This window comes from Rhea pennata, chromosome 19 (genome assembly GCF_028389875.1).
Source record: "Rhea pennata isolate bPtePen1 chromosome 19, bPtePen1.pri, whole genome shotgun sequence".
Classification (NCBI taxonomy): domain Eukaryota; kingdom Metazoa; phylum Chordata; class Aves; order Rheiformes; family Rheidae; genus Rhea; species Rhea pennata.
Genome location: NC_084681.1, coordinates 6,273,727 through 6,562,084, shown reverse-complemented (window position 1 = coordinate 6,562,084; position 288,358 = coordinate 6,273,727). Strand labels below are relative to the sequence as shown.

The 288,358-nt window shown below is 38.0% G+C and overlaps 1 protein-coding gene across 1 annotated transcript; it reads right to left on the bottom strand.

The window, feature by feature from the left end:
* Positions 1-53,824: 53,824 nt before the first annotated feature.
* Positions 53,825-250,552, bottom strand: CA10 (carbonic anhydrase 10). The gene is made up of 11 exons (XM_062591662.1): positions 250,448-250,552; positions 249,634-249,773; positions 249,288-249,375; positions 214,114-214,188; positions 177,390-177,532; positions 100,619-100,804; positions 68,498-68,593; positions 66,062-66,134; positions 58,488-58,642; positions 55,909-56,083; positions 53,825-55,062 (listed from the first exon to the last, which is right to left on the bottom strand). The coding sequence occupies exons 3-11, from the start codon at positions 249,346-249,348 to the stop codon at positions 55,040-55,042; spliced, it is 987 nt and encodes a 328-aa protein (XP_062447646.1). The 5' UTR covers positions 249,349-249,375; positions 249,634-249,773; positions 250,448-250,552; the 3' UTR covers positions 53,825-55,039.
* Between the last annotated feature and the right edge of the window lie 37,806 nt (positions 250,553-288,358).

The window sequence follows — 288,358 nt, the reverse complement described above, 5'->3', positions numbered from 1 at the left end:
GTCATTTGGTTCCACTGTTTTGATTAAAAAGAATTACAGAAATTAAGTATTGCATTAAATCCCCTCCATTCTGTGGGATCCAAAACATAACCAAGGTAGGCAAAGTGAAAAGCTCAGGTTAAATTTGAACTCAGGACTCGCTTCCTTTATAACTTTCACCACAGCTACTACCCAGAGCTTATCTGTATTCTGTTTCCTTGACATTGAATGTAGCATGGCTCATGCTCCCTAATACATCTGGCACAAATTCAGGCTGATATGGTTGTCCTGGCAGTGTCAAGTCTAGCTTGAGCCATCAAGGCACAGGGACTCGTTACATGCTGATTTTTATCATCTCCTGCTTTATTCCATTGGAAGCTTACAGCAGAGGTTAAAAACATCATCTGCACTGGGACTCTTCTCCAGCTGCTAAGGGCTCATTTTATCCCTGACCCTTTGTGAGGCTGAAGCAAGCCTGCTTCATCTGTCACTGGCTTGAACGAAAGCTTGGTCCTCAGGCAGGCTGCATCATTTATTCCTGATATTTTCTTTGTGATCTAGTGGACTTGAAATCCATTCTGTTTCCCATTAATAAGGATTCTACCAGATGCACGGAAAGGGTCGGGACCCGTTGGCATCAGAGATGTCTGACCTCTGCTAGGCTGTATTTTTTTTTCCTGTTATGACATCAGTAATTGGAAAATAATTTGGAGAAGATTGAAGAAGAAATGTACTGTTTTAAATAACAAACATGGTTACTTATTAGCTCTAGGTTGACTTTGTAAAGGGGTGTACTGTGAGCATTTTGTATTTAGGTACACACAAACTCAGCAGTATTTGGTGTGTACCTTTTTGGTCCAAAGCTGCATTTATTTCTGTAGCACAGTCACTGTTTGAGGCTGATGGGATGAGAAGCCTGAGGCTTATGCAGTAGAGCAAGCTTAGACATTACAATAAGAAGAATGGCAATAAATGTAGCTATAAAAGGGACTTTAAATCAGCAGTCACATCTTTGCAGCCCTGAAAACATTTTAAATGTTTTCTTGATCTTATGCCAGAACTGTTGTTTAGGTACAGTTAAGGACTTTACCTGTTTTGCAGATTGTCCAGTTAAAATGTGGGTATTGTCTGGGAGGTCTGTTGGAGCTCATCGCTTCACTGTAAGAATTTATATTTGCAATAGCAATTGCATTTCTCTTGAGGGTCCTTAAAAAGCTTTTTTAAAAATATGAAAATAGGCCCAAATCGTTTGAGTTTGCCTCAGAAATTGCGCCTGTTCTTCTGCATTAACCTAGGTATCTTCTTTCATTGTGCACCATACAATCTGGGTTCGTGTGATGTTAGATTGGGCACAGCCTCCCAACTCTCCTGTGTACTGTGCTCACCAGAGCCAACAGGATACAGCTGTGCATCAGTTTTAGAAATACAGGAATGTTTTGGTTTATTTTTCTAGTGTCAAGGCTGGAACTTTAGTCTGAAGCTAAATAAGATTAGAAAATTGGATTAAATGTCTGTAGTGAATAAATTTGGAGAATGGCTGGCTTGCCTCCAAAATGCTACTCTCAAGAAGATGAGCCCCAGCAGTGGATGAGTTCTTCCTTTTTTCCTATGGTCTGGGCCACACTTTTGCCAAGTTGTTTTCATTTGTATGTGGAGCAAAGCATTAAGCTCAGGACAAATTAAACTCTCTTTGGAGGGCATTAGTCCTTCAACGTGTGAAACAGATCCTCAGAAGACTGCAAAGTAGCTTTTCAACCTAGTTTGCTGAGGTCTGGCAACCTAGCAAAGTTGTTCCTGCCAACCTCTCTAGTAATGCTATTTCCTGGTCAAAAAACACCACCTCCACCCTGGTTGCAGCTCAGGACACTTTTTCCTACATTAACTTAAGGTTTAAATTTCCTGCTCACACTCTCCAGTAAGAAAGAGGGTCATAAAAAGTATCCAGGCAATGCAGGCCTAATGTCCTACTTAACCCCTCAACCACATTTCTTCTTTTAAGAGTATTTGAAACTCTGAAATGTTAAAATTATGAAACATGGTCTCATGAATAATAATCTCAGTTTAATAGTGTTGCACTGCAGTGTAACAACTTCATACATTCAGTGAGAAAGAGTAATAAGATATTTCTAGTTTGTATAGTACTTTGTTTTCTATAATATATTGCTTACATTTCCAATCTGTTAAGATTGTGAAACTCTCTTTACTGAAACAAAGGTCTTTATACAACATTAGGGGAATTCTTACATATTAGCTGTTTCACTTCCTTTTTGTGCTACAGGATAATGACTTTGAACTTAGATTCAGTAAGTTGGAGATGACCCTCATGCATACAGAGCTGAAATGTAATAGATACTGTCTACTGAAATAAGTACAATTCTTTTTTTTATATCATTATTTATAACTTTAAGACTGGAGAAAATGGTGTTCTATAAAATATTAGTTATGTCTATCTGGACAGCTTAACCCAATATCAGACTCCAGGAAGTACCTTTGTATGTTTTATATTGATGTATAGAAGTTTTCAGCTTGTATTTTAGCTGTCTGTAGGTATCAGACTACCTCTTGAGACCAGAGATGTTTCAACTGTCTCAATGTAAACTATAGCTAGCATTTGAGTCCAGAAGAGGATTTTCTTATTGTTTTGTGTTCATGTAAAAAGTCTAAATGTAGTATGGTAACTGAAAATAAGTTTAAGAGCTGTTTGGACCTTTTACTGACATTTTTACCATGTTTTTGTTCTTGAAAATGAGTGAAATTTTTCTCATAAACTCAACAATCCAAACTGAGACAGTACAGCAGGTTCTCTAGTCCCTAGCAAGTCAATCCATGTAGATATGGTTTTGAAGTAAGCTGCTGTGGTTGCAGCCTCTCTGTGAGTAGTTCTAATAAAGACTGAGTTCAGTTTTAGAAGCATGAACTCCTTGGGTGTTATCCAGCATGTGGCACCTGGAGACGCTGCGGTTATTGTGCAGTCTGAATGTTGGGTACCCGAGACTTTGTCAGACTTGCCTGTGGCCACAAATGTGCAGTAATTGGGCATTGCTTTTCGTTCAGGCTTTGCTATAGTATTGTAAATTCAGAGCCTTCCTGTTGTTTTCTGGCAGGAAAATCTAACTCTTCAGTGCAATCTAAACAACCATGACTGAAAGCTTAATGTTACTAAATCATGTCTTCTTCCTTTGGCGATGCAAGATTTCAGTTATACTGGGACCATGAAACTAAGTGTTCTGCATTGTCATAGCAATGTTAAATAACACACACGCAGTGTTAGTGATGCTTTAGAGATGAATGGCGTAATTGTACAAAAAGGTAGGAAAGAAATGAAAGATCAGCTTGATGTCATGAAAAGAATTTCTTTACAGTATAACCTATACTGTGGCTCTCAGAAAATGTGAAAAATTGTGAAGTTACAGCAGATGCTCTTTTAAAATCTGAATAATGCTAGCTGATAATTATGTTGTTCTAAACAATTTGGATTAGTCACCTCCACTGTACTGGTGCAGGTTCACCCCTTTTCTGTTATGTGTGCGTTATCAGTTAGGGTAGCACATCTTCATAACTTTTCCTCCTATCATCAGTGACCTTATTTGAAGCAGTGCTTGATTTAAGATTTGAACCTTTTGTAGTAATTTCTTCTAGTACCAGCATATACCACAATTTGAAGAAATTAATATAACTTTAGCCTACACTCATAAAATAAATCTACTTTTTTCTGGCTAAAGAATCAGCCTTGTAAATTTTTTTTTGTAAAACAAATGTGGTGAAATCAGATCATGCCAAGACTGAAGAGCATGTTTAGATGGCTTTATCTATTTTGGCACTACCTGGAGGAACCGTCTCGGTGGTATTAAACGAATTATTATTTTATTTAAAGAGTCAGTGTTGAAGCAGCAAATGTCAAATAACCTCCAACAAAACTATACATCAGCTGCTAAACTGATGGTCTCTGCTAGTGAAAGGGATTTAAAATGGTAACCCACTGGACACTTATGTTGGATCTGGTGGGGTCCTCATTGTAGTAAAATGGATGTTGTTGCTTCTAGTTGAAAGCAATGAATCTGAATGCTGCATCTTTTGTTGATTTGGATTTTTTATAACCTTTTATCTGTATTTCAAAAGGATAATTATAGAAAGTATACAACCAAGTAAACTGTCTAGATTTTTAAATGACACAAATCATAGCTAACAAATTAGTGGCAGCAGGTCAGAGATGACTTTCTGATAAAGTCACTGGATGGGGATACAGAAGAGGCAGACTCAAACTCTTCCACTCCTTCCACCCCCCCCCCCCCCATGACCTTGAACATGTCATTTAAACCAATGGTATATTACCTTGTCTTCCGCAAGATAGAAATAACACTTTTCTTTCTTGAAGAAATGAGTGTTAGGTTTTCTCTGTCAGTACCTAAGAAACACTACTGCTATTTTTACATTGATAGCAGGTAGCCAGCTCAGGACTTGGTGCAATAACTCAACTTTGAAAAAAGGCAGCAGGCAGTCACTGAATGAAGTAGACTGAACAGAGGGGAAGAAGCCTGGGACTGCGTCGCTCTACATCCCTTGGCAGTTAAGCTGATTGCAGTGGTAGGAGCCTAGCAGTTCTTGCTGTTTTTTCTAAAACCCAGACTCTTGGAACCATGGGAATTTCTGCTTTAAATAAAAGAAAAACAAACAATCTAATCTTTGTGGCTTTGCTCATGGTTTATGAATGCTTAGAGTTGGCTATATTGAATTTGGTGTAGCAATGTTCTGAAAATGTGTTAAACAAATATTGCTCATCTCTTGTTAGCTCTTCTATGTTGTCTTTTTATTTATTTATTTTTTTAATGTACAGGAGGTTTAAGTTAATTTGGGATTCTAAACTGTGACTTCCTCCTTAAAAACTGTCAAAAAAAAAAAAAATGTAGGCAGCCTTTCTTTCTGTGCTGTCAGCAGAAAAGATCTGTTTTTGTGATGATTTTGATAGGTTTGTGGAAAATAGGCTCTTCCTGTCTTAATAAACTGGCTAATAGCCAGTCTGTTAAGGCATCATAAAGAGGCAAGCTTCTCCACACGCGGGGCGTGGTGATAGGAGAGCAATGGCATCATCAGTTTAATCAGTCAAGCTGAATTTTTTTCCCAGCAGCAGATGTATGCCAGGAGAATTCCAAGAACTGTTTTCCAGCAGGCTGGGATATGCTGTCCCTGCTAGTCCAACTCATAATCCTCATTCGTGTTTTAATGAGATTTAAGTCAAACTTTGTGAGATCTGAATACTCTTTGGTTTTAGAGAAAGCTCAGCTCTGAATCGCATAGCTTAAATAGCTCTCTGACAGGCGATATATGTAGAAAAAGCAACAGCGTTAGACTACAGAACTTTTTGCCCAACAACATTTTAGGTGTTTGTGTCTTTATACAGAAATTATTTGTTCTCTTAGACAGCACCAAATAGAAAGTGACATCGTAAGAAAAGAAACGGCCAGCTATCTTTGTGGATTTAACGGTGGCTGGGTTTATCGGCCTGGCATTCTCTGCCTGACATTACTTATTTTTTTGAGAGTGTTTTTATAGGAGAAGCATCAAACTTACTGGATGTTTCCTTTACCGTAGCTACTGACAAAACAAAAGTACGAGTTGCAGTTTAACTAAGCTGTATCACTCCAGAAGGGTCACAGTATTGCTAGTGTAGCTGCTTCCAGATCAGGATCAAAGACAGTGGGAGAAACTATAGTTTTTGTAGTTTGCTTTCCTTTGCCAACTTAATACTGTTTTTTTGAGCTAAACTAGAAGAGGGAGTCTTCTATGTTTTGTTTTTTAGATACCTGTAATAGTGGAATCACATACTCAGAAGTTTGTCTTTTGCATTCATAACCTTTGTCTGCTCTGAAGAGGCTTGTTAAATTTTGAAGCATGTAGATTCAGACTGATTTAAAATACAGAAATGAGAGCTGGCTGGTTTAAAAGAAAAAAACGTGTGCACTATGAAAAGCAGAATGCTTTGTCAAGAAAGTTGCCTTAATTATCTTGTGTCCAGTAAAGCACCAGAACTCTGCCAATACAGGACACCTAATGACATGTTTTCAGTTGGGTAATTAGATACAGAAATCACATTTCTGTTAACTAGCAACCTGTGACTAATTTCTTGTGTGTTGTGCTGAAGTTTATTGCTTTATTGCTGAAGGCAGGCGAGCCACCACAACGAAGCCTTTCCCAGTGCTCTGGGCGGCTCTAGAGCTCTAAACCCCTAAACCTGTGGGGTCACTTTCCTGAGAGACTTTAGTAACAACAGTAAATGCTGAGAACTGGAATGTCATTAGACAAGTAATCGTATATTTTGCACTTCTTATGACTACCTTACTATGGGGATCTCAAAGTGCTTTAATTATGCTTTACCTCATCCTATTAAGGATTATGAAGTGTTATTATCTCCATTATACAAGTAAGTGAGGCCTAAAGTGGTTAAGAGATTTGACCAGTGGTGCACAGCAAATCCACTGAGCCGTGAAAATGACTCTGTAGTTCTTGATCTTATTTCTGTCCTCTAATCCAAAGATCACATTTGAATCTGGGTTGCAAAAATCCAGGAACCTCCAAGCACAGAGACCTGCCGCTCTCTTTATACTTGTTACAGTGTTACTGCTGAATTTGGTACATAGGAGTGGTTAGAAAAACATTTTTCTTAGCTGCAGTAAGGGTGCATTTATCAATGGAATTCATGCAGCTTCTTACTGTCACCATCTGTTCAAAAAATTTGAAGGTAGAATGGTGCATTGAATCTGGACCCAGTAAGTTTTAAAACAAGGAAAAAAAGAAAAAATCAATTTCCCTGAATAAATGCATAAATGTCAATAAAAATTCTTTTTTTAAGAGAACTCCAGTGCAAACAGTGTTAATAACCCAGAGTTTGCAGCACATTGTTAGTCATTTAATAAATGATGAAATAAAAGCTAAATTTATGGATCAGCTTTTATCCATGCTGAACAAAATGTAATCAGCCAGCAGAGGAGGGGGGGGGGAGTGAATTTTCACACTTAGAATGTCACTGCAAGTCCCTTCCCTGGTCCTGGCCGTAGTTTATTTTACTCAAATCGTCAACCTCGTGCAATGGCATTACTTGTGAATTCTCCCAGTAGGGTTCTCATGCCATCTTCCAGGAAACAGGATCTGCAAATGCACAAACATACATGTTTCTGCTTGCTCTGCCTTTATGAGACGTGTAGCTCTTCTCATCTCTTGATCAAATAGTTGCAACAAGTTGCATGGAATTTTTTTCATTTTGTATCACAAAACTAATGTATAGGGATATAAATTTCTTCTGCACATGGATAGGGGAATGGAGATGAAAACAAAGTGAAGCCCCTTTCCCTTGATAAAAACAGAAGAAAAATGCTTTGTTATTACCTTGGGGAAGAATTGAAACTCCCTTCTCTCTCTCTCTCTCTCTCTCTCTCTCTCCACCTCAAAATCCCTCTCCTGGTTGCCTGTTTGTTTAAGGTATTGCAGATAGACCGGTGAGATAATTTCTGTGTGAGCAAGTTCTGCAACTATGGCTCCTGAGAGCTTTAGAAACAGGGTATCCCACCTTCCTTTTGGAATGATGTGGCAACCTTACCTCCCTTTTTATTACTTTTTAAAAATGCCATTAAGGATTGCCCAAAAGCATGTTACTGAAAAACAAAAGAGAGAGAATTCTCTTTCCCTTTCTATTAATATGAGCTGTGACCATTTTTTTAAAAAAGCAGTTAGAAACTATTATGACTGGTGGTCTCAGTTTTTTCCGTTGTTGCATGCTGTGCTGGTAATGTCCCCTGAGCACAACAAATATCAATATGAAAAATGAAAACCATCCAGCTGAGAATCATCTGCATGACTTCACTCATGAGCAGAATTTCTGTCACAGTTTGGAAGAGCCTTAATGAGTACGATTCTGCCAGCACAGGACTAACCGTAAACAAAAGCTCCTTAAGAGTTGAACCTTCTGTGTTTGTGATTTGTTTACTTAGTTGATTGATTCTGATTAATATTGGAATAATTATAGACACTTTTCTGGGTGTAGATTTGAGCATCTCATAAGGGGCTGTTTCAGTGGTTGCTATTGTTTTGCTAAGCTTTTAAAACGTTATCGTCACATAATAAAAAATGAGTATTTCATAAACTTTTATAATACCAGAAAGTGAGTTGACTGGATTTCACCTAATGGTGTCTCATTAAAAACCTGGAACAGAAAAGCAAAATTATTTCAAGGATTCCTATGCATTGATAAGGCCATGCAAAGATGGATGATATCACAGCCTGAGCATTAAGATTGCCTAATGCCATGGCCATTGGGAAATTGGAAGTCCTTAATTAAGTTGTTTTCTTACTCTCCCCTTGCTTTCCTAACTGATCTTCCTCAGAGGAAAGAGGACTTCGAGGGAATTGATCAGTGGGGCAGCATGACAGAAAGCTGCACAAGGTCCTTGTTAGATCAAGAGTTTGTTCCACGAATCGCACATCTTTGCGAATTGGAGGAGATGGTGTCCCTTTGAATTAGGGAAGGTAACCTGTAGTGAAGCTGTGTATTTCAAAACCCAGTTCTTTCTGCTCCTCTAAATTTATAGGCACTAGTGAAATACGTACCCATTTTATTTTCACAAGTACTTAATTTTTACTGTAACACTGATGCACAAGAACATGAAAAAACTGCACAGGCGCAGGTGAGCTCTCAGTGACACCTCTATTAATTAGGCAGAAGTATCAATGTTGTAACACACACCCCGTGATGTCCTAACCCATGGTGGTGGAGTTTGAAATCTACATGGAGGGGTCACCGACAGAAATTCTGAGTTACCTGAGTTACCTCTCCATGCAGGAGGTGTATAACATTATGGATAGATTATGGATAGATAAGGATTCTCCCCTCGGGGGAGGGGAGAATGTTTGGGTTTTTTTTTTTATTATTTTATTTTATTTTTTTATTATTGCATATTCAACTCTAACCTACTCCAAACTGTTCTACAAAGTTGTGTGGAATCACTGTCAGTGATTCGAATTCACAGCCCCTTGACTCTTTTTTTTTTGAAGTCCTACTTAAAAGGTTTTAGCTGAAATTCTGAGTATTAAGAAGATACTTCAAATTCATCTTTCTTGTTGCCCTGTCCACCTCTTCTCTCATGCTAGAATCAACAGCCCAGGATTGTCTGTTCTTCTGTGAACACTGCTTCTTGTGTTGTTTTTACGTCCTAACTTATTTCAGTTCTCGCTGTACTATCTGTCTTGCACTAGACATTCCCATGTACTGACATGTGATGTGCTTTAATCTGTAGAGCTGATTCATATGGTAAGAGCTTTGTTTTGTTTTACTGGTCATTTGGTCTTTATCAAGAGTTTGAGATAAAATGAAACTAGGAAAGAGTTTTATATTCAAATCTAAGGGCAGGAAATAAAGGAAGCTTAAATGGGACTATAGCTCTGGAAATGTGTGCAGAGAACTTACCTTCTGTATTCATAACCTGCAACTGTCCTGAAGGGATTTATTAAAATTCAGAGCATGCTGATCTTGGACTGTTTGATTTCAAACATGAAATTGGAAACTGACTTTGATTTTATTTGTGTGTGTATATGTATATATATGTGTGTGTATACGTGTGTGTATATATACATAAACAGGTATCAAAATGCAGATTGTTCTGTGAAGATGCATTCCCTTACTTAATCTAGTAGAATAATAGCCTGACTGATACATGAATCTTAAATTTGGAGAACAAGCAAGAACCAAATAATATTTTAATTTTGATTTTCTTTCATAGTTTTAGAGCATGTGAAAAATACGCGGACTATTTTCAATAGGTATAACTGATTACGAACAGTGTAGCTGTCCTCCTCCTGATGGTCACAAATGTGCCATGAATTGAGAGACATAAAACACTAATCCATTTCAGGTAAAAACAAGCTCAGGAGATGTGTGGCACAGAAATTCAGACTTCCAGAATTAAGTATTCCCAGCTGTAGGTTTAAGAGCCAGATTAGCTTCAAACCTTGAACCCTGCTGTGACTTTCCTATATTAATTTCTTCCACATATGCTCAGATATGTTACAGCAAGATATTTAATCCAAATGTTTCTAGTATCAGGTGATATTTTTTAAAAAAGTGTGTTTAGAAAACCATGTGCTGAACAAATCAGGAATATAGACTAACAAGTAATATTCATTCTCTCTCTTGCTGATACTGCTGTGAAAGTTACCATGCTTGTTTAATACGTGTTTAGTATGCTCTCAGGATGTTCTAAAAATCACAGTTCCTGTCTGAATGAAGATATGGTCAAAGAGACTTGACAATTAATTTCATTCATTTATAATTGGGTCTTAATGCATTTGAGTTTCACTCTTCGGTTTCTGTTTGACACTTGGTGTCTTTGAGAACCGTATTACGGGAAAATTCTGAAAGCTTTAATAGAATTATGCATTTCAAGAGGTGTTACTACAAGTAAAGAAGACAAAACAGTTTTCTTCCTTAAATTTATGAAGATTTAGATAGGGAAGTTCTATGCTTTTCTGTTTATAATACATACTTTCCATAGTAGCTTGACCAGAACATAAGAAACTATGGTATTAAACCTATTCTCAGCACATGGGAAAAGTTCATACCAAATCACTTGTGGCAGAAGAGCGTAGAACTTGGCTAGAGTGAGCAAACGTCCTTTGTGTATCCTATCCTGGTACTATCCTTCCTGATAGTATTTCAACAGTTCATGCTATAAGTAGTTTTAACTGATTTACCTAAAATTCAACTCATTTCAAGTCCTGACTCTGAACAAGAAACTGTAAAATGGACTACAGTTTTTACCTTTGTTCAGAAAACTGGAGAGCAAAAATTCAGGTGGCTTGGGTTGTGTGCTTGCATTTCTGCCTATAAATATATTATTCTTCCTCTTAAATATGACTATTGCTAAAAAGATTTAGAGGGCAACCAGTTCCTTTGATCCTAATCTAGCATCTAGTTTTATTTTCTGCTCTTTTAAATTAAACTTACAAGGAATCTTTTTGAGATGGGGTTATACAGTCCTCTTTTATGATAATTGCAAAATATTAGTGAAAAGTACTTTGTGCCAGAGGGATCTGCTCTTTGCAATAGGCCATACAGATAAAACAAGTTGTTATTAAAAACAGATTCCTGACTGATAATATCCACCATCTGGGAGCAGTGATTGCATATACAAAATTGGATTCACCAGGGGAGGTGAAATAGGAAGAAGAGCTGTTTACTGCAGATAGAATTCTGTGACTCTCTTATACGAATCCATTAAAACTCTCTATCGTATCCTGGGGTCAGCGGTGATAACCCAGTATTTTTCAATATCATTTCAAATCACAAATGGGGGAGGGAGATTAGATGAACATGTACTTCACTTTCTTATAATCACATTTCTTTGTTTATTATTATCAAGTCCTGGCAGAATAGGTTAGAACAACCACCAGATTAATGACACTTCAATGGATTTCTCTTTGTATACAGAATCTGACTTTCTTTTTCTTTTGAGTGCTGAGTACTTAGAGCTATCAGCAGATGCTGAGCAAATCTGTGTGACTTATCCTCATTTTCTAAGGCCACAGAAAGATTTTATTTAAAAAAAAGGGGGGGGGGAGGAGGATAAGAACTGGGGATTTTTGCATTCCTGTGCTCATGCTGCTAGCCCCAAACCATTAGCTTTTTTCACTGTGACCTATGTTAAACTGCCCTTATGTGCCCTCGGTTTGTATACGAACGACAAACTTCATGGCTGGAAGAACTGAATTCTTTGGTTTGTGTTTCTTATGTTGTATTTTAGAAACTTGTACGGTTTTGGTGAAGTTGAACCTTTCCAGAAACAAAAGCTTAACAGAGCTTTCAGCGGGAAGGGCTGAAGTAGAGCCACCAATCTGAAGTACGTATCCTGAACCAAAATGCTCAGCAGGTAGAATTTCATTTTGTGGAAATATTCGGCAGGTTTTACACAAGTGTGTGCACACACACAAACACCCTGGATAATACATTTTTTTGGACTTAGTATGGAAGTCAAGCATGTTATTGCTTCCTAGTCTACATAATCATCTTATTAAGGTGGTAGTAGCCTGCTCAAAGGCAAAGGAAACATCAGCGCTCCAGATTCTACCATGAAGACTCACTGCCTCATTCCAGCCTCGCCCAACTCCTGTTGGCCCAACATCCTGGAGCAAGAGGAAGAATAGTTGAAGACACGACTAATTATTACCATTAAACTCTAGCCTCAGTGTTTGACACATAGCATATAAAGTATAGTGCAGGCAGACACAGACAATGAAGCAATGTGGCAGCATTAGTACCCCAGATAATTCTACCAAATCTTGCTGCAAATATCTATTCAGGATGGTAATCCTATAACCTACATGTATGACAATGATAGAAAAAATATCCCACAGCCAATGTTAACATTTCTGCTGGGAAGTGCTCAGATACAATGGTGGTGAGTGCTTTGTTAAAAACAAAACTTCTTAGAATAACTTCTTGTAGAATGGTCTCTTAAGTGGACTGTTTTCTTTGGTAGCAAGTGAGTCAAAGTGAAAAGTTTGAGGAACCTGTATGAAATTTAGTCTGGCAAATTGTACTGAAAATGGCTGCACCCATGTTGGATATTCTGAGAATTATGTGACACATGCATCTGTATGCTAGGTTTTGTATTGCTTTTCGCAAGTCCACCCCCTGATCTGGCATGAGCAATAGTCCAAAATATGCTGGTGTTGGAAGCTACCAGCTGAAGGAATCCCATTAAATTATGAGGAGGAGAAAGCAGTGCTCCTCTGAAGTGCTAGGTTTTATGATTCCCTACCTTCCTTTATTTTGGAATGTATATGAAGAATTCTTTCCTGAGTGTTTATCCCTACAATGATTTAACTGCTTAAGCAATTCAGGAATGGTTTTGGTATTTTCTTTACAATTACACAAATTTTAACCCCCCCTCCCCCCAAAAAAAATTACAACGATGTTTCACATAGTATAGCGTTCAGAAGGCCTAACCAGTGAACACTCAGCTACAAACACCTCTTACCAATAATTCGCTAAATCTGGTCATTATAGGCAAAATTCATTAGAAATTACTTTTCTGATGGATGACCTACTTTGCACTACTACAGTATTGTTGCCTGGAGCTATTGTAGGCACCGCAGATGACTCAGTAGACCGTTTTAGACTGTTATTTTACCTCACAAATCCTCATTTGCTTTCTGCTTTACTGTTGATACCAACCAGCAGGTAGAGACAGAGAATGAACTACCCGTTTTCTGCTAAAAGTCTCTAAAATATGACAGTTAAATATTTAGGATGTAGTATTGCTAATTCTATTTGAAATCAGCCTGGATTGAAATATTTCCCAAATCATAAATGTCTTATAAAGGTCACAGAACAAAAAATATATACCAAAATGCTAAGATTGGTTTATTTGTATTGTAATTGTTTTGTTACATCTTAAAATTTTCAGCTGCCTCTGCAGACATCTAACCACACAGGTTACTCCAAAATAATCAAAGCCTTTTGCTTTCAAGGCAGATTTTTTCTTAACAAGTGCTAATTTCTTTCTTTCCAAAAGGGACTTGATCAAATCAATATGTTGGCAGATATGTGGCAACAATTTATCAAAATGGAACTTATGTAATCCACTGTGGGTACATCATGAAATTCTGCTTTGGTACTTACCTTTTTCCACTTGGTCTCTGTGGACTAGCTCACCTGGTTGAAAGCCTAAGGGTGAGAGTGTTAACAGCTCCTTGGATTAAAGTTCCCACAGAAAGAAAGCTCAAAACTTAGCTAATGCATATATCTGCTTCAACCTCCCCTTCACCCTTCCTTCTCCCCCTTTATCCAGCTCTACTGAATTAAAAAATTGGAAATACAACAACTAAAAACAACCTAGCGTTACGTCTGCTTTTTACTGGATGACGGTTGAACTGCTTAAGTAAGAAAACTGAGGTCTGGAGTCTACCATGAAGTTTATGGCACTTGTCCTATGTAAAGGGGGGAAGACTGCTTTGACCAGTAGTCCTTGTGCTCCAGTGGATTCTGTATGGACACTCTAATATCTGATGCTGAGGCATCCTGCCCCCTCTGCACAGGGTCTGCCTCCCAGACTTAGGTCTTTTGGCTATCTTGTACAATGCATGGGGAGTGTTAAGTGCTTTAGGATGAGATTCCATCCTCTGCTGCTTTGTTTTTATAATAGCAAATAAGATCTATGGCTGCAGCCATAGATGATATGCAAAAAAGGGGGGGAGGGGGAAACACCCTTGATAACTACAGTGAAAGTGAGGTTTAACATCAAAACTAGACACACTTCTTATTAAAAGCATAATAATTCAGGAAGCATGTTTTGGTTTAATTGCAGAATTAGTAGCATATCTGCAGTGTACCAGATTTCCTATTCAATATAAGTTTGAATCACTAGTTCTTCACCCCATTAAAAAACAGCCTTGTCGTAATGATGATTTGAAGCTATGCGGGGAAAACAAATCAATCACGGTTTACTATTCATGAGTTGCAACTTGCTAAGTCCCATACTATCATATAATGTTCTAGAGCAGAATGTGTTGCAATAATAATTCATGTTTTATTGCTTCTTCATGCTAGTAAGGTGCCCATGTCTCCCTTCAACATATAAACCTTTGATCTTGTGAAAATGGAGTTCGTTTGCTTTTCCTCCCACTGCAGAAACAATCCAACAAATACTCCCTGCTCAAATTCTGATTAACTGTTAGCCTAACTGTGCACACTAACTCCGAGAGGGAGGTAGATATAAGAGAAAATGTTAGCACTAGGTTGCCTCCAGTCTGGGTCCAATAGTCTTGTATGGTCAAGGCAGTTTTAGATGTCAATTACAAATAACTCTCTAGACTCCATACGCAAAAAGATCTTGCTGCAAAATGTGTATTTTTTTTTTTTATGAGCCATGGTATAGCAGGCCAAGAAACTTCTTGCTTCCTTGCATAGCTCTGCCTCTTTACTGACTTCATTAAGGTTGGCCAACAGGTTAAGTCATTATTACAAAGACTGATGAACACGCAGGTACAATAATTGCTCAAGCCTCATTTCCTTAGTAAATAAGACCAGAAGTAGAATGGAGAAACCTCCAAATGGTAAGTCTTGCAGAGCAGTAGTTTTAATTTTCCACAACCACACCCATTAGAAACAAATTGCATGCATCAGTGGCTGTCCTTCCCTCAACACATGATGGGAAAATATACAGGTTTTTTACCCTAATATCTTTGTACTTCCTAGCTGCAATAAATATACTGAATTTATGAGCAATAGAGGATGTAATATTCTGAGCCTAAACCATTTGCTGCCTCTCTCCTTTCTCACCAAAAGCAACATAGTGGAAGATACTTTAACATTTCCCGCAGATGTTCAGACCTTTACCAGCCCTTTTGTGGGAAGGTCTCTCATATTAATATGATAAATCTCTAGAGGGAAAACTGTTTAGCCTCTGTATGCAGTTAATTGTTTTCACAGAGCAGCATGTGCAATGTGCATTTCCCTATCATCATCTCTTAAAATGTCCTTCATCCTTGTGTGTCCTATATCACTTAGAAATTTTAATAGTCAAGGAGTATGTGTGTCAGAAAAATATTCGTATGAAAAAAAATGTACAGAAATAGAGATGTGTGGGTTTAAAGCATTTCTCATTTAAGGTTAAAATTATCTTGTGATCATAACGTCTTTTCTTTCTTTCAGAACTGCTTGTCAAGGCTATAAAGCTCCACTTAAAATGAAGTTGTTTACAGTTCTGGACTGTAGTATGTGGGTAAGAATGAAGTAACTGAAGTTACCAGTGTGCTTCTCCATAGACTAAGCTATTGTTGGACTGGAAAGGTAATTCGATGGTAATTTAATTAGCATTATTTAAACACTGGAAATTATTGCTGAAGTAGAAATAATACTGTGTTTTAAATACAGTTTGACAAGGTTGGAAACCTCTGGTTTAAACTTTCTATTTTCTGCATCTCGCACATCCGGAATATATCTTTTTCAAATCTCCTGAAAAGTACGGAGTTAAAGTAGGAGTCTTCAGTCAGAATTTTGCGTCTGATCTAGCTGAGATAAATTTTAAAAAATTGTGGAAACCTTTCTGAAATTTCTAGTAATCCCTGCTTCACAGTGAGTTGGAAACACCATGAAAATATTTTAGTATTCCTGCTTCCAGTTTGTTTGAGGCTAAAGTGGGGTGGATGTATGTACATCAGGAGGAAGGGATATAAATTTTAAAAATGTATGCAGTAAAAGCAGCATCCAGGTGCAGTGTTTATGATTTCAGGTGTGTCCATGCTAGCTTTTGTGTTGTTTGTGTCTCCTATTGGAATGAAGTCACTGGTTAAATTGATACAATAACTTAAGACCTTTGATCTGAAAAATGATTTCCTTACAAGAGGAGGACCAGTAATAAAAAAGCATTACATACACTTTCTCAAATTGTGCTACAGGTGTAATTTAATTGCCCTTAGACTTCACGTTCTTTCCTTCTCTGTGACCAGCAGTATAAGCATTTTTCTCCCAAAATTCAAATTATTTTGAAATCTTGTATCAACTCTTCATCAGTACTAATGTCTGGAGACTGTGGTAACTTTGCCTTCAGATATTTTCTCCCTGTGCTTCTCTGTGTACTCCTATTTGTCTCAGTAAGTAACTGAGAAAAACATGTTACACCAAAGCAAAATGAGGCAAGAACAACATAACATTTGAAGACATCTTATAGATACAACAAAATAATTGTTTAAAAAGAACTGAGGTGCAACAGGTGTAAAGCATGCTCAAGACATGTTTTTTGGAAACAATTAATTTTGTATTTGTAAGAAAATTGCCAAAAAAGTGCAACTTTTTTTTTTCTGTCACGTGGTTATACAATAGGAATAATTTTTAATCCAGACTTGCATTCTGGATTCTTCGTTGCAAAACCCCATGACCCCTCTTTGCTCCAGGCTGCAGCGTTTGCCTGACACGTTATTTTATCTATGCAAGGAAGCACATAGCCGCCTCGTAGCAGCTTGGGTTGCCCCTGCGACGCCCCGCCGCGCAGCGCTCTGCAGTGCTGCCCTTGCTAGCGGGTGGTGCACGCTTGCGCATCCCTCCGAGGCGTTTCCCCTAAAACTGACTCCTCACATTGAGACCTACCCATCGTGCTTGCACCTTCTGTAGCACAAAATGTAACCAAGAACGGTGGAAGATTTTTCTCTGTTTTCCTCTGCAGGTCATACAGTGTATTATATGCCATTTCAAATGTAAAATTTCAGAATGGCCCAGGGAGTAATATTCTGCTGGAGTTGTCCACAGCAGAGGTCTGCAGATCTTAGATCTGGTTGTTTTTAAGGGTTCGTTGCAGTGCCATCATCATCTTTGTTTTTATAGGAATATTAGAGAAACTGTGTGATTTTGATCCAGTCACATAATCTCTTCCTGTAGCGGAAAGAACTGTGTGCGCTCATTTGTGTTTACCCACGACCTACATTGTAATTACCCTAGATTAACACTGTTACACAATCTAATTTTCATGAAGCGTTTCCTGTGCCAACCCGGGCCGCTGGGGAAGGGATGTTGGAAACCAGGTGGGACCTGCTCTGTCTTGACCTGGTTTTGTTGAAGGGCAGCAGCTGGGCTATTTCCTGGGGTGCCTTAAGGCAGGAGGCTTTGCTTTTCTTTCTTTCTTTTCTTTCTTTTTTTTTTTCTTTTTTTCTTTTTTTCCTGGAGCTTAAGTTTTTTCTGGCAGTTTGTAACCATCTCCATTTGCGTCCCCACGTAGTTCACCTGCATTCAGTTATTTCGTGTATACTGCTATGTGCTGCATACGAAGGCATTAGGCTTAACCCTGTCACTGCCGCAGGAGCTGCCACAGCCCTCAGGCAGCGCCTGGCGCCTTTTCCTGCGGCCCCAAACGCGCTTGGGGAAGGCCTTGTTCTCCCAAAACACAACAAAACCCACCTAACCCTCCCCCAAAATGCCGTTTCCCTTGGGTGGAGGCTTTGGAAGAAGAGAAGCCCACCAGAATCATGAGTCTGCTCTTATACCGTAAAAATATTTCCAAAGACAGAGCTTTCTCCGCTGAGGCTGCATGCGCAAGGGCGCAGGCCTGCCTGTGGCCACGTTATCAGTTTATATATATAAAGGGATATATATACGCACACACACATATCTATATACACATTTTTTATATCGACACGGTTCGGGGAAGCCTCGGGCGCCGCCGTTGCCTAGCAACCCGTGGAAGCCCAGGTGAAGCCCGTTAATTAGTGCGGGCGGGGGCGGCGCGCGCGCCGTTGCCTAGCGACCGGCCGCCGCGTGGGCAGAGCCGGCCCGCACCGGTCCGCGCCGGCCGTTGGCGCCTCCCTCCCCTAGCGGCCGGGCGGCGAGGGCGAAGCCCCGCGAGGGGCGGGGAGGTGAGGCGGTTTAAGCTGTAAATATAAGACTTTTACTTATGTTCTCATCTGCTCTCCTGTCGAAAGTACTCGTTACTGCTTTCCTCTAAAGTAAACAATGGATCGCTGTTTGATTTTTCTTGGTTTTGTGCAAAAAATTCTCAGTGAAGGGTGCTCTTTTTGTTGGGTGCATGTTGGCTTGCAGAGGTTCGGTTTAACAGGTTATTTTGTACCAGTCTGCAGTTGGGCTCACTGAAAACAGCTTTGTAGCTAATGCAGCTAGGAAAAGCATAAAACTTTACAGAAGGATTTTATCTATTTTTAACTTCTGAGTTGCTATTGAATTTCATCCCTCTGTGTCTCTAGAATATGCATTATTGAGTGCTATATGTAATCCTGTCAAGCAGCTGGATACTATCAGCTAATGAGTCCTATCTGACTGTATGTCAGGCTTTTCAGACTAGGTGGGTAGGTGTATTTACTGAAGTGGAAGAAAAAAGTTTAATACAATCTGAGAAAATAAGGAAAACTGCCACAACAAGGATCATTGCTGTCCTGTTGTGACTTGTAGAATTTGACCTTTCTGTGCAGAGAATTTGCTTTACTGTCTCCCAAGCTTCTTTCTACTGTTGCAGGTCTCCTTACCCTGCTTGACTGTACTGCTGTTAGCTCGGTAATTCTGTGTCCAGGGTGTAATTAATAGTAACAGCCTTCTTGTCAGGAACTATCCCTCCCCAGCATGCTCTCAATTTCAGCTGCTTTAAAGCAGGATTTTTCTACATCATAAAAAAACTTACTTGTGCAGAAATACAGTTTTTGCTCTGGGCAAAGATTTTTAAAAAGGAAAAAGAAAAAAGATTTAGCAGATAGGAGCCTCTTGGCATGTCCCAGTTCAGCCAGAACCAGCTGTGATGGATCACCAGGAGCTGATATGAGAAACAGGAGCTTGCTGTGGGGAGCTGTGCTGCCAGCTGAATGATATAACCTGAGTGATCTCCCTGTTTTCCTTAAACAAGAACTACCTGGGAGATGAGTAGACAGAATCTCATCTTTCCAAAATCTTTCTTTTTCCTATTTAACAGCTGTGCCTCAGCTGTCAACTGTGGAGTTTAAGGAGATTTTCAGTGTAGGGTGGATTTCAGGATGGATTTAGAAGCAATAGGGTAGACTCAGACTCTAGGAAATTCTTTTTTGTGTGGTGAATATGAGATGCAACAGGACTGCAAATTCTTCCGATGTTATGCATCACTACCCACTATAAGGCGCTGCAAGTAATTTGGAGGGAAATCGTGTTCCCATTCTGTGATACTTAATGATACTTTTAAGTATGCCAAGTCTGCTGCTGTCCCTGTGTGGGATGTGGGAGATCCATGTTGTGGACTTAGTGCTGTGTGGTACAGGCTGTGAGCGCAGCCCTGAAACTTCATTCCGCAGAAATGTCTTGAATATCAGACTGCAAACAACACATGATTGGGTCTTTCTCATTAAATTCTCTCTTGGGCTATTGCACTAATTTCATAGAACCATAAGCCTGCCTATGCAGTGCAGTGTCAAGATGATTATGTGTTTTGATGTTGCAGTATACTGTTATGTCAATTATTCAGATACTCCAAAAGGCAATTTCTATCCTTATCTGTTATTTGATACAAATCACTCAAGTATGTGAACTTTAATTGGAGGAGAATATTCCACATGATTGCTTTACCTGAAGATGCATCATATGTCATGAGTAGCCAGTAACTCATTTCCTGTTGCGCGTGCTGATGAAACACCTAAATAATGAATTGCCATCTGAGGGACTGATAAAGAAGTATCAAGCAGGCAAGAGACAACTTACGTTTCCCACTTGACTTTTAAAGAGAACTGGTGGTAAATGAGTAAGTTGAAAGTAGACCAGCAGAACTTACTACATTTTAGGGATATGTGAAGTTAGAGAGGGAAGTATCAAGCACAGAAGAGTATCTTTTTAAATTCCAGGTTAGACTAAGAAGATATGATTGTATGTGTCCTTTAATATGTCTTCTCTTGCAAAAGTTATCCCAAGTTCTGGAGGATCTCTCACTAGTTATGAAGACAAGAGTTTTTCACATCAGACATTTTGCAGCTGAGGATAATAGAGCTCTGACAGTGGGTGATGTTTATGAGAGAGTATTGAAAAAAAACTGCCTATTTTCTGTCCTTTTAATTGCTGAAAAGAGGGCTTTGCAAAGTTCATACCTTCATATATGCTGATCATAAATGATCTTTATGTAAAAGAGGATGGATGAAAATACTTTATTTCCTATGTTACTACTTTTTCAGTTGTGTTCCTTTAACTCTGTTTTTCACAAGAAACGCTGTGTGCTTAGCAGTATTTTCTTGCATACAAGCATTTTCTTCACATTTGATTTGAGAGCTCTGTTCTCCTTAATTTTGGATAAGGTCAAACATTTCCTCTTTTGTAGTACAATCTCTAAAGATAAAACATTCCTATTTGCTTTAGAGATTGTACTTTTTTCCTATTCTCATGCTAGATTAATTAAACTTTTAATTCTGTGGCCAGTATGTTGTGGGCTGAGCTTGCTTTGGGTAGCATTTTACAGCTGCGCTGCACTAAATTGGCCTAAGTGCAAAGTAACAACCCTATAAACTATTTACCTCTTCCTTAAGATTTGAAGAACTGAGACTGATATTTTCCTCTAAAAAGGCATATTTACCCACTTGACCCCCTCCCCAGATTACTTTGCTGTTAACTTGAAACTATCCTTGTGATTGTTTTTGTGTCCTGTTTTCTAGATACCATCTAGGAAAAGACTCCCTCTTGGTAATGATTTATTTCATATTTTTGTTGTGATTGGTGTCACCTTCCTGTAACTGTGTTTTTCAAAACACAAACTGCATATTTGGCATTTACCTTCAGTTTTATAAATAGAGCCGTTTTACTGTGATGGAGACCGTGTTGCTTCTGTATCTTAGTTTGGGCAGTTTGCTTTCAGATCTGCCCAGTAGAGATGTATTGACTTTCCCCTGTCTTTATTTCTGTCTTACACACCAACAGTAAGTACTGCTGCCAAAAGAGAAATGCCTTTTTTTTTTTCATTTGTCATGCATTATTGAAAAAATTTAATGCAAATACCTATGTTTTATTGTTTATATTAAAATAATTTTATTTCAGTGCCTTCTTATCATCATAGCAACTTCTTTCTTGCATTAGGAAGAAAAAAAACATATTTTCTCTGCTTATGATAATGCATTCCTGTGGGCTTAGGGCACTTAAGTTAAAACCCTGTAAAATACCATGTCCAATAGAATGATATTACTGTTAAAAACACAACCTTAAAACAGTTTATAATGTCACCTATTGATGTAGAGTGTGGACGAAACAAACTCCTGGTCACTTCACATAAAATATTTGAAGTGAGAAAGAAATATCCATCTGGGCATATTATTAAAAACCTATTAAAAAGTGTTCCTAGTGATGACAAGCAGTGAACTAGTTAGCAGACTTGCCTAAGGATTTAAATCACTACTGTGTTGTTTGAGGCAATCTATCACTAAAGGCTTTTAAAGAAAGAGATTAGTTCTACTTAAATAAGGAAGAATGTAAGGAAGTTAGTGTCTCTAGTAGCGTGATATTGGATATGGAATAGAAACCTGTATAAATGGTTGCTACAACACTTTGTGGGTGGTTTCTGAAATAGAATCCTTATATCTCTAAAGTATAAAAAATATACTTTTTACTGCGAGTTTCAGGTTCAATAAGAAATGCATTTTTTTTACAGCATTTATTAGACTAATGTGTTAACTGATGTATCTGCTTCTTCATTGTCTTTGCTTTCTATTTGTAGGATTAAATAGGCTAAGTGGTTGGTTACTGCAAATGAGAGAGACTACATGAACCTGTTAAACTATAACTCCTCCCTCACTCCCTGCCCAGGAAATTCTGCTTCCAGTTACATTTATAAAAATCCATAGTAGCTTATTTCTACTATGCAGTCTTGCTTTTGCATATCTATGAGCAGAAATTTGGTTTTTTTGTTGTTGTTGTTGTTTTGCTTTTTAACCTTGCAGTCTTTGGCAAAGGTTAGATTTACTGAACTTTGTGGGGCTTAGTTTGGTGTGAAGGTGGAGGCAAGAGTTAAGATCATCTTTGCTGTGCATTAAACTGAGAAGTGCTGGCTGGAGTGCTGCTCTGCCTACCTTGTTCTGCATGCTTTGAAAAAGTGCAACTACTTTAGGAATTCTGTAAGCTTCTTATTTAATTCGTGGATTTTCATTGTAAACGAGGGATGGCCAAACCAAAAACTAGATCCTAACTTGGGAAAACTCAGACCTGTATTTGAAAAAGAAAAAAAAAAAAAAAAGTGGTCTACTTTATGTCCATATTTCCTATTGAAGTGGCACAGGATGTATGCCCATGTGAAGAACGGAGAAGAACTGAATCTCTGAAGCTTTTGAGGTTTCCCTGTACTTCAATAAACATTGCTGGTGCATAGCCCACCTTTGAATAAGACCTTAAATATCAGATTTTTTGATCACATTTAAAAAGGTGACTCATTGTGAATGCTTTATTGTATATTGGGCTGGGGAGGACAGATAATGGAGTTTTAATAACAAAATGCCAGAAAGTAGAAGAGATCTCATTATTGCAAGAATTGGAAAGTTAACATATAATTGTAATATTCATCCTTGCCTGTAAATGTTAGTTTAGTATAAACTTCTTGCTTCCTTCTTGTTTAGTATAAAGTTCAAGCTTCCTTCTCATTTGTCTGACTGTTGTCAATCATTGTAGTTATTACATAAATCAAAAGTCACTACATAACTGTCTTTTCTGCTGCAGTGAAAGCTGTGATTTGTTTTTCAGAAATACTTGATGACTGCTTGCTATTCAATAGGATGTTATTGTCAGCAGTGACTTTAAACCCTTCAGAGTGGTCTAACTGTCCAGCCACATTGGGTTAGCACTTTGTCTACCTTCATTGCCTTTCTTGCACATGGATTTTAGCAAAATATTGTAGACAGGACAGTACAGAATCTCATATAAGACTGACCCAAAAGTTGAAAGTATAAAATGAGGGGAAAAAATAATTACAAAGAAGGATAGCATTGTATGTTAAAGGTTAAAGTTTAATGTAAAGAACACTTCTAATTAGAGGGGAAAAAAATGCCATTTAGTTTTAGTAGAAGGTTGAAGGACGTTACAGATGTGTGCATTTCTGGGTATATGTAGCATCATGAGTATATCAGTGTGCTTTTTAGACAAATCTGTTATACATGGTGTTCTAGTTGCATTTTTCTAATCCATATGCAAAATGCCTACTTAGAATTCTGTTTTAATTAGCAAGTCACATCTGCGCAGATGTGTTCCAAAATAAATCCCATTGTAGTTAAGTTGAGGTGCTAAGGACAAACCATCGAGGGGCTTTCCCAGCAGCTTACAGCTGCAAAAATAGATAGAGCTCTTCTAATTCCTTGTCAAAATGTGCTCCCACTGAATAGATCACTAGTTTTGTTGTTTGTTTGTTTTGTTTTTTTTTTAAACTGCTTTTAAGGTTGGTGTTGAATAGTGTATGTAGAGATCTAAAATGAGGTAGTTAGAACAGTTTAGTTTCTAAACCCCTGACTCTGCATAATTGAAGTCAATGGAGACTCAGCTGTTTACTTCAATGAATGTAAGATGAAACCCCAAAGGAGGTTATTTTACTGCCTTTTGAAACAACGCAACGTGTCTATCTTTCAAGAGTACATACAGGTAGACTAGCAGACTCTAAGCTGCATTGTTTATTGCTGCTCTATTGTTTAATATAATCTATGATTTATTTGCACCAGTAGCTCTCAGATGAATTCTTTTTCATTATTTGTTTGCTTGTGGCTTCTAAGCTTTAAAACAGAAATAAACCTTCAGGGCAATAATTAACAAGTCATTAAATTACTGTTTCAGTTTAATATTTGTTTAGAATATATAAAATTTTGTGCTTTGCATAGATCAGTTTAGTGGGAAAAGGGTCCTCCAGTTCTTATTCAGGCAAAATTCACTCGGTGAGGATTTCTTGAATGAGTGCTGTATCCTTCTTCAGAGCTCTGTCTATATTTAAATCCCAAAAGGCATCGTTATTCAGTCTTGATAAAAATTACTTAAATTAAGGCTTAACAGACAACTCCTGTCCACTGCTTAGGTATGTCTGTCTCTGATGAACTAAGTGGTCTGGAGCATATTCTCCTCTGTTTTCATGTAAATTTTTTATTTCAGTTTGGCTGCATGAAGTAAATGAAGGAGTTCCGTGCTTCTTTAGTTCATAATCTTCCAATTTTGAATGTACATTCAAAAGAATAATTTTCACATAACAAACTCTTAAAGCGATTAATGGTTTGATTAGAAACGTACAGCTTGATTAAGGAAAGCTGATTTTTTTTTCATCAAGAACATGAACTATAAAACACTTAGTCCAAAGCAATTGAATACATTTTCCTTAGCTGAATAGCTAATGCATGGTTGCTTTGCTGGCTTTCCCTTTTATAAGAATGAAGTAGTTTCTTGGTCAGTCTTCAGGAAGACTATCTTTTTATTAAGTGAATGTTGTTGAAAAATCTGTGGTAGTATCTCCACTTTCTAATTTTTCAGGCCTTTAACATCTTGCTATGGATAGCTTGGATGCTTTTTATTGCTTCTTACAGTGTGTCAGTCTTTTTATTTTAGATTTTGTTGTTTTGCATTTGTCTTTTAGTTCTTGTTTTTAAGTCCAATATATCTCAAAATAAGTGATAAAGTAATGCGCGAGTCCCCTGATACTGGTGTACATTGCATAAGCCAAATTGGAGGAAGTGAAATCAGCAAATCACTGAGAGGATATAAGCAACTAGATAAAGAAATAGTTAGAAAGTAGATTAAGGAATTCTAGAGGGGAAGAACATCCTACTTTATTACCAGCTGTGAAATCCTGTCTTCATTGAAGCCAGTAGCAAAGCTTTTCCTGTTGTCTGTGGGGTCAGAATTTTGTCTTTGAATTGTAATTCTCTGGAACAACTCTCCCGCCAGTCTGGAGTGTGATGAGAAGTAAGTTTGATGTGTTCACAAATTCATCTCTGAAGACAACTCCAAGAACTCCTTATGTTCTTAGGATTCCTTGGCAAGATCCTTTAGTCATACAGTAACATGTATAAATATAGGCTATATGTGTGTATATTTTATAGAAAATGTATGTATATATTTAGGTGTTATGAGAGAAAAGTTATGCTAATTATTGCATCTCTATCTGGATTTTTCCAAGTAGGAGAAATTGATTTCTCCCAAGTAAGGTTTGGAGCAGGCAGTGCATGTTCCCTGTTGTATCATACTGAAGAAGTCTCTGTACTGAGCTGTATTCAGAGGTAACTGGAAATGCTAGGGCAGGGTATAAAAAGAAAGGAATTCTTTAGTAACTAATGCTATACTGTGAATATCATATTCCCAGCATGTTCCCATATTCTCCCTAGACACGTATCCCAAGGGATTCAGAGCATTGACACCGAGAGAGCCCCATCCTGCTAGCACTGAACATGTATGTGTTCGTTTTATAGTATAAGGCTGTTCAGTCCTGGAGCTGGCAAATCTAGATGCCGATTACCTAAATCAACTCTGCAGTGAAAAATATCCCCAGACAAGGCAGACTCCTTATGCACGATTAGCTAGCTGATACTGTTCAACTCCTGTAGTTTAGGAGGAGAGCATATTTAAGTTAGCTTGAGGGAAAGTTAGATTTAAGTGTAATATCTTCCTTAAAAATCCTGTTTTCTCTTTGTTTTGCTCTACAGTTTCTATATAGAAATGTTTTGTTTTGAGAAGGCTTTTGTTCAGTATCACTGGTCACAGTTCTGAAAGCAAAAAGTGCCCTGACCCATGTTTGATATGCACAGGATAAATGTCTATATAAATTCAGATAGCTATAACATTAAGTATATTCTGTGTCATGTTATACAACTAAAATAAGCAGTACAATTTAATAGTGGATTATTATTTCGCTGGTATCTTAGGCTTTTTGAGTATAATCTGCATCTTATTTGTCTTTCTCAGTGTAACCAGCAACCAGATTCATTGCTTTATCATTCACCAGTAAAATAAAACTGATGAAGACTGACAGTTTTTTCCCGTCCAGTCAGTGGAAATTAATTTAATTCTGGTGTTGATGACTTTGTAGCCTCAACCACTCATACAGTCCAAGCTTATCTTGTACAAACCAGGAAGGCACTGGGCAAGCACTTTGGCTTGCTAATGACAAAATTAGGTAACGTATATTCTGTGAAAAGGTCTAAATTGCATAGGTATTACAGGTAGTATGTGACAGACATCACAGCAGAAGCATTAATTCATCATGGTTGTCACCATGGTGAAATATGGTACGATCACAATATACTGTGACTGATAAGGCTATAATTAATCCTACCTGAATACTAATACAATGTCACAATAAATCTGCCAATGACTAGGTTCTTTTGAGAGGATGTCTGCCTTATTTTTCATGCCAAGTTTCACTAATCATCTTTATGGTTTCCCCAGTGTATCGTTTTCTTGCACATTGTAATTTCCTGCATTAAAGTAGCACATCTGAGGGCTGCTATAGTCAAGGCTGTGCTGGTATTTTCATTACAGAGCCCATTTCTCATGGGCTTGTAACTCTTCTTTTAAAAGGAAACTGCCTTAGGCAAACGCCTGGCCGTTAGTGTCTTCAGTCTGTTCTCAACCCAGTCATGCTAATGGGTTAGAGCCTTCGACTCCGTGTGAACCATTGTAGGTTTGCAGTACCTTAAAGGATTGGTCCCTGAGTGTGTATGAGGGATGTTTTCCACGATTTTACAAAAAAACCAACCAACCAAACAAAAATCTTAACTTTAAAAAGGCTTTTGCTTTACATATGTGCTTGTTTATATTTTCTAGCTGCGGTGTGAAGTCAAAACTGAGAGAAATAAGCTGAATTGAATCAAAGCTGCTATCTAGTTTCTGTAAAGTCAGATTTCCACAGCGTTAACCATCCCTGTCCTTGCAGGTTGATCTGTTATCACATGAGCAAACATACAGTTGATAGAAGTAAATACTAAGTGCCATCCTGCAGAAACAGTCCTCTACTTGGTGAGCAGCAACAACTGACACAAATAGCAACAATTCACAAAACTGACCTAGCTCCTAGTTAACTTTACATCAAGATGTGATTGGAGATTTTTGTGTTTTGGGTCAAATGGTAAAGCACTGGAGTAATAAAATTGGTGACTGTTGAAAGATCTAGGTTTGCTTAGTCAAATTCTGCTTGTATGAACAGCCCTGCTTTGCTTGTTGTTCTTATAGTCTGTCTGTGAGCATGAGCAGATCTGTAATGCCTGGGCTCTTGACGAGCCATCTGGAAACAGTGAAACTTTGAGAATCTGGAAGTGTTTGAAGAATTCAGTGTCCGTAATAGATCACTCTGTTAAACTTTATCCTACAGTGCAGTTGATTAACAGTCCCTTGAAACAGGTTGCTGCTAAATAATTACTGATTATTTACATCTAAAATAACAAAATGAGGTTTTATGTGTCTCAGGTGATTCTCAGGAACTGACATCACCTAATTTGAGGCGACTGATTCACCAGAAGGCTATATCTTATCGATGCGTGGGCTGAGAAGACATAAATACTCTCAAGAGCTACTAAAATAAATACCAATCTGTCTTAAATATTTTCTTTGATGTTGGATCCACTGTTATGGATAGAATTTATAATTCCTTGATTCTGCGTCCAGTTCAGTGAACTGAAGTCGGATTTCCTATTTACAGAGTACCAAGCAGCAGTATTCAGTCAGCCTCTTCTAAGCCAGTATACAGATATATTTTTCTCTGTCTGAGGTATTTTTTTTTCCTGTAGGTTAAACAAAATGTTAAGTGCTTTGAGAGGATGATTAAACAGACTATTCTGGTAAATGATTCTGACCTTATCATTTGCTTTGAAGACAGGCTGTACATCCAGACCATATTCTTGTTCCACCTCACTGAGAATGTTCTGCGTTTACAGGCCATGCTTGTATTTGTTTTGAGATTTTCCAGCAAATTGAAAACTCTATGTAAATAGCTGTCTAGCTGTGGAGGTAAAAAGGAAGGAGAGAAGAGAGAGAGGGAAAAAAAAAAAAAAAAAGCTGTGGATAGTTTTGGGAAGGTGGATCAATGGTATAGATGCATATAAGTACAGCAGTGGCTTTTTCTCTTTCTTCCTGATACTTGTGAATAGTATGTTAAATGGGTTTGTAGTATGCACAATGATTTCCATTTTCAGTGCTGAGATATTTAACTTTACAGTATGTTCTAGTCTGAACGTATGCCCAATGTTTTGTTGCTGTTGCATTCTTCTTAAGAGTGACCAGTACAAGTTAAGCTTTGCATTTAATGATGCATGATTAACAAATGTTTTTGCTTACTGTGAGATTATCAACGTCAATAAATCAAATATTTATTGTGTAAATATAAGCTAAATTCCACTAAGAGTGTTGTGTTTTACTGCTTGAAGCATTAATGGATACTCAGTAATATTGATCCCAGACAATATTTATTGATACCTTTATTGGGAGAAAGATATCAGGTGGAAGAAAATTAACATAGGCAAAACAGCAATGGAAAGATCTGTAAGATTTTTGACAGCCAGGATTAAAAAAGGTTGGGATCTTATGCCAAGGTTGTATGCTAATTACTTCTATATGTTAAAATAACATTAAAAAAAAAGATGGCCCAAATGAAGTGTCGTCTAAATCATCTAGGTAGTTCTCAAATGATTCTCTTGCTAGAGAAAAACAGTACAATATTGGTGATGCTATAGTCTCTGAATCAGCATAACTTTTTTAGTTGCAGAAACGAATATTTTAAGGCTGTATTTACAAAAATGCTATATATGGGGAGAAATCAGTTAAATACCTCTTTATTCATTGGTCTTTTGTAGCCTGTGTTCTGCTCCATTGAAGTGATAGTTAGATTTTTTTTTTATTTTTATTTTTTTTTCCCCAAGTAAGAACTGTCATTTGTTGCTCACATGGCCTGATCTTTTGGAAGCTAGGATCTCACTAATTCTCATACTAAATATTTGGAGAGGGTCTTCATTTATGTTGCTGTTTTCTCTCTGTAAAATGAGAACAATAATAATCATGTTTCCATGAAATTGCTAACTGTGGTAGGGAAGTGCTCAGAGGTTTTCATAATGAAAATGGTGATATTTTAGTACATTTTCAAGTGCACTAGATAGAGCAAGGCCAGCTTTCTGGAAGTTGATTCTTCATCTTTGAATAGAGAGAGAAAAAATAATAAAAAAAACCACCTCCCCGTCAAGCCTCAAGCTACCACCAAACCTCCTCCACCAAAATAATAGTCTGATGCTTATGGCTTTTTCTATATTTTTTTTCCCCCCAAACCAGAATTGTTTTGATAAAGGTAAAGAAGACCAAACTTACTCACCATATAGTTTTTGCAAACTGTTCATAATCCGAGTATGACCTGGGTTTTTTTCTGTATAAATAGCTACACTATGTCTCTAAATTCACTGATTCTGTTTTGGCTCTATGGCCTGAAATAAAACGATATGCTGCCAAAATACATAGTTTCATCAACTGCACAAACAGTTTGTTTTTGTAGTTCTTTGCAATGTGGTTTACCATTCAATACTTCAATGTCAACATGGCAATGACAGCGTTTCATGAAGGGGTAAAATTTTAGGCTTTCCAGACTGTTCCACAGTTACTTTGTCTTCCTGAGCTTGCCAGAAATAATAGATCATTTTGTGCTGAAGTGTTTGCTTGTTTCTGTGCACTGTAGTCTTTCTTGTTATCGTGGCGTCGACCTCAGCACATTTTATTTAGTTTCTTCAGACTTGGTGAACTATTATATGGGCAATTCAATAGCTGTCAAATACAGTAAGATCTGATTCATGAAGGAAGAGCTCCCTAGAAGATCCAAGTCTTAAAAAGTGATGAGTGCCTTCAGTGATGTAAAGGGCACTTAGAACTAGATACAAATCTTAAATGTGTGTTCTGAGGCCTTAAGCAATTGGTTAAGCACAAGTAGTAATGCTTGCTAAAGAGGTACCAATGATAAAGCTTTTTTCACTTTTGATTTTCCTTCATCTGCCATAACGTCTGCATCCCAAAGTTTGGATATCTCTAGGCAAAAGCATTCCATTTTGCTTGTTCTGTCATTTTAGGATGTATTTTTTAATTATTTTTTCTCGTTAGTAGTGATTTGTGATCTGTCACAGTCCCTTACTGAATGCTTGTAGCACTCATCCAGCCAGTTAGCATTGTTGTAACCAAACTGCATGCTCAAGCAACACAAGCTTCCATGTTCAACTGTTTTTTTTTTGTTGTTGTTGTTGTTTTTTTCCCTTAAGTTCTGGTGTCACCATGATAGCTCCTTTTCTCCAGGGCACATTAAACATCATCTTAGTCATGACTCATATAGTGTTTACAGTATTTAATTTATAAAACATTAGCAATTATAAATTACCTGTAAAACTTGAAGACTTAAAGTCAGTTGCAGGTGATGAATGGTGGTATTATGTTCTCAGCCACATCGCTTGTTCGTTTCCAGTAAATATGTAATCAAGGTAAAATAAACTTCCTGCCTAATCAAAAGTGCATGAAATAGCTGCTCTTTTGTTTTCTTTCTTGCTTCTGTAATTGCTACTACTGTTGTATGAAAAAACAACTCCAACTGAAGCTAGAGCGGAAATAGTGTCCCTCTCTGCAGCTATTGCAGTATTCAAATTGTGGGAGAATGAGAATCAAAATGACACAGGAAAAGACAAACATTTTTATTTACAAGTATTTATTTATGGGCCAAAGGCAGCTGAAAGAAGTGTGCAGAGATTTCTTAGGCAGAGTAGCGTGGGAATACTCTCTCTAAAGGGTTACTCTCAAATATTGTACTTCTTAATAGCTGGTGTTTTCTTATTGACTGCTTATTAAAAGTATGGTTATATGTGTTGAACGTGATTAGTAATTAACTTTTATCCCTGTGGGAAAAGTTCTAAATAAGGATCATGTTACACTATCATGTCACAATCACTAAGAAAGTTAGTTTTCTGAAAAAAGAGATGTTCATTACTTCAAAAGACTCTGTAATGCATTTGATATCTTTAAACATTTGAAATTATTTCATCACCATGTGTAGACAAGACTATGAAGAAAGGCTTTAAAATCATGCCAGAAGAGATACTGTATCTTCTTACGGGTTTTTCTCATCTTTATGAACTTTATATGTAAGAATGTGCTTTTTGAGAAATATTTTTAAATACATACCTGGTACAGCATATTAATACGGTCTGTACAGTAAATATAAAGATACCTGTTAGTGTGGGCATATAGGCTAAGTAGAAGTCTGTGTGAATTACCATGTTTGGAGTGGCTGATAGTGCCTGTAAGCGGACCCTTGTGTTTCTGCAGATGTCTTTAAATCGTACCCCCTTTTCAGTCAGTGCAAAGGCAGAAAGGTTTGAGAGGTACTACCAAAGACTGCTTCTTTCAGAGAGGTCTACAATGCTATTTTTATCTCCTGTTGTTGGAAAGATAGTCACTATTGAGTAAAACTTAAGCTTTTTAAGAAGCATTTTTAATTAAGGAGCTTAAATTAGATGCTTTCTGACTCTTCAGCAGTGTGGAAGAGGGCTAGTATTACTACCATGTGCAAGTTAAATGACAAACATATTAGAACTTAGTTTCATCTGTATGTTGCAGTACTCATCCACTGTGGTGTCCACATTTCTATTCACAGTTTTAAAACTGACTAGAATATTAAAGAGGTAAGTCCTCATCTGAATAAAATGTCCATTTTAATTCACCTCCCTTTTTTTGAAAGTATTAGTTGTAATAATTAAAGATGCTCCGAACAGCTTTGAATTAATCATCTGCCCAGAAATTTGGGGGCAATTACTGTCAGTATTCATTATTTTTCAAGCTTCTTTTTTTCAATTTCTGAAGAAGTAATTAAATCTAGCCTTTTTTTTTTTGGCTCATTTTTTTTTAATGAGTAAACATCATACAGATTTTGGAAATTTTATGAATAAAAAGAAGACAGTATTTTAAACTGTGACTGTTCTTTATGTTGTTTGCTGACCAGAGCTTCAGTTAAAAAGAGAGTGAGAATTTCTTCTTGAGTGTTAAAGCCTAGAGGGTCTTCCTGTATCTAGTTTTTAGTAACATCTTGTTCTACAGCGAAATTATAATTTAAATCCCCATTATAATTATTGTTATTTGATTTTAAGAATGTTGAACCATTATAAATGCTCTAACAGCTTAGAAGATTGCATAGTATACAAGCCAGCTGGCAAAAACTAAAAATGGAATGTCTATTGTGATGCTTTTGGAAACATCAGAGTTCAAAGCCTCTATAATTGGGTTGTTTCTTAGGATTCTAATTCCTTTACAATAAAGAATACAAGCTATTTTAATTGAAACATCTTTTTTACAATTGAGAAATGTTTTTATTTTGCATCTTTACATTTGAAGTATTCAAGATGAGGAAAACTATCAACAACTTTATTCTGAAGACACCTTTGTGTATGTTACATGCAGAATTGTTTGTTGTGCTGTTACCTACTCTGTTCTGTTAGCGAGACCTGGCAGGACCAGCCTGAATGAGACACACTTGAATTTGTGAATGAAAGGAAATCTTGTATCACAAAAATGAAGTCAAGCTGGGTAACCACGTTCAGCTAAGTTGAAGCTCTTGGCAAGGAGATTCTACTCGGTGGTTCAGATTGTTCAGATTTTGTTCATGCTCCTGGGTCCCTATGCATAGGACACGTATTCCACTGAAGTCAGTAACACTGCTAACGTGAATATTTGTTTTTTTTTTTGGGGGGGGGGGGAAGAGGTAAATTCCAAGTTCATTCTATAGCAAAAATCCAACTTTTATTTCTTTATTTTAGTATATTTAGAGGGCTAGCTTTGTCCCTGCTGTGTATGTATTTTTTCCACTTGAATACAAGTGTAAATTATATGTCTGAGTCTGATTATTTGTCAGTTTTAGTCCAGGCAGGTCATGAGCTGCTTTTGTCTTGTAATCATGCACAATGAATAATGGAGTGAGCAACTCCTTACAGTTATTAAAAGAATTTTGTGATCTTTCTGTTGGCAAATTGCTTGTGAACAGATGGCAAAATTTTAAAATGTAGTTAAACATCAAAGTTTTCCTATTCCACCACCTGAAACAATCAGATCCAAAACCAGTTGAGGAAGTGTGAATTTTCTGCTAATGTGTGGTGGAATAATTTATGCTCTTCAGTTTCCTAGATAAGTTGAATGCATAAATAATATGAACTTTCAGCTAAGAAAGATTTTTTCTGAGACTTAGTTCTCTAGTGGTTTACTTTATGGCCATGCTTTGGTTATTTCAATCTGTATTTCACAAACTTCGATTCCCATGCTCTTCCGTTATAGTCTAGTCTAACTACCATTGAAGTAAAAGGCCATCGTTTTTATTGAAAAGTGCATTTATTCAGATTTATTAGTATGTATACTACTGCTGTGATGACATACACTTCACGTGCTCTCTCTCTTTCTGAGGTGTGCTTCACAGGTTGAGTGCAGTGCACAGCAGGTGAGGGCTGCAACATGCTATGTCCTAGAAGTACTTTTATTAGCTGAGGTGTAAAAGAATACTGATTTATTAAAGTATACATTAAATTAATTGAGATATATTTTATGAACAGAATTATAATGATCTTAATGAAAATAAATATGTATTTTACCCAGCTTCTTCTGTAAATCCTTGCAAGTTAACCTGACTTCCTTTCCCTCCCCTCAATACTTTGATGTGGTACTAAAATAATTTCCAAAGAGAATTCTAAAATGAAATGAGTGAACAAAATTTTGCTTGTGTGCAGAATTTATAGACAAGAGAATTACCTGCATAAAATATGCACATTCCTTACTTGTATACATAAATTGTTATTACTTGTGCACTAGGCACAATACTTCATGTATAAATGGAAAACAAAGAAATGTTAGCTTTGAAAGCTGATAATGACAGGCCTGTTTGTGGCTAGAGAAATCATATTATTTCTTTGATACAGGAAAAAAAACTTCATTCCTTTTTGGTGTATTTCCAGTACATCATTTCAAACATTGTTTTCTTCATGGTTCCATATAACTAACTTTATAAAAGAATAGTGTCTTTTATATTACCAGTATATGTTCCTTAAATGATGATTACAGACAGTAGTTTGGCAATCAATTTTTTGTGCTAATGCAATTGTTTTGAAGCCAGATGGCTGTCAAAAACCACAGCAAACCATATAACTTACCAGTTTTCAAGATTTATTTATACGTATTTAACAGCAGAAAAGAAGTTATGGCAAATACCAACATTTCTTTAGTTTGATTCATGTCATATGTTACTGCATAGAGATTCTGATGTGATCCGATTGAGACAGAAGTAGGTAGCAACAAGACGCAATTTACCTTGGTACAGGAATTTATGCAGATTGTTAATGTTGCTCGGCGTAGTATTCCCTGAACTTTTAAGGTGCACCATGGGCTGTGGTACTGCATGCCATGTGAATACCGGTTTCATGAATACTGGTTTCGTTGTACTGCTGTTGAAAGTTGTTTTATGTGTTGGGACACATAAGTTTTCATTCTTCTGTACTGCTGTGATTCTAGGTATAATCACATTTGTATAAATAATTACATATAACAAAGAAAACCTGTTTGTACTAATTTACTGTATTTTCTTTATTAGCTTTTGGTACAGCAGAATGTCAGATTAATATGTACTAAGTCATTACTGTCTTGCAGCAAAACAGAGAAAACTTGGTGTAGTCAATTGCTATAGTTACTGCATGAGGCTTTCTGTTTAGTTAATAAAATGTGTTGGTATATTCATGTATTTTTTGGAATTACTAAAACAGTATCAACTCCCTTAGCAAAGAATGTATCTAAGGGTGTTGCAGGCTGCTGAGACTTACTTTGCTGGTATTTGTAATTGTCTGAGAGCCTTCTAGGACAAATGCCATGAGTGCTAAGTGAAACAGGATTACAGTTCTGAAAATGGAATGAGGTGCAAAAGTAAAATTCATTGTGGTAGTTTTCAAATGTGTCTGTGAAGTTTGAAAGCTGTTTGCCTTTTTGCTTAGAGACCAGATGTTTTCCATTCTCGTTAGGTAGCTGTTCCTTACTGTGAAGAGTTCCCTTCTGAAGTAGCTAATTAAGTTACCTCACATAGTGTGCATTGCAAAGTTACTCCTGTGTGTCTCAAAATTACTTTTTTCAATTGCTGAAGGCACGTTATTTTCCACATAACATGTCTTGGGTTTCATCTTACTTGGCACTGTGAAATTTTCTATGAAATCAAAGTTTGGTATAAAATGATGCTCCATTTGAAATTTAAATTTCTGAGAATACTTGCTCATTGATGTGTTTGTTCTTTATCTATAAATTGTAAAATACTATAGTACTCTGAACAGGGTGATGACATACATGGGTAACATTGTTTCTGCAACATAGCTTGATATTTTTAATAAAAGTCTTTCAAGCATTTGGCATACTGAGCATAATTGTGGTTACTATTGGCTCCTACAAAATTCAGAATTTTAAAAACTATCACCAACAATACTGAGTTTTGGCTGCAATAGTAAAAATACTTATAATTTTAATTTATGTAGTATATACTATCTATACCAATATCAAAACAGCCACCTGCTGTCTCTTCTGGGTCACTGTTCATCTAAGCATTGCACGACAGTAGTGTTTTACTTATTTGAAAGAACTGCTCTTTAGTTTTCCCCTTATATCCTCCCTTAAATAACTGATAAATATCTGAGTTTTAATTGCAAGTTACTGAAGACTTTATCTTCAATTGAATCTTTGAGCAGCTGACCTTCCCCTATTTTAATTTGAGAAAATCTGAACTGCAAGTCCTTACCATCTCAGAGGATCCAAGCCCCTTGGGGGGGGGGGAGAGGGGGGAAAGGATGTTTCTGTACCCATTTAAGAAATCTGGTATTTTATGCTGGGAAGGGTTAAGGTGCTCAGTTCTAATCTTTAGATGGAGAGTGAGCATTGAGGCAAATCTGGGAAGTACTGCATTTGCAGCAGGTATGTGATGTTTGTGTCATCCAGGTGCGTGCCTGAGTGTATATGGAGGGAGATAAAATACCTGCTGGGGGAATGCTTGGCATTTCCAGCTTTGCTGTGGATTTCCTGGCTAATATAAATGTAGTGATAAACCATATTCAACAAGTAATTTATACCATGTTAGAGTCCAACAGGGTGATTATATCTAGCACTTGAGGGAAGCAGAGGGTATAGAAATAAATGTGTCAGAAATATAATTAAATAGAAATATCATTAAGTAAATACTGCTGCTGATAGATGTATAATTACAAGCACCACCAACATCATCTGCCTACAGAGAGGGAAGAGTAAACAAGGTTACATTTGTGAACTTACTTTTCTTTCCATAGAGATTCCCCAGCTTTTCTCTTACCTCACAATTCTGCTGTTTGGCTTTTTCTTTCTTTCTTTCTTTAACTGAAAGGGAATTATAAAAGGGTTTCTCTGCCACAAATACAAAATATTCATTCAGATCTACATGATTTCATAAAACAGGGGAAAAAATCACACCCCCAACCCAAAATCAAGCTGTCAGCTTCAGTGAAGATATTAATTGAATAGACTGTTACTTGCTTTGGTATTATTTTCCGTAGCTTTAACCAAACCAGTGAATTCGGATATTAGATGGAAAAAGCTATCCTTGCTGAATGCAAATAGCAGTTGATACTGCCCTTTTGAATGCTGAAACAGACTACAAGCTGTGCAACTGCTTAAAAGTAGCACGTGTCTGAAAGTCTGAAAGTCCAGTCAATCAGTTCACAAATATTGGAATGATTCAATTCATCTAAAGGTCTATGATATGCTATGAATAAAAATGATGTGTTAGTTCAGCAGGCCAAGCAGAAACGACCACAGTAGAATGCTCTAAAGGCAGTAGTCTCTTTCTTTGGAATGTTTTTTTTTTTTTTTTTTTTTTTTTTTTTTTTTTTTTAACTTTTCTCTTTCACTGTGTGTCATCCATGCTAGTAGCTCAGCAGGCCACCTAGTTCTCTTATTTCTAGGACTTTTCTTCTTTCCATGAATTTCCAGTCATGTTGGAAGGAATGATATTCATCTGGACTTCTGGCAAATATGTTATATGGAGATTTACTCTAAGCCCATCCATACCCAGAATCCGTTGCACTTTCTTAAAAGTCTTTTGGGGCAAGAATGTGCAAACCTAAATACTAGTATTTGGGAGTAACTTTCTGATTGATCAGAACTGAGATCTTGGTATACTAGCCATAGCCACCGTGCCTCCAGGATCACAAATGACTGGTTGAACGTTTTGTGCGTCTGACTTTGCTATTATCCTTGAATTAAAGACCTATGATTGCATACTGTAGACCTATTTGACCAAAATATGTGTTTTGCATTTTTTTTCCTTTTTTCTGAGGGAAGGCAACAGTAAAATTGTGATCCAGTTGATGCTTATAAAGGTTTAGAATAAAGTATCTTTTTTACTATTCATAATTACTGGAGTGGCTGTTACTGTAGAGAAAGCAGGGAACATCTTTCAAGCATGGCTTACCTTAAAGTTAAGAAGATGAGTATATATAGATAATGCTATATAAGTAGAGGATTTAAACCGGAGATTAAAAGGTGAACAGGGCTTGAGAGCCTATACTTAAATTTCTCAGGGCTTTGCAATTGAACCAGGAGGTTTGTGTTCGTCTAGTGTGGACAGTTTCCATGTGAAAAGTATGGTTACCACACTGCTCTGTTTTGAAAGAGAGGCTACCTGGGATAAATAAGATGTTTTAGTTGGCAGTTTACTGGTCATGATATTTACAGTTCAGCTGCTGGCTTCCCCCGTAGAACATCGCATTACTTTACGTTTTACAGAGTGATTCTAAAAAGGTGCATAGGCACCCTAAACTCTTCCCTTTCATCACCTTCCCCTTGAAGAGAAGAACCAGGTCCTTGGAGACTGGTTTATTTTCTCCAGTAATCATTTGTAGCAATACTTAGTGCCTTCAAAGTATGCTTTTAAGGTGTCATGTTTGCTATAACACCTTTTGATTCATTTTGCAGATGTATTTACTGAATTTTTCAGCGACTAAGAAATGCTGGCTTCACTATTAATTATGTTGTTAAGTATTACCCTGTACACTTACTGGTATCTGAAGCATGACTGGAGTATATCATACAGTTGCATAACTTACTGTACTAATAAAAAATACACAAAAGTTGTGGCATGCTTCCGATCCTTTAACCACTAGAGACATTGCATTCAGAATGCGTAAATGAATACCCGGTGCTCGTACCTTATATATAGCCTGTGTTGCCTCATGTTCTTAATACTAACTAGTGAATTTTCACTAATGTAAACACCATTAGAATTTGTTTGGTGGGACATGACATCCACCTTACCTTTCCTATAGTAAAAATAATTCTACAGTTTGTAATGTAGGATTTTTCCATACAGGTTAAGTGTCTGAATGTGCCATTTGTACTCAACTGATCTGCTTGGTTGCACAGGAATGTAGTATCTGAAATGTCTGTTTTTCTTCCTCTCTGAAATATGAGAACTAGCTAGTGTAAGTCCCTAATTTTTAGTGTTCATAACAGTAGTGCTCTGGCAGGTATTATGCAGCTACTGAATTAAGGCACCACATCTAGCTGCTATTTAAAGGCTGAGTACTTATCCTCCTCTAGAAAATCAACAGTTTTGCATGTGTCCCCCAGTGTTTGTGTGTTTGAAGGAGGTGGTGTAAGTCACCTTATATAATGATTTTTTTTTTGATTTACTGCCACGATACCTTTTATGCTTAGTAGTGGGTTGTATTTGTTTCTGTAATAAAAGACTGACTGTAGTTCAGTAACATGAAATAACTGGTAGGCCTTAGCCTACCTCTCCATAGACTTTCATCATGAAGGTATTTTCAGCAAAGGTGAAAAACCCCATGTGGCAAGTGCACTTGTCTTCTGTCTATCCAGTGGCTAGTTTTGGAATTTAGTGTATTGGTATGTCTACTGTAGGTAGGAAATTAGCATTTCCATGCTTGTTGTCAATCTGTTTTATAGTTACGTGAAGGACTCCACTGTTGTTATCTGACATCTTTACTGGATGCAAAGAGTCACTCAGGATATTTTGCAATGCCTCTTACCACCAATTTCTAGGCTTCTCAGAGAAATTATAAGTCCTTTCCCTTGATTAAAAAAAAAAAAAAAAAAAAAAAAAAAAAAAAAAAAAAGCTGTTAAAAGTTTATCTTGACAAAAATTGAGAACACTGTTCCTCATCATCCAGATATTTTTGCTCGGGGATCAGAATTGCATTCTGTGGAACTCATACCACAATGAGTTCCACAATGAGTACCACAATACTTAAAAAGGGCATCAAATCTGTGGGGGGAAAATGAGGACATGAACTATTTCAAAAATGAGTATATACAGAACCAGAAGGAGAGAAAAGGAGGTAAATGCAGAAAGCAAAGACTGAAGGTCAGACTCATCATGCTTTCAGAGTATGTAAGGAAAAAGATATTAGTGATGGAGATTTGAACTTTCCTGGAGACATAAGATTTAAAAGCTTTAATTGAAACATCAGCTCTTGCCCCTGCACTGAGAACATTGAAATCCTTCTCACAGATATGCATAATGTCATCAAGAAGGGCGAGATTTAGATAGCAACAGCTGTAACTTTAAAGGAACCTTTTTATTTACTTTTTAAAGACACATTGGGGTTAGCTCTGACAACAGAGATTTTTAATCAAAAAAAAAAAAAAAAAAGGAGGGGGCGGTTTCTGGCAGATGTTTATCGTAGCAAACTGCCCAGCCTGTATCCTTTTCCCTTCCATAATGGGATCAGCCACTGCTCTGCTGCTTTACATTAATGCAGCTGACAATGTGCTCCCGTGCTCTTTTAGTAGATTTTTTTTTCTCAGAAGAAAAGCTATTCCTTTGAAATTTTTTCATGTCTGAACAAAATTCCCCATCTTTCTGTAGATAAACAAAAGGAAAGTGGGAAGATCTGATTACATGTGAAGGATGAAATTATAAATATTGCTAAATAACCTACTTGATTAGCCATTAGATTATTTTAAAAAAGAATGTTTTGTACTTACCATGACCATTTCTATTTGAACTAAAAAACTGTTTTGTAATTGCATTATTCTTATTATGCTTAGGGACTAGTCTGTCTCCTTTTCATCTTCTTACACTAGCCTCTCCTTATGCTACCTGAGTGTCCTACTGACATATATTTTTCAGCTCTGGCAAATCTAGTATTTGGACTGTTTATTTGTTGCAGTACTTCTGACTCCAAAGAGTTACTTGGGGAAATGTCATGTAAATTTCTGTTTATTGCCTGTTGAAAGGAGGGAGGAATGCAATTTTTTTTTCTCTAGAAATTCACCCATAATATTCTCTATTGTGGTAATATCTCTTGTGGAGAATATTAAACTAAGGCTGCTAACATACAGTGTTTATTATACATTATTATAATTTTGTTATAAGCATGAAACTTCATAGAAAGTTATCCAATAAAATCATCCATTGAGCTGTCATTTCCTGAAGTTTCAGACCAAAAAAAAATAGGTTTTAGTTGAAAGATGATGAGACACTTTAAAAATAAAGCTTCATTGGAGAGGAACAGCTAATTGTACTATTACAGGGATTTAAATGTGTTGTCTCTATTGAATTTATTTACACCTTAAAGGAAAAATCATCTTTCTCATTATTTGAAAAGCTTTGAATAACTGATGAAGAGAAAATAAATGCACAGAACACAACTTCTTGACAGTCTTGTCAATATACATGCTTGAAACTGACAGTATGAGAAATTATGATATCAACTTAAAAAATGAAAATCCTCAGGGCTCTGAAAGCACAAGATGAAGACAATAGCATCTGTATGTAGGGCTATGATATATGAATTCCTCTAACCATTATAAGAATATAAGTGACTGCCACATACTTTCTCTTCACACATCACCAGTCAGGGTAATTAGTGCATTTTTAGAGTGTATGTGTGTGTATATATGTGTATATATGTGGGTGTGGGTGTGGATGTGTGTGCATATACAGGGAGGGAGACAGAGAGATTTTGTTTTTATATATATATATATATATATATATATATATGTATGTATGTATGTAAAAGTTACAATGTTTTGAGTGGTAGGGGAAAGAAGAGTTGGCATCTGCATCAACAATGATTCCGTAGCAAATGAGCACACAGGTGGATACAGTATTTCACAAATTTAGGAGAAATCTGTAGTCAATTCTAGGTGCAAACTTGCATGATACTATAAAGTACAAGGTAGTAACTTAACAAGCTTTTTACCAACCTGTTCATCTTGTCTTTTAGAAGGGTATGCAAAGTTGTAGAAATGAACTTACTTTAGTGTGATGTAATTAACAAGCAAATTGCAATGCATGAGAAGAGAAATTGCTAGAGAGATTAATAAATGTAACTGCTCACTAGGCTTCTGTGCCAGGCCAAACGTAAGATGTTCTGACTCCAGGGAGTTTTAAGAGTATAATGCTGATCTGACTCTGCTATTTGTTTTTAAATCTAGATTGTTGATCGGTTAAGGAACTATAGTATAGGCATTATGGGATGGGAACATTCTGTTTGGTTAAAATCATTAAGTATTCACATAAATTCTACAAAGTTTATAGGTACTGGACTTTACCATCCTAGAGAATTTCTTGAAATAAGTTTTGTCTGGCTCAGCTGAGGTAAAAAAGAATGTTCTCTTGAGCTGTGGGTGATGCAACTTCAGCCTGACTTTGTGTTTCCACCTGATCTATATACTACTTTGTTTTCTGCCGTTAGGACTTGAAACTCTGCCCATTTGCTTCATACAACAAAGTTTCAGAAAAGTGAGAAAGTCCAATTTGGTGTCCAGACATTTGGAGCTCAGGGTACAAGAGTGATTCATCAGCTTCAACTCCCTACAGGTAACACTATCATCTTTCAGCAGTTTTGGACCTGGGATTTGTGAATCTGTCAGACTCAAATCAGAATCACTGCTGTCCCCTTTTCATGAGAACTGGTTCTAGATTCAGGTGTTAAATGAACTTGAATGAAGGCATCTAACCTGAGTCATCTCATTTTCGTTTGATATTAGCAGAGAAGATGAGTGCGGTGCTTTGATGTCCTTTTGCATGTTTATAAACATATCAAATGTGTGAGGGAAGAGATGGGCCAGCGTAATATCTGTGTTATAATCTGGTAGGATTTCAGTGTTACAGGATTCTGTATGTTGGTACTTCAATGCCAGTGATAAGGTCCTGAATTTCTTTTTAGTTGTTATCAAGGGTGACAGCAGTGTACGTGATGAGGTACGTCAATTTTAGTTTGTTGTTTCTAGTGCTTTGTATCTGCACTGCTCATACATATGCAGCATATGTATGTGCAGTGTCTGAGATCTTAGTGCCAGCTTCTCCTATTACCATATCCAAGGGCACTGTGAGTGTTCTCTTACAGCTTCTATCTATATCTGCCATTTCTGTATTGCTTTCCTTTCCTATGGAGCACAAAATGCTTTAGTAATTGAAGACATCATTTTTCCCAGTGGAGTTATAATGCAACTATTTCTGGGGTGCTGAAGTGCTTTAGGGAACAAGGTATACTTCATCCCTTGATATAAGAAGGGGAAGCAAAATGCTAGGACATGAATTTCAGCCTTGAATGGCAATAGTCATTGCACAGCTGCTGGCAGTAAATAAAAACAAAATAAAGTATTAGAGTTTGTGAGAGAAAGCCTTCTCTTTCTGTCTTTTGTCCAGGTGAAGGATGCAATAAGTAAAGAAGATAAGAAAAACAATTTCTGGGGGATTTGGAGCAGGGAAGAGGAAGGTTGTTACTATATACAGTAGGGTACTTCAGTCTTAGAATTCTATTATGTATGTGCCATACAGTATTAACTAAGCAACTGTTCACAAAGAGGCATTTTAAGGAGTACGGTAGCTAATTCTTCAAATTTTTTAATGAGTATTTTTCCCTGTGTGTTGTCTCACTTGTAGATTGCATCATTTCTGTAAAGGCATCTTCAAAAACTGACTGTTAGTGAACTTGGGCCTTCAAATACATTAAAAAAGTAATTTTGGCACTGTCTGTCTCATGGCAATGGCTCTTTAGCGTGGTGAAAAACAGTATGTAAATCTGAGGAGAGGATTCTTTCTTTCAGAAAGTGTAGGGTATCCCATATAAAAGTTTCTGTATTCCAGTTATCTTCTGGAAAGTGTTCCACCTCTAAAAATTGTGCAGATTCTAACAGTTCTTTAAAATATTGTTAATTAAGCTGAATCATTTCATTTATACTCATCATCTGCTTAAACTCTTCATTTGCATACTTGTTCTATTCACTGTCAGACATTGTTATTTTGTCCTTCCCTCTCTACATTTTCCCCAATGTAAAATGCTATCTGGAAAGGACATTATTTAACATTAGTAGAAACATTTGTTACCACCTTACTTGAATTATTTGGAACGGCTGTCACAAAAATAGTCTCAATTGTCTTTGTTTGGCAGCTGTTTCTTTTTTACTATCCTCTTCCTTTATCCTTGACCTTAGGTTTTATGTTTTTAAAGTAACATTTTCCTTTTCTCATAGTATTTTATCTTAGTTCGTGTGGGTTTTTATGAAAGCTTTTGCTTAGTTTTGATGAGACAGACTTTGGTACCTTTTGATTTTTTTGGGGGGGAGGGTTGTTTATTTTTCATTCTCTGATCTTGCTCAGCATGCTTTTTAGTGTACTTATCTTTATACTCTCTGTGGGAGAGAGAGAAGATGGAGAGAAAATATATGAGTGGTGAAATGGACTGGAAATGGAAAACAACCATTTGAAGGTGTAGTCTGGGCAAAGAAGTTAGTGCTTGTTTGGAATTAGTCTTTTGAATTGCCCTGTACTAGCCACTTTAGTCTACCTCATCTTCCTCATCTCTAACAGGCTTATATGTAGTTTTGAAAGCATCTGGAAAACTGACATAATTATGTAAATGTGAAGTATTCTTGTCTAAATGTTGCCATTGCTGGCTGCAGTTTGATAGTTCAGTTCTTGTTGGTCAGGTGGAAATGACTATTCCTCATGGCACTGGATGGGGATCAGGTTTCCCTCTCTCTGCCTGGAGGTATCCTACAAAATAGTGTATGATGGGAACACTGTTCTAGCAGTATCTATGCTGTGAATCTGTTTGTGTTTGTTCTCGTATCAGTCCTTCCCTACTGTACTAAGGTTGTATGCTTCCCACTTTTCAGTTGTGAACAGAGACATAAAAATGGGCACTGCTTTGTCACAGATTGCAGGTACAGGTTCTGGTGGAACAATAGGCTCCTAAGCTCCAGGTTTGTGAGGAAGTCCCAGAAAGCTGATTACTTCTTCTCTGGAATAACTGTATTTCCTACTACAGTGCTGTCAGCCTCACATTTTGCAAAGTTCATATTATAAATAACACTCCAAATGCTGAATATTTTGAAAGATATCTTCTGTTTTTGAGCTGTATTCCCATGAAAAATGCTGATGGCTATTGAGGCAAGTTAGCTTTTTCAGTTGTTCATCTTCGCACAGTATATACCCAGGGCAAAATTTGTTTTTTTTTTTTTTTCCTGGATTTCTCTTTCATCGGGAGTTCTTTTTCTAAAATATTGACCACAATTGATCTTTCCATAGTTTTTAGGTTACTTTAAAGTTGAGAGGAAAGTTATAAGTATTTTCATGAATGAGTGTCTTGAATTAATATTCTCCCCCACATTAAAAGTGGGAACAGAGGTTTATGTCAGTGTATTTATCTCTGTGCTAATATAGCTCCAGCATTTATTTTGTCTGCCGGTGTTTCTAAATACCAACTAGAAAATATAATCACAGTGAACTTGATTTTCAGTGACTGTGCATAATAAATGGACATATGCTGAATATAATTACATATTTTAATGCATTAAAATGCAAGAATGACTGATTGTGCACATTTAAGCAAAGCTCGCTTGAAGAACAGTAATTGCCCCAGATATAATTGTGCTATTAAAGACAGTGGTGTTCATATTTTAAGTCCTAAAACATGCTTTCGGAAAAACTTACAGAAAGAGAACAAGTAACTGTAAACTGTCTGTAACCAGTATTATTTATATATATATGTATGTATGTTTGTAGTTGTTAGCTGAGTGATATATGTAGCAAGTGCGAAAATTTCAATAGCATATCATTTTTGTTTATATTTCTGGAGGCAACACAACATGTTTAACATAGAATAGGTCAGATCTTAAGATCTTCATATGAGCAAAATGGAGATTTTGTTAAAATCATGTAGGGGAAGTTGTCTAGGGAAGAAAAGATGCGTTCAGTAAACAAATATTACCAGATTATGCTTGCATGATGTTAGTGCTTTCAAATGGTCAAATATAGAAAAAATGATTCATTTTTTCCCCCCAGAATTAATCAGCTGTAGGACCAAAGTAGTAGCCCTAGAAATAGATTCTTTTCAGTTCTTTTGCCCTTCTTTGCATGGACAACCTTTAAAAATGATACAAAGTGAACAACTGCAGTGAGGAAATGGGGTCAGGTGGAGCCTCTCTTACTTCTGGGTTACAAGGTTATCACAGTGCCAAGAGGAATTTCAGCTCCAGGCTAGGCATAATGTAGGGATTTTTAACATTAGTCTTCTGAATAGAGGAACTTTGTTCTGAATATAGCCAATCCTTTGCATAAGTATTTGAAAACACCCTTTTTTATAGTGTACTAAAGTGCAAATAGAGTTAGAAGGTAGATGTTGTTGCCAGTATTTTTTAAAATAAATTTCTTTGCATAACTTTTTTAAAGTAGAAAAAAATAGAATATAGGACAAACAAAAAGCCATTTCAAGATAACCCTGAATTTCAGTAGTATGCCACTAAGCCATACAAGAAGTAAAAGGGGCTTAATTTCTGTTTTATTTCTTCTTTTAAAAACCTACTCAAGGTCATGATTTGAATAGAAAAGTAATTGGATTTGAGACACCATATGTTGTGGGATGCTTATGACATCCCCAATGAATGTTACAAGGTACTACTTGTTCCAAAAAAATGTTGACATTAGCATTGAAACGGCTGTTGACATGATAACTTTCATTAAGAGAAACAATTTGAAAAAAATTCAAAGAAGATTGACTTCTTCATGGTAAGGTGCCCACTCCTGAAATGGAGTGGGACCTGTCACAATCACTCACCAAACTTTACTACCCTTTCACAATACCTTCTGATTCCCTGACATAACCATAAACGCAACTAGATTCAATTGCTGTGCATCTCTTGTTAGTCATTTTACAATATTTATGTAACTCCTTGCACTGAACATTATTCCTTTGCTCTATTTTGTAAATCAAATAACAGTAAATTCTATTAAAAGAAAATATATTTTAAGACTGTAAATTTTGGAGAAGTTTTTGTTTTATGTTTTTCTCTTTGGATGTTTCTAGCTTTGGCAAGGAACCTTAACATTATTTTCATAGGAGATATTCCTTCCCTACATGGCCCAAGAGAGTGAGTTTCTCATTAACTTGTGAAAATTTATTATAAAACTGCAAATAAATTACAGATAGCAGAAAAAAGCACTTCATGCTACTATTCTGAAATACTAAAACTGAAAAATAAAACATCAAAAACACACATTAGCCGTTCTTAACGAAATCGTAAAATAAGCAAGATGTGATGTCTAACATTCTAATCTCATTGCTACTTTAAAGGAATTTATTTCTTCTTTTATCCATCATATGTGGTGGTAGGATCACATAGTCCTTTCCAAATCACGGTGTAGCGTCAAGTTCAAATTGGTGGATGTAAGTAAAGCACAAAGAGCACAAATGGTTTTGATATTACTGAGTTATGTTAATCTTGAGCCAGGCCCTGGAATTGCCAGGTATCTCTCTGTTGCTACTTGTGATGACCAGATGAAAGCTGGTATGGATATATTGGGGCACGGATCCACAGGGAAGCAAAAATAGTAGCGTATGTTCTTAGTCTTGAGTCTTGGTAGTAGTAGTGGGTGCAGTCCTGCTTTGCTAGATTTTTACGGTAGCTACATGGTGAATCACACCAGCACATCCATATATTTTTTGATGTTTTTGTGTGCTGTGCATTTGGGCTGCTGGAGGTTTGCTTGCTTTCAGGCTTTGCAGCCTTGGGCACTGACCTGTGCAGATGAGCCTCCTGTGACATGTAACTCATAGAAAAGCATGGCAATCCTGAATGCCAGTCACAAGAGTCAGATGACAGCTTACCACATAATGGAAATATGGTCCTTGCCCAGACAACTGAGCTTGTGATTTTTCCTTTGCTTGAAGGTACCCAGAGTTTGCAAGTGCAGTGAAAATCCAGACAGTGCTAACTGCTTTATCAGCCAACCTGTTTCATCTAGTTCAGAATTTTTATTTTTGAAAGATAAAGACTAATTACTCTATAAAAAGAGGATGAGCAAATGGGGCTCTAAATGACTAGTAGAAAAAAAAGCAATCCCTGTTCTGGGAATAATTATCTTGCTGTGTATGGAAAGTGCACAGGAATAGAAGAATCTGAAAGACAGGCTCATGAAATGAAGACCTGTTGGAGCTGCTGGAACAAGAATGACATGGAGGGAGCAAGGAGGCAAATGGATGTGCTTTGAACTAAAAACCAGCACCAGGAATCTGTGCTGAAGCTGTACCTCAAAGTTCTTTGAAATCTTCATGCATTGACTTTCTGGCACAGTGTAATAAAGCAACAGAGAAGTCTATTTGGTTGGTAGTTTGTCAACAGAAGTAACCTATTTAATACAAAAGACTGGATGATTTTCCCCTTGCTTTAAGTTCTTTCCTGTCTGTCAGCACACTGAAAAGCAGAGCTACATTAGCATTTCAGTTCAGATCATTTAAAGAGTCTCTACAGAAATATTATTGAGGGTAACAACTGTATCCTCTGGCATTTCCCATGCTATGTCCCTTATGGAGAAGTTCCCTCTATTTGTAAGACAAGCAATAGATAGTGAGATGGGGGGAAGAGTCTATTCCTGAAGTTTGCTGTAGGAAGTTAAAATTATTCTGTACCTGCTTTATCATTTATATTCTGGATTACGCAGAATATGCTTACGCTTCATCAAGGCTTTTAAGAGCCTGTTGGTATGCAACTTGGGCTAGGTGACTTCAGATCTCAAAATCAGATGTTTAATCTAGTTGGTTCACGTTTCTTAAGGAGAGGCCACATAGAACAATTCCTCTTCCTTCTGCTTTTAGTATGGCAGAAATTCAGTGATTTAGATTTTAATGCAAGTGTTTCAGCTGGCCATCTGTGTTGGAGGAATGAGGACAGCATTTGGGTGGAATGTTTGTCAATGGAGTTCCATTTCTGTAAATTTTTTTGCAGATCGTAGAACACAGACATAAGTAAATTTTTAATGTACGAGACCTTCAATATGGCATAACTTTGGCATGAATGTTTAAAAATGTCACTATTATTCATATTGCTGTCAAATTGTAAATTATGCCTGAAAGGAGGCAGAAAGCTGAAATCATTTTGCTGCTGTATTATTGTATCATTAAAGGAGAAATTTAGGACAGAGGGAAAAGATCTTTCCTTTCTCATCTTCATTCTCCCACATTCAATTTTTTGCCATTATGCTTATGACTCCCCTTTTATGCTATCTTAACATCTTCATGAGGTTTTTAATACACATTTGAATAATTAATATGCTGTTTCGCCATCATGTTGACATATTGCCACATCTTTACCATGGGTACAGTTGTAGTTTACAATTACTTACATATTTTGCAAGTTTAATCAGGGCATGTATCCAAGGCATGTATTTAGTCATCCTTCATGATCTGTGCTTTGATTGCACTTTCTTTACGCCAGCTAATCCTGCAATCATTGCAACATAAGGGTGAGTTCTGCTTTACTCTTTGGAAGTTAGTTTTGCGTAGTGTTGTGAACAGTCATGAATAAAGCACAGGTATGCAGTAGGAGTAAAGGAAGAACAACATATGAGGTGTTTCTGGCAGAGAGTGATTTCTTTGCGGAGCCATAGGCATAGTCACAAAACTGCCTGTTGCAGTATTCAGGAGGCGCATCCAGAATGGAGCCAAGGAATCAGGAGGAACCGTATAGATGGAACTCAACAGTTCTTTCCTTTGATGAAGCAAAAATACTACATATATGCTTATGAAAATATACCCTGGATGCAAACAGCTGAATGCCTTGGAAAATCAGATCTCTTTCCTATGTGTCCATTTCTGTCTGCTGTTGGTAATAGCCACCCAAGGTTGAAGTTCATGACCTCAATCTTCATTTTGCAGCTGTAACCGTATTCCACTTGGATTTACCTTTGACTCTAGCTGTTCTCCACTTGCATGGTGGGAGCTTCTGCCTAAATTCATAGGCTATGCTATTTTTTTTTTTAATATTTCTTGTAAGGATTTTTTGCTCTGTTTAAATGCTAAGGGTTCTTTCTTCCTCTTTACAAGATTTATTATCCTGTTTTTCATTTTCTGCTCTGTTTAGTTATTAGAATAGAAGCCTGACACTGTAGGAAATAGAAGATGTTTGCCTGCATTAGTTTTCACATTATAAATGCTTCTTGTTCTTTACTGTGCAAACAGGCTCCTTGAATAATTTTACAGTATGCTGTTGAGAACTGCAGTAAGCCATTTGCTAGTAAATCAGCCTTTCTTGCAGCAAATTCTGTGCTTTGTCAGCCATTATGTCCAGAGATTGATTAAATAAATAAATAAATTAAATAAAAGAAACAAGCCTTGGAGCAGTTAGGGCTGATCTCCCTGAAAACCAAACATCTGGGATCTTTTGGATAGTGTCCAGTACTAAAGTTTTGAGATATACAGCAGAACATGCAAAACACCTGCCTTTTTGCTACATTTTCCATATTTGTGATAAAACATACCCACCAGTTAGTTTTCTCTTCAGTGTTTGACTTCTGGAGACAGTTCAGTTCCTGAAAGCAGCTGCTAAGAAAAGTTTCATCTTTATTTTCAGTTTGTGACATAATTTTAGTATTAACCCTGAGTATTTAAACAACCAAAAATACACCCCCTCCTCTGCCATGATTAAAGATCATGAGGAATGCATTAAGTGTTGGAGGGTGTTTGTTTACTTTCTAGTCTTGGCCTGTTGGGTGCACTCTTACGTTGGTTTCCAGCCAGTTTTCACCATTGAGAGGGGTAGCAGCTCTTGCACATGCACTCTTCTTCTTTTCCGCCTTCTTCTTTTCCGCCTTCTTCTTTTCCGCCTTCTTCTTTTCCGCCTTCTTCTTTTCCGCCTTCTTCTTTTCCGCCTTCTTCTTTTCCGCCTTCTTCTTTTCCGCCTTCTTCTTTTCCGCCTTCTTCTTTTCCTCGGCAGCTGCCATGTACAAAGAAAACACTTGATTCCAGCAACAGTAAATATTGAGAGGCTTGCCAACTCTTGTATTTTTATGGCAGTATCATGATTCTATAATGTAAGCCTTTATTGCAGTGATCAGTGATGTTTATAGTTTTGAAAGGGAAAGCTTATGTTGAGGTGGCAAGATGGGAAACCCCAGAAAATCATAGTGGGGAGAGGAAAGGCAGAGTCTATCAGAAGCAGGAAGGATTTTGCAGGGTTATCCTAAGTGTTTTTTACAAGTGTTTTGAAAAGCCCTATGGGTTGAAACACCACAGGATGCAAAGTCCTTAAAGTGACGTTGGCTGTTTCCACCAGACCCCTATATCTCAGGTGCTTGACAAACATATCTCTTATAAGTAACAGATACCATTGAAATTTCTGAAGGCCAAGATGTGGAGTAGCAAGTAGAGCTATTCACAAAGAGATGAACTTGGGTGGGTTTTACATTCTTCTCACCTTTGCTGTCCAACTTACCTTTTTGATCAAGCCTTTGATGAGTGTAGGGGAGTACCGCTTTGCACGCTGCCAAGTCTAATTGTTCCTTGCTGGACATTGCTAGTGGCTGACCTCAGGTCTCAGTTTTCAATACCGTTTCCTTATTCATCTCTTCTTTTAATATATATATTTTACAGAAAAGTGAGAAGTTTTAAATGATGAGAAAGGAGATTTTTAAGTTCATAGGATTTTGTTTTTTAATGAAAGAGCCAAGCTTCTAGGCAGGCACCTGAGATGTTTGCTTGCCATTTCAGCTTTCATGGCTGGAATAGAAGGTTGAAAGATAGAAATGCAGGATATCTTTAGGTACAAATTATGCTGAAGGTCTTTGCTTTCTATCTTCACCCCACAGGTCCTGTTCAGCTGTCATTATTATAGTCCTTTCCTTTTGGTTAAGTTAAAGGAGAAAAATTACCTTATCAAATCTGGTTAACTATTACCCTTTTCCCAATACTATTTGAAACAGAGACCTCTACAGTACAGTAAATTTGATTTTTTTTTTCACACTTTTTATCATCAAATAAACATGATAATTTGGTACCTGGTCTGATGTCATATTCCTACCAAATTTGAGAGTTCCCTCTTAGGATGTATATTCCAAATGTCTGTTATCATTTGTGACATGGCAGTGTGGGCCTGCCTGTGGTGTTGATTGCTCACTGAACACAGCTGCCAGATTTATATATCCTGCCAGGTAGTTCATGCATGTTCTGAGCCTTATCACAAGCAAAGCCTCTCACTCGTAATCTAAATGGTTCAGGCAAAAATGGTATTGAGGGCATGACAGCACAGTACATCTCTTAGTACAGAGTACTGAACTTTGAGCTCGATGCGCATCCAGATTTTTAGCCAGTAAAGTGGGCAAAAAGCTCTCAAATCAGAGGAATCAGTATGTGCGCATGTTGTTGTGCTGTGTGAACTTTGTAAACATGGGAATTTTGTCTCTGTGTCAGCTGCTTGATATTGTCACTTCATTTTTATGCTCAAAGGCTTTGTAATAAGGTGTGGCTTTCTCAGAATGCTCTATATCTCTTGACATTTGAGAAATACCTGAGTTGAAAAATCAGAATCTGAATGTATATCTATATATCTGTATATCTATCTAGCAATTTGCTAGATATTTAATTCTAAGTTTGATTTAATTTATTTCAACTGCAATCTATTTTTCAGACAAAAACCCAGTCCAAGGTGGAGTCCATTAGTTCACAAAACGGATCTGGAAATGTTGATGCTTGTATTTGCTGCATCCTGGATTGATTGCTACATTTCTCTATTTGCAGGACTTCTGTATTTCAGCCTCACCTAATCCAAAGCACAGCATGACTTCTTCCTGGGACTAGCCTTTTCTGTCATATCTCTCCCTCTTCTTAAATCCCTTCAACCAGCTTTCAGTGAAATAGCAAATAGGTTTTATTACTTATTAAAAGTTTCAAAATGGAGGCTTGGCTTATCTTTCTTACCTTCTGTCACTGATCATTTGGATCAACGACTGACAGATATTTGTCCAAAATATAGATTGAAACATTATGGACTTTGTGTTCTCAGTAACTTTACAGCAGAAGCTCCCCCCCCCCCCCAAAAAAAAAAAAAAGAAAAAGGGAAAGAAAAGTGGAAATGATCCGAATAGCACAACAAATTTAAGTTAAATTGAAGCTCTTTGACATCTCAAAAATATTAGATACCTATGACTTGTTATACTTCATTTTTTATTAACTAGATAAATCTAAAGTGATAATCTTGCTTTATTTCAGCTGCAGAATTTGACAATATTAATCTACAGCGTAATAGTAACTCAATGTGGCATTTCTGTGATTGTATTGTGGCTTTTCCAGATCACTGCACAGTGTGAGGCTACTGTGTAAAAGTCATCTGAAATGTTCGAACTGAATTAAGTTGGAGGTGAGGCACCACATACATGCTAACAGAATCTGGTGCCAGGACACCAGGTGGGAACCCTGCTACAAATGTGCCATCAGTGTGTCACATCCCCTCTAGGCCAACCTCTACTCTATCAGCAGTGGTTTCTCTACACCTTCCGTTGAGCAACTGGATTGCTGACAGCTTCTGGTTCCTTCCAGGTTCCCCCTACACACATGTATTTATTTTAGAAGTCCTCTGAACACCAAATCACGTGCATTTGCACTTTCCTGATGTCTTCCCCATTCATGTTGCAGATGAAGTCACAAAATCTCCAGCTGGTGCTTTGCCACCTTTCCAAACTGCCATCTGCAACATACACTCAGCTTCCAATTTAATACTTACTACCTATACTGTTTTAGCAAAAGATGAAGTATTGTATTTCTCATGCTAAGGCTAGGTCATTTGCAACGTAGTTTGGGCCTGAAGTTCTTCCCAGTGTTTCAGTCCCCTCAAGCTTCCTGCAGTGCATATTTTTCAATTTGGTATGAGCCATCCATAATTCAGACTTGGTCTTTTCTAGTTTCATCTTTTCTGTGAACTTGAATATTTTCGCTGTGACGTGTTGTAAAGCGAGTGTTAGGAGCTGATTAGCATAAGATCTCCCCCCTCTGCAGAGAAATGTACAGTTCAGGATTCCTTAATGTGCAAGAAAGTCAAACACACGCTGTGTGAACTTGTTAAACACATTTATTGAGTTCTTGACAGTAACCAAACACAGTGAATGACCATTATAAACAAGAAAAAAAAGGCATTCGCTTTTACTTGGTCAGCTCCTGCTTTATCTGTAGCTTTTACGTGGTCAGCTCCTGCTTTATCTGTAAAGAAAATATATCCCTTTCCACCACAAATTTTTACAAGGTTGAATTTGATTATTCCAATAATGAATTCAACAGGGAAAGTAGCAATTTTAAACTGAGATATGTTTCAACTGCATTCTACTTTTGAAGACCGATTCTTATTAATGATGAACCATAAAGTGGAGTTAATGTTATACTGGCTTAGTTAACTATATTCCCAATTGCCATTAAGTTGCATAAATTGGCTGCAAACAAATAAATAAAGAAGGAACAAAAAAAAGAATAAAACAAATAATGCAGCCGCAAGTACTAGCGGCTTATTATTTCAGTAAGAAAAAATAAACCAAAACAAGTTTACTAAATGAATTTGTTAAACACATTTATTGAGTTGTTAGTAGTAACCAACACAATGCATGACCTGTTGTAAAACAAGAAACAGAAAATGGATCAATTCTGATCCTGGCAAATCCTACTACAGATATGTGACAAAGAGGGAAATATTTCAATTTCCTTTATATTCTGCAGTGATATATTTACAATACTTATCTCTCAAAGTCTGTCCTTTTTAATTAAATGAACAGAAGGATCATAACCTAGAAATAAGTATCCTTTACCGTCTTCTTGTTCTGTCTTGTCAGTATCCATTAATGATAGTGAAATAATGAGAGCTTTCGAAGGATTACTTGGCACACAGAACACAACTCCACTTTGAAGCTGTACCGAGCCACCTTTTTTTTTTCTTTCTTTCTTTTTTTTTTTTTTTTAATTTGAGGGAGGGGGGAAAAGAGGAAGAATTTCATATGTACAAAGGCTGAAAAGTCTTTCTTTGTGAAGCTAAATTAGTTCAGGAAAACTGTATCAAAATTGTAATCACATTTACTGTAATACTGTCTTTTTACTTTTTTTTTAATTATTATTACCACCAATCATATGAATGAATTTTTAGTTGAGTTTCCACCATGGCAGCTCATTTCTTACAGCCTGTTTGCACATGCTGTCGTGAACCCAAAGAGAGAATGAGGTTGGTGCATTCTAGATTATGTCAGGTCACAGTAGTGGCATTCCACTGAGGTTATGAGTTCTGCCTGCTCTGTCTTACTTACTTGAGGAGCCATTCATTTACTGAAAGAAAAGAGAAACAAAACAAAAATAATTATGCTTTAATAAATGTCAAATGCAAAGCTGACTAGATTTTACACTATATTTAACATATCTTTAAAAAGCTGGGAGGCTCAATTTCCTCCTTTTCCAGGAAAAGCGTAGGGTCTGGCTGTGTCTTTCTTTGAAGTATTGCAATTCAGTCATCTGCCTTGTCGTTGAAATGTGCTTTCTTTTATGCCCTTCAGCACTACTTTTTCATAACCATAATGTTATTGGTAAGAAGGCAGTTTTACACAATTATTACATGTAATAAAACTCTGTACATAGGCTAAAAGACGTGTAAGACGCATTACAGCTCAATTGCGAGCCCCCAGCTGTGGTAAGACTTTACCACTAGGTGACTGGGTTGGTCTATTTGCTTAGTGTCCACTACATGATACAAACTTTCCAGTTTGGTCAGCTGCTATGGTGGTGCACCTCCAAAATGAAATATATGCTTTTGTTTGAGATCAGCCGTTATCAAAACTAGCTTATCCTCCTTTTTCTTTCCAGGTTGGATAAAATAGAGCAAAACATACTTTGTAAGGTGAGAAGACTTTAAAATGGGACTGGAAAGTTGAGGGCCTGTCCTGTCCACTGTATAAAAATATTAGACATCCTAGGCTGATTTTTTTCATAATTTTTCCAGATGCTTCAGGGCAAATTTCCTCATCCGTTTCAAACATGCGATGCTTGACTTATACCATTAGTTCCATAGATGTAGTTTTTCGTTTATTTTTATTTGTGTATTTTGTTATGCACTTGGGTTTCTCAATGAGAAGAGCTCACTGTAGGCATAGAAATGATGATCTGGGAGGTGGAACATACCTCTATACTGTAGTTTCTGTGCTCTGTTGTTTGGACAATCTTTTCCTTGTAAACTAAAGTTGATATTAGTTCGAATACATCGATTGTTGAGAGGCTGGACCGGTCTGAAATTGTCACTCATGCTCAGAAATATCTGTGATGGCTGATTCTGGCTTAGCAGTCGTAAAGAGTGCATCTATACAAAATACAAAACAAAGATTTTTAGTGCTGGTCATTCCTATAAGTAAACAGCATACAAAACTATTTAACAGACTATGTAATGAATGAAAGTTAGAAGGAGTTTGAATGATTTGAAGTTGGAGGTGGGCTGAAAGAGACACCTTATCTAAAAGTGAAACCATTCCTACTGTGGTCCTCTTGTTTCTAAGCTTCTTTTTAAACAAAAATAAATATTTTTGTGTGGAGTAAATGAAAATGGTATGAGGTAGCTTTGGCTGATCAGGAAACAAGTGGAATCCAGATGATAGTAGCTAGTGCAGAGAAAACAAACTTGATAAAGGAGAAGAAATAATTCCCTAAAAGTTTTGTAGCTATTAGTACAGCTTCGTGTTGAGAAGAGACAATTCTGACTGACAGTGCTCAAGAACAGTGTATGCCCAGTCAGGATGAGAAGGATAACTGACAAAGTCATGCTGCAGAAAGTTATGAAATGGTGTTAAAAATGGAAATCCTCTCTCCAGGGACAGGGTTATCTTGATACTGTCTGTGCTGTATCTATACTGTTCTTCTAGTAGACTCAGGCCTTGCTCTGAAACAATTTTACAGATCAACAAAGAAGGAATTACTGGATCATCAAGGATTTCCAGCAAAGGTTGGCTGCAAACCACCAAACAGACAGCAATGATTCTTTTAATGACTATAGAACTGTATAACATATTTTGGCTAAAAGCATGTTAAGTGGTCCAGATCAACCAAAACCTTTCAAACTTTGTGTAGGAAATTGAATATATATATATATATATATATATATATATATGCGTATACATATATATGCAAACTATAAATCAAAAACCCTCAAAATATTTTGTTTTAAAAATGTAAAAAGAAAGTACTTTAGATGTCTACATACAATCTGAACATTCAAGAGGCTATAAGTTAATACTGTCCTCTAGTTGTTAATTGAAATAATGCTTAAATTGGGAAATTCAGTTGTTGGGTTTTGCATAATGAAGATCTTTTAACAGCTTCCAGGGAAAACTTGAACTGTGAATTAGTTTTTCAGTCTAAGTACATGTATAATTAGTAAGTATTCCATGAAATCAAATTGCAGCACTAACAGTAGAGGATGTAACTAACTAGTAAAGCATGACAAGGAGTAAGTATCGTGAGATTATACCCCCATAGGTACTAGCATACACTATAGAAATACTCTAATCCTTGTTTTGTACGTCAGTGTTGTAACAAAAAATGTTTCTTGTATGAAATGTTTGAGTCGCTTGCGTGAGAAGTTTAGAATGTATGGCATGCATCCATTCTCGCTCAGCTGTGTCATTCTCCTAAATTACTCTGCCTATTTAGAAAAGAAGTAAAGAGCATTCTCTGCATCTAGACAGAATTGGACAGAAGGAACATCAAAAAGATAAAGTATCTCTCAGGCTTTCTAAAGGCATCTTATTTACAATGTTAATATGATTTAAAATCCCAAAGTAATATTGAGGGTTGTTTTATCATTCCTCGTTGCATTTTTCAGGCCAGATTGCTTTTGCTGTGTACTTGGGACAGGCAGATGGTGTTTCAAGTATTCCTTTGGGATTCTAGTACACAAGAGAATTGGGTTAGATCAGCTCACAACTCTGTAGGCAACTCGCTGATGGAAGCTTCAGGGAGGAGTGCAGTTGATGTTAAATTTGTGGCTTTCTGAAATTAGGCATTGGATTGAATGCAAATGAGTCATATAGAAATGTAATCATCGTGGCTTTTCCACTGATGGGTTTCCTCAGCAGCATAATTTTGACTATAGTATGAACCCTGTTCTCATTTGCATAATTTATCCTGCTCCTTTCTAATAGGAGGCCTCAGTGTATCAATCTTCTGTCTTTTGACTTTTCTGCAGATATTTGCAATATTTATTCTCTCATTCTATACCAGAAAACATTGGCTAGGCTTTTCCAACAGGTCCCTTTTATTTGATCTCTGTCAACAGAACGTGCAACTAGCATGTACATAAACAGAGATAACAGAGACAATTTGCCTATTCTTTTCTGACCTAAACCATCCCAGTTACACTTCTGAACTTTAGTTACTTTTGTACAACACTGCCATATTTGTTGTAGAATCCCCATACATTCATTCATAGAATCATAGAATAGTTTGGAGGACACCCTTGGAGATCATTTGGTCCAAACCCTCAGTCAAAGTAAGGTCAACTTCAAAGTGTGTATGTAGATACTTAGCTTTAAATAGATGTATTTTTACTTTTCTGAAATACTCTGGAGGACTTCTATAAGCTGTATGAATTGTAAGCAGAGATCCATACAGTAAAGGGCTTAATCTAATTTCACCTATAAAGCTACAAAAATATGTTTAAAATATTTGTCTTTTGTACACATAATGGATTTAGTAGATCTTTTTGGTTTTACCTGCATCCTTGTGATGTAGACAGGTTTGTTCATTATTATCCAGCTTGCTGTTTCATAGCAGGGTGGAATTGTCATTGACCCATCATATGTAATGAAACTAGAGGTTTCTGGATAAAGTTCCTCAATGTTAAGCCCCTGTAGTAAGTATGCGTCATCTGGAGAATAGAGGAGGAAAACAATTTAGATAAAGCAATAGTTTCACAGAACAAATGTTTTTACATGCAGTTGTTACTCTAGAAGATTATCATTGCCAGTTTTACAGAAATATAAAGTGTAACGTGCATAAATTTCTGAATGCTTCAGGAGTTCGGATGTGAGCAAGTAACATGAATTCAGTAATCCTGCTTGGCTTAAATTCTACTCTTAGATGCCCATGTGAAGCTTCTGTGGGAGTTCAGCCCAAGCACCCATGTGAAAATCTGAATCTCATTTAAGAACTGGAGTTAAAAGCTACTTGAAGTTATTGATTTAAACGCAGCGGACTTTGGAGAATGCCAACTTATCATGTATTGGAATGATTAATAATTGTTGCTCAACAAAGCCTTGGGAAGGCTGAGTGTTAAAACTTAATTGCCCTTCTACCACAAGGGGAGGAAGTTAAGGTCAATGCATGATAATAAAGCTGTTCAATGAAGCTTGCTGTCCTTTCATGTGCACAGAGAGGGCTGGATGCAGTGCAAGCTCACTCAGAATGCTAAAATCTGAGTGAAAAAGTGAACTGCAAAGTATTTTACTAGGGTCCCTGCTTTTATTGCAAGCCTCTGAGAATTAATGAGGTATCCCTCTGCAACAGAATTCAGTGTGTGGACATGTACCAAAATATAATGATATCTTTTAAAAGTCATCAAAGTTGTTCAGCCTTTCCTATGCTATGTGAATTGTTGTCCATGTGTAATGCTGGCCCTATAGTATTTTTGACAGCGCTGTTAAAGCAACAGCTCACATTTCTCTGCAGAATCTTAGATTGTTGGAGTTCCTTAACAGGAAATACTCAGGTCTAAACACGCTAAGCTACACAACCAGTATGCATCTCAGAAAAATCTGAGCTGATTAGGAGTAATAATATTCTGAAATCTCTATGTATGCTTTCATCCACTTATAGTGTGTTCCATATGATTTGTTTGCAGTGTGAATGATAAAATGTGGGCAGGGAATGGTGCATATTTGAGCATGTTTTCCCCTTTCAGTACATGTGAGGAAACTGATGTTGATTTTAACAGAAGAAAAGGAAGATACTGCAAAGAAAATAGGTGATTCCTGCTCAGAATAAAGAATAGTGTTGAAAGCACATCTTTCAACAATGATTTATCAACATTCAATGCTGATAACTTAAGCATTCCTCTTGAATTCTCTTGATGTTTTTCATGTACCATTCACTATGGGTTTAAACAATTTTTTTTTTAAAAAAAAAAAGGGGGGAAAAAAGCTAAAAGACAATTCCTTGGCCATTAAGAAAAGATGATGATATAAATGAAACCAAAGAAAGAAATACGAATGATCAAGGAAGAGTGTAAGAACTAAAAAAGAAAAGAGTAAATTAACTTTTGACTCTAATTTAACACATTATAGCTGAAGGGCAAGGCTTAGACAAGCAAAATACTTGTCACATACTATATAATGAATGAATGTCACATATGTAATGAAAGAAAAAAAGGACTCAAGGACTCTGCATACTGCAAACTGCTGTCTTGGGCAACAGAAAATCAGAGTACACAGGCAAAGCAAATGTGAGGACTTTTTTATTTTGACAGAGGGTGGTCCACATGCGCTAGCTGTAAAGTCCACAGTGATTGTCCTCAGGTAGAGGGGACAGTGCTGTTACTGTCCCACAGACGACAATCTGTCACCTTCATTAACATGTTTAGCCTTTACTGGTCCACAGGCTGGGAGAGAGAGTCTGTTTCTGAACTAAAAATTTTCCGAGTGAAAGTGCAAAACCATTGCTATAGTAATACAGACCCAAATGCTGTTAAATTTCAATAGCTAGAGATGGCTGAATACACCTGTGTCCTGTTAATTAAAAGCATTATTTGCAGTGCAACAGTAATTTTGTTAGAATTACATGAGACAGAATGAATGCATTTTTTTTCAAGCTAGTGCCTGTTTTCAATGAATCATCACACATCTTTCTCTTTCCCACATGAACATCCTGTTCATTATTTATGACATGGAGAGTGGTATGTTAACTCCAAATGGCATAGAGTTAGTCAAAACAGATAGTTTCAAACTCTGAGGACTAAATCTGCTTTGTCACATCTGTATTGATTTCAGTGGGACTGAAATGATTTAAACAAGGTAGAATTTGCCCTGAAATGTCTACTAAAAGATGGAAAGCTATCTAAAGATTAATGCAGATGAGGGAAATTGATGGTATGGGTTTTTTGTGTCCCACATTCTAATTGACTACTTTTGTGCTCAGAACAGTGCACAGATTATTAACAATACAACTAGTTATTAAGATACAGAAACAAATTTGCTGCAGGTATTAGTGCAGGTAACCATGGAGTTTTTAGAGTTGCCTCTTATTACCTTAACAGAGAATATAATTCATTATTTTGTTGTGGACTACTAACCTTTGTCTGTGGCTTCACAATGTCTAGTCATTTTGAGAATACAATGGAGCTCCAGGGGTCATATGTGTATACATATATATATATATATATATATATATGATGTATAACAGAATGGGAGCAGTATATAGGGACATCCTACTCATGCAGGCAGGCCTGATGCTTGGCAGTACTCTGAAGATCAGCAGAAGTACTCTCCTTAGTCTTAGTGAGCTTTGGATCAACTGCTAGCTTACCTTGTTTGCATTTTGGGGACCTGCAAAACATCTTGTGGATATTGTATTTAACCACCGTTCTGCGGTCATGAGTGCTCTTTGCTCAGGTGGATATTTAGGCTGATGTGTGCTGAAAGTTTTGCCCATTTCCCCAAGCCCCACCAGTACTGAACAGTGGAGCTGCTCCAAATCGACTTCATTGCTTGTTGCAAATCTACTTTGTTGTTTGAAGAATGTTTATGGAGACACACTGAATTGTGCTGAGTGTCAAAATCCATCAGCTGTGATTAATGGGAGAGCTACAGGAGGAGATTTTCATCATTTCAGTGTAGCTCAAGAAAAGGAAAGAGAGGAGTGAAAGAAATAATGAAATAAAAGTTTAGCCAAGTAAAGGCAGTATTCATTCATGCCTGTATAAGAGTTGCATTCCTGTGGGGAGTCGGATATCTCCAATATACCTGAGAAAAGGTGACAGACTATGTGTTTGATTGTCATCAGTTTTTCCCCTGAGCAGTCCTATTCTTCCTTTCCCCCCTACATCTTGATGAGATTTCCTGTTCTGGATCTATAACAGAAATAGTGGATTTGCACTAATAATTGACTGCAATGCTTCAATGTGTTGTCTTTATCGGTGCATTTTATTGCAGGTATATAGTTCAGAATGGTCAAAATCACCATATGTGTGTGTTCCTCTGCATCTCTAATCAATACTAAACTTCCTTTAATAAACTCATCCAGACTTTACTGTATTCTCAGCATCATTTGTGTCTGAGGCCCGCATTCTGTTTATTTTGAAAAAGCTTGTGCCGTGAGGTGATTTCTGAACTTGCGAACTCTTCTGTATACAAATTACACTTTATTAGCTTTCACATTCACTTATATAAAGGCCTTGACTTCTTAACAAATTATGGAAGACGTATTCTTTTATCCCTAGATTTGTAACAGCTTTGTGGGGTCTACTTTTACAGCAGATTTTACATGTGTTGTCTTTAAAACAATAGTGTTCATCAGGAATATATTAATGAATGAAAGAAGCCCCATTGGATTTTGAAGTTCATAACACCATAATCCAAAGTGTGAGGCCTGAACAGAACACAGGGTAAGAAATGTAGAGATTCTCAGCTTTTAATCCTGACTCAGAGTTTCTCCGCTGCTTTATTTATAAATTACTGCTTATGACAGGAGCTAGAAGAGCTCAGTTCCTCAGGCAATCTAGGCTAGAACACTGATATGTGAGCCCTGAGAAACTGGAAGTCTTTTATTTCTAGAAATCTGAATCTTAAACTTTTTCAGAACAATCTGTTAAAATTAGAATACCCTATTCATTTGTACATTATCTGTAAAATAGCTAAAGATTGAGAGAACTCAAAATTTTACCTAGCTTTGGCCCAGCCGAGTGCCTGGCAGTATTCTAATGAAGATTGGAAAGCCCAAATTTCTATATGGAATTTTGAGAAGCTCAGGGAATTTCTTTCTAGTGGTAGGCAAACACCTGGACCTCTTTTGAGACCAAACTGAAAGCTAATGTAGCATATCTGTTGTGAAAGAAAACTAATTTATTTAATCAATTATCTTTCTAAAAGAGGAATATTAAAGTAGTTTTTCTTTAGAGATATTCACAGAACTTCTGCCTGGACTCTATTTAAAAGATCACTTTTCTCTACCAGTTCAAAGTGAATTCTTTGTGTTATGATAACAAAATAAAATAAGCATTGAAAATGTTCTTAAAAATTTCTCGGGTATGCTTTCCTCATTGTAACTGTTAATATTCAGTAGTAGATATCCCCCTTCTCATTGCGTTTTGTCCTTGGAAGTTTCGTGCTGCAGTGTAGATAGCTCTTAATCTTGTTGTTCTTCAACTTGTTGCCCAGTACTTGAGTTGTGTTACTAACAGTCCTGATCCTAAGCCAATTCTCCACTTATCATTCACCCCACACTCCTATGGTGCATGCTGGGACTGGTCATTTTGTCTGAAGCATGCTGAGTATTGACTTCAGGAGTGAATCCCTGAAGCACAAGCTAAAAAACTCCAGCTGCTAAAGGCAGAATAGAAATCCTTGTGATACAAGAAGTAAAATTAGTTTTCAGCAATGATGCTATAATCCATCATGCAAGACAACTACAAAATTACTTTCAATAACATTTTCACATTCCCAATTTGCACTAAAAAATTCCCAGTCAATACTTGTTACTACAGTAAGTAACCGATGTACTGCAGAATATTGTGTGCACTGCATCTACCAAGGTTTTCATTTTAACAGATACACTAGTTAGCAACAGCAATGGTTTAAAATTAAAACAGTTCCAGTAATCATTGGTTTTGAAACCTGTGTTATGTGTTCATCTCAGTGCCGAATTTCATTTAGTATGACCAAATTCAATTTGATTGTAATTGCACTTTCTTTCTAGAGAGGCAAAACTGAAAAGAAAAAACAGTCAGTTAAAGATTGTAAAAAACAGTTAACTCTAGGGTGAAGGAGTGCCCTGTTCTAAACCATCACAAAGCAGTGCACAAAGAAAATGCTGTGTATTGGGTACACTCTGCTTTGGTGGACCATGCTCTTTGTAATGAAAACCTTGCAACTTTCTGATGGCCAGGCAGGAGACGTGCTGTGCTGTGTAGTATTACAGGGGAGATGTGTGCCTGCTGGGGTACATCTGATGGTTATGTGCTTACTCACACAATGAGGGGAGATGCTACCTGTCTTCCAGCCCTGTGGAGCAGCATTTCCATAACCATGATTTCTTCTCTGCTTTGAGCAACCACAAGTTGCCTAAACTTTGCTCTGCAGCCTAGCTATTGAAGCATGAGGGGCCAAGGAGTACCAGAAAAGCTGTGACACTCATATAAATGAGTGAGATATAGGTGCTGCGATAGGAAAAATGAGACTGGAGCTTCTCCCATTCAGTGTGTGAGACCTGACAGGTCTTTGTGTGTGTATGTGGGAAAAGCAGCAGTACAGTAGTACAGTCAAGGATCTTTTGTCTAGTCCCCAGAGAGAAGCCAGGAATACATGATTTGGGAGTGAAAGAGCCTGATAAGAGACACACACAGCCTGTGTCCCCTGGATGCTGTAGCAGCACCAGTAGGCAGGAAGCTCTTAGAGGAGCAGCATTACTGTGTTTTTGCAAGCAGTAAGAGTAGGCAGTCTAAAAACTGGCCCAGTGGCCAGTCTCTTCCTTCTTCCATGCAGAAAAGAAAACATTCCACGCTGAGGGAGCAATGTGGAAAAAATGTTTGAGGAGAAGCCTCTGTCACCTTCCTTTCTATAAGTGCCTTGGAGAAAAGAGTTTTGTCATAATAGAGGCCTCTTAATTTCACCAAAAATAGAAACAGATTAGGTAACTGTAAAGCAAGGCTAGAGAAATACCAGTGTAAGAAAGGTGTGCGTTTTTAGGAGAGGACAAGGAATGGACCAACCAGCTCAGAATGTGGTTGCATTGGCTCCATTGCTTAAATTCTGTGTGTCCACAACTCAAAATCTTTTTAATACTCTCTTGTTTACAAATCAGTGGGTAAAATTCTGTGCCATGAGTTTGCATAGGAAATTAAAGCCTTTTTAAGATTTCCAGTCCATAATTTGTCTTTTTACAATTCTAGTATGTAGTGCATAGAAAGAAATCAGACTGTATTCTTTAGGGAGGTGTATACAGAAACCTCTTCAAAACTTTCAGTCAGAAACTTAAAGTTCAGATATTTTTGTTAAAATTAAATAGACTTTTTTGAGATCTCTGGATTTTCGGATACCAAGTTTTCAAATTAACTATGTTCTTTTAGAGTACATGGTACAATGTATGTCATTTACAGAGAGGTAAACTGGAGCAAAGACTGATGTAATTGGGGACCAAATCTCAGAGTCCTCTCTTCTAGTCTTATTCCCGTTATCATGAACAACACCTTCCACTTTTCATAGACAAAAGCAAAATTAATGAAATTCTTGAAAAATGTTAAGACACTGTTTACAGAATTACAAGTGGAGGTAGAGTTTTCAGATATTTTCCTTAATTTTTCAGTTTGCTCCGTACTTATTTGAAAAGTTAAATTCTTGTATAGCTTATTTTATTAGCTTAATGGCTGCTTAGAATTCAAATGAATAGTTGACAAAGGGAATAATTTTTTAGGAGAAGAGGTTTAATTTGATCCATCCAGGTCTATGTATTTTTCATGACTTTCTCTAAATTACTCTAATTTTAGCTGACATTTAAACTGCAGTTTTCCATGCGTTCAGTATACTAAAGTGAAATTTTTGACCATTGTTAAAAGCATTCCAAATGCGAATACAACAAATACGCATGCTATATTTATGACCTCTTTATGTAATTTCTATTAAATGTAGCAATAGTTGAATAGACATATTTTTGTGCATAAAAAGAAATGGTTAATTAATAATAAATACACAGTTGCATAGTAAAACAGATAATGATGTAGCATCTTCATGTAATTTAGTAGGATATAATACAGGCTGCTCCACATGTAAATTTAGCTACTAATACAAAGCAGTTTCTCCTGAGTATTCCGTATAAGTACAGCACATGTACTTGTTAAATATAATTTCATTAATTTTTGTTTGTTCAAATGTGAAACAGGCTTTGAACTTCAAAATTCATTGCATGAATTGATGCGCTTACTAATTTTTCAAATCCCCAAATTTATTGTGCAGGTTTACTGGCAATATAAGCTCTGAAATTTTTGCCCATTATAAGTGCCTTTTATTAAAGTGCCACAAAATCTGTCATTTCATACTAAAAGCATACAGCTATTAGCCATAGTAAATGAAAAGAAACTTACTTTTATAGGTTATTCTTGTTATGGTGTCTCTGTTAAGCATACGATTTAGAAATGGATTTGATGATTCAGATACCTACAGAAGAGAAAATGTTCATTGCCAAAATCATCACACAAACATTTCCTTTCTGGAAAATGTATCTGTTCTGTGTACACACACACACATGCGCACGCACGCATGCATACACATATGCACGCATACAGGTGGTTAATATAATTAAGTAGGATTTTCACAAATGGTATTCTATTCTTTTTCTATTTATTGAGAAATGTATTTTCAGTGGTGAAATTCCTTCCAGCGCACTGTTTAGCTTGCAAATTGTATCTGTCTTCTCTTTGTTTTGCTTGCAGGAATGAAATAATAAGATTAAAAAAAGAAGTATAATATTCAGCCTGCATTAAGACAGGCACACCTGTAGTGTTTAGGGGATTATGGGGAAAAGTGATGAACAGACTTAGACTTAGAGGCATCATTTTTTGTGGGGGGTCATAGATGCATTTTCAGCATATTTTATTGCACTGCCAAGTAGCAAAATCACTACTGATTAGCAACAATATTAGTTTTACATTTTTTTTTATTATTTGTTATTTATTTATTTATTTATTTATTTGTTAATTCTATACCTAGCCTTCTCATATCCTACTCATTTCTTTCTATTATTCTGCAATGTGTTTCTTTTTATCAGACACTAGTTGCTGTTAATACACATGCAGCATTTATCTAGAATAAAATCAGTTTATTCTGAAACTTGAACAGTTCTCAAAAGCTTAATTAAGACTTGGAAAGGTAAATGAGATATCGCATAAACTATAATCCAGCTCTGTTTGCTGGGTAGCCTTCAGGATGATTCAATTCAGCTTCCATTTTATGGAATGGAAGCCTCTGAAATTAAAACAGTTCTTTCCCCCAATTTTTTTTTCCACTGGGAGCAAGCAGAACACTTTTTTTTTTTTTTTGAGGTGTTATGCTGACCGAATCCATGCAATCAGAAGATCAGTGATTGATAGTTATATTGGGAACAGAATCTGCTGTTTCTTAGTAACAAATGGATCCAGTGCTCTTAATGTATAATTTTTCCTAAATTTCCTAATTTTTCCTGCCTTTAGTAAAATATTTTTGATTTGAAAAGCATTTGTTATCCATCAATCATTTTGTCAATCTTAATATTGAAGATATCATTCTTCTAATTCTTCTAAATTTTCCTAATCAGTTTGGATATTTGAAGTAAAACATGTCTTTTCATGTGAGTAGGAGAGGCCTGGGAAAGGAAGATGATGAGACAGATAATAAATTTTGTTGCTCATTATTCAGTGTGGAAAAGAGAAAACTGAGGGGTTATTTTATCAATATGTATTAATATCTGAAGGGAGGGTGTGAAGGGGGTAGGACCAGACTCTTCCTAGTGGTGCCCAGCAACAGGACGACATGCAACAGGCACAAATGGAAATGCAGAAAGCTTTGTCTGAGCGTAAGGGAAAACTTCTTTACTGTGGGGGTAACAGAGCACTGGAGCTGCTTGTCCAGAGAGGTTGTGGAGCCTCCATCTTGACACGGTCCTGAGCAACATGCTCCAGGTGACCCTGCTTGAGCAGGGGGGTTGGACCAGGGGATCTCTGGAGGTCCCTTCCAGCCGGTCCCTTCCGCCCTCAACTATTCTGTGATTCTGGATTATGTTAGGTGTGCAACTCAGGAAGTATATAGAAAGAATGTATTATCCTTTTATCCTTTTGCATGAATTCAAGCTAGGTTGTTGGTCATAATACAATACATACTGGATGAAAGAGATAACCTAAATATCTTTCTGAAATATTAGACCTATTCAAAAAGCGATTTTGATATCTAATCTTCTAAGATGCTCCATGAAATACATATTTTAATTCTGAGGTAAATGTTTTGACGGGAACTTTACCTTAGGAACTAGGATTAAAGAGCACCGAAGAGAAATAAAAGATACTAAATGTGTAAGCGTTGATGATGAAAGCTATTTACTTCAGGGTAAAGCGCTTCTTCAGAAATACACACTTTTTTAAAGTGATGAAACAGAGATATATAGTTGCATAACATAAATATAATTTTGTGAGGTAATGCATTTTTCAGAAAGGATGAAAAAAAAAGGATTACCCAGTGTAATTGTGGAGCTTTTGCTTCTGCAAAATTAGCAACTTCTGTCAAAGCTGTTAAAGTGTTGAATACTGTTTATGCTATAAGATGTGTTTTCATTTATTTATTTTCCTCCCATATCCCTTTTCATGTTCCTTATGTTATACTGTAAATGCTTTGGAATGGGGATTGTGTGTCAGTCCCCAGGACAGTCTCTAGATTCCAGGTCAGAGCCTCTAGGCCCTGCAATACCATAGTGAAGTGTTATAGAATTCCAGTTCATTGGAAAATAAGTCCATCATATATACATTAGATATTGATGAACATTAAATACTTACTTTCATAAATATGGAAACTACCACCAAGCCATTAGGACTCTTTGCAGCTTCTGTGACATTTGTGTAGAGCTCATGGTTATAGTGGATTAGCTGAACCTAGAAAGCAGGGAATGGAAAGATCACAAATGGCAAATGATACCATACACTGTTTACAAATACTGTATACACCAACTGGTTTGTATTAGGATCCCAGCCATGCTTAGGATATTATGTAGCAATGCAATTTTTCAGTTCTGCAGCATGCATGATTTTAATAATTTCACCTTCCATCTGGCTCCAACTAGCACAGCATCCGTGTATTGTCTTCTAAACTGCCACTAAATGAATTTACCCACATCAAGTTATGAATTGCATTGCAGAAAGTGACATTATTTACCTTTTGCAACAGCACTTGTCATGGGCATCAAGTAATCTCTACTTTTCAGCCTCAAACCAAACACAGAAGAGTCAAGGGCTGAAATACTGGAAGAAACATATTTTCTGAACCTTACAGATTAGGCAGCCTAATTATTTAAACTTAAACAATTGAAGAAAGAAAGAAACAAAACAAAAAAAAATCAAAAAACATTTTTATGGCATACAAGTAACTGTATTTTCCTGAGTGAATTTACTGGGATTTTTTGTGCATTAATCAGTGTGATGTATTATGACAAGTACCGAGTGTCATGTAGTAATATAAAAAGAAAGGTTAAATTACATCTAGGGCTAAATCTCTATCACTACTGCAAAACCAGAGAAAATGGAACTTGTCAAGGATAACTCACGAAGGACTAGATGAATGAATCTCCTCATAAGATGAGCTTGTGAGACATCAGAGAAACCTTTTTCACAGGTACTTTTTTTAGTTTGAGGACACTAGGCCTACTAATTCAAATTTTAAGCTTTGTACATAAATTTATTTAGCTAGAAACTTATACCAGTAGGTGGAAAAGGATCATACTGAACATTTACATCTTAATCTCTGGATTCTTGATTATCAGTTTAACAGAAAAAATGCAGTATAGTTTAATATGAGAATTTTGATGTATTCTTGGACTTCAGTCAAAAAAATGGGTCACTGTGTCTTCCACATATCAGCATAAATCTAAAGTGAACTACTGAAATCAGTGGACTCATACAGTGTTAACGAGACCAGTGTTAATTTGATCTGTATTTTTGATGTCACTTGATATTAGCTGAATTCCTTTTTTAGCTGAACCTAAATCAATTTTGAAATGTGTAGGTTTTTTTCTAACTCCTATTCAAAATCCACAAAGCCTTCATGGTTGTATTTTATTTTGCTCACAATAATATGTGAAATTTATTTTCTTATTCTGATAGTAATTTTAATCATAGAAATGGCTGAAGACTAATCTTGCAAGCACAGAAATTACATCATACTAGGCTTTTCATGTCTGTAGTCAGGAAAAAAGAATCACTGAAATAGAGCGTATTTTACTGTATTTGTGGCTGTCTTTTGGATGAATGCAATATTTGGTGTCCCACTACCATCAATGGGAAAACTGCAAGATTTTCTGTGCAAGAATTACCTCCTTGTATGATCTGCAGTACACGTTCAGACAAAGATGAAGTCTTGCTTTGCCATCCAAATATGTGTATTCTTCAGTATGTATCAATATGTTAGGAGTGACAATGCCTCAAATTATGCATAACCTACACCGTTGTTACCTCAGTCTATCACAACTTGATACTTGATGGTATATTAATCAGAATCGGATCTGACAGCCTTTCCAAATGTAAAACCAAAAAATCCCCCAAACCTTGCCCTTCCCTACACTCCCCAAATCCCTCAGTCATTTTAGTGCTTGGACATTGATGTGAAAAGGAACAGTTGAAATTCTGAAGAGAGAGAACATTTGCGTTGGTAGGATTAGAAGATTTTGGGGATACAGCTTTGCTATTTACAACTAACAGTTCACGGGAAAAAAATAATGCAAGTGTCAAAATTACTGCTATAATGTGTCCATTTCAGTTACTTTTCTCCTCTCTGGATTGGGAACTTTTGGTTGACCTTTTTACAGTTCACAGAATAGGCATTTTTAAAGCAAGCAGACAAACCCAGCTGGAACAAAAAAAGTAAAAATGTCAAAGTAGACAGTGAAGTCATCTACTAAGTTCTGACAGCTAGGAAGCAGGATGAATACACTATGTTTTCTAAAGGTCTTCTAAAGAATTAATGAGAGCATTTACTGTACAGCACATGGAGGTTGTAGACTCATTAGTCATCAGTTTGTGATCTGACTGAACTTTGATAACACCCTCTTTCTTGGGACTTTGCACACTCTTGAAATTTTTAAGCTCAGTAACATATATTCTTCTTTATATGTACAACTATTCAGTCTGGCAGCTAAATTGACAAGAAAGTAAGTATTGAAATCTGCTTTAGACTAGAATTCCTTCTGTACAAAGTCACAGAATAACAATGAACTTGAGTAATTTAGCCAACACGCAAGTGCAGGAGTAGTCAAAATGAATAAGCTGAAAGCAAGGGCCAAATTCTCCCTCATTTTATAAGTGCAAGTTGAAGACAACCCATAGAAGCCCTGAGTCAATGTCAAAAATGTCAAACTCTCATTTTTACTGATGGGCCATACAGAAATAAGACTCCTAAAGTATGTATGACCACAAATTGGATATTTGCCCCAGCCCCACTGCGTGGGGCCCGGTGTCCTATGCAGTTTTAGCCTCGTGTGGCATGCTATAGGGCAACAAGCAAGGGAATGGTGGGGCTCTGCCTCGAGCAGTGTCCTGCCCCTGGCAGAGACCTCTCTTGATGTGACAAAGAGACACTATTCATTCAGTCTGTACAAAATTTACACCCAGAGTGCAGCAATCGATAGTTCTGTGTGAGAATGACTTAACTGCCTTGAACTGATCAGAAATTGGAATAGTTATTTCCTTTGCTAATCTATCTTTGCTGATCTCTCCAACCCTATTATACTGCCGTGATAGTGAAACTCCTTGCCTGAGACCCTTGTCATTCTTTACCAGTGCATTCAAGTGCTTTTCCTTTCCAATGCCCCACTCCTGCAGATTTGCCTGCCTCCCTCCTCCCTGCCTCACACCTCAGTTTGGTTCTGAATTGTTCTGAAAAGTACGATTGAGAAATCTGCTTTCACTATAGTTTGAGAAGATCCTCTTGCCTGACTACGCATTACTGTTTCTAAAAGCACCCTGTACTGAATGAAGTTTTTTTCTTCTGAAAACTATCACCTTTCTCTTTGCTAAAATTACACTCTCCCCCCCGTCTCTCCATAACTTTGGAGCTGTTTCCATGATATCATGGTTACATTTATTAGTTTGTTTTTTGTCTGAAACAAGATTGACCATATAAGGAGACATGATTTCCCAAATTTCTCTTATGGAACAGACTAATATAGAAAGGTATAAATGAATAAAGATGTCTCAGGTTTAGAATACTCTATGCAGGTTTAAAAATACAATTCTCTATTAAATACCTTCTTTTGAGAGTAATTTCTTTAAAGCCTTCTGAAACACTTGTAATCTTATAATCCATTTTAAGTATTACTGGAGTCTTCCATGAAAGTAATTAAACCTGCTTATATGTGAAAATTTCACTTTTTCAAATGATCACATTATATTAAGAACAGCAAAATGAGCAAAATTGCAATGCTAAAAAATCTCTTAGTTCTGATTTGAGTTTCAGGGCTCAAAAACAGTATAGAATCTTGTTATAAACTTTTGATTTTCTTTGGAAGATTCCCCTTTAAGGTTAATTTGCCACAAAGCAACTGATAGCTCTTTGTTTTCCTTGAGCAATAGAAGTTCTATCTTACAGTGAAAAAAAAAAGAGAATTAAGATTAATTACTCTCATTTTAGCCGATAAAAATCCAGAATGGGCCCTTGTTCCATCACTCAAGAATGTGCATTGACCAGGAGCAGACGCAGCACTTTTCAGACACGTGGTTGGCAGCATTAGGAGCATGAGCTGGCTGCAGTACAGTAAAGCTGATAATCTGCCGGCCATACGCTGCCCAGCCTAGGAGGCTGTGTCTGTGGAGCAAAATAATATAGGCTGGTACGATTGCTCACACTCTGACTGCTGTGGGGAGCACATCTGATTCATTTCCCCAATATGTGCATATTTGTGTTTATAATGATAATAACCTATTCTCAACCTATACTTTGCTGGAGATCAGCCTTGTGCTCGTCATACTCATACTGTTTGTAGGGCAAGTACTGGTTCTCCAATACAATGATTTTTGTTCTTTACCTTGATCACCTAGGTGAAATGTATCCCTTTGGGCAGAGCTGGTGGCAGGAGTGTGGCATTCGACCAAATTTGTCTGGCTAAGCAAAAGGCAGTAGTTTGCTGTGTTCCTGGGTGTCAAAGATGCCAGAGACTCTTTTCAGCCATCTTTTATCAATTCTTTAAGTTAGACAAAAACCGTAATGCATTGCAGAGCTCTAATCTAGTGTTTGTGCATAACCCTTTTAACAGTGCTAGATCACTGCAAGATGCAGCACTGAGATATGGAGAACTATGGAACTGATGGAATGTAAAATAATGCAGTACTTTACGAGGAACTTTTACTGCTGTTGGGAGTGGTGGAAATACCCTTCTTCTCTAAAAAATTGAGTACATAACTATTTTGATTTGTAAATGATGAGAGATCTAAACCAGGAAGTGAAATGGCAGCAGGGAACAGCTAATCTGTAACTATAATATTTTTATTAGGCTGTGCTACCTGATAAACTATTGGGATACCTGATTGAAAGTAAATACAAGTAAATTTCCTGCACAGCAGGGAGGGAAAGCAAATGAAATTGTTCAAGAAGACAAGTTAAATGTTTTGATTCAGAGTCCTTGCAGAAGGTAACTAAGATCTCATTAAGGAAAAAATTATGCATTTTTGTTTACATGAAGTTTAATAAGAACACTGAAGGAAATATGATTTCTGTCTGGCAGGAGTCCAGTGAGCAAAATAATTCTAGTGAGTTAAAGCACATTAATAACAACATTTGATAGTCCTATATTAAAATACAGATGCTGTTACAGCTCTTTTAAAAGTATTGCGAAGAGCAGTAATGTCATATTATCTAAGAGTTATTTGTGTCATTAGTTTTGTGAATCTGAACAGGTATGAGATTATGCGTCCTCACTTTGTGGAAGAAAAGATACTTCTACAATGTCTCCTGATTGCAGGACATCTCCTTTGTGTGGATGAATTTTTTTTTTTTTTAGATTTTTCTTAATTAAGTTAGAGGTACTTCTGGCTTTTTGGAGAGTCGTAGCACACCTGTGAGAACGTAAAACAGGCTTTGCAGAACCAGTAGTCCTGCTTTATCTTATCTTGGAAGACCAATACCCAGTGGCACTCTACAAATACACAGTGATGCAGTGGAGAATTTCCCATCTTTGGCAAGTGGCAAAGAATCTTATAGTATGTTGCTCAATAATAAGAAGTATTTAAGAAAGAAAAGGAGGATATTACAGTTTTTTCATTGCTATTTAGGATTTTGAGCTGGATATTAATGTTATCTGTTCCTGAATTCTTATAATCAAGACTTCTGTGTTCACACACACATTCATCCATACACAAGTAGAATATACTGTATTTAAATGTCTTTAATTATATAATTCTGATGGATACTTCTGGCCTGCTAAAGGTACAGTGCATTACAGTTCAAGTGGGGCAAGAACTTAAGCTCTTTGGTCCAGTTCTCAGTCCCTTTTTTTGCTTTTAGTGAGCTTGTCCAAACCAGCACCGGAGAACTGAGCTGTTACTGGGTTCAGAAGAATGCTGTTAATGCAGGTTAGGAAGATATAAATTATGATTCATGGTAATTATCTTTGCAGAACTAAAACATCTTTTTCTCATGTAGAAGATACTCTGCCAAGAAGTGTTAGTATCACCCAAGATGATATTGCCCACAAACTTATTATTTAACCCATACATCTACCTGTCTGTTGTGTTATATATATAAGCCTACAGCAGTGAGGTACTCTTCCACTGTTGGTAAATTGGTAAAATAAATTTTACATGACCACCTAGACTTCCAGCAATTTACATAACATTTTATCAGACTACTGAGGTTTTAAATTTAAAGTCAATTAAAAACATTAATTTAGTTTTATACAACAGAGAAATGCTAGAAACATTTATTTAAAATAATTTTATATCTCTGAATTTCTTTAGTATTCTTACTATATTAAAAACCAAGTTCTTCGGGCTGTTACTGACAAATGTTTGGGGAATTTTTTTACTACTTTTGACAGTTATTTCTTGATTTAAAAGAAATGCTTATAAAATACTGGTTTAGTAGAAAGGCTTATTTATCATCCACATTGATAGCAATACGCCAGCAATTTCATCATAGAAAATAAAAAATATTATACATCTTTTTGTTTAAAAGAATAAGAAAAAAAGAAAGGAACTCTGTTTTCTGCTGCTTTTGAGAAGGCAGCTGTATAAAAGCTGCCTTCTGTAGCTTTACTGCAGTAATGCATTATGCAGTAAAGTAGAAATGCAGTCAAGAGTTAACTGTACCTAGCTGTGAAATCTATTTTACTGCAAATAATTATGCGCTAGGAATTAGCACTTAAGTTGCAGATGGTTTCTGACACTTCATTATGACCAGTTGGTAACAGGAGCTAACTTCTGATACTTTATTTAACAAATAGTAGCTAGTGAGCTTTATCCAGGATTCCCCTCCAAGCAGTTAACACCGTGTGTTATTTTCAGCACATGTTATGACATTAAAAAAAGTAACATCTGCTGCTTTAGGTTTGAGATAATTAGCTCTAGTTGCAGATATACAGATGAAAGGTGAGTCACAGACTTAAGCTTTCTGGGGCATCTTTTCTAAAATACTGGAGCTAGGTGTTATATAGCATTTCAAGAAGAGATCGATGACAATCAAATATTAAATAGGACAACCATTTAGTTGCTGACCTGGCATTTTAAATTGATAAGGTTACTAAAAGAGCAATATATACTTGGTCCTTCTACCTTTCTGTTCAGTAGCTTGCTTATACTCAAATACTGTTCTAGAGAATAAAAAGATTGACCATGAATGAGGCGTAGGAGCTTCGAAAGTATTTCCATGTAAGATTTTGATATATTCTTACTTCTTTTTTAAGTCTTACTTTAACTCATTTTTAAGCAGGAAAAAAGCTATTTCAGACAATATTTGAAACTTGCTGTTTTATTAAACATCCAGTGGACTATAACAGAAAGTAAAATTCCACTAATTTGAGAGGTCAGATTAGCTGCGAGTGCCTCAGAGTTTGCTACTAGGATACCTTTGATACAGACATTTCACCTATGATCCAACACCAAAAAATTAACTAAATGATAGTCTGAAGAAATAAATGTAAAAGCTGATGGATTACTACCATCCATTACTACTGCCAGAATCATTGCAAGTGTCATAGTCATTTGCGGTCTCCTTCAGATAGCAGGAAGTGTGATGAAGGAAAAATCCTAGTCAAGCCACAGAGGTATATAGCGGTATCTGTGATGCCAGTTGCTGTGTGACTTCAGGAGAATTTTTGATAGGGTAGTCATTACTGAAAACTTCAAGCGACATTTGTTCTAAAAATGAGTATTTTGGACTAGCCTGCCAGTCAACTACTCTTGTCATTCACTGTTAGCAGATGAGTGAGAGGCTGGGTAAACATAAGTAAATGACACTGTTCTGTAATTCACTTTATGTGAGGATCAAAATGAAGTTTTCCTCAGCCTCGGATGTTTAATGTTGATTATGTCTCAGCTAATGCAGAATTTCTGTACAAGGTGTAATTTGGCACTGACCCAATCCATCATCTACAAAAGTTGCATGTTAGGAGAGAATGGGGGTAATGTGGGGAAAAAGGCTCTTAGATGAGCCTATCATCATTCCTGGATTTATGAAGGATTTTCTGACTAAACACTACACGTAAATTGTTTTCTCATTTTAAGTACAGATGCTCAGGCACTAAGATGATGAATTCAGTATAAATGTTCAGTTTGGGAGATTCAGTTACATAATGGTGTTCTGAATTTCTGGGAGAATTCTGTATTTCTGTAACAAGCAGTCCAGAAAGCAACATACAATGGTTCCTGCAAGTCAAAATTTGGTGAAGTGGTGATCTACTGTATTTTTGTTGTTTGTAGTGTTATCCTGAGACATTGCGTCAGAAGGACACTTGTGCAAGGTCACAGAACTGTACTTCAGTACTTCAAACCCCTCTATCAATATGTGATGCCACTACAGCTGCCAGTCTACCTTGCCAAAATACCATCAGTAGCTACATTCCTTTCAAAGGGTGAGCATGATGGGCAGGAACAAACAGAGAAATATTACAAAACTGCAAATAAAAGAATGAGCAAAAAAAATGGAACTTGAGCTAGTGAAAACCTGGTTGTTGATCTGGGTCTTAACCTTTTCGTCCTCAGCCTCCAATGCAGTGCGGAAAAGATAGTCAAGCTTAGGATATCCAGTGTTGACTAATAACCAAAGAAAAGAAAAGCAGAAACAAGGCAATATGCTCAGCAGCTTTGTCTGCTGCTCTTGAAGTTGGAGGTATATTATTAAACTAAGAATGCCATTTTCTAGTGGCAAAAATAAAGCCTAAGATTTTGTATACTTAAAATGGCAATGAAGTGTATGTAGGAGGAAAGCGTGGAATGACATGGAAGATGCTTCTTTAACACATTATCAGTGTTGTCTGTCTAGGGTTTGTGCTACTCCTCATCCAGCCTGTTTGTGCAGCATGTCCTGGCTGCCTACCTGAATCTGCCTGATCTCTGCCTGACACAGACAGTAAAAACACACACAGGCCCTCATGGGATCTTTCTGAATGACTTCTTGACACATATTTTCCTCTCAAGAATCTACCTATTCTTTAGAGACTGGGTTGTTAACCTATAACTTCTGAAATCTAGGTTCAGTTCTTTCTCTGGCGTTAGGCAAGTTCTTCATACCTTTCCTGCCCAGCTTGCCATCTCCAAAATGGGAATAGCCGCATTTCTGCAGTAGCAACGTTGTGAGATGATCAGATTTTACATTAATAGGGTCAGAGAAAGCGTGTAGATAATGAATGTAATATTATGAAGTTCAATTTGTCTTATTGATCCATGACAATTTGTAACACATCTCCCTTAAGAGATTTTCGTCACCTTGAACATTGATAAAAGGGAAGCCTGATAGAAGAAGAATTTGATACGGATATAATTGTCAGTGATCTTAGCATTAAATCTTTGAATGTAAGTTGAGGGCTTGAATACAGAAAAGTTAGAGGAAGCTCAGCTTGATTCAAAATAGCCAAAAGCATTTCTGGAATGAATGCTTTATTTAAGTTTCTTTAGGATATTAATTTTGTGATAGATGAGATATTATAGAGTCAAATTTTTGGAAATCATTTGAAGAAATTTCACGCCAGGGTTTCCTGTTTAAAGGTGCAGAGTCAAAGACTGAGAGGAGAGATGGCACTGAATTGTCCTGCAGGCAGAAAGATATTCTTTAAAAATATCTTGGAAGCTTCTTTTAAATCTGAGGAAAGTACAACTGTCTTTTGTTGTTTGTGTAAATTACATACGAGACAGTTCTACATTTGTAGTATAAAAGGTAAGCTTAAAGTTGAGAAAAAATAAGCACAATCCAAAATAGGAAAACACGAATTATCTAAGAATATGAGATAATATAGCTTAAGGCAGACAACTATAATATAGTATCTTGTTGCTAAATGAATTGAGTACCATTATATTCACTAGGAAAGATAATTGGCACTTAGAAGTTATATTCTAAGCAAGTTATCTTCCTTAAAGTAAGCCTTTTAGCTCTATCTGCAGATTTGGTTAAAGATGGATAGATATTGGCACACGCTACTCAACAAATGCAGTACAGCATAAATTAAAAGGGCATGAAGTTACACACAGCAGCATTTATTGTAAGAACACATTCTTCTGGGTACCTTGTAAAGGGCACTAAAAATTACCACATGGTAAGAGCGGTTCAGTACAGTCACATAACTGCAGATTAGTCCCACTTATAAACAAACAGAGGAAGAAGATTAGCACAGAAGCTTTTCCAGTAGCCTTAATTATATTGCAGTTGGTTGAATTTCAAGGATCTAACAGTGTTTTTATGTTATTGCTGTTTTATGTCATCCCTCTTTTTCTCTTTACTTTCCCTCTCTACATCCACAACAAATAAATGTGTCTCAGCTCTGTACAGACAGCAGGAGAACCCCTTCTGTCCCATTTGTCTCAGAAACTGCTAATTCGGTACTTCAGCACAAGAGTAATCTTTTTGCTAACTCATTGGTAATGGTTTCTCAGACCAGTTAAACACCAATGACTTCTGCTTCACAGTTTGTCTTGAGTATATAACATAAATGCATAAAAAAAAAAGAAACCATCTGAAAATAGCATAAAAACACTAGGTAATAAGGCTGAGAGCTAGCCTTTGTGAATGTGCCCTAAAATTACTTCTATTCACAAGTTTTTATATTTAGAAAGTGAAGGTCAGTGAAAGATAACAAAACTGATTGCATCTGTGGCAGCAATATGCTACCTGCCATGTTTCCATTTGTGGGTTGTTTACGGAATGATAACGAGATGTGAAGACTAACCAGACAGAAGGGCAAAGAATAAAAACTGGTTACACAGATAGTCACATCAAAAAAGAGTAAATAAGTTCAGCTGGGAATAAGTCCAAGGGCTGAATGAACATGCAGATAACAAACCATAGCTGCAACCTCTAACCTTAAAAGGAGATCGTCTTAATGGGTTTTGAGGTTTATGGAATGGAGGTACCTGAGCAAAGACTGGCGTGGGGATCCCATGCGTCAGTTCTCATGGTATAATTTCTCGATTGCGTTATTTATCTGGAATCTTATAACCAGTAATTCAACTCTTGACTACAAAGGTGAGTGCAGAAACAGCTCTGCAGACCTGCAGCACAGAACTTGCTTTTCTTTAACATATAGATGAGTAGTGAGTAGCGTTAGCACTCAAAGTGTGCCTCATGGTTATGAGGGTGGTAAAATAAAGTAGTGAAGCAGTGAAGTCGCACTTGCAATTTTTATCAGCAGGCTTTCCACATTAGAGAGAGGCAACAGAAGTCAAAGCTTGTTTCCTCTTAGAAAACACAGTCTGGATTAATTTGCAGGATAATTCATATAGCTGAAATCATGAAAATACTGGCATGGAAACGCCTGAAAGGCTAGATAGTTATTTTCTCTTAATGAAAGAACAATAGGGAACATGCTGTGCTACAAAATGTAGAACTGCTGAAGAAGCCTCTAGTCTGCTGAACTTTCTGCAATTAGAAAAGGTGAAATCTGTCTGCATAGTAAACTGTTTTCTCCTGGCAGAACACCTGTATCAGCAGAAGACAGAGGAAGGAGCTATGGGGCCCTGAAACAGCAGCTTTTAATCTCATGAATGGTTATCTGTGGTATCACTTCCGTAGGGACATAATGTCTGAATGTGAAGGACTGTGAGCTGCAGCAATGCAAAGACCGGCATTCCAGTTGCCTAGTCAGAGCACCATTTCCATTAGAGACATTGCCCATCATTAGTAAGGAGGAGAGGCAAAGAGCAGTACTGGTGCCTGTCCCTCCCCCATTTCCCAAAGCAGCCACCTCCACCTGCCAAAGCACAGCAGGGAGGATGATCCTTCTAAAGAGTGATCATGGGTCCTACTTCCCCTGCATAATTAGGAAGCAGTGTGTTCACAATCTACTCATAATGCTGATGCTAAGTACTGCAGTTAGCTTTGAATTCATGCCAATTCCATAAAAGCATAGTTGCACAAATATTTGCAAATGTTGGGGTACTGTGACTGGGATGATATTGTTCTTTTTTAGATGTGCAAGAAAAGATAATTCAATGCAAGCAATATCTCTTGTGAATTTTGTCATGTTTTCCCCCCAGGACATTATTATTCACAAATAATTGTTTAATTACTTGATCAGCTTTAGTTTCTTGAGTTAGTCATAACACTGCCTGTCACCTCTTCCTTTCTTTAATTTCTTTAATTTCTTTGTTATGCACATTAGTGTGTAGCATGGCTCTCGTACAGCAGCAGAGAGCCTTTCTCTTAGTGCACAAATGAAATGGAGCTGAAAATTGAAGCTAATAAAAGTCCAGCTCTTTGAACTGTAATGTTAAGAACTCTTCAACTGCCGTAGCCACCTAAGTATATTACTTACTTTGTCAGGCTCACACCATTAAGCATGTATTTGATTCCATTGTATTGTAGTAAACAATTTGTTACTGTGTTAAGATACGCTGCTTTTTAATAACTGTATGAACAATTGCATTATTCTTTAAATGCAGATACTGCTGTCTTTAGATTTTGAGTTATGGAGCAACAGTTTAATTTTCCCATTATCTTGATAAAGCATCTAATTATTTGTCAATGATGCAAAAACCTGAGAATTTGAATGAGATGAACTATAATATTTCTGCATTGATACTTTAACAATATCAATTTGCTATACTGTTGCGAGGAAGGGATCCCATGTAAAATTATGGCAATGGGAACTGCATATCGCTAAAATGATACCTGACAAAAGATTGATTTCTGATTTTAGTAAGTGTAGTATTCATGCAAAGTATGTGTTTGGCTTTCTATTTCATTTAAATATATATGATTAAGTTTTACTGTATAAAAATTATGTGTTACTTCAGCTTTCACAAAGCCCTCTGTAGCAAGTTTAAAAGGAGAGGTGCATAAACAGAAGAACTGCCATTCTGTGGCAGTGAACTGTGAGCCCAGCTTAAAGTCAGAATTCTGTCTCCAGTGTACCTTGATCTCAAGAAAAGAAGTTCCTGAATTCTGTTTAAAATTGCTGGTTTCTCAGCAAACAGCATGAAGGGTTTTAATAATTAAAATTAGTCAATACTGAAGAACAGGAGGCTATTTGATCTAGTTCAGAAACTGACACTTTTCAGAAGGAAAAGGAAAAAAGCAATCTCTCTAATAAATCATTTTGTGCAGAAGTGAGAGTCAAGTAGAAGAATTTTGTCTCAGAAGAAAAGAGGGCAACTCACCAGGGAAATAGATTTGCTCAAAGTGATTGTGAACTTGAACATCAGGGTTGAGGTTTTTAGGACATTCCCAGACAGAATCCGTAGAACTCTCAGGTTGAGATGTAAAAATGCATTTGTTAGTACTTCAGGGCATTACGTATCTCATGCTCATTGTATGAAGTTGCTGTTCGCTCTTGTATGTCAGTCAAAAATTCGGTTTGTCTACTTTCCGCACTGTAATTTCAACTAAAATCAGCAGTTTTATAAAGTCTTTATGTTTCTGTGCAAAACTGAGAATGTCCCCATTCATTTACTAGACTTAAGTTTTGTCCTAATAGCCCCTGTCAACTTTGATTATTCCCACTAGATGAAAAGATGAAATCAAAAACATCCTAGTGGATGAATATGCTCATCAAGGACTCAATTCCTTTTGACCCATGCTCTTTTGCAGACTTTCCTATAAAGCAGCTGGTGCCAGCTAGATCCGTGAGCTATTCCTTGCCCGTATTCAGACCCATATATTCCCCTGCTTTTATGTATACCAAATCTCTCCCCTGGCCTTTTCTGTCACTTAAAATCTAATTTTCCTAATGTTAACACAGCCATGCAGCTTTCCATTCCTCATTATGCTCTTCCTGGAGAAGCCAAATGGTTCTTAAATAGCCCCTAGCTTCCTTTTGCTTTGATGTCAAGAGGTTGGTGAATATGTTTACAAACAAAGTGCTGCTTTTTCAAGAGGGCCGTTACAGTGGATAGGGCCAGAGTTGTTGCCCCGCAGTCTACATCAGTCTGATGATGGCACAGGCTACTCTTGCAAGTATTTCTGACAGAGCAGAAAAGCAAGTTCAGATGCTTAGGCAGGATTATGGCATTGCACCTCCTCTCTGTATTGCCAAACTGTGTCTTTGCATTTTATTTTCTAGCTTTGATACTGCATAATTAGAGTCACTGAAGGTCAGAAATGCAGATCTCAAGTGTAACATTAACTTAACTGTGTTTTAAAAATACTGTTCTCCAGATTTTTATTATATTAGCAGGGCAACATTAATGTACAACCTAAAAGTGTAGGTTGATGTTGCAATTCAGCAAAATTGATGCTGTGATTGCAAAAATAACTACAGAATTTTCTTGATTTATTTGCTTCCTTCTGTTTGATCTCTCTTCTTGGCAGAATAAAGGAAAAAGAAGGATCAGATGAGAAAGTGAGAGAGAGGTGAAAGACTGGATGGGCAAGCAAATTTTATGTTCCCATTTTCTAACTGTGGAACACGTAACTGACATTGTGTAATCTTTCAGCAAGGTTTATTGGGTGTTACCTAAAGCGCCACAAAGTACATATGCTGTTTGTATTTAGAAAAAGACAAATAGTGACACAGGAGCTGCCATAGCTGCATAGCTGGGAGAATGGACACAAGCTATTCATACTCTGAAAAGAACATTTTGAACATTTTGTTTAATAACATTGATAAATGATTTGATGTTCTTATTATCTTAGCTAAAACCTTATTATCTTAGCAAGGAACAGTGGAACAAAACCTAGTTTTTTAACATCTTTCGTGCTCCTGCTGCACTTTACAAGTGGGGTATTCAGTACCCAGTAGCATCTTGGAGATGGAGCCTGGCATCAGCCAACAAACATAACTCCTGACATCGTTCACGGCGTTTCGTGGGTGGAACAGTGGCAAGTTATTATGAGGCCTAAGAGGTCAGCAGTAGCTTGGTCACAGCTCTGTGCAATTTTATTCCCTCCTCATACTTATGCTATCCTCAGCTGAGTGAAAGTCTGGTGAATAAACAATTTCATAATGGATAAAAAATAGATCTACTTTGATGCTATCTTGCACTGTAATGCCTACTACTTAAAAAGACTCATATAAAATACTGTGGTCCCTTTCGCTGAGGTTCAATCACAGGTCACTTGCATAGTAGATAAGACTGAATTTTATATGAGTGATGTTTTTTGAATTGCTCTGTTGCCAATGACTTCTGCAATATATGTTTGCACTTTCCAGGAACTCTGTTTAAAAGTACCTTTGACCATATAGTTGCATCTATGCTGCAAAACCAAGCTCTAATCTCACTACAGGCAAAACTTCAAAGCAAACAAAAGTAGGAATGATGATGATGCAGCCATGGCATTTACAGTCCAGAGACTGTAATGTGCCAAGTAAGTCACAGACGGGCAAGCAGCAGCTGAGGTTCTGTCAGCTCCTCAGACACTAGTTTCCTCGTGGTTCACCCAGTGGTAGAAACAAATGGGGAAAAGGGTCAAACTACTGGCAACACTGAAAGCAGAAGAGCCTTTAGCAATTCCACAGTTTATTCTATTTACAGCAAGAGGTTTCTCAAATTGCTTCAGAATAGGAGGAGAATTTTCCATGGATCACAGCTCCTAAGAAAGCTTCTTAAATAATAAATCAAAATATTTTTCCCTCGCCAACCCTTAATGTTGGATCATCCATTTGAAACAAATCAGCACTCAATTGCTACTATTTTTATCTCCTCAGGATATAGCTTGTAGCTCTTACTGGACTGACCACTCTGGAAAACTTGGCCCAAAAACTTGAAATCTAATACATTAAAGCAGGGCACCTACTCAGAAATCTACATTACGATGGCTGTGATGTTTTCTCTCAGATCAGTGGCAATAGTTTCACTGTCTGCAATTGGAGGTGTTCACACAGCCATGCATTTTTTAATTTATGCACGCAGTGCCATTGCTGTAAATCAGATTTCTCATGTAAATGAAAATTACAAGGGAAGACGATTGTCATTTTGGTGTTATCATAGTGCTGGTTGTTTACAGAAATTGCTATGGCTCCAATTTCTGGAGAGATGAATGGTATAAATAATGTATACGAATGAAATGTGTTCATGTTAAGGATAGATGGCTTTATTTGCATTTATTTGCAAATCAAAAATGATTTGAGAAAACAGTTCTTTGGTTATAGATTTACTAATTAGAATCAATCGATCAATCAAGGTTTGAACACAGTCAAGATAACTAAATGGCTCAGTAAATCTGAGACTATACTTTTGAACAAAAGTTAATATATATTTAGAGACATTTTTAAAAGTATTTAGCGTATCAGTATTCTGTGAAATTTTGAGATACGTCTTTGTAAATTATCCTCACTACTTCATTGACTTTAATATTGTCAACTCTTACAACCCTACTGCTATTCAGAAGAAAGTATTTTGAGATTTACCTAGCTTGGCATATTTATTATACTGAAGACTATACCACTATATGGTAGCATTTTTATCAACCTCTTTTACCATTTTTACAAGACAAGTTTTGAACTTTAAAAAATACTTTGTATGAGACAAGTTCAGATATAGGTGACAAAAGTTTTAGGGAAAGTAGAATATTGTCCACATGCTGTGGGAAATTCATATAATTGTCCTTTAATATAGTTAGACATTGGTAGTCAGCACAGCACAGTGAGTATTGGGTTATAGATATTCATCTAGCCCTATGAATGAATTTTGAGAAATCAAGTGGGCAGAATTTCCCAGACTTAAGAGATCTTGTGTTCTAGTCTGTTGTCATGACTGCAGTTGACTCAGCCTCTCTGTATCAGTCTACCCATTTGTAAAATGGGCAAAATAATTACACTGCAAGGTAATTGATAGTTAATGGGGAACATGTTTATGACCATAAAGCATTTGACAAAAAGCATTACAAGGGCTATCATTAGTTTCTGTAGTGAGCAGTTATCAGCAGTTTTGAATATCCATGGAGACCAAGATGTGATCGCTTCCAAACACTGGACATATCTGAATTAGTTTTTAGTTCAGGCTCAGCTCCAAACAAAACAGTAAATTAAAAGGAGACAGATGGTCCCTTCCAGCTCTGTATTGCACTTTATTTTACTCTTCACAAACATTAAAGGACAGATTTTCAGCTGATAAAAGATGATACAACTCAGTAGTTCTGCTGGTTACTGGGCAACTGACTTTCCATAACTTTTATTTTTTATTTTAAACAATATAGTTTTTAAAATTTAATCATGGGGATTCACTTTGAATTATAAGCTGCCACTTTTAGACCACAAAATAAGAAATATCATCTAGCAATAAACCAGCAAAATCAATCCACGTCAAGCTACCCAAAGATTGTTTGATGGTCACAAACAAAATATTGATGAATTTACAAGATCATTTGAAAGACGGATAGTATCACAAAACTGCTCTGTTCTTCAGTGCTAACAAAGAAGTCTGATTCATTTTAGACGTAGGAATTTGTCTAAAAATGAGGAATGATACGGTGTTTTTCTACTTACTTCTTTTTCTCTTCAGTTGGTATTGTCATTTGATTTTAGAAAACTTAAATTGTTTTGGGTGATGGGTTTTAAAAAAATACTCTTTTAGCAGCATTCATGATCCTTAATTGTTCCCAAAGTACTGTAAGTGCACACAAAGCAGTGCTGGCTAACGCGCTAAGAGAAGCCTGGGGAAGAAGAGGCAGCAAGTCATGCGTTGTGTTCTCAGTCTGAAAAAAAGTCAGTAATTTTTACAATACCTAGAACTTCCCTGATACTGTTATTAACTAATACTGTAAACTGTTATTGAGGAAATCAGTCTCATAGAGATAGTGAAGAAGAAAGGAATGTGAAGTTCACATATAAGATCACAACGGGGCTAAAACATTTTAAATTTAGATGTATTTGTGGGAATAGACCCCACACTAGCTGCCTGAAAGCTTAGAATTCCATCAAAAGATTTCAAATTTTCTCTAAAGTATTCATGTCCAACACTGAATTTTCAAATAAATATATATATATTTTTAAATAAGCCATAGGAAAAAGGCTTTTGGAACTTCAGATACTGATTTTTTTTTTTATGCTACCATTTTTCATTTCATCTTTTTCCTGGATTTCTAAAAGTAAATCCTATCAGAATGAAACAGAGAGCTATTCATTAGGATCTGGGAGAATAAGCGTGATTTTTTTCTAATTAATTGCCCCAGAGAATAGCTCTACCAGTTGATAGGGAGCACAGCTCCTCTATTGTGCCTTTTGTGACTCAGGAACCGTACATACGGAGGCTCTAAGCTACAAATCAAATAGTGAAAATCCTCTTAACTGAACACACCTTTAGGCTTCAGATAGAATAAGGCCTTGCAGTAATCATAAGCAGAAATAGTTGGGATTTTTTTGCTGAGACAGGATTTTACTGGAAAATGCTTACGTCTCAGAACCAAAGTGCCTCATGAAGGGAACTTGGTTTCAGAGAACTTTTTCTGAAACACAAACAGAGGCTATCAGCAATCTCCTTGATTTCCTGCCAGCCTTTCTGGTGAGTTGGGTGTCTCAGCTCCTGACACCCAATACCTTCATCACCCTGGCTTACCTTGCAGTAATTTGTTGGTTCACCTTGCTGGAAGCATGTCATGCAGCCACTGCTCTGAAGGTAGACATATGCTGCAAATGTGCCAATATCTAGTTTAACCGGAGCAATTTTGCTGTACTAATACGCATTTCATATAAAACTGACTTTACAGTTCAGTGCCACAGTACTCTAGACTCAGTCCACAAATCCCAAAGCTACAAAGTACAATACTAGGAATTGGGGCTAGAGCTCTGACTGTCTCTCTGATCATTTTTTTCTTTTTGAACCATGGGCATGTCCTGCTAAAGGAGAGTGTGGTATAGAATTTTAAGTTTCAGCTGCAGTGGATTGTTCTGCAAATACTTTATGTATTTTAATTATGCTTTTATTGGCAAAATATTTATATAGTATTTCGTTGATTCTTCTCTACTTTTTTAATATGAAAAGAGCAAGATTGAACACTATCTTGTCTTCTCTCAAATGACTTGGCAGTTGAAGTATACTTGGTACTAAGAACCCTTTTATTCTTTTCTAAATCAGAATTCCTTATGTCAGAGAAGTGTGCCAATCATCATTTATACATATTGCCATAAGCCTTTTTGTTCTCTCCAAAAAGAACACTTAAACATTTCAAAGTACCTGGCTGGGCTGGAAATATTGTATAGGACTAATCAATTCCTAATCACTTTGTGCTTAGATTGTCAGAGGACCTAAGAAACTGGGTAAGAAATTACTAAAGGTGAAAAGAGGAAAATTAGCATAGCAAAACATGCCCAGTGTATATTGTTCACATTGAGTATGACTTGAACAATAAAAAAATATTAGATTTTTTAATAGGAATTATTCACTTGAGAGAATATTACAGCTGTTTCTGACTAGCCCTATACTGAAGGTTAATCAGATTAAGACTGTGGTACTGACTGATTCTGTTATTAGCAGAGTTTCCTGGCACTAGATGGCAGTGGCATGTTCATATTTTGATAAGAAAGGGTAAATAAAAATAGATATGGTGGAAAGAGATGGACTTGCCCTTTCTTGCTAAAATCCAGAATTCTATTTGGTTTGATAGAATTTGCAAAGTAGTAACAGGTATATGATGCCTCCTTAATGTGCCTGTGGCAAATATTGGGTTAGAAAATGTTTTCATGGCAATTAGATTAGAAGTACTCAAAAGCAGCTTTCTCATTCCATTCATTTCCACTGAGTTTTAGTAACTTTCTCATTCCATTTATTTGTGCTGAGTTTTGATCCCACAAATCTTGGCACATGTTTGCATTAATGTCCAGCAGTTTATACAGAGATAAGAATGCAGACAGGTAAAGGTGAGATACTAAAGGATAAATGGAAAGAAAATGGACTGTCAGGAAAGATGGTTTAACCTAGGCAATTATATTTTCATGCAATGTTATCACTCTAATGCCTGCCTACTGTGAACTCATGTTTGCTTCTCTTTATTGTTTGTAAAATATCCTAATCCATTATTCTATCTCTGCTGTCACAATTTTGCCCGGAGAAAACAACATTTAAAGGTATTTCCTTCTCAGTTTTATTGAAAGTATCTATAAACTCGATTGTTAAAATGAAATACCTCAAAGCTGAAGTATTTTGACTTTCTGGGATGCAGTGTATGTCTACGTGCTTTTAATTAAGGAAAGGTGTACAGTGATGGTGGAAGGTCAAGCTAATACGCTGAATGAAAACTGTAACTCTGCAACCTCACAGAGTTCCCTAAAAATGGAATAAAAGGCAGTTAGAGTTGACATGATTTAGTTGGCTTTTTTACTAAGATAATAAAATGCCTTATAAGGAACTATTAAACATAAGGTGAGGAACAAAGACCTAACCAAGGAGTAGCTAAAGCTACAGAAATAAGCTGAAGGTTAGAGAGTTAATGGTGAAGGTTCACAGCTGCTACTGTGCGTTAGAAAATAACAATTATAATTGATGAGGAAAAAGACTTCTGGGCTGCTGTTCCTCCCGAGAAACAGTTACAGGTGCTAAGTCAGTCCTAGGGTGTTCTGTCTCGCCACCCCACAGATCCCATGTGCTCGTGGCCAGAACATTCCTGTGGGATGTGGCAGACTTGCCACCCCGTCCCGGCCACCTCCTTCACCCAGTTTGGACACGGGTATGAGCCAGGAGGAATTCCCGCCTCGCATGACGGGGGCTAACGCCCGAGGCCAGGCTGGGTGGGAGCTGAGTCACATTTGCCACCTGAAGCTGTTCCATTTTGTACAAAGTATTGTAAAAATTTATTGAAGAAGACAGCCTCCAAAGTCCAGTCTCCAGGCTGTAGGGGCAATTCCTGCTCGTTCTGGCCCTTAGAAATCGCTGGGTTAAGTTTTTACTGCACTTAAGTAAGCATTGAACAGCTCAGCTCTATCAAGACAGAGAGGGCTGAGTGACTGCCTGGCACCTAACTGCAAGGGCCTGGGGAACCTCACGGGGCTTGGGCCCGATGGATCAGTATTCTTGAAGGTGTTGGATGTCATCTAGTATTTAAGTCTGGATTCTCCTGTTAATGATCTGCTTGCCAGCATTTGTCCTGCAGCCCACAGGCAGTGTCAGTTAAAAGCGACAGTTTTACATGTTTTTTTGTGCAGTATGAGGTCAATGGTTAATGTACAAATAACAAATATGAAGTTTTACCTCAAACAAAATTCCATTGCCTTCATGACAATTTTGTCCGGGAAAATGATTATGGTAGTTGCTCACTGTTTTTTTTATTTTGGTAAATAGCGAAGATGGTAAAAAGACACATACACTTGCTTTTTATTTTCTTTTTCGGCTGTCCATAGTAGCTGCAAGAACTTTTGTGTGATAAGTTACTGAGATTCCTTCTTTCTTTGGCATGCTACTTTATATTTGGGGAAAAAGTTAAAATTTACAAGAAATACATTGGAAAAAATCATTACCAAAAAACATAAAACCCACTGCAAAATGATCAGAGTTTTTTTTTGGCTGTAGAGGTAAATTGCTCTTTAATTAAAAAAGAATCATCCCATAGCAAGTAAAGTCACCCTGAGCAAATTAAAATAATTTGGAATGAGGCAAAATGAATACTTCATAAGTGACACTGGAGGTTTAGAGTGCTGAATGTTTTAATGTCCCAGTGGTTTAAAAGAGCAAATCCTACAGCTGCTACTCTAAGCAGAAAAACTCCACCTTATTGCTTTATAATGCTGCATTTTAAAATTGAGGCACCAAAGGGATTTAGATTATAGTCTGTGACAGACTGTGCTCGCAGTACTTTGACACTCCCTTCCACTTCTCCCTCCCCCCTAAAAGAGAACAGTTGGTAACTGAAAAGTAAACATGTGCAAAAATATATTTATTACTAAAGGGATCTTTTTCACTCAGTGTCTAAGAAATTGAACATTTATTTTTCCATGCAGCAGATATTTTGCCATGTCACATGCTGCATTACTACAGTGCTGACCTTATCATAGAGCTTTCCAATTTATTTGGCCAGTTTTTCTGATTCTGCTAATGGATGGATAGTCTATAAGATTCAGAAAAGTAGTTTTACAGGGAAGAAAAGTTTTATGGCAAGAAATACCCATGTAGGTAATGAAAAAGAAGAAGAAATACCACTCTAAAAATCTCTATGTACTTTTTTTTAAGTTTCAATACATAGCAGTATCTTTGGAGCTTGTATCACAAGATCTCTAAAAAGCAATTTACGGAAGTAAAAATACCCAGCCCAAGAAATGGAGCTCCTTGTATCAAGTGCTTAGAATATCCAGTATAGAATCCAAGAGCAATAATGTGCTTCAGGAAAGCACTGAGAGATCTAGGGAATTTGGCTGCTTTCAGAGTTAAGTGACAGATAAGCAACCGTTGAAGGGAACATTTCTAGATCTTGCCATAACTGACTTTAAAGTAGAAGTCCTACTGCTCATCGGTGGAAATAATGAAGAGAACTTCAGTACCATGTAGCAGCTAGTTCCCTAACTTCAACAGACGTTCAATCATTGTTTTAGGAATAACTCCTTAAAAATACAGAATTTTCAAATAGCTACACATCTAGCAATACATAGTCACATATTTTCTATAAATCAGTTAATAATCTGCAGAAATCTGGTGATCTCAGTATTCTTGCTAATCTGAAGTGTCAACCTATTCAATTATTCCAAAAAGACTGGATAAAGTTTGTTCTGGGCAATTTTACCAAGTCTAAAAAATGAGTATGAGGGCATACATAAGTATTTCTGAGAGGGATCTTCATTTATTTGATATGACAATGAACTGTAAATTCTCACTCGCATTGACTATACAGATATCTCAGTAACACGATAAAATGCAGAAGTGTAAGCCTAAAGCAAAGTTCAAAATCCCTTTTGGTAACCGAAATTTAGTCTCTAATTTTTAAGTGGTTAAACACCTGTTATTCTAAAGCATCATTTAGACTTCAAATGGTTTCTAGTGATTGTTTGAGATTACAAAAGTAGATAACTGTTCCTTTCAATTCTATGTTATCATTAGTCTTTCTGTTAAAAGAAGTAAATCCATAATTCTCCCCACTGTGTCTTTTTCTTATTTTGCATTCTACAAAAAGCCATAACTGCATCTAGGCCCAGTCCTGGTTCCCTGCTTGAGTAATAACTAAACTTCTGTGATTTATAGCTATATTTGTATGAAACACTAAGAGAGTCATGCTATTTCCATTTGCTTCAACAAAAAAGCATAAAACTTCTCCAGTTTTATCTTTACTATTATAAAAAGCACACTTAGACCTATGTTATCAACCCTAAATTCTTCCTCTTGCAAAAAAATCAGTCAGAAACCTCATTGTTTTTCCCAGGTGAAAAAGGGGGGAACAAAGCATGAATAGTATTTATGATATCAGGAGCTGATTATACATGAAGTAAAATTCTTTAAAACTCATACAAAGATTGGACATTACATAACTCTAGGTAATTAAGATTTTCCCCTAAGGGAAGCGTAAAACAGGCTATTTATAGAATCTAATTTTCCCTTAAAAACAGCAGTATGATTACAACTGCATTAAACCTAAGACCTTGACTGCAAGAATATACCGCCACTCCCTAGTAATTGCAGCCATTTATATAAAAGACTATTACTTACTATATATTTTTTCTATTTATTTATTTGTCTTTATAATCAGAGATTTATAGTTGCCACACCTTCACTTGATTCTGTAACTTCTCCTGGCTACTATATTTAATTAGGAATTTATTACCCAGGATTTGAAGATGGCTGCATTTTTTAGTAAACAGCCAGCATAGGAAGTTTACCATATTTTTATTTAAAATATACCACAAAAATTTCTGTTCCATATTCCCGGAAGGTTGGCTTTCTTGTGGTTTCCAATATAATAAATTCAAAAGGAGAACTTTCCTCAATAAGGAACACTGACTACATATCATTTTAAATATTGCCCATTTGCTCTTTGTAGAATATTTAGATGTGAACACATTATTCTGACTTGTGCTTTAAAATTGTCATTACTGTCTCATAGTCATGGGAGTTTTGACAGTTCACTTTTTGCACAGCTTATCACTCATTTTTGGTTTTGGATTTGAAGGAATTTCTCTCTGTCATCTCCTCTCCCCACAACCCTGAACATAGTTGATAAAAGTCCATGTAACTCTGAAAACTTACAACAAAAAATAACATGAAAATTGAATGGAACATGAAATCAAGAAAATGGAATTGGGTACAGTAATTAGTTTATACTTTAATCTGCAGACCTCTTTATTATCCCTCAACAAAGTAACACTTAAATGTGTGTAACTCAGATGCTTTGAAATGGTCAATGTGAAAAACTACATAGATGTGTTGTAACAAAATAATATGAAAGTTTGGGAAGTAAAATCTACCATTCAGATTTTTACTGTTAGATTTACTGGAGAATTATTTGTTGTATCTCATGAAACCTGTAGATATTTTATGTTTTGTAGTTTATGTATTCCTTTATATATTACTATTTAGCCTATTTATGAGGTAAGTTTACTAGTTCACTTGCTATGTGCCGCAAAATTTTGTCTCCTTCACTTCGCTTGAAACTGTTCAAGTTCAGGCAAGAGGCTGGTGCCGAACTGCCTTGTAGGAGCGGGGGAGTGCGGTGGGCTTGGCAGCCAAAGGGGGCTCTGCAGCGCTGAGTGGCTTCCCAGCCCCTCTTCCTCCGAGAGGCTACAGCAGGTACCTACGGCATATTTGTAGCCACATACATGGCCTGCCTACACGGTGCGCTTTTGCGGTGATGAAGGGATGTTTAGGTTTTCTGCCTTGCACAGGAGGAAAGTCTCAGAGTGCTTTGCTCTGCTCCTTTAGCTTTTGCTTGGTCTCAGCGATGGTCCTGGGAGTGAGGCCCCCATCTGACAGTTCAACAGGCTGCACAATCTGCACTTCACCCACTTTTGTAAACAGTCTGGTTAGTTACAGTGGATTACTTCATACAGGGCTCCTAGAACAATATGGCTCAGATCTGATAGAAAAATACACATAAATTAGACGTTTTTTTCACTTTTTTTCTTCCTTTTCCCTTTCTGCTGAACTGTTGTCTCCTACCATTTTTATTTCCAATTTTGGGTACAGTAAATGCATTAGCCTTAGAACCTTGGTAACTCTTCAGTCAACAATTGCTGTTGACTGAATCTCATTTTTCTTTGAAAAGTATTTTGCAAACATTTAAATTGTTTTTAGTGAGTTTTACTTTACAAAATGAACAGTTTTCCAATAGGAAGCCTCACTGCCTAGGTCATCTCAGTAGCGTTCTTCCATGGACCATACTTCTACAGGACTCTGCTGTCCAGAAAGAGAGCACTGCATGGTCTCCTTGTAGCATTAGAAGGGAGACAGACCTGCTACTAAAATGCATCTCTATTAAAGAGCCTAATTTCCTTGTAAAGTCGATAGAGGGCAGAAAGGAATTTCCAAGGATTGATTGAGAGCACTTGAATTATCAGGCCACACTGAGGTGTGACTATCCCTCAACTGGCACTAATATATTGTTCAATACCATTTTCTGTTATATTAATCAGCAATGAAAACCCATCTAACTGAAAATATAAAATTGACTTTGGCTCAAAAAAACAGAATAAGCATGTGCTGATGAACAAGTGTCTTTCAGATTGTAACTCTGCTTTTTATGTATATCAATATATTATAATATTTCAGCTGAAATCCACCTGTAATATTCAGAGTGGACAGGGGTGCATTCTCGTACCTCATGCACATGTTCCTCTCCCACTAGTTTTGAATTATTCGTGAGAATAGTCTCCTTATACTTAGGGATGACAATGCCTCTACCTCTTCCTGATTTGTATTCTGTTCCTATAGCAGTTTAATTCATTATCCTATTGACTTTCTCCTCTGAAGCTGAACATTAATCTGAAGGTTATACAGATTTTACTAAACCACCCTTCCATTAGACATGTGTTCCCTCATCTGGTACTTTCCTCAGAGGCTTATTTTTCAACATTAATAAGCACTGTAGTACAGTAAACTTATCTTCTGGCTGAAATACTTAAAAATGACCCATATCATTTCCAATAAAGTCTCCAAAATGTAATACAGATGGCCTGTGGCAACTGACAGATCTGCATTTCAGACTTTCTCCTGCAAGGTGTGCACGGGCAGGACAGCCAGCATCGTGCAGTGTAGAGGGGCAGGAATAAAGCTGACTCTACTTCACTATTTTAATTACCTGTATGAATGCAAAAAGTGAGATATTCCTGTCCTCTGTGCTCAGTGACACACTGATTTAATACTTCATTCTTAAGGAAGAGAAAGGACTATGGGCTACCACATTTTAGGTGATGAGCTATGCTAGAATCCAAAATCCTCATGTCAATCCTCGTATAGGAAACAAAACAGAAAAGCAAAGCTGGGAGAGGAACCTAAATACAGGCAAGTGCAGGAGGCTGTGTGGAGAAAACAGATGCTTTTGTGCTGAACTGACCATAGATTAGAGAAGCAGACAGAGCACAGCGTCAAATGTCACCGGGTGGGTTGGGGGGGCTGGTTAGCCATTTACCTTCTAGGTGATGCAGTGCTTTGCAAGAGGACAGGGATCTTACCAAAAAAAAAAAAAAAGAGATGAAGATAAGTTGCAAAAAGCAGTGCAATTTAGTGTTGGCCCGCACTTTACCATTTTTGCTGACGTGCTAAGTGGGCACAACTCGCTTTGTTTTGCCAACAGAACTGAAGTCATAGTACATACACAATTACACTGTAATTTATTCTGGTGAAGTTTTCTTGCTTGGTATGAATAATACCAACAGAAGGATTGGTGGGGGGAAGGAGGGCTATTTAGAGACTCACAGTCAAGTCCTAAGTGTACAGAAGGTCTCAGTGACACAGTTGTTTCTGATTTAAAAATTCAGAATAGGCTTGTTTTTCTAATTCTTCAGCAGGCTGGATTAAATTATTCCCGTTGGCCTGATGCTTCTCATAGGCTGTATATCTGGCAGTCTTGCTTCTAAAAATACCAGAAGCTGGATTTGCAACACTGATCTCTCTGATAAGTAATCCCTTACTATCACTAGAAATTCCCCGCTCACACAGAATATGTCTGCAGTTAAAGAAATCTCAATAGTGGGGAGAGGGCTGGTATTTCAGAATTTGCAAGGCCTTGATCCCCCCATTTCTTTTATTTTACTCTACTTTCTTTGTGCCTTGTAGTAGTAGCCAAAGTAAATCTCAGTTTCAAACTGTGTGCTTAGCTTGCAATATGTGTTTATTTATGTAGATACCATTCCAGTTTTCATTCTATTCCTTATGTAGAGAAGAAAATCATTGTGCGTTTATATTATCTGTCAATGGGTTTTTAAAGGATAAGGTTAGTGGGCAGAGATTAAAGTATCATCTTTTTATACCTTTTGGGCTACAGCCTCTTGTTTGAGAGTTTGCACTCATTGAGTCTGTGAAAAGCCTAACTCCAAATAACTAAGCTCCACGGTTTTCTGCATCTGCATAGATAAGGCTACTACAGTGCACAGCCATAAAGCAAGTTTGAACTCTGCTGCAGCAGGTTTTTCAGTTTGCTGCTTAAAAAAAAAGGGGGGGGGGGGGGACAGATTTTTATGGATTTACAGATTTTTGTGGCTTTACCATGTGGTAAAGATAAAGGGCCCCATTTTCAACATGAACCTTTTGGAGGTTCCTGTACCTCTATTTTAACAAGATAGATGGAGTTCCTGAACAATCAGCACTGCAGTAAATTCTGCTGTATTTTGTGCTGCTTCTGTTTGGAAGGAAGACAGTCTTTTTCATTAAATGATATGGACTCTAAAGCCTTAGAAACAGTTTTGCTTAGAGACAGACACGAATGATTGGTGTCTTAGTTGGAGACTTTGCTTAATCCAAGATTTTATTTAATCATCATAATACAGTAGGATGCTTACGCAAAGAGTGAAGAATTGAACACGTTCAAGTACATATCAGAGGGACAAGCAAAGGCGCCATTTATTTATTTAAACATTCCAAATCCTTCCTTTCTTTCCATGTTAACAGTGCCAAACATATTGATGACAGAATAATCTGAATAAAGCCCTTACTTTCAAACTCTTTAAGCATTAGTTCTCAGTTATTCTGGCTATTGAAGTGGTAGATAATTAGAGGCTAAAAGGTAACTAGATTATTGTAGAGATCTCTCTTGACAGCCTTTAACACCTAGTTAAATGTTAAAGGCTGGAAATCACAAGTCTCCACATTATTCAGTCTGTTTAGAAACAATTTGTGATTTCCTATTTGTTTTTTCATGCCATGGTATCACTCTGGTGCTCTGTAGCCTGCTCTGAGTATCCACACACTTGCAGAACATCTTCATGAGGCATAAAGGGTTCCTGAGAACAGATCTCTTGCTTAATATGGATGTTAGGATGGATTTCCAAATGCGTAAAGAACAATGTAGCTGATGTAAAATTATAAGATATTTTGGGGCTGTTTAACAACTTCTGCCCTGCTTACGTGTGGATTTAACTTAGGTCTGTTTGAGCTAATCTAATGGTTCGCTCATGCTGTACAGGAGACTGTTCTCTCTCCCTGTCTCCCCTTCGGTCCTCTTGTCTGCATCTCCACTGTGCTGGCTTCAGTGCGCATTGGAAACCTCAGCATCAGTAAAAGAGGAAGAGACCCTCAGTAAAATGGATGGGAGGGCGGGAGGAGGGGAGGGGGAATGAGCTGAACGGGATCCACAGGAGTGGATCACCCTTATTGGGTAATCTCATGCTTGGAAATTGTTCTCACAGCAGAATAGAGGTTTCACTAAACCCCGCGCTAGTTTTATCTCACAAAAGTAAGAACAGCACTTATGCAGCGTTGTGGGCTTCAGCATGCAATTAGCAATCAGTGTAATCCTGTAGTAGTTTTTCTCTAGTTGCTAACAGCTATGCTAGCATATACTGTGATCGCAATTTTATTTTGATGAGTGAGGGCAAATTTAAACAATTCTATTAGAATGCACTTCTTAAAAAAATCAAGTTTCTACTAGCAGGAGTACTTTTCTCAGTATAAATTCCTGAGCGAAATAAGGCAAGTCCACTTCTAAGTCTAAGTCTACTGTTAGGGTGAAACACAAAAAATGAGAAACAGCTCTGCAAATCAGGACATTGTCTGTCAGGATTTCTATAGCCTAGAAAATGTGTGTAAATCTTTCCCAGCTTTGCCAACACAGGTTTAGCTCTGTTAATGTTAGTGAAATCTGGATATAATCCCAAACTCGCTGAGCAGAAATAAGTACATGGCTGTATTTTATTTTTCTTTATCCCATCTCCTTTGACAGTATTACCCAGCACAGAAGTAACAGCAACAAGCAGCGAGACTCTTGAAAGCATATGTTGCCTTATAAAGTCATGTACTCTATCATGAAGTCAGCAAACTTGTCTAGTTTTTGTATTATAACTGCTAGGAGCCGTAAACATTGTATCTTCCAGTGCTGAGAGCTTATCAAAAATCACCTGTTTCTAAAGACAGCACTTCTATGGGTGGATGAAGCCTAAGAACACCATGAGCTGCTGTTCTTCACTGAGAAGTTGCACCCATGCATGATTGATTTGACTCTGTGCTTGTACTTTGGAAACAACATGGGCTGTATGAATAAGATTTACCTGTGCAGACACAAGTTCAAATCGGTAATTAATACTTGACCTTATTGGAACTTAACTTTCCACTGCCCAAAACAGCTCTTTGCAATTTTCATCTCGCCATCTAAAGAGGAGGCCCCAGGCCTGGGCTACGCAATGAGCCCTTCGTCTCTGCTCTGTACCCAGAGGAGAGGCACTTCCACAGAGTGACCTGTCCTATCCAAAGTGTCTGTGGCCATCAGGAAGGATCATCCTCTGAGGATGCCAGTCTCCTTCCGTTCACTGCAGGAGGAACCCAGATAACTGGATGAATCCTGTATACTGACGGACTGACTGACAGCGGCTTCCACTTAGCTGGGGTTTTTTTGCTTTTGTTAATAAAAACCCCAGGTTTCTGTTAGAAAATAATGCCAAATATTAATAGTAATAAAATATATTATTGCCATTAGTCAGAAATAATAGAAAGGCATTGATTGCAGTTTAGAAAATCATGAGGGAAAATTGAGGACAGTGGGAGCTAATCACACTGCCTGTTTACACTGGAAACGAAGTCATGAAGCTGACTTAGCTGACTCATTAGTAGATGGAAACAGGCACTGCCTGAGAAGGATACAGGGCATTTAAGTAGGGCTCCAGCTAGGAAGTGAGCAGCTTAACTAGGCGTCATTTAAGATGTAGCATCACTGATTTCATCAGACACGGTGCTGGGAATTCCAGCGGCTGGCACTCACGCAGACACCCAGCGAGGGCAGGCAGCTGCCTTAGTTGTCCCGCTGAGCGGCTGCTTTCCTGCCCTTCAGTCAGAACTTGTAGCCTCCAAATCGGAGAAGCCCTCGCATATCTCTAGATTTCTAACGTCTCATGACTTCATTTGGTATTTTGGTGTGTGCGTTCTTTAAACCAGTCAGTGGTATTTCAAGGGTAATAGGACAGTGACTCAGCTATAGTTTCTTCGTATCGAAATGTTTCAGGATATTGTTGCTGTTTAAGTAAGTGCTATGCTGGCTGCAGGAAAAACAGCTGAAATAGAGTTAAAATGTTATAAGCTGCAATGTATATTCTCCAGAGAAGAAAGTAAAGGCACCTCAGTCCAGTGCCAGCTACATTTATTACTATACTTCAAAACTCTCACTTTCGAAAATGGAAGAGTCTAGTTTTAAGCTTGAGAAATGTAAATAATGTACTCTGTTCTATTTTGCACAGCTCTTTCTTCATCAAGGTCTTCACTTCCTTCTCCTGTAAAACTTCAAATACTGCAAAACAATACTCCACATTTTTACACTTTGTTACAATCTCTGACTGATGATTTCCTAATTCATTGACTCTGTAAAATCTGAAACTGTGCTGATACGTCAAATCGAGTGCAAATGTATGTTTCAACCATATTTTTGGTTTCTTGTTCAGCCACACTGCTTTCTGTTGAATTTTGCTCTTCTGTATATCAGATTAGGAAAGCAAAGACCTTACTTATTAAAGTACACTTAATTTTCCTCTCTTAAAGGGGTAACATGTTGTATGTCCACTTATCATAGAATTTAAGCAAGGCAACCAGATGTCAGTTGTGTAAGATGTGAATCATTTCAAGAAAAAGCCGCTACTGGCTATTTTATGTATCTATGTAGCTTATAAAACAAAGCAAATGATTACCATCTATTATAGTAACATCATTTGACAACTCCGCAATTAATTTGTTACTTTTTGATAACTGTTGTTGCACAATGCCAAAGGAAAAGCCATGCATTAACTGAGTCATCAGTAGAGTCTGTGATAGATGGTACAGATGGTAGAGTGATTATTCATCCCCAACAAAATAAAGAAATGCTTTATTACAGAAAACTATTCATTTTGTTCTTCTAAAAGAACAGTAACAAGATACCTAGAGTATCTTAAGAATAACCCCAACAGTAACATACAGGTTTTCTGAAGGATTATTTCATTTGTTAAGATTTGTGGGGAGTACTAGATAGTTTACAGACATGACACAAGCTAATGGAGGATGGACTACAATAAAACTCATGTATTCCTTTTACATAAAAATGTTTCTACATAAAAAGAATGGAAAGATTCTGCTTTGTGTACCAGAAAGTCTGCCAACTTCACTAAGCATCTAGAAAAAGTATTCCATATATATATGAGGCTAAAATATGTACCCAACAAAATTAATGGGCAGTCCCAAAGTAGATGTCAAGATCATTGAATTTTGGCCTTTTCCAATATGATTATAAATACGTATTTAAAATATAAAACATGTACTGATCCTGCAAAGGTTTACTTTTAGAGTTTATTACTTGAGCAGCCTGATAGACTTCTGTGGAACTGTCCCTGAAGTATCACCTTGTCTTTGCATGAATCAAAGGCATTATGATGTACAATGTGAACCGTAGAAGCTGAACAGTAGAAGTAGCACCTTTACAAGAACTAAAGGCATCTTCACTATTACCTTGTGGTTAATCTTTTATTTGTGTTTACTAGGCATATAAAAGACCAATCAAATGGTTCTTGCTTACTTTGTAAGTAGCCTTTGTGTGAATACATGGTATCTACCTGTACAATACGATAAATGCAACAGTTTCATTCTTAGATATATGACACGCTTATACATTCAGCAATGCAAAAAGGAGTTTCAGGCTTTCCAGAGTGGATAAAGGGAAACAATTTTTATGAGTACAAATTAGTTTGCAAATACCTTCAGGCAGAAATGGAAAGCATTTATACTGGTTAATTTGTGTCTCCAAATATGTTGACATACCTCTCCAGAGAAAGCCTGTCCATTGAGTAGGTGCTCTGATCCCTGGCTGTCTTCACTTCCAAAGTGTAGCCGGATTTCTTCTAAGCGGTGACTATATGTCATCGGCCCTCCGGATATGTTGACCAGATGCTCTTTGTCTAGTCGTAGAGAAACATGTCTCCCTGTATTATACATTGTCCCACTGACCTAAACAAAATAGGAAAAAAGACATTTTTCAAAATAATTTGTAACTCCTAGAAACTAGTTATACATACCTCAAGTTTTTGCTCCTTATATACCTTCCTTTAAATGTAGCAATGCATCTCATTGTTGTGAGATGAAATACAAAACCTGAGGTTATACTTCAAATTCTGCTTTGAGTTTTATATTGTATATTCAGATATTTGCTAAATTTGTATGTACATATCTTAGCCTGGGGCACATGGTTAACACAATGAATGGAATTATTATACTTGTAAATAAGTAGACTTTCAGAATATTCTTTATGCAGGATCTGAATAATGGCTTCATTATGAAATTTCTCCACTGAAAATGGGAACATTTTAGCTAACATAAATTATTTAAGTATGCTTTAACAAACCTGAAATTTAACTCTTATTTTTTCTTACAACCTTTATAACAAAGTTATCCAGAAATGAAGGTGCTGCAAAAGCAGACAGATAATTATTCATAAATACGGATCCCTTCTACCACTGGAGCTGCTGGCAAAACTGATAAAACTGATTTATAGCAGTTGCTATAATGAAAAAGAAAGTAAAAGTGGATTTTTTTCATATCGAATATAATTCTGTCATATTTTTCCGCTTTTATAGGAAAAGCTCCTATAGCAAGACGGTCCTTAATTTATGCCATTATAAAGTGAAATATGCCAGTTTGAGTTAAAAATAGAATTTTCATTTATTTAAAAACATTCTACATGGATACAAATGGTACACTTGAATAACATTACTTAAAAAGCGGAATTGTAGAAATAATATGCTTAGCTGTACTTCATTTTAAAATTAAAGACATGACTGTTATGTATTAGATCATATACTGCATCAGTACTATAGTAATTAACATTGCTGCAGTGTCATTTTATCTGTAATACTAATTACTGAGTTTAAATGACCTGTTTTGTTGCACAATATGTTGTAAAAAGTAACATTGCACAGACTGTGCAATAGAACTAAATGGATGAGATTAAATAGTTTTTTGCAATTGCGGGTTTTTTCACTTTGATACAGATGTTCTATTTTTTTGTTTATTCCAATTTAAAATAGGCAGTAATAAATTACTTATGAAGAGCAATAAACACAAATACTACTATTCGTTTCAAATAAAACACAATGATCTTATAAATGTTCCTTAGTTTTCTGCTTGACTGTGCTTCCATAGTAATTAAATACCAAGTTTAGTTTAATGGGTGGAAGAAGGTCAGTTTATTGATTTTGGTTTCAGTACACTGCATATGAATGACATGAAACAGCTAATCATACCTAACAAATGTAATTTAAAGACAAATAGGGGAAAATGGTTAAAAGCCTCTTATTCACATTTGGAAACTCATGCTTCACTGAACACTCAGTTAAATTTAGCAACGATGCAAAATATTCAGAATCCATTTTCTTACTCAAATTGGTACAAACCTCAAATTAGGTTACCATTATTTTTCTCTCAAGGTAAAAGTGACCCAAATAACCCCTAAAATGACTCAAATAACTCTCTGTAGAGTAAATGTGGGAAAGGAAGAGAGGCAAATTCATGAACAGTAATAACATTTGTCTTTCTGATTTTAACCCTCATAAAAATGCAGTACTTGTAATAAGATTGTATTGATTGTTTTAAAACAGAATTTCCCTAGGTATGTGCAGATAAAGTGTACCGGTAATGCAAGGAAGGACTCGTCATGCCTCACTTTCGACCTGCAGGGAGGGACAAACACCTGAGGTGGGACTATGAACATCTTCCTGTGGGAACACACGGACTTGTTGCCAGGAAGGACAAAATCTGAGATTTTTAATAGCAAAAATGCAACATCTGGCCACTTGAATTGCCTTTTTAGGTTTAAGTGAAGAACTAATTTTTGTGCTGTGACCAGGTACCTGAGGAAACAGTTACCTCAAACCAATACTGGACCAAACTTGTCCTGACACATATATGCCCATATCTTTTCTTAATAGTGTCAACATATGCTACTAGTGCTAGCAACTTTTAACGGGCAATTCCATGTGCATTTGCTTACTAGCAAGAGAACAGAAGTATCTTATATTTGCATTTACTCAGATTACATCAGAATGAAGGCTTGAAAAGTTAGGAACCAGTTTCTGATTCCAGAGAAGTTCTGACTCACTGAGTTTTTATAATAGGCTATGCTTGATTACAGAAATTGCCACTGTAGCACTGTGTGAAATGCTTTATTCTGGTTCAAGATATTGTCTGCTTATATGCAAACCCAACATCTCACAACCTTTAAAAATGCACATTTCAAGTACAGCCATTTACAGTTGCAGGACAGCCATAGTATCACATAAGTGTAATCACATTCTGTTTGCAAGTTCCATATCTACTTTGAGAGTCATTATACTCAGTGAGAAAGCTGCATACAAACACAGTACAGGAAAAAAGAAGTCTGTCTTGCATTGTTTTCAGCAGAAAGCAATGTACTATTATTTCAATAGGTACAGTTTTCACTGTGACTGGAGAAAAAGTAGGTTCTGATCCTATTCACTATATGAAACTATTGATTAAAGAAGGATTTTCCGTATTTTATGGTACTGAGCCTGTAAAGTGATGGTACAAACTCATCTTAGAACATCAGACTGAGCTGGGTTTATGGAAAGTAAAATTGCATGTGGTCTTGTAAAAGGGCTCAGGTGCAGAAGTCAATTAGGAGATATTTTATGTATTTTATACATTCTTCTGTAGATGCATAGCGTAAGATGAGGCACCTTATGGGAAAGATGTTGAATCTGCCTGATGTAGTCAACAGTATCTTCTAGCCCAGAAAGCAGTGTTTAATTTTTATACTGCTCTGAGGATTGGATAAAATGTTATAGGATGGTTTAGAGGGATAATATAAAAGAGCTATTAAAATCTACATAACTATTTCCTTAGTGTGTCAGACTCATCTTTGGTGTTAAGTCCTTCACAGTCATGGCCATTGTGCTGCTTCTTGCTCTCCTCTCAAGTAAGCTCTTTGTTCTCTGTTCCTCTTTGACTTGACAGTTACATAAAGATGAAAACATAGTAAGTAAACAAGCTTGAGGGGAAAAAAAAGCACTAAATCTTGTCCTCTTTCTCAAAAGGATCAGGATCAATATTCACTGTATCTTACACACTAGAAATAAGATTGCAATAAAGGAAAAAATGTTTAAAACATCAGTTAGAGACTGTCTGAGAAAACAGCAAAGTCCAACATCTTATCTAAGTTAACAATCATACCACTTTCTTAGTTGGCCTCATTTTGCTCATATATTGGGAAGTGTTTGCAAATAGGTAATTTTACATATGCCAAAATCCCCAGGTAGAATAAAGCATGTTGAGGGGCATCAACCTTAACTGTGGAATATTTCAGCTTTGGTAGGTTTTAATTAAATTATTAGCATATTCCTGATGTAGTTATTTTCTGTTTAATCTCATTCATTTTAATTCTTGCCTCACAGACCTTTGTGCACACAATTCCCCAGCAGCATTAGTCTCTCTCTTTATCTTGATACAAGACAGCCTCACAAGCTAATATATTCTATACTACATTTCTAAGTAAGATCTGATTGCTTGTGTTGTATCTGAGTGTAACTTGCTGGTCCTGTGATCACAAAGAAGTTCAAGTTTTGCTCTTCAAAAGATGGAACACAAGCAAAGTCAATAAAATTGCATAACTAATAAACACAAACTCTTTGATCCATGCTCATTTTGAAATTCAACATATTTTTGTGACCATTAGAATAAAAACTCTGAAACATTTATTCTAGTGTTGTTCTTTAACTGTGTCTTTCTGAAAGCATTTGTTCTGCTTTAATTAACAGTGGATCTTCTTCACCTAGCCTTTTCTTGCACAACTAGTCATGAATGAAACATTTTTCAGAAATTCTTTTGCAGCCTACATCTTTAGATTATAGTTTATGTTAAATTAGCTTTCAACAATCTTAGCTGGGAAAGTGGCAGAAAGAGATATCTGTTTGGCAGCGAAGCCATGCTAATAACAAAAGGAGAGAGCAAGCTGAGATGGATGCTTTGTCTCTCAATCCAGGCTATTAGCAGTTCACTGGTGTAGCGCAGGTTCTCTGCTTCCTAGGGACCTTTACAAAACAGTGAAATAGTGTCTCAGTTAGCATTTTGGATTTATTCTGGTAAAAGAGGTCTGAGGATCAGTTCCAAGAACATTTTTTAACTTGTATCAGTACCTGCCAGTAGAGCAGCACTGAATGTAAGAAACCAAGAAAATCAATTGTGTATGGCTGCCTGCTGCGGTGTCCTTGGATCTTATCTGCAGTATTAGAGATTTCTTTCTTTAAGATGAAAATAGATACAGTCCAAAGAAGGCCTAGCACTGCATAGGGAAGCAAATCACTAAGGACTGAAGAGCATTTTAAAGGTGTTGTAATGCTGTAATGTAATGTTGCAATGTTGTAATGTTCTACCTCCTGCAATAACCAAGTTTCTATCAGCTGCCACTTGGCTTTCATGTTTTTCATTTTGAGTTGTGGATTCCAGGAGAACAAGAAAGCAGCTCTGTAGGCTCAGGCAGTGGTGGGCTTTTCCCCCTGGTTAACTGCACTTGAGCTATTAATGCCACTTACATTGTCATTAACTTTGGTTTCTACCAATCTGTATCAATGTGGCAAGAGCAGCAGGTTGCCTTCTGATTGCGGCAGGGATAGTAAGTGACCTTTAATGTGTCATTTGTTTTGTGTTTGACCAGTGGCCCAGGGAGATTTGTGGAAGGGCCAGTGCTGCATAGAAACACTAAAATATTAATACTAATATTAAACTATTCTTTGCATCTGCCATCCAGGGCTCTCAACCTGCTTCATAAATGTGCAAATAAATTTGCAATTGTCTTTTCTCTCACTGAGGTAGGTAACCATTAATGCCAGTGTTATTTCATTTTCTTCCTGACACTTGGACAGGATTGTTCTGTGCAGAATTTCACTCTGTGACTCAGGTCACCTGAACATGAACTCATAGACACAGTGGTGAACTGAATTATGGTTTTCCAAGTTCCCCCAAGTATGTTCGGTTCATTTAATTTTTGTTGTTGTTGTTGTTGTTCTTAGTCTCTTGACCAAACCATATTCTGTGATATAAAGTAATGTCCTCATTGATTTGAATTGATTGTACTGTAGTAGGTCACTTATATCTCTCTTGTGCAAAGTAGAGACTGCTTCAGGGTTTGCAGATAGAGCAAATAGAGACTTCAGGACAAGTCTGTGATTTGAAGTCTGACTTTAGGGATGGTGACTAAGCATCGCACCAAACCAGAATTTTAAATGTAACTTGGTAAGGCACACTGCTTAGTTCTCTACAGCAGAATTATACTTTCTTAGTTCAAAGCAATGGCTATACAAGAACATACATTTTCTTAATATTGTGCTTATGGCATCCTGTTAGTTTTAGAAGTCTTTATTTCCTGGCAGTTGTTAACAGGAGACCTAAGCTGGAATGTAAAAGGATGCTTCAGCATTATTCTTCTAAGGTATTTAAAGTTGCTAAAGAAGGGTATAATTTTGTTTTAAAGTCTTCCCTTGGTGAAGAGATTGATGTATTAAATATGAGAAAAATATTCTATAGATTTTCCAGACTCTCATAGAGTATTTGAGAGCTCTATCCTTGTCCTTCAGTATTTTTCCGTGTGTACACCTGTACACCTATGCATGCACACCAGTTTTATTCTTTTTATTGTTTTAAAACTTTTTTTTACTTATGATTCAATTTTATTTAAGTTCATTTAGTTAATCTTTGTACATTTTAACAGTTATTTTTCATACTTTTTCCTACTTTCATCTTTAAGTGTAATTATCGTATGCAACAGTATATAAGGGAACAGTGGAAGTGCATCAGTTTCAAAATTATCTTTGTAACTGCATGCTTCTGAACCTCGTAAACCACAGGTCTTCTCTTGATTTGCCTATATATGTCTCAGGGCCTTAGGCATAGATAGGAACATACATATTCAAATTATTTCATACTTTACATTCAAGGTAAATTTCAGACCTGTTACTGCAACTTTTCTTTGCTGTCAGCAGAGAGCACTGTTGACCCATCCCGTACTCCCATCACCTCTACATCATGGTTACTTTCACCACCAGGAAGAAAATTAAAACTGATCTTTTTTTGTAAGTGACACGACTGCAATCCATGGCTTCAGTTTCTGAAGTGGTGATTTCAGTGATGGGAAGGAATTGTAAAGTCTGTCTCATAAGTCAAGCAGGTTGCTAGTCTACAGCTGCGTGTCTGGAGGGTGCAGGCTCAGCGGGTTGCCTGAAGGCCATCAGATAACCAGTGTATCTGGAGTGCCTTTTCTGACAAGAATCCAATGGATCTTGTGTTGTGTAAAAAAAAAGAAAAGCAAAATTAAATAGAAGAATTATTCCAGAGTTATGATACATTGCAACTTCCTGGGAGGGAGCTGCAATATAATTGCTGAGCTTTGAAGAACAACAGGCATCATCATCAATATTTGATTAAAACAGGCCTGTATGAAAAATGTAAAATATAAGAGATACATATGAGGATTAAAATAATCTTTTCATCTTGTTAGCTGAAAAGTTTTAAAAAGGAAATGATGTTAATGCGTACAATTAATCCATTTACCTGCCTAACGTAATGTGCCATGTTTCAGCATATGGTATGATGTAATTTCTTCCTTTTTAAAGCACCATTTTAAGTAAGAATCTTTTCCATTCATTACTCTACAGTTTTATCTGTTTACTTCCTTAAGTGACTGATCTGTAAGAAACTTGGAGGCAGCTTCATACATTAAATATTCAAGCTTGCTGGCTAATGAGCACAATATGTCAATTTTCAGTGATCAAAATAATGTGCTTCAGTAATGTATACACAACTCTGTAACAAAAATGTAATTTCAATAGAGGACCTGCAGGGTCATGGTTAGCCTGAGGTAATTATGTGCCACAGGATGTAAAGGAAGTAAACTGCTCCTAGTGTATTGGTAATACCCCACAGAGTCTATATGCCACATGCGGCCTTTTAGGGATAATCAAGCACTTTATTATATTTCCACTACTACATTAATACAATGATTCTTGCTTGTTAGTAACTATGAAGGCTAAAGCAGATGCAGTAAAACCTACAGTGTCTACCATTAATTTAGTGCCTTATGTGTTTATGCTCTTTTAAAAATTATGTCATTGAAATAGGCAGAAATACTGGCTTTTGTGGCAGGCCAAAGGATCTGCTTCCGTGAGGATTGCAGGCCCCAATTCAGTCTAGCAATGTGTCACAAGATTTCAGTTTAAAGAATCTGCATTAAAAATATGTTAAGAATGGTTTTTGTCTTGGAGAAAAGGATATCAGTACTGTCTTTTGAAATCTAAAGTATCAGGTAAATTTTTAGAAGGTTGTAAAATGGTACAGAAGCCTATAAACTTGTGAGAGATCCAAACAAATGAAAAACAGCTTAAATAAATCACTTTTTCTATTTTATATGGGGGGTTAAAGTGTAAAACTGAGTATGTTAATTAAAATCCTGAGATCTAATTGAGTCACTTTTTATCAAGTGGTCTTGAGCTACACTGACCTTAAGTAGCTACACAGATTTCTGAATCTTTCCTTCAGAGAGCTCTTTGGTGGAAATGCTAGAAGTTTCCAGTGGAACCGAGATCAAACAGAAACTAATAGGATATGTACTGGATATGTACTGAAATCAGTGATTTTGAGGTGTATTTTATTTGCCTCACGTTTATTCATATAGCAAGATAGACATTAGATGTGGAATAACTCATCTGATTGTTTGTGTATTGATACATTTATTCAAGCTTCCTAAATATCTTTGTATTACTTCTACCTCCTCTCCAGTGCTTCCTTTTATAGTACAACTTTCAGAAGAAATTTCCCTACTGAACAAACAAATGACATATAGCTTATTGATTATTGATTTAAATTATTTTTTAAACTGCTGGTGCATATTCTACTTTACAATTATATACATATTTATTTGAATCTTTTTTTTTTTACTAACTTCTGTGGCTAGGAAGAAAAATAAAAGTGCCTTGAAAAACAGGCCTAGATTAATAAGTTGACAAAACCTTCTTGCTATTGTGCATCCAGAATTAGATTGCTGCCTGTATGACTGAAAAGCCTGGGATGTGCATACAGAGTTAGTCTGCTTTCCTCCAAAATCAGAACATAACATTATTAAGGTTAATGACAGAACTTTACAAGAGCCAAAAAAACCCATTTGTTGTCTTCTTTATTTCTGTGATTCTTTTCATGCCAGCAGGTTCTAAATTTCTATGCCTATTAAGTTTTCATAAGCCCTCTAAAATAACGATGTGACCACTGCTGCTGCTCTCTCAAATCCTCTGACTGCTCTAGTCATGAGGATCCAAGAAGGCGCAGTGAACTGAACCCTCTTTAAGGGAAATTGCAGTGTCTGAATTGTGGTGTAGCTGGAGAAGCATGGTAATGCTTTACTGAAAGTATAAATCAGTGGAAATGAAAAGAAGAATCTATGAAGCTCGGCTTTTTAGATGTGAAAGGGACAAAAGTTTTTTACCTTTCTTAGTAAAACTGTAACAAGTTTTGGAAAGCAGTATATCTCACAGTATCAAGCTGCTTCCCATGACACTGCCAAGGAAAAAATGCATAGTTAATGCAAAATAATTTCCTGAGCCCTTTATCTCTGGAGGTAAACTAGTATTTAGATAGCTTGAAATTTGACCTCAATAAAACTCATTATGTGTCAAGGCAAATCCTTTGTGGCATGCAAAAATCATGAGCTTTTCTGCCTAGTAGCGTATTTTAGTTTTTGAGCTGCAGAAAAGAGCTGGCCTGCTTTTTCTAGTTCTTTAAAGAAGGTGAATAACTTAGCCTTTACAGTGACAAATATTTCTATTCCTGCTTAATAGAGGACTGTTTTACTTTTCTCGTTTTATCTGCTTCAAAAGCCTTTGTGTACCTTTCTATGATGAGAATATAGTGGAACTAAACTAAAGGTAGAAAGAAAAGAAAAACAAACAAATCCTGTACTGAACTTACTTTTGCTTTTCCTGACATTCCAGTCTATTGCAAACTCTTCAGTTTTTCTCTGATGATACATTAAAAAAAAACATTTTATTGAAATGGATCTCCCTAAAGCCAAAAATTATCAACTCTAGCTTAACTGGAAGAGTCTTCAGTCTGTTCCAATATGCCTCTAATTCAAATCTGCTGTTACTACAGGCAGCCCTTTCCCTTCTCTTTTCAAGAAGTGCCTACTGATTTGCTTTTACATTTTTCATTCCTTTTAGCATTTCTTACTATATTTTCTATACTTTGTTGGAGTCCTCCATTGCTGTTACATATGTCCTTTGTGATCTCCTGCATTAGTTAGCTTGCATTAATAGAAACATATCTTTAAGCATCTGGCTTCTTCTTTTCTAAGGGATATTCTGTCTATCATGATTCCAGGGAAAAAAGAAGAGCCAGCTTAAATGACTGGCTAGGAAGTTTGGACTTAAAGAAAACACTTAGAAATTTGAGTAGAAAACTAAACACTTTTATTTTTTGCAATCTTCTTTTGAAATAAAGATTTGGTGGAAACTTTCCAATCAGTCCTACTCAAGCTGACCAACAGCAAATAATTCTCTCATCCTTTCTTTCTGCTTTTCTTACTTCAAAAACAAATTTTATTTCAAAATTCTTGAATGGAAAAAGTGGAGTCTCATCTCTTTCAAGTTGTATTTTTCATCCCTGCAGCTAGTATCCCGAGTATCAAATTGCAAACTCCTTTTCATGCTCATTTCACCCAAAAGCTGGTTTACAAGATTCCTCTGTTACCATTACTGTACAGTTTCTTCCCTGGCTCCCATCCTCTTCCACATATTTGTGATTCTGCTTCACACCTCAGAGCTGCTCTGCACACCTGTGCTGACCCCCCAGCACAGATCCTGCTGGGCTGGGGCCGACCACCCAGCTGCTTCACTGGTGCCCGCGGCCGCGCTGCCTCGGGGAAGCCAGCTTGGCTGGGCTGGAAGCACCGCTGCTCACACCGCCGCACGGGCAGAGCTCCAGCGTGAGACAGCCCTTTGCTCTTGCTGAACTGACTGTTAGAATAAACAGGGTTAGAATAAAAAGGGAGTTACTGTGCCAGCTGGATGGGAGACTGAGAAATCTGGGCTACAGCATGAATCTGAGCTCAAGCTAAATGCCAGGATGGAGGTGAGCCTTAGCACCTCGAATGATTCCAGATTTGGTGAAGTGTGTGTGCATCACCATTCTAGTGGAGCTACATACCAAACCTGCTCAGTCTGAAAGCTTCCTAAGACTCCATTTATGCACACTATTCTGCTAAAACTTGCACAAGATTTTTGGTATTTATTTTGTCGATTTTTTTTTCTTTTTCACATTACCTGCTGTGCTTTCAGATTGCATGGTCAAGGGGGAGGAGCTGGTTATTTGTTCGATATTTTAATCTTCTGTACAGCTACATGTATACTGTAGTTGTGCAAATTAGTATTTTTACAAGTAATCAAAATGCCACAAAGACCAGAATACCAAGAAGCAATTTTTTTGTCCTTACATCATTCCCAAGCATGTCGTGTTCTATACAGAGTGAAAGACACTTTTCAACTAGCTTAAATAATAAAGAAATGATGAAGAATTACCCTGAAAAAGTCCATAAGAAAAGCATTTCTGTATCATGCCAATTTACTGTCAATTTCCCTCTATTCTCCTTGGCTGCTGTACTTACCAAATACAGATTTTTCTGGCTTTGCAAAATACTCCATAAGGAAAAGAGGAAGGCAGTATGGGGTAAGGTTAACTAGGAGTCAGAGTACGACTAAACAGTTTTCCGTTTGGGATGTGATTCAGACTAGATATGAACTTAGCTTTCCAGACCTAAAAGGCAAGTTCATTTTAAAGCAGTATTCTATCGTGTGTATTCTAAAAGGTTCACAAATGTTTAATCTGTTAAAACAATAATGTTGACAAGTTCATCTGTAATACCATCTCAGGAAGACTCTTTCAAAATAACAGTATTCAGTTATGAGTCAGCATTCAATTTAATAGCAGCTTCTTCTCCTCTTACTTTTTATACCTTTTCCTTTCTCAGTAGCATGCAAAACAGTAGCTGAAAAAGCTCTCAAATCCCTCTAAAATGGTGTCTTTCCCATCTCTGGGTGTTCGCGCATGCACTTGTATATGCACGCTCCTGTTTGTGGTGAATTAGAGCTGAGGAGCTGCAAGGTACTGAGCATCTCATTTATAATGTAAAGACAGGCTCGCTGTCTTAATCCTAGATGAAGATATGTTTTTCAGTTCATTCTCAAACTCCAATTTGTTATTCTGCCTGCACTAAAGGAAAATATTTTAAATGTACTTATATTCTTACTAAATAAATAGGACTTGGGCCTAAGTCGAATGGAAGCTTTCAAAATGAACTCTTGAGATCAGTACAAGTAGTTCTTATAAGACATTACTGAAAATTTCAACAAACTTGCTATTTTTAACAATCTAGATGCACATAGATACTGAATACTGGGTCTGACCTGCTGGGTCTGACCCTGATCTACTAAAATCTATGTGAGCAGTACCAGCCTTTAATATGTAATCAGTGACTGATTTAGCCTAAAGATAGAAATATCTTGCAGGTCTACATTTACAGAAAAATATCCATTCCCTGATGTAACAGAAAGGTTTGTAAGTCTGTTGTGGCTCATATCCTATTATTTTCATACCAACTATTTCTGAAGTCTAGATGATGCCTAATAGGCAAATCATTTAATCATCTTTAAAATGACAAACCTACTGATAAATTGAATTTTCTCCAACAAGATATTGCTATATTGATTTTACTACTCCATTTTTAATAAGCAGAGACTGTTCAGAATTGCTTGCCATGACATTCTTGAAAGTAGGGCATCAAATGCTTTGGCAATGGCTGAATTTATAAGGTAAGTTTTTACTAGAACTCTAATCGTTATCTTTTTGTTGTTGACATTCATTTGCAGTAAGGACGCTGGGCCAAATCTGTTGCATATGATTTTGCAGAACTCGTGCTCACTTCAATTAAAAAATGGACTGGCACAGATAATTAAAAGCTTCTCTGGTAGCTTTCCTCTGCTTAGGAATAAATACTAACATATCCCTGCAGCCATGTCTTAAGTGACCAAATTGCGTTATGCATATAGGTTGCTTCGCTGACCATTCCCATCCTTTGCACATGTTAAGGAATATTATGGTGTCTTCAAACACCATCTGCTCAATTTACTTACTGAAAAAGGAAAACAATACCTGAATGATTATTTAGATTATTCTTTGGTTAAATGGGCAGGTGATTTATATCACGATAGCATGTGTGTTAGTAAAGGAAACATAAAATGGAAATGATAGGAATTTATTGCACACATACTAGACTATAATGAAATAGGGACAAACAATATAAAATGTTTCCATTTGGAACAGAGAAATGGTTTTGATATTCTAACTTCCATCATAGAAGCGAGTGTAACTGCTGTATCGAAACTATGTATTTACACATGCGCCAATACATTCTGGGACTAAAGAAATTTGCAGGGGATAAAGCGTAACAGAACCTCCAAGAGATTACCAAACAAATGTGACATCTACAAGCTGACAATTGACAACTTAGTAATGAGTATTGAGTGAAAAAAACGAATAAAAATGTTATGGCCAAATCACCTTTCAGGGATTTCAGGTTTCCGTTTTAAATTCTGTTGCTTGTTGTCTTTTTCATTTATATATATATATATATATAAATTAATACTTCTAAATCCCTGCCTGTCATTCTTTGTATGTCCTGTCACACAAAAGCAAAGCAAAATCAAACCAGTGACTTCTAAGATAAAAATTCTACAGCCTAGATCAGTGTGCCTCAAACTCTAGGCCCTGATGCCATCCCACTCAAATGGAGGCACAGAGTGGCAGATGTCAGTAACTTAACTCCCCCTAGACACTGCTCCTGACTTCCTTCCAAAGCCGGCAGCAGCTGAATCCCGGGCAGTGCAGACCCTTGTAGGCACCTCTAGACACATGGAGACTGATGGGCCAGGAGTGGTCCATGCATGTCTGAGAAATACTGATCTGGGACAATTTTTTCACATTTTGGCACCTGAGTAGACGTGACCTGATTCTCAGGAGTGCTAGGTAAGTAAGAATTTGGTAAATTGTAACACTTCAATACAGAAGTCAATCTAGTAGGAAATTCCTAAGTATGTTCCTTAGGTCACTAGAAAAATATTAAACCTAATGTTTTCATCTGTATTTGTGTAATACCAATGTGATTTTTTTAATGATTTGGTTAGTTTGATTTCTTTTTTTACTGTCCTACATATATGAGTAATCAGCACAGTTATAATAATAAGCCTGGTTTCCTAAAGTACCTGTCCCTGTGTACTGCTGAGGCAAGTTAAATGCATGTGGTGAGGTCCCTAGTGCCTTTTGCCCTTTTGGGTAACACTATTATCTGTTCTGTGTCTGTACTCCTTGCGAGGTTTGCAGAATTTCTGAATACTTTTTGTGATTTGCTGCCTGAAAGATAACTACATTCTGACAAAGGCACGTAGCACAGAAATGTGTTTTACCCAGTTAAAAATGCTCAGTAAGTCAGCCTTTCATTTCCATAGTGCAGCACTTGTCCAAGCTAGCAAACACACCTTTCTCCTGATCAAGACTGCAGGGCAGATAATAAATTCCTGCCTTACCTGAATGTGGATCTGGTAGTGCTATAAAAGCATATCACACAGGAACAATTCAAAATACACTGTCAGCACTGACCTACCTTCATTTCTGGCTTTAAAAGGATGAAAAAGCATGAATGAAGGTTCTCTATCTATACCATAGTTGCAGTCTGATATTCTCCTACTGAAATCAGCAGAAGCAGGATTAGGTAATGGTAGTTCTAATTTTGTCTGATTCCTTAAAATAAACCCTGCCCTTATGGAAAAGGTGCTATTTAAGAATCCTAAAGTCCTATTTAACTGTAAGGAAACAGATGTTTCTATACAAGGTATTGTAAAAAGCCTATTATGCTCCTTCTGTAAGATTCTGGAACTATTTTGGCACAGAATTTTCTGGGGACAGAATTCTCTAATGTATGTATTTCACACATCCAATAGAGACTTACAATTCTGCTATAGGATACCTGTGTAGGAGGTTTTCTAAAAGGTCTGGTAGAAAAGAGTAATATTTTTCATCTAAAATCCATAGGACTTCACCATGCAACATGCAGTGCTGACTATCTGTCTTGCCCCTGTATTTGTTATATTAATAGAAGAGGCCTATTTATTTTTTTATAGTTATGTAATAAATTTGAAGACAGTATGGATAAAAAAACCTTTTAATTTTATTTGGATAACCAACATATACTCAAAATCAGTGTCTGCAGTACAGACAACAGGGAGAGTCTCTGTTCTTTTCTTCTTCCTGAAATGTACCCCTGCCTTAGCAGTAAGGTAGAAGCCCCCAAAAGCATTTCTATATGCAAAGTCTTAGTCTGAAACAAATGGACAAATAAAACAGCACCAGTTAGGGCAAAGAGATTGAACAAAGCCTTGTGAAGCACAGAACAAGGCATGGATTAAAATCCTAGCTGACTGAATCACCTTCACATAGTTTTAATTAATATTTCAGCTGGATATATCACCCAGACAGAATAATCCTGCAGTATTCCAGTATGAGGCTGCAATAATAGCTAACCTACTGACATGCTGTTTTAACAAATCAGAGACCTAAAACTTAATCTACATCATCTAGAAAGCATGTGTGCTAGAAATGTGTAATGCCAGATCTTACTATGAAAAAGAAGATTAAGGCTGAAAAAGGATTAGAAATTAATTAAGGAGCTTCTTCATGTTTCCTGATATCCTTCTGATCTGTAACCAGCCTATCTTCAGGCTCTCTGCTGCTGATGCAGTTGTTAGTGATCGTTCAAACCACAACCGCTGCAGAGGATTATCATTAGGCTCTGGGAAGAACAGCACGGCTTGGTTGCTTGAGGTTTATTTCCAGTTCCACTTTCACATTTATTGCAGTGATCAGTGGGAGAGCTGCAGCCTCCAGGCTCAGCTAGGAACATCCCTTTGCAGGGCTAGCACCACAACTGGCAAGCAGCCCTTCTGCGGGCGGCAGACATGTGGGCTGTTGCACTGTTTCGGGGGTACAACAGGAAGCGGCAAAGACATCTTTCCGAGGAGGCAATAAAGCTCTGAAATAACCCCAACTCAGGGGAATGGAAATGGCCAGAATGATGAATTCACTAGTGAAAAAGTGGTGGGGCATGAGCTCCTCTCTGACCAATGTAGGTTCTTTAATTTGTCAAAGTAAAGCAAAACTAGTCCTGGCTTCTGTCTCATAAGCAAGACAGGCATGGGTACATTTAGCAGCCTACAATATGGATACATCATACAACAGCAAGAAGTTAGACACTAACATGAAAAACATTACATCCTAGGAAGTTTCATTCAGGCTGTGTAATGTGCCCACTGGAAGCTGTGATCCGTATGTGCACCACCACATGTTAAGAATATGAGAGAAGTACCAGAGAAGAATTAATTCTGATTAATTAATTCTGGTTAATAATAATTTATTCTGCTATTTACTAAGCAGCTAGTTTCTCATTGATAACATGAGGTGTTTCTATTTTCTGGAACTTGTTATACTCTAAAATTGAGCCTTCACCCTACTGAGTGAGAATTACTGTTATTTTGTTTGGAATTCATAGCTTAACTTGCACACAAATAGAATTAACACTGCATGACTGTATAAGATATGCTATAAGCAGAGCCCTCAAGCTTGTTTCAGTGAAAATCAAATGTGTTTTATCACCTTTGTGAGTATGCAGCTATGAGCAGGTTCTGAAGTAGAGAGAGTATCATATGCAGTGACAGCATTTATGAAAGCAAATGGTGATAAAAGAGCAGTAAACAATTTTTTGAGAAAGACTTGACAGTTTGATTTCGAATGAAAAACCTAGAAATGATCAGGGAAAAGCTGGCTTCCTAAGCAGAAAGCTTTTCACTGAAGTTGTGTATTCTAGCACAAACAATACCCCCCAAAATCCTCAAAACTTGTGACATTGATACTAGAAGAACCAAAAGAAGTCCCAATTATTAAATACCTAGGTGTTTCTAAAAATGTTAATGGTCTCTGAAAATTACTATTGATTATTATTACTGGATAGAACACAATTCAACATGTATTGAGAGAAAACCAAAGTATTTGCTTCTTGCAATATTTTAACAAATGAGTAGTTTCATGCAGCTCTCATGCTCAGCTCTGAAGTACTTACTATATTCCCTTTTCTAGGACATATTCACAGGAGGAGCCTAGCCACTCTTGTATGCATCTCGGGAGTTGCTTGAATTTCCATTTTCAGCTGCAGGTTACCACATCTGCATATTGCTATGGGCAGGTCTAGCAGAACTGAAGATTTCTTCCATTCTAACTTTGCTGTCACAATGTTTGGGGGATAAAACGGGACACTTCTTTTGCTCTATCCTCACACATTCATCTGATGCCCCAAGGCCTTCTTGCTTTCTTCCCTCTGCTTAACTCGCTGTCACTAATGCACGCAGCCCGCTGTCTCTGTCTCTGAACCAGCACCCTGAAGCCATCAGGCTGAGTTTTCATACAATAGCTGAACTGGATTTACGTTGCTTCCATTTAAATAGTAGTATTTCAGACGAATGGGGAGCATGTCCATGCTGTGTGAAGGAGCTCAAAGCAGAGAAGCACAGAGGTAGCTCCAGGAGCAGAAACAGTAAGGCCATGCTGGCCACTAACTGCCCTTAGCAAGCTAATGGCAGGAGGCAGGTGAAGAAGTGTCGTGCTTTGCTGCAACCTGTGCAGCCGTGGACTCAAACCGGCTCTGACATGCAAGAGGTCTGTTTTGAAGCTACTGTCAAATTATGTTACTATTGGTGAGAGTCCCTGTATAGGAAGTATTTGAAATCTGCTCGGTAAACTGGATTATAACCAGCAAATTTCTCCTTTCATATTTTTAAAGCAAAACCCTATTTGAAGCAAAGTCTGTCACTTCATAGAATCTACATTCTTTTTAAAAGGAGTACATTTCCTTACTACTAAAAATACATGAATAAGGATAACTTCAGGGAATATTTAATAATACCTGCAACATTGTATTTGAAATGCAGGAAGTGATTCAAATGGTATCACTATCACATTAAAATTACTTTATTTACTACAGAAAATACAGCTAGCAGCTGTTTCCTCCTTGTCTTCTGACATTAAATTAGTAATTGCTGTGTAGTTTGTGTGTGCACACAAATATTTATTTACCATTACTTTTGTGTTTCTCTTTCTACTGTCACAGCTATTCAGCTCCTCTAAGTTTTTTAACAGCTATGTAAAGATGCCATTTGGGAAACCTGAATTGTACATTTTCTCCATGTGTGGCACTCCCAACCTCCTGTTCTTATAGGTGACTCTATCAAATATCTTTTATTTCATGCAGTAAACCAGTTTCTAAGAATTATCATACAAACATCAGGTGAACTATAACACAACTTAAAAGGGCCTCATTAAAATGTATTTATCAAATAACTTTTGCCAACTGTAACGGACTCTAGGAAGCTTCTTGCCATTTATTTACGTGGAGTCTGGTGTTCTTTTTATTGATGTCAATGGAGACTGAGTGATTCTCCCATCACCTTGGATTTACTCTAGTATTAATCCACTCGTTTCAGTATAGCTACTTCTGATTTACGTGGTTGGGAGAAGAGAATCAGATCTAGAGTTTATAGCTAAGAATTTTTAGGCGACCATTGAAAAGATAAAGTATTCAATATGCAGAGGGAAAGATGCCTTGCAAAGATAAGTAGTTGTTCTTTATGTGTAGTTCACTTGGTTTTCTGCTTTGAATACTCAGTCAATGATCATTTATGGCAGATCGAGTATAAATCAGGCTTATGAGATATTAAATCAGGTTTAGGGGAAAGTTTCAAGCTGCATGAATTAACACAAGTACTGTATTAGTGTTGGAAGACAGCAATTTCAACAAGAAAAGGGAGACTAAAGGATCTTAAGAGCAGTGAAATAGGTGCTGTGTGCTTTCCACAGTCCAGTGGCACTGTGACACTTGAATGTAGGAAACTAGTCCATTGACTTGTTGAGCAGAATAGGTAATATTTCCCCCAAAGGTGGTAATTTCTTTCTCAGTTCTCTGTCCAATCCACACTGCATTCACGAAATGACCTTATTTGGTTTTGACACAAAGACCTCTTTCCTTAGACTGAAATGCATCATGTCAACTGAGTAACAAAATGCCATATACAGCAACTAGCAGTGACACTTCTTGTGCCATCCAGTTTGTGGGTAACGTGGTGTATCAGCACGGGTCTGGATAAAGTGCTCTTTCAAGGACATTGCAAAATACACCTTAATGCCCTCAATGTACCCCTTTTTTGAGTATCTAGGATAATGACAGGCCTCAGCCTGTTGCCTAGCTGACAAGGTCTTGAAAGAAATTATGTTCGCCTGCTAGATCTTTAAGTTTAGAGTTTGAGAATGTAACGTACATATGAATAAATTCATGTGAACGTTAAGATACAGTGCCGCTATGGTTCACACTAGCTTAAGAAGTATCATTTTACTTAACTGTATGTATGAACAGAGCAATGTGGTTAAGTTAGCTTCATGTTGGGAGAAATCTGTAGCAAGTAGGCATGGTGAACCAGGTGGGGGGAGATATTAAAGGGAAATAACCCAGTAAGGCATCATTTAATCAAAACTCTTGAGGCAGCTGTTTTTTTCAGGTTGCCTAGCACTCCGCCTTGGGTACCTGCCCAGATCCAGAACTCTTAAAAATACCTTCCTTTGTTGTTGTTGTTGTTGTTTTGTTTCTTGTGAGCCCCCAGCCTATTTAAATTCCTAACACATCACATATACATAAATGAAATAGTAGGTTACTTTAAAATCAATTTAATTAAATTGGTACAAGTCTTCATCTGGAAACCATCTCATAGTTTACATGGATTTATATTTAATCAATAGGTAATTGTAAAATAAATGCAAGGCAGATGTATTGTGGCATAAGAAAAGCTGTATCAATGTTACAAAACTGATCTACTGTTAAATAAACTGGTACAAATTGCAGTGCAGAGAGGACCCGCAGGTTTAGAGTCCTATTAGTATCAGTGGGATCTGAAGAAGTTTGAACCATGATCCTGTTCACTGAAATGATGACAGCAGAGGCACATATCATTTATTTTATTTACCAAAGGAGATTTTAAGATGCCTGATCTCTGAGAAAACACAGTCCCTGTCCTCTGCTGTACTGAGTAAAATGAGCCTTCACTGAGCTCCTGGAGAGTCGTCATATAGATGGTTGAAGATTCCCCCCAAATGACCACAAACCTTTCAGAAGCTGGCAGCCAACAAGAAGCTGCTCTCTAAGGCAAAACTTTTGTGTTTGAAGTCCCACAAGATGCTTTCCTAGCCGTTCTCTTATTTAGTGTATATTTTGAACTGCTAGGGACTTAAATGCCAGCAATATTCACAAGACAGCTATCTCTGCATCAAATACAGATAGTGCTAGTGGGCTATCTTTTCAAGTCCTGAGAGACATCGTAACCGCCTCTCTGCCTTGTCGTGTTCTAGGCAGCTGAAGAGAGGAAAATGGCTGAAAAAAAAGTCAAAGACCCATAATTTTAGTAGCAACTGAATGGCATTAGTCATCCAGTGTAGCATGTGCTGTGGTCTCAGAGACCTTGTGGATCCTCTCTCTCACTCAAATGATTTTAATAACCAGACTATATAACAAGCCGTTGTGTCTTCAAGCATATTGGTAAGTTAGGTTGACGTACTCCGTGTTTGAAAAATTCCCCTCCAGCGAATGTGGGGGAAGCATTCACTGATGATCTGAATAGCACATACTAGTTTCTGTAAGCAGTAGGGTATGTCTAGATGGTCTGTCCTGTGTATTTGTTATGAAGGTTAACTCTCTTTAGCTTTGTGAAGCGAAACAGTGTCTGATAAAATCGTGGCCTAAAGTAATAGCATAACAAAACAGTAAGCAGTTATTATATGCAGCAGTGTCTTCAATGAAGTGCAAAAATAATTACTGAGATTTCTACAATTGCAAAAAGTGTTGATACTTTTTGAGAAATAGTATTTCCAACTTCAATTAGAAAATTGCATTTATTGATAAAGGGCTGGCATTGGAAAGCTTGTAGATTAGGCATGTGAGCAAATTAGCTCAAGAAGCACCCAAATCATATTCTCCCTTGCATTTCCCACTTCTAGTTAGTACTTTCCCTTCTGTAACCCAGAGGCTGGTGACACTGTCACACTGTATTTCACTATTTTTTCAAACAGCTAAAAATAATAATTGCAATTCCATGATTTTAGCAAGGTTCCTATGGCTAAAAACCTGAATAAACATACACTTAAAATAATCAAGTAAGAATGCATTTAATAGCAGCTGTTAAATAGCAGCTGAGGCAGAGCACAAGGATTTTAAGGATGCATGCTTTGGACAGCGCAGAGCTGAAGTCTGTAAGATCACCCAGTGCCCCAACCTGTAGCTTTTCTGGCCCATGTCCATCAGAGCCTCAGCTGTTGAGGTTCACCACCCAGCTCGTGTGCAGGGAAAAGAGGTGGAAGGCGGCCTCTGCTCTGTTCCTGGAGGTGAACTGCCCTTCCTGCCCGTGCCCAGCTCATCCTACAACGTGGCCAATTAATGTGTGCTGGCCTGGCAATAACAGATAAGACTGTCAGTCATGAGAGTTATTTGAATCATTTTCTCCTCCTATTTGTGAAATGATCCTGTAAAGAAACAGCAGTTTGCTAGATTATTTAAAATTAAAACTAAGTTAATGCCTTTTATGATACAGGAGTTGTATAGCAGAATCAAGTACATCTGATAATTTATAAAGATATCATTTTTTGCTTATGGATTCCCTAGGCAGCAAATTATAATAATCCAGAAAATACTGTGGAAGTATCTAAGCAACACAAGAAAACTGAAAGCATTTACTGTAAGACTAACTACATTAGAGTAATTTAATTTTCCTAAATCAAGAGGAGGAATTAAATTAATGGAGCAATAGTTTGACAAGTTTAGCTTCGGTTACTAGACATAAGTAAAATCACTGCTTAAGCATATTGTTAATTATAATGAAATCAAGAACAAATTGAGTGATAGCTGTTAGCTAAACTTGTGTATGGAAAAATAAGACAAGCCATAACATAACTGCAGGCTAAAAATATGTAAGTGTGTTTGCACACTTCTGCTTTGCATGTGAGCTGCAGGTGAGCAGGGGCGGCCGGTGGGGTAGGCACGCACGGCAGCCTGCGTGCTCTGCTCGCCTCTCACGAGCGGCAGACTGGGCAGCAGGTGCTTTGCCTGCCTTGTCTCTGGTCAGGGCTGCTTTGTGGTTCAATAAATAGGAATGAGCACAGGATCCAGTTCTGCCATCAGTTCACTCTGGTTGGCCTGTTCCTAAGCGCAGTCCTCCCACAGGCTGTCCGAGCCAGAGCCAAGTGCCCCAGCTCCGTGGAGACGATGGCGGCACCTGAGAGGGGGCATGTGAGGGTAGAGTCCGCTAAACACGCTGGACAAAAATCCGTTACATGCTGCAGATTGTAGTAACAGGCCGTAGGGATGTTCAGATGGCATTAAAGTTCTTGATAAACAAAATTTTTGTATGAAAAGATGAGTATCAGTTCATTTGGAGTATCTTGCCGGCTGATTTTCTAACCTTCTACTCACTCCAGAATGCACAAGTGTCCCCACAACTACACGCACGTGAACAGTCTCTTCAGGGAATGAAAGATGAGCCCACATTAAGTGACTGATTCTGTGAACCAAGCTGGAACATAGCATGATTTGTGTATACAGACTTCATTCAGCAGTTTACGTACAAGGATGGAAAGGTGCATGCGAGCTTGGTAGGATATGAGAGCAGGGAACAGAGCATGGGCATAACCAGGTGGACTTCAGCCGACCTCAGTCTGCATGTCCGCACCGCTGTACCCGCAGCACTGAGAACGGCACAGCGCCGCTGCGGCTGGCATTTGTGACAAAGGTCAAAAAACACCAAATTTCCATTTGAATTTTTGAAATTTCTATTCTCAAAGTCTGAGCTAACTTGTAGTCTATGTAATTCTAATAAAACTAAGGAAACTTCATAAGTTTCCGTGGCAGGAGGGCAGAGTAAACCAGAAAATCGTGTACTTTTGGGTCTTCCCAAAAGGTTTTTTGGCCTTCTTGTGTCCTGTGCCCAACTGCTGGAATTTCCTTGTTCATTGTGAGCAGTCATATTCTTTCCATTGCCAGTTATAAAAGGACTCTCTTAATACTTTTGCTTCCTGAAACATATTACATATATATTCAAGTGAGGTCATCACTCCGGGCTAGATGAGATCCTACTCTGTACAATATTAGAAATATTATGCATGCACATACAACACTGTTGCTGTGAGAAAACAAGATGACTAGAGCCATCATGCATTACAACAGAGCATGAACGTACTCTTTTACATTCTTCTGGTAAGAGGTGTTTAGTTCTTGCAATTCAGACTTTGCAATCTCTCTGCAATTTAGTTCTTACTACTTCTGTTGTTTTCCATTGCAAGGATGGATGAAAATTGAAGGTTATCATTAAATTGCATGAGTTACAACTTAAAAAAAATGAGTCTATTAAAACAGTATAAAAACTGAGTAACCGTTGATAGCTAAATTGTTATATGCAAACATAGTATTTGTGGAGAAAATACAGTTTCGTCCTCCATAGTGTCATTAGTGATATGCTCTACAGGGTTTGTGTATCCTTTTTTCACAGTCTCATTGCTGACCTTTCTGAGTGTGTGTTCACTGCAGGTGAGGTTAGCATTTATCTGCCTGCTGTGCTTCCATCTGCCTCTGAATATGCTCAGACCTAGACATCCTTTTACTCATAAGCCTGACAGAGAGGGACAAATTGTTGAATGCTCTTAGTTTGTTATTTTATTGTAATCGTAAGTAATGGCAGCCTGGAAGTCTTCAACAAGTTTGCAAGAGAGGGCAGACTTGAGATGCATCGCTCAAACTATTTCATGTGATAGAGTTCAGATGCTGGAGCTTTAAATTTGCCTTATTGTATTCACCTGATGGCACAGCATACTCCAGTTAATGTTCTTTTTTTCCCCCAGTAATTTCACTTATTCAGTAACTCCCCAAGGAAGACCCTGAAATAATGACAGTAGTATTTGGAGTGATTTTTATGTGATTTTCACTGACATGTTTTATTGCCTTTTTTAATCCCATATCCGTAAGAACTTCTTTTAAAATAACAGAAGTTTTATTTTGTATGCAAACAATTCTTAGATCAATTCCTCCAAATGGCAAGACTTGCTACACGACAAGTACATGAAACTGGGAAGCACTGCTACCAGCACTCGCTGAAAACCAGGCTCGTGCACTGAGGGAGGAGTCACAAAAAGAAAAATCCCAATGTATTCTCCAGTTATTATTAGGAAAGTGTGCACATAAGATAGCACTTAAATTAAAAATCTGATAGGAGATGTGGATAATAACTCTTGGTATTCAAACCACAATTACAATAATTATAATCAGCAAAGTGAGGGAATAAAGAAACGTTTAAACACAAGCACAGCTCAATTTTTTCTCTTAAAGAACCAAGTACAGCAAAACTAAATTAACTGCTCATGAAAAGTAATTTAAAGATTGAAGGAAAAAGTAATAATAAACTGTAACATTTGAAGTTTAGCATGAGGATACAAAATTACACTTTGAAATTATATAGCAAATGTCTTAAAAAGACAGAAGGAAAGTAAAATCTAGAAAGTAGTGTTAATTAATGATAATAGGTAGCTCATAAGGAGGAAAACAACCTACCATCAAACAATGAAATTCAATTAGAAGTTATTAGCCAAGGTTTATAAATATCATGCTGTCTCGCAAATGCAAATATTCATGGATTCTGATCCCTTTTACCCTCAGGTAAATACAGAGGAACTGCAACAAAATTATGTGGACTAAGCGTAGATTCAGAGTGCCCTAACTGCAAGTGTAATTTGGCTGTAATGTATTACGGGTGGTTCCCATGGAGTTGATAATGTTATTGCAAGCTCAGGCAATGATGTGCTAAAAGGAGAACCCCTATAAAAATGTCAGCACCAAACAGAAGGGAAGATTAGAACGGTTTCCCCAATGCTGATGGAGTTTCTGATATTCCAGATGCTACTCTGCTAAGCAGCTAAAGACTTCTGTCTGGTACCTGCAAAGGGATTTCTGGAGAACAAACATTTTGCTACAAAATGCACTAAATTGCACAAGATGGCAGGTATTTGGCAGGTGCTTTCAAGGGTGGTCTCTGAAGTCACCTTTGGAAGTCACAGTTTCTGCCTATTTGTTTCCAGTCATGCAACACCCTAGTATAATGCTAACATTTGGAGGAATGTGTGCAGCATGCACGCTAAGCACATGCCACATCTTTGTGCCGCTGCATGCTGTCTACTGCGGGAGCTTATCTCAAGCTCGAAAGGGAAGTGGCTGAAATAATGGCAGATTGAAAGTGAGAGCACGTCTGAACTACGCACTACGGTGTCGTGCAGAGCCATCGGAGAAGCTGGCTCCTGAGAACAGCCACAGCAGCACGGATCTCCATGTGAGGGTTATTTTTAAATTTTGCTTCAGAGTAAATTTTATCCATAGGATAAGATTAAAATCCAATGCAAAGCACCAGCCTAAGCAACCCAGACAAAATGTCAGCAGTAGATGTAGGATGATTGAAAATGAGAAATCCAAATACTTATAAAAATATGTACTCTCTTTCTCAGAATGCCTGTAGAGTTGTTTCTAGAGCTAGAATAGCTTTTCCTAACTGTAAGACCTTGGGTGAGAAGATGCAGTGTCCCAAATACTGCTGGGGATTGCTGGAGGGAGGAGCTCGCTATCGAATTCGGTCTTTCAGAGGAGTCTGAAATTCCCTGCATCCCCCCGACACCCTCATCCATGCTGCCATCCCCGCCGTAAACTGTGATGTAAATCTTTTGTTCTTGCTGTCATGTTGGGCAGTTCCACAGACAGGTTTACTTGTAAGAGTATGTTAAGAAATTTGCTTGGTACAGTTAGGTCTGTATTAGTTTGTAGCACAGTGTGAAAGGAGTGGGTCTGTAAAGCCTGTTGGTGCTGAGGACGTGATGTCCCCCCGCGGCTGCTTCGGAGGTTTGGCTGTGGACTACCAGTGAATGCCCAGCGGTGGCTCCACTGCATGGGATGTGCTTCCACGGTGCCCGGGTTTAGTTTTGTCCCCAGAGCCTCTAGTTTGCACAAAAGCACCAGAGATACGAACCGAAGCTCAGGAAGTGGTGATGAGCAGCAGATTTCCTTTGAAAGTACACGCCTGAGCTGAACTAAAGCACTGAAGTAGATTCACCTTTTGGAAACATTGCAGAGTTTTTATAGGACTGGGATGTTAAAACAGATACATATTTTTGCTGAAAGGATCGACCTGCTGCTTATAGCCATTAAAAAATCTGAGCAATACTAGCATGGCAGCTACAGGTGATTATACAGTTCACCAGTGGGTTATTAAATCTCTTCCAAATCAATGCCTCATCTCCTGGAAATGGATTTAAAAAGCTGGGTGGTACAGAAACACCAAGGGAATTATGCAGAAGCCATCCTATATTTTTTAAAAATCTAATTAACTGTAGAGTAATTTCATTCCACTGAAACCATAATAGCACAGATGTAAGAGAAAGAAGCAGTAATTTGCTTTCCTGCCTATTGATTTCTGGAAGGTAACTGGAATAGTCAGGTATTTTTAGTCCATCTTAAAAAAATAGTTTATTAGTAAAGCTTTTTCAGTCTCTAGGGAGAAAATCTAAACAACATAAATGTCTTGTTTTTCTGCATGTTCTATTCACACCTCAGAGCTTAATCAGTAAATAGGAATATAGAGCTAATAGCTGTAAAAATGAGCTGGTCAGTGCTTTGGAGGTTTCCGTCGGACCCGTTGGAGCACTGATTCTACAGGCTGCCCCCACGCTGCGCTGCTGGCAGGCAGCTCCGCGGGCCCCTGGGGTCACCTTCCGGGGCCGCGGGGAGAGCGCGTTTCGCTGCTCCTTGGGCAGTCGTTTCTCTTCAGTTAACTGTCACTATTTTGCAAGGAACACTGAAAACATCTGCCAGCCTTCACACCGGTGGGACGGCCTTTCCACCCCAAACAGCTGCCTGTCTGTCTGACAAGGATGTTGGAGCACCCACACAGCCTCCTGCTGAAGAGGCAGTTGCAGGCGCGCCGAGGCAAGGCTCCCGGTGGCCACCAGCGCTGCCGATGAGGGGTGACGCATCCGCCCTTGCAGAGAGTAGCTGCCAACGGGTGGCAGGCTGTACTGAATTTTATATGAACCTGTCAATATAGTACATAAAGTTACAGTTTCAGCATTCCTCAGAGACTTAAATCAACAAGACATCACTTCATAATTCACTGCAACAAAAATCTTTTGTCTAATATTAACTGAATCCTGATCTTATTTATGCCCTGTTGCTTTCGCTTCCCGACCCCTTCGTACGCGTGCAGCAGGAGCCTCGCGAGCCTGATTCTGCTCCCAGTAACAGAGCAGCGACGCTGGTTTAAGCAGCGCTGTTCTGGATTTCTCCATGTACGAACAAGGACAGCGTTTGCTCACCGCCCCCTGCAAGACACCTTTGCAGTGAGTGACAAGCATCCAGCTTCCCCCCTGCCCCTTTTTCTTTTTCGATTCCTCTGTCTGATATTATGGCATCAATAATAATAATTTCTCAGTATAGAATGTGACAGTTTTTGCAAGGATTTCCTCAGGGTTCAGGCACATGACATTCACAGGAGAGCACTGGGCCTGTTTAAGCACTTTGCAGTGTCAATTGAGGGTACTTTAAGCAATTTCGTATGTATTGAAAATGTAATTTAAATGTATTGTTCTACTCCTGTCTTTAAAAGAAACTAGAAAAATAGTAATAATTTAACCTTCTGTGAGACATACCAGTGTAAATGTAGACTCTGTGTTGGCAATGAAAACATAAATCCCCAACTTCAAAGCAAAACTGACACTTTTCAAAGTTCAGCATTCTGAATAAGAATGCTTTCTGTCTAGACAAAGAAAATATTTACACTAGCTTGAATACAACTCAAAATTGTAATGATGAATCTGTGAGAGAGAAATAACAGAACAAAATGACAGTCTTTCCCCAAAAGCTCTTCCCCCGTTAGCACGGCCCGAGCAGTGCCAGACGAGCGGTGCTGGCTCTCAGCAGTCCCCACCGTTTCTCTTGTGCCCTCGCTGCCTCCCGTAGTACTGGCTACCTGACCTGGCTGTGCCTAAAGAGCAGAAAAGCTTATGGTAGATATTTTCACTGTTCCTCTCCTCTTCTTTTGTTGATACTGAAAAAAAACATTCTGGTCAAACGGGCAGCAAAAAGCAATAGCGGTTACATTGGGTCACGGTGCCAAGGCTGAACGGTCGAAGAAAGGCATCTCAGACTCACTTACAATAAATACAAAAGCCTTACTCATTTAATTCAGGGGTTTTAAAGCCAGAAAGAACATGTGATGATACAGTATGAAATGAAAAAGAGCTTAATTTTGGCCAGTGCATCTTTTTCAGGATTTGAACCAGAAACCTTCGTTGTTTAGGCTTTGGGTCAGGAACTGCTCATCTGATCTGCCACAAGCACAGTTCCAGCAGACATAGTTTGAGCTGTATTTGAATAGACAAAATGCAGTGTGCTGAAGACTGTTCTCAAGCCCTTATAAAATGCATATGTAAACTATGAAATGATAGGAAAGATGCTTGTAATCTCAGGATTGCAAACAAAATTAAACAAGCAGCAGATCTTACTAAATTTTAACCATCTTTCTTGTGGCTTGACCACATCTGTAATATATGGGGTGAGCATTTTTTTCCTTAAACAAAACCAGCATTCCAACTCAGTGTCACGGTATCCTTGGTTGTGCCGTGACCATTATTCCCGCAGAAAAATTCTGGTCTGGTATTTTAAAAGTCACCTTCTCTCTGTTGAATTAATCTGCCAAAGTCTGACTGCTGTTAAACTCACTCCCACAATGTGTCTCTCTCTCTCTCTCTCTCTCCCCCCCACACACACGAACACACACACACACACACACACACACACACACATGTGCATACACACACACACTCACTCTCTCTCTCTCTCTCTCTCTCTCACTCTCACTCTACTCCAGCTGGCTCATTTCTGGCAAGTAATAAGTTTTCCTTCAAACTTAACTCAGTGTTTTATTTTTAGTTTACTGTCTTTCAAAACTCGAAGTCTACAGTCTCTCTGACCCTAATTTTTGTTCCATCTGCATCTAAACTGTAGGGAAGACATTCCATGTTATGATAAAGCGAAGCACTTAAGGAAAAATTCCTATCAAAGGTCTTGTTTCTCAGAAGTAAAAGCTAATACACAGTTTCGGGAGAAACATTACAGTTGCAATCCTGTGCATGTAATGTGACTCTTCATCATTGTTTGACACTTTCTACTGGGTGATACAAGATTTACTTCATAGTTTAAAGACATTTACAAGAAGATAAAGGAGAAAACATTTGGTAAAAGATGATCCCATACGTTATAAATAATGAATTCTGTGGTGTCACCATAAAATATTTCACAATAATGAACCAAGGTGAATAATTCACACATTTTTCTGTTGGCTTGAAAAATTAGATTATTTTTCAGGAGCTAAGTGAACAATAAATTTCAGTTCCAAACAAGCAGCTCTGCAGAGATGGTCCCAACCCTTACGCGAATACCCACCCGAGTAAGGGAAATAATGGCTAACACAAGTGAACACTGCTAGGCTCTGTTCATATATAGTATGTCAAAACAATATGGCCATAAAATTCACTGGTAAGGTGGGCTCCACCAGTTTAATAATTTTCAAGGGCTTTTAATATGATTTTCAATTCTATTTCAATTCAATTTCTGTTCTTGTGATAACCAAAGTATTAAAATGCTGCAATCACTTGCTTTGTTCACATGACCTAAGCTTATACTTTACTTTTCAACAGAGAGCTATTTTTCTCGCTGACTGGTTGTTGTCCTAAGTTGTTCAATAAATTTGAAGATTTGTTACTGCATTCAGTAGTGAACACATTCTTGTAAAATACGGTGCAGGTACAACTGAATAAAGAAGGTACAGGCTGAAACTCTCCTTTTTTATTGTCAGCAAGAATGACACGGTGTATGGGAAGCTCAAAGGTTAATGCACTAATAAAAATAAAGTCAGTCCTGGTGATTTAGTCTGATACAGTGTCAGTTAGGTTTGTGTAACTCTATCCAGAAGTAAATGTTCTTATTTGTTAGAAATAACAAATATTCATATCAGCCTCCTTCTTGTGCATTGTTACATGCAAATGTGAAACAGCGTAGCTGAACTACAAACTAGGAACTTAAAGAAGGAAATTCCCTGTTTATTCAAATAGCCTGCATATTTGCAAAATTAACCCCAAATACAAAAAAGTAGTATATCCAAAATAAAATGATGAAAAAAATCTCCAGAAAAGTCTACGGAATTCAAAGCTTTTTAAAAGAGATTTCTGTTCAGGGGACTGCATTTCAGCCTGCTGTATGCTAGAATTATGAATTTCAGTGTTTAATACCGGAGATAACCTGATATTCACCAAAGTAGCGTAAAGTACATATTAACTTTGCTTCGCTGTCATGTACTCCCTGCTCCCCTGGTATAACCAAAAAGAGTTGTCTGTCCATAGGGATGCAGGCCTAGACCCCATGGCGTATGAAGAATTAGTCATGAGTTAAGCAGATAAAATGCTTTCTAATAGTCAATAGTTGTTTCAGTCACTAAGTACTGGGATACAAGAAAAGTGAGCTGGAAAAGTAAGTTCTTCTGATGCCTCCAAATATCTATCATTTTGGTTACTGTGCAGATCTGATGTGCACCATCCAGTCCATGATTTAGACATAACGTTTGCCAAACCAGTCTTTGAAGAGGAGGTGTCAGTTACCACAGAATAATATGATGAATACGGACATTAATATGATGAATATGGACCTCCAAAGTCAGGCTGCCTGGGCTGGCTGGGAGTGGAAATCCTCCTAATTCGCCTTTACATACCTTGAGCTTTACCCGTTCTTTCAGCTATAGGAGGGATTAGGGCTTGTATCTAAATACACCAGAGATAAGGAATTGCAGTTCTTGTTTCAGCACCTAATTTCTTAGATTCCACCTAGCCACACTGATGGTATCAAAGCAACGGTCATGTGTTTTTCAAAATATGCAACATATTTCTACAATATGCTGGTATAAGCATGTGCCCCATGCTATAGAATTTGTACCAAAATTCTGTTCTCTGTGATGTTACTGTACATCAGGTGCTGCCTTGATGGAAACAACTCAGACCATATCACTGTGAAGAAGTCAAAATTATTCTTTAATCTCTTCCAACAGAATAGTAATTTTTCTGTGCCCAACTGAAACAATTAAAAAATAGATCACAGAAGCTCACTCAGAGTTTAAACCTGAATGGCAGCTGTTCTGATGGGCTAAGACGTGACTAGCAGGGAGTGAGGGACACGAAGGATGATTGTGGCTGAACTACGAACTGTGCAGCACCTGCGTTGGTGGTATAAAAGCAGGTCTTGGCTGCCAAGTCTGAATGGCAGTTTGACAAGAGTTTTTCCAGCAGGCAAACAAGACAGTTCAATGCCAAATTATTTCAAAGAGTCCTCAGGAATGTAATTCTTCCCTGTGGCTTTGGAAAATCGCTGCTGTAATCTAGTTGGAGTTGCAGCTCCTCCCCACGCCTAGGGAACCAGGCGCAAGACTGCAATCTGCTGTCGTGCGTGGACAATAGGCTCATTTGACTTCTCACTTACACAGAAAACAGGATTTTGTTCTTAATATTTAGCTGTTTTCTATGTGGCTGCAAAACATACCTACCTGTCTCCTCATGTTTGGGTCTGCTTATCTTTGCCTCGCAGGCTGGCTGCAGGAGGGATAGAGACAGTCAGAGCTTTGCTCATTCAATGCAGACACTCATCTCAGCACATGTAAGTACAAGGCAGCCAGCAGCAACTGAGCTGAGCACAAGCCCAGCGCTGTGATACCACATACGCAGCAGCCTGCAGCTGCGCAAGAGTCTAGTGACCAGGACGTAGAGCTGCATGCCACGAGCTTTCAAAATCCAGTGCTGTTTCTGCATTAATAACTCCATCGGTAGGTAGGATTTGGGTTAGTAGGAATGTGACCAACTGACCACTGGCTTCTCTGCGATTTGGATGCAAGCCCTTTTTTTCTTTTGCCCCTCAACTTTATAAATTTTCCCATTTGTGCAGCCCTCATTATGAAGGTAATATTTTGGCTCATAAAATTATATCCAAGTTTAGGTTTTCTGGTAAAAGACCATTTTCCTTGATGCTAGCCAAGAAAAGTTTCCTTTGAAAATTAAAAGGAGAAGCAGTTTGTTTGAGGTAAATGCTCTATATCATGACTCAGCTACAGAAACAACAGGACAAACTGGCACCTCATCCCATCCTGAAAGTCACTCACAGTTTTTAACAACACCTGACAACAGGAAACCAATTCAGTTCAAGCAGAACCTCTGCAGCTGTCAGGAGGGAAATCCTGGCTTCACTGAAGAAGAAGAGATTTTTAGTGTTGGTTTCAGTGCAGCCACATTTCCCATCCAGACCATCTGAATCCGTGTCTCATAGCTGGTTGCCCAGCTCCAGCAGCACCACAGAACGGTTTTTGGCAGCCAGATGCAGCGAGACTGTCCAGCATCTGCCTGCTGCTTTGGCCCGGGGATTTCATCACGTCAGAGCTGGTATCATGTAGAATCAGGCTGCAGTCTGCCTGCAGCTGTTTGGCTGTTTGCGACCAGCGTCCCAGTAAAGCTGCACCTCATGCTGTTAATGAGCATAGGGATGGGGATGCAGATATGGCCTTGCGAAGGAACCACCAGTCTCTTTTATTTAAGCACTGTTAAAGGCAAACAAAACTGTGGGCAATTATTATTATTTATCAACACTAAGCATAAAAGAATGTCTTCTGTGAATACCATGGCAGATTGTAGCAGGCTTTATGCTGAATACTGCATTATCAGTAAGTGATGTTTCCTGATTTTTTTCAGAAAGGGATAGAGCATATGAAGTGGTCAGTGTTAATCTAATCAATATGTCATCTGTTGCCTTTAGCTTTCTAAGGTTATTAGCACTATTAACCAGTTTTACAGATATTAAAATTGAGGCTTTCAGAGAAACCTGAGGAAGTTAGACATCATTGAAGTTCAGTAGGGACTGGGCATCCAGTTTTTTGAAAATCTAGCCTAAACATATGGATTGTTGTGACTTAAAAGGTTGAGAAATAGAGGCATCTCTTTTATCCTAAAATAGAATTTTAGGCTATCCTAGATGCCTCAAACTATCTAGGATAGATCTGGTAACTACAGGGGATGTTACATAAACTATAAAGAAGATTCCCAACATCATTTTCCCAACTCTAGTACTTTCTCTTTTTTTTTTCCTTTTTTTATCTGATTCACAAAAACTATTATTTCATATTGATACATTCACCTACTTCCCACAACAAAAAAAGTGCTCAGTGTGCAGTGAATAACATTGTACCCTTCCAATCACTTGGAAGCAAATGCTCATTAGTTTTCTTCCCCTAGTAGCTTGGCATTGCTACCAGCCCTCTATTGTTATGCAAATAAAATGTATATGCAGTATGTTCAGGTGTATACAGATACTATTTACCAAAATACTTACCTTGTTTTCCCTGTGTAGTACACTAGTGGCAATAAAAATAGCTTCAACAGTCTGTAGCCCAAAACCTTAAGAGATTTAAGATGTGTGTGAGTGATCAGGCTTCTAATGCAAGAGTCTGGAATGACCGTATGTTTTGAATTTGTATGGATTTTCTGTTAGTACTTATCAAGTTCAGGAGCTGTTTCACATTGTAATGTATTCTCTTTTAACTAGGTTAGGACATATTTTGCATTTGTTGGGAAACTCACAGAACACAGGATTTGGAAAGATCTCTTGGTTTTTTAAGTTAGGATATTTATCAAAGCTGTACTTTCCCTTTTATTCCATTCTGCTTGTTAAGTTATTGTGGATGATGTTGCCAAATCAAGTATTTCCTGCTCCACAGTTCAAAGCAGATAGCCATTTCTTAGAGAAAGAATTTCATAATCTAGTTGGATTCAGTGTTTCTCTGGTCCTTCTCATTCACAGTTATGCCTATATAATTTCTCGTTACATCTCTGCAACAAATTAATAAGAACAAAGAAAACAGAAAAACAAATTGTCAAAATCTAAGTTACAGCTTACAGTTTAGCTTTGGCCATGGAAAAGGAGAGGTGCTGCTGGAGAGTCCTTGAAATCCATTAGGGTTTCTGCAAGGGTTACTGCCTTGGATTTAGATGGATGCATTTAGACACTAGCGTGATAGGTGGCTCTATAGCTGCGAGGAGAGTACTGTGCTATCCAAATTATTTCTGTTCATTCGGCCATCATTAACCCAAGATTGGGACATTCAAGGGAGCAAGGCACTCAGCTGCCATTGAATTTCAATTAAAAAATGGTACCCAGCTCCACAGGAGACTTTTGGCCCAACTCAGCTGAAATTGTTAGGATCAAAGTCAATGAATTGTCAACTGCTTATCAGCTGCACTACATGCCCTAAGCCACTCCCTGGATCTTAGAGTACCTCTTAATGTTCTCCTTCACGCGGACCTGCAGAGAGGTGGAATCAGCTGCTGTGATTCACTGAGCTCCCTGAAGGGATCTGTGAATGAACTGCATTAAGAAGCTGCTGCTGCCTTGTGGGAAATCTCTGGAACACATTTTTGTTGGAATCAATTCTATGTGTGCCCTGTAGCATATTTTCTCTGTTTCTTTTCCTTTACACTGGAATCCTTATGAGAAAAGTTGTTGCCTTTTTTGAGGGCAAGATTTCCATTACTGTCTCATCTCAGACTGAATTTCCATGTCTAAGTGTATGCTGTTTGAAGCAGCAATTAATGCAAACTGCATTCCCCAGAGAGAAGAAGAAGAAAATAAGTAAGAGGCTTGCATTTGCTCAAAAATTTTGTCAGCTTGTCTGATGAGGGTGCAAGAGAGACATGAGAGCATAAGGAGAATTTTTTTCCTTCCCTGTAGATCCCAGCTAGGTATTTTCTAAACAGTTCCCCTGGCAGAATTGTACACTGCAGTACTGACTGTTGTGCAGTGAGGCAATAAAAGTGGCAATATTCAGTTTATGCAACACAGAAAACATAACACAGTAATTGCGTTAAAAATCTTGAGATTCTACCTTCTTGCATTTTACTGCTGTCATCTCATTTTGTAAGTAAAACAATATTTTAAAAAGTACAAGCCAAGAACATTAATAGGATCCAGGACCCTAACTGACCCCCCATTACAATGTTACACATGTGCTTATATTTTTAATACTGAAGTTTTAAAGGAAAATTTTCCCTCTCATGAAATCACAAAAGAATAATAATGATTTTTAATGATGGAAATTATATTTTAGGATTAAACTCCACTCTTAAGCACAATTAGGTAATGTCAGTGATTTGGGACTGTGTGTAATTAAAAGGAAAAAGATCTTTGCCTTCACTGCCAGTGATTAGAGCAAATCCCAGTTGGTTGCAAGAGTAGCAGCATTTGGCTCTTTGTAACTGAGAAGTCTAATAAAGAACTGCTTTATCCTGTATTTACTAGAGAGCTTCATAAAGCTAAACTGAAATCTCTAGTAGCTTTGTGTTTGTTCAAAAATACCACTTGGTATTTAAAGGTGTGTTACTAGGACTAAGTTGCTGGTGCTGCCTAATACTGTACAATTACTCCCATTGGCACTACTCTTGAAGTAAGTTAACTTTCTAAAATAAATGAAGAAAAAAGCATAAAATTCATTAACACATATTAAGATTTACAGTTCCTATATTTGGCATATTATTGGAATGGATGATCAGCCAAGCACTTCAGATTTATCCCTTCATTTTAAAGTTGCTCAGTAACGTAACTGCTACAGTGTATTTAGTAATGAATGCCTAAACCCACCAGGGGATCTGTTTGCCCACCTCCTGCAATGATATTTACCCCCTCCCAGCTTCAGTGTAGCTTCAGGCTGGAAGAGGACACTGCTCAGATACACTGAAGTATAGCACTGCCAAGTTAAGAAAACACTTATTTTCAGAAAACTAAATATCGTCTCTTTCTTGGCGAATGATTTCAGATTTCATCAACTGAGTGCTTATGTTGAAAATATTTACAGTTTGAAAACTGTCATATTCCAAAATGTGTATGAGAATTTTGGACTGCTCATTTGCAATTCATTCAAGCTTTTAATTTTAATCATTTAAAAGATGAAAATGTTTTTAAAGCTTAATAGGCCTCAGAGACTAAAAACATTCATAATATATACACGTCAGGATATCAGAACGTGGCAAGGGTAAGGAGCCCACCAGCACGTGTACACAGCGCTCCCAAACAGAATCAAACACTGCACCGGTACCGAGAGCATATTCCTTAGTCTTTGTTTGTTTGTTTGTTTGTCTGTTTGTTTTTGGTGAATGGAAAGGCAGATTCTGGAAACAAAAATAAGAAAGCCAAGTAAAGGATGTTAGTGTAGTCATAGAAGAGAATGTAAAAAGGGCAGAAAAATGTTCACCTTCAGTTTAAGTGCCTGAAGGGGATGAGAGGGCTGGAGAGGGAGCAGAGGAAGGTGAACTGAGCTGCTGCTGGAGAACAGCTCTGCGCTGCCCACGGCCTCTCCTCTAATATTACTTGCTGTAACTGGCTGCTTGATGCTTTCCACCTGGGTTTCCTTTCCACTTTTCAGATATTAAGGTTACTTTTTGCTACCCTCAGTACGTGCAGCACTTTTTGCACTAAATCTAAAATCCAGGCCTGCACAAAGAGACTGCTTTGCACTGCTCTCCGAGCCTCATCCAGCCATTGCTGAGCACCTTAGAAATTATTCTTGATATAAATGTCAAAAACCTGGGAGAACTCCGGTCAGCACTAGAAGTTCAAATGGCCTGTGCCGTGGCTGGCCCATTTCCCCAGCGCCGGCCACGCACAGCGGGGACCGGAGGGGCTCAGGGGTTCGCTGAACTAACTGTAACTCGGGACAAGCCAAAATCTGATGCAAATCCAAAAAGCACATTACCTTTTGGATACTTTCCTCATCTCTGCCAATTAACAGTTTAGACAGCAAAGATCCCCCTTTGCATGAGCAGCAGCTGCTTTACACTCTTTAAAACTATTTTGAAGCTGTATTCTTTAGCAGTGCTCTCCTAGAGTGCGGGTATCTCCTTGCTCCATCTGCGTTTCTGCAGATTGTCTCTATGTACGGAGGCATAAAATGCCAAAAATTGAAGAGTAACATTTTCAGAAGTGTTGTAATGGCTTAGAAACACAGACTCTTAAAAATACACAGGAGGTATGTGCAGCCAGTGCTGACGGGATTATCAAAACTAGCCAAGTACCTGCTCACGTTTCTGACTGCTTCCCCATTGCTTTGCTCGGGTATCAGATCAGGCTGTTCTCAGACAAATCCTCTAGTAGCCTCACTTCCTGGTGGCTCCACACTGAACATGACGTGGAACATATTCAAGACCAGCATTAGTGAACTAAACTGAGAAAAATTACACTGGTGACTATTTCTGTCATTTTGGTCTATTTATACAACATTTTGATGTGATTCTTGCTTTTGTTTGGTTTTTACATCCTTAGGAATTTTATTCTTTTTGTGCCTGATTTATTCTTCTATTTTAGTAAAATACACTGGTAACATGATTTTTAAAAATTACACAAAATTACACACAGTGAAAAGTCAGAAACATAAGGCCAGACAGAAAATGTCACTTCTGAGTTCTGAATGTTACCTTCAGTCAGAAGCTTTTTTTAGGGCAAGAAAGCATTTGCTTATATTTTTGAAATGTGTCTTAGAGAGTGGAAAAAACATAGATGCCTGATACGAATAATCCCTTTCAGTGAAGAAGAGTTTACAAATTTTATCCTGATTATTTATGATAAATGTTTAGTGACTATTATCTTAGCAGGAATCTTGCTGCAACTGTTACTATGGCACAATGTAAAATAATATTACATTTTGCTGACATTAATTTATCTTGATTATTCTAATGATTTTGTATTTTTATTGGTGCACTGGATTTCATAAAATGCAGTATAATTTAATTTTCACCATCATATTTGGAGAAATCACTGGAGGCATTAAAATGATGAAAGAAGAGATATGCTAATACCACAAAAAAGGATGCAAAAATGATTTATGTTACTTTCTTCTCCTATTTGCAGTTCATTAAGTCACTGTCTACTTGTAATGACCAAGTGAAAATTAAAGTACTTCAGAGAAGAACTTTAGGTTCAAGCATCATTAGAGGAAGAGAAATGGGTTCTTTGATGAACTTGACTGGAGAAATCTATAGAGCACAACTTAATCAGACTGCACATTGATCTCTGATGCTAGAAGGCAGACTTAAGATTGAACAAAATTTTTTAATGCATATTTTTCCTTTAAAAAGTAGCATATGATGCATGAGAATGATTTACATTTAATACACTTCGACTTTATAAGGTATAATGGTACACTGCACTTTCTTTTTTACTCACTGTAAACCAAAGTCTAGAAAAAGTAGTTACCTATGAGGTTATACATCTGCTTATGCAAGCTATATTTCATAGCATCTATGACTTCGGGAAATTGCATATTGTTTCCTAACTAATGAACTTGAAAATCACTCAAAACGCACAATTTATATTTATTTATTTGAAACATGAACCATGAGTTACACAGTTAGTAGCTAACTACAGGTATTAAAAATATCTTCGACTTGTTTGCTGTCTCTCCGCCAAAAAGCTTTTAACAACCTTATTAGTGGTAGATTGAATTCCACTCAGATATTTGTAATGCCCCTGATTTTGTACAGTTACTACAGAATTTGATCTGCTGGAAAGAGTAACCCCGGAGTGCAGGCAACATGGTGGTGCAGCATGGTAGTGATTCTGCTCCAACAGTTCCTACTGCTGTTCAGGAGAAAAAATCTAAAACTTTTAAGTCACAAGAGAATACAGAAGAGTAGAGTATAAACATTAAAGATTTTTAGATTTTTCTCCTACTGAACTAGCAAAGATTAATGACTATTTCTAAAAGGCTCATAAAGTTTTTGTGATAATAGGCCAGAATGTATTTCCCATACTTAGTATAGGTAACTCAAATGTTTATATATGCCTTCTGCCAGAAGGATCCCGTAGTGCTATTCATATCCAACAAACCAGTATTCTGGATCCCTACTTCACATCTACTAAAAGTTTGTTCCACTTTCGAAGATGAGATGTGCTAAACCAGCACTAGCTGGTTTGGACACATGTGAATCTCTTTGGGAAGTTGGAGATAGAGCCTAACTCACTTTGGAAATCTTGTCATTACTCCAGTTTACATTTTCACTGGTAGTGGGCAGTAGTGCAGAAAAGTAAGTGGGAAGCGGAAGTATTGCCCCTGCCCCTGCCCCTGCCCCTGCCCCTGCCCCTGGCAGGACGGAGCTCTCTGAGCCTCGCTAGTTGGCTCCGCTCAGGTGTCATTCTCGAGCATCTTCCCCAGGCTTTTATCTCGCAGGAAAAAACTTCCAGTACTTCAAGTGAGTTCCACAGGACTCTCTCCCTTCCCTCTGAAGAAACTGCAATAGCTTGTCCAATAAACTCAGTGGCAGTTAAATAATCATTTCTAAAATTAACACCTCCTTCTTCACTTTTACCTTCTCCAAGTCCCTCTGTTTTATTTGCTACCGAATATGACAGCAGGGCCTTCCCAGTTTAAACCAATCTCAGCAACAAAGCTGCTGGGCATTAAACATAGGACAACAGAGCTAATTTCTAATCAGATTAATGTGTTTCAATTATTGTAAATTTGATCTTTTTTGCTCTAAGCAAGTAAACAGTATTTTCTGAGCTATTTAAAATGTGAACTCTTTAAACAGTCCAAGTCATTTTGAAAGCAGAGATTTGTTTTCAACAGAAGTACGTCATTGTTCTTGATGCACTTGATGCATTGAATAGCATTTTTCTGAGAAAATAATTCTTACAAAACCTATGACATTTAATTTAATGCTCACTGATATCAAGCCTCCTAAAACTGTAAAGAAACAAGGATCAGGCATGAACAAATAGCAGCAGTGACTTACTGATATGAAGCATTCAGTTCTTAAAACACTAAGCACTACTTGGAAACCAAGTCGCTTCTGTGTTTACAGTGGATTAAGTGCTGTAGCAGCATGCTAGCAGACAGTCCTGCCACCACATTCCCTTGGCTGGATCCTTGCGCCAGTGCAACCTCATTAATTCTAGCCGAGCTCAGAAAACGCACTCCTGCACAGAACAGATTTTTATGCCACTGAAGCCACATTTAATGAGCAAAGTGGTTTATCTGGTATCAGCTCAACAGCTGCAATCTCAGAAAATGTGAAAACACTTTGCAAGTGGTATTACTAATCTGCCAATGACACATCTAACCCAGCAATATCCTACACTGAGTCTAATTTTTCCTCCAAATTAGATGTTGAACATAAATTACAGCTTTTTTCACAAAAGGTATCCAGTGCTTGCTCAAATATAAAACTAAGTCTGCCCTTAATTTCAAGACAGAGGGCACACAATAGATACAAATCTCATGTGTAGTGAATTTATATAACAGAAATTATCATAGTTTAATATACATGTGCTTATAATCAGATGAAAAGGTTTCATATCTAGATAATGCCAAATCTTGATTTGTGGCAAGTAAGATGTTTTTTTCCAGCTAAAGGAGCTATAAGCCTAAACTAAAACTTTATGCATTCTGTTTTGTTTTGTATATATAGAAAAAACAGATAAGCACTCAAGGTATAGAGAACAAGGATACACCATCACTTTCCTGACTCTCTAAGACTGTTCTGGGCTCATTTATAGCTGGCACTGTGCATTGTTAACTGAACCTTTGGAATACAAATGGAATGGGAGCAAAGGAGAGTTTAACGCTATATTACTCTTCATTGAAAAACAAACTTGTGCAATATAGAAGTAGGGAGATGGACACAAAGTGATTTACGAGCTGAGAAATGAATCTTAAGTTGCTTAGTTTCTGCCCAGATTCTGATGGTGGTAGTGTCATCCTCAGTTTTCATCTACAAGCCCCACTGCTTGGCCTGGCTTGTGGGAATAAAGTAGAAGATATGAAAAATCTTCCATTTACAGTAAGTTTGAGGACATGCAAACTCTGGAAAATTTTTCCTACTTGCTGTATAAAAACCCTCAATTAAGTGAATTTCTAGGAGGCAGAAATGGTCAGAAGAGACACTGAAGTATAGCAGTTGAAAGAGCTCTGTTATTAAGAGATTGCATGGATAGTCTTTGCCTTTGGTGGATATTGGTATTCACAGACTTAAAATGCTGAAATAACTGGCATCAAATAGTTGAGGTGAATGCAACAGGCAAGTACTTAGGAGGCCCAAAGAGAAAATTTGGCAAGCTGGACATAACTTTTTCATTTTCAGTTTGGCAGTGATGCATGCAGGAGTATTAGGAGTATCTGGAGTTTTTAATATCCAGGCAGAAGAGCATGTGAAATCAATAGGCAGATTATAAGAGCACACCATGGAGCACTTGTACGTTCTCTATCAAGTATACTTAAATATTAATCCCTTCACTATCTTGGGAGAAGTCTGTCTTTGCCGTACAAGCCCTCTCCGTGATCCCACCGTTGTGCTTCATTGCTGAGAGTGACGGTGACAAAGGTTTCCCACATCCTCCTGCCTCCTTCCTTCATGGGCTCCTCATATCTCTCTGTAGCAGTTATGAATACTTTGTTAACGGATTTTCTGAATATCATTCTGTGATCAACTGAATTTGAAAGAATACGATATTTTTATTGTATAATAAAAGAGGATAATTTTTATAGGTTTTATATGTTAGGTAATCAGCTTCACAGATGATCAAAGATTAACTTTAAATGGATGCTGCTAAGAAAGATCTTCAGTCTTAAATCAGCTTTTCTGCCTTAAACGTTTCTCTTTAATCCTCAGCTTCAAGTAATTTTATAAATAGATAAAATTGGAAAATCTTTTAAACTACAGAAGTATACTATGATCAGATGAGCTATCGTTTCTTTCCTTGAGATGACTGCAAGAAAACCTAAACAGTTTGTCTTACTATGAGCTGCTCTGTGCCTCAGCAATGATGTAAAGTTATTAATAAGCAAACCCTGAATCATTTGAGAAAATAACCTAAGTCAATATAAGTCCTTTCTCCCAGTTATATAATGATTCAGAGATGTTTCTATGTCGGGATTTAAAAAGAAATGCTGCATAGTACCACCAGCACCTACCAGCACATGTGTGCAGTTCAGGGAGACACGTCAGCTAAAACCGCGGAGCACCGCCGCGCACGCAGCCAGTCAGGCCCAAAGCTGGGATTGTACAGCAGCAGCAGCTACCTTATATGAGGTCTAAATGCTTCTGCAGTTACAGAAATATCAAAAAAAAAAGAAGTTTAAAAGATTTTTTCTGAGAAAAATGATCCTAGTAAGTTTGTCTTCTTTGTTTTGGTAGTTTATTTAGGTGTCAGGGCCCGTAGTCATCTTGCCTAACTTTTGCCACCTAATATTTGTCTTTTTTTAAGCTATTTGTCTTTGCTCCCCCTATATTCAGTGTAGAGTGATGGATGCCTAACGAGTATAATTCATTCAGCTACCTCTGATGACTATTTTAGAGTAGGATAAATTACTTCTGGAAATGCCCATCTCTCTCCACTGAAGACGCTTAAACGAAACTGGATGGTTGAAGTTGAGGGAGATGAATCCAACTTGTGGAAGCAAATCATTAACTTAGTTTTGCTGGTATAAATCTAGAGGAATTTGAACTGTGATGCTAGATTTATGTTGTGTGACCCAAGCCAATCCAAACCTTAATACACTTCCATCAACTTAAAATATACAGTTCAATGAGAAAAATTTAAGTTTTGATATGAAAACATTTCCTGAGATACTAACCAATTTGTGCAGTTTCACATTCATAATAAAAACAAATTAAAGTGCTCTCATTACTGCAAAAAATAAATCCACACAAAATGAGAGAAAATGATTGTAAAAACTGTTGTCAAACAAAAAAGTAACCATAATTTTGAATATATTTTTATGCCAGTTATAATTACTTTCAGCTTTACTGACAGCAAAGTAAGTAAAGGGTAAACAATTTTCAGAATAAAATGTGATCTTTAAAACTGTAATATTCTAGTATGTGGAATTGGTAGACCTGATTTTACCAACATTGAAATTGGGTTTGCAGTGGTATCATTGCGCTAGTTTCAGTGCAGTTACTCCTGATTTATACTAGTGTAAGTGAGGATACAGTCCTATGTGTTTCATTGTTTTGACAGTATGCATATTTTTCCATGCAATTTAAATAATCAAATCCCTTTTCCTCATTATGGACTGGTCACATCTCATGAAGTCAGTGAGTGCTTCACAACTCCAGTAAACAGCAGAAAAAGCATTTAGAAGAAAAACTACATATGATCATTAAAAAGACAGCATAAAAATCTACCAGAGCTGCAGGGCAGCAGTAATATTCACAGACAAACTCCACATATTTATTGAGCAATGAAAATAAAACTAGAAAGAAACCATCCCATCCTGTGGTGTGAAGGCTAGACCCACAAAGCACAGATTTGAAAGAAATGCATGCAGATGGTTATTACTAGGTTTTGGAATGTCATTAGTAAAAAATATTGCTCTGATAAATGTTACTTGGCTTACTTAAATATTTTAGGTTAAGTTCATCACATATGAAGTATTCTGTTTGGTATGAAGGGCTCCAATATGTACCAGCATGTTTATGAATGCTTATCTTCTTGAAGCAACTATTGATTTTGAGAGAGGAATTAAGTATTTTTCTGAATATTTTTAGCATCATATAACAACAAAGTAAAGTAGCATCACTGACAAGGAAGCAAGGGGACGGGGGCCTCATGTCAAGGCTTTGGTGTCTTTCGTACTCTCCCTGAGTGCTTTGGGTTCCTCCAGAGACAGAGCAGTATGCAAGGCTTCTTCAGGATGGTTCCTTGTAGGACACTTTGCCCAGCTATGTTTTGAGACTATCAAGAAAGAAAAGTATCTACCGTTTCCCTTGGGAGACTCTTTCACAGTCTAGTAGCTCTTACTCTTGCAAAGTTTTTTCTGATATTCAGCTCAATTTTCCGCTAATTTCTTCCCATAACTCTAGTTATATGGTACTTAGAGCCCAGTAGTGTAATCCAGGATAACAGTCTTGGTCTTTCCTTTTACAATTTTACTTCCTTTTTATAATTAACAACCTGCAAAATTCTCTGAGGAGATACTCAAGTTGCCTATTTGAAAAGACAAGACAGTTCAATGCCATGGGATTGTTTTCTGAGGCAAGATAACCTTTTATATATTACTCCTCTGAGTAAGGATATACTGATAGGCAGAGGATCTACTATCTTGCCTTTATAACTCTGCCCATGAGTAACATGATTTTTTTTATATATATATAATGCACACCTAGGGCTAAATGGGGCTCTGCTTTCCCTTTTCAGAGCTGTGGGTGAATGTGGTAGAAACAAAGCCACTAAGCAGCAGTACTCAGATGTATTTTGATGGTTTGGAGCAGAAAAGTAAGGTTTTAATTTGATTTAAACTTGAATCAGCATTTGAATCAAACTCAGGTGCTCAGAAAGTTTTAAATCTCCCCTCATGGTTTTTCATGTGTGCATTTCTCCTTATCTTGTATCATCCATCTAGCGTCAACAGATGCAATCTACAGAAACAATAAAGGTGCTATGGCAGCCAGTTTAATTTATTATTGGTGTTTGAATCTCATCTTGATGTTGCAGAATATGTTGAACTATAAGGAAATACAAACAAAAGCAGAATGGTAGTAATTATTCATTCTGCTGGCAAGGTATGTAAGGCATTAAAAGTGAACAAATGGCTGGAAAGATTCTTTTGCAAAGCTAATACAACTTTCTGAATTTCTGAATTATCAGGAATACATTTCCACTAGCTGGTTTCACTGGCGACTAAGCAACTCTACGCCATGTAGCATTTGTCTCACTGACCCTTTGTGCACTCCTCACATTTTTATCCTTCCTTGGAATAACAGAGTATTCTTAATAGAATCCTAGGTTAATTATTAATGACAGTGTTTGTATTAGTAAATAAAAATGGAAATCTGGTCTGTTCTTTTCAGAAGTAATGTTTTTAGCATAACACTAAACCTGTGGTACTCCGATTTATTCATTAAAGTTTAATGTGTTCCAATGCATGTTTCAAGTATTCTTTACTTAGCTACACTAAAAAGCAAATAATAGAGCCAAGTTAAAAAAAAAAAAAGTCCCCTAAAAATCCATCCAGTTTTTGTTAAAGTAAAAGCAAAGGAAAAGTTCAGTGAAGATGAGCCACACTTTTTGCTTATTAATGCAAGTTTGATCTTAGCCCATTTAATTTGGCGTGTTTGGATCGGAACATTTAGTTTGGGGCCAATTTCTAACTCATGATAGAAGTCTGGAAAAGAAAAATACAAGGATTCATTCAGATAAAATATTCTCATGCCACCTTCCAAGCTCCTAATCTATGTGCTTCATCAGCAGTTTATTTCCTATCGAGTCTTCTCGACACTGCAGTTATGCTCCACTGTAAAACTTTACTGCCAGCTCCGAGGGTGTCAGCCAGCCAAGCCAAAGCCAGGCGCGTGGATCCCTCGGAGGCACTGCGCTCCTACTGATGCATCGTCTTCCCTCTCCCTTTCTCCCCTGGGAAAGCACCAGCATCAGGTACTACTATGCTTTGGTGCAATAAACAGTATTATCGCTTTGATGCTTGTATTTTACAACTCAGTGGAGCAGGTGCAACCAGGAAACAATGCTGCTTTACCTCGAAAATGGTGAGCACTCACTAGTTTTCAGTTTGGGTATCTCAAGATGCAGGTTGAAATAGAAAGAGCAGGCAGAGTTGAGAAATACTTGATCTAATTAAGCCCTCATAAGAAGGTAGATTACCCTAGTTTAGGAATTTGTGAGACACATCCAAAATGAGCATCTCAAAAGGTCATTCTAGAAAAATGCCCAGTCATGCCTAAAGTTTCAGGTTCAAAAGGGCCCTGTGCTTATTACTTGTGAGATGGATTTGGGAAAATTATGTGAAAACAGTTTTGTTTTTTTTTCTCATGGATTTCCCTTTTTTATCCATGACTCCAAAGGAGCCAGTGTGAACTTTTGTGTGTGTTCAGCCTTCCCAGTGTACCTTCCGATTGTTTTTGGATGACAGTCCCCCCAGAAGATCTAGCTGAAACTTCTAGGTGTCCTTTTGCTTTGTGTAGAGATAAATTATGGGAGTCAAACTGGGACAAGAAGAAGCAAATCTGAGGAACCTAGCTGCAGGGTATTTGAGAAAACTATCTCAATATTTTACTTTTGTTAATTTCCATTATATAATCCTTGAACTCTTTTTTTAATTTTTGATGATATGTTTGTGGTCTCCACAAAGCAGCTGCTCACTATTTGTATTTCTATTGTATCTAGGGACTGCTAACACAGATTGGACATCACTGCTATTGAGGCAGGTGCTATGAAATATGTAAGGCTAGTTCCCAAAGAGACTGCTTCCATTATCCTTTTCTTTTTAAACAGCTGTTAAAACCCTTCTTGTGGCTGTTTGCCATCTCAACTCACTCTAAAAATTTATTACTCAAAATGATGCTTGAGACTTCTTTAAGGAATGGTAGTGGCATGTAGATCAACACCAAGAAAAGTAGACAGGGAGCTGGCACACGGAACTGAAATTCTTGCTTTTAGTTCTACTATTCTAAACCTGGAGCAACCTTAATGTCTTCACTGGATGCATTGATGTGCTGATGATTTGGCCCTTTAGTGCTTTTGGTACTCAGATCTCCTCTTTGCTTCTTGAATACAGTATCTCAGACGCCGATCTCAGCAGTGCTGCTAATGAGGCTGTTGTGATTTTACAGCAAAAACTAAGATAATGATTTAGTTCGACTTTTCATTGAATGGGTTTTTATTTTAGGTGCTCTGTGAATATGCACAAAAGCTATACCTGTATGCATACGATGGCATCTCAGTATGCTAGTTTTCTGAGAAGGCTGCAATAAAGAAAATACCTGTAAATGATGCTATGGATATAGCACATGGCTAACTATATATAGCTTTTCAAACCACTAATCAGAAACACAGGTTTCCTTTGTAAACACTTCATTAGATATTTGAAGAACATACCACAAATACCCTGACAGAATTTCAGATGAAGCTGGAAGAGCTACAAGGGCATGAGAGTTCACACATGCAACACATGTCCAGCTCCATTCGGAAAAGATTGTGGTTTGCAGTGCGGTCTGCTGGATGAAGCAGACTGTTGTTATTCTCATGTGCAGAATTCCAACTGATTCTGCTCTTCATGGAGGAAATATTTGTTTTTAAAATGGACAAAAGTAAGAATATTCAGCGAATGCCCATCTGCCATTAGCATGGCAGAGCTGTGAATGATACATCCGTGGCCTCAGCTCACCAGTAACCCCTCCAAAACAGGGCAGCTGCTGTTTCACCATGTGTAAGAATTGCCAGTATTAGCTGGGAAGTTTTATGGTGCCAAACTTACATAGTGGCTTTTATTTCCAACTTGGCCCTGTGAAGTCTCCAGCAATCTTGATTTCCTCTGGCAGGACAAATCTGCTCAAGGAAGCAGTGATTTGCCAGTGAAGTCTCAGCAGCGTGCCCTTGGCTTTGCAGTTACGACAGTGGCATCTTCCCTTACACATATAAACATAAGGAGCCCTATTGGCTTGGTTGGATATAAGAACAAGATCATGCAAGAGAAGGGGGATCCTTGTCACGGGACAGTTCTCACAGTTGATCATGATCAGCTCAAGCTGCTCTGGCAACATGTCTGAGAAGTACTTGAGAAGACAGTGGCAGTAAGAAATGTGTCTTGACTAGAAGATTTCCACCTATTCAGCTGGGAAATGTGCTACTAGCATTGTACTCTTCCAGTTTTGCTGGATTCTCGGATGTGAGAAGTGGTAATTTCTGATGTGGACATGTTTTCAGGGACTGAGAACTAGATGTAAGGTTTAGAGGTAGGGCGTACACACTAACTTATTTACCAGTAACTGTGGTGGTCTATTCTGGCAGTAGGAAGTTATATTCCCCTTAGGGGAATAACAGTTGTGACTTCCAGTTCTCAGAAAGAACGGAGATAATCTTACTTGTACACTGTTGATGCTGAGCCTGCAAGGTTCACTGAAAATGGATGAAGTGAAGGAAAGAAAGGACAGTAATTTTGCAGAGGGTTTTACTCGCCAGCTTTTCCTGGTGTTTCTTCACATAGTAGGCAAAGGTGCAGCCTGAATGATGGCTGAAGGGTGCATAATAGCCTCACTTCCCCGAAGCTATCTGTCTGCGGCTGCTATTCCAAAATTTCCCTTCCATTTTTCATGTAACATCTCTTTTAGATTTTCCTGCTTTCAAAGCCAGAGTTTTAAAAGTTGAATTGCTGATTAGGGAACAGTTTGCGTTTTGCAGATTTGTATTGTGTCTTTAACCTTGATCCAAGATGAAGACAGCAGAAACAGCCCCTGCAGTGAATATTTAACATGTTTTTCACTGCACCTGGCATCGAGTCTGCATTTGTAAGCACCGAAGTGATTTTGGATTACATAACGACAACTTTCTGCAAAGGCTGCACACGAGTGCAGGTGGAGCAGGATACACACACGTTGTATAAGAGACTACTCTTGTAGTCAAGCTTGTCTTGAGAGACAGTTGCAAATGTACTGAGTACAATTCCCCACACAACTAGCGGACCACTTCCGTTAAGCACTCTTTCTTTTGTCACTGTGAATGGCCACTTAAAACAAGTTTGTCAGTGACTATCTGAAAACCTATTGTCTCTTCTGCTTCTCTGTATTTCCCTGAATAATGTCTGTTATCTATCTTTCCTCATAACCTATTGGTTACACTGGAACTGGAAACACTCTCTCGAAATTCTCCTCTTTCTTTAATGGTTCTTCTTTCTCCTGTCCAGAATCTGTCTCTTCTTGCCTGACGTATTTATTACTGACATAACTTGCACCTCATTCAGTACAATACAAAGTTCCACATCTGTCTTGTTACTCCAGAACAGTTCTCCAGAACAGTATGGCTATTTTCAAATGCAAAGTGGATATTTGGGAGCTGACCCAGTAGATCAGGGTCACCAACATCAGACTTGAATATTAGGAAAAAGCCGGAAAAGGACAGAATACACTGTTCGAGGAATTCCCCTCATTCCAAGGAGACCTGTCTGTAGCAATCTCTCTGATGAACTAATTGCCGAATTGTTTACAAAAAAGAAACTGAGCATAAAGCAATCTAGTCAGTGGTAAAAGGAAGAGAGAAACAGCACAGGTTCTTATACGAACACTCAAAAACCTGGATTTCTGGCACTGGAGACAGCTGTTAGCAAATAAGTTTGGTTTAGTGAATGTTCACTGTCAGCTCAGTAATATGATGTACTTAGCCAAAAGACATTTCTAAACTTATCTGCACTGGGACTTTTTTAGCATTGTATTAGTATAATGTGAGCTAATAGTGTCAGAGTAGAACTGTAGTCATGGATCTCTGGATTTACATCAGTAGAGTGCCTATACCTTAGAGACTTCAAATAGACTTAACTTGTGTTATGGAATATTTTTTTTAATTAGCTGTATACATCCTATATTTTAAATAGTTCTCTGAATTTTAGATGTGAAATGGTTCCAACTGATTATGAACCTGAAATATGATCATTAGATTCATATATTCAGTTTCTGAATAAAGGATCAACCAGAAATATCGCATAATATCTTTCAAAATATTTACACTTTCTTGTCAGCACAGCTATTGATTTCTTAATCCTGTTAAAAAGGGTGTAGTGGCAGAGAAGGCATGATTTGTGCAAACATCTTGTTTCAGGAGTCAGCAAAGACACCTAGTTTGTGTCAAATTACCTGTGGATGCATTGCAGAAAAATTTCAGTTATACTGAAAGCCTGTAATATGAAACAATGGGTTTGATTAAATTGTATTCACAGCTAACTATAAGATGTTTCTGGGCCACATCCTGCTCTTTCATTACTCATTTGAATAACTCATTGAAGTAAATGCAATTATCTGTATAAGGAAGATAAACATGATTGGGCCCTACATGCTTCCATTAATCTTTTGCAAATCAAAATATGCTAATGTTAATAGAGTTTATATTAATGTTGGGTCCCTCCTTTCAAAACCTACTCACAGGAGTAGTTCTAAAATATAGTACCACTGATGCCAAATAGGAGGAAAAAACATAAGCAAAACAGAATATGTAAATATTTTCCAGAATTACACAGGAATTGTTACCCTGATCATCAAATGCAAGATTTCCTTGCAGAACTTCCTATGTCAGTTTAAATGTGGTAATGTAAGAAATAGCTTCTGCCATTTACCTTGTGCAGCATGTAAATTAACTATGAATTCCACAGCAGTTACTTAGACTGTGCAATGACGAAAAGAGAGAAGATAAAACAAAAGTGAAGAGCAGCCTTGACTCTTGCAGTCAAGCACAAACATTCCTGCAATTAGCTATCCACTCTGAATTTCTGTATCATCTCTGAGAGCTGCACTGGACTTCAGGTAAATTCCTCTGCATCCTCTCAAAACACAGGTCCTTTCAGTTCCTAGCACAGAGGGAACGCTATGAATGTGCATGTACATACAATAAATAATGATAGTATTTTCTATAAAGTAGGACAGTCCAATCCATCTTAAGCTCTCGCTGTGGGATGCTGGGCTGCGTGTAAGCCCTTTGCTGCCGGCTGCCTGGGCGGGATGCCGGCACCGTCCCTCCTGACCATCCCAGTGCCGGGAGGCTGCGGGCTGCTGCCACCACAGCTCCTGGTTTTGGACCGAGCCACCGGGCCTCAGCTCCCATCCAGGCTTGCTGCCGCAAAGACTGTGGTCACGCCAGCATCCGGTGATGTTTTGACAGTGACAATCGTGCCACTGAGCTGGGGTCTGCCTGACACTTACCCACCAAGGAGGCTTCACAGGAAAGCTGTAAAGCCCTCTGGTGAGTTTTGAAACATATCTACCTACCCTACAAGCAATTAATAGTTACTCATCGTAATCTTCTTGTAAAACAGGTAAGTACTGTCATTCTCACTTCTCATAATCCAGACTAAACTCCTTCCAGGGCTTTTACATGCTAACTAAGCAGCTCTGCAAAAGCTGTGCTGAGGAAGGAGGGTCTGGGAGGAGAGAATTGCCCCTGAGGTGGGCAGGCAGGCAGCCTTTCCCCTTGGAACCGCTGGCTGTGAAATGCTTTGAAATTTTTGCTCTCAGGTCAGAGTAGGTACTTAACACAGACTCTGACGTCTGCTGTGCTGGTTCTTTCCATTTTCCAAATACTGCATCGGAAAATCTGGGTCAAACTACATGTAAAATGCACTTTTCCAAATTAAGCACCGTAAGCAGGTGGAACTCCAACTCCCATCAAAAGGAGTTATGCTCACCTTAGCAAAGCCATAATTTAGTCCTCTGTTCCCAAGTACAGATAGTCTAAGCAATATCTTTTTAGAGAAAAATCACTGGCATAGAAAACTGACAGAATATCAAAAATTAATGAAGAACTTACAGTCAATATGAATATGTCTGATTTACATAAGAAGTGTAAAATGAGTAATGGACAAATACAAGTTAAGTAAAAGGCAAGATAAAAAACAGATTGAAACCATACAACATACTCCTAACCACTTCATATATGGGAAATGTGCAAGATGAATCACCACAGAATTCACATTAAAAGAATGGATTTTTTCCCTGTCTTCCCATGAAACTCTGACTTTATTTCTCTGAACAGGCTTTAACGAGCTCTATAAACTACTTGCTTGGCAGAAAACTAGATAAAAATGAACCACCAACTATATAGAAATAGGAAAAGAAAATTGTAACACATACAGAATACCAGGTGGAGCAGACTCGCTGCTGCTCAGGAGGAGCACGCAGGAGGGTGACGGGCTGTGGGCAGCACAGCCGTACGGTACAGGGACACTTCTCTGGAGTGACCCGTCTATCACAAAGGACAGCAGAGCTGCTTCGGTGAGGCTATAGTACAAGTTTATGAGACATTAGTCAAACAGTAGCCTGAGTTGTTTGTTGAATTGTATACAACTCTTCAGAAATGTGGAAGATGAGCAACCGGGGATATTGCTCTTTGCAATTAGCACGGAAGAGCAGTAACAGCCTGACCAAAGAAGTGCAGTGAATGGAAATAAAACCAAAGGCAAAACAAGAGGCTGCTATGCAGACTGAAAGATGTTGCTTTAAAGTAATTAACTCTAAGATGCAAGTTTCTGAGAAAGTAGAAAATATTCATGGGAAACAGGCTTGCTTTTCATCAATGACCTTGAATGTCACTGCTGGTTACCCGTGGCAACAGTCAAAGAACAGCTGGGTTTCAACGAAAAAAAAGCAAGGGAGAGCAAGGACCAATGTTGCCAGTGAGTTTAATTATCCACTTTTATGTTTGTATTAGTAATTGGTTTCTGGGGTGTTGGAGTTTTTTAATGTTTAATCCATATGGAAGGTAATACCCTCTGCGGCCACAGCTCCTCGTGCATGGGTGACTTTCTTAGAAACAAGCTCCAGCTCTTCGGTTACTGAGACAGTTTGGCAAAGGCACCAGCAAAACCAGCCTCCGGGGAGGTAGCGGCTCCCACTGCGTCCCCAGCCATCCCCCACCACACTGGGGCCTCGCGTGCCCCGACCTGCGGCCAGCTGCCTGCATGGGAGGCTGCGGACCCCGCTTCGATACAACCTGCCTCGTCCCACACACCAGCGGCTGTCTGTCATCCAGCACGTTTAAGAACAGAGCAAAACATCTTTTATGCCAGGGGAAGACACTGGTGAGCTTCTGTCCCGGGAAAGCCCAGGCAGGGATGGGCACTCGGGGCTTGGTACGCACGGTGCGCGTTTCAAGGTCACTGTAATTGCCTATTGTGCTTCCTTCTTCACCCTCAAGAAATAATCAAATTAATGATCTCATTTCCTGGCAAATCCAGAAACTCTATTAATTTTAGTGATTCATCCTAATGCAGTGATCACTGCCAAGAATTTATTTCAGTGTTTGGTGTGCAGTGAAGCTAATGTAATTTGAAAATTATAACACTAGAAGATATGTAGTGACATAGGATTGATTAAAAATGCTATTTGGATGAATCACATGCTTGCCCTCCTGGAAAGATTGGTAACGGCCAATAGAAAAGAAAGGATAAGACTGCAAACAAGAGGGATGTGGGCGAGCTGAGCTGCCCTGTGTCGGCTGGTCCCTGCAAATCCGCCTTGGAGCACATCTGGTGGTGCCTTTTGCTGCGTACATTTGGGTGAAGAAATGTTCCTTGGAGATAAGCGCAGTAACATCTGAAAGGAGGTGTTCAACCCATTCCTAATAAAATCTACCTCTTCCTATCACTACCTCTACGTAGTTACAAGCCACAAACATCTTGACGATCTGCAGTCTTAATCAGCTTTAAGGAAAGCTGGAATTCTTTGTCCAAAATAATTTGGTCATGTGATTAAAATGAAACAGGTGTAAGATGCAAGAGTCGGGAAAAGAGATTCTACTTTGGGTTTTTGTTTTATCTGAAAAGCCAGCCATCTCATCTGTTGCACTCATTCTCCTTTAGGAAACATTAATCTGCACAGATGGTGAAACCTAGTAATCTCTGCTACCAGCTGCAGAGTGGAATTTTTAATGAAATGGGAATTTGAAGGTTTTCACAGAAAGCACTAGAATCACTCCTATTATTTCCCGTGATGCCCAAATTACTTTGACTGTTATTTGACATCTACTGTACTGTAAATATAACAGCCGCATAGCTTTGGTCATAGCCCACACACAACCATTTCAGAAGGGCCTTTGTTGTTTGCAAAAGGCAGATGCTGAAGGCTTCCCAGTCACAGAGAAATAAGGCATTGGCCATCAGCACATCTACCACAAAAAGGCTGAGAACTTACAACCTGTTATGTGGAAACTTTATTTTATCTTCTACTGAGAGTTAGGAGAGTTTTAGCATGTTTGTAAAACCAAAGTGAAATGAGAGATTAAACATAAGATTTATAAAGAAAGAAGTCACTTAAGAAACACACAGTCATTATCAGCCTTGTGATTTAAAGATTTTGGCTGGAGAATGTACTCTAGCACTTAGATAATAATAAAAAAAAAAAAAAAAAAAAAAAAAAAAGGCCTGATCTTGAAAGAGAATCATAAGGTAAAAGTTCGGGGTAGCAATCCTGCTCAATACTTACTACATCAACCTAGAATTAAGCACATAAATTAACAGCTTGAAAGTGTTAACAATATAGAGATAGGAGTTTTATCTTCAATTTGGGGTTAATCATATGATTTCTTTATAATTTTAGGATACCTTTGAAAATAACAGTAATTGCTATTAAAGAACTCTCATAGTACTTATTTTTGTAATACGTTAGCATTGCAGTGCAATTAGGGCCACTGAAGCGAGCTCAGGTGTGGAGCACAGGTGTCTGTCGTTATGGGAAAGCCTGTGACGTTGCCATTCTGACGTGCCCTTCCCCCTAGCTTCCCCATAAGGGAAGTTTCAGTTTAGAGGTTGTGCTATGGCCTGTTGCAGTAACATTTAACGTGTGTTAGATAGGGGGCACCCAGGAAATAGTTTGATAGAAATCAGATTGTTCTTGAGTAAGTTTATTTTGCAAAAAGTTTGTAATGAGTGATGCTTCCAACAAGGGAATCAGCCCTGCTGTGAGAAGCAGCAAGAACTTTACTGCCAGGAGGACCGAATCCTCTGATAATATTCAGGTATGCCAAAGCTTTTTTCCTCTGTATGTATAAATGGTTGAAGGAGAGTGGAGAAAAGAAAACAAAATAGATTAAGGGAGAGAAACATTATCAAATGTACCTGGATTTATTTCACTGCTTTGTTTTCTTTTCTAAAAATAATTTAAATGCCTTCTTGGGGAAGAATTTTCTGCATATATATACACTTCCGTGTAGTGTTTTAGGGATTTATTAAAGATTGGTGCATGTTCTCAGTATGGCAGGTAACGTAGGCAGGTAACGCTTGCAGAAGCAGAGGTCCAGGATGTGTTTCTGCCTCCCCACCACTATTGCCTCAGATACTGTAGATCAGCCACTATGCTTTGGGGAATAAAAACTTATCTGTTCTTTCTGCTGCGTGAAATAGGCAAATTCAGACATGGGTGAGAGCTCACACCATTCCTTTGACTCCAGCAGCAATGGAGCCTTTTATACCAGACCTGATCCCCCCCCCCCCCATAGCAGCCTGATGGAGGGGTAGGGGGAACCACTCCACAAGTTGTCTCTGGAACCGGGCAACTACAGGCCTAAGCTCTGAAGTCTTTGCTGACCTGGTCTGAATACAGTGATATTGTATTAGCGCTATAAATAAGATAGTATTTTCAAGTTAGTGGACTAGACATCCATCCCTAGGGACTAGGGCCTTGTGTTTGATCTGCAAGCACCTGGTTAATCTGATCAAAAGCAAAAGGCCGGAAGTTCACAAAATGACCCAAGGGTAAGATAAATAATTTTGAAATGAATCAGGTAAATGATTTGTGTTGTGTGTGTGCGCCCTCCGTGGCAAAGATGCCATCGAAAGTGTTGGGTCAAATCTAATCAATCAGTTAAAGTGCTGTAAAATATGAATGCAGAGGGAATAGATGAGATCTTGATGTGAATAATAAAATAGCCTATAAACTACCTGAAATAAATCAATCTTACTTTCATCCATCAAATACAATATGCAGTATATTTCATAATAACTGTGGCTGAGGTGAAAATATATTCAGATGAAGATACAATATTAGAACTTTATTTAATCTGCTGGAGGACAACACTGCCTTAAGTGCTCATTTGCTTCACAGAAATCTAAGGGTCAGAGTTCTAAAAGTAATTCAATCCTTAAGAGGCAAATAGGCACTTAAAGTGATTTTTGAAAGACACAAGACACCTAACTTCCATTTGATGAAAATGGGGCTTGGAACATTTGTAAGTCCTCGTTAGGTACCTAAGTACATTTAAAAAATACGGTTGCAGAACTCCTCCAAAGTTATTCTTTGAAATTTTTCTTTGATGCAAATGGTTGTTTCCAGAAGACATGTTTTAATGGAATAACTTCATTTCTCTTGAAACTTTCTTACTGTGGTGTTCATCTCTCTAGTGCAGAAAACAATAGATAATGTATGCCTTTTAGAATACAAGTTTTTAATTAAAATCAACAACAAATGCTTTGATGGAAATGGCAATGGGGGTAAAAACCCTTACCAAAGGTCTTTCATCCAGAAGACCTCCCTGCAAAGCATCTGGGTTCTGTGACTACTCATCAGAAAGACCTTTAGGCCTATGTTGCTTCATAAGCCGCTAGTCAAATGCATGTTATTTTTAGAATAGCGTTAACTTTAAACTCAAAGGCGAGGGTTTCTCTTCTCATTTTATAGTATCCACAGCTACTCATATTCAGAATATGAAAAACCCAGTGAATCAAATTCAGCATTTTAAGTCCCCTCTGTGAATATTTTTGCATTCCTAAACTGATCTTAGACAAACACCAATACCTTCTCATAGAGGGTCTTGTAGTTCTTTCATGGCTTCCTCTAAAGGATTAGGGTGGCTGCAAAAAATGACTTTTGGATTAATTGTGATGAGTAATTTGAATCTGCTGCCTTTCCTCAATAGTATCCATATGGATTTCCTATTTCTTCCTTTAAGCAGAGTTTCACTTCCATATGCTGATGTGATAATGTTGATCTCTGCTCTAGCTCCATCTAGGAGGCTATATTTAGCGAAATTGTCAAAACCAGTTCTTCCTGCTCTGTTATCGTAACCTACTTTTGAGCTGTTACTTGACAGTATAACTGTTCTAGTGCTTATGGTGAGAGGTAGCTGACTGTTTAAAACAGCTGTAAAAACTACTTTAAAAAAATTCTGTTTATACATAATCTGTTTGTCTTTTGTATCCTATCCCCTACTATCCCAGCTGATTATTTAATTATTAAGGTCTTTCCTTTCTCCTGTTGCATTTTTGCTTTGAATATCAGATTGTTTACTAATAGAAATAAAATTGGCATAGCATTAAAAATAACTTTCATTTAATATCAGCAGAAATTAAATTTGTTAGTCATTGAGGGAAAATTACATCAATAAAAATAAAGTAAGACTTAATTGTTTCAACACCTATTTGTGCTTTGGTAGATTCTTCTATATAGAAGATTCACTGTTTATGACTATGTTTAGTTTTGCAGTCTGAAGCATCTCTTGAAACAAGCCCATGGGCACAAAATTTGAATAAATTCTCATGCATGAAAAATGTTACACCTTTGGCAAAAAAGAAAATCCATTTACAAAAACAGATTTGGGTAACTCAATTATGAAATATGAGCATCTTATTCCATTTCCCCCAAAGAAGTTTCCTATATTATTCTAAGTATACTTGAAAGTATACAATAAATACATAAAGCTAGCTGAGTATGTTTACTTCAAGACAACAGTAGCCAGAGACTAGAGTTTGAGGATTCACCTTTGTGAGGAAAAATCCAAAACAGTCTGTGAGCTTCTTTCCTAACCTGAGTTGGGACCAAACTACTCATGTTCCTTCTAGAGGGAAATGAGATTTCTAACAGAAGGTCAATATGTTTACTCTTGTTAGTCTTAATCCCTGTTCCAAATGCTATAGTTGAAACCCCCAGCACACCTTCAAATGACACCTCCTTCCCAGAACATCCACGCAAACCCCTCTGCCAGTTACGGGCTCTTCCCTGTTTTCTCGTTCTGCACTTCATCTTTGCTGCCTCGCGCAGACACAACATGTGCGTGTTTTCCAGAAACGGCACAGCGCAAGCAGCGGATGAGCAGTTACCTCTGAAGGCGTTCCAGCAGCTGTAGATGAAACATGTTCTTCCTGCGTGTGCCTTTCCTTATGGTACTGGTGTCTGCTTGGAGTTGGCCTTCGCAAGGAGTTGTCAGGGTCGTGTGCTCGGGTGCCAGCAGCCCCTACCTAAGGGGCCCTTGCAAGCACTCGGGGTGCGGGGAGGACAGGATGCCAATGTGCCTCCCGGCTCTCGGTGAGGCTGAGAAATGTCATAGCTCCATATTTAACAATTTTAATGGTTTCAGATTCAGTCTTAAACTTAACCGGACATGATGGATAAAGATACTCAAGGATAGATTTTTTTTCCCCAGTAATACTTGTGTAAATCCAGATTTACACTGGATTTGTATTTGCTTATCAGAGACCAGAGTGTAATGTACACAGGGTTTTTCTGCAATACTATTAGAATATTTTCATATGCATAAATGAGTAAGTATTAGTTTCCATAAAATATGCTGCCGTTGTAAATATGATTAAAGGACAAAATGAGGAAAAAACTCAGTCAATTGCCATTAGGAATTTCTAACTACTTTTTGCTTTTCTCACTATCGCTTTATTTGATGAAATCTGTTTTACAGCATATGGCTTCAATCTAGACTAGACCAAGCCTTTTTTATTCCTTTTATATTTGCCCTTCATAGAAGATACTACCCCAAGGATTAACTTATAAATGAGAAATACTATGCTGTAATTCTCAGATGAACAGCAAAAACACTCTATTTGTGAAGCACTGCAAAATATTATTTAATACTTCCTTAAATTTTAGGGTTCCATTCATATCAGTAGAAATCAGTCTGGTTATTGGAGGGGTCTCAACCTATGAGTTACTTCTGTACATTTTGTGCTGGTAGTTAACTATAGTATCAATTAAGTGTCTAACTTGCATGAATAGCCGTGCTGATATCTAAGTGTGTGCCATGAAGTTGGAGTATAAAAGCTGCAAGTGCCGTTATATTCCCTGCATTGGCTAGGAGCAGTCTGCAAGAGTTAATAAACTGGCCCTCAGTTGCTGGGGGGGTGGGGGGAGAGCAATTCATGATATTTTAAATAAAAATACTGTTTCTTTAAAGAAAATGCTCTTGATAAACATGTGTTTCAGGTAAATTATAATTGCTTAAAAATTCTGTTCAGTTGCAGATAACTCTTCATTCTGAAAGAAGAGTGGTACTATTTGTATAGCAGAAATTCCTCAACATTAAAAATGTTGTGGCTCATAATATTCCTGCTTCTAACCTCCCCTTTTAAGAGACTGAACGTTTTGGGCTCAAGCATTTTTGCTAGGAAAACTTTGAAGTGCTGGGGAAAGTAGAGGTGAAGATGCAATTGAAAAGGCGAAAAGAAAAAAGGGGGGGAGGCAAAGCATGAAAGGGAATAGCAGCAAGAGCAAAATACAGAGTTGGGAATAAAGGGGGCTGCTTGTGGGGTGGGAGGGGGGAAATGAAAGGCTTCTCATCAAGAACCTCTATAGCAATTCAAGGAAAAAGATTTGGCTGCTTTTATCCTGGGCAATTACACTGGAACTATCCCCTACTATACCATATGTGACGCAATGGAAACTGCCCACACTATTAAATAGGAGAAGGGGAGATCTGTTTGGTGAAATGAAGGCAGCCCCGCAAAACTTCCCAGTCCTTGTAAGACAGGACAAGACAAAGAAAAGCTTTTATTTAACGCTGTGGCTTGTTGAGCACAGCTTCTCTGTGACATGCAGCCTTGCTTACAATAAACAGCTTTGGGGGGTTTCAAATGCCTCAGCTTTGCTTCAGTGTGTTTAATCACCTGCAAAAGCTGTTTATTGCCCTGTATACTTCCCCCACCATGAACATTATCCTTTAAGTATAAGGCTTTATGGTGAGTGTAAGCAGTCCAAATGATGTAAGGTACAAGGCACTAGCAGAGCTATGTGTGAGCACAGATGAAGTAAATCCGTATGAGGACTACAGACCATGAAAGTAGAAAGATAAGCTATAGTAATGCAGTGCGATGGTTTTGCAGGTGCTCTGCTTAGTCTTTAAAATTCCCCCTTGTTTGGTTAGAGCTGCACTGGCAGTCTCAGATGCAACTATCAAAAAAGATACATGTTCAAAAAAAAATGAGGCTCATGACAAAGTCGGAAAGGCTAATAAAAGGCAGTTGTTTGTACAGCTGCAAACAAAGCATAACACAGTATTTAAATGAGGAAATGTGATACTGTATAGAGCACTTGCTTTATTGAGAGAGGAGCACTACATACACTGGTAAAGAACCTCCTCCTAAAAGGACATCGGCAGCGGGACAGTTAAGAAAAGACTATTTACAAAAATATAGAACTTTTTTTTCCCCCTTCTCCTGAGAAAGGCAGAGACAAAGATTGCTGAATTCAATTCAGATTTCTTTAAAGTTTTTGGCAGTTTTTTTTTAACTTTGATTAAGAATCTAATAAAAAAACCAAGGCTTCTAGCAACTGTGCTGCTACAGAATTTGATAACAGCGATACAAAGTGGTGGCCAGTGTAACAATCACATTCCTCCCTATTTCAGAAAAGCCTAATCTCACTAAAATTCCTGACAGTACAGCCATTTTTACATAGAAGGAAGGAGGAAAAAAAAATAGTGTAGTAAGAAAATGAGAAGATAATAAATTGTAAACTGGAGAAAAAGACTTTGAGTCAAATGCCCTTTCATTGTCTTCCATGTCCTGAAATAGTCCCAAACAGAAGACATTTTACAGCTTTGACAAGCAGTTTGTCAACTCTTTTCCAGAAAGAATTATTAATTTACTCCTCCACTGTATGGATTTAAAATTTTAGTTTTCCTTTTATTTACAATTTTGGCTTTTTGGTGTTTTTTTCCATGCCAGGAGAATTCTAACTTTTATTGTATTTTTTTTACCATGCTTTTGTTCTACTTTTTGTATTTCTCAAATTGCTTTTCTTCCTAATTTATCAAATATTAGTATTATCCCAGTATTCACTTTCTAACTTCCCTGTTACTTCTCAAGCCCACCTCAATGAGTCCTAGTGAAGAAGCATAGATTCATTAGTTAAGAGGTATGGTTTTGCTAATGTCATGCTCATTTTTATGCTTCAAGCTATTTCCTATTTTGAAGGTATTTATTTGTCAAAATCATTTTTTCCTAGGAGTATTTTTGCTGGTGCACATATGAACTGAGATCTCGGCTAGGACCACGTGCTTGCTGTAGCTTGCAGCATTTGTATGGTGCTACACATGAACTGATTTCTCAACTAGGTCCAACTATAGCTTGCTTTCCAAGGAGTCTCCTTTGATTGCCTGTTGAAAGCAATTGAATTCTATATTAAAATAAATTAAGCAAAATTTGACTAGTGAATATAGATTACAGTTTAGGCCAATGGGGCGTGGGACCTTTGACTTCAAAAAGTGGTGAAGAAACTTGGACCAATACAAAAAGGACCCTTTGGGCTCCATCATGAATTGACTTGCTTGCAAAGACCAGCTAGCCAGGATAAAATCACTTTGGCTTTTACACAATTAGCAGTGGTTCAAGAAGTCTGGCGAAGAGAAAGCAAAAGGGCTATATTTGTTTCAATATTTGAAGTAAAAATATCAGCACAGATTCTTTGTGGAAAAATGATGAAACGCATTGTAGGTAGTAGGGCTCCTTCAGAGGAACATAATTCAGACAATTTTGGCATTAAAAAAAAATAATCACAATGTGTTATTGACAGTTAGGGATGCAGCATGGAATTCAGTGTATAATTCTGGTTCTTCACCTACATGAAGTGACTTGGGCTTTTAAATTAAATTATGCTAGCTCAGCCTCTAAGAGTCAAAGCCATAAACCTTGTAATATGTGTTTATATTGTGCAATGCTGCAAAAATAATTAAATCAACTTGTTTTTTAAGAAAAAAATGTTTTAAGTTTATTCAATGCAATTTCACAGTGCTTATAAGAGGATCAGTTGAATCAGTAAGCTAAAAATGCTGACATTTGAAGCAAGTACTGTTGCAAATACTAAACTGATATAATTGCAGATTCAGTAAGAGTTTCCACAAATTCCAATCTATTATGAAAAAACATATTCTTTATGAATGCCCATTCATTCCCCCCATCAAATTGACTGAAATTTTAATTCAGCTATCTTTAACTTAAAATGCTTTTACTCTGAAGTGTCAAATACGATCTGAACTGCTTTACAGCAGAGAAATACGGGGGAAAATTAACTTTATTTAACTGCAGCCATCTAAAAGATAGCTTTTCTTGGTAAGAAAAAATCTATCATTTCTTCAGAGCATTTTTTTTTTAGATGCCTATGTTAACACTGATGAATGCTAGTTAAGGTTTCTGGAGAAAAGTTAGGAGTAAAGCAGCCAGACTCGGAAAGCTGTTCAAAAGACAGAACTGCGGAAACGTTGGCTGACAGAGCGGTCTGGAGGCTGCTGGTCCAACTGCCCCCTCCAACCGGGGCTCTTGGCGACACTAGGTCAGGTCAGCTGAGTCCCTTTTGGGGAAGAGGGTGTTGGGAAATAGCTCTGACATCCTGTGCTTAGTCCCTATTCAGACACGTCTCTCTGAAGTCAGTTTAGCAAAGGATATCCCTTACCTTTTTGCAGTGACTTTTGCCTGCCTTTGTAAAGGGTACTGCAGATATGCACACACATCTGCATGTGAAGGAAGATGCCAAACTTGTAATTGTGATTAATTGTGGCAGTCACAAGTCAAACAATACAGGTCTTGGTGTAACAGGCAACTGAAGGTCTTTAACTGAAGGCCTTCAGTTTTGTCTCCTTTGTCAATTCAATCACTCATCTGTGTCCAGTGGCCACCAGAAAGCAGGACCCATGGCAATTCCAGGTGATCGAAAGTCATTAGGATCAAAATGTACCCACAAGACCCACTCCCTGTATTATAGGCAAGTGACAGCTTTTAGTCACAAGTGACCTACTTTAGACCGAGCAGGTTTCTCTTGCACTGTTAAAATCCATCAGCAGCAAATGTAGAACAGCTAACCAGTAAGTGCTTAGCTAATTTATACTTGTTTGTTAGCTATACAGAACTTGCTCTCCTTTCTTGTAGGTAGTACTGGTAAAGTCATATTGGTTACTATATCTTGCTGGCAAATGAATTAAATTTACCACTTAACCAAGCATGAAATTATGTTTTCAATTCTAATTCAATAAAAGCTGAATAAGCCAGGAACAGTTACATATCTCATGGAAGAATCAGTTATCACCAGACGTATCTGTTGTAGTCATTAAATAAAGTGGTTGCCCATCTATAGTGCATCAAGACAGAAAGCTGATAGCCCAGTTAGCTGCAATGAGCCAATGGAGGATGCAGGTAGTAAAGCTTATTGACTGAGATCAAAATACCTTAAGAAGTTAATGAAATGTAACCCTCATTTTGCAAAAAAAGGTGTAAAATCCCTATAATGCTCTGTAGGATTTTCCTTATCTGCAACAGTAGCAAAAGCCCTAAGTGTTCAATTACGATCAATCCAGATGCTGACTTTGTTCTGGTAAGTAAAATGGACTGCACTTACTCTGGCCTTGAGGCTAAGAGCACCACTCACAGCCAAATGGCTAAATTCTCGTGGGCTCCAAAGCACGGCCATCGTGTCAAACTGGGAGTGTCCCACTGCCCATGCTAAACCTTGGCCCGTTCCCAGGAGTGATTTGGAAAAGCTAGCTAGCACAGGCCAAATCTGTGCCAGAGATCATGTTAACAATTAAATAACATAAATGAAAAAAGGACTGTGCCTGGGCCCGTGTGCTGCCACTGCGTAATTTACTGGTGTAGATGTTATGGCTCATTCCCACAGAGCTGTGCAATGTCTTGTGAGCGTAAGTCAGCAGTAGTAGTAAGAGCACAAAACTGGGATCAGTTCTGTACCCTGAAGTTCAGATCAACCTCTGCATTGCAGGAGTCGGGGAAAAGGGGAACTATCCTCCTCCTCCTGGGACTGTTGTTCCAGTTTGTCTTGTTAGCAGCCAGTTTCTGTCTGCTCTAATGGGATTCTGGTCCTCTTGCAATATACATTAATGTTCAGACTAGAAAGATGATGGCAACTAGGAAAAAATATTCCTACAACCTAGAGGCTTTTAAAGATAAATTTACTATTTGTGTAGTTTCAAATTCTACAAGACAACAACATAAATTTTTCCTACAGAGCCTTGACAATCACAATTCCCTTTTTGAAAATTTTTAGAAAGAGAAGTGGGTGATGATCTATTGATCCAAAGCTGGTGCACGTTAATCCCTTATTTTCTTCTTTCAACAAATATCATACAAATGTTATTTCTCTTGGTTTCACCAAGAATGCTCTGAAAATAGTCTGTTCTACCTGCTAATTCATTTTACGAATCTCTAAGGAACAATGTTTCATATAATTTTTGAGTATGGAGGCCGGTTAAGTCTTCTCTTGAACTGCTACTTAAAACTCTGGGTCTGTGATGGGTCTGTGAACAAGCCAGTTTTCTCAAGAGAACTAAGTAACCCTCCTATCTAAAAGGATTACTTATTACCAAAACTCCCTCTGAAATCAAACACTTAATGAACAATCACAAAAATTGTATGTGTGCATCTTGTTTTACTGCTGTGCCAATGTCACTGATTGATACTTTTGCTGGACAGGACACTGTCACATCTCAGGAATCCTAGTTTTTAAGAAAATCCTGACTCAAGTGTTTTATCATTCTCTATCATAACACTTTCATGTACAGAAATCTTTTTTCTGCCTTCTTATGCTATTAAACAACAATTGTAGCAAGACTAACAGTAATATTTATAAAGTTTGTTGTAATTATTTGACACACTCTGTAATTCATCCAGCACAGCTGTTTCATTCCCCCATTACATACAACAGAAGCTGTAATATTGTCCCTAATTTATGTATGGAGTGTTCAGCTGAAGGCTGCTGCGTGCTTCCACACTGCGCGGCTCTGGCGTGCGGCTCAGCAGTACAGCGCTCGCTCCAGTAGTCACCTCTGTGCTGCTCACTGGAAAACAGCAGTCCCAACCCTCCAGAGAGCAGATGGTGTCTGGGAGAGGCAGGAAGAAAAGTAAGTGCAACCTAAGTGGTACACATCTTGCTCTTCCCAGCAGTTCCTCTCCTCAGGAATCTCTTCAGCAGTTCAGTGCCATATGAATATTTATGCTGGGCATAATGGCACACTAAGGAGAGGACAAACATTGTCAGGCAAAGGATTTCAGATGCTGGAATAAACAGTGTGTCATTTATAGCTAAAATGCTTTCAGGAAAAATGCATCTAGGTAGGAAGAGAGGATACTAGCAAAACCTGTTGGCCAAAATAATATCTAATCCTTTAAATAAGAAAGAGCCTAGAACTAGCTGAGGAAAGAGGATGGATTTAGAATATGTCCATATGAACAGCATTATCAAAGATGTCAAGACGAAACTGGTTTTTACCCAAATAATGATTTAAATGAAAGTGAAATACTCCCTCACTTAGGGTGATTTCTGGATTCTTAGCAATACCTTTTACAGGTTCTCATTAGCGCAGGCCTGAACAAATAGACTTATTTTGGAGTTTGTAATCAAGAATAAATTCTCAACTGTGTTTCTGTTTGTAGGGAAAGAAAATGTAATTCTGACTGTTATGTTTTTGTAGTTGTGTCTGGATTGCAAATAATAAAGAGTTGGTCCCTCCAGGAGGAGTTCAGGCCTTCACTTCCAGTGAAGAACACTTATTACAAAACTGGCCTAAGACTTCTTCCTGATGGATCATTTTTCCTCTTCCCCAGCACTATTTCGGGAGAGTAGGAACAGGAGGTGATAAAGCAGCTGGACACACACAAAAACATCTTGGTGATATTTGCAGTGATATTCTAAGGGGAACTGAGCAAACCTTCTGCTTCAAACAGCATTTAAAGAAGATGACATTTGGAAAAATATCAGTCCATTCAAACACTTTGAGCTCTTTAGGCAGAAGTCTCCTTAAAACTATGGGACCAAAGCTGAGATGGCCACCACGGCTGCTTGAGCTGCAGACCAGATGTGCAGTGCCAACTCAGATGTCCACTTTTCCTAGTTGGAGCTGATACCTCTGCATGCTCTGCTCCAAGCCAGCTTGTGTATTTTTCAGCAGACCCCCTTTTGGTATACCTTTGGCCTTGAGACTCGCTTTCATAGCTGTAAGAGAATTTTAGCTGTGACCTTGCAAAATATAATTATTATGTATTTTAAGTTGTAACAGCCCTTACATGTGTCCTTGTGTTACAGTTTGCAGAGATCCTCAGAGGGCTCTGTGATGTTTAGGTCTGTGACTTACGACAATAGTAAGAGGGTGGCAGATAACTTATGCTGCTAGATCTTCTGAAAGAAGTTTTTTCTAAAAGAATGAAAACTCCTTTGCTGAGACACAAGTCTCTTCTACATTCTTAAAATGTTCATACAAGCAATGTGACATTTTTATTAGTTTAGAGTTTATTTTACTCATGATACTGAGTTCTCAGTGCTAGTATCACTGAAAGATACTGAATATGATGCATTTCTGTTGGAGAAAATAGCAGCCAAACACTGACATGCAGAACTGCAATATTAACAGCTGCGATCTACAGGAAATACAATTTCATTCTTTAATGTACATCCACCTGCGCAATTCTGTGTTTGGTACCTGAGTCCCTAGCTCCTATAGCTCCTGCCTTTATAGAGACACGTCGCATAGCTACCTCTGAAAAAAGATATTACAAATAATTCGTTACAGTAGTAATAGTCTGGTTGTTAACCTGTTTCCTACTTTTCCTCCAGTAACTCCAGTACCTGCTAGTGAGTTTCGGCTAACTTTGACAAAGACGATATCTCAGTGTTGTGAGTGTGAAAAATGGGTAGAAGAAGGAACCAAGCTAGTACTGCACAGAGGAAAAGGCAAGTGAAACTCGGGTGTGGCAGGTTGCTGGTAGCAGTAGTCAGCTGGGCAACCAGCAGGTGCGTTTGCAAGCTGGTTGGGCCAAAGGAGCGTGGAATTAGCCACCGCATTTACTGCCTTTGGCTTCCGACGGAGGGGCTCTGTGAAGCAGTGGAGAGTGGTAATGGAGGCCCAGAGGAAGTTAGACTGCAATTCTGTAGGGAAGTAGGCGTCATCATTTCTGCTGTTTATAGAATGCTTTGTGTTAACAGAAGACCTGCAAAAAAGCCTTAAAAGTATCAAACCAGATACAGAAACCCTTTACCACCAAAATGTAGCTGTCTCGGGGACTGAGGACATTGAGGCGGTGATAAACGAGTAAGTGGATTGCACAAAATCTTTCACAATAATAGAGGACCATTCTGTTTGGAATTTGATCACAGATGCTGGCATACATCCCTGTGCTTCCATACAATATTCTAGTGTAAATATGTATATTTACACATGGGAACTCAGTGTAAGCACTATAAAAAGCCTGGATACAGCATCCATCTGGTTATGGGTAGATAGTGGCTTACATTGAGAAGATTTCAAGATCAAGTGCCAAATTGATCTAAAGAGCTTTAAGCCTGAAGTTTAGATTTGCAGGCATGGATTTACTGTTGGGTGGCTAACGAATCTGAAAATATCCCAGATATCAGTACCTTCTGTCTACGTCAAATTCATCTTGGTAGCAAGGTTTTGGGTGCGTAACTTTGTTATTCAGCATTCAAACCTGTCCCTGGGCAACATCATACCTGCAGCTCTGTTTAACAATGTTTCTGTACTTCTAATTGAGCAATACCTGATAAATGGCCCTGAAATGTGTCAAATGGGGATTTACATCCCAATCCATCTTCAGGCTACTGAAACCATGACAACCTGTCATTTTTAATAATACACTTGAAGGAAAGATTGTGAATGTGTATTTGCATCAAAAGCTGAAGTCACTCAAAAGTAGCTATTAATGTCCGTCAAATTAATAATGTACTTTACAAAACTAAATACAAAAATACATTTATATGGAAAGGCTGTGATGATATCAAAAGAAACAGGACACTTATGTGATTAAAAATAATGTCCCTTTTAATCCCCTTCCTCCCCCCTTCCCCCCCCCCCCCCCCCCCCAAAAAAAAAATCTTTGAAATAGCACCATTGAACACTATTATGGGTAGAGGTCTTAAATATTCCTAGGTGAAACAGGTCTAGGTGAGGTAGTTAAGGCTAACTTCTTAGTTAGGGCAAAGTATCTTCAAAGGAGCTTTTAAGTGCCACCTCAGCACAGCTGTGCTGCCTTTAGCATCGCCGCGGAAGATGCTATGATTTAAATTTGTCTCCAAGATGTATTTCTTTACACTGTGTGTTGGGGAAGGGAGGGCTGCAAATTGAAACTACATGGTTTTGCTACTATCAGCAGCAAACTGTGACGTTGATATGCTGCCTTCAGCTGCTGGCTGAAGGGATATGGGAGTAAAGGCTATATCCATTCCTTATTCCTACACATCCATCTGAGCCAAAGGAAGTCAAGAAACATGATTTAATCTTATTAACCCTTGCCCACACTTTTCCGACTTCCCCTCACTCCCAGCCCTATTATAAATTTCAAACGAACCTATGTGACAACATGCCATCTAGGTTAGTGTTTCTATGAACATCCTCTGCTGTTGTGCGGCTTCCCTGAGACTGAGCTGTTGTAATAAGGCAGAGTGCAGCGTGTGCTAGTGTGTGGGGTTTTTTTGTTTTGGTTTTTTTTAGCATGGTACCACAGCCTAAATATTAGTACTAATTATATTTATGATGTACGTGTTTTCACCTTATCCCCTAAACTGCTTTGAGGTAGTTAAGACCTTGTGAATTCATAATGGCAACACTGAAAGTCATCTTTCTTGAAAAAACTGAATAATTCTTTCAGATCTCCGATTGTCTCAAGAAAGGAACCTCCTCAGGGTATGTAAGCACCCATATGAACTTCCTCCAGATGATAATCAGTTATGATGCAAGTTATGCAGATTTAAGTCCAAGATGAGTTCACGGAAACCATCTCTACTTATTTACAGTATTATTCTGAGCTGGGGCTGAGGCAACATGGACAAAATATAAATTGCAAAAATCAACAGTTTATTGACTTTCTATACAAATTATGCTATTTCTTTGGATTGCTGCTTTAATCAAATGTCTTATGGAGTTTATGCATTCTGAAAACTTAATGGAAAATAGAAAACTGCAATCTCATACTCTCCTTCTCCTTTACTGGACTCCCATAATGATGAATGACAAGATAAAGCTTTTGAAAAAGGAGGAAAGCTGAGAGTCACACGCACATACACACAAAAGCATACACACGAACACGCTTATTTTTCCTAGAAGACAAGTGTTGTAAATTGAGATGGGAAAGGCTAAGAAAGGAACTGCATCCCAGAGAAGACTTGCAAAAATGGGATTGTTATGTATTTAGCATTTTCTACTCATGTACCAAATTTTTCCTTTTTCCTTTATCCAAGTTTACTAAAGCAAACATCTAAAAATATTTCTTTATTTTACTCTTGTTCACCTTTGCTAGTTAAAATAGACTCCTGAATGATTTTCGGGAGTCAAGCTTAATTTCCTTCTTTATGTCCCCTCAGGCACTTGCTCAGAAAGCTAAAATTTCCATTGTCGGGCCTAAACTGCAGCACTGTTTCTCTTTCAGGGATACAAGTAACAACTTGATAAAGAAGTGGAGGTAAAACTATGTAGTTATAATTGCTTTCAATTGAAAGCAATAGTTATATGATTGAACTATAGTTATAAATTAAGACACTTACCTATCTGACACAGCGAGCTGCCATACCTCTAATCAATACTACTATGAGCTATCATTTTCTGTCACTTTTTCTACAGGAAAAACATATCCCAAATAAAAAAGGGCAAGTGCAAATGCATTATTTTCTCTTTCCAATGTCCTTACAAGGCCTGCCACCTCCTGTAACATATACTGTCCCTTATAGTAAGAAGTTTCTTACCCTCAATTTATGCACACTCTTCCTCTGCTCCAGAATCGTCTACTGCTGGTTTTCCTCAGCCTGTTGAGGGGCACGCAGCTTATGTAGCCCCTCTGCTTTACCATCCAGAGTCCAATCTGATGAGGAGCTGCTTATCCACGCTCTTGTTTTTGATTATTAGAAACAGTTTGCTGACCTCTGCTTCAGTTCTTTCTTAAGCCCCTTTCTCTCATCTAATCCTAAAATACATAGTTTAATTTGCGTATCTATAAGCAAAGGGTGTCCACTTCTCTACAATCAGTGATTAACTAATTAAACGGGGGAAAACAATGCATGTGCCATTGTGAAGTGCCTACTCTGCCTGCAAGACAAGCAGAAATCCCTGGTGGAAATAAGGTAGTTTTTTGGTTACATTCAGAGCAAAACAGCGTAAGGAGAGGCGACTAGGTACTGTTATCTCTTGTGCTGGAGAGACAAAAACCAAAAGCAGTTTCTTAAGTGCAAGACTTAAAATTATTTTGTGCTTAATGCCCTAGCCATAAAGCAATTTTACTTAGCCTCAATTTTCTTAATTTATATGGGAGGGAGATCCACAAGTCAGTGTGAATCTTAGTATACTTTTTTGTTACTTCTACTTGTTTGGGACTGCTGTAATATAGCAACACCAGGCACCAGTCTATAGTTTCAACCCTACTACCCCCTCTCTGGATGACAGTTATGTTTAATTTAAAAAAGTGAGAAATTTTTCCTCAGTTTCCCCAAAAGCCCAAATCCAGCTGGTCAGGAAATGGGTCTCTTACAACCTTACAATTAACAGCTGCAACCAGCAGGCCACAAGCACTCCGTACCCCCTCTGCCTGCGTAACCATTTGGAAAGCTGGTGTAAAAACTTACTTTTTCAGCCAAAGATCTATATTTGGGAATCTCCTGTTACCAAACTCTATCTTGCTTCAATATCAAGAATCGCTGAAGTGACAGACAGCCGCTGGTATATATCCAGATCTAGTCCCTGAATACACATCTTCCCCCTATGGTCTACTAAGAACAAAGTTTGCAGGTACCTCGAAACAGTCCTTGGCAAGTTTTCTTGTTCTGAATAGCCAATGGCTAGGACTGATTAACAACATCTACTTTAACCTGCTAGTTTTATTTTATATTCACTTACTAATACATCTGAGAACACACAGTACTGTAGGAGTAAAAGAAATGTTTCACAATTATTCATTTTTTTATTCATTTAAGTTTTTGATGTTGGCATTGGACTTCGGACTTTCTGGAGCCACTCTACATCAAAACATCATATTATTCAGCCCTCTGAAAATTCACCACAAATCAGTTTACAGATGACATTGATGCTATTTATTCCTCCTGGACCATTTCTAGCAATTCATTTTTTATATTCCTACAGTGCTGAAATATCGTTCACACCGGAATCTGTCCTTTTAGTAATCACCAAAGCAAAGCTTGGCAGTTGTCATATATTGTACTCTTGAGAAAAATGTTAGTAATATTCTGAATTGATTGAACAGCATGGAATCAGAACAACCTGGCAGAGAAAGCACTTAACTGACTTCAGTTCCTAATTCTGTCTTTTTTCCACTCTATTTTGGTTTAGAAACTGCTAAATGTTGCCATTATTTTTGATGCATAGAATAAGCCAATTATTTATAAAGATATTAATTTAAATAATACATGATTGCATTCATTAATGTCCCATATAAGAAGACAGAATTATGGATTGTAGTGAGTAACTGTCCTTCAGGGACAGCCCTTGGCCAGCAGACACCGATTTTTTCAGTTCCCCAGAGATTAACATGAGGTAGAATGGTCTTTCTTAAAAAGAAAGAGATTTTTAAACAGAACTTTACATGTTTTAAAACAGAGTTTAAGTCCTTGAGCATGACTAAAATGATTAGTAACAAATGGCATCACTAATGTGACAAGGTTTAATTAACTGAAAGGGATTCACTTTGTATCTAAAGCAAATATTGTTACTTAACATTATTAGGAGAAAAAAAATAACTACAGCAAAGAACTGGTAAAAAAAAAAAATGCTCATGCTCCAAGATAACAGAAATTCCTGAAAGGATGCTAGCGTCCCACCCAAGAAGCAGTTAGGGCACCAGGGCCAAGAACTAAGCATGCTAGTGGCAGAAGTGGCTGCACCAGAACCGCCAGCCCTGCTCGTGCCACAGCTGATGCTGTCTAAGCAAAGGCACCAGGACCGCTATTTGTGATGGTGTTCAAGCACTTAAAACCACGTACAGCTGCACAGATGCAGCCTCTACAACCCCAAGTGACATCTACTGGTATCTTTCAAAGTCTTTATTTCATTTAGAATATCCCCAAGGACTTTTGCTGCAAAGAATTTCTTACAAATTACCAAATTACCACAGAAAAATCTAAGATTTCCTCAAAATTTGAGGAGGTCTACAAAAACAAAATACAAAATGTCCCCCACAGGCAGTAGAGTGGAGGCCAAGACAGCAGCAAACCTTTCCTTTGTGGTTCTGCTTCAGATACTTGTCTTCCTAGTATGTGTTTCTCCCTAAATTTAGAAATATAGTACTGCCTTTGCACACATATAACTGCTTCTCAGCTAACCCGAGCTTTAGATAATTCAATCTTAAAAATCTTGGCAATAGGATCCTTGAAAAAAAGTCCACAGACAACTGGGAGACCAAAGGCAGATGGTCTGCAGAGGGTGAGGGGGAAAGATTTTGGGGAACAGAGGCAAAGATGTTCTTGGAGAAGAGATACTGCCAGCATGAGTGAAAGGAAAAACAGGTCCCAGCAGAGGAGGTCCTAGCTCGGTGTGAAGCCCCATACTACTGTGAGGTGGTTTGTGTATGATGAGCAGTTTGCAGACCACAAGCTGGAAACCGCTGCCTTGGAGACTGGAATCCATAGTGCTTTTTGTCAAAATGCCGCTACGCTGCACTAGCTCCTCTGTTAAGCTATTCTGTTGTCCAGTTCTCATTGCCTTGGTGCCTATGTGAACCCAAAGAAAAAAAGTAAAGCAAGTAAAACTGTATTTTTCTTTGTGACAGAGTGGAGAGGTGTGATTTGTATGTTAATAAGGGTTTGCATTGTTTATTAAAAAGGAGTGTTTATCCGAAAAGGGCTGTGTTTAAATTCACTAAAATGGATACTCAAGAGACAAAGCTGGAACTGAGAGAGAACTGAAACACGGGGAGTTTCCTCAACAGCAGCTTTTTTTTTCTAGAGAAATTATCTGCATGTAAACTCATTAAGAACCTCGTGGTGAAACTCTGTATCTTGAAATCCAATTATCTGTATCAATGATATTCAGCCCTGAGGACCTCAAAAGCCACGTTCTCAGAAAATGGAGACGCACAAATGTACAAAATAACGGCACAACACAGCATTAACACCTGAAGATGTAAACTGCATGATCCAGTACTGCACTGCAATGGGTGGACATCACATAAAGCAATATATTATTGCTCACTGGAACTTTATTTTTAAAATTGAATTGAAGTGGTATAAATATGGCAAACTGCACTGCCATCCCGTTTGCTCCCAAATGGAATGAGAAGTTTCTTTTTAACCTCTCTTTCAGTAATTCAGAAATATTAAGGCCAGAAGTCACTATTAAGTTGCCTGCTGTGTAACAGGCCACAGATCGTATTCTTTTCCCCTTGCAGGCTGCTGGGTAGGAAGACAATGATGTTGTTCCTTCAGCATCTCTTTTCAGACAATTCTGTTTCTTTAGTAACGAGAAAATACATTTTTTTTTTATTCTCAGCTGGTCTAAAAATTTGGAGGAAAGTGTCAAGATGGTTTACTTCCAATACCTTCCAATATTAACACTGAAATAAGGGAAGCTCTCTGACAAAAGATACTAGAAAAGTAACTACTAGTGTGAAGGTGGAAACCTCATTCCAGATAAATTATATAAAGGAAATGGTTTGGAATGGTTTTGGTCTGATGTTTTAGAAATACAGACCAATACAGGTAACTAGTTAGAGAAATTAAGCAATGCTCACACATACACAAACGAATGAACAGGAGAAACCAGTGCTAAGAAATGGAAGAGTTAAGAGGAGATAGTGTAAGCCTGTGAGCATGTTGTCCGCTTGTGTTATTGGAATTGCTCTAGGCGTGGGCTTGCATTCTGTTCCCGTGGGTGAACCTCTTCTGTTCCTACTGAAGTTAATTTAAAAAGTGAATCACACAGAGTAGAAATGTTTTCAAAATCAGAAAACTGATGTCTACTTTAACAGTAAAAACCTTTGTTAAAAATTTGAAGTTACTCTTCCAAGAATAACTTTACCGAAAGTTTCCGTACATCTAACTGCTCTCTTAAGGCTTGACTCCCCTCCGAACACCCTTTCTAAATGATGTGTATAATTTTGACTTTTGTTCACTGTGCATCTAAGATAGCTTGTTATAACTGTGGTTTGAAATCATATTAAATCCCTTTTTTATTTGCTCATCATTTTCTTGGGATCAATTCCATAAAATCCTTTAGGGTGCAGCATAATCACAGTTAAGTGTTGTTTAAGAAATTTCCTGGCTGCTCTATCAATTAGTTCATTGCCCTGAAAACTGAAGTGCTTCGGCCTATAAGAGACACACCTCTATTTTCAACATACAAGAACACAATAACAAAAAAAGTGAACGCAAATATACTACTTGCAAAATCAAATTCTTACTGAAGCCTTAACAAACAGTTTTTTTAAAAGCATCAAATTGCAATCTTTTGCTCGAAGGAGAGTTTTGATTCAACTATTTTAGATATCTCTCTAAAATAGGCTAAAGTTCAACTAGAATAAATCCTGTTCTCATAACTTGACAGAAGAGCATCACTGTTTGACATCAGCAGGATACCATTTCTGAGTGCGAAAAGAACACCTCATTAGTGATAAAACATCTCCCAGGCCCTCAGTACCTCCAGTGTTTTATTAATAATCAGACATTTGCTTCATCCTGAGCTGGCACAAAACCAGTTAAATTCTTAGAATTGTTAAAGGTAATAAATATTCTAAAACTCCTGGCTTCAACTCGCTGGAGTTTCCATGTAATTTTGTTCTTAAATTTCACATTATGTCATAGCATAATTTATAAATAATCTGAAATATTTCAGACTTTACATAAATATTAGAATCTGTAAAACTCTTACTTTGGCATCAAAAACAAAAACCTCAATGCATTTCTGTTTAAAAAGGAAAATGTACATGTTCCTTTGAAATTTGGACCGGAGTTGGAAGCACTACTGTCCTTCAGTAAGCAACGATATCACCATTTTATCCTTTCTGTTAAGAGGCTCACATCAATTCTGATATATGTGCACACAAACCACCAGAACCTCAGTGGGAACTACAGAGCAAATTCCCAATATCTCATACTGTTTCCAGGAGAAATCTCAATTGTCAAGATGCCAGGAGAAGATAAATCACTTTGGAATAACCTTTTGTTAGCATCTCTGCTTGTTCTGATATTGGTTATTCTGTAAGTCACAATGCTTTTTCATTTGCTTTGTTCTGTATTGCAGAAGACTGAATAAAAGAAGAGATCTACCTACACAGACTAAGCAACAAAATATTTAAAATACCTTTTTAGGCACCTCCAAATAAGGTAAACAACACAAAACCCATTCTGAACTAATGACTATTTCCAAGAGTGCTAACAAATTCCACTAGGTTCAAGATATTTTATTTATAAAAAAAATCTGTAATTAAAAAATATCAAACAGCCAGTTGGATAAACAGACAAATAACTTGGTTATTTGTGATTGTTCCTGAACTTCCATACTGTGAATACATTCTTCAGTGAAAAAAAAAAAAAAAATCATTAGGCGTAATCATTAGGATCAGTTTTAATTTGAAATGTTTCAAATTACTACCACTCTTTGAATGGCAATTTTGGAAGAAAGTATTTCTCAGAAATGAACACAGCTGATTTTTTTGTTGCTCAATTCTAAAATTTGTCTTCACTCCTTATTTTTAGTAAGTATATTCATTATAATTTTTTTAATAGACATAAATTGAAAGAATGAATTAGCCCTTAAGTTCCATAATACAGAAAATCAATTTAACAGTCACATATGTAAAATGTCCCCTGTGCTATTAGCATCACATGAGATCATTAAAAGTGAAACATGCTTGGGATCTAAATCCGTTCTCCTCCTCCCTGCAATTTTTTCATTGTATGCACTGACATATAGTAGTTTCAGTTTAGCTTACAGGCTCTGAGTCAGCAGCAGAAATGCACTTGCTTGACTGTTTTTCAAATTCATAGCTATAAATAGTTTCTGGTCAATTATTTTGCCTCATATGCATGCAGTAGCACAATGCTGCAATATCAGAGATGTAACAACTTGTAGAAACATTTATGGAACTTGTACTTTTTACTAAAATTAAAAAAAATAAGCAAGGTGGAAAGACCTCCTTGAGGCCATAATTTTAAGCTTTTTGGTCTGTCAGGTTAGTTTAAACTGCCAATGAAGGCTAAATTTCCTTCTCCCAGCTCTGCTATGGAGATGATAACCTCCGGTGGGGGGAAAGAGTGGCGATCTGAACATGACAAATTAGAAAAACAGTTCAGCAAGACTTACTAGAATCAAGCCCTTCAGCGTCTACATACTTAGATCACTTCTCAAAAGACAATTTAGGATTTGTGAAAGTTTTAGCACTGAACATAACTTTGAGACAGTGTAAAAAAGAGAGGCTAAGATGACTGATTAGCATATATCAGTCGTATTTCTGTAAGTACACATACCTCAACAACAATCTCCATATATTTGCAGACCATCATTCTGTCAAGGTAGTTTTCTGTCTCCACCTTTAGTGCACAAGGACAAGCCTCAAGGTTTATGTTCTGAGCCACAGCTGGACACATCAGCTAACCTAAAATGACTCTGGTTTCATACCTCAGTATATTAAAAAACACTTTCTAAATCTGTTTCATCTGATTAGATTTCCATAAACCTCCATTTAAAATACAGAAAGAGAGGTTAATAAACTAATCAGCTGTGGCAGACATTCTACTCACTTTCAACATGAAATTATCAGATTGATTTTAGCCATATAAGGTAGTCTTTGCTAACCTATCATTTCCATCATTTCCAATATACTTGGAGAGGTGCTTATGACCTATTAAAATAAATGTTGTCATTTAGTTTTATAATTAATATAAGTCGGGAGATGCCCAATAAAACTTGTGTTTTTAAGATTCTAAGTGCCAATATTCTCTAAATAACATAAAAACAAGATTACTTTTTGAACACATCTGTCTGCCTGTCCTATGCTCAGGTAGAAATTACACAGCTCCCTTTATTTCATAGTACGAAGAAGCTTATCATCCCTCCCTGACCCTTAAAATGATGACACAACAAGGTTATCCTGATTTAGATTAATAAAAGTAGGGTTTGGCCATCTTCAGCTACATTTTTAGAACAGCAGCTTTAAAATTCCACTCAGGATGAACACCAAATTTAATTATTAACATGCAGTTTTTACAAAGGAGATGCTATTCTTCTAGACAGAAAAGTTTCAAGTAACAGACAGGTCAAATGAAAATGTAAATATGCACTAGAAGACATCTAAAAATACATGGTTGCTATCCCTCCAACAATGATAAAGCTTGGATTTGCACAGGATTACCTTGTTATTCTGCCTCGAAAGTGACTGAGATAAAAGTGTTAATGCTTCAGAAATATAAATACAGCAAAATGTTTGTAAGTCTATTAACTTCTTGCTGTTATACCAGAGCATGATAGAATTCATACCTTTCTTCCCCCTGTGTTTATGCGAAGTGGAGTTAGGAAGGGATCAAAAATCATATGGCTGGTTTCAATGTTGACAGGTGACTGTCTTTTCCCAACAGAGCAAAGATTCCAAGCTGAGTTCACCAAACCCCAAAAGGAGGGAACTGCAAAATAAAATTAAAAAAAAAATGCAGATTTAAGAAAAGTCTGAAAAAGAGAAATATATGCAAGTATTAATTAAACTTGTCATACTGTCTCCATGCTCACTAAAGCTGAAAACATAGATATGTTAATCAAGTACCTGAAATGTAAAACCTTATACACAAAGACCAAAACATACGATTTCATATATTCTCATATCAGTGTATTTTTTGCTGTCTTGACAGTACCTAGATATAATACAAGACTCAATTATAAATAGCTCCTTTGTTATTAAATCATAGAATATTTACTTAGCAATAGATAATGCGACTCATTTGTCCTTACGCTAACTTTACATGCATACAATGTATCCTTGGATTAGAAACAACCCATTTTTACTCAGTTTTTAAAAAGTCTTCGTGTTTAGTAAAATTCTTTTTAAAATAAAAGATTACTATAAGTGACATATTGTGATTCTGAAGAACAGGTTGCTCTCTAGACAAGTTCTATTCATTTCTTTTCCATTCACGCACACCTCTTTTAGTCAAAGTTTGTATTTTAAAAACTTACTGTTGGAAAAGCCATATTTTGGTGGTATCTGCAATGGCTTGGAACATGGAGGATCCCCTGAACTCAACTTTCACAAGTTGAGTCACTTTAAAAGATTTTGTGCCCTAACTGGCAAAGTAAGAAGAATGTTCTGTGTGTGAGTATGCACTGCTTCTCATCAGATACCTGCAGACTGGAGGGTCATATTGCGTTTAATCTGCAGTTTCAAAATTTAGACAAGATCAACCTGAACCTCTCTTTGGATGATCAAAAATTTCTGGCTAAATGACTGAGAAGCAACTTACAGAACATATGAAGGACAAACAAATTTTTGTGTGCACTCTTTGCCCCTACTGAAGTTTACGATGAGGCAACGTTGGCTTTGTCATAATTATTCTGTGTAGTTTTGTGTAGCAGGTGGAAATTTACAGGTGCTAATGTTGATGTTCTGTTTGGAGGATTTGTTTTTCTTTATAGATTTTTATTTTTTCGTAACCTTTGAGCCTCACAGCATTTTTCTGATCTCCAAATTCTGCATGATAAAGTCTATAAACCCAGACTGGAGCAAGAAGCATGAGGCTGAGCTCATGGGGGCAGGAGCACAGGTGTTTTGCCTAAAGGGTGGAGTTGAAAAGAACTCATCAGCCGCTTATAAGAAGCCTTGCAGATGCTAAGGCTAACTGCATGTGGAGTATAGCAGTGTGAGTGCTTTCTTCTGAGTGAAATCTTTGGCTGCTCTGGTGGGAGCTACGTGGATTGTTGCTTTGGTTTGACCCTCATGTTTGTAGCAGACTCAACTCACTGCGAATGTTCCTTGGAGGAAAAATAGAAGGAAAGTATCTCCTGAGTACTGTTGCCTCAGGAAAATGGCTTATCTTGGTGAGTGCTTTCCTAACAGTTTAAGTGAAGTTTAAGCATGCTTAGATGTAAAATTTTGGTTGAGTTAAAATCTAGCTTCCTGTATAAGCTTTTCTATGGAAGTAAAAGATCTTAAGTTTCTTTAGGCTGTTGCTTGCACAGCGGAACTCCAGCACAAGTATCTACAGAGTACAGATGGAAAATGTTTTGCAAATGTTGAGCCTCTACCTATCCCAGTAGTACACAAGTTATTATCAACAGATACTACTTTATATATAACAACTGAAAGCTTTTTTCTTTCTTTTTTTTTTTTTTTTTTTTGATAAAGCTTTCTTCTTTCTCTGATTTGAGTCTCTGAGTGTCTGTGTGTCTTTGGATGCTTCATAAGCACGTAAGCTTAAACAGCCCTGAAGAGGTCTAAGTGGCACTGTCCTTACCTCACTCTACTGGGTATTTCTGGCTTGAGAGTCATAAAGGTTTTGTGGGGGGCTCCTGCTAAAAGTTAGTAGCAGGATTTTTGTTAACATCATTAAGCAATAACCCATGCAACGGGGATAAAAAAAAAAAATCTAAAGTCTCCTTACATCCTCTAGTTGAACAGTTCTGAAATGAGCACTAACAGTTGATCCAGCTGGCGTGCAGTGCCCAAACCAGGGAGCTATGATTACTAGGCACTATGTGAAGGCTGGAAGGAGGAGTCACAGTATAATGCCATATGAACTTGGGTAAGTGAAAGGCAAGGAACAGCACTCAGGATTGCTAGAAAATGTGGGCAGATGCCCACATCAAATTAAGTCACTAGTCTCTCTTTGAATAATAAACCCACCCAGAAGGTCAGAAGGAAGGCCCTTAAAATAGGCCTGATGTGATTTTATTCTATTCCTTTATTTTATTTTTTAATGAAAGGAAGGTATGGTTCTATTTTTTTTTTTTTTGGCTCCTCTGTCCACACTATTGGTCAGCTCCCAGTGGACACTTCTGTGATGTGGCAAGTTCCCAAACTTACACTAAATGTTGATGCATTGCACTACCTTGCTCTTTAGGCAAAGCAAGGCACAAGTTACACCTAGTTACTGAGTATGTGCATGTGCTACTTGTTCTTTAAGTACTGTAAATCTCATTATAGCACTACTGTTTGTCAGAGAGAAAAATGCTTCTTATGCATGAGCCTACAGTATACAGTTTAGCTTAACACTGAGATAGCCAGGTTTCCCTTGATAGATCCTGCTGTGTTTCTTTAAAAAAAAGGATTAATATTTATGATGAAACTGTAGAGCTGTAGGTTCAAGAGGGGAAATATTCAAAGGGAATTCTTCTTACTTGAGTGGTTTAGTACTACTAAAAATTTCCTGAGCACAAATATTCTAGGTATTGGTACAACATAGAGAATTCTTTAGTGAGCTTTATAGAAATAAACTAGACGTAAGTGCAATAAAATGGCAAGCCAAACAAATGGCAGTCAACTCCCTTCAAATTTGTATTACTTAGTCTGGTGTGACTAGGATCCTCCCGGAAGAGGTGCACTCTAGATAGCGGCTATGAATGGATGTTTCATAATGTTCTTTCTGGTTTTGACAGGGTGACTTTGCATTCTACTTGCTACCTGTCACACCAGCCCACTGCTGGGGATCAGGAAGGTGGAGCTCTAACGTTATGGTGTTGCGCTGCAAAGGTCAGACTTGTCACCCTGACATGTAAGTCTGCTGCAATCTTTGATTTCTTCCTAAATGCCTGGGTAATTCGCTCATGAGAATCGCTGATGTATGCTTGGTGCTACCTCTATTACATATGATTGCCATTACTGCACTTTTTTTTGCCCAACCTTTCCCCTGTGATCAGAAAGACTCAGCTTATGCTTCAGCTGAAGTAAGACTGACCCAAGACTGCACACCTAAGCTAATTAATAGATGAGGATATTATGTAATATTAATGTCTGATCACATGTAATCAAGGTAATTAGTGGTGCTGCCTAGATGTTCAAAGTAATGGAAAAGAATTTAGAACCATAATGGGAAAATCCAAGGAGGCTTAAATCAAACACAAGAACCAAACTCACTGATTATACTGAAGAAATCAGTAGTTGAATGTAGGAGAAATATAAAACTATTCATTATTTTGTTACTCCAGGCTCAATAAAGGAAAAGGTTCTATCAGGAGTTAAATCATTGATGAAATATCTTTTTCTCCCCCACAACTACCTGCATTACATTTCCCATTAATAGATGACTAGTTTTTTGTGGAATAGTCTACATCTTTGTGTAGACCTTTGAAGTATTTGGCAGTCCTGTATAAGAGCTACTCTTAAGCTAAATTGCACACAGCCTGTGCGCTGGCTTACAATCTCATTTAACACGATTCTCTAGCTATTGGTCCTTCTGCCAAAGTTTTTGTATACTGATCGTGTCATCTCTGCTATTGCCTATATAGTCCTATAAATTTGTACTGCTTGAGAGCTGGTTTGTCACAAATGTTACAAATACATGAGGTGATAAGTTTTTACCTGGCCAATGTCCTGCATTTGACTTTCTCGGAACAGAAAGGAAAATGGATAAATTCAAAGTTGACTTTTTCTGTGTACTAATATGCTATGGACAAAACTTTCTTGGTGTTCTAGTGGGAGAAAGTGAGGAAGATAACTTATTTTTTTTCTACCTATGCAAAAAATCAATGATGCCCTTATTCATAGCCTATGTCTTATTGCAGCTGCTATTTTTTCAATTTACTGAGCAGTTACATTAAGGTATATGAAGGTACTTTGTCATTAGCATGACACACAAGAATGAGGGATTCTGATGGCTTTTACCAAACCTATGCATGACCACAGTGGAATAAGCAGCTAGAACAATAAAGCAAGAGTTGATTACTCTTCTCCTGGTGATGAGCACAGATGATGTACCTAAATAAAAATAGGTCTCCCATCTCTTGGGGGAAAAGCACTGAAAGAAGAGTGTCCAATAAGGATGCCTTTTTTGCTACAGCAGACTGAGAAGCATACTGGAGCTGTACATGGAGCATGGTGATAGGTGTGCAACAGTGCATCCAGGCTCTGAGGGGAAGCAATTTTTTTTTTCTAGTTTGAGGCTGCATTCTCTGTAGCAAGGTATTAAATATTACTTGATTTTTTTAAAAAAACTGCTGTACTCAATGGTCTAGGTGATGAATGGATTGTGGACAATTAAGTACAGCCTCCTGGCTGCGGAAGGCTTACTTAGATTTCTTCTGAGTTCAACCCATGTTTCATTTCTGTATCATAGAAATCATAGAATGGTATGGTTAGAAGGGACCTCTGGAGTTTATCTAGTCCAACCCTTAGTGTAGCCCATACGTTGCTCTTACAGCAAAATCATTGTGTGTAGCTAGTTTCTGAGGCAATATCTGAATAATCCCTGAGATTCAGTGATTGGAACAGTTTGGTCTAGTTCAGAAGGAAACAGATGCATTGCTTGGAGGTGGAAACTCTGTACTCAGTGGCACTCTTGGCTCTGTGGGGGACAGAGTTGGTTCATCGTGTAGCAGTGCTTCCCTGGGCTGTATCTGGCTGCTACATTGAAGTCCTGGCTGTGCCTTCCATTCTGAACTCACTGTGGAAAGGCTAGAAGTGCCACGCTGTGAAATGGTACCCCATCAGCTCTCAACTTCACAGTCTAGGGAGTCCTTTAAGCTACTTGCAGTTGCTTTGAAATATGCCTACAACTGTGGAGATGCAAAATGATGTTTTAAAACGCTGCTAGCCTCAAATAGACACAAGTTGACTGGCCTGGCACCAGCCTCCGCTTTATCTTGTCCATCTCATTGATCAGATGTTGCTGGCACTGGGCGGTTAAAAATCAGTAAGATACTAAGATGACATTTATTGTTTTAATCTCTTGCGTTCAGCGTCAGCTGTGCAAAACTTTCATGGAGAAAAGACTGCCTGCGTCCCCAAGTGGCATAAGAAAAGACTAAATACTAAAAAAGAGAGAGAGCTAGACAAGATAGCCAGGTTGCTTGTATTGTTCAAGGCTAACTTCCTCTTTGAAGTTGGTTCAACTTTCACAGAATCACAGAATGGTTGAGGTTGAAAGGGATCTCTGGAGATCATCTAGTCCAACCCTGCTGTTCAAGAGCACAGACCTTCTGGATTTAAGTTACTTTGTTCAAGTTCATGAACTGAAATAAAAGGCAGCTTATTCATACAGCAGATTCCTGTTTACGTATTTAAGCTTTAGCATCAGTCTAGGCAACAGCATAAAACACAATCAGATTGTATTTGTGCAGCAATTATTCTTGCCCCGTGTAATTACTGGTCCCTCAGATAAAATCTCAAGCTACTTTATTGAAGCTGGGAATTGAAACCACAGAGAAGCAGCTATCTATGTACATCAATAAAGCAGTCCATTAATTATTTCCACCTACTCAACTTGAAGAAAATTACCATACTAATGCCTCTGGATAACCACATGACCTGCTCTGCTTCTACATAAAAGCCAAACATAAAATCATAAAGGCTTGGAGAGATAAATCAGGGACACCAAAGAAATGACAGAGTATAGAATGGCATTCACGTAAGTAATTGGTCACAGGAATCTTCAGACTGCAGTAATATTAGACAGGATCAGGATGGCCTCAAATTTGAGAACTTAAATATTCTGATTTCCTTTTAACAAGTGAAAAGTTGATAGCTAAAATACATTCCCAAGAGAGACAGCAATATGAATTACCATTCAAAAGATAACAAATCATTAAAGCTTTTTTTTGTCAGTAGATCTTGCAAGATATCAGGAAGTGAAAATAGCCTAGAGCTGTAACTGTATCACATCACATACTGCTAGTTTCACAGTGGTCTGTTCAAATGTCATCGTCCCCTCTGTATGAAGGATTCTCAGTGACAGGAAAGTTCTAGCTTTCTGTTTTCCCTCATTTAGGCAGTGCAGTTGAAGTGGGAAATGGGGAAAGGAAGAGTTAAGATTCTGGAAATATACCTTTAAAAATGGTTCAGTTCTACTATGTCTTTAATACAAACATCCTGCAATACTCTTTTCAATTTACCTTTTAATTATGCAGCAATTAACAGCTGTAGTTTAAAGAATTTCTTTAAGAGTATTACTTGGAAAAAAATATTTAGCAGTTAGTGACCTCTAACCTTGCAAAGCTTTTGCTATTTTCATCTACACATTTGGGATACCAGTGCAGAAAACATCACCATCTCTTTTATAATGTTGATTAAAGCAGACTAACATCCCTTTATATATTATATTAATTATGAAGACCTGTTATATAACAGTATGTAATTAGATTCTCTACCACAATGTAGTCAGTTAACACGTACACTAAACCATACAGTCAAATACTAGTTTCACCAAAATTTAGGTCAGCAGCTTAGATGGTACTGATAGAGGCTTTTTCTAACGTACCTCTTTGCGTTATTATGGCAGGAGGAGGGTGGTATAGATAAACGAGGGGGTATCTACAGGCAGAGATATACCTTGGTCCAAGACTAAGTAACCTCAGTAAGAGGTTTCCTAGGGCCGTTGCTACTGCTAATTGAAAGTTTTATTGTACTTTTCTCTCTCATTCCAATCAAAGGATATATAATCTTGGAAAACTGTCTCTCTGTGTAATCTTAGCAAAGTTCCAACTGTAAAAGATTTAGGGTAAATATGTCCTGAAATAGAAATGAAACTCCTAATGGAAGCAGTTTGGTTCAAGGCTTAAAAGAAAGGGGGAGGTCGAGTGGAGCTGGTGCAGCTTGTGTGTTAGAATGTCAGTCCTGGGTAAAGGAAACTCCTCTGGTCACCCCTCTGCCACCAATCGCCAACAGGGCTCAACTGATTCCCCTTGAAGCAGGCAAAGAACAGGCTGGTAATTGCAGCTGAGCAAGTTTGCCTGATGCTCACTGCGATTTCGAGGCGTGGAAAGGAAGGGGAATTTGGCCTGAATTTAAATAGAGACTGGAAGGGGAAAAGATGCAATGCAAAAAACTTAAGAACCTGGATTTTGAGCTACATGATTTTTAAAAGTAACCTTTTCATGTTCAGTCTTCTGTTATTTTTGGTAGTGTTTTTCAATCTGTAAAATTTGGAATTTGGGACTTTGGCTGTTAAATAAGTGACTGTTTTGAGGCAGGGCAAGTGAGATCCAGAGTTTTATATAAGAATCAGAAATGTGAAGAAAATGTGGAAAAAAAAATGAAATGTGAAGAATGAAAGTTGTTTAGAGAAAAGTAATTTGAAATTTCTATTGCTTTAAGGAAAGGGGAAAGACTGCTTATCTAGCAGATAACTTGAGCTCTGTTCTGTAGATTCAGCTTTATTTTAATGTCTTGGGGATATTATTGATCCTTTTGCTGAAAAATATAAATGAAAGAAGGAACATAAAACCCTACAAAACACACTCTTCTACCAGAAGTGCTCTTTCTGGAGCTGGGATACCCCAGTGCTTCACAGCATAGCAACTGTGTTAATAAAAACAAAACATAACTGTCAGGTATGAAGTCAGGAGTTAACTGTTTGTTGCTCAAAGTCAATATATGCCTGTATCTGTCAACTAGTGCTGTTCATTAGCATGAACATAATGAGCAGCATGCTCAGATGGGATGGGGATATTAAGGGCTCCTCCTGGCGAAGGCTGGCACTGAGAGGCAGCTGTGGTTTCGGGGGAGCATCTGGGAAGGGTTAAGCAGTCCCTTTCTCCTGAAGGCTCCTGTGTATGATGGAGTGCTCCGGCATTACTGGTAGCGATGTACTATTTTTGTTTCCCACAAGACTCTTACAGCTAACGACAGCGAGTAAAGCAGAAATGTCCTGGCTCTGCTGACTTGCAAAGGCAAGTGAGAAGCAAGCGCCGAGTTCACCACTGAGTGCTGCAGTTCATATCTGTAATGACAGTTCATGACAGAAACATCGTTCTGCATTCTGGCGTTTTCTAGAGTAATCGGTTTTCTCTGACTCTGTTCTGAAGAGCTCTGACCTGCTGGAGGATGCTGTTTCCACAGTGAGATTACAGAAACTGAAATGGTTCTTGGAAATGTCAGAGCTCCATAGGATGGCTGGCTAGATCCACTTATTCATGGCCCAAAAAGTTGTCTGGGCCATGCTGATCTCAGCCCAACGCAGTGCTGCCAAGCCTCCGTTCTGAGCAGAGGCCTTAATGTGAAGTGCTTTGGGCCGGAAAGGGAACCTTGGCCTCTGTAGCTGCCACATCAGACTATTCTGTCATTTGTTCTCTGCTGATCGTCTTCTAGTGACTGATTTTTCTACTGCTTGTCCAAGCTGCAGTTATACTAAGATCTGGTATTTCTGCTAGAGGGAAAATCTCATTGCTGCTTCCTTGGTAACATTTCATACATGGTGTATGCAGGCTCTGCAGGTTGGCTTCTGCTGCTGTGTATAATTTAAGAGTTACCTAGGAAAACTTGCATGCTTAGAGAACCTGACTCTCTTGTGAGTAATTCAGCTCAAATTGTTTCTGGGATGTCTCTACTAATCTGTGTGTGCAAGAGGCAGAAGTGATTCCTCTAGTTGTGTGGGAGCTTAAATAACTACAGATCTTCTAAAGAGGTCAGGCTCTTCTGTATCTTCTGCTTTCCTCCACAGTAACAGTATTTGTATCTTACTGAACTCTATAACACTAGGTAAAACAATTTACACAGGAACTAGTTTACGATGCAAAGGGATAGTTGAGCAACAGTATTCAAAACAGTTGATGCTGTATTATGATTTCTGTATTCTGTAGGCACACCAAGGGACAAATACAGTGCACAGAAAATGTAAGTTCTACCCAACAAATCCCTGCATTGTCAGTCCACCAAATGAAGAGTAGTAACCAGTATGAGTGTAAGGCTGGTCATAATCGGCCTAACTTTCAGAAATACTAAAATCCATTAGTCACCTGACTTTAGAGAATTTGGAAAATGCAAGATGTGAAAGGTCACTTTTCCTTGGAAAAACTGGGCCACTTACATAAACAGAAAATTCATCAGTGGGATGTTTAGTCCATGATAACCCTGTAAATATAAATAATTCTGTAACAAACAATAACAATAGTATTAATTGTTTAAAAAGGAACTGAGTAACTTAAAAAAAAGCAGTGGAGACTGGGAGAAAAATGAAATTATTTATCTTTACAGAATGGCAAAACTGTCGCAAATAGCTGGAGAGCATCTTGGGTTACATACAGAGCCTCATTCAAATAGCTTCCTGACTTTAATATCCCGTATGAACTTGCTGCTATTAAACTCCTCTAGCATTACATTAATTGCCACATATGTCACTCAAATGTATTGCAACTTTGTTAATGATAGGGTCATGTTTCAAACCTTTCTGTCTGCAAATGCATTGAGTATGTTTTGAACTCTGCCATGAATCTGAGCTTCCAAACAACCTTGTTGATATTGCTGAGGCTGCTTTTAGATAGCAAATGAAGCTGCTGAATTCTGCTGTCAGTAAGGAAACATCTTGCAAATATATTGGTTTTCACATGGCTATAAAAGTTCTTAGATAATCATCTAAAGATGTATTCAAGGATACCAGTTAAGTGCTTTCTCATTGACTTTGAAATTTCTGCATTTGTAGTCAAATACAGGAGAATGTTCTGCAGAACTCCCATCAGACAGGCTAACTGGGAAGGCTTTCACAAGCCAAAAAGACTGGAAGGAAAAAAGCCAATAAATACTTGCCACTGTTTTGGAGAGGAGAAAGGAACTAACTAAGGAGAAGATAGCTGGAATCTATGAGGCAGTGCAGGGGAGGAGAAAGAGTTTGGGGGCAGTAAGGCGAGGCAGGGCGCACAGAGATCCACTGCCATTCCACTTTATATATATTTTAAAGAAGATGGCCTGGAAGTTTCAGCAGCTACAGAGTCAGCCTGTAGGGGCTGAAATTTGTGGAGCTTAGCACAAAATTTTGATTCTTGCTATTGCATCCTTTTATTAAGTTTTCAATCAACTCTGCAAAAATCATGCATTGTATTTAGATATTGTATATGTTATAGATATTACATCTCTGATGCTAAGAAATCAGAGTATATCAGACCAGGACATGAATGACTCTTTAATAATGTATTCCTAGCCTAAGAACAGGCATTCTTGAATGCTGCAATGAGTTACTAAATCAGAAGTGCTAAGTTAAATCATGCCAAGGTATTTTAATTACTTCCTCTAAAATTAGCCACCAGAGGGCAGATCATGTGTTTGTAAAGGGTTTGTATGTTGTGCCAGGGACCTGAAATGGGCAGGACGTGATTAGTGCTTCCCCAAGTTTAGTGTCTTCAGCCTCCCTGAAAGGGGATCTTTGGGTGGACGGGGAGACCAGGAGAGATTATACAGACAGGGAGCAGGAGAAGGCCAAGTGCGGTGGCTGTGTAATAAAGCAGAGCTGGGTAGCGCAGCAGTCTCCTAGTTGGAGGCTGGTAGCTACAGCACTGAGCCTGCTCCGCGAGGCTTGCCTGCCAACACCTCGAGGAGACTGTGAGCGAAAGCCAGAGTGCCAGAGCACTGCGGCTACGCTGAAGGTGGGGGCTAAAGGGACTATCTCCCCTCAGACAGCAGTGTAGGCAACATACAACTTGTGTGATTCTGATATACTGCAATTGCTCTGCTAATCTGATCAGGCCTGATCTTACTGTTAATGCATACAAGATACAAAGCGAGACTTCCCAAAATCCCTCTGGAAGCTGCTGGCAAACACAACTCAATCTAGCATCTGAATCACAAGATCAAATTAGTTCTGAATGTCTCAGCCAGAAGTGATGCAGGTAACAAGCAGTGGAGCCAGGGCTCAGGGAGGTGCTGCAGGGCGGCCGTCAGCGCAGGGCGGGGAGACGCACCACCTCCGGGCAGGAGCTCAGGTGTGCACGCCAGGTGTGTGCCGCAGGCTAGACCAAGCCGAGGGCTCGCCTTGCGGCGGCTGCTATCTTGTGGACTGGCTAGCTGGAAATTGTGACTGAGAAGCCGTTCAGCACAGCAGTGATCTTTCCAGAAGCTGTCCTTAGCTGACTACGCTCCCTTAACTGTGGGTGTGCTTGTGCTTCTTACGCCCGCGTCAGTCACACACCACTACAGAAAATGCTGCTCATCTCACCAGCACTGACACGTGGCACAAGCCTGTAAGGCAATAACCACGTGACAGCTTCTTCCATGGCTTGTAATGACTTATTTCAGCGTGTGAAAAAAACAGTAGCAAACACTAGAGGAAAAAAAAAAAGAAACTAGAAAAAAAGAAAGCAGTGTGTGAGCATCATCTGATCTGCAAGGTAACTGCTCCACCTGGCCGAGCCTCCCAGCAGTGGCCACCGCCGCTCGCAAGGCAGCGGCGAGCCTGCTCAGAGATGCAGCGTGCAGCACGCGCAATCAGGACATCTCTCAAAGGCACCAAGTCCGTAATCTACTGCAGTGCTTGGCACAGGGAGAGCAGAGGGCCTGTAGCTCTAGAACAGTCCCGACAGCCTATTTCTCTCTGCCGGAGACGGTAACAGCTCAGATGGAATAAGCATCAATTGCTTCCAGGGGAGACGTGTAAAAGATAATGTATGTTGCCTTTTTGGCAGCAAAGATTCACTGGAAGATAGTGCCTTGGAGGCTTTATTACTTGTGACCTTCAAACAGAACCGAATACATCTTATTTTCTGAATTATTCCAGCCTGTGGATACAGCATTTGATGGCCTTTCTAGCAGTATAAGAATAAAATCACACCTTCCTTGAAAAAAGAGAAGATTAGGAAGAAAAGTATGAAATTATTACATCCAAATAGAATAGAAAATTTATAGCTATGCACAGTGAAAAGGCTGCAAAGATGAGTAATTTTTTTTAATTACCTTCTACTGGACCCAAGCTCCTAAATCACCTTTGGATTTATTACAAATACAATTATCAAATGTCTGTTGAATTACCTGTTAGTTATCACCTACAGATGTAAACTGTAGCCTCACAATCACCAAAAATGAGTTTAATTAGACCTTTGTGTCACAGGCTTGCTACTCTTCTAGAAATACAAATATATACACATTCTCTCTGGAAGTATGAGAGACAACTATAGAAACCCACACTCAGAAAAATTGATTGTGAAATACAAACACTTTTTCTGGTAAGCAGGAGAACTTCTGCCTGTACACACTTACTAGATTTTTAGTTCTTACATTTTTGTTCACTTGAAAAGTTGCAGTCCTTTGTTAGAAGGAACTAAAGTTTACTTATGGTCTGTGTTCAACTGCATTTGGTGGGAAGATGGAATTCAGCTAATGAAAAAATATCCTGTTGGATAAGCTTAAAGATAATTTTATCAAAACACATCAATTTATGAAGAGTTTCTTCAGGGAGTAACTGAACTGCTTGGTTGTAATTCCCAAGTCTTTAGGACTAGCAGATCTTAACATCTCTTACCTGATTTTTACTAGAAGTTTTGAAGAAAAATACAAATGCCAATTAATTCTTTTGACACCCCACTTCTATTTCAGTGGCAACACTTTTTCAGTTTGAGAACTTAAACAGCATCAAAAGGAAACAATTTGAATTACTATTTTCTAACATGAAGGAAGGAATAGCTAAAAACACTTTGTGATCTGGCTTTACAGAAAACAGTTTTAATCATGGTGATTCAAAATGGGAGCCTTCCAGGTTTTTTGGTGGAATAATGTCCCATTTTAGGTTATCTGAAGTTCTCTCTTCTGACGTGCATCTTGAATACTCTGATCAGGTTTTCAGCTAAACATTCTTCAACACTGTTTGCTTCAGAAAAGCCACAGGTATCAAACTATCCCTTCCTTTTCTAGCAAAACTTTTCTACTCAATTACAATTAGTGTTTTTAGTTCAGTTAAGTGATTACATAAACTAAAGTTTTTTTTTTTTTTGAATGCACATCACTTGCCAAAAGATGCTAAATAAATTATCCACATCTAATTCCAAATTCATGATTACTGTCTTCTACAATCCTTGAAATTCCCCTTTAATTTGTGCTACCTGACATTTTTCATGTAGGTCCTATTTTTGCTATGTAGTGCGTAATGTGTGAAATCACAGTGGATGCAACCTTTTAAGTGAGGGAATATTTGCAGATTGCTGAGGAAAAATCTCTATTTTTGTTCACACAATTGAACAAAATTTCTTCTTTTTCTTTAAAAAACACACTAATTTGCAGGATGAGAATCTCCATAAACTGTAACCTCCCAGGAAACTTCTTCTCTCATACCATCTGAAGTCTCCTGCTGCTATCATTGGTTGAAGGGTTTTGTGATGCATTTTAAATCAAAAGTTTTTACGAAATGTCTGGATAAAGCAGTTCAGATGGACTGCGTAATGTACAAGTCCACAGCGGCCATCGTTAATCTTACTGCATATCTCCAAAGTTTCCAGCAATTACAATCTTCACTTCTAGAAATTTATTTGAAAAAAAACAATAACAGGTTTTTTTGCAGCCTTTTTTTCCATTGAGGTAGTGCTTTCCTAAAACTTTCAAAGTCTTAAATCACTCTGTAACTCATTAAGCAGATGAGCCTCATTTTCTGCAGTCAAAAACAAACAATTTCAGAGGCAACTGTGATTCTCCATAGGCTGAATTGCATTAAGATCACAGGTGTTTACAATATATTAAAAAACAAATTTTGATGGACTCAAGCTTCCTTGTGGGAACTGTTTGTTATGTGTACTTCCGAGGTGGCTCCTTCACACGTTACTGCTGTGCCATCTGCGGTTAGAAGAGGTACTTCCTGGTAAAATCAGGACTGGCCTGTAGTGGAGGAGAAAGTGCTTCTCCCCAAACTTTCTGTCCCAAATTTCATGAGCACTCATGTAAGATGAGTCAGGTGTTAAATCTGAGGCCTTGAGAACCCCAGAAAGCGAACAGACCTGCCCCCCTCCCCCCAGTGATAAACCTAGAGAAGATGATTTCCATTGCTGAGCTCTGACCTGAATTCCCACTAGGTGCCTTTTACACTGTGCTTTTAAATAACATATAGCATCAAGACTAGGATGATTCTTTCCAGTCTGTAAATAAATAATAATAATAATACAAAATGCTTCAAGGTACACAGGATAGCCTGTTTTTAGGTCTAGTTTTATAGTCTAAAGCACATCAAGCACATCACAATTTGATTATAGTAGACCACCTACTAGGCAACTTCGGTGCATTAGGTTGACTAGAGATGAATACAGATTTCTTTATCTCTGCTCTCGTACTCTAATCCCCATCTCTTCCATAATTCCAAGCTGTCCTATCTAAACCTTCTTCAAATGGCCTTTGAACATTTGTTTCCTTAAAGTTGAGCAATATCAGGGAGAATGTTCTGTGGTTAACACTTAATACTATCACTAGAAAAAAAATATTGAGGTGGAAGTGTGGAAATTTATAAATTCATTTAGCTTCTTAATCTGCACAGCTATCCATGTATTTTGTGATAAATGCGGTTTAAGTTAACTGAAATCCTCAGGCTTGTCAAAGGGGTTTTAAATTCATTTTACTTTTCCTCCTTTTGTTTGTATTCTCCTAGTTTTTGTTACCACATATATATCAGTGTACCTGAATTATAACAAAACCCTTTTGAATTCTGCATAAGAGAAGAAATTCCACAGAACGTGAATTTGGCTCTGACTGCACAGGAGCAGGTGGCACTGGGCACAATAAATAGATTTGAAATTATGTAAGTTTCTCTTCACTCCTTCAACCATAAGGACATTAACACTCGAGTCTGAGGCTCAATGTTAAATTAGATATAAAATTAAGGCACCCTCCCTGAAATTTTGCCCTAAGGGAAAATCTCCTTAGACCCAAATACCTGGCACAGCTCTTAAGAAGGCAAAATACTCAAACCTTCACAAGCATGTTTCTAATTACTGATTTTACCTTTTACTTGGACTTTTTCAGAAGGAAAGGAAATTGTGATACAGGGTAGAAACCAAAAATGATTTTTCCACCATTTTGAATCTCTGAAGCTGGGCAACTGCATACACAATGCAGGCTTGTTCCAAGCAGTTTTCTCATTACTAAAATCATCACTCCCTCTAACATGTTAGAAGAAGCTGTCATTTTCATCAGCCCATTATTTACTTAATACATAACACTAAAATTAACATTAAAAATTGGCTTGCAAGGTATCTTTAACACTTGCATGCAAACCTGTCAATTCTTCATGTTAGATATGCTTAGTCTTTTCAAAACATATTCAAGCTGACTACTAATTCTACAGTCCTTGACTTCATAGGCAGTATAAACTTTAAAATGGTAATTGAGACATCTTTTGATGAGCTGAAAGGGAGAGCAAAATAAGATGTTACCGACAGCATGTTGTTTGCTCAGCGGTAAAGTTTATGGAGTACTGCTTTATTCGGAGAAATTATTAGGTTCGGTACAGGTGGTAGGTAGATGGCACACAGTCATGATGTACAGAAAATCCATACCTATTATTTAGCAGCATCCTCTAGCCTTGAGATCTGTGAATTTACAATTGACATAGGAGCTATGGCCAACAGGGTCATTTAGTATAGAGTTTAGTTTCACCAGTAAACATTGGCAATTTTTTTCCCCTCAATAATTATTAAAACTCCTGGCATGCTGCATGTTGTGTCATTATCCCCAATATCTCATTTCCCCATCTTTACTTTTGAAAGTGGTAGTTTTCTACTTGCTTCAAGTAGTTTCCCCTCATTCTAAGCTGCATATTCTGTTTTGCTAGAGTGAACTGCAAGAGCTACTTGTTTTTAAAGCTGAATATATCCAGATCATTCATAATTCAATAGCGCTGTATTTGCTGCCAACTTTTATATCAGCAAATGTAACCACTATTGAAAAACATCCTGATGTAGTCCATTCACAATCATCTTGTTTCCATTTTGAAACACTATTTGCTTTTAACAAAGCAAATTTCATTTTGTTCTCAAATTCTGAACAGTGATTGTCATGATACACCATGTGTCATCTGCTGATTTTTCTAATCAATCTTTTATTCTGAACGTCACCAAAACTGCCTAAAACTTAGAAACTGAATTGGAAAGTGCTACTTTGCTTCTTTTGCTATCGAGTTTAATGCTTAAAATGACTCAAAGTGCCTTTTTGTTAGTCTAAATTAAGTTCTGTTTAGACATTGTACTCTTTTTCAAATATTTGAAACAGATGCTAAAATAGTAAAAGTATGATTTAAACTTTATCAGTAGATGCAAACTAGCTTTTTTTTTCCTAAGTGCATCTACCTCTTTGTTTATGCTTCTTTAACAGAAATTAGCATCTACCACCTCTGAGGCATGTGCAGAGTGCTGACCTCTGAGAACGCGAGGCTCTTATCTAGATTCCGAATATGATAGTGCATCAGTAAATTCCTGCTGTCAACTTTGTATTCCATTTTCAGATGTTAAAACTCCTATCAAAAGCATAGCAAAGGAGCAAAAAATAGCATGAAAAAGACTCTAAACTGGTGAGATGCTAAAGAAACTGATGGAGTTGTGCTTATTTATACAAAGTGAGGGTTTGGGTCTACACTATTTTCTTTCTGTTTTTAAAATACATCTAACTTAGCCTTAACCATCCAATATTTTTGGATGAATTGCCAAATCTGCAGATGGCTCTATCGGATGACCCTATAGCATAAATATTGTTCCTCCTTGCTTATTACTTAATCAATCCAGTTTCTCAGTTCTTGCAGAATTCTGATTGCTGTCTCCTGTTTTTATGTACTGCAGTGAGCTTTCAGTTCCACAACAGACCTGATGCCAAAATTCAGTGGTAAAGCTCCCAAATTCAGCTCACTTCAAATTCAGCCTCAGCTGGTGTTACAGCTTGTAAACTGAGGAACTGAATGGTTATGGCACCCTTTCTTTCCTTGGATTTCATGCTCTCCAGATGAAAGGAATTGCCTTTGAAAGGCAGGTGTGACTTGTACATGCTTTTAAATGTCCCTAAACCCAAGCTTCTGAATGATCTACAGTTCCATGCTCTTTTTTTTAACAAAATAGCCCTTAAACTTGTGTTGCAGGCTCCCTACCCTACTAGGCAGTCCCTTGCTATATACAAAAATGTGTTCATCTGACATCTGCTTTCCTTCCCTTAAGATTAAAAAGAAATATATAAGAAATTGCAGAGTTTTCTAAATTTTCTCTATAATGTAATGTATCTTATTCTGATTCCCCTGACAGTTTGTAGTGCTTCCAGAACTTACTTCTCAAAGAACTCTTCAGCAGTTCAGTCTTTTGGGAGTGCCATGTTTTGGCTTCAATTCATTCCAGCCGAAGCATGGGCAAGCATTTTGAACAGCAGTAGAAATTTATTTTGGTAAAGGGGGAATAAGCAGCATCAGGCTGCCTCCACCTTCCGCACTTCTGTAAGGTTGGGTTTAGTTCTGCTGTGGTTTCCTAGATGAGGTTGGCAGCAGGTTGCACTGAAGGTGACATTCCCCAAGTGCCATCCTCTCAGCTTGTAGTGAGGCAGCCTCATCAGCTTCTAAGAATCTAAACTCCTCAGTGGCAGAGAGGAAGCTGCCAGATATTTTGGGAATTTTCACTGTCCCTTCCCTCTTCCTGAAATGAGAGAAAGGATGAGTAATGGCAGCAGCAGCAAATGGTGCAATCTGGGTTATGTTCGTTGTAACTGAGATGCTTGCTACACCTAGAAAAGCACAGGACACAATATAATTGTTCTTCATAACAAAAGCAAAAATTAATTAAGCAGCCTCATTTTTCCAATGAATAGATAGCCCTTTGTCGCAGCCTATGCATCTGATCAATATTTTAAAAATTATGCATTTGAGAACACATGGATACACCATTTATAGTTCTTACTCAAAGACTTGGATGATCTTACAGACGTAATCAAGAAAGTTGTAAGAAATTTAACTTGCTCTACTCTTGTATGCTAATTAAACTGTTTAGTGCAGAGATCAGCATAAACAATGAATTAGCAAACAATGATGTGAGCACGGGATGATCTGTAATATCAGCACATTGATGCACAGGGCTCAGATACTGTTATTTGATTGGCAGTGCTTTATTAAGTTTTGGCAGCATTTAAGTAGACTGGGAGTGCCGTTATGAAGCTCAAGCACATTAATCCAAGCTCCAGCTCTCGTTAATACTGATGAGTGAAGGCAGTTAATTGAATTATGTATGAAGTGCTGCTGATTAAATAATATTTCACTCCTTGCTTTAGAATTAACTCTGCTTTATTAACAGCCACTGTTGTCTCTAATAGTGAATGTCAGAGGGACCTTTTCTCAGCCATCCATTTTGATTTTTTTAACCATCTGTTCAGTTTGCTTATGTATTGCTAGCTATTTCTATCATATTCTACTGACACTGGCTTTTGAAAGAACTATTTCTGTTTCTTCTGTATGCTTGTGTAATAGCGGAAAACTTATTCTGTTATAGGAAAGGCTTTAGTGGATTTTTTTTTTTGCTTCCAGTGACAACAAAAAATGATTCTACAGATTTCATAAAAATACACATTTACAACTGATGCCATCTGATGAATGAAATATAACATTAACCAAGAATTTTTATTTTACTGTTTTGCTGATTTCACTTCTTTCCACTGTTTTGAAGTATTGCATATAAAACCAGGACACACTGTTGATGAGAGGAAAAAAATAAAGCACTACTATATTATCCGGAAACAGAATCAGAGGTCACACAGAAATTGTAAAGCAGGCTTTCAGAAAATAAAATAACATCTCTCAAGAACTCTGCTGAATGCCATAACTACAAGAATTACAGTCTTCACCAGCTGGCAGATGTTCACAATTAATCTCAAAGACAAGACACCTGAAAGAGATCCCAGTTATTTAGCTGTTCAAAGACAGCATGGCAAAAGCTAATTAGGAAAGTGGCAGTAGTTTAAAAACATCAACAACAAAACCCTAACGTTGTCGAGACAGGAGTCACTCCTGGACTTGGGTGTCAAACAGCCAGATCTCAGTGTTCTCTTTCATCCTTTGCCAAGAGATGCTTGGAGTGGGCAAGTCATTGAAATTATGCTCACTGTGAAATTCGGTACAAACACGTATTAAAAAACATGGAATATAATGTGCAAAGTGTAGAAAGTCACAGTGATGAGCAGTTCTAAAATATGTAAGGCTGAAGGTCCGACAAAAAAAACACATTATTTTCAAAGCAGAAAATGCACAGCCCTGTCGGGGTCAGACCTGAAATGTTCTTAGACCAAGCCATCTGGTCATGGTCCTGTTCCTGGCCATATGTGAAAAGTTTTCAGTGAAATGAAATCTACAATAACACTGCAGTTGCAACACAAGTAACTGTGAAAGAATAGAGAAAATATTTTGAATAGTAGAAAAAAAATCAAGAATAAATTTTAACATTTCAAAACAACTGCAGTATTTTTCACTATTCCATATTACTTCATTTTCCATTTATTTCATATTTCACAACTGAGGAACAGTATTTTGGAAGTGTTGTTACGTAACAAAGCTCAGAGGAATTATATAGATAATATATATTTTTTTTATTTCTAGTGCTTACACTTTTGTGTCCCCAGCAAAATAATCCTTTTATAATTAAATTAAGTAGCTGTTTTAACTAGAAACAGTTATGGAAAACTTATAAAGTATTATTTAATTACAGTGAACCAGATATTTCTTAATCCAAACTGCAAGAAAACCTACAGTTAGGATCAGATACCAACAGCAAGGCCTCTAATTAATGCTATTTGTTGTTTTGACACCATCTTTCCCTTGGTACTCTTTTAATTACAATGTTCTAAAGGCAAATTTGAGAATGCAAATGCTGCATTTAAAACCTAGTTTCATTATATATAGATATTTTTTCCAAAAGAACTAAAATGATAAATGATCTGCGTGTACAATTATGAATAATGGAAATTTTCTGTGGATAGGGTTCTGAACACACTCAGAACCAGAAAATTTGAGTTCCTTTCTATTCACAGAAGCCATATATAATTTGTATCATAGATGCACTTAACTGATTGAGATTGAAACAAGTCCTTTCTTATATGGGGGTGAGCCATAGCTTGTGTTATGAGAGTTGGCAAGATTCAAGTTGGGGAAGTAAACCTGGTTAAATCTGATCTGAGTTAAGGGTCAGATTTCTACTAATTCACTGTGAGGCTCAGATAACAATCTCGGTGACAGTTTGTGCAAGCCTCTCAAAAACCAGAAGGACATCTATAACACTAGTTAATTGCTGGATAGTATTAATCTTCTTTCTCTCCTCAAATATGGTGCTGTCATAGCAAATTAAAAATTGACAATTCAGCTTTCATAGCACTGTGAAAACCAAAATATCATATTTATCAGATAGGAGGTCCCCATCCCTAACCATCAGTGCTTCCTATGTTTTGAAAGGTGGATTCAAGGAACCCAGAACATGGACCGAAGACGAACGTACAGAAACTAGAACATGACTGAGTCATTCCTAATACACGAAGTTTATTTCTTTTACTTTGGTAGAAGCTTATGGGAGAGCAGGATTCCCTGATGCAATAGTTTTTCCATGAAAAGGGCAATCCTGGTTGCTTAGATGTGAGGACCTTCAACACCAAGGACTATAGGCTAAGCCCTTGTAAAAGTGGATGAAATGCTTACCAATAGAGGCTAGAAGAGTGCATGTCCATAGAAGACTCAGTTGGAATTTTAAACTGCCCATGAAAATATTGATTTCAGAGTCATAGACTGAGGAACGGATGAGGGGGAGGCAGATAGCCATCTGTGGAGGAAGCTTTGCTTGTTTCTTATGAGTTCCAAAGATCATGAAGTGCTGTTGAGGCTGCCAGCTGGCATGCTGCCACGAGGCTTCTCTGTTCCATCAAACAATCTCTGGGAAGCTTGCCCATGAAATCATAACATATATCCCCAAACAAGTACCACTTAATAATTTTTCACTCTGAAAGCTTGATAAAAAGCAGGGTTTCTTTCCAAAAAAGCTCAGTCTTTTAGATCTTTCACTGTGGCTTGTGGACTTTATTTAGTCTTGCTGGCTGGGCTTGCTGGTTTGACTGGTTTTGTTAGGGACATGGCAAGGAGAGTCAGAGGACAGTTGTTGACAGTAGTACCAAAATCCCTTACTAAGGGTGTGGTGCTTTTTCCCCCATCTTTTTGGCTTACCTATCATTAATCCTTCCACATGACCTGTGTCAAAGATGATGGCTGTAGAATATCTAATGACTTCAAAAGATTCTTAGAGGGCTAGGATGCATCTACGCCCAAGCAGATCCTGGAATCCCTTCAGGACTGTGTGGGACAGGTGATGGTTTCTCAGCCTGACTGTTACCCTTTCTTTGTTTCAATCAAATAAGACTGTAGAGAGAAATGGAACCTGTTTCTTCAAAAAGATAAGTGACTCTTGAAGCTATTTTCTGTTCTCATAGCTACATTTAACACTGCTGAATTCTAATTGAACTAACTAGAGATGAGCTATCTTATAACTAAGCTGAATGTGTGCTGAGAATTTAAATAAAATGACATGAAAGATATGCAGGCATTCATCAGTGGTACCTGAAATACCTGAACATTCCTTAAGTATTTCCGATACTGTATCTTCTTGTTATTGTGTGCACTGAATGGCAATACCAATGACAGCTGAGAAACAAAACGGTATCTGAAGACCTCAGATGCACAAGAAATTATTAAGTCCAAATATTAGTTCAAAACATATGTATTTGCTTTTTGGGGTGAGACGTTCTTGGATGTTTTTCCAAGGAGGAATTTTTATTTTATTTAGGTATTTATAATCAGCTGGAAAATGGAGACTAGATTGGAAAGTATGTATTAGCCTTACCTACTATACTCATAATGTGCACATACAAATAAAAGTAGCCATTTTTATTAATCAACTTTATATTTCTATCTCATATTACTATTATTTTGACTGTGGTAGAATCAAAAAAGCAACTGCCAAACCCAAAGCTCTGATTCCCCTATAACCTTTATAATAGGGTAAATCTGAAGTAAAAATTGTGAGAAGAGACTTTGTCCCACAGACTCTAAATTTAGAAAGAGAAATACCTACAGAACACGGTGAACTCAGAAGGTGATTCATTTCCTGTTGAAGATGATTCCTAAAAGCTCAAGTATCTCCAGAAGGTCACTCCCACCTTCAGAAAACATACACAACAACTTATTTTTAGAGATCTGTAGAAATGCCTTGCCCACACAGTAAATTGGACATATGCTCTTGGATTTAGCTGCCAATTTTGTGAAAGTTTTTTTTTTTTTAAAAAAAGTCCTCTTTACTGTTTGCACTAAATACAATTTACATTTATTTCAGTCACAAAAAAATTTTGCATAAAACTGTTGCTCATGGACCTAGTAATCATGACGTTCTTGCTTTTTAGGGGGAGGGCGGGCGGGCTTGCTGGCACTCCTACAAGCACATTCTTAACTTTAGATACAGCAGCTGCAAAGGGCTACCAGATATGTTTAGGTTAAGTACGTGCTAACATGCACTGCTAAGTCAGAGTGAAAATAGGTAATTTTCTTCCTTTCCTTTGCTTTTTTTTTGCACATCATGGATATGCTGTTCCTCTCTCCAAAACATCCTATTCTCCCTTTTCTGATCAGCCCTATTGCTCTTCATTCTGCCTGCAGAGGAACACTGTGCACGGCTGGTTAGGTTATAAATGAGAGAGAAAAGATCACAGAAACTTGGCTATTTGTATCAAACGAATTACTCACAGTACTACTCTCTTTCAACATCTGTCCCTGGGAACTTTGTCTACCACAAAATCCCAGAGAGGATAACCTTTAAAAATTAAAGTATACTACCATCTTCCCTCACTCTAATGATCTTTTCTTCTTCCTCATTTATTATCAATTTAAGAAAACGTTCCTTTCATGTATGTCACTGTCTCTCTCTGAAAAGTCTCTCAAGTCCACTACTTGCATGCAATACAGAACACTCACATTTACTATCTTAATAATTTTTCAATGAGTCCTTATTTAGTGTCACCAAGAGGATTTTCTGCTGTTAAACGTTTTTAATTTCAAATGAGTGAAAGTATTTATTTTTAGTCAGTTAACTTCAATTACAGAATGCAGTATTTCACTCATAACTTTTGAGCCAGGCTCCTAAGTTGACAGCAACTGAGAGGTCTGTGTGATCTCTGCTCTCACTAGAAACATGCACCAAGTTTCTCACAGCTCACACTTCTAGAGTTGGCATGAATTTCTGTACGAGAAGGAGAAGTGGGCTTGTTTTAATTTGAAGGTTCAAAGTTTCACATTGTGTTTGAAATTCAAAAGCAGCCCAATTCCCCAATTTTAACTGTCACTGAAAGCAGTGTTTTGGATACAATGCTCTAGATTATTTCTACACTGCAGTAAACTATTTTAGAATAATATTGAGAGTAGTTTGAAGGTAGATAACTATCTCTGTGCAAAATATACAGCCTGGTACCAAAGAGCGATGACACTGCCAAAAACTAATCAGAGCAGGAATTGTTTAGAAGCAATGAGAAACAAATGGTCTAAATGTGCAGCCAAGACATTAGAAGTTTCCAAGATGACCCATCCTTTTACCTCTATAAATAAGATGGTAGGCTTTTGCCAATTATTGTTTGGCTGATGTTCAAATAGAATTATATACAGGCACATTATTGTATCCTCCAATTTACCTGTGGCTTATTTCTAGAAAGCTAACTTTTAAAAGTCCAAATCCTTTCAGGAAAATATTCACATGAAAACATAATAACTAAATAAAAGAGTGCATAAATAAGGTGACTCTCTCTTGATAACGCAGTTCTGGAAAAATGTGCATCTCAACAGTGCTTCTAGTTCTTAAAAGAAATTTTTTAGAAAATGATAATTTATTTCTGCATCTTCATGCAAAAATGCCACTTACCATTCAAGGAGACATTTATCCATCTCTCCACATCATAAAAAGTCACTAAATTAAGCTTTCTTTTATGGTATAACTTACATATGTTCTTCAACTACTAGACTAAATTTCTGTCCTAGATGTATCGTTTCCTGCTCTTGTTACATAGTTGTAAGTCTTACATAAGGAGTGCTACAGATAACTGTCTTGCATATCAAACACCTGAGTGTTAAATGTTAGAAATGTTTGAATTCTATAAATGTGCATACATATATATCTATATAAAAATATACACGTATGCGAGCACTCACAGCACCCCAACTAGAGTCACATAGTAAAGTAGGTACTTCTGAGATGTAACTTGGGGGGGGGAGCCCCAAAGCCTAACATAAATACTAGAATAAATAAAAGAATTTAAAATGTTAAGAGGTTAGTGAAATTTCATATTATGATCTTCTCTGGGCTTTGGTATTTTGGCTTGCACTAAACAGTAGCTGCATTTGTTTGGGGTTGTTTTAGAGGGAGGAAATACATGAAACAGAACTTGACCTATTTGTGTAATGTCTAAAGATAGTTATTTCTGCTTATTCTTTAGACTAGGTGTGTTTTTGAGCTCCACCAGGCAGTTGAATGTTTCTCCTGAAGCAGTGGGCACTAACAAAGGCTCAAGATGAAAAATCCAGCTGACCTTGGGAAAACGTTAGGCTATTTAATCTTAAAGTGAATGCAGAGTCCAGACAAGGAATAAACTTAGGCATTAACTCAGACAATGAGCAGATGCACACAGATTTGGGAATATGTCCATTCACAATATGAAATTCTCTATATATTTAACAGTCACTTCCATGCAAAGTATGCCAGGGAGGGAATAGAAAGCAGTGGCACTGTGAGATTACCAATAGCCATTTGGAATTGAGGCATGGTGTCATCTTGGAGTTGCTGCAAATATCTATCAGGAAGTAAAGAGGCAAATTAGGGAGTGAAAACACACCAAATTTAAAGATTTTGAATAGGATACTGGCATCTGGTTCTATTTGTTACAGTCCTGCTGTGCTGCAGAAGAAAAGCACTTCACTAAAATGTGAATTTCCTTGTATTTTTAATGGAGAACCTGTGCAGTTCAAGATGGGTTTAGAAGTCGCATTAGTAAAACCTGTATATCTCATCAGACTGTATGTACTGCAGTTGGTGGGGCTTTCCTCTACTGACATAAAATCAAGATAGAAGCTCCTATGCTACTCCTTTTGTCTTTAGTATAGAAAAGCATGACTAAAAGGTTTATTTACTGTCCTTATCCAGGGGGATAGCATATGGCAGGGCTTCTGACAGCTATTCCGTCTATAAAAGCACAGGGATCACACAGAACACTAAGAACTGGTGCCCCCTTTTAGTCCCCAATCCTGCAAATGCATAAGTTTACAAGATTTAGGACAGTATTTCTCTACAAAGGCAGAAGTAACACAGAGGGTAATATACTGTAGTTTAATACGGTTTGGAAAATGCGACTGTAGCTGTGTAATTTGTAAGCAAAAATACATCTTTAAAACACTTGTGAAAATATTTCCTTATTAAAGCCAGCTGACATTATTCCAACAGCTTTGCATTTAAGAGCCTGCAACTAAGCATCCCCTCTTCTCCAATTATGAACAGCATGCTCCACAAAACTCTTGCTCTAAATATACAGCCCAGGAACAGTAGCATGTATTAGCCAGTGTAACGTGCCCTTATGTACATTATGTGTGCACACCAATGCAAGCTTATGTTGCAGAACAAGGTCAAGCAGGAAATTGAAAATTAAATGCCAGAATCTCAGTAATGGCTTCCTGAAGGGCACGTTAAAAACAGTTTACCAGAAATCTTTCCAGACAGAGGCAAGAAGCAAGAACACCTTTCTCTTGAACTTGTTTCTTCTGCTTATACTGCTTTAATGTCATTTAACTTCCTCTAGATTTCCCTTTAATAGCTGCTGGCTTTTGGGAGGTAGGGTTAACTCACATTTCAGCTATTTGCCCCTCTCTCAACCCTTAAGGCAACAGAAAACACTCTTCCAAGGGCTAAAGCTCTCATTTAAAGAATGATTTAGATGCTTTGGAACTTTACAGCCAGAATTATAATAATGGTCTTTTAGGCACTAATGATCAGTTTGTGCCTACTGGGATCTTATTTTCTTGCCTATGCATGTTGGATGCCTAATTCCCAGAGCCTTTTGGAGGGAATTGTGTATCTACTTAGCTCCTTTTCCTTGGCCAGTCATTTACATTTTAAAGCACTTAAATACAGTTTGTAGATCTTGCCATCAATCTTAAAAAGCCAGTGGGACTTAAGACTGCTAAACCAGTTCTGGAAGTGGAAACTGTTAGAAAAATTTATTCTATATGTTTCAACTGGACTTTCTGAATTGAGAAGCATTGTTTATAAAACTGAGCAATTTTTCTCTCCAATATTTTAAAATATTCATGTTCTGGAGCTGCTTTAAGTCTCTTTCTTTACAATTTAGTAGTTTTTTTGGTTGACTTTGGATACACCATCTACATATATGTTAAGTACTCACTGTAATTAATGGATACAAATACTCATGACCTAATGTGACTAACTGGAAGAATATCTGTATTAGCTACAAATATTACACATACCTCTATATTCTTGTTTAAGTGTGTATTGGTGCCTGACTAAATGCACTGTTAATTGAAAGAAGGCTGTAAAAAGAGTAGTTACAGAAACTAGCAAGGAAGGAGAAACAATGCTAAGGCAAATGGAAACCTCAGCTTCATTAATATAGGCAAAAAGCTTCACTTCTTTCAATTCAATCCAATTTTGCCACTTTACCTAATATCTTTCTTTGGTCATCTCCAAACTTCTACCTTTGAGTGGAAGTTTTAAAAGTGTAGGAAGAAAGACCCTATTTCTGCTTACAATTCTTATTTCTTATCTCAGCCACATACATAACCTTCATTGTCATCTTAATTTTTTCCCTCTTAGCTAATATTTTGTTTAAATTAGGCATAGTATTTGCATGAAAAATGCTGTAAAACATGTTGGGATAGACTGTTTAAAAGTCTGTAGCTAAAAATGAATTTGTACTGGGCAGCTTTCTGAACTGGGAAACTATATCTAAGCAATCAACAGCAGTGAGAATAACCTGTCTAGGGCCCTGTGCCACATCCTGTTCAAGTCGGTGGAAGGAATTCCACTGACTTCACCAGGCTCTGGAGTAAGGTACCAGCTCCTTACCACTAGTCTCTAGAATTATGAAGCCACAAGTCTTGCCTCAAAGCAATATGCCCATAAAGGTTAAATTACAACGAGCAATAAAATCTTGAGCGACTAGTTTCTCTATAACTTTAATTTATGCTCCTGTTAACCAATTTAAAATGTACATTAAAATACTGGGTAATTCTAAAGACGTCAGTATCTGAATAATAGAACCTGGTGAGGGCATACAATATAAGTGTTTCAGCTATATCCTATTAAACTTCAGGCATTTATTTCCCCTTTATTTTAGGAAAGCCTGATTTAGAAGTAGGAAGAAGAGCTATTTGAAGATGCCCAACTGCTGGATAGGAAAAATTAAATGGAATCAGAACTCACTTCTGAGAAATTGCCCGATATGCAATACCGAATAAATATTCTGTAGCCATAGATTGTATAGTTTAAAAATATAGGCTCAAAAAGGTTGACTACATTGTCAAGGATGCCTTTTCCTACGTTATCTGCTCTATCTTCAGTCATACAGAGTAGCAAAATCTTACTGTTCTAAATCAAGAATAAAGCTGGGCATTAACAACCCTTCACATTTGCATGTTGTAGAAGGGCAGCTGGCCCATGATATGGCTTTCACTGCATCTGACTGATGATTCAAAGGAGCAGTTCCTCCCTCAGAACAGAAAATCCTATTCATCCTATTCTCTCTTAGTGGATTCAAGCTAGAAATAGGTTTATTCCTTCTGTTCAGCCCCTCCTCTGCATGAGAAATGAAAGATACACTAATAAATGTGATACATAGAAAAAGCACATTATTAATGCAATAGCAGTGTAAATATTCTAGAAGAAAAGTGATGTAGGCTAAACCACACAGCTGTGTATGTATGTAATTTCACTCAGAGTAAAGAAGTTGGAGAGATATGCTTTATATATACACATATATATATTTTTTTAATCGGTATTTACAAAATTGTGTTCCTCTATGTTTTTAAAGAGCCAGTTTCTGATGCCTTCATTGAAGGGACACAGCACTTGAATTAGCAGGTAATTCCCACTGTTTTCACTGGGGCTTTTTTCAGATGAAAATAATAGCCCAAGATTTTTTAAAACTTGCAGAAATAGGCATTTGTACGAACTAGTCCAACTAGACTTACTTTCAAATTATTCTAGTGTAAAAATAAAATAAGCTTTGGATTTTAGAGACATTGCAAAACTGAATGTGACCATAGTATCCCTTGTAAACAAGGAAGAACAATTTCATCTTCTCACCATCTGATCATTTTACTGAAATGTCACAGTTTAAATGCTAGGTTTCAACCTTGGAGTTTGTTTTTAAATCAAAACACAGTGGCTGTGTGATAGGCTGGTGCTTGCCCTGTACATATCACCCTCCTTCCTCTTCAACAGTATTGAAATTACAACAGATACTACAAGATAATGCCAAAATTCCACTGAAAATAATCACATAAATTTCTTCAGCTCTATTAGAATGCACACAAATATGGACAATACATACAGAGATGATCACATTTTCATTCAGTTTTGAGATAGGTGACAGTGCCATCTCATCAGCCTTTGAAATGAAAAATCTGGCAAGGCGCATGAAGTAAGCGTGCTAAGACCAGCATGCCTGTCCTGTTGGCTAGTGTGCCTTCTTTGTGGGGTAGTCATATGACTTCATTTTAGGGAGCAGAACACCTAGGTTTCTCCCAAAGGAAAGAACCTGCAGGAGCATCTTTTTTTCAGACAACAGCTTAGGGACCCCAGGCAGACTAGCCTGATGACATGGGTACCTGCTGGTTGGTTAATACTCCTGTGGCCTCCATACTGTAACTTGAGCTCAGTGAATCCATCTTAATATTTGTAAAATGACTTCTCTGTGTGAAGATCTTCATTTTTCAAGTGGCCCCCACACCCAAGGCTTCTGGCTATTAAAAACATACAAAAGGTAAATTAGAGAGAGGGCCTAAACCAGGTCCTACAAATGTGGGGGGACAGAGGGGACATCTATCAGCATGATGCTCTGGTGTCAAAGTGAACAACTTGCAGTGTGACCTGGTTATTTTGTGCTGCATACTTCAATATTTTTCTTTTGAACAGATACTGAAAGGCCGCAGGCTGCGGGCTTGTCTCTGTGCACTTGTGAATTACAGCAGTGCCATTTGCACAGCTGTAGTTAACGACCTGTCAGGTTTCCCATTATGATGTTACGCTGTTATTTTCAGGGTTTATGTCCTGACTATAAAGTTGGTGACTGCTTGGTTTGGAAACACTAATGCATTTTTGTACATTTTATAAATACAAAATGAAAAAGTGCCCAAATATAAAACCACATTCTCTTCAGGAAGGAAGAAGTGACATTTTAAAGTAATATTTTCACTAGTGGAAAAAACAATAATGTTCACGAAGCTTCCTTTTTTGGCAAGAGAGGTTAACTATAATGCGATTTACAGCTCTGAGCAGGGTCAGCAGGTAACCAGAAATGCATTAAGTAGGTGACTGTATTTTATGGTGAGTTTTTCTGTGACAGATAGTAAATCTCTCAGTGACCACAAACAGCATGTGCCCAGAAATATGTGGTGGGGTGATGTTATGCAGTAGCTATATTTCAATGTGTGTAACAACAGTAAAGTTTCTTCAAATAATCATTCCACTTGTTCTTAGGCAGGCAGATAGGGCAAATGATGAGCACAGATTCTGCTTCTGTACGTGTTCAGTGGATTCACGGTTCAGTGAATTCACAACTGACCTTTTTACAGAGGTGTTACAAGAGAAGGAAGTTTTCACTGAGTACAAATGAGTGGTTTCAGGCTATCAAGTCAATAGCAATCCCATAATTGAAGAGTCTAAATTAATCCTACACATACACAACTACAGTCCTTTCAGAACTAAAGCTCTTGCAGGCTACTGAATAAATATTATAACAATCCTCATTCCATATTTCTAATGTAAATCATAGCAGTCTACAAGGAAAATATTTGCATACTATATGATTTACCACCCTTCAGGTAACAGCCTGATTTGCTTTTCTTTTTGATCTATTCCTCCATTAGACAGGCAGCTGGATTTGACAGAGTATTTCTTTGTAAGTAATAGTAAATCTTTCACTGACAACAAATAACAAGTGGCCATAATTGGAGTAGTAGGGTAATCTTATTTCTCAGAAGTTTATTTTAATCATAGATTTAATCACAGATTTCCTCTGTATGACTTGGCACATCCTACCCTAATGATAGTAAATTGTACTAATGTGATGCAAGAGCTGAAAACTGCATGCTGTAGTAACAGGCTGGGCTCATCACCCACACAGCAGTCAGGAGAAATCCCCCTCAAGTCACTCCAATATCCCGATGTAAACAGCCTCATCAATTCCTAACTGAGAGTCACAAACTTTAATCGTAGTACACTTAAACTATACTTCTCTTCATCAAGGCACTTTACAAAAGTAGTTTTTATAAGTGAGAAAATGACATGAAGAGTGGGGAGGCAACCTGCTCCGTGTCACCCATTAATGTTGTTTCCATGCTAGCCTTTGATTCCTCATCTCATCCCACATAGACTTACGGGAGAGGTAACTAAACAAACAAGCTGAAGCGTCCTATTCTAAGCAAAACCGAAGAGGATACACTCATCTTGGTATGGGGAACCCCTGAAAGACCACAGAGGAGGAATTGCTAGCTTTTCACTTTTAACAGGTTCAAAGGGCTGGAATAATATTTCAAAAAAATGAGTTTAATTTGCAGAAAGAACAGTTACTTAACCAACAGTAACTGTATGTCTTCAAGATTCTGTAACCCTCGTAGAACCCACAGCAAGTAGGACAGCAGATGTTTTTGGATAGTACTCCCTATGCTCCTATTTGAGGGCATTAATGACAAAATGACAACTACCATCTCTTAAATTTCCTCCCAACTAAAAGTTATAGTTGCCATGCAAATTGTGGTAGCCCTGCAAACTACAGCTGTCTCAAAGAATCAGTGCAATGTAGTTGTTCTTTCTTATCACGCATGTTGGTGTCACGGTGAGGTATCTAGTAAGCGTAACTAGATACCTCAGGATAGCAGGAAAGAGGCATTTCAGCTTCATCAATCAAATAGCAGTTGGAGTACTGCTGTTCCCAAACTGGCATCTGACCTAACCGCTAAGTGTGAGATACAATACTTGACAAGGATCTGCAGACTACTGCCTTGAAGGTCTTCCACATTAGCACATTTCTGAAGCAGAAAGGGGATACTGCTTGTGTCCTAGCAGGAGGAGCCTGCACATTCAGCAAGAGAGGTACTAGACAGCTGGTAACACAGCAAGATGCATCATGCTATCCAGTGCAGTTACTTGTTATTAAGAGAAGGCTTGACCTTTGCAGTGCCTGACTGTGGCTAGAAATACACAGGGAGACGAGGGATCATTTGGTGCCATCAGTATGATAATGTGTAGTCCCAGATGCATCTGTTACTTGCAATTTTTCTTCTTTGGATACCAACTGTAACTTAAGAGGGGAAAAACAAAACAAAGAAAGGTAATAGGTTATGAGGGGAAGAGGGATTCAAGACCACATTAGTAAAGAACTGTGGTCCAACCCCAACTTTGGCAAGGTTTAAAATCTGAGATTTTCGAGTTCTTTGGTATGCCCCTCTCCAATGTGTTTGTTTATTTTGCTGAAGGAGTGAAAGATATGAAGGAAGTTTAGGAAAACAAGTATTCAGAATGTTTGCAAAATGGTGGCAGCCTCGAGGCGTATGCAAGACTTACTCTATTCAGAAGTATTTAGTCTCAACATAAAGGCTGTTATACAGGGGTCTGTGCAAAGGAGTAGGAAGCAGTGAAGATAATGACCTGTTGTCTTCCATGCATGTTAAAAAAGCTCCTGTAAAAGGATAATCCCCAATCCTAGGTTTCTCAGTCAAGTCGCAAGGGGGCTACAGGAGTCAAATCACAGTGCCTCCAGCTGTATCAGATGTTGTGAAGGAGAGAAGGCCCAAGCACGGGCGGGCGGAGAGAGCTGCTGCTCCTCTGAGTGCATTCCCTGGAGGCCTTCTGCCAGGACACATCTTCTGCAGTCAGACTGCCCTGGAGAACTTTGCATGTAATGTCCTGAGGTCTCCTACATCCTCTGCACTGCCTTAGAATTTTGTAGTCTTTTTTCAGTGCTAGAGAGAACTAATGGAGAAGTGTCCCAGCAATTTATGCTGGTAAAGAGTGCAGGTTATTTCCTTCTGATTAAAAAATATGTTACCTGCTATTATCAAGCATAAAGCATACAGAGACAGCAGGTTATCTTTGACCCTGCCTATTAAGCATGAACTTAAACTCCCCACCACTGCAACTTCAAAGGGGCACATGCCATAAATAAAGAGGAGTCTTATATGACTATATCCAACGTCATCTATTACAACTTTTAAATCACAGTTTGAACAAGATAATGTGACTAACACACATTTATCCATCAATCTCCTGTTTTTACTCCCACCAGCTTCTAAAAATTTCTCTTTGCCCATCACACTTTGCATCTCTGGATAAAACACCACTTACAAAGCTGTAGGTGTAGTTTTTCTTCCTGGCCTGAGACTGACCATAGTTACTAATTCAGGAAACAGAAAGCTTCTGCAGTTGTCTCAGAAAGCTTCTAGAGAGACTCCTAGGTAATACAAAGCTAGCTAGAAACTGGGAAAAAAATTAGAAGAAAATTTTCTGCACAGACTGCAAAGCATTTGCAGAAGCTGGATGTAGCTTAAAAAAGAATACAGAACAACCCCCCCCCCCCAAAAAAAAAAAAAAAAATCAGCATGTTCCTAGTTAATGCAGCCATCTCTGTAAGGGCTAGTCACTGCCCACAAAAACAGTCTATCAGAAATAGCAGCAAACAAGCTATCCTACCAGCCAAAGTGGTTTATGCCTTTGAAGCTTGTTTTGCACTTCTTACATGATGATGAGAGTTCAGGATTCACTTTGGTTTGGCAACTCTAGGGAAAGACTGCTAAAAATATTTTAAGGAAAAGCCTGCTTAATTACGTAATCCTTAATCCTGCTTAATTACTAAGAGTTACTGGACATACAAAGACTATTGGACTACAGCCAGATGAACAAACACCTTGTATGTTCTTACCTGTACTTGGTAAGAACATGCCCGTGAGACAACCAACGCACCCCTACCGCACATCCTAGAATGTCATTAAACTGGCACTTTTGTTCAACAGCCACTGGCAGCAATTTCTTAAATGAATTTTAAAAATCTCGTTTCTCACATATATAGCTTCACATTGATATAAACTTTGATATTTCCACCATTGCTGTGACTTGCTATTGAAAGAAAACATTGCAAATCACTCAGAATACCTCATGTTATTTCTCCATCTATTCAAGAAAGCAAGCAAATTCAGATTTATATTAAAAACAGGTAAACGAATGAAACGACTGCAAATATTTACATTTTTTTAAAGCTTGGTGTGATCTGAAATCCAGAGACATATATTAAGATTGTTAAATATACTTCTTGTTATAAAGAAGTATAGCATAGTTCTATCAGTAATATCACTGGCTTGCCAAGGAATACTTCATCAGCCAGTAAAATGCAAGTATGTGCATAACAAGAGGCTCTGTCTGAAAAATCCAACCTATGAAAGCATTAGTCTGGAAAACTCATTTAGTTCATAGTACCCATAACTTACTTTCAAACTGGCCAAATCTTGCATCACATGGAGTTGTACTTACTTGTGAAAGAACAGTATCATGCAGAGCCATAAACAGGTTTTAATATACTAAATTTAACTATTTCTCATATTTAATTTCAGGAACAAATCAAACCTTTGAGGTACTAGTTACTCTCCAATCAGACCCTTTACATTTTTATGGAAGATTCCAATTTACAGACTCCTTCTGATAGTCTCAGTAATCACAACGGTGCTACAGAAGTGAGAAAGGGCAACAGAACCGGTCTCTCAATTGAAATCTCAGTTAGAATTTGTAAGATGAGCAAATTTTTCCATACCCGATTAGAACTAAGCCCACTAAATGTCTCCCTTCAAGGGTTTTCCTTTTTTTCCCTTTTGTTGCAAGTTAAAAGCAGTCAACTCACCTGTTCCTTGCTACCCTGATATTATGGACTGTATCAGTAATTGATTCAAGTGAGATGATGTTTTTTTCATTTACAATTGTATTTAAGTCCCATGCAAAAATACAAAAAAAAACCCCCTGATTTCCTCTCTAGTTACATGATTTGTAAACAGTCAGGTTTTGCAAAATCACTGAAGGAAGCAAGAATCATGAAAAAAAATTGGTGCAAAATTTTTACTACTTTCAAGCTGTCCTTAACTGACAAGTAAAACTGAAATATTATACATACTACATTAAGTTCCAATCAATAAGTGAATGATTTTGAGAAACTACACTCTATCACTCTGCAGAAACGAAGTGTTGAGTACTAAAAGAAAAAATACCATTATTGTTCCAATAAATAATTATATATGGCTGGTTAATTCTTCAGAGCTGGCACCACAATGAATGATTTTGAAGAGTATGTGCAGACTGTTTAAAACACTATTGTGGCTCAGACAGCACCATGTTTTCACTGACAAGCAAAATGCACCAGACGGTGAGCAATGCTGCAGCCTCCTAAAGTCTCCAAATAAGACTAGGAAAAAATACTATCTTTAAGTACAAAGGGAGCTATGCAGGAGTAGCAATCAGTAGCTTACATTTTGTATTATGAAGGCAACCTAAGTGCTTTGGTCTCAATGTATGAAATAGACCCTTATGTGACTGGAGGACAGCATAGTATATGAGCCCACACAGGAGAAACTGGGGACGCTAACCCTGCCTGCCTGGGCCGTAACAAAAGCTCGTGGGGATAGCAGGAAGTTTGTAAATAAGGTTCTGACACTTATGATTGTTACTGCCCTTTATTTCAAGCTTCTTTTTCCTTGTAAATCATTATCAAATTCATGTGTTTCTTTCTTGGAAAATCACAGTGCTTCACAAAGACTACTATGTATTCCTTTTGGGTCATTCTAGTTTTGCCAGTTGGTCTATGTTAGGGCATAATCCCATCAACATCATCCTAGAAAATGGCAGATTTGGGGATATATAGTAAAGTATGGTTTGACTTTATAAAATGCTCAGACACAAATCTGTGCAGGATCCAGAGCATTAGTTAGGACTTAAACATATCCAAAACAGAATATTAAACTGAAAAATCTATGGGTGGAATATTCTAACCTGGGCAAATTGTGATATACTCCTGAATGCATACTTAGACAACAATAGATGAAAGAGGACTTGGTGGTTCAAAATAAGACACTGAATTTGCACTAACGTAGGCAAAGCCAACACAGCCCAAGGCTATGACAAAGTCTGGCAATTCCTGCAGGAGTGTTTTATATTATTATTATTTCCAATCAGTCATCTGTCTGCCGGCGGTTAGTGACACTGAGCAGCTAAAAAGCTGTTTCATGTCAATCATATTAGCTTAAACAGACAAGATGTCAGTTTTGTACTGCAGTGACAGGGACTTGGACAAATATGGCTTCCTAGTGTCTTTGGAGGTGGTAACTTCCAGCCCAGGGACAGGACGAACAGCTGGAGAAAGGTAACATCTTAGCATATGGCTACAGTTGTTTGCTTCAGTGCACATCAGTCAGAACCTTCAGCTACAGCTACAGGTCAAAAGCAAAATAAAAATAAAAATAAAATAAAAAATTACCAGCCTAAGAACTAGTAAAATCTTGGAAAAATGAAAGGATACAAACAGAGAGCAATTGCTGACAGAAAGAGGTAGCTGAGTTAAGGTTTCATCTTTTCTTCCCCCTCCCCACCCTCATTTCTTGTTTCTAAAACAAGAATCAGTGGCAGCTTGCAAGCTACGTTTCTGTTTCATTGTTTTTTCTTTTTTCATACATTCTTAAATTTGTAGAAATGGCATTTTTTAGAACTTCCACATCAGATAAGTAAATTCATCCACTAGTAATACCACCTTTCAGCTCTCCCTTTCTTTTTTCTACACGCAGAACACACACTTTCATAAAGTACCATAAGGTTATTTTTAAGTGAGAGAAAACAAGACTGTCATCAAAGCAATCTGTCTTTTCCTGAAGATGGCCATGGTCTTTGCAGGATAAATTGAAAAAAATCCTTGTACCACTCTGTATAATGTGTTGTTCAATACTTACGTACTTCCTATCTTTGCAATGGATTGAGAAAAGAAAGCTATACTAAAGCCAGTGAAAAAACAGTGAAAAAACTAAGATTTTAGACTTGTACTTACCTGGAACAAAGCTTCCCTGGACCACCTCCTTATAAGCCCACCAGCCTTCATGGATTTTTGGTGAATTTTGTTGAGCTAAAAGAAATAATAGGAGAAATAATAAAATTAAGGCAATGTATTGGAAATATTTAATTGAAAGAACTTTGGAAGTTCTAAAATAAGTGTGTCATTTCTACAAAAGAGCCATTCCTCAACTTCTCGAGGGATATCTATTCAGTTTATTGAACTGTGCTAAGTATCTGTACCTTGAAGTAAAGTCACACCTTGTCTCTGTTTTTCAGACAGCAAATCGTAACTCAGCTTCCAAAGAACTTATCATTGAATTTAAAAATTCAGGTAGAAAGTGAAGATCTCTAGCACTATTGATGGTTTCTGTGCTAGTCATAAATTTAATATGGAATAAAAATGCAGAGAACAAGAGTGTGCCCGTATACAGTAGTCAGTATCTGAGTCCAAGTTCTGTGCACTGTGAGGCAAGTTCTCCCCTTCATTTCCCAAGGAAACGGATAATCCTTCTCCAGTAATCTATCACTTTGAATGGGAAGAAGTGACAGAATGAACTGCAAGCAATAGCTGTGTCTGTATCTGCTTTCCCTCTTATCCCATGTCCTTCGAGTTCCAAAAGCAGAACCCCAAAGTGTAGCCCCTGGCTTCATAAATTATTATTTTTTATTTATTTTTTTTTGCTAGTATTTTGAAGACTATAATGATAACAATCTAACTTTGGGTGAGGTTTGCTCCTGGTGAAACTGTTCTTAAAAGACTTCTCTGAATTCCTGAAAGGCTAAGAGCAGAAAGGCCACGGTCAGTCAGTTTATTAGTCATAAGATCATTATTTGTCTTCAGCATCTTGAAGGAAATTGAAATGGACCAAATTTTATAGCTAAAATATAAAATCTCTGTTAATAGAAAATAAAACATTCAAAGGGCACACAGATACACAGGAGGATAAACTTACATCTGATTTCCAGAAGATGGGTTAGAAGAACAGAGCCAATAGGTAAATATGTTCGACTTTCACTGTTTGATGTTTTCATGCTTAAAGCAACTCCCTCACTGAGCTATAGAAATCTTAGCTATCTAGTGTATCTTTAGCTTTTTTATAAGCTACTAGACTCTACCAAGTCTAATAGTTTTTTGGGTTTTGTTTTTTGGGGTTTATCAGCTTTTTGCTGCAGTTTCATTTCTGGTCAGATATTACATTATATACAAAAGACACAATTATCCCAGGAAAAACTCTATCAATCTAATAAAAATTGTTGTCATTAAAAATCACAAAGAGGATGTGACATTCAAACTAAAAAGGATACAAAACGAGAACCATTACATATTTTTTATCAGTAACAAAACGATGTTCATGATTTAACTGACTGTAAATTGCAGAAATCAAAGTAAAGCTGAAGTTAGTTAAACATCCTGACAGAAGGACCAACACTTTCTGCTTACCAGAAATCCAAACACACACTACTGAACTGGGATGCCTGTGGATGCAGAATTCTCCTTGCAGTACTGATGCTCGTTCCGTTGACTGAATGATGACATGTTGAACAGACAGGACTATTCCACTGCACACTCTTTACAGTTTGCAGATGACATTATCTTCATCTTTTAACCTTTATACCATTGCCTAGAGAACTCAAACTGTGTACAGCTTCATTGTGCTAGACTAAACTATACAAACATTTGGAAAATGGCAAATCCCAACCCACAATCAAAATATCTGAACAGCAGCTATTCATATCCAGCCTAAACTGTGATCGCTTAGGTCTCAGCACTGGTTTATGCAGTTTTTTTTCCCACCTATATGCTCTGCAAGAGAAATCCTTAAAGATTTCAGGATACTTCAGAAGTAGGAGAGGATATTAGTAAGTGAATGCCAACTAAACACAGCAATCATTCTGCTGCTTATACTCCCCAGAAAATTTAACTGCGTTAAAATCTACCTTCTAGTAATATAGACAGCTCAAGCTGCTTCAGCCAACCAGGGGCAGCTGAATCTAAGAGTGAGTGAAAAGGCCTGTATGTGGATAGAGGCACCTTATAATGATTGCAGGCAGGATGGATATTTTCAAATGCAACTGTTTACCGTCAGCATTCATAGAATAGAAAAATCTATCAATTTTACCCACTCTGACCAATCTAAATAATACATTTCAAGTCTAGAAATAAAAAAAAAATCACTCTTCAGAGTTTAAATTAAACCATAATCAAAAGACATCAGCTCTGCAGTTCTGTTGCCCCAACACTTGTTAAGTTAATTCCAGAAGAAATATCAGGAAAACTAAGGTTTTTGCTGTATTTCCTGAGATCTTCCACGTTAGTGTGGAAAGACAGACTGTGTGAGATGAGCAAGAACATTAGATTATCAAAGCTTTGTACTAAATAATTGGATGCCTGTGCAACTGCTTCAGCTATGAGAGAAGAGCATGACCTGGCATCATTCTGCACTTTGCACAGATATCGGATCCTTATCTCTTTAATACACATGAAAATGAAACATGTAAAAAGGAATACAAGAAGCAAAATAAGATGGTGTACCACAGGCATTTAAAATACCTAAGATAGGGCAAGAGCATTGCTGGGGCAACTGCTGATTTACAGCAAACTGAGGCCCACTGAGAGAATCAAGAGGAAAGGCAGTCCGTTGTTGTGAGAGAACAGCTAGAGGGACAATCCCTAGTGCCACGCTCTTTCTTAAACCCTGAAACCTCAATGATTTATACCAGTTCAGGCAAAACATCCTGAAAAAATAGTGCAGAGAGTCACTGAACATGGATTTCCACTCTGCTGTGCATCTGAAATCTAGCTTGGTGCCAGAGATTTACTTTGACAGATCCTATAGGGACTACTGCAAAGCAAGTAAAAAGATTTATAAAGCTCTCATTTCCCTGAATGCAGAAGGAGAGGGAACTGGTAAGACCAGAGAGGAGTGGGTATGTTCCAAAACCTTCTCCTAAACCATCATGCCAATGGAAGAAGTCTTATTACAGGAGCAAAGCAGCTGTTCATTATTTTTGACGCTTAATCCAACCCATACCTGGAGGAGTAGTGGAACAAGGCGATATAAAATTAGAATGAACAGACATATGGACAATGCTTGCTGGGAATCCTATCTAGGCCACTTACATCTGATGCACTTACAACACAGGGTCTCTACCATTGTATCAACGCCCATCTGACAGGATGGCCTTATGCCTGGGTAAACAGGTTCAACCGTATGGCCGGGGAATTGCTGCCAAGGAATAGGATTCTTCATATGTGCAACCTCATGACACTGAAAATAGTATAATTCTCTCAGCATCCTTCTTATTTCAATTAAAGGAAAAACTGTCACTTCAGGTTCTGCCACTTGAAGGCCATAAAGAGATATGCATGCTTGGTTTGTGAATTCAGATGTTCCTATAGTTTTACTCCCAGGGCAGCTCCTTGTTTTGCCATGACCTGTCATATAAGAATACTGAAGAGGCTTTAAGTTTAGGAAAGGAAAAAGTTTAGAAAGCATTGCTCTATTTCTGGAGAGAGTTAAGTTTTTTTTTAATTCATTTCTGATACCTCAGAGACTTCTGGTTTTAATACTAATTTCAAAAGAGCCAGGGCAGGAAATTGTATGGAACCTTTAAACGCCTTTTGCTTGCAGGAAACATCGCTGCTTCTACAAGACACTAAAATACACAAACACATCTGAACAGACTCTTTGCTGCTAGGAGCAGATTACGTGTACAGGTAGCTCTACAACAACGTTAGCATCAGCACTCTATTCTGCCATTAGCAGTGACAGTCCAAAATGCCACGTTTGTCGAAAGCGCTAGAGGATATTGCAATGACCTCCATTCGCTGCAGGTTTCTCTCCCTCTGCATTGCTATCACAGTAGCTGTGTGATGTAACACCATTTTGTCAGATCTCTTTCATGCAGCTGCTGTATGGGAGACAGGATATTCATTCAGAACAGATATGACAGGTATTGCTTTCATTTTTGTCAGATAATTATAGGTATGTCTCATTGTGGAGCACAAAATTAAAGACAGTTCTGCAAGAAGTTGTGCATTTTTATTTCCTAGTAACGTTGATGTATTGGGAAATGGCATAATACAGGAACAGAAGAGCATGAGTAAATACAAATAGCAAAAGATGCCAAAGCTGCATAAAATTACCAGCTAACTATGTTAAAATGAGTAGGATTATAGTTAAATGAGAAGCTGGAAAATACTGTAATTCATTAAAACTATTATAAAATCACCAGTTAACGTTATATCAGAGAGCAGGTACCATGATTCAGATGCTGAAATATTTGCATACATCTCTGGCACAAAGAGGTCTTCATGTTGTTGGAAGGCTAATGCGACCGTAATATAGATTGTAATAATTAATATAAAACATATCTCAGTAAATACGCCTATTTGCAAGGTATTAAACAATTATTCTACAACTAGTTATTTACTTTGTATGTTTAAATGGACAGCTAGCCTTATCTCTAATGCTGTCATTTATGTTATTCCCATCTGAACATAAGCCAGTAGAATCCTGCCAGGTCAGAATTCTCCGTTTACTTTACAGTCATTTCACACAGATGAAAAATGCTAGACTGGAGAGTTAGGTTTACAGAGGCTAGGAAAAAACTTTTATTTGAATTTTATTGATCTGTTTGCTACATTTATCATTCTGTATGCTTTTCTCTCCTCATCTTAGATCCTAAGAGTCTTGCTCTTATGACCTGGCTAGTATTGGCCTGGCATTAAAGACAAGAATGTTTAATTGCTGTTACCCTTTTTGCATATTTACATGATTAAGAAAACCAGCTGCAACTATTTAATTTCATAATTAACTTAGTGTAAGGCATGAATTCATTGCTAATGCTTTCATATGAAACCTACAGAAAAATGGCATAGTACAAGAAAAATAAATCCTCAAAGTTGCTATTCTAAAGCTTAACATAGAAAATCAAAGATCTATTTGCAAACTATTAGATGACTCTGATCTTCGCTTATATTTACCCTTTGTATTCCACAGACTGTTGGCTTTAGAGGCATTATGTAGTTTTCTTCCAGCCCATATAAGCTATTGCTTAGGGATGTAATAGTACTTGACTTTTCGATCAGAGTTCCACAGTTCACCTTATAGTACTTTCATAGCTCTCAAGGTACCTCCCTCAGTCATTGACAAGCAAGTAATCCAAGATGACTGTGCCTTATGGAAGAAATGAAAAGCAGTGGAATCTTTCTGTACTATTTGGGAAGACCATGTCATCTAATAGAAGATTATTATTGTTCCAAAGAACAGTGCAGCATGGTTTAAAAAGAACACAAAAAGCTAGAAGAAAAAGTTTAATGTTTTTTGCTACAATCCATTTAAAGAATCTTAGGTAACTTACATAGTTTGTAATTATTTTAAATTAATAGTTTTAATTATTACACTGTATATGGAACTTCTGCACACTGTTAAACCCAACGATGGGTTGTCAAAACATAGGAATGAATAAAGATTTGCTCATTCTAAACAATCAGTTCCTACATCCCAAATCATAAAAGTATCAGCTTTTGGCTCTTGCCAACTAGTACCTCTTAAAGTAAATGGAATACACATGTATAAAGTAGACCTGACAACAGGGGAGCTAAGCAGATGTAATTAGCTGAAGATAGTCTTCTATAATTAATGTTCAGTTTGTTTAAAACAAGCCTCTACGTAATTGGAGCTATTATTTGAGATGTTTTTATGCAGCCTTTTTATATTAAAAAACCCCACATACTTTAGGCACTGTATAAAGCATCATTTATACGTGAATACTTACAAGGCAAGAAAGGTTAGCCTACTTATGAATGTTACTACACTGTATGCATCACCATACGATGAGGGAGGAAAAAGACAACAAAGGATTATAAACGGATCAATAAATAAAATGCTTTCATCAGCTATGCCAGATTTTTTTTTCTTATGGATAATGTTTTGCTCAGAAAACATGCAAATGCTCTTTCATTAAGTTAATACTTTCCAATTCCATAAATCCTTCCTCCACCATCCCCGTGTGTAAAAGCTCTCACTGCTGCTGTGAACTCCAAACAGTATTCAACCCAAGCAAAATGGACGTGACCTGGTTTTATCACTTTTGAGGGCAAAAGTAAGGCACTATCATGGGAACTCGGCTACAGCACAAAGACTTGACTATTCTCTGTATTTCTATTTATTGTAATTTTGTGTTCTCTTATGACTCCAATTAAAAACCTGGGCCAAAGACTTCTGTAGCGTCTAGCAATAGCTCAGTTTGCAGGAAATGAAAAGCGTGTATAAGGCCCAGATCTGTTCTGTGGGGAGGAGGGTCTTGTGCAGATATCATTCTCATCCTTTCTAGTCAAATACATTTGTGAATCTATTTACTAAAGAATTTCAAACAATTATAAACTGAATTTTAAAATGGGAAGAAAAGGGCAAAGGTAAAGGAGAACTAGTCTAAAGGCCACTACACAGAACTCACAGGCAGGACTCCTTTGCTATTAATCTTGCATGTGACTCTGCACTTTCATTTATCTACCTATACGAATGGTGTGGTGATACTAGTTATCATCCCATTGTGTTCAAGAATGGAAATGAAAAAATTTAGTCGAAGGGATCCCACAAAACTGTGTTCATTAGGCCCTTACTGGTTATGCATCCTTCACTCAGCAGTAGAAATTTAATGTAGGAAGCCATGAATTAGCAACCTACCTGCTTTCTGACCTCTGAATACTGTCAAAGCAGTTTAAGCTTATGTGCAAACAGGAATCATTCCCAATACTGTTTATGAAGAACATGGGATGAACATGCTAGATAAATGCATGCTACATCATGCTCTTGAAAGCAAGCTGTATAAATATATGCTTTTTGGGTGGTGGATCTCAACTTCTAATAAGCAGTTTTACATAAAAGATAAAAGCCCAGTTATGCAACTCTTATTTAAGTTCTCATATAAATGAACAGAACCACTGACTGAATCTAAAGCTTTTAGTAGAAAAAGTTAAAACCACTCTGACTCAGTCTTCTGTAAGCACCAAAGCACACCAATGCAAATGATGGATTGCACTGCAGGGTGAATTATTTTATGTCACCACACCCAGTTTAACACAAAATCCTGCATACTGTTTCTAGCTCCATTTATAGAACATTGAATGTCCCTGAAAGGCTGCTGTCCTTTTAATGTGACTAATACACATGAACAATGTGTATTAGGTCCACATAATGTAAACAGTAGTATGCTTACCCCTCCAAACAGCTTTTGGCTAACAGGGCTAGAATGCTCAGTGTTACATTTAATATTACTTACTTCATTTTTTTAAAAAAAATTCTGTTAGTGTATTTTTCCCCTCACCAAAATTTAATTTCTGAAAGGCTTAAGAAACAAACAACTTCAACATAGCTCTCCATCCTGGCTGGGAAACCTGAGCAGCTTTACTTGATATGAAAGAATGGACAAAGCAAATTACTATCACCTAGGGATGCAACCCTCTCCTTCCACAGGCCCCATAATATCTGTTTGATTGACATTACTTTTGAAGCAGATACAGTTCTTTTCATTCTCTGGCACAACTGTATCAGAACTGAACTACTGTGAAAAAATCAACGCAACTAAATTAATGCAGGAGAAATATACCTAGTTGTATTGGAACAATTAGCACAAAGTTGTGGCTGCAAGCAGTGTGGGAAATTTAAAACGTAATGTCAGAAAGACTCAGCACCTTTCATCTCAAAATAGTCACTGATGGTGTGCTTAAGGATTCATGCATTCTAAACCACATTAACACAATTTAGTTATCTCACTGTTTTCTGGAGTCTCTCACGGGAGAGAGAGCACATATAGTAGCCTACTCTGTGTTGTGTTAGATGGGGCAGTTCCTGCCTGATGAGTTGTTTAATCATGCCTAGACATAAAGTCTGAAGAGCTCTGTAAAATAATGAAGTAAGAAGAAGCAAGACTTCTTGTGATACTAACTTGCAAAGGCTCTGACTTTACATTGTGCTACATGCCCTCCACTCCCATTAATTTCAGTGTGGTTTGGGGACACTCAGCAGTTTCAAAGAAATGGCCTCAATATCCTTGAGCCTTTAAAGTTCAATACATTATTAATGCTAAATTAATAGGGCTTCCTTTAAAAGGAAACCGCTAAGTTCCTTCCTCAGAAGGCACATATGGCATTGGCATCTCATCAGGTTTCTGACCCTGCTTGCTCCCTCTAAACAGAAAGTTACCAATCAGTAAGAGACTGAACAGTAGAAGACTGCCCTATTAGCTGCTATAGACAAAGCTTTTTTTTCCTTTTCCAAGTCTTAGGCCATAGGAAAGAGAAGTGATTTCTTCAGCAGTCTTCCCATGAGGGAGCTGTGCCCAGAATTTAAGTATTCATTGCTGCTTAGACAAACTAAGGGGAAGAAATAAAGGTCTTCCAATTAACCTCAAGTTTAATTTCATGGCATCAATATTAGGTGCTTGATCCTATGAAAATACACAGCAGCCTCAAATTCCACTGAATTCTGCAGTCACGGAGACCTGTGGTCCAGAATGTGAGATGGAAGCATTCTGCAGGGCTATTTGATATGCAGAGAACTAACAATCCTTACGTAATACTATTACAAACATTTTGCACAATTTTAACAAAAAGAACATACCTGAGAAAACTAAAGGCTGGCTTCAGTCTTCCTGAAGACTCAACAAAACTAGGAATGACAATCTGCAGGTTTTGTACGTATGTTACTCTAGCTCCAGTTAATACAAAATGATGCACTTTCCTGAGACAAGAAGAGTGATCTTGTGCTGCCTAACAAAACTGCTTATGAACAGCCCCGACAAACACCACAAAGCCATTCAAAAGAGAGCAGAGCAAGGCAGAGGGGAGGCAAAATTATTTTGATTTTACTGAACTGGATTCACAGACCCAGATTTCTAGTCATCCTGGAGTTGACAGTCAGGGCACTAATCCAGATGATCTCACAGCTCACTAGACTCCCTAAATCCTCAGCACTTAAACCTTATGTCCCAGCGCTTTTTGGGATCACAAAGTCAAAAAACGTTTTTCTGACCATGTAATAACAGCTTTGCCAGCATCAAGAAGAAACCTTATGTCAGAGGATAAGCCAAGATATGGATCCATTTCAGGCAGTGGTATCAAGACAGAAAATTGAACACATGATGATGTGACTTTTCTGCAGTTTATTAGTTGGGTTTTTTGGGGTTTTTTTTGGTTTTTTTTTAGCAACAGTTGGTTCTTGGTTACTGGACATTTCTTAACAGAATGGGAAAATTTTTTTAAGCTAATTTCTCTTAGTTGATAAGTGACAGCCTTTCTTCCTGGGAGTAATAGCTTATATGATGAATACCTTTAGTGATGTTAGTAAGATTGTGAAGAATTTTTCAGCATAAAGTATTCTTTCCAACTAAAGCAGATTCAGCTTGCTCAGAATACTGTTTTTATATCATTCAGACTTTCAGAAGAGCCCAGCTGCATATGCTCAATGCATATCCCATTACATTGCCATACATGGCAAGCATAGAAGAACCTTAAAAATCAATGGATTGTTATTAAATTCCCTTTAAAATGCCGAAAGAGGTTAGGATCACTGGGTTTTTGCTTGTGCATGCACAAACAATGAAATATTGTGGGTTGATTGCCTTATCAAAAATTTCAAGGCTGTTGTTAACAATATAGTACTTTTATATGGGTTTTCTTTGCTCACTTTCTTAGAAAAACTGTGGAAAAACAGAGTATGTTTTTCCTGAAGCAAGAAAAGGGATTAAAGTAGGAAATCTGCTTGTGAGATAGTTGTGACAAGTTAGAGTAACTCCCAACAAGAAGAGATTCTTAGCATCCCCTAAAAGCAAGCAGAGACTCTCGCCCAGCATCATAAAAAGCTATCCAAGGTTGCAAAGTGACAATATACTTACCCACTAGGTCATTAACAAACTCCCATACATTTGAAGGAGAGGAAGTGCACAGCTCAGAATCCCATAAGTATTAAACTGGCCACAAGATGAACATGAACATTCTATATTGGCAGCATTAACTTACTTTGCATAAATCAAAATTAAGACACAAGAGGCAGCTCAGAAAAGTAGACAAGAAAATGAAGTAGTCTCATCAAAGCCTCGATCACTGATCACCAAAACCAACTCCCTGTTACCCAAAAGACAGAGAGTCAAACCCTCCCCCCCTCCCCCCGCAGTACCTAACAAAGTGTGTAATTTCACTACTACCTGTTTATCCTAAAGAACCATCATGGAGAAATAATTACAGACAGGAAATAATTTGGTGAAAGTTAAACTGCAATAGAAAGACTAGAGGTGTAGCAAGGGGGAAAAATCATTCTGATTAGATCAGTTACCAGGATCAGACAAGGCAGACGAGAAAAGACCATGTCTTATTTATCTTAGGTGCCAGCTATGATATATTATATAGACATTCCATTTATCACTTACTGCTTAGATATTACAGTGATGATGGCCGTACAAATTCGTTAACTTAGAGCTTTGGTTAGTTTGTTTTGGATTATTTTCAACACAGTAGACCTCCTTAACAGTTTTCCTGTGTTGAAAGGATTCTGTGCTTATCTCACTTGTCTGCTGAAGATGAAGAAAGAGTTGGGAAGAGGTTTTCTGTTTGCTTGCTTGTTTGTTTGACTTTGTCATGGTCCCAATATTTGAAAAGCGATAAATCACCTCTCCCTGCCTCCCCCCACCATTTTTGCTTCCCTGCAATTCTGTGGAATATCCCTCAGAGATTACTTCTATCATCCATCTGTCCATAGTTGTGTTTATCCACTGAGCCTGGAAGAAGTCATACCCTTCCCCCTATCTGGACTGTTTCCTGAGGCAGCAGTGTTATTCTGGCACTCTGCTGCTACTCTGTTATTTAAGAAGAACATGTTTTCAGTAACAGCCACATCCCTAACTGAAAATATTCTTGGCTAAAAATGATGTAGCTCTGTCTACCTTGGTTGACTACAGAGAGCAGCTTATCTTTCTGAACTTTACTAAATTCTTGGCTTGTCTGTCTCCCTACAGTTTTTGCAAGGGTTTTCCCATATTCATCCTGTTTAGTCACTCCTTTAGCAGTTACTCAAAACTAGTGATATGCTTCTTTCCTTTTAATTTTGAAGTTAAAATGGAGGATATTTTGCATTGGTTGTGATGGCTGTACCTGCTTCATTTTGCTGTTCTAGAATTTCAATCGCTTTCTAAATAATTGATGTAGAAATCCTAGGTAGAAAAAGAAAAGCTTCATTTAGGTATCTGTTGTTCATAGCTCTTTGTATCTGAGAGATGAGACTTTGCATATAGATAAAAGAAAAGGAAAAAAAAAAAGTAAAGGTAAGAATTTAAAATGTGTTTAATTCAAGGGGACTGTATGGAGGAATATGCCACTACAAAGATTTCATGAGGAATTTCCTGGCTTTCCTTCTTTTCATCGGTATGGTACTGTTTCTTCCAAGTCAGAATTCACAGGAGTTTCAGACGGTCTATTATACTTGCTTGTAGTAAGAGGAAAGAACTTTAGTGAGGGCAAAACCAACTCAGGACTGGAAATGGAATCTGTCATTTTAAAATGTGTATTATATGGTTTCCCTTCTTACCTGCCTGGTATTTCTAAAGCAGAGATGCCTGGCAGTTTCCAATGTGCTTTGAACCAAACAGCATTGAACCTGTTACCCAGGTTATTTCCACATTTTATTTATGTTTATTTCTATTCTTATGGTAGAACCCTTGTTATTCTCTATATTCCATCTTTAGACTTAAAAAAAAAAGATTTTTTTTTTATGAGCTATGCAGCAGGCAAAGCTATGAAAGCTCTGCCTACCACGTACTCTAAGGGACAGACAGATTCTGGTGGCAAAATGCAGGAGGGATCATTCCAGCAGCTTAGCCATAAAGTAATAAGAATCAGCTTTCCATGAACTGAATATTGAACTACTCAATATTGACACCAATACAGAAAACCTGTCCATCAATATCATACGTACTGCCTACATAATTTATAATAATGCTAAAGAGCAGCACTGGTACATTTAGATATTAAATTTACAAAATACAACCAAATCACTATCTAAACACAACCACAATGCAATAGTACAAAGTAAGATACTCCAATAGCACAATAAGCCCAAGAGCCCCAGGACACCAGCTTTCAAAATAACAGAGGTAGGGGGTAAAGTCCTCAAATTTGGGCCAATTCAGAGAAGCTTTGTTTCTTTCAGTTAACATCCTTATTACATTCATCATTTATCAGTGAGTGCTTCAAAAACCTATTGATAAATCTGGCAAACTCATTGCTACGCAGCTGCCTACAGAACACACTACGTACCCTGGAGACACACACACGCCATACCTGATAATGCACAAATAATATCTGTGGGGTTTTCCACGTACACTGAGCACTGTAGATGGGCATGGGGAATGACGGGCTATGCAGAACTAGAGATCTATTGCATGAACATGGCATTTGACAGAAATCATGTCCTCATGTCCTATACCTGCCTCCTTCCCTATATTTCAGTATTTACTTTGTCACTTAAGCCTTTGATTTACATATGCAGAAAGGGTTGCAGGTACAGATGAAAAAGCCAGGGCCACCCAGAGTGCCCATTTCAAAGCACGTGGCATCTGAAAAGAAAAGTATCGCCCCCATTCTGCTGCAAACTGACTCTGACATTTCCTTTACTATAATTTGCCTGAAGTCATACATGGCATATCTATGCAAGCCAGTGTCGACTGCTCTGTCTCTCTGTAGGTCATATTAACTACAGTACACAGAACCAGGCTAACTTGGCTCTGTGCCTCCAAGATCAGATCTGGTTTGTGTCTGGGCAGTAAGGAGCACAAGCAGATATGGTCTGGGTCTGTTTGGGTGGAAAGGCATATAGAAGTCATTGTCAGAGCTAAAGATAAAAATCAGATTCTATTGGAAGTCAGTTACTTCTGGTCTTTTGATCTACCCATTGGAACTTACCATATTTTATGCCTAACATCCCAGATACTCATTAAATCCTAAGTCCACTTGAAATAACCTCCTGAATGTTAGGTAAACTATTCAGGAGATTAACAGTTTTTTTTTTCCAAAAACATTTGGAATTATAAAATTAAATCTCCAGCAAACAAAAGAAATCCTGTTTGACATTAGTCTCTTAGAAGTTAAAATGTCCCTGTAATAACCAGGAAAAACTGACTGACTTTTGCACATTTTAGTTCTCCCCTTCACACAAAGCCCTGTCTAGCTGTTCAGGAAGCTCTGCACTAACCACCAGAGCAGCACAGGGAGGGCTGATGAATAATGCACACAAATCAAAGACCATTGTACCTGGCAGGGTGATGATATAATTATACAATGAACAATACTACTGACTCTGTAAACTTGATTTTGAGCTCCGTTAGACAGATGCTTAGGGTCGAAATTGGATGACAAAACTGGACACATGGAAAGGGCCTTACCCCACTGCCCTTTATCCAGCTCTTAAGCTCATACTAGAGGCAAGTTCACTGCAACTGGCATGTTACAATGCCAGGTTTTCAGTCAGTCATGCAGAAAACTGAGGTACTGTACCAGAAGATGCTGACTTATTTTACAGTTAGTCAGACTGATCTCCACCCTTCCATACACGCTTGGAGTTGATCCAGCCATATACCTAAAAGGAATCATGTGTTTTCTTAAATCCTTATGGTACTGTGTATATGGCATCTGTTTGTTTTTTCCCCAACACAACTTTGTGCAGCAATATGTTGGAAAGATTGCTCTTATTTATTGTTTGTACTATGAAAGCACCAAAAGGTTGTGGAGGTCATATGCTGGAAACAGCACAAAACATGGAGAAAGCCAGTCTTCATTCAAGAAGTTAAGGACCCGTTACTCAGCGGGCGGACAAACAGTTTAAAACATGGCAGCACCAGCTTTAAACTATGTTCTAACCGCAACCCAAGGCAGAAACGCAGAATGTGGCACTGGGCCTATACGATCGCTACACAGCTTAGCTGCTGAGGTATGGGGCTATGTCTTCAGCAGTTTTACCCAGCAGCAATATATTTACGTTACAGAAACTCACCATTTCTTTTCATTACTTTCTGCCATTAAAAAGTAGCCTGAGCGTACAGGGAAATTCAGGCCAGTAAACAAAACAACAACCTCTGATATTCAGGAAGTAAAACAAGATCAGTTTACTCCCCCAAACCACTCAAAGAGAAATAATCAATTTTGTTTGATTATATACTTTTTTTAAAATATGCCTTTCCTTAAAGACAATCCAAGAATTCTCAATATTAGTATCCTAAAAATTTTTTGTAGCTCAATATTTATTCTAATAATTTTTGTAGGGATAGCATCACATTGTTTTTGAACTGAAAGGAGATCTACACATCTTTCCCTCTCCCCTGCCCTAGAAATAGCTCACAGTAAAAAAAACAAATTTTCTCGTTTGGAGAGTATTTAATTAATATAATTGCAAAACTTTTTCATGAATTTAACATGAGTAAAATGGCAATTTGGTACAGCTCTATCACTTCAGGACCTCAATGTTTTCTGTCTTTTAATTCTTCTGGTTGCTATTCTAAAGAGAAGATGAAAAAATGTATAAAGCTGTGTGGACCATCAATCGACTGAATATAAAAAACAAACAAAACCCCAACAGATGAGGCATTTCAGTTTGGAAATTAAGTCAATAATCTAAAAGTGATCATTAATCACCTCTCATCATATATTGTTAAAGGATTTTCAATATACAGTTAGAGACTAGTCACAGATAAAAGACTAAGTAGACATTAAAATGTTAGGCCATAACTATTCTGTTGCTATTGAACACAGCAGTAATCCACAGATAATGCCGCTGTACTTTGAATAAGTGTCAAGGTGATCCAGAAGCTTAGTAAATTTTAACCGTTGCAAAAAGCACAAAAATCTAAAGTCATGCTGGCTCTGATCTCACATGCAAATCTCTCTTTTCCCTCCCTCCGCCCAACTTTCCATTCCTTCCAAGTTAAAAAAAAATGAAAAAGAAATACTAAAGATAGACTATGTAAGGAATCCATTACAGCCTGGACTCCAAACACCTGCTTAAACAACAGCACCACTTTCCCTCCATTTCTGTTCAAACACATTCTTGAATTCACTGGGGCGTAATGTGCATAAGTGCTGTTGTGAAAGGAGGTTTGAAACTACAGACTGACAGAAGTACTGTTAGGACAATCATCACCCAGTACAGGCACTTTGCATAAAAGCTGCTTCTTCATCTTTTAATTCCCCCTCTACTTGGCATGTTTCTCACAGAAGTCAAAGGTTTGTCTGCTAACCTGGAGGGCCCATCAGCTCATCTGAAATTGGTTAATAGAAAAAAAGTGCAGTACTAGTTAGGTTAGCACCCAACTGTGATCACAACTTCACTCTTAAATGAACATTAACTTTTCAGAATCCATTTAAAATGCCCAGACATTTGCACTGGATTTAACTAACATACAAACAACATATAAACTAACATGTAAAAATGGCATCATTTATCCCATTTCAGCCGAATGTCAACTAGGCCTGAGCAGCTTCTGTGATCTCACATAGATCTGCATTAAGGATGATACAAGATTTGGACCTGGAAGCCTCAAGATCTTCAAAGCTTTTTCATTGCTCTGCAGTTTGCCTAGGCAAATATCTCTCAGCGTGAGAGTGCAAAACCCCACTATTCTGATTTCCAATACACTAGAGCTGTGGGAGAATCAACTCTGATTCAAGTCTGACCTAGTGAAAGAGAGTTCCACCCACTAAGCAGCAGCAGCATCTCTTATTTTCTGTATAACAATTAGTATAAAACATTTTGAGATACTTGAGTAAAAGGTACTATAGAAATACAAAGTACTGTTTAAATAAATTACATTTCTCTATGCTTTGAATTAAGAATCACAATAATTTCTAATGGATTAAAACATGGCACATTTTACTTACTCTTTACACAAATCGTATCTTTTTAGAAGAGGCTAAGTTATTCTTTAATAGTCCTCCATATATTGAAAGAGATATTCTATGATCATCAATACACAGAATAAGGAGCACTTCTGGGGCTGGATGAAGCCAGCTACCTCATTTCATATGGCCCACAATCACATTAATGTTGTCTTGCAATAACATGATAAAAATAAGATGAATTTTAACATTATGTTCTTTCCCCTCAAAAAGATACCAGAAAGACCTGTCTGGCCTTTCAGACAGAAACGTTTTTCAAACTTCAGCCTAACCCACGGCAGACAAGAGGAATGCTATGAACACAAAGCTGCAGTAGCTCGGGGCATTGCTTCCTTTTATACAGATTTTTTTCAGGGTTTAATGCTTTTTCTCCTCCACTGCAGTCTGTTCAGATTGCTCAGTGACTTCACCAGAACAAGATCCAGTCCCAGACATGCACCTAGCAGTTACCTAAGAACCTGATAAAGCCCTAAGTTAACAGAAATTCAAGGGGCCGATCCTTGAATGTATAAAGCTGACCAGAAGGAGGGGATTGGTTTTGCCTTCTGCTTCCCTTAGCATGATTATTTCTTTCTCTCAACCTAACTCTTGGGAAGGAGACAGAGAAAGTGGCTGCCGGTTAGACCTTTAGTATTGGACAGCAGAAAAAAAACCTTCAGAGGCTCATTAACTGCAACTAACCTGGCAGTGCCGTACCAGGCCACTTCAGACACAATCTTTCTAACGTTTCAAGATAAAAGGATTGTGATTTATTTAGCACACATGCTTCAGCCTCCAAAAATATGTGATTCCTGAGCGTTTGTGGAGAAGTGCAAATGCAGAACCAAAGGCCAGAGGCTGAGAAGGCTGTTTTCTACATGTGATTAGCCAGTCTGAGGCCCTAGTGTACAGCTTTTACACTGCTTCCACTTGTTGGGCATTTGATACATACAAAGCTCATCTCCCATTGATCTGTTTCAACTCTAACTGCTCAGCACTTCTGCAAATCAGGCCCCAGGGAAAAGAAAATAAGAAACATATAATTAGTGACCACCCTTGAAAAGTTTGATTAAAGTGAGCTGCCTAGCAACACAAATTCCAGCAGAGGCAGGGATAAAATTCTATTCTCTAGAGAAGCCTTAAATTCCTGTGTGACCATCTTTTCCTACAGTCCCCTCCTTTATTCACTGCATGTGCCACAACCTCTGCAATTAAATGAGAAAGTGCTAAATTAGTGTATTTTCCCACTCAATCTTGCACAGGCAACTACACTTCTGTTATTTCATAATTTCTAAATGTTAAGATAACTTTAGATTGTTTATATAAAAGTTCTCATGTTTCTCCCCCACCTTTATTTTTAGTACAACTAAAAAAATTCTACCAAATGGCAGCATTTTTTCTCTACCCAAGTGATTACAAGCTTGGGTCTATCCTCTTCTTCTCCTATCTAACTGGTTCTCAGACCCATTTTCTTCCCTCTCTCTCTCTCTTTCTCCCTCCCCCATCCCACAGCACCTCATTCAGTCACAGTCTCCTCCGCACCAACTGTCTTCTTGTCCTCCCACCCCAGCACCTAGTACAGCAGTCTTCACCCAGCCAGCAAGTCCCAGTTATAACAAATACCAAAATCCAGCCTAAAGCACTTCATTTTATAAAGATGCAGACTTTTTAACTTATTTACAGCTTATCAAGAAAATCTGTCTTTCTCATATGCTGACTCTGTTTTTATCACATTCCTATATGCAGATACTTATGTGTGATGTGGTATATGTCTGCATGCATGTATGCATAATATTTGCAACCATAATAAATGTGCATGTGCTTTATATGAAAATAAGAACAATAGTAGGTCAGATCAACTTCAAAAATCAGATCCCCTAGAAGCTCCAACTAGGAGCAGATTTCCATACTGCCAGGCACTAGATGATTACCTTCAGTCACACATGCCCTTTCCTATGCTTCTAACCTGGCTTTCATTGAAAATCCTGATCCAGGATCTGCAACGTTTGCAGAATGTGGCTGTTTGTTCACTCCATGGGATTGGAATATGAGAATGACTTCAGTGCCTGTCCTTCATAAAAAAAATTACATCTCAGCCCTGTAGGCTCAAGAAATAGGACATTCATAGTTAAGGCATCTCTAACTGCCCCTAGAATGGTGCTAGCTCCATCCAGCTATTTCAGATGATAGTCTGACCTTCTCCTTGTGGGGAGAGAACAGGGGAAAAGGAGAAAAAGAAGAGATAGTGTATATCTGGTTTTGTCCTTTTTTATCCTGCATTAGATGGGAACTGACATTTTCCCGGTGGCCTGCTGGCTGCTGATCTGCTCTTCAGCCAGCCCCTTCCGATGCAGCCTTTCATTCTGTCATTTTCCACTGTGTTACTTACATGTATTTTTAGTTCGATTAGGTGAGTTCAACAATGCAGAAATGCTAACCACTTAAATATAAGCACTTAAATATAGGATACAAGAGATCCATACTGTCGTTTACATCATAACTAATCAACTCTATTAGAGGAATCGCTAAGCTCATCATAAACATTTTCTAAAAACTGTTTTGAGCTTGATTAAGAAAACAACCCAAAGCCCAAGTCCAAAGTTCAAATGATGTATAAACTCCATCTTGTAAATAACAAACAGAGCATTTTCTTGGGGTAGCAGGAACTACAGTTAACTGTTGCCCTTCTTCAGGAATAGCTCTGTTAGATAAAGCACAAAGGTCGTATAAAACATTTGTTACGTTTCAGCATCACCAGACTTTAACCTAGGGAGGCTTTTGCTGGAAAGCACTTGTTACATATCGGTTTTATTCCACAGCTAAAGACTTTCAAAATAACAAAACCATGCAAAGGAAAAGCAGATTGACTTTTTGGCAGGAACTCAATGTGCAAATACTAATGAAATAATCTCAGTTAGCAGTCTGACTCCTCAAAGGTCAACAGCTCCACAGTGAAAAACTTTAGAGCATTTAAGTTATTAACAATTTTGTCTTTCAAGGAGTCTGATGATTTCTTTGCTCTAAGTTAAAGGCTTTAAAACAAAATCAAGATTTGATGACTGAAGAGTTGACCTCTCCATATTTTTACCTCTATAACAGTTCAGACAAGAAGATGCTGTCTTGTTCTGATGGAAGCCACCAGCCAGATTCCTATGTATTCAGGATCAGAACCAAAAGGAATTTCATAATGGAAATCATAAATGCTATTTCTTATTTGTTTCTGGCAAAGCACACTATGAAACACTCATCTCAGTGCAACTTACATTGCTAGCATTCTCTCTTTTGGTCAATACCCTCCTCTGTTCATCTATCCCTCTATTTCTTTTATTCCATCCGTCACAACCAAATGTTCTTTCTCCTCCACACTGGCATACTCCTGACCTGTGAGATCAGGATCTGATCTGCTGTTTCATTCACCTGCAAGACTAAGTCTCAGTATCTCATCCAACTCTGACAACACCAACTTTCAAAATAACCTAAAGTCAGCAGATGATGACTGATCATTCTATCAAAAGTGTTTTCTTGTCCTATATGAAAATTACTGCTAAGTAGCAGTATTCAGTTCTCAATATTTAGAAAGAAAGCTTCTATTCTGTAAAAGAACGCTTTCAACTGGAATGTTGTAATGTCAGGGGGGCAGAGAGAGAATGAAGACAGCACTTGCACAGCAGTGCTGGAGGTCTAGTTAAGATAGCTCATGCATAGTTAGGCAGTTATTGCTGGTTTACAGTATTTGTAAGCATTTTAAAACACTTGAATTAAATTGCTGTTTAAAATTAGTTTCGAATTTTAGATAATGTAATGTATCATGATTTGCTTATTGGCTTCATTTGCTTATAAGGTATTGTATAGATAGAAAAATAGACATTTTTGCCGCTTTCACTCTTGCATAACAGGAAAGGAAATTGTATGTAAAGTAAGAATTGAAAATTTCTTTAGTAAACACTGGTAAATAAGCTCTCTTATCTTTTACATTACAAAGCTTTAAACTAGAAAGGGCATTTATACTGCAAGTATTCAGCAACTCATAAGACAGGAGTTTACTATTCCACTCGGAAGAGAAGCAGTGTTCAGCCTTCTGTACAGCACCCATCATTGTAACATTCAGTAGTATTATTCAAGAGTCCAACAGACTTTACTTTGCTACTGACATACAAAGCATCACTGGCACAGTGATAATTAGTGGAAGGACATATTTTCATACTTTGTGGTGGCATTTCTATTAACTGTACATAATGCAGCATTTTGTCCCACTCACATGATTGTGTTACATTTCACTTTGTTAAGCTGGAAATTTAAAGAATCTCTCGTTTTGTTGATGCTACTTTAGATGGGCCTTTCATTTCAAAAATCTCCAGGAGTATAGCATTTGCCTTTTGTAAATCACAAGCACAAAATATGCATGTAAGGCAGGCAGTCTTCTTGTCTATATGCAGCAAGTGTACCAGATAAATTTAAACCAGGTTTACTAGGTTCACTTTAAGCCTCTTCCCAATTAAGAATCTAAATCAATATAAACCAGGTTCATTTCAACTTAAGACTGCCTATATGGCTTTTGTAGCCCTTTACTCATTGTATTCACCTGGACCAGCTAACACACAGAAGCAGGTATTTCCACTAATGTACCATCCACATTTTAGCTTCCTTATCCCTAATGCAGGTCAACTATAAAAGAAATGTGAACTAAATCGTAACATTCCATGAACCATGAAATCAACAACAACTTGACCTTTCTGATCCAACACTTAAAAAAAAAAAAAGAAACAAGATGGGAGCACCCTATTTCTGGGTAATATTGATGTGTTGGGATCGGTAGTCTAATCCCATCAGTTCCAAATCAGAATAATAAAACAGCTGAAATGAGATTTCTTCTCTGCTAGTTGGATTTCTGCATCTCTCACCACCAATTTGAAACATACGGAACGTGAATTCCACACTGGCACAATGCCCTTTCGACTTGCACATCAAAGCACTGCCTCTTCAGACAAAAACACATTCGGTTCAGAATGCCTAAAAGCAACACGTATATAGCTAATATACTTAAAGAGTATCATCACTGTAGACAGGACAAAAAGAAGAGCAACACATCACAGAGGAAGTGATCTCAAGGAAAAGCAAACACAACTGGTGACACATGTAAACGGAAGTGGGATAATAACTGTTATAGATGTCGAGTCTCAACATCTAGCATTAAGACCCAAATTTGTATAGAAAGGAAGGGCTGTCTCTTGCATCACTACCAAAGAGCAAGTATGGCAGGTAAAAAAAGGAACATGGACATCTCATCCAATCCATGAGAAAGTGGCATGTACCTGTGCTTTGCCAAATTAGAAATAATCTACCAATGAATTTTGCAACGCTACTGCTACAGCACTTGAAACATACAGATAGTGAAACCTGCTCATGAACAGCACAGTAAGTTTCAAGCTCCTAGGCATTCACTGCAGTAGCATGGTCTGTTTCCCAACATCTTTGCAGTCCTTGGAGAGGTGTAGATGCAGATTTAATGAGCAATGCATACCATCTGTTAATACTGCCTTTAAGAGCAACTGAGAAAAAAACAGCAATACCAAGAGTGCAAGAGATGGCAGAAGCTTTAAAGAAATGGACCATGAATAATAGGGTTCTCTTTGTATGATAAAAAAACAAATTTAAAAAATGAGCAGACTTCATGTTCATTTGGCAACTGTTAAAAACATTTAAGTCAGTCTTAAACCAGATTATAACAGTGGTATAAACATTTGGGCTAACAGACCCAGTGGTATATTACTTCTGATCAAAAACCAAGCTCACCAAAATGACACATCCCAGGACCTGATCTTGCAGTTCACATGCTTTGGACGAGCTCCCTATGGTTAGAAATTAGAATAGCTCTTTTGATATGCTTAAGTACAGGATCTGGCCCCTTGTTATTTTATGCTCATGCACGGTGGATAAAAACTGCTGTCATTCTAACACGGTAGTATTTCTCACTCAATGTAGTTGTAAATAACTACTTTAGATGCTAGACAGTGGACAGTCTAGCTCCTGGTCCCTGAAGTGCCTCAACAGAGAAATCTGACAGTACAATACATCTTCAGTTACTAACTACAGTAATTCAACTGAATCCCACAAAGCCATTCAGTAGATAGTCATAAACACAGAGAGCCAGAGGAACTATTTGGTGTCTCCCCATTCAAAAAATGCCTCATTTGTTTGTAATGTGAACATGCTTAGGGAGGAAGAACTGTTCAGTGGTTAGCCAAAGATCAGGATACTGTTCTCCGCCCTACTTTGGACCAGTAATTTAGACCCAGACATAAAAAATAATTAGGCTTCAGGGGGAATTGAGATATTTAAATCCAAAAAAGAGTACCTGAAAGTCCACACCTAAAGCAACAGGCATATAAGCTTTTAGGAGTATGGCTCTTAAACACCTAGCATTTCACTGCCCATGTCCGTAAGTCTGTCAGCTGTCTGTCTGCAAAGCTGCTGTCATCTATTTCGTATTGAAATTAGAACACAAAATAGCTCATCTATTTCATGTATCTACTTTGTATGATGAGATTTCATCTTCAGGTGAAGCTCTCATCCATTGCATATCGAATCCATTCAAATTCTACTGATCTCACTTCCCTCAAAACACCTTCTACTTTTGGTAAATACTGTCGTAAAAGCATCATCACATGCAACATGTGGCTGAAGCTTCCAAGCCTGTCTATGAAGTTGCAAACATTACTAAGCTCCGCTATGCTGAGAGCCTAATTAGTGCCTGCTTTTCACAAATCAGTCTTCCATAGAACAGGGCCTGAGGACAGTTCCCATGTGTAGCTGGTTTCTCAGTTTTAAGAGGAAGAGGTTCCTTTTTCATTCATTCTCACTGTAACTATTCTCTTTGATCTATCCACCTCAATAAGTGAAACTATTTTCATTTAGGTAGTGACCTCTGTTTTCCTGAAGGGCAAGGACTACATTTCCTAGTAGCTGGCAGTGTAACAACTTCTTAGGGCAAGAACTCACCTTTTTCAGTCATACATATACATTTCAGTTTTACATTAATATTTTCTCTTCCTTAGGAGAGTTTTGAGAAATTACCAAAAATCTATTTAAATGTTTTGGTTTTATTTCCACAGTCCTAATTTTTTTTCCACAGTCCAAATTTTTATTTGTATACAGTCTTAGTTTTATTTTAATATACTATTATACCTGTAGGGAAAGAAATAACTGAAGGTCTGCAGTTTGCATGGAGAGTTATCTTTGACTTAATGTACCCTACACAGCTTTGTGACAAGAATAGATGTAAAAGCCCTTTGTATTCCTTAATCAAGACATACTACTGCTGAGATACCCAGAAGGCAAGGATTAAGCCAGGTTTCCAGAGTGGAGAAACAGACATAGTTTAGAAATAAAAGAAATAAAAGGCAAGAAATAAAAGGTTTATTTAAGTCACTAAACTCCCTGACAGAACTGTAAGCAATTATAAGATTAAACCATGTCATCTTGCTATATGCTATTATATACCTGTTGTATGTATTTGTAGTAAGTAAATAAACATAAAATTTTATGAAATACTGATCCTTCAAATAAGAAATGCATTTTATTCAATGCTTTAAATGGGTTATTAATATAGATATATGATATGATATACTCTTTTACTGTGGCTATAGAATAATATAGAAAATACAGATAACATAGAAAAATGAAGTTCACTTCCATTCAAGAAGAGCACAGAAACCACTGTCACAAAGAGCTAAAAATAATGGGACACTGCTAACACTGAACATCAAGAAAGATAGTTAAAAACATTACAAATCCATCCCTCTCTGTAACTTAACAATCTATAGGTTCAGTCAATTTAAAAGATCTAGGAACAGAGGTTTAGTGGATTAGTAACAACAGACCATTAATCTCTGCAGCCTCAATTTTAATCCAGCGATGACCAAAGTGATTGAAAATCATTCTACCCACATGACTAGTAAAGCTTCTAAGTGTGGTTCTCTCACATACCTGAATCCCAGAAGCAGAGGTCACACTATGTTTTTAAGGGACTATTTACCAAGAGACCTCTGCTTAATACTTAGCTAACCTCAATGCCAACATTTCTTGGCAGAGTAATTCCATTGCGTAGTTTCAACTATCTCTATGAACTAAGTATTGAAGATTTTATTTTGAACTTTATTTCAGTCAAGAAAGCTTACTTTTTGCCCTGGCAAAACACCTAAAACACATTTATGTAAAATAAATTCCTTTTTGTGTCTACATGAAATCTTAAATAAATGTGTAGGAACTGATGAGTGTCATTCCAAGCAAATGCCAGGAAATTATTTCTGTACAGTTTATATAATATGAATGAAAGTTATACTGAAAACACTTAGAATTTTTTTTTAAATGTAGTAGTATGATGTCACGTGCACTGTTTTATGCCCCTTTAATTATCACGAGGAAGGGAATAATTTTTCATTTGGGGGCCTTTTTTGTATATAAGAACACTCCATTGTAAAGATATTAAGTTCTGGATTGTTCAATGACTAGAACCAATTTTTAGGTGACCAGCAGAAAGGAAGGAATCTCTATTTCAACTGTGCAGAGTCCACCCATACTATCATGGGCTGGAGACAGAGGACATGAAATTATTCATCAGATAATGATGTGATGGTATTATGTGAACAAGACATACTGAAGTCTCACTAAAGCATGCTTATGTGATCTAGACTGCACCAGCAACCAAGACTGACATGAGGTTTCCCCAAGCACAGCTGTTGGCACTGCCGAGTCAAGTGAGCCTTCCTCTCCCGCAGCACCACCGCACAGCGGCCCTCCACTGCTCACGTGGTGCCGGCTGGCAGCCCCGCTCTATACGCAGGGCAGCATCTACTTACCCCTTGAAAGCCCTGGTTACTTAGGGACTTGAGATTTGGTCAAAATAAATTTTGCAGGTTACTCAGTAGCTGGTATTGGTTTAAATTTTATCTGTACAGTTTGTGCTGGCGTAAAAAAACATGAAACAAGTTCACATAGGAATTCCCGTTGTTTTATGTAATCAGTTAGGTCTAGGTATTACACTTCCTAATTTTTGTTTTCTGTAGTCTAAAGGAAAGCTATTTACTACTAAGAAAAATAGCGCCTATTTCATTCATGGCATCCTTAAAGTCCAAATAACAAATTACAACCTAAATTATTTTAATTTTGATTGCATGCTTTTTCTTGCAGTGTTAGTCATCTAGAGTAGTCTGCATTGTCGCTTTAATACACAAAGAACTTGCATGATTTTACCTAGATCACAATTATTTTTCACACAATTGCATAATTTAATCGGAGATGATAAAAATTTCCACTCATCTCAGCTGGGCACTTCCAAAGATTTTGTATTATTCATGTTTTATACCAGTACTAGTCCTTATTTCAGCAAAGCACCGAAGCATATCCTTCATCTATATACATCTACATACATATCTGTATTGTTTTATACAATTACATACTAAGACTCAGATACAGCAAACGCTTAAGCGTGTCTTCTAAATTTTGCATTTTGCTGAATCTGTGTATTGATATATCCCAATACAACCTAAAGAGGATGGCTGTGTTTTTAGCTCACAAGTATGAAAACATGCTTCCTATTAAAAATAAATCATGTTATTTATTACTCTATTTTGCATCCTATTCCATCTATTCCACTGTGAGTTAAACACCTGTGGCTCCAGGGCAAAGGTACAATTACAGACTGGCAAAGACAAATTGTTAACAACTTGGAGAGATTGCTGGGAGGGTAGCGAAGACAGAAATTATGCATATGCAGATAACTTTATATCCCACTTGCAATTACTAACTGCCTCGTGGTACCCTCAGGATCATCTGGGCAAACTGCAGGAGATTGTGGCGTCCTTGCAGATTGCTTTGTTTTCCAAAAGGGACAAAAACATACGAAAACAGTAAGATACTGCTTATGAAGTATGAATGTTAAAAATATATATGTTCAAATGGTGAAGCCAGGTGAATATACTGGAAAATAAAAAGTGGGAGTTACAGACATCACAGGCAAAATCTCCTGGGGCCAGGATTTCACTCCTCAAAATAAATGCACATACGTATGCACACCATATCCCAAAAACGGATAAGTAAAGGAACCTGTTGGTTTGCTGAAAGAGCAGCTCCAAAGGAAAAAAATTAAGGCTAGAATCTGTGGTGCCTTTAACTTGTCACCTACACCCATGCAAGGTGGATATAAACACGAGATGCCGCACTCGGGGGAATCCTTCTTTACTCATAGTCGCAATAAAAATATAAAGAATTCAACTGAATGAATGTTAATAATTTAAGCAGGATTTAAATAACTTAAATAGTGTATGTTTATGGAGGAACCTTGCATAGGTCTGAATTTTACCTTACTAGCACATTAAGTCACGGCTACCACACACGACAGTTTAAAGGTACTTGATGTAATTCCTCAATATACCACACTAATACCCCAGAATAACTTCACAGCTAGTACTACGAAGAGAAAAAAAATACCTTGCAATAGGCAGGAAAGGAGAGGAGGGATCCAGTTCCTGAGAGCACCCTGGGGCCCGGGGAGGAGGCGCCCCCCGGCCGCTTGGCAGCCTACACGGCCCCTCGCTGAGGTAAACGGCCCGGCCTAGGGGGAGGGAGCGGATGGAGACACCACGATCTCGCTGCCTAGCGGGGCGTGAAGCTCTAGAGGCTTAAAAATGGTTTTATTTTCTGTCAGGGCCAGGCTGCCAAGTCTCGGCTCCCTCAGGACTCCTCGAACGTGCCTCGCAGTCGCCACCGAGCCAGCCGCACGAACGCCTCGCGCACGGGCGCCATTTGCGGGCAGCGCAGCGAGGGCGGGCGAGCGGGGCCGAAGGCGACCGCGGTGGCTCCCTCCGCCGCGGGAGCAGAGCGGCGCCGGGGAAAGCCGCGTGGGTCAGCCGCCCTCCGGCGAGTCGGGAAGGCCAGTTGGCAAGGCGAGGTGAGGAGAAGTGTGGCACCATGGCGCGGCGCGGCAGGGGGAGGGCGAGGGGCTGCCGAGGGGCAGCGCCGACATGGCTCCTCACAGCTCTTTCCTCAGTGGCCTGAGCTGCGCAGGGGCTGAGCTGAGCAGGACATGGGCAGCAAAGGCCAGGGATGGGGACAGGGCTGTAGAGAGCCCCTTGGTTCACCCCAGGCCATCCCCACCTTCCCTCCAGGCCTGGCTCTGGCAGCAGCTGAGGCCTCCCTCATTTCCATGAGGCATTTTGGTGTCTTACCATGATCATAAAAACGTTCAAGTGTAATCCTAGGGCTACAAGGTAGCAGTGAGTGAAAACGGACTGTGGTTAAACATTTAGATTACTGGTGAGTGACCTGTAGCATTTTTTTTTACATCAGTTTTACCGTTTTACCTCAGTTTCTCCATTTGTGTGACCCACACAACTTATTCTCTGCAAACTGTTTTAAGATCTACCAAAAGCATCATTGTTTTTCCTTTTTAATTAAGGTATAATAGTATAATGCAAAGCTTTCCCCATTCATAACTTTCCCACATGGCATTGGAAAAAAGCCAGATTGCACAGTCTCATTCGGAGAAAACTCCTGTATAAACCAACAGCTGCCTAGATGTTCCCAACTCACAGGATTAGGACCAGAACAGAGTCAATCAAAAACTTTTTATTTCCAGCAACAGTAGCCTTTCCTTTCCATAACTGAAACTTCTCACATGGGCAATCATAAACCTCACTGATGTATGGATGGCATAGCTTTCCACTCATGTATGAACAAACAAACAGCTTAGTCTCAATAAAATTTCCTTTTCAGGTAGTATGGTGGTGTTACCCTTTTCAGCCAGCAAGTGCAAATAATCTCGAGTCCTGCCTTTTTCCTGAAGAGAAGGTAATATTCAGATTTTTTCTCTGCCCTGATGGCAAATGCAAATTAATGCTCTTTCTAGTGGCTCATGTATGTCGTCTTGCCAAGCAAAATTTAGCAGTGGCAGCAGCAATCTTTCCTTGAGCTGCCCAACTGGCTTGCTCCTGGGATTACTGCTAGCAGGCAGGGTTTGCCAGAAATCATGGTCATTCCAACATCACTTCAAATGATGCAGTTTTCCACAGTCAAACATAGCAAAAGACCTTTCTGTATTACTGCTCAGTATCTTTTTCCATTAGCATTAATAAGGTAAATTCTGTAAGAGTCCTGCTGTGCTGGTATTTCTACCCATGGCAGAACAGAAAAACTCTATTCTGAGGACTATTATTGAAGTAGAACAGGGCATTATGGTAGTTAATAATGGGAAAGCTTTAAATTAAATTTGAAACAACCCACAGAAATGACATGAAGATGATTTTGTAAAAAAATGTATTTTCCCTCTAACTCTAGCTACCATTCCCCATACTCAAAAATTATTTCCAGAAGTTAGATATGTCAACTCGTTTGGAGAGAAAAAAGTATAATGTTGCTTAGCTTCCTCTTTTCTGCATGTGCTTAACAGCCACCTTGGACTAGTCAATGCACAATTCTATCTGTTCCCTACTTAAAAGGCTCATGACAAATACACACTATTTGGAACTTGATTAAGCATGAATCATACAGGGAGGAAGAAAGAATGTCAAAATGAACAGAGAACATTATGGATAATGTCTATCTTTATACTTACTTCAGTATCTTCTTAAAAATAAATTCTAATTAGTTATTTGTAAACTACAGCTGCTCTGATATTTTTCCTGTCAGGAACATTACAAAAGGTGACATTCCCTGGTATTTGAGCTTAATATTAATTTTACTACCGATGCACAAATCCAGATCAAATGTTTTCGTATGCAAAATAAACCAATGACAGCATTTCTTCTGTTTAGTTCTCAGCACTGCTTTTGGTACTTTACATATGTTAGAAGTGATCTCCTTTAGTTTTTCAAGATGAATAGAATAAAAAAGAAAATGAAATGTATTAAGGTTCTAATCCTGGATAGAGCTGGACATGGCACCCCAGCGCACTCATTAGGAGTACAGAGAACTGCCATGTAAAGCCTTTCTCACTGTCAGGCTTTAAGTTTTTGCAACTCATAAGGCCCAAATCCGATTAACACTAAAAAGCCATTTATAATATTCTCAGAGTTCCAAGGTCTTTTAAAGTGGGTGTGAATATATGTTTTCTTATGCCTTCCTACCCCAAATGTCAACCAAAAACAAGATAAGAGCAAAATAATACTTATCACAGTGTTACATCACATATCACAAGGGCTGTTCATAACTAGCTGTCGCTTACTTTTGTCTGCTGCACAAGCTGCTTTATATAGTTTTCTGCTGTTTTATATAGTTTTCTGCTAACTGTCCAGTTTCAAAAGATACTATTAAGCTTGTACATCACCATGCCTGTAGAACCTTGTCAATTATTAGCAGAAAACAAAAGGAAGTACAACTTTGATTAGAACACAATATGCAAAACGGCTTCTCTGGGAAAACTAAAGAGAATTTATTCAGTTTATTATTCTGTTGAATAGAAAGATACTCTCTCACTGTGTGTATATAAATACACACACACACACACACACACACATATATATAGTCTGTTCACTACTTTCTTTTCAGAAAAACATTTCATACTTTTCATTTAAACCACAGATGGGTGAATTATCCAGTTCAGTCTTTGCCATGTAAATTTAGGCATAAACAATTAGCAATGGTGAAAAGAAAAGCTCTCTCTTCAGCTAAATTACAACTTTCAGCCAAGTAAAAAAGCAATACTTTGATCAATAGCAGCAGATAAGCAAAACAGCCTTTTATGGTAAGCAAGCATTCCTCCTTCATTTGTATGCAAGTAACATATTCGTAATTCAAAGGGATAGTTATTTCAATTCTTGCTGAATTTTAAATCTAGGTGTTGTAGATTTTAAACTGAAACTCCTCCTAGAATTTGAAGGGAAAAACTTGTCTGTAACATCAGTTGCATCTCAAAGACTTCAAGAATACTTTTAAATTGAGATGGTGTGTTGGAGTTTTAGTCCTTTTTAAAACAATTCAGTCTTGGAGGTTTGGTATCTACTTCAATTGCATTAACAATGAGGCAACAGAACAAGGCAAAGAAACCTCTTTGAAAACTGGCTATCTTCATCACTGAGATTTGCAAAACAATAGCAATTATTATGAGTTTCTTCCCCTAGGTTTATTGGATGGAAAATAGCTCAGCATAACATGAGTGAAACTATTCATATACATTTTCTTCTACTACCTTTACATAAGTTAAAATGTTTGTTGTTTTGCCATTTAAGTGCCTATCTGGTCACGCTGTAGCTACAGAGCTAACAATAAAAATAGATTGATGAAAAATACAGGACACAAAAAGAAATAAAGTAGACATTTATAGGAGACTACAAAACTATTTCCATAAAATTTTAGAGCAGAAACATCTTCACACCTTCTGAAAAGGCAGCAACATCTCTCAAGCGAGAAAGCTTTCAAGTGCTAAGAAACTGGGACTCTTTAGATCCAACATATGGCCTCCATCCTGTGTTTGACTGTGAGCAGGAGGATTTGAGTCCACATGGATTTTCAGTAACATCAACAAACTCCATACAGGCAGGTTTGCCCACACACATCGAGCTGTAGGGATGGGACCAAGAAAAGAAAGAATACTATAATGGATTGGCTGCCAGAAGCTCTTAGTCACCAGGTGCACTAGGCTACCTGTTACACCTTCCTATGTTCCTAGAGATTACTCTTCTCTTAGATACATCAGTGGTATGAATAATTCTTTCCCCTAGGATATTACATTCCTTACTTAACAAACCTGCCAGAAAAAAGTCATTTCTGTGACATTTAACTTGATTTCAACGTTTTTGTCCAAAAATACAGTGAACCATTCAGTGATGGTTACTAACGGCATTAGAGCCTTCATATTCTTCTTTTCTATAACACTACTTATGCTAGTTTGAATTATCTCAGATTGTAGTAATGGTTGAGAGAAGAATATGAGTTATCAGACCTTGCAGATCATCACTCAACAGCTAATTCAACTTTGGCATTATTTAGAGTTCGTATAGAACCTCTATCTCTGTGTTATGCCAGGTAATAAGAGCTCAGAAACTGTAGCAGCAGCAAGACAGAAAATGAAGTGCTGCTATGCTCCACATACAGTCCTAGTCCTCAGTGCCAGAAGGTGCTATATCACATGTTCAATACACAGGAATTCTTGACAGGCATGAGTTCCTTGATACCATCTCACTGCTCTTGATGCTGTTGTTCATGATACATAATTAATGGCCTCTCTGTGGAGCCAAACAGGCCAAAGAAATTACATCATAAACAGGATATGGCCGTACATGACTTGAGGACAATGGCAAAGGATGAGCGTACTTTCGAATACTAAGAGCTCTGTAGGACTTCCGTGAATCTCATCCACATTAGTTCCTGTAAGCCCAAAGAGTAAGAGGTAATGTATCAATCCATAGGAAGCCACAAGGATTTTGAATATGCAGGTTCTGTAAGTCAATTTGTTGATGGATTAACAGAAAATGTATGTAGAGACCTTTTTAAGCAATGAATGCATACAGCAGTAGTGTTTCCTTATTTAAATGAAACAGCTGGAAAGCACTTCCTTGAAAAGAACAGTTTTCTTGAAACTGATTGCTAATATCTAAAATCATAAAAAGAATAAAACACAGCTTATACAAATGTCTGTGCAAGCAAATGTGGCAGCCATTATGGGACAAACAACATCCCATCTACAACTAAGAATACGGATGCTAATTAATCCTTAGTGGTATTCTTACCCAGAAAGGAAATTTTGGACATCATACCAACAAGTATAATCCTCTTTCTGTACAACATGGTAAGCCCCCTGTCATGACTATATGCATCATCAAAGAAACAATAACTAGAAGGATCTTATTTTTGCATCCTTTTTATAGGACATCTTCACTTCCAGAACCCTGTGTTCCTTCTGTGCTGTAGTATCATTAAAAGAAACAAAACTTCTAAAATCATAATATAAATCATGACAGTTTTTCCTTAGAGACTATAACTCAATATGCACCATGACTTACTTAGTAGGGAAAAAGAGGGCTTTCATTTCTTTCTGAAGGGCAGAAATTGTTTTCTTGGTCCCTCAGTCTGTTCTTATTTCTCATCTGCATTTGTACAAGGAAACTAGATTCTCCTTTCAAACAAACAATTTCAAGTAGCAAAAGCCTTCATTCAGTATGCCAAGAAAACAAAAATACTCAGTTTACAAAGTTCACACAGCAATACAAATTATTTTCCAAACACATAGACCAGTAATCAAAAAAAAAATCAGTCATGTATCTCAGTACCATTTCTTCCAAACTAAGCAATCTAACATATACAGAGGTAGCTGGCCAATGAAAAATGTTAGGTATAAAATAATTTATTAAATATATATGTCTTCTTTCATAGATTAAATTACTTTCCACACTAAGCACTCTTAAGATGCTATCAAAATTAACATATGTCACAAAAATTCATGCATGTAAGATATACCAAAAAGCCAATTATATGTTAGAATGTCATTACTACATTTAAGTAAAAAATGCAGCGTAAGTAAATGAAGATCTATATTCAGTACAATCTATATTTAAGCATGTCAGGTAAATGCATAGCAAAGGACAGTGTAATGGAACATTGAACTTATCTTAAGTAAGTTTGCTAATAGTGATGATCTAGTTAAAAGCATCTAGTTAATAGTCTATTCAATTCAGTAACTGACATCACCCTTCGAACAGCAGCCCTTAGAAGTCCCTAATCCAATCCCCACTGAAATTAGTTGGAAGACTATCACATATTTAAATACACACTGAATCAAGTCTCTGCTAATGTTCAGGAAAGATCATGCACAGAAAAGCAGTCTCGCATCTTCATTGCTGAAACAAATGACTTATCAAAGAAAGAAAGAAAGAAAGAAAAGCAGTATTACGTCACTCCTTAATTCACTTTTCTGTAATCTGCAGTAATATGCCTAAATTAGTGTCTTTTTAAAGTAACATGTTGAACGAATGAGCAATGCTAAAGTACAGAAAATATGCAGTTTCTGGAATCCAGTGTTAAGTTAAGGCAAACGTTAACAGGCTTCATTACACCTTCTCATACTTCAGCTGTTACCCAGACATCAGAGCTAGATAATATGCTACAAAACATAGTGTGAAAAGGATGACAGAGAAAAGATATAAAGCATTACTGCCAGTCAGATATCTACAGATCTAAATCCCTTTTACCAAGATGACTAATAATTCCTGAAAAAATAAAGATCTCTAGGGAAAAAGAAAGAAAAAAGAAACCAAAGGCTACATGTATGCAGAGGATGCTCTATGTGGTTAAAACAAGTTGTTTGAAACCACAGCTTTATTCATGCAGCAAAAGCATCCCACCATCCACTTATTCACTTTATTCAAAAAAAGAAAAAAAAAGAAAAAGAAAAAAAACAGCAAGAGAAAAGAGGTGAAGAGGAGAGAAAAGAGGGGAAAAGGAGAGAAAAGAGGGGAAGAGATTGATATCAGGCTGTTCCTAGTGCTAGAGGGAGATGGTGAGCCAAGAGAGCCCCTGCAGGACTGATCCCTCTATCAGTTTCAGACGCTTGGGTGCCAATTTCTGAAGAGGAGGAAAGAAAGGGGAAAAGATTAGGAAACACTGGCAGCTAAATACATGGCATAAGGACCTGCACAGAATGGGACAGCTTCTTCCTGTCGCAAGATATTACTGTCAGAATAGCCAAGAAAACGATGTGCTTCATTTTTCCGTTCTCATTGTGGTACTTAAGAGAAGTGCCTAATTTGAAGAGAGCTGGACAGGTGGCATATCACGCTGAGCTAAACAGATAAGTGCGAGATTTAAATGACAAGAGGAAGCAGGTTTTGCTGTTCTAAAGAGAATGAATTATTCTGGTGGTACCAATGGGCACAAGTGGAAGGTCAGCTTGGGGTGCTGCCAGCATCACCTTGGTGCCTGCTGGCAGATGGTTTCAGTTCATGGGGATAAAAGAAGGGCTGACATACTCAGTGGGCTGGCATAAACACTGTCAGCTCCGGAATAGGAAAAGTTTTGGGGCAGGTGCAGACAATGCAAATCACCATAGATGCTGCCACCCTAAATGTCAGTACAAGTGTTGCCAGTGCAAAGGTGGTAAGGGTGGATCAGTAGGGAGCTGCTGCAGAAAGCGCAGCAGGGGCAGGCACTGCCAACACGAGACGCTGCAGGTGCAGCTAGCTGGGTGCCAAGGGGCTGGCACTGCCAAGCACTGCCTGGTCCCAAGGGAGCTTAGCAGCTCGCTCTCCCTAAGCACATGCCAGCTGAGGGGCCCCCAGGATTTCGCACCCGCCGTAGAGCTATGCCTGGTGCTGCCTGCGTTCCCATTTCTAGACTTATGCAACGCCGTGAGGGCAGAAGCAGTCTGCAGAGAAGTGGAGCAGCAGGAGATGCAGGCAGCCTGGATTCCCATGGGGCTTCCTGAAAGTCCCAAACTAGAAAACTGGCCACCTCCCCACTACTGCTCCTGCAACATAATTATTCCAGCATGACTGACATGACAAATTAACAAGGCAGCCTTTTCTTGTGCAGCAGAAAAGAGTGTTTTCCCCAAGAATAAATTGGTCCAATCCTTTACGCTAGACACCCGGCCGTGCCTATTCATTAATTGGACAAGCTCTAGTGACAACTGAAATTACCTGACTTCTACATGCTGAAGGGAGAGAGATCTCTGCAACCTTCAAATGAGAAGCCTAAAGCCGGAATCCCAGCCACTGTGGAGTTCTTTGGATGTTTTTTTTTAGTTCATTTTCAGAGCACAGCCCCAGTAAATCTCCTTTTAAAAGCAGAGGCACAGTCTTTAGAGGATTCTGTCATTCCTCTTTTTGCAGTCCCTGAAATGTGGCACCAGAACATGACAACTCATCCAATGAACCGCAACCCTTTTAAGACCCACAGATCAGCCGAGTTTAAGAACTTTAGGAGCCACAAAATGCTGGGATTACTGCAATGTTGGGATTAATTATCACAACCGGAGTACATTAGGAATTATAAACATCTGCTTAATCAGTACCCTGTGGTTATTTATTGCAACCAACGTATCATAATTACTAAACAGGTACCAGAATAAATGTGGGGTGGGAGGGGGGATTGATGGCTCTTACATTCAGTCACGATCCACTCACAATACCATTATGCATACATTTTTCAACTACTGTTTTGATTTTACCTGTAACTCTTACTGCCCTGCTAAAGGGAAGCCTGGGGACCCGCTATGGTATTTCTCCCCTCTGCCTGCCCTTTCTGCACTAGCTGCGTACCTGAAATGCAGACGATGAAATTCGCTTGCAGAAGGAAAAGCACCTCCCAAACAATTTCCATCCTCCGATTCTCATGCCAAGTGCATTCCTCGGCGAAAAAAAATAACAAAGATCAATATCGCAGTTTGAACGATCCCAGCAAATTTCCTTTCGGACTTGCAGACTGTATTCCCCAGATGTGCTGACAACACATGTCCGAGCGCTCTCTCTGCACGGCTCAAGCGAGATCCCTTCCCTTCCTTCGCCCTCCAAAAAAGACCAAGAAGCCAACTGCCAGCACCGGGCTCTTCCTCCACCAGTGAGAAAAAAATCCACCAGATTTCCCAACAAGACATAGACAACAAACCCCAACTGATCCGGTCCGGAGAGTCTCTATTCCAGGGCGGCCAGATGCAAGTTAACCCCAAACTCTGCCCGTCTCAGCGGGGCCGCGCCAGCGTGCCCGAGGGGAGGCGGCGGCGGGAGGGGGCTCCTCTCCTGCTGCTGCTACAAAATGAGCGGAAAGAGATTAATACCGCTGCAACGCCCTGGCCCCCCCTGCCTGGCACCGCACCTCCGCGCCGCTGAGCGCAGCACGTAGCAGCCGGCTCTCTGCAGCCCTGCCGGGCTTTCTGCAATCCCCGGCGAGCCGCGCCGGCTTTCCGCCAGGCGACTGCAGGGGTCGTCCTTGCCCCGCGCACCGAGCGGCCCTTCCGCGGCCGGGATGGCCCCGCCGGCCCCGGCCGCGCCGAGCCGAGCCGAGCCGCGCCGCGCCGCGCCGCCCGGCCCCGCGGCTCCGCGGCGCTCGCTGCGCGCAAACGCCCCGGCCGCCGCGCGGGACCGAGCAGGCTCTCGCCGTCCGTCACCCCCGCGCCCCCAAAGGCCGAGGTTGCAGAAGTCCAGAGTTTGCAAGCAGCGGGGGCTTTGCTCAGGGTGCTGATGCGCGATCGTATTAAAAACTTATTTAAACAACAAGAAAATTAAAAAAAAACTTCTCGCAGGTTTGGTGGTAGGAAGGGCAGCAAAACGATGCAGCGGAGAGTTAGCGAAGTACTTGCATTGCGATGCATGCCTAATTGCATTGCCTAATTGCATTCCCGAATCCACCGTACTTCTGCAGCGACCAACCCCGCCCCCCGGCTAAACAAGCCGCCTCTGCTTCGGGGCAATCTCCTACTTACCCCAAATTCCTCCTGCTTTTTATTATTATTATTATTATTATTTTATTTTCAGCTCATCGGATTGGCCACTCCCGCCTGCAGTCCCAAAAACAGATCGAGGTCAAGCTCCGCGCAGCTCGCTGCAGCCGCCTACCACCCCCCTAAGTGTAAGGAGGTCTCATAGCTCCTCGGCTTCCCCCCCCGCCCCCTCCCCTAATTGCGCCTATTTCGCCATTCCCCCGCGGAGGCGCCGCTGCTGCGGGGTGCCGCGAGCCGGCGGCGGGCGGCAGCGCCGGGCACGGCGGGGGTCGGCGCGGCGGCGCGCACGGGCGCGGGGCGGGCGGGCGCTGCGCCGCGGAGGCGGTGCCGGGGCGGGGGGATTCCCGTCCGCACTGCCCCCTCGGGGTCTGTGCGCTCAGACACCGCCCAGAGCTGCCTCTCACTTCGGTTCGGCTGCGCATCCGCGCTTGCCCTTAAAAATAGAGGCGCAGCTGCCCCGGGGGAGGCTGCTGCTCCGCGTTGCGGAGGAGGGAAGGCGGCTCGGAGAGGCAGCGCGGCGGGAGGCGCGGGGAGCCCCGGGCGGCGGGAGGAGGCAGCGAAACCCCGGCCCAGGGCGGCTGCGGAAAGGTGCCTCCCGCCCGGGCTGCGGCTGCCTTCGCGCAGCGCTGCCGGGGAGCGGGAGGGAGGCTTGGGGCTGCAGAGGGACATCCCAGCTCTGCAGGCACACGCAGGTCGCGCTGCAGATACTCCAGCTGGGGAGGCCCGCATGCGAGACTGAACACGGGCAGGTTTATAAACGGTGCTCCGGCCAGGCCGCGCTTGTAAAATGCACCTTTGCCTGGAGTCTAGCAAAACGAGGAGATGTGGCCCTCTGAATGGGGAGGGAGAGGATCTTTACGAGAACAAACCACAGGCTAGGTTGTTATTTGTATCGCCTCTGAGAAATGTGTAGGAGTGATAGGTTTCAAGTCATCCTGCCAGTATATAATTGCGGTAGATCAGGTTTCTTGAGCGCTGCAAAGCAACTGGATGGGACAAAATCATCATGGTTTGAAAGGAAGAACTGGGTTGCAGGTGCTCACTAGTCAATGAGATTTCTTGCATTCCTTTTGCTGGTTCTCTGGGTAGTGTAAGTGCTCCTTGCACTGCAGCAGTTTCTGCTGATGCTTACTCTATCCCTTGTGATGGTTTGTAAGAGGTTTCTGAATTTAACAACGTAATTGCCATTATCTGTCCAATGTGAGCAGTGAAGTGAGGCTGTGCAGGTGGCAGCCTCATTCAGGCCTTTAGGGGCAAAGGACCTGGCTTAAAGAATTCCAGTAATTTTTGATGGATTTTCAGTAAACAGTGGGACTGTGAAGGAAGAGGGATTTCATTTCTGCAGGATGCTGAATGTAGTTTGAATACAGAAGTTTAAGTATTTGAGAATTATCCCTTTTTGGCAAAATGAAGATGCATAAGATTTGGGGAACTAAGGCAGCCTATGGGCAAGCAGGCATTAATCTGGTATGCCATTATGTAGATATGTCTCTGGGCACTGAATGAGTTGTCCAAAAGCAGCAAACTGGTATAGATTTTTAAAGAGGCTGAAATATGATTTGCATCTGGTTCATGAAAAGTTAATGAAATAATAAGGACTGCCGGGAGTCCTTCCAAATCATTCCTTTAGGATCGTGTTATCAAATGAAGCCTCAAATCAGCAGAAGAAATAATTACTATTGAACCTGAGACCTTGTTTATTGAATGTTCTCTGTTTTCAGAATCATGAAAAATAGCATATTCAACTTTCATCTTTTTATGTCTTTTTAAAAACCAAGTTAATAATTCCTACTTTTGGATTAAAAAAGGAATGAGTGCCATCTTCTCTCTGTAGTCTAGCCATGTTTAAGTGTTAGGGGAATGCTCAGTAATGTTCCCATTGATGTTTACTAAATTCCTTTACTGAGCTGAATGTTTTCCATGGATTTGGCTGTAAATTCTCTTTGGGGCTTTCCTAACTCATTTCTTAAAATAACATCCCAATCTAGAACCTAACAAACCCATGAAGGTCCTTTTCTTTATGGTCATATTTACACAGCCATCCTTGTTCCTGAACTAGTCTTCTTGAAATTATGGCATTATATGTGGGAAATGAATGTCGCAAGTAAGTAGGAAACTTGCAGGATCAAGCAGTAGATATGAAAGACTAGCCTTCCTCCCAATGTCTGTACTGAAATGATGTGTTGCAAAAAGGGTGTGTTGTCTGTTAAGCCAGCCAGGAATCAGACTGGTGACAAGAGAATCCAAATCTGATGCAGAAAGCTCATGTTTAATTCCTGTTGACGACAGTGGAACCTTGGTATCAGTTTAACAGCAGGAATATACTCAAGAGATGATTGTGCTAAATAAGATTGCTTACTCAGTGTGTAAGTGATTAAATCAGTAGACATACAGTGCATCTTTTTATCTTTTAAAACAGGCTGTGCACGATCCAGCTGAAAACAGAAATTACATGCCAGGGAAAGTTAGGCAGTTGATGTTGGCTGCTAGCAGATAGTCAAAAATCCCAAATTATTAATGTTTGTACATCACTTTGATGTGGTCTGTTTATCCTATCATACAACCCTTATGCTGGGATAACTAAGTAGTTTGTGAGTCAGTCTGACATACTTATCAGGGATCAAAGGAGAGTTGAAATGTTTTCTTACCTGGAAAATATACTGGTGAGCTCAGAAAATATGCGTTTTTTTTTTTTTTTTTTTTTTTTTTTTTTTTTTTTTTAGTCTAGATAAATAGTAATGATTTCATTCTGTTGTCCTATACTTACTGTGATGCTATTTGACTGTCAGTGACCCTAAAGTTTGGTTTTGAAGTCATTATGGCCACATTGGCTGCTGCAGCCCCAAAGGAAAGCTTGCTTCAATCAAATTGAATGGACGTCAATATGGACCTATTCCAAAGCCTGGTGAAATCAATTGGAATGTTTCTGTGGACTTCAGTGAGTTTTGGATCAGACTCCTACTGCAGAAATTTAGCACAACATATTTAATCCCGTGGAAAAGGTTTAATGTAGTATGATATATTTGTGATAGAAGCAAAAGGTGCTATAAAACTGAACATAACTCACTTGTGTACATCGGTGTAATTTTAAGTTCAAAATAGACAAAAATACTGGCTGCTGCATCAGTCTTTTATTGAATAAGCTTCTATTCAAAACTCCTTCTGTAACTCACTAAAATGATGGGTTTTGATATTTACTGCATTTATTTGATTTCAATTCATATTTGTACAGTCGGCTAAACTTCTCAAACCTAATCTTGCCAACCTTTAAGCTGTACTGAAGTCAATGGACTATTCATGTGCCTAGAGTTAAAAATGAGTACAAAGTGTTTTTAGATAGGTCTCTGAAGCATGTTCATGTGTTTTAATTGTGAAGATTTTACTTCACAATTCACACCATTGTGAAGATGGAAGCTGTGGCTGGGATTTCCACCAGAGCTTAAGAGTACCTAGCTTAAATTAATTACATACTGGACACCTAATTTCTTGAGGCCAGAGCTACAGAGAAAAACTTTGTGTTTTAGCTATGCCAAGAAAGCTCAGAAAGTACTTACATAATAACATACCCCAAATCAGTAAAGGAAATAAAAGCTTACACCTTCTCAGAGGAGCCAGAAGACTCATTTTACTCAAAAAGAGCTTAGATCAGTAAAGATTGTTGTAGACATTGTTTTGAGCCAGTTAGCTTCTGAGCAAAATGGGTTTGAATGGGGCTCGTGCTGTGTTGATGAAGAGGTTGCTGCCATTCGTCACTGCTGTGCTGCTGAAGGTTCCCACTGATCTAGTACAGCAGCTTGCCCAGGTGCTTCCTAGCCCATTTCTGTCAAAATAAGTCAGATCTGTGAAGACCTGCTGTTTAAGATGTCTGAAGTTTCTGGCATGTTTCCTGCAATTAAGTTGGCAGAGCTGGGACAGCTACTGTTCTTACTGTTTTCCCCTGCCTAGAGGTTGCTAGCCCCATGGCAGGGATGGTGGAAGAAGCTGTGAATCAGCTTCTGAATTGCCACTGGGAACAGGCGAGTATGTAAGCCTGAACCAGAATCAATGTTAAATCAAAATCAAAGAAAGGCCCAGTGCAGGGAGGCCGTTTGCTCAGGCCAAAGAAAGCTCAAAGATCTCCAAGTCCAAACGAGCATTAGAAGATCTTTCAAATCAGCAGTCTTAGTGTCCAGTTCAAGGAACTTTACCAGAGCTGGGCCCTAATTGCCACTGAAAGGAAAGTGGTTGCTTGGAATAAACCATCACAGTGATAGCATTGAACTTGCTGTCAGATGTCACATAAATATGACACTGCCTCTTCTTGTCTAAAGTTTATTCTATAATCAAGCTTATGTTCAAGGTTTAACTTGTTTTTATTACAATGAACTGAATTGTTTGTAGAAGTAAGACAAAAAAGATTTTTGGTTTTAGACTGTATGTATGAATGTCTTGCAGTGCAAGTTCCAAGTAAATTGCCAACAAGGCAGTAATACCATAATGAATTGCAAAAACCTACCAGAAAAATTCTTTGTATTCTATGCAAATGTTTGAAAGCTATGATAAAGAAATGCATACCTATTTCTTTTAGAATTAGATAATCAAAATCTGTCTTCTTAAGTCTTTGGTACCTATTTATTGCCTGTATGAAGCACTCTAATCTCGTGGAATAAGTATGGGATTAGAAAAGAATTTATAGTCCTGATTTTACCAGCGCTGTGGCTTTGGACAAGCTCCCTGTATCTCATTTTCTTACATTTATAGAACAGACCTCAATTCCACAAGTAAATTGATAAAACAAGGTTAAATAATTTTTTACCATCAGTAATAAAGACACTAATGACTTTCACCACCTCAAGAGTGAGAAGAAAATAGCTCAGAATTGCCCAAGCCCCTCCATTGCATTGTGGGCCCAACCTGCTGCACTGGGGGTCCAAGGCAGCCACAGAGGACAGGCCTGAAGGAGCTGTTTTCGCATTGCCAGGGTTTCCTCCTTGTCAGCAGTCTGCTGCCCCTGGCGATTCCCTACCTGTCGGTGCCTGAGCTAAGTCCTCAGACAGAGGTCTCATTTTTAGCATTTAGCTAGCCTCACTTAAATGGCAAATATGCTTAAGAACTTTCTTGATTCAGGGGCTAAGACAGTTATTGTTAGAAAGCCACTAGCAATGGGTGAGTTGCTGAGAGTGTAATTATAAATACTGAGAAATAGTATTGCCATTTAATTTCTAGTGATTCTGGTTCACATATTATTACTTCCATGCTTTCCTATATTTTCTGAGAATATCTTTAGTGTTTATAAATAGTGCTGACCTCACTAAGGAAACTGATAAAAAATTTAACATCATCATCATAAAAATGCAGCGTCTTAGAATCTATCAATGCTAAGGATGTTAAGGTAATTCTTTTCCTGTATTGATAGTCTTTATCAAAATTGAGATGGAAATTACATTTTACTGTTAAAGATAATGATGCAATGCATTTAAAGTTAAAAACATCCCCAACAAAGGAACAAGGAGAATGACTGCCAGTTAACTATTAAGTCAATAATGTGGATTTTTTTCTGTGAGTCAGTCCATTAATTATCATAAAGACTTATTTTCAGCCCAAATCCCCTTTTCAAGTCTGAACTCCAGCAAATAGTGCTAAGACATGAAGTATTTGTGAAATAACATTCTTTTAATTCAAGAAGATGAATATAAACAGCAGTCATTTAGTTTTCCGGGAAGTGAGAAATTAGTCACAAAAGTGTTTAAAACACCATGGTATCTTGCAGTTCCTCAGTAAGCCTCAGAAGTTCTTTGGGAGTCTTGGCTTTTTCATGCCCACTGGAGTAGGTTTTTCTGAGTAGCCATGTAGAGTGGGCGATCTTGGTTTTCTGCTAGTGTCAACATCTCCAGATAAAATTGACTTCAGGTGGTACAGTGATTATAGTCCTTGTAATATTCAGGTCACCCACAGCTAGGGAGTATGTCACTGAGTGTATATTGTTAACAGTAATTAAAAAGATAAATGAACAGGATCACCTGTGTGTTGCTGTAATAACAGAGTGCGGTGCAGTCCAGGAGTGGTGGGGAACGACAAGGGACATTCTTTTACTCCAGCGCTTGGGTTTGTGAAAAAGCAAAGGCACTGTGGGTAGCTGTGAGTTGTGCCAGTCTCCCAGTGGTCCAGCAAGCAGGGGTGTTCAGGCTACACTGATGGTTCTTCTGTGTCCCCTCTCATTTAGCTGCACGCTTGGCCTAGCCGCCACGGGTAGGATGGTTCAGAACACTGCTTGCAGTTATATATTGCAGCAGAAGTCATACAAGACCAACTTTGCCACTCCCAAAGCAACTTTGTCTGGGAAAAGAGATGTGAAGCTGCCCTCGTGCACCTCAGCATGTCACCACATGTTTCTGACTATTTCTAAAGCTACTTGCCGTAGCTATAAAGCAAGAAAGAGAAATTCTCACTTTCTGTTTTCATGCCTCCATCCTTTTCTCTTGCAAGTTTGAATTAATTAAAAGATCAAAAGCAATATACATCTTTTTGATATTGAGGATTCTTAGTCATCTCAAGCTAAAAGCAAAGAACACATCTTGAAAATGATTCTGATATGGATCTTACTGGTTGCTTATTACAGTTTTGACAGTAAATTGTCACCTGGTGCCTATTTAATGTAATTTCTTATGCCAGATAGAGTAATGATAATTGCAATATCAGTTTGATAATATATATGTGTGTGAGCCAAGGCAGCTACCTTTTCCAATTTTCAGGCTGTGCTACCTTTGGAGTAGACTGGGGGGAGAACTCATGCTCCCACTAGGAAGTAACATGCTCCACTCATGGGGGACTTTTCCCATTGTGCTAAGATCTTCCACTACTGCTTTTGGTAGAGAGGTCAACTCTGAGCGTACATCATTTCCCACATGACTACCCAGTGAGAAGAGCTGGAGCTCGGTAGGAGTTGTTCTCTCCTGAGCTTTGTGCTTGAACTTAATGGCTGCATGTCAAAGAGAGAAGTCATGTTCCCTGACTTCTTTGTGTGTGGATATTGTTTAGGTTTGTGCGCACATGGACAATGAGACCCAATCTTATTAAAACTGCTGTCTTTCTCTATTCATTATTTTTCTGAATCAATGTATGAACCATTTTTTTTTTCTGGGTGATACATTGCCGTATTTTTCAGAAATTATTAATAGTTAAGAAGGAAGAGGGAACACATTTAGTAGGTAGCATCGTTCTCTCTAGATTTTCTATATTTCGTAATCAAGGTTTTCTTTAAATAGACCTTTATTCTACAAGAAAATACCTCACTTCTGCAGTACTTTTTAGGTGAGGTCAGTTAATATGAGTGTTCTGAAAACAGAGATTAATACACTCATCTTACCATTGTATGTTATTTCCTGCTATTCTTCACATGTTGAGAATGTCCACAAAGCATCCATTATGGGCCTGAGCTTTTTGCCCACTAAAGTGAATAGAAGTTTCACCCTTTGACTTTTAACAGATTTCCTTTGGAATTAAGCCCCAATTCAGGCTTTCGCCAGCTGGTTAACTTTCATCACAGAAGTAATTCAGCAAATGGAATTATTCATGCGCTTAAGACAGACCACACACTCAAGTTTTTTGTACGAGGCATCCTGAGGCACAGCATCTCATACAGCACAATGACAGTTCATAGTCAACGGACTGGAATAGCTGCAGTCTGAATGGCGCTTCCTCAGCTACGGCATGAACCAAGCTTTTGTATTTATTTGCACCTGTGCTTCCCACTCAACAGTTCAGATGAAAATATCCTGTTCCTAACTCCTTTCCTGAAATCTCCCAAGTTCTAGAAAGAATTACAAAAGCTGAATTCCTTGGTTTTTAAATTGATTTTGTGTCCCATAGGTTTCCTCTGTAAAATGGGGATAATCCTCATGGGGATGCAAAAATGTGACAGTTAATGCTAGCAGGAAGCTCTGAGGATAAGTAGCTTCTAAGTACTAAGAATAGCTGTTACACAAAAAAGTCCATGCTAGCTGATCTGCAAGTGCTATCAGTAGAATTATGGGAGCTGTGAAACTTATGCATTGTATTTTTCTAGAAAGAGAGTGGAGGAATTGGCATCTAACACAATTCAAAAGGTGAGAACAAGCCCTCAAAAAGAAAATAAAGCTCTTCTGACTTTTAGAAATCTTTATAAACGTCATTTAGTGTCATTTTCAAATACCTTGAAGGGATCATAAAACTTTGCTCTTCTCTGATCATTGTACCACTTAGAAGAGGAAAGGTATGAACAGCCATAACCCTGGCACATTTTTAACAATACTCAGGACCAAAGGGGATTGTAAGATGGAAGCTTTGATAACAAAAACATAAAGATGTCATTGTCAACTATCTCAAAATATACATGCTTGTTGTAAATGTCACATAAGCCTACAGCTAAGTGATGGATCACAGTTTACTGTGCTTTCCAAGCACTCCTGTTGATGAATACTTTAACTCCTTCGTGAACTAGCTATTGTGTCCCACAAGTGTGCTTAGCATTACTAAAACAAAAACCTCATTTAAGGTGATTCAGTTGCAAATACAACCTAGCATTTCCGTTCTACTCTACATAGAGAAAAAATACTTGCAATGTATTTGGAAAAAAAAAAGGTTTAATGTCAGAGATCACTTTATTAGCAATAGTGTGAGCTCTTTCCTCTTTGTTAAAACAACAAAAGTGGTAATAAGTGGCATGCTAAACTTAGTCCTTAGATCTCTGATACTAACTTTTACCCCAGTGTAGACCATGATTCAGCAAAGCACTTAAGTATATGATTAAAATAAAACATTTGTTTGTTTGAAAGCATCCTGGCTCTGTTCAGCATGCAATAGAAGACTTTGCTGAATGAAAGGGCTATGACACTTGTTAAGAGCAGCAGGTAAGTCAGGATAGATTTTGACCTGTTAGACCCTGATCCTGTGATCACTTTTGTATTTGCTTCTGTCTTCCACCTGACTGGGTGGAACAATTTCTAACAGTGAAATTCTTGATTTCAGAGTCAGGCCCTTGTGCAGAGCTGGAGGGCTCGGAGGTTTCGCTGCTTTAGGATTGCCATCTTCTGGTACAACCAATTGTGGCCAACTCCAGGCTGCAGCATGCTGCCCCATGCAGTCTCTCACCAGGCAACATGGAGAAGATGCTGCTTATCTTTCTGCCTGATCAAGTAAGTCAGATGCATTCCCTAGACCATAGGTGGGATGATAAAGCTATTTTTAAAAATCTGTCTGTCTACACTAGTTCTGGGCTTTGTCGCTGCTTCTTCTCAGCTCTCTCCTACACCCATATTTACCAAAAACAAGAGCCACCAATCCCCTCTGCTTGTGCAGTTTGCTCAGTCAAACTTGTAAATTCCTGTGGTTTTGGCAGAATCATTGGACTTTTCTTTGAGTTTAGAGATGTTTATATTATTTAAGTGGCCTGCTATTGAGTAGAAACAAAATAATCATCTTTCAATAGAGTTGTAGGTGCAAAATACAGGAACCATGCATTGCCAAAATTTAATAAACTGTGTTAGGTTTTTGGAAAGGAACTTCATCACCTATTAAAATCTGTAATCTCAATAAATTAAAAGATAATTTGAAAATTACAGGCTGGTAGATAGCCTAGCTCAACTGTTAAAAATCTGTTCTACAAATGGCAAGTCATTAATAATTAGTATTACAAAACCTATTACATCTTTGATTGGGGGGAAATGGACTGAGGCTAGTATTACATTATTCAATTAGATTTAATTCCATTTGGTATGTATTTTACTTTATTTCAAGTGTAGCCTGTAAAAGGATCATGGTAGCATCCGTCCAAAATGTCAATTAATTTGTGTATAGTGCAAATAGCACACATAATAATTTCATCGTATATTGCAGCTATGTTGACTGACAGTGGAAGTTCTGCTAGACTCACTGTGGTTAATTAGATTTTTTTATGCATTGTACAGCAGCATTGCAGACAATTATTTATAAATGAGGTTATTAAAATTACTATATTAATATAGTGAAACCTTGTTAAACTCTCTTCCATCAATGTTTATATTCTCACCTTTGCATATCTTACCTCTTCAAGAAAATGTAACATGAAGTAAAATCCTAAGGCAAAGCAGTCCAAAAATTAGTGGATCAAGTTAAAAGATTTGCAGACGTCTCAGGGGTCACAGTGATGTTATAACTAGTAAAGAGATTACTAATAGCCTTGTCTTCTCTAGGATTTTATTTTATGATAGCTAGCTTGAGTTACTGACATTCCCAATTTATAAATATTAGTCATAGTAATCTGAGCAGCACAGAACTTCAATATTTATTTTCCAATTTGTTGTAATTTCCAGCACAATCTGTTATCATTGCAATAATTCTATCTTCGTATTTATTTCCTAGATTTCCTCTTCTGATTCTTCTGCCTACTGTATGCTCATTTGGAATGCCTTGGTGTTATGATCTTGCCATTGTTTGGGTTTCTTTCTTCCTGAGACAGCATTTGCCAGTGTCAAGGAAGCCACTTCATAATGTACAGATATCCACCTTATTCAGGGTAGTGCTAAATACAGGAAGGCTAAGTACAACCTCTTCTTTTCTCTTCTTTTCTCCACCTTCAAAGCCATCATTCTTTACCCTGATATTCTGTGTGCTGCTCCCACATTTATTACAACCACCTTCCCTGGGATACTGATGCACCTTTTGTTCTGACACCTTATCTCCATTAGACTAAAGATTTAAATTCCTCCTCCATCTCTCCCCTTCATCTGCTTTAATCTATCAAGTTTTGTTTATCTTCTATTTGGAAATAACCAATCCCAATTATATAAAACCAGTTTATTCTAAAGAGAAACTTAGTGCACCATAAAACTAACAGGAATATTGTTCTCAAGGTTCCCAATAAGCCGATTTAGCACAGAGACTATATTTGTATGGCAATATTGTTATATGAAGTACCATATATAAATGTATCTTGCATGACTTGCATATTATGCAGAAATCTTCTGTTTTAGAACCTTGATCACTAGACAAGTCCCTTTGTCAATAAAAATGCCCATCTGAAAGTAAACTTCAAGGTTAGTAGAGGTATCTTTAAGATGTCCAGTAGTGAGATCTCCTTGAAAGTTCTGCCTGTAAGCTGCTGTTCTGTCTGAACTGAACAAAAAGGAATTAATCACTAAGTTTAAGTTGAATTTGTTTGTTTCTGTGAGTCTCCTCTGTGCAAAGCCTTATTACATAATCTCGCTGTTGAATTTTCCCCAGAGATCCAGGGGCATGTGCAGGGTTTGGCAGTTTATGGATGTAGTAAGGCATTGCTTTGAAATCACAGTATTATTAGGAAGGCTGCACAGCAATTGAACTGAGTTGTAGTGACAAAAAATGGTAAGGAAGGGGGGCAAACGGAAGAGCAAGAAGTGGAAGTAATTCATTCATCTACTAGCCAGATATATTAGTAGTATAGTAAATGAAACATTTCTATATTCAGCCTGTCACAAGAATAAAGGAAAAAAAAAAAAAAAAAAAAGGGGGGAAGCAGAGGATTTAGTAATCATAATGGGAACATTTTTGGGTGAGTCATGCATCCAGATCGTTTGCTTCTAATTCAGCACTCCTGTTTTCATTTTGTCCTGTGTATTAAATGTTTGATGCATAGAGTGATGCAGCAAAACAAATCCTTGCAGACTGCCTTCTGAAAGAGAATTCTTGACATATTTTTTGTTACTAAATTTGTTGTGAAGACTTGAACTGTGTAGTAAATCTTTGGACCTAAGTCCTGACTTAACGCAAACACAAAATGTCTGCTACAGTGTAGCACTGTAGAGTGCTAGAGCCTTTGACTATAGAGAAGTTGTTCAAGGTGGCAGATCTCTACAGAAGACTAAGAAATTCCACAGTTAAATGTACTATTTGCAGATTCCTGTTAGCCTCAGAAGGAATTTTGCCTACAGAATGGTGGAGAGTTCAAACTCATACTGAAATGTCTACAGCCAAAGTAGTTCTTGATTTTTATCTACTGAGAAATAGTTTAGATGTGAGGATGGTGTTTATCACACAGCACAGACCTGATCTACATAGTCATTTTAGGCACTTAATTCTTACTGGGTCATGGAGATGGCTGGCTGCGACTACTAAAACTCACATTTGTTATTTGTTTATCATCAAAACCCAGATTTTCAGAAATACAAACCTGATTCAAATGTATAATCTTCCTGCCTTGGACTAGATGGTCTAATACATGTTATAATGCACTTTAGTCTGAGAATCTTAATGTGTGTCTTTCAAGTTTTATAAATGCCAGTAACTATGAAACGAGCACAATCCTCCTTATGCAAAGTATGCATCTGGGTCCATTATTTTTTGCATGTGTAAATGCAGCCTTGGGCACACAAAATGGTTATGCAAAAGAGGATATTTTTTCATTACCTGTCTAAAACATAATTCTCAAATACACCTTAGTATGCATACAAATTATATGTTACTTGAACAGAGTTAAATCTGAATAGAATTCTTATTTTTTCAGATTTTTTTTTTTAATTTATTGCTAGCTGTTTCTCACTAGATTGCTTCATGGACGCCCTTCGTGAATGGTGTGGTATGAAAAGATATACAAAGCATATGGCATATGCATACTTTAATGCACTGTGAGACCTATGGCCAGTCAGAATAAGAAATTACGAACACCTGGAAAACAGAGATATTTTGGTGAAGCTGCAACAGTCTAGATCTGATTGTTTAGTCATAAAATAGAATACATACATATATATATATATACATTACCGAAAATCTCCCTCCAAAAATATTGTGCCTTCTTAACTTCAGTTACCTGGGCAGAAAAAAACAATTACCAAGTGCAGCTTTGGAAAAGGGAACTCACAGTGAACTGGGAGATGAGAAAAAGATTTTTATCTCTTTTTATAGTATGAGCTTTACCTTAATACTCCATTTTATCCCAAAGTGTCTTTTATACAGTGGCCTTTCAAGCCTTCTCTTCAGCTTTTAATTTTAATCTCAAATATTCATTAATGTTTGGGAGGCCACTTTCAAAAGGCCAAATATTGCATAGGGACAACTGGAACAACAGGTATAGAACTGCCCACGTTCAGAAACTGCGGAAGAGCAGCACCTTTGCAATATTTCCTAGCATGATAATTAATTACCTTTTTCTTTAGCAGAATTGTCAGATATGAGGCCTTAGATGCTGCAGGGAGCAAAGCTTTCATATATATTATATTTGCATCACAGAAATGTTTCTCTGACTATGCCTTGTAGAATTCATGTTTTTCACACTTGAGTCTGAATCCTGTTGCCTATAGGTATTGAAAACACTGTTACTGCTAATAGGCTTCTAGTACAGAGTCTTATTCTCCCTTAGAATACAAAAGCAAATAGGATGGGAAAGAACTCTGATTTTTTTTTTTATCAAATAAACCTGCTTTGCAGAACCATCCTGATTTTTCCTATCATGGCCCCCCCCCCCCCTTTTTTTTTTTTTCCTGTTCTGTTTGTGTGTAGCAGTACTTTATTAAAGTATGCTTTGTTTCTTCTGGCTCCAGCAAAGTCTCTCTGGTGATGGGCTCTGATGTACAAAACCAAGGTGGTTGCTATCATCTGACACTGCTTTAGGAAATACAGCTGCCACTGCTGAAATTGAAAGTCCCATTCCTTTGACTTGTATGTCCCTGACAAATACTTGGTTTATGTTCTGTTTTCTGGCAGCATTAACTCTTGCCCATGGACTTCTCTATATTCTTCTCTATATGTGAAAATAAACATAAGCTTTGTTCATATGGACTTCTTTATATGAATATCCAGGAAAGAACACGATACACACTGAAGTGTGTGTAACCCGATAACAGGGCACACTGCAATTTGTGCGTCATCTTTCTACTACCTGGTGGAGGTGTGCTGGTCTCCAGGTAGGGGAAATTTATTCTCTTCTAGAGATGCTTATCCTTAAATTGTCCTTTGCCATACCCCAGGCGACGGGCTTCTTGTCATTGCTTAAGTCTTTGAGGCATGTCATGCTGAGGGGCTGACTCAATAGCAGTCAGCTTCCTGAAATTTTAAAATCTGCATTGAGATATAGAGATATGCTACTGCCCAAGACTAGTCAAAACACCTGCTTCTCTTGGCTTAATTCCTTCTTGATCCCTTCTCTAAGACATTTCACATACATGTTTTTGTTTTTAAAGTAGTTTATGCTGCCAGCTCAGATTCAGCAAGCAGGGTCTTTCTCCCTCTGAATTCACAATAGCCAAGTTTCTTTCATCTGCACACTTCTTGAAAAAAATTTTTTACTGGCCATAGCATTGCCAAAACTGTTCCAGTATTTCATAAACTATAAAGTGTAATAGTTATACAGCACTTCCATCAGTATTCATCAAGAATTAGACATGACACAATGATGATGCAAATGAAAGACTTGGCAATTAGAGTGCTTCCCGGCTACCCTTCACACTATTGTCAGGTTTAGTAGCGCATCTCATCACAGTGTGCTTCCACCAAAGAGGCTAGAAAGCCGCATTAGTAGATACAGCAACATAGGGGATTTTTGTGGAAGGAAAAAATGAGAAAGGGGGCCATAAAATGATTGCAGCTAATGTGATCCTCTTATGAAAGTGGAGAAGGCTTCAGTTAATCTGGTCACTATTTTAATTTCTTTTTACCAGTCTGCCCCCTTTTATCAATTGTGTTTCACTGCTGCATGACTCTTCCCTTTCCTTTAGGCTTACCAGATATGGCTTTGTATGGTGTTCCAGAAGATACAAAAGAGATTCCTGTAAGATATTCAAAATATGTGCAAGTGTAATTTGGAGGACTTGCCTAGCACCTTGAATTTTGGTAATATTTCTTAATTACATTCTGGTACGACCTAGACCCCTTAATAGAGTCAGAATACTGTTATGCTAGGTCTGTACAGATTCTCAACAAGCAACAGACCCTGTATGAAACAGATTATACTGGGATATTGAATTGCTATAAAAGACTTTTATAGTTATTTCTACCTGTCAGATTGCACTTATTGAATTGATTCTGTCAACCTCAAGTAGTCCGTGCAAGATTATTTGAGATATTTATGGAGGAAAAATGAATAGCTCAGTCCCAACATTCAAATGCTGAAATTCACAGATTGACATTAATGTGAGGATCTTGCTGGACCTGAAGCAGTCATGCCCTTCTCTGTCTTGTCTTAACCTCTGCTACCCCCATAGAATGGACGCTTGAAGAGGATGCTTATCTGCTCCTTAGCTATCATAGTTTACAGCTGAAGACATTAGTGCAAATATTGGCAGTTTTTAATATGTAAGGCAGACAGCAACCTTTGGCAGAGGGGTAAGATGGACAACTTGAGGCAGGATCTGCCTGTGACCTTGAGCTCTTAGGTACAGAATGCTTCTTATCTAAATAAGGTGATGTTTAAAATAGGCATAGGCCAATGTAGACCTTTAAGCCATTAACTTACAGTGATTAATCATAACAAACACCCAGGTGACACAGCATTACTTGAGAGGGCAAAAACATATTTAGCTGTAATCCAGATTCACCATCTCTGTGGTGGTGAGAGGAATCTATGAGTGTGAAAGGTATCATGATCGGAACAGTACCAAGTATCAAGTACTCTAGTATTTTCATCTGCTATTAAGCATGTCATTCTGTGAATCAGAGGAAATCATTTAATGGCAGCCATAGTTTAGTGAACCCTGAAACAGATGAAAAAAGGTCAAGATAGTTTGAACATTGAAAAACTTTTCAAAAACATTTGGGGAATATATCAGTGGAAAGCATAATGGAAATGTGCACTGTTATACTTATTAAAATATTTTCTCTAACCTAATTAAGAGTTAGAAGCAGAAATGGTCCCTGAAAAAATTAAACGTATATTCCAATATCTCCAGTAATTCTTTGGTATTTCATTTATCTTGCTTTTTTCTATTGGATATATTTTAAAACATGTAGTAAGTCAGAGAATAGTAATGGAATATAAGTGCAGCCTGTTACAGATAAAACTGTAGCTAAGAATATAGATATATAGATACGATTGTGTTGAAGATTATACATATTATCAGCAAGTCTGCAAGTAATACAGGAGATGAACAACAATATGTAACAGAATTAGAATACGCATCTGCCCTACATTGTAGAGGAAACGTGAATCAAAGGCATTTAGATATAATATATCTGAATGTGTTTTCCAGACAATTTATTAATGATAAAATGTTTTGTCAAAGAGTTAGTAAAAATAATGAAAAGAAAAAGTCTTTGGAATTTTTAGATGAATGTCAAATGTTTTTATTTATTGATCACAGAAGTATCATCTTTTCGCTTAGTTACAGAGCACAATGTAAAAATACCAAGTATTTTTGGCTACTGTGCATAGGTGCTGAACTACAGCTATCGCTACAATTGCTGAATCGCATGTTTCATGTTAATGTTGAGAATGACTCAGATTTAGGGAGATTTTTAACAGTTATAGTAATTCTATTTACCTAGGAAGGTTCTAGGTTAAGGAATTTCTAGAAAGCAAAAGTTAATTCCTAGAAAGCTGTGAGGATTTCTTGAAAGGTTCTAGATTGAGGAAATAAATAGAAAGTAGGCAGGAAGCCCTAGAAAGGCTCCAGGTCAAGGCACTCCTAGAAAGCAGTGGATATTCTTAGAAAGGCTCCAGCTCAAAGAATCCCTAGAAAATACTGTGAGTTGAGAAAGCAGGAGGGAGGAAAGAGTGCTAGAAAGGTTCAAGATCATACTTTCCTAGGAGACACACGGGGCATTCCTAGGAGGCAGTATGGAAATTCTTAGGTTGCAGACTGAGGAATTCCTAGAAAGCATGGAGACTTCCCCCTTTATACTTTCTTGAAATCAACCTTTGCGCTTTCCAGGCATTCAACCTTATGTTTTCTAGGAATTAACACTTTTGCTTGCTACCAATGCCTCTTATGTTTTCTGGGAATTCATTGATCTAGAATCTTTCAAGGAATTTCGTGCTGCGTTCTTGCAATCTTAAACATTTCTGGGAATTCACACTTATGCTTTTGAGGAACCACCTGCTGCTTTTTAGAATTCTCTTCTTCTAGAACCTTTAGGGGAATTTCCCACTGCTTTCTGGGAGTCCCTTGATCCAGAACCTTTCAGGAGTTCCCCTCTGCTTTTCAGTACTCCCTGAGGCATTCTAGGAATTCGCCACTCTAGAACCCTTCTAGGAATACCCTGCTGCTTTCTTTGAACTCCCCAATGTTTTCTAGGAATTCCTCAGTCTATAACATTTCTAGCATTTCCCCAGAACTTTCTATTAATTCCTAGCTGTTGACCTTTTCTAGGATTCCACTAACTTAAAATCTTTCTGGGAACTGAGATGACTACCTGCAACCACTCACATGATATCTAGATCCCTTGGTACAATTACCTACAATCCCTCCCACAACACCAACTTCCAGTTGTTGGGAACTTTCCAAAAATGCAGTGCAGAGGAATCAAAAAAGCACAAAAGGCTTAAAAAGGCTCGGAAGATTTCCCATAAGGATGAACCTTGTAACTTGTTTACATGAGAGTATTAAAAGATGAAAATGAATGTTTAATAATTACAAAAACTGGGGCAAGAGAAAGTGGGGAATCATGCAAGAAAAGAGCATCAAATAGGTTCAAAAATATGAGATGTCACAGAAGTATCAGTATGGAGAGAACAGGCCTGTAGTCAGAGCAGAACCAGAAACAGATCTGAAAGGGTGAAAAAGGCCCAAGTTGAAAACATATAGGCCTTCATTCCCCTATCACTTAGTATGTGACTTGAATTAACAGCTTACTCTTCACCCCTAATGTTCTCCTATTTTACTGAAGAGGCTCTACTACAGGAAGACTGAGTATAGTATCAAGCAATAGAAATAACACACAAAAGCACAGGAGAGGACTGAGATATATAGGCAGAACTGAAGATAAAACACAACCATATTAAAGTCACCGTATTAAAAATAAGTAGACCTGATTTTCTCCTGCATCGGAGCTTCCTTACACCACTTTGTCAGAATAATGGGGCCATGAAGTGTGCATAACTGTAATTACTCCAAAGGTCCTTTAAGCTGACAGACTGGTATAAATGGAGCGCTGTATAAATGAGAATTGAGTTCGGTGTGGATTAGATTGCATATTCCTCTGAATTCTAAATGCATTCTAAAATTTTAAGTAGAAAGGGGGCAAGAATATTTCTGTCTATGAAAAATACATGTATTACTGAGTTAATACATAGGAGAATTTCATTGGACTCACTGTATGTTTTTGCCCCTCATACAGTTATGGAAGTCTAGGCAAAGGTGGTTAAAAAGCTCCAAAATTGAAGTGTTAGTATTTTGCATCAGCTTTTTTTAAGCTGTGACTGCAAACGATATTCAAACAGTAATACTTTGTATGATTTAATCAAGTTGGAGGAATGTCCCAAGACTCTAGAGGAAACTGAGCAAAGAAAAACAGTCCCAGAAGAATAAGTCAACCTTTTTTTTCTTACAAGGAGTATTTGTCTACCATTCCCATTGATACATCCAACAGTTAACACTGTGAGCGAAAGATCCTTTCATAAGACATTCTTTCTTTCTGCAATTCCATCCAAGACTGAAAAGCTGGCCTTCTGTGGCAGCACTTCCTAGGTATCAGAAGCGTCAAATACTGCGTGGAGTATGTTCTCTTTTTGCATAATAAATAGATGACCAGACTAGAAAGATGCTTTTAGAATCATAAGATTTCTCTAGGGGTAGGATGAGGTCAGAGGAGATGGGATGTAATACAATTTTCCAACAAGGAAATTGAAAAGCAGGTGGGATAAACTGTCTTTCAAGATTCTCCATTGTTATTTCCCTTTCTTCACTGAAATTCATATCAGGACAAGATTTGTACAACAGTCTGACAATCTCGTAAACCTGCTGTAGTATAAAATGTACTGCTCTGCTCAGGTGACTTGTTCCTACTGTGCCTGCATGGGTTAATAAAATCTAATCCTCCACTCCTGATAAAATCCATTAAGCAGTGACTAGCTGCTTCATTTGAAATCCTAGAACTGGTGTATCTCCCCTTTTCTCCTATCTATGAGTTAACAGAGTTTCTGAGAGGAGGTTTTCTATTTATCAGGTTGTTTTCTTGTAGACCTGCTGCTTTGGAATCCCTTTGAAAAAAAAGATTGCTCTAAAATACAGTAATAAAGAATATTTCTGGGAACTGATTGTCAATGTGTTTTGGATTGTTTTATCCTGGGAATAGTCTCCCTTGGGTGCATATGATGAATTTGAACAGTGTTATGACAGTTATATACTATATTCTTGAAGTATTTCTTGGATAGCTAGAGCTGTTACAGCCTTAGTCTCCTATCAATCTAAATATATGAATGGCTGCTGTGAAGTCTTTACTGCAAAATTCACTAGATACATTATTGTGATAAAAATGCATCTGGAGATTTGGAGTATCCCTAGACTTCTGACAAAATACAAACTTATATCAAAAGAGTTAGCTATTTTTGATAAGTACTTATGAAAATTTAGCTTGTGAAATGACTCCTGACCCAAGATGTGCCCAACAAAATGCTAGTTCTGCATGGCTTTTAGTCATGATTTTAAGTTCTTCACTGAATCAGGTCCTGAGACTAAGCAAGCGTTGAATGGAAGCATAGCTTTGACTGCCACATATAAATTTTAAGTTGTACAGAGGGACTTAATCATGATTATATTTTCATTCAGAAGATTCAGTGGAATTAATTAGGAGGAATGAACCTCCTATCGGTGACAGGCCTAAAGGATAATCCCTGATTAGAAATGTTCTCCAAGGCACATCATTTGGTATTAGCCTAATTTTAAAAAAGGAGGTGGTGTGCTGCTGAGCAATGTATGTTCTTAATAACAAAAGTTAAAATGAATCATATCCTGCAGAGAACTTTGAACTCTATACAGTTCAATTCTATAACAGTCCTACCTAGTTAGAAATATATTATGCAGTTGTGGTGTCTCAAAAGACAATGCTCGTCTATAAAACGAAGACATTAGGAATAAGAACAGATACTTGAGTGTTCTTCAGTGAGGAGGAAAAAAAGGAAATGAGGAAGAAAATCCAGCCACTGCTTCTATCTTTGCTGGAGATATAGTGATGCTATGATCTCTGACCTTTTATTAACAAGCTAGTCACTGCCAAAGGACAGTGATCCATTGCAGGCCACCTTATCTGCATTTGAACAGGCTCACCCCAAGGCATTCCTTTGTCATATACTGTAACTACAGATGGCAATAGATTCACTGTACTGGCAGAAATAGATTTACAAAGTTGAAAGTGCTACTTTATCCTAGCTGGAATATGGAAAGAACCTTTAATGAGACTTAGAAACCTATGGATAAAGCCTAGTTTGCCCTTTGTAATAAAACATACATTGACATCTCTATCTAATGTCTATTGTTGCAGTGTAAGTCTACAGAGAATAACAGATGCCCTGTTTGAATTATGATTTGATAAAAGGAATATGATGCTGTATTTGACAGTAGTATGAAGGCTGAAATTTTCCATAGGAATAAGAAAAAATAAAATGCCTCTATTGATCTTTCAATTATATTTTGCAAGTAAAATTGAAAAAAAAAATCTGCTTCAAATCAAACATTGGTCAGTAAATATAGAGAAAAAGCATGGGTAAATAGTTCCTCTCTGATTACCCTTTCAGATAAAGGTTAGTATGCTCTCTTAACAGTGATTCTCTCTACTATCCAAATAAGAAATAATCAAGAAGGTGAGATACCATTCATTTAAAAATCTGCTCAGGAAATGCTAAATATCACTATCCAATGCTTTCAAATATAACCAAAATAAGTGATTGTGTCTATGTAGATAGTTTGAAGGCGAAGTGTTAATCTTCTGAACAGAAGGTTCTTTTCCTTTGTTTTTATGATGTTTATCTAGTTCCTTAAGTTCTAGGTGATTTTTGTTCCCACCTATGCCTATGTATATAGCTTTAGAATTAAGTGATGGATATAAATGCAAATGCCCAGTGTTGCTGTTTGGAGCTAATAGCTTTCTTACTTCCAATTCCTGATTCACAAATAATTAGAATGTATGTAAATTATGCAAATGCCATTGCTGTTTCTTCATCAGTAGAGACTATTTTCTCTTTATTCCTGATCACAGCTGGTTAATTGTCAGTAACCAATCTGGACTGTTCACTCTAAACTCTCCAGACCTAATTAGGGCTACTAGTACAGTCATATTAAATATTTTATCAGTCATAAGTTATACGTGCATTCTTCAATACTTGTGATCTATAGTATATTACTGTTAGCTACACCTAAGCTGAAGGACCTGGGAACATCTCATGACTCCCATGTCCTTCAATTTAGGTGTAATACATCTTCCATCTTGGTAATGAGTAAAAACCTGTAAAAAAATTTTGAGACCACTAATCACTTTGTAATTAGTTATTTTCACCTACCATGACAAACACATTTAGTACGTTTAGTACATTTAGTCAAAATGTCTGTCCTGTTTACTTGGCTCCTATTTTTCCTGTTGTAGTGTGTTCCTGTTTTGTTTTGAATCTGTGTTTTGATTTAGCGGTCTCTTTGGGCACTTTGTCCTCTTGCGAGTAATCCTTATTCATAAGGAGTCCAGTTACATTCAATAGGGTATTAAATCTAACTTTTTGACATCTTTACTTGTATTTATAAAGAACCATTCTTGTGAGTAAAGTTTTAGTTTGTAGTGAACAGTGGTCAGTAATATCAGCAGCTACAATCTGGTTTGAGCTACACTACCTCAAATGAGCTGAAAATTCAGTCCTCTGTCAGACTGTAGTCAGGAAAAAAGTGCCTAGAGCATTAACGTCTTTACAACATCCCTTTAAAATTAAATCCAGTGGTTACCAGCACCATTCTTAGCTGACATCACTGTCTGGACCAACATGGAAAACTAAATAATTCCATGATATTCAGAAACGTTTCTCCCCTTAGGAGATTATAAATTTCAAAGTGATGCTTAATCGGTCTTGCTAGTTGTTAAGGAACTGTGGAAAAATATCGTAGAACTGCTGAAGAAGGATAAATGTGGGTACTAGAAACTATCCAGGAACTAGGAAGCAAATAAAAGCCTTATCTTTGTAAAACAAAATGCTTTCATTCAATTTGCCCTATACATCCAATATCAATATCACACTATTTAGGTAATAGACACAGTGCAGCTAACAGAGAATGTGCCTGAAACATCATAAGGAGTATGCATTTTTTCCTTAATGTTGTCTGAAAAATATTGATTAACGCTGGTGGCCATGGTAACTTTTGATGTGACATGATAGCAGAAGCGTATTACCATTAGTCTGTAGCCCTTTTCTTTAGCTAAATATATATATACATATATATATATATAGAGAGAGAGAGAGAGAGAGAGACATTTGATAATTTGTGTTTTCTCTCTCTCCTACTGGTAGGATATGGGTTTGGTTCTGATATTCTGGTAATACTGACTGCTTTCTCTCTGTCGTTGGCTCTCTGAAGTCTGCCAAGTTCAGGTGACAAGCAATCAAAGGATGGAACAAGCCTGTCGTTATGTTAACAATATAGATCGTGAAGCTGTCTAGGAGAGAGGAAATATCACAGACAGCTGTTTTTGTGGGAGGATTTTTTTTGGTGTAGGTAGTTCTCACATTTGCATGAAGGAGAAAGAAGCAGGAAGCTCCCAAACCTGCCATTATTTCCTCACGGTTTCCAGTGGCCCTTAGCTGCTCTTTGGCCATGAATATCACATTTAAGAAAGGAGTCTAACTAACAGGACTGTATGATAAAAAATTGAGATAGTCTAGAATAATCTTTAAAGGATTACTCGGTGGTGTGATATATCATACTTTAGCACACTCCTTTTCCTTTGGTTTATCCTCCTTTGCATGCACAGCTTCTGGGCCAGAACAAATGCTCAGATAGATGCAAGAGCGGAATGGTACAGCTTTGTGGTAGAAGTGTTAAGCCCTCCCCCTTCTCCTTAGCTCTTCATCGCTGCTGCGGTGAGCATGACCAGTAAATGGAGGGTCTTCGCTTCAAAATTATTGTAAATATGTTCACAGGCACCATGTAAACACTTGCAAGGTTTTGTAATTTAAGAGGAGCAGCATTACCTCAGCAATCTTTTGTAAAGGCTGTGTGTGCATGGGTGTTGGCTGAAGGAGAACTGATTTCATTCCTAGCAGTGCTACAGCCTTGCTGTGTGACCTTGGGCAAGCCACTTAACACCTGTGTTGCCCTATTCCCTGCTGTGTAAAATATTGCTGATGCTTATCTCGATTAAGGAAGAGCAGTGAGGCGATGTTCATTAATTATTGTCGGAGAGTGTTCTGAGATCCAATCCAATAAAAGCATAGGCTACAGTGCTTTGCCCTTCTACAAAACTTTCATCTGAGGAGGGTAAAGCATTATATCTTCCACTTTTATGTGAAAAGAAAGAAAATTAAAACACCACTTGGAAGCACTATTTTAATTGGCTTTGTTTTTTGTTTTTTGGGTTTTTTTTCCTGCACCGTACCCAAGACTAAATTCACTTAGGCATTTATAAACCACCAAAAGATGAAGACAGGCACTTTATGCAATTTGCATAAATAGGCTGAGAATCTGCTCCCACTAGAGTCAAGCATCTAACCTTCTTGGGTGGTTTCATCACTCCCAAGAGAATGCTACCTACATTCTTAGGTGGCAAATTTTCTTTGGCAGTCAAAGCTTTAAGTTCACCATTTGCAATGCTTAAGATACAAAGCAAATTTTTATAAAAATGCTGCAAAACTGTTCTACAATATAGACCTCCTTGCCTTAGCGTTTTTCAAATATTTTGCAACATGAAGTTTTGGTGTGAGCTGTTACTGAAACTTTGTTCTAATTTCTTTGCAGTTCGTAAGAGCACCAGCTCCATTTACCAGCATTTTTGTAACCCAGCATCCGGACTCCTTCTTGAGCTAAAAGGATTTCATTGTTGACTTGCTCTATATATAATGCTGCATATCAATCCCATTTCGTTGCTGAATTAGGTTGCTATTAAAGTATCTTAACTGGTTCCTCAGATGGAGATTCTTTCAGTATCATGAATGCAGAGCAGGTTGGGGGGCTCCCAGATGCCATGAAAGTTGAGGAAACTGTTGTTCCTGATGGAGGAGAGCTGCCCCACCGCAGTGACTCTAGGGATGACTGTAACAGTGGTAGAATAGTTGAGTGATGGTAGGCTGGGGGTTTACTTAGCACACGCTGCTATGAAAAAGGTTTTGGTTTTGATGTGTGGCTGAAACAGCTCCTGGCTACTTAACACTTTATTGGTATGTGTGTAACAAGTCCTGCAGAGGATGCCCAAGTCAATAGCTATAAATTCAGATTTGATTTTCTGTGTACCTTGTGGGTCTATTGTAAGCTCTGTAATCATCTGTCTCACCACCCTCCCCTCAACTGCTGTTTTTTGTGGAAAATTGAATTTTTAACTATCTTATGAGGCATAAGGACAGAGATCTGACTGTACAGTTTGCCACTGTCTTATCACTAGTGTAAAAACTACTCCCAGAATGATTCAGAATAGTCCGATTTCTACATTTTTGGAAGGAAAAGACCCATCTTTGATTTATCTTTTATGAAATGGGTCTCCTTTGGAGGGGCTGGAAGAAAATTTGTTTCTCTGGATATTTAAAATTTGTAAGGCAGTTGTTTGACAGTTACCTTCATATATGAAGGAGTGTATCGACCGCAGTGAGTTCTCTTTTTCTACTTAGCAACATCAGTGTAACAAAATACACGCAGCAGCTATTGTCACAGAGATCTGTAAAACTTTCTTAAAACAAGATCCAAGAATATCAGTTGTAAGTAGCTTGGCAATTACAGAGTTAATTTTCTGTGCCAGTATTTTCCCAGGTGGAAACCTAGAAGAGACTACTCAGAGACTAATTAATGGCTAGCTTTGACTAGATTCAGGTGGGTTCTGGGTACCGCAGAAGATCAGTGGGTTAGCAGATGGCAGAAAATGAGAAAAGTTTGGCTTTGTGGCCTTAAAAAAGGCTCTTATGTCTTCCAGTCTTATGAAGCTAAGATGTTATTCCTGTTTGATAATAGTAGGCTTCTGCTCTGACGTGTTTTGGCCATCAGTGAGTATGTGTGTTTTCTGCTGTCCCCTGACTTGTCTACTCTTTCTCTTTGTGAGATGGGCTGGGAGTAGAGGGACTGTTATGTTCCTGAGTACCATATTAGACAGTTCTTTCTAGTCACTGCTTTGAGCTAGTAGCTGTCTTGGTTGAATAATAGCTTACTTTGTTAAAGGTGGAAGAAAATGAAACAAAGCAGGAAAAAATCAATAATTCTTACTGTAATAGAAAGGATGTATTTCTAGCTTGGTTTATAGAGGTGTATATACTGAATCATGTTATATATGACCAAATATTAGGTAAATTCTTTCTACCCTTACTCATAGGAGTAGTTCCAGGTAGCCAAGAAGTCTGTCTAGAGAGTAGAGCTTAACTTCCCTTGTTGCACTACACCTCCCCCAAAATAAGTACTGCTAAGTCTTGTTCTTCAAAGTGGCTGCAAATAGTTGAATATAGAGTCTGAAATAGGCTTGATTTTTTTTTTCTCCTTTCCCTTGCCTTCTGAAAACAGTGCTCCTCAAAAATGCATAGTCTGCACACCCCTAAACTCATTTTGGAAATACTAGGTATTAAGTTTTACACTGATTCCTTGAGGAAATTCTTGGAGGCTTCTTCCCTCACCCCATCATTCACAGCTGTGTATTTATATCAGTTCTTCCTTTGTGCTGGACAAGGTCATGATACTTCTTTTTTTCTTTTTTTTTTCTTTTTTTTTTGGGGGGGGAGGGAAATACATTTCTTTCTGAGGAAGAAAATGATGGAAAATGTTAATCTTTTCTATCATTCATTTTATCCGAAAGACAAAATGGATAATCCCCACCCTTCACCCTGAGTTCCCTTCTTTTGATTTACTTCTTCTGAGGCCAGCAGGTATGCTAAACAGAGAAATCAGCATGGTACTCTGCTGGGCTAATGCCACATACCTACATGAGGAGCCTGATGTTGACCCAGTGGGTCAACAAAAGTGAACTCGAACTCCAAGATACTTCAAAGGGGACAGTAAAAATAGTAAAGATACCTTGGCAAATGTCAGAGAGAGAAAAAGATTATTTAATAATACATATGAATCTAAGAGAGGCTTAACAATGGGACTTTTTATGTATATTAAGCTATGGTGAAATTTTCTCTTTTCTGTGGAAAAGATGACCAGACTTGTAGGGTAAGCCTGGATGAGATGCGCTACATGGAGCCATCCTATTTTGACAAATGGAGGGGTTGGGTGAGCTGCTGTAAAGAGCCTAATGAAGTTTTTCTTTTCTGAGTAGTGAATTTTCCTTGTCTTGAAGAAATTACATGTGGGATCTTAAGCTCAAAGTAAACTAAGTTCTTTCTGGAAACTGGAGTGTTGCTGCGCTCATTCATCTTCATGAGGCATATTTCTTACATTCTCTTCATCCATTTCCAGCTTATTTTATTTAAAATGTATTTTAAAACCTGCTGAAATGCCAACTTCTGTAACAAATTCTAGAGGCATACTACCTTGACAGAATCTAGTGCCTGCACAGCAACATGGAGTAAAGACATTTTTTTTGTTCTTAGTTTAAATTGAGGTTTTAAAAAGAAAAGAAAAAGGGAAAAAAAGCTCCAGGAATAACAAAAGATCTTGAAAGAGAAGTTTCTTTCTCTTTTAGGCTACCTCTTCCATGCTAAGGCTAAGCTAGTCAAGACCACTTATCAACAGGACCAATATGATGAGTGTCTGGTGAGGCATTAAGGACAGTGTGTATTTTTTTGGGGGTGGGGGTTTGTTCAACACCCCCCCCCACCCACCCTTTTCCTCTGTGGGTGTCCTTCTGCCTCAATAGTATGTTCAACAGTGCAGCTACAGTGCGGGTAGCACCAATTTTAAGGACAGATGTTTTTGATAACTGAAGGTGCTTTCTCTTTTTCCTTCCAGAAATCTATTGCAAACTGCCACCTCTAAATTGCACTCAGAGGCTGGTGAGCTCTGTAATATATGCTATAGTGTCTTGTGCTACTGCTTTCTGTTGCAGTCTAATAAGTCATTTAACACATGGTAATTCCTCCAGTGAGCTGGTGGGAAGCTGCCTTTAGTTTACAGTATTTGGGAACTCAAGGTCTTGCCTCTAAACGCAGGAATGATGCTAGTATGCAGAAAGTAATTAGCAGCCTTGGAGCTTGGCCAGGACAGCGAGGTTAGCAATGCTGCTCTTTCAATAGTGCCCTAGTAATATTAATAACCAAAAGCTCACTGTTAATATATTGCATGTGAGACATGCATTCTAATAGGCAGTTATGGTCAGATACTTACTTTTCTCTGTTTTCATTTGAATATGAATACATTTAACACCAGACAGAGCAGGTCAAATAGTGAACTTGCAATTAGATATGCAGTGTGGAGACTTACAGAATGCTTGCCTAAGTCTAACTGTAGCAGGTAAATTATGAATGTTGTAGTGTATAATGCAGATTGCAATATTATAATAATTGCTGATTATCTTTTGAATGGAGATGAAAATATTTTATTTAACAGAATTAAATACCAGTGTATTTTTTGTACCATATCTAATATTTTGATACCTTGTAAGCAGGTATACCAAGTGGTATTTAAGTCAGTTCTTGCTCACACAAGAATTGAGGTAAAATGTCTGAAAAATGAGCGTAGCTGAGTTTTCTAGACTACTTTGTGAAGGCAAGACCTTGAAATTGAATACAAGTTCATTAAAGAGCACTGCTAATGAAATAATAGGGCTATTATTCTCTTTTACAAAATTGTTCCAAACTATGACTCTATTTTACTGTCCTGGTGTTTTCTATGATTAAATGATTTATGGCCAGTTAACTCCTGAACCTGTGTGTGCCATCCTGCTATAAACCATTTCTTTGTTTGTGCTCTGTAGTAGGGGTTTTCAGCTCTATTGCACTTAGCAATACTCAAAGGAGATGTCTGTCAGCTTTCTGCTCATGAAGACCTCTGTGTCTTCAGCTTTACAACAGGTATTTGGTGTTCAGAATTCTGAACTCTAAAATGAAGTATAGTAGGAGATGCAGCTCCATGTGTGGGGTTCACAGCTGCTGATAAAAAGGGCCTGCTGCATTTTTCTGGCGGTTGTTAAAAAGCTTTCTGTTTTATTTCAGTTCTTCCTATTAAAAACTGACCTGAAGGTTAATACATTTTGATAATGGGCTTGATAATACCTCAAAGACTATGTCTGGGGTCATGTCCTTTCTGTATGGACAGGGCCAGCTTCCTCTGTTGGAGTGTTTTTCTGGGAGTTTTCACAAGTTGTGCTGACAGCACAGTGATTCTTGCTGGCTATGGAAGATTGAGGCAAGAGAAAAATGGTGGTAAACTCTCATGGAAACTTAAATCCTTGTACTTCATATGCCATAGCTGAAATAGATTATCTCTTTTTGCTTTGTTAGCAAGGTTCTCAAGTTTTCTTTTGCATCAGCTGTGGATGAAATTAAAATGGAGAAGTTAAGCATTTAATCAACTGCAAGTGTTGGAAGATGTTAGATCAAGCTCTGATGTCCTGTGTGCTTCCTCTGAAGCTACAAATGTCACTGCCACAGCCTTTACTTATGCTCTTGATGCTGTTCAGATTAATACATTTCAAATTGATGTGTTAAGGATGTGGGAGGGAAGTGTCTTACCCTCTATGCAACCATTTAATAAAGATAAGAACTATCAAGACAGATTTGTGGAAACAGTTGATAGTATTGGAGTATCATAGAGGAGGCTATTCAGCCACAGTGATGTGCAGCACATCCTCTCCTGTGTGGGCAGCCAGTCTTCCAGTGTGGTCCAAGGGTAAAAGTCAGAGTACAGCCTTTCTTATGGAGGTTTAAATGCACATTTTACACTAATTTTAGACTGGAAAATTCCCAGGTGCACATGAAACCTGTTTACATTTTATGGAATTAACTTATGCCTCTATGGCCCTTAGGGCCAACTAGCTGGTACATGGAGGTCATAAAGCGAGCAAAGAGGATCTCATGTCTCGCTATCCTGCCCATGGCACAGGCAGACCCAGCTCTCCCAATCCCATTGAAACTGAGAGTGGTATTTTTAGTTAGAACCATTAAATGATGAAAACATTAGAGAACGAAGGGGAAATGCTGGCTAAAATGAGCCTATGCCCAGCAGTTGTGTATTTGTGGTCTGCTGCCTAGTCACTGAGACTGGAAAGTGGGAAGAGACCTGCAAGGCAGAGGTGATGTTATAAGTCACAAAGAGGAGGATTCTTACTCTAAGGTCAAAATCCTGCCCCTCTTCTTTTGTAAACTCTTCTGCAGGAAACAACCCCTTACGCGATGGCTACTAAGCAGATGCTGCCTGTTGTCCTGAGAACTCAAGGCTGTGGGTCTGACAAAGAGGTTTGTCTGCCTATCTGCAGTTATGGTCTGTTCTACTAGTAATCACTGGTGTGTACTTGTGATAATGCTCTTTGTAAGCAAACAAAAAGCATGTTCTGCTTAGATTCACAGGATATTAAATCTCTTCTGGAGTCAAAGAAACAATTTGCTGTATGGCACAGAATGACCTGTCCAACTGTAGCTAATGACCTTGATCCAAATGAAAAACCTTCTTACGAACATCTACCTTAAATAAGGAAGATTTCTTGAAAACAATTGTTGAATGCTTATGTGTTAGGACCTGTAATGTATTTTGATTAAACGAGAACAGTTTATTTGAAATTTCAGGAACATTTCAATACCATAATATCAACTATAGCAGAAAGTGGTAGGAGTTATCTGACTTTGGTTACTGATTTCCTTCTTGGTTATGTGAGTCTGGATGCAGCAAACACTTAAACACTAGCGCTTAGGCTTCCGAGGACTCTTTAACAAAAGGTAAGCACCACAGGTAGTGGTGGTGACACCAATGCGGAATTGTGTCTGTGTTGCGTGGAGTTTTCTGGGTTTTGTGTGGGTTTTGTTTTGTTTTTTAATACATACAGGTCACACTAGAGGCACTGAACTATGCCTGTGAATTTCTATGACAGAATGCTACTTTATAAAACTGTTAATTGCCTAATATGGAAGACTTGTAATTCTATATATTGCACTAAATTGACTATCCAAAAGTTGACTATGTACTTGATCTAGCAAAGAAAATAAAAATTCAAAACTTAAGGTGCTGCTTTAACCTGAAGATCTGGACCACCTAAAGTATCCAAATGTGCATTTAGGAGTTTAGTATTTTAGCTGTATTTTGTTAGGTAACAATGACTTTGAATATAGCTACATGTGGACTTTTTTGGCTGAACTAGATAGTCCTGCCTCTTCCTTCCTTCCTTTCACAATGGGTCCATACAAATTAATGTGCTCGTGCAATACAGAGCCCTGGAGCAAGTGGGTGGGTAGGGCAGCTGCTGTTCCAGCCGTTGTAAGCAACACTGGTGCTGAATGTCTAACTATGGTGTCATTGCCATGTATCACTGATTTGCAACATAATTATGAAATGGGTAATCTAATTTTCATCCTTTTACCTTTTTACTTTTAAGTGATTACTGCAAACATAGCAGGATGCATTTGGAATGCTTCACACTTCTTCTTCTTCTTTTTTTTTTTTTTTTTTTTTTTTAGTGTGCCTTTTTCCTTAGGCTTGTTTTCCTTTTAAGAAAGACGAATTGTTGAATATATTTGCATGCCGTTGTGCTTGAAAATTATGTGTTTGCAGACTTGTTTTGTTTGTGCTCAACTGGTTGGGTATAGATTCTCATTTTTAAAAGGAAAGTGGTAAGATTCCAAGTCATTGTTTTCTGCTTTTCTTTTTTTTTTTAATGTCATTCTCCCCAAGGAATTACAATCTGAGATGAGGCAGATTGAGGGCAAGAATGTGGTAACAAACAATTTCTGAATAATTTCATTTCAGTTGCTCAGTGATGACTTTGAAAACTTTTGCAGGTAAAACACAAACTTTTCAAGTAAAACACAGTCATATCAACAATTCCCTGTGCATGTATGTTCATTTTGTTTCTTTCCCCTTGTTATTCTATCTATTGCAGAGAAACTTTAAAACAGTTTTGGTACTCTGTTCATGCAGAAAAATTTGAACTTCAATATATTTCTGTCCTGAAATCAAATTCTGTTTGTTTTCTTAATTAAATCTCAGATCTTGTGCAATGATTTCTTTTGATTTTGAGAGGAGATTCAAATATCCAAATGTATATTCCTCTCTGGTCTCAGGAAAGAAAACTTAAGAACATGGGAAAAGACCTAGAATGATAAAAAGTCTCTTTTGTTCATTATTGTTGCTCTAGCTGGATTTGAAAGGCACTTTGCCAAAGTTCTTAGTGCATCTGTAACTTCTCTGTGTGTGTGGGGGGGGGGGGGTATTTTTGTTTTGTTTAAATACTTTTCAAGACTTAAGACTCTTCTATGACATTGGTAATACATTTTTCATGGTAAACAAAATAGTCTTTTTTTATGTGGGTCATTCATGAATGGAATTGGTCACAAACTTTCTTGTTGCAGTATGTTTACTGCACACTGAGCTTCACCTGTTCTGAAACTCAAGTTGATCCTGTAGTTCCTCCTTGGGAAGCATTCTGCTCATCTAAGTTTTTCACTCTGAAAAACTCTGAGAAAAGAAGAATAATCGTCTTTCACTTGCTAGTCCTTTGGCTTGGAGCACTTGCACAAGGTGCAGGACAATCAGTTGTTGGTCATTGGGGTTTCTGGGCTCACTGTGCTTCAGCACACTTCCCCTTATGAATAAATAGTTAAACAGTCATCTGAGCCAGTGTCTTGCTAAGCAGCTGACTGTTTTGTTATTGGTAACTGTATTATTCAAGGTGGAATGGCATCAGTGGAGGCATTTAGTGATGTGTGGAGTTTTGCTGCCTTTTTTTTTTTTTTTTTCTTGTTAAGCATAGTTTGACTTCTGTTATAGTATGCATTACTATATAATGTTCTCAGGCCAAATCTCTACCCTAAATCATGCAGGACAGGAATTTAAAGTTGAGACTCATATGCTACTAGGCTACAGGGCAAAGAGGAACAGCCTGCCTAAAATACAATGGTTTGAGAGACCCAAGTTTAGATTTTCTTTATCTGGTTCACGGTAGGAATTTGGATTTGAAAGACTGGCTTAAGTGGAATGGAAACTCAGTGTGTTTCGTTCAAAGAGGGGAAAACATTGAAGTCCAAACTTATTGCAGCCAAAAAAACCCTTATTCTGTGATATTTACCTTATGGTAAAGACCTTAATAGATCTGGTCCTTGTCTCTTAAATGTCCAGTTTGGGGGGGAGAAACAGACAGTTGCACCTCCTGACCGCACTAGTACAGGCAGACATACCAGTAAGCCATGGGGAACCGTGGTCAGAGCAGAGAGCTTCAAAAGATGTTTTTGTTGTGCAGCTATAATAGGTTCTTTGACCTCTTTGTCCTAAAGATAGCACAGTTCTTAGGATTTCATTTTATACCACAGACTTTAGTAGAGTGTAACCTCTTAGTAAATTGGCAAATGTTTGGCAAATGTTTGGCTAAGGTCTTCTTGCAGACCTATGCAGATCTTATCCATTTCTGCCAGTCCCAGCTGTTGCTCTCATTGCTCCATGGCTGCTGTAGGCTGGTATCCCAGTTAATAAGATATTTCTCTTGTTAGTGTTAACTTCCCAGACCTAAAGCAGATTATATATATGTTTTTCCTCGCAGCCCATCATGCCCGTTTTTCAGATGTGGTAGTAGAATTGAAGCAGTATTCATAACTCATCCCTCACTGCTTCAAAGAAGCAGATATTATCACAGTGGAATCAGAAAATGAATGTTAAAACAGAGATGAAAGAGTGAAATATATTACACTGATGACATTATGGCAACGTAATGAAGAAACTGAAAGGCACAAAATGATATCTTATATTTTCCTTAAGTTTAGTAAACCTATTCTTTCATACTTTATGGTTGTGAGGAACATCAATAAGATTGATTAAAAAAGCCTGTAGAATGTTAAAATTATACCATGTTGCTTGCAGCTTCAGTATTATTCACACTTACAATGGACCATTACCTATACACTGTTCTTTACAGGGAAAATAATAAATTAATTGCTTTCCTCTGTCTGCTTTTTACTTTGCCTAAAGCTTGTCCACAACTTGTTTTAAAGATTGCTGCAATTACCTTTGCATAGTAAAATTGGCTTCTGCAGCTTGGTAGAAACTTTGCCATAAGCCTTGTTTCTTCTGAACAGTTGGCTCCGCTCGCTGACAGCGTGCAACCTGCTGCTGTTTGATAGGAGCCGCAGGAAGACGAAGGTAGCGGGCGGCAGGATGTGCGAGGAGCAGGCCTCTCGGAGGCTGCAGCGGCGGCGGGGCCGGGAACGCTGGAGCCGATCGTGCTCCTGGCGCTCACTGGAGGCCTTGCCTGTACCGTTATAACAGAAGCCAAACCAAATCCTGCTGTAGTCGTGTGGCGCTTCTTTTGCGATGTTGGGGATGTATAATTATTTTAAGCTTTAAATCTCATACTCAGATCTACAAAGTGGAAAGAGCTTACATAGAGAGTGATTTCCCTCCCCCTGCCCTCCTTTGACTTGTCTGCTTACTAGGAAAAAGTAAATCATTTTTACCTCAAATATATTTCCTCATCTGAAGAAATAAGGGAAAGACCTAGAGATGTTATAAGGTTGATTCCACGAGCAGTGGAGCTGAGGGGGAATGGTCAGGCCATATTTGTGTTTATCTAACTTAGTAATACAGGTGCCCTTTGGGGAGGGGAGAGTTTGCGTGAGGCAAATACAAGGGGATTAAAGAGGGAATTGATGAAAGATTTTAAATTCCTCTGTGGAGCTGAAAATGTTTGGGTAATTAAACTGTTTACCTACATTTTGTGTGCCTGCTGTTACAGTTGGATATTGTCACCCTCATTTTTTCTACTCCATAATTAACTGCATTAGCAAGCTGCTGAAAACTCACCTGCCTGCAAATGCATTTACCTTTGGAATAGAGAGAGGTATTTGGTGTACAGGTGCTTGAGGGATCTCCTGAAAAAAGGATTGTTTTAGTTCATATAATATGTATATTTTTCACTTATTTGTTCCTAATTGTGACTGGAAAAGTAGGCGGATTGCTTTCTCTGTTTGGATGAAGGAATACTTGGGCAGTTGTGATTCTGCAGGGAAGCCAGCCAAGCCATTGCTTTGAAACCTGCTCATGCTACCCTGAGTGCCGGACTGGTATAGCTAGTTAGTAGAACAAAAAAGGACCATGGATGGTATTTTCATCATGTATATGTTTTATGATTCTTAAGGCTAAACTGAGTAATATCTGCTCAGGATAGGAAGCAGCTTGCTTTCACTGCCTTTTTTTTTCTTTTTTTTCTTTCTTTTTTTTTTTTTTTTTTCTTTCTCATCTGGAGGAGAGCCAGCCAGAGTGTAGCTGGGGGCCTTTAGCTGATCTTTACTAATTCCTCTTTGCACCCAAGAAAAAGACCTCTGATGCTTATCAGTGTTGCAGTGTTTGTATTTTTTTTTTTCTCTACTGAACAGAAGCTCTTCAGGACAAGAATACTTCACTGCCCTGTGTGCCTAGCACAATGATCTCTGTTCATATCTGTCCCTTAAACATGACTCTAATAAGCATGATTAACAATAATATCTATTTTTACCATTGTATTCATCCTGAATACATGCAAAACCCACAGTCTGACTTGAAAAAATCAATAGAAATATTAACCCTTATTGCTCTGAAAGCTCAAACATTAATTTCAAAAGCTGCTTTTTTCAAAGGAGACATCTGCTTTCAGTTGGAGAAAGACACGTCAGAAAATATCAGTCTGAAAAAGGTAGTGCTTTGTTTCTCCTTTCCTTCTTGTGTACTAGAAACAGAAGCATTCCCTTGGCACGTACATAGTTAGGAAATTGTCTTTTGTGTTTGTGCCTTAATGACATTCACAAAGACTATCCATAGAAGCTGGTGCTAAAAACCTACATTTCACACTTGCTTGCTTTGATGTGCTGCTGCTCTAATATGGGAAAGGTTGCCAAAAGTTGCTGGTGAAATAAAATTTTTAGAAGTAGACATAAAGAGACGAGATTTCTCCATGGCAATTAAAACAAGCTGATGAACATCTCTGGCATCTTTGTGAATGAAAGAGCATCCAGGAAGCTAGAAAGGCAAAGTCATACAAAACAGACCAATGTGTTTACTGATGCTGGACAGGATAATCAATTGTGTTAATCTGCATTACTAAATCTTGAAGAGGTGCAAATATTTGCTGTGTGTTAGGGTCCTTGAATAATGCAAGAGAGCGAGCGGTGATGGGGCCCCTGGAGCGTAGAAGCCTCTGTTCCAGGCTGCGGAGAGAAGCATGGGACACGGAACCTATGCAAAACCTGAAACCAAACCAAAATAGCTTGTCAAGTTTATAGTGAGCATCCTGGGCAGAGACAAACCCAAATTCCTTTTTTTTTTTATCCCTATATGATGAAGTACTTGCTAGACAGCTTTTCAGCTGTCTCCTGTAGGCTGTGGATGCTGTTCCCAGCAGGATTACTAGTGCAGAATTGCTCTCCAAGTGACACCAGTTCAGCACCTACTGGGGCACTACGGCGCTGGAAATGTGAACCAGGAAAGAGGTCCTGTTTGCTGGCATCACATCTGATGTAGATTCCTGTTGAAATGGTATCAATTTCTTTTTTCTGCTTGGTGCTAACTTTATGTTACATAAAAAGGGAGATCTAAGTTCTTTTCTGTTTAAAAGCTTGCATATATTTTTCATGCTGAGCCAGACTTGATATCAGTGCTTGTTTACCAAACTCAAAGTGTGTTTGGGTCTGTTTTTCTGTAACTGTTTGTGTTATTCTATGTTATTTTCCCCTGCATTAAATCTTACTCAAAACAGTTAAATTATTCATTTCAACAGGCTTTGCAAAGGAGGAAAAAAACACAAAAAGCCCCCCCAAACAAAATATAATGCAAAAAACCCCAAACTCTCCACCTCCAAAACACCTCAAAACAACCCTCAGAAAATCCCCCTCAACCAAAACTTCTATGGAGTAAGCTGAAAAATAAATAAATAAATAAAAATAAAAAAATATCCTTTAAATTGCCCTTGACAAAACAAATGCCATACCTGCTAAACACATAAGCAGTGTCTGAAACTTTAAGCTTTATCTGTTTCTATTGTTAAACTAAAAATTTGCTAAACTTCTAAAACTTGTGGAGAAAAACTTATTTTCAACAACAACTGCTTCTAGCCTCCTGCGCTCTGAAATGGGTGATCCTATACTGATTTTATTCCTCTTATTTTAGATGGGAAGAATCAATGATATATGTAGTTTTAAAAAATCACCATATCGTAGCATTGTACAGAAGACAGTAATTAAGGTTAAATGATTGTGGTAGAGATCATGTGGGCATGTAAAAGAATAATCCTGGAGAAACAGAAGTCTTTATGAATACTTGTTTAGATTCATTGTATCTACAAAACACAACAGAACCTTAAAAACCGCCATACCCCTAAATCAAATGAGTAAATGCAAGCTGTTTACAGGGCATGTAAGGTTGCTGAAGGCCAGCTTCTGCCCCCTTGAAAGAACGGAAAAGAGGAAAAGAATTGGGTACTCTTTTATACCTTAGTTGTGCTGACGTTAATTTGTTTCAGATTTCGGAGGCTTTTTATTCCTTCTCTGAACTCTACTGCAGTATTCACTCAAGCTTATGCCACTTGCCTTCAGCATGGGAACTCTGGACAGTCAGATATGGCCCTTGTTGCTGCAGGGGCTTTTTATGCTCTGGGGGCACAATTTTGCCTTTATGCTGGTGAGGATTGCTCGGGGGTTGTTCAGCAGCTGATCTGTGCTGAAGCTCAAAAGTTCAATTATTTCACCTCCCTTTGAAGAGAGATGATGAAAGCGGTCGATAAGGAACATGGGGAGCAGGGAGTGCACCAGGCGGAAGATGAAGTAAGTGAATCCGGACAGCAGCATCCACAAAACTTCTTTTTTCTTCTCTTACTTCAGCTTCTTGAAGCTAGGGCAGAATTGGGTTGGAAAGTTGCTTGTTTGTGACCTCCGTGTAGTGGGAAGCTTTGCCTGGTCACTGTGACACGGCCTCATGGCCAGAGCACCTGGTTTTTGTGTGTCCATGACTGAAGCCTTCTGTGCTGCCACGCTGGTGGCTGATGTTATACTGGTATACGATTCCCTTCTATGAGCCTCCTTTCTCGTATCAGAACGTGGGCTGCAATATGTTTGTCCCGTTCTACCGAGGGATGAGAATAGACTGCATTACATGTTTGTCACAGTAAAATCTGAACTATAGCAGCTCATTACCTTTTGCTGTTTCCCTCTACTCATAGGTTTTAATGACCAAAGGGACCACTACAGTCATCTTGTCTGACCTCCTGCCTAACACAGGCCGTAGATTTTCTGTAGTAATTCTTGAACAAACCTATAACTTCCAGCTGGATCGGAGCATAAGGAGTACAGCAAACTTCATAACTTCTGCAAGAGCTATTGCCAGGTTTAAACCACAGCTGCTTACGTGTGAGGGATGAACTGCTACCTCTCAAGGCAGTTCTGTCCTAACTGTTCAAAACCTTTTGGAAGTGAGCCGCATGCAACAGCAATCATCCCTTGTCCCTTAGAAATAAGGAGGTTTACTGTCTGGGTGACGTTCTTTGTTTTGGTTGGTGGGGAGGTTCTTTGTGGGGTGTGGGTTTTGTGGGTTTTTTTTATTATTATTATTTTAACCCTAACCCAATCGAGGCTTTAAAACCTTGTTAAACAACAGATCCATCTATACAGTTGGTTCTTTTCTTTTAGTTTTAGTGCTGTCTAAGCTTTATTTAATTTTTGTGTATGTGTTTCCTATGAAATGGTAGTTCTAGTTCCCCTAGGACTCTTCTAACTCCTCTAGAAGTTAT

What these genes read in the sequence shown, in the direction of transcription:
- CA10 (XM_062591662.1), bottom strand. Translation starts at nt 249,348, where the DNA reads ATGGAAATTGTTTGGGAGGTGCTTTTCCTTCTGCAAGCGAATTTCATC. An exon ending in TTTCATCGTCTGCATTTCAG is followed by an intron (nt 214,189 to 249,287) that starts GTACGCAGCTAG and finishes TATTTCTTTTAG; the next exon opens with CTCAACAAAATTCACCAAAA. An exon ending in AACAAGAATAACCTATAAAA is followed by an intron (nt 58,643 to 66,061) that starts GTAAGTTTCTTT and finishes TCTATTCTCCAG; the next exon opens with ATGACGCATACTTACTACAG.